Raw genomic sequence first — 253070 nt, 5'->3', positions numbered from 1 at the left:
GTTTCTTTAAATGCACTACATGTCTCTGCCTGCACTTCCAATAGATCTTCAAGATAACGTCCTACATTCCCTTTAATCCTTTGTTTGTCCCACAGGCTCCAAGGAGAGGAGTGCCATGCTCTGGGCCCTGGGGGCTGTGCTGGAGGGCCGGTCACATGGCGGCTGGAGGCCCTCCCATTCCCCGACAGGTAAGGTAATATCTACTGGTGTTTATAGAGGGGCACTAGTCACAGGGTAACCCAGAACATTTTATTTTGAAGGAGACATATAGGATAAATGAAAAAACCCTAATGTTGTAGGCAATTATTAGTAATATATGGTGTTGCTTTTACACTGTGCTAAAAATTAATATTATCTTTAAAAATCGCCCCTTTATTGGAGCTCCCTATAGATGTTCTCTGGTCCCAGTTACAAATGAGGGGTGGGCGTGTCCCAACGGTCCCTGCCAGAAGCACAATAGGAGGGGGACAGCCAATCACAGCAGTCACACAAGCACAGACAGGCTTCAGTTCCCTATCAGGTCCTGCTAGCTGCTGATTGGTTCAGTGAGTTGAGAGCCGCTGGTTCCCCTGCACAGCCCGGGAATTCAGGGAGCAGGAAGAGAAGGGAGGGATTATTAGGGGTTTTGTAGAAATATTCAATAAATCAGCCTGAAACACTATTTTTTAAGCACAATTCTTCTATGTCTAAATGAGTATAATGCACTGGTACGTTCTTATTTTTTACACAAAATGCCTCCTTTAAGGGACTTCATACTTAGACTCCAGCAACCAAAACAGCGATTCAAATCCCAAGACTGACAGTACCCCTTTAAGGGAACGTACCCCTTTAATTACACTGAGAAAGAATTACAGGGGCAAAAAAGGGCTTTGAGTTAAGGTGGCCATCAGCATCAGACTGGGAGCCCCACCAAGGTAGCTGCCTTGGGGCCCACCAAACCACCCTCTGGCCGCCTGAGCCACAACCCCCCTCTGGCCCCCGCACCTACGTTCTTCCTCTCGCAGCCACCAAAGACTTCATGCAGGGAGCAGATCTGGGCCTGCGGGTCCCACCGGGTTTTATCCAAGTGCCCTGCCGACCCAGTCCGACCCAGGTGGCCATACATGGCTGCTACAGCCGACCAACTCTTCCTCCAGACTGAAGCAACCGCTTATTGGCCCATGGAATATAATGTTTTGGGATGAAGGGGTTGTTCAACTTTGAGTTAAAATGTTGGTTCACCTTTACATTAACGCTTAGTATGTTATAGAATGGTGGATTATAAGCAACTTTTCAGTTGGTCTTTGTTAATTATTTCTTATAGTTTTTTTTAATTATTTGCCTTTTCCTGTTGACTCTTTCAAATGGGGGTCACTGACCCCATCAAAAACAATTGCTCTATAAGATTTATTGTTATTGCTACTTTTCATTACTTATCTTTCTAATCAGGCCTCTCCTATTCATATTCCAGTTTCTTATTTAAACCAATGCATGGTTGCTAGGGTTATTTGGACCCTAGCAACCAGATTGCTAAAAATTGCAAACTGGAGAGCTACTGAATAAAAAGCTAAATAACTCAAAAACCACAAATAGTAAGAAATGAAAACCAAATGCAAATTGTCTCAGAATATCACTATTATCTACAACATTCTAACTAACCGTCATCTCAAATGTGAACAACCTCTTTACCTGTTAGTATGATGTAAAGTTATATTCTGAGAAAATTTGTAATTGGTTTTCATTTTTTAATATTTGTGTTTTTTCGATTTATTTAGCTTTTTATTCAGCAGCTCTCCAGTTTGCAATTTCAGCCATCTGGTTGCTAGGGTCTAAATTCCCCTAGCAACCATGCACTGATTTGAATAAGAGACTGGAATATGAATAGGAGAGGCCTGAATAAAAATAGGGGTAATAAAAAGTAGCAATAACAACACATCTGTAGCTTTACAGAGCATTTGTTTTTAGATGGGGTCAGTGACCCCTATTTGAAAGCTGTAAAGGGCAAATCATTACAAAAAAAAATGGAAGAACATAATGAAGATCAGCTAAAATGTTGCTTAGAATTAGCAATTCTATTATGTAATACACTTTTATTTAAAGATGAACAACTTTGGATCCCCTGATTTATTTGTCTGTTCCTTAAAGGACAAGAAAAGTGAAACTAAAGAAGTCGGTAGAAATGGGTAGGTGTTCGGGTTCTGTACCAGCCCAAGGCAACCACAACCCTTTAGCAGTAAAGATCTGTGTCTCCAAAGATGCCACAGTAGCTCCCCATCTTCTTTTCTGCTGATTCACTGCACATGCTCTGTGCTGCTGTCACTTACTGAGCTTAGGGACCCACTCACAATATACAGTACAGGTATGGGATCCGTTATCCGGAAACCCATTATCCAGAAAGCTCCGAATTACAGAAAGGCTGTCTCCCATAGACTCCATTATAATAGAATAATCCAAATTTTTAATAATGATTTCTTTTTCTGTGTAATAATAAAACAGTACCTTGTACTTGAGCCAAACTAAGATATAATTAATCCTTATTGGAGGCAAAACCAGCCTATTGGGTTAATTAAATGTTTATAGGATTTTCTAGTAGACGTAAGGCATGAAGATCCAAATTACAGAAAGATCCCTTATCTGGAAAACCCCAGGTCTCGAGCATTCTGGATAACAGGTCCCATACCTGTACACATAGAATAGAAATGTCCCAATATAAGGCTGATTAGTAATTAATACACATAATTACTACATGGCAGCACAGAAACCAGTGCAATTAGCATCAGAATTGAATAATCAGCAAACCTGTAGCATCAGCTTATATTACAGCCAGGGAAGCTCATTTTCTGCTGGATAATTAGTGACGAGCCCTAAGCTTAGCTTCTCAACAGCCAATCAGAGCCTACTGAGCATGTGAGTGTCACAGACACTTTCCAAGATGGTGACCCCCTGTGACAAGTTTGAAGTCCTGGATCATTGCTGCTATTGACAAGCTCAAACTTTAGCCTCGTGCAATAAGTTCACTATATAAAATATGCAATTTTTAGCAATATTCATTTTTAGGGTTTAGTTCTCCTTTAATGTTAATAGTTTCTTAGTCATTCTTCCAAGGTGAATGTAATTTAGCAAAATGCAGTGGGTGGGAAATGCCCTCCTATAAACAGTATATAGATATACAGGGAAGCAATGCTTTTATAATGTACTGGCTAAGGTAAACAGTATGGCAGCTCTAACCATATAATATATAAATAATAATGTATAATATATAACACAAATGAAAGCACATGAGCCTGGGGAAGATGGACAGACTGCTGGGAGCTGATATTATCTCAGTCACTGACCACATCCGATCCTACTGACGCACTCTACTCGGCCCAAATGTGGTCACTTTTTTTTCTTTTCTTGTTCGCTTTTTTTGGGTTATTAGAAAAATGGAGGAAATTAAAGCACAGACATTTCTGGGAAATTATTTTTTATGCCACAATTCCATCTGTGTCTTATGTGCAGCACAAATCAGATGGTGGCGCTGTTCTGCTGCTGTCCAATGGAAAAAGGTTGGTAAAACTGGTGAGATGTGGTACTGCAGCCTATAAAGATATGTTCCGGATAAACTTTTTTGTTTATTTTAATGAGCTTAAAGTTTTCTTTTTTTTGTTACCATGGAAACACAATCCCTGTAAGGGCTAGGGGTGTAAAAAACCGGGAGAGGAGTCCTAGAAAGAAATGTTCAGAGGAAGATGGCCTGTGCCCCCGAAGTTTCAGCCCATTTACTAAGTGAAATTCACATTTTCACTGTGTATCTGTGTGTGTTACACTTGAGAAAGGGCTTTATGGGCCTGAAACATGTTGTGTCCCACAGTCTGGGATAAATAATTATAAGCATTTAATTCTGCATTTGGAGTGCTCTCCTCTTACTCTCTATAAGATTGATTCCCTGTACTAAGCACAATTCAGCAGGAACAGTCCCCTAAGTTTGCTCATAGTCTGTACAGAGAGATCCCATAAAACTATGGCAGCATAGGTATTCCCCTGTACTAAGCACAATTCAGCAGGAACAGTCCCCTAAGTTTGCTTATAGTCTGTACAGAGAGATCCCATAAAACTATGGCAGCATAGGTATTCCCTGTACTAAGCACAATTCAGCAGGAACAGTCCTCTAAGTTTGCTCATAGTCTGTACAGAGAGATCCCATAAAACTATGGCAGCATAGGTATTCCCTGTACTAAGCACAATTCAGCAGGAACAGTCCCCTAAGTTTGCTCATAGTCTGTACAGAGAGATCCCATAAAACTATGGCACATAGGTATTCCCTGTACTAAGCACAATTCAGCAGGAACAGCCCCTAAGTTTGCTCATAGTCTGTACAGAGAGATCCCATAAAACTATGGCAGCATAGGTATCCCCTGTACTAAGCACAATTCAGCAGGAACAGCCCCTTAGTTTGCTCATAGTCTGTACAGAGAGATCCCATAAAACTATGGCAGCATAGGTATTCCCCTGTACTAAGCACAATTCAGCAGGAACAGTCCCTTAGTTTGCTCATAGTCTGTACAGAGAGATCCCATAAAACTATGGCAGCATAGGTATTCCCTGTACTAAGCACAATTCAGCAGGAACAGTCCCTAAGTTTGCTCATAGTCTGTACAGAGAGATCCCATAAAACTATGGCAGCATAGGTATTCCCCTGTACTAAGCACAATTCAGCAGGAACAGTCCCCTAAGTTTGCTCATAGTCCGCACAGAGAGATCCCATAAAACGATGGCAGCATAGGTATTCTCCTGTACTAAGCACAATTCAGCAGGAACAGTCCATACATTTGAGCATGTTAGTTATTGAGTTCAGCAATTACAAAGCTGTTTAAATGATAAATTAGAGGCTACAGAAGAAATGTTTTAATTCAAAGAAAAGAAAAAAGAATGCCATTAGCAGCATAATTATAACAAAAGTTGTAGGAAACTTCCCCTGTAACAAGGGCACACTAAAAAGAAGAAGAGGAACGTTAAGTAAAGCACAATATCCGGACAGTGCCGGTGCCCACATGTGTAACTGTTCCTCTGTCTACAACACTTAACCTTGATAACATGGAGAGATATAACTGCCAGTTGCTAGGATACGCCCACTGCCAGTCAAGCGTCATATATATTGACTTTGTGCCATCAAAGCAAAGACGTTATAGAGATTACTAAACCCTCTGCTGTATATTTACAGACAGATAAGGAATAAATGTGTCAGACAATGCCCCTATGAATCATTCCTGCACTGCAGAGCTTATTTAAAGGGAAACTTCACCCAGGAACTATTTTGCTTAATGAGAGGATATATAATCCTGAGCATTTTCTTAATATAAATAGCAGGAGCGGCCCCCTACGTTTGCTCAGTCAGTTCACTATCACATATCGTAGTGAACTAAGATTATAGTGTGTTGTTTTGTGATCATAGTGAACTTATAGTCAAGTGATGGAAATAATAATAAACTTGACTTAGATTATAGTGAAGTAATTGAGATGATAGTGAGCTGAGCCATTAGCCCCATTGCCACCACCATCTCGCATTTAAAAAATAGAAAATTTGGCTCTTAAATTTACTAGAGATGGCTTTTTGCCGCCTCCTGGCCACTCGTTGCCACCTGAGGTTCTCTCCTTGCCTCATGGCAGGACCTGGTGTCACAGTTGAGGTGGCCACACACAATAAAATCCACTCATTTAGTGAGGCCGCCAAACGAGTGGATCTTAACCTGGTGTGCCCACCAAAGTCAGGGGAAAGTCGGGCTCCCTGGGGCCAAACGATCTGTTTACAACCAAGGAAATGAGCTCCCACGGGACGAGGACCGCATCAATATCTGCCCGATTTTTGGCCTGATATCAATTGGGAAGACCTGTCAGAACGCCCCATACACAGGCAGATAAGTTGCCTAATTGGTCTAAAGGGCCGATATCTGCAGCTTTAATCTGCCCGTGTATCGTCATCCTTAGGGCTAAAACACACGGTCAGATTTGGGGAAATTAGACACCCGGCGACAAATCTCCTCTTCTTCGGGGCAACTAATCTCCCCAAACTGCCTTCCCCTGTCTTCCCGCTGGCTAGAATGTAAATTGCCGGCTGGGTGGCACTCGGAGCGCTTCATGAGGAAACTTCAGGCGACTTCAGAAAACAAAGTACTGCAAGTGCCACCCAGCCGGCGATTTATATTCTAGCCAGTATAAAGGCAGTTCAGGGAGATTAGTTGCCCCAAAGAAGAGGAGATTTGTCGCCGGGCAACTCATTTCCCCAAATCTGATCGTGTGTCTCTGCCCTTAGTCCACCGCACGATTGTTAACCAATCGGGGTGATATCAAACTAACTGGTATGATGGCCAACCCATTGTGGTGATTGTGAACCAATTGTAGTAACAGTGAACCAAACATGGTGATTGTGAGCTATGTGTTATGTGAATCAATCGTTACAGCGAATAGTGAAGTAACTGTGATGAGTAGTTAAAGTGGAGTTCACCTTTTAGTTAACTTTTAGCATGTTGTGGAATGGCAAGTTCTAAGAAACTTTTACATTTGTCTAATTTATTGATTCGTTTTTAATTGTTGACTCTTTCCGGCTTCCACATGGGGTGGGGGTCACTGACCCCATCTGAAAACAAATGCTCTGTAAAGCTTCAAATATATTGTTATTGCTGCTTTTTATTACTCATCTTTCTATTCAGGCCTCTCCTATTCATATTCCAATCTCTTCTTATAATCAATGTATGGTTGCTAGGGTGATCTGGACCCTAGCAACCTGATTGCTGAAATGACAAACTGGAGAGCTGCTGAATAAAAAGCTAAATAACTCAAAAATCACAAATAATAAAAAAATGAAAACCAATTGCAAATTGTCTCTGAAAGAGACATGGATAAATAGACAGACAGACGCATAGATCATGAAAAATTGACAGACAGAGAGATAATTAGATAGGCAGACAGATAAATAGACAGACAGATGATAGATGGATATATAGATTGACTGATAGATTGAGAGATTGATAGATAGTGAGAAAGAGGCTGGTGAGAGTTGATCCCTATAGATTACAGTCAGCTGAGTGGGAGGCTTCAAGGGCATGTAAAGGCAAAAAAATAAAATCCCATTTTTACTTTCTTTAATGAAAAAGAAACCTATCTCCAATATACTTTAATTAAAAAATGTGTATTGTTTTTATAAGAAACCTGACTGTATGCAGTGAAATTCTCCCTTCATTTACTGCTGTGGATAGGAATTGTCAGACGGTCCCTAACTGCTCTGCAGGGAAACAATCATACTTATGAACAGCAGGGGGAGCCCCCGCCTTACTTCCCAGCCATGCAGAACTCAAGCAGCTTTGTTTATGACAATCCCTAAGCAGCCCAGACCACACTGAGCATGTGCACAGTCTTAGTCTTGCAAAGATGTTTAAGTTACAAGATGGTGACCCCCTGTGGCCAACTTTGAAAGCATAAATCATTTGTTTGATTAGGCTTGTGGTGCAGTAAGTTCATGTTTATATTTAGTATACAAAATACAGCATTTCTAGCCTTATTCTATTTGACACTTTCTTTGTCCTTTAATAACAGCAGGGGCATGATATGTGTCTGTTTGGCAGGAGGGCCCCTCTCTGAAAGATAAAGTAGTAGCACAGGCCCCTCCTACAGCTCCAATAGCAACTCCTTTGGGCTCAAACGTGGGCAGAGATTGAATACAATAATTAGGTTTTCTCCTGTTACTGATTGTAATTGTGTTGGCATTAATATCACCCGGCAGTTGTGATGAGCCAATCTGTCCCACTTCACTTCACCGTGAAACGGTGGGAAATTCGCCAAACGCATTGCAGTAAATAATAGACAACATTTTTGACAATGTTTTATGTGGGCAGGTCAATGGGTGTTTTTACCCATTTTTTTTTTTTTTTTGGTGTGATTTTTTTGCCGCCGTTTACCAAAAACCTTGCAGATGGTCAAAATGTGAAATTTCACTGCAAAAGCCTGTCAGGGTTTTCTCCAACCTCGCTGCCCTCACCAATAAGAACCCTTTAATTATACTCACATTCTGCTACTCTCACAACTGTCACTACTCTCACTACTTTTAGAAGTAACTAAGGAGATCTCATTTGTAAATGAGCCCAACTCCAATGTGGCTAATTTCGGGAAGATACAGGGAGTCCCAGAGCTCACCAGCCTGAACACTAGCCTGGTCCAAGCCTGAGCTCCAATAATTCCAGCAATATAATATAACTCTCAAACAGATGAAGGGACAGAGGTGAATTAACAGTTCGGGCAGATGTACAGCTACATTTATATCTCAACAGATGGGAAACTGCAGTCTCAAAGGCCCTGGCACTGAAATGGTTAAATGATAATGGGGGGAGAGATAGTGAATGGGACATGACAGTTGTGTCGGGACATTTGGGGCCCTTTACCAGCAGATATTAGAGAATTTGTGCAACTCACCAGCCCCTTTCTGTCACAATAGTGCACGTCTGTCTGTCTGGTTGGGCACAGGGGGGGTCCGGCATATTCAGTGAATCAGTGACCCCTTGATATTATGAATAGTGATGGGCGAATTTGTCCCGTTTCGCTTCGACACGAATTCCGTGAATTTCCTAACAAATTTGCGAAACTGGTGAAAAATTAGCGAAACAGCAATTTTGACGAGGGTGATTTTTCGCTGCAAATTTGTGAATTTATTCTCCGGCAGTGAAACTGGCAAATTCGTCTCGAATTTGCGCCTGGCAAATAAATTCACCCATCACTAATTATGAAAGTGTTGAAATGACATAGTGACAGAACTCACACTGGGGCATTTGGGATCAGGGCACAGGTCCAATCTCTGGGAGCAGAATATGTGACTGATCCAGACCTTTGTGCTCAGTCCTTTTTTATTGACAGGGGGATATTGACATCGCGGGGGCTAATTGGGTGAAAATGACAGACTGAAAAGAACAGACTGAACTTCATAGGATATTTTTTCCTTAATTCTTGTTCTTTTTATGATAATGAAGGGTAACCATGGAAACAAGAGCCACATCGTTCTGCTCACAATCAAATTCACTTTAAAAAGGTTTTGGAAATAAGTCATGGAAATGGGAAAGGGAGGCCATAAATGTTGGACAGCGTGCATAGTAGGGCAAGATGGGATGAGGAGGGGGCAATAATTGTTGGACCATGAGAATAGTAAGGCAAGATGGAATGAGGAGGGGGCAATCATTGTTGGACAGTGTGCATAGTAGGGCAAGATGGGATGTGGGAGGGGACAGTCAGAGGAGCCAGTGGAGGGTTATAGATGTAACACCCCTGAGGTATAGACTAAGAATATCTAACATTGGTTACACAATATAATATGGACGTGTAGGTTCTCAAATAATGATGTCCCTGACACCCATTACCTATCACAACCATCTTTAGTGCAACAAATGTAATAAATGAAAGGATGGGGTGAAATAATTTGTAATCATTTTAATGGACACATTTGACATAGACCAACATTTCATTCTGTTAATTTTGTCCTATTCTGCTAACACCTGTGTGATGGAGCCAGCAGGACAAGATGATGACAGTAGGACAAGATGATGACAGTAGGACAAGATGATGACAATATAGCAAGATGAAGAAAGTAAAGGAAGATGGAGACACTATGGTAAGATGGAGACAGTAGAGGAAGATGGAGACAACGGAACAAGACGAAGACAGTAAGACAAGATGGTGACAGTAGGGCAAGATGGAAGCAGCAGGACAAAATGGCGCCAGTGGGACAAGATGAAGAAAGTAGGTCAAGATGGAGACAATAGGCCAAGATGGAGACAGTAGGCCAAGATGGAGACAGTTGAGCAAAATTAAGAAAGTGGGGCAAGATGAAGACAATAGGCCAAGATGAAGACAGTAGAGAAAGATGGAGAAAAGAGAACAAGATGGAGATAGTAGGGCAAGATGGAGACAGTAGGACAAGATGGAGACAGTAGGGCAAGATGGAGACACTAGGACAAGATAGAGACAGTAGGGCAAGATGGAGACAGTAGGGCAAGACGGTGAAAAAATGACAAGATGAAGACTGTAAGACAAGATGGAGACAGTAGGACAAGTTGGAGACAGTAGGACAAAATGGAGGCAGTAGGGCAATATGGAGACACTATGACAAGATAGAGACAGTAGGGCAATATGGAGACAGTAGGGCAAGATGGTGACAGTAAGGCAAGACAGAGAAAGTAGAGCAAAATGGAGACACTAGGGCAAGATGGAAACAGTAGAGGAAGATGGCGACAGCAGGACAAGATGGTGCCAGTAGGATAAGATGAAGACAGTAAAGCAAGATGAAGTAAGTAGGGCAAGTTCGAGACAGTAGGCCAAGATGAAGACAGTAGAGAAAGATGGAGACAGTAGAGAAAGATGAAGACAGTAGAGCAAGATGTAGAAAGTAGGGCAAGATGGAGACAGTAGGCCAAGTTGGAGACAGTATAGAAAAATGGAGACTGTAGGAAAAGATGGAGACAGTAGGGCAAGATGGCGACAGTAGGACTAGATGGAAACAGAAGGACAAAATGTAGACAGTAGGGCAAGATGGAGACACTAGGACAAGATAGAGACAGTAGGGCAAGATGGAGACAGGAGGGTGAGATGGTCACAGTAGGAAAAGATGATGACAGTACAGCAAGATGAAGAAAGAAGAGCAAGATGAAGACAGTAAGAGAAGATGGTGACAGTATGGCAAGATGGAGACAGTATAGAAGATGGAAATAGCAGGACAAGATGGTGACAGTAGGACACGGTTACAGTAGAGCAAGATAAAGAAAGTAGGGCAAGATGGAGACAGTATGGCAAGATGGAGACAGTAGGGCAAGATGGAGACAGTAGGGCAAGATGGAGACAGTAGGACAAGATGGAGACAGTAGGGCAAGATGGAGACACTAGGACAAGATAGAGACAGTAGGGCAAGATGGTGACAGTAGGGCAAGATGGAGACAGTAGGGCAAGACGGTGAAAAATTTATAAGTTGAAGACTGTAAGACAAGATGGAGACAGTAGGACAAGATGGAGACAGTAGGACAAAATGGAGACAGTAGGGCAATATGGAGACACTAGGACAAGATAGAGACAGTAGGGCAAGATGGAGACAGTAGGGCAAGATGGTGACAGTAGGGCAAGATGGTGACAGTAGGGCAAGATGGTGACAGTAAGGCAAGACAGAGAAAGTAGAGCAAAATGGAGACACTAGGGCAAGATGGAAACAGTAGAGGAAGATGGAGACAGCTGGACAAGATAGTGCTAGTAGGATAAGATGAAGACAGTAAAGCAAGATGAAGTAAGTAGGGCAAGTTCGAGACAGTAGGCCAAGATGAAGACCGTAGAGGAAGATGGAGACAGTAGAGAAAGATGAAGACAGTAGAGCAGGATGTAGAAAGTAGGGCAATATGGAGACAGTAGGCCAAGTTGGAGACAGTAGAGAAAAATGGAGACTGTAGGAAAAGATGGAGACAGTAGGGCAAGATGGCGACAGTAGGACTAGATGGAAACAAAAAGACAAAATGTAGACAGTAGGGAAAGATGGAGACACTAGGACAAGATAGAGACAGTAGGGCAAGATGGAGACAGGAGGGTGAGATGTTCACAGTAGGAAAAGATGATGACAGTACAGCAAGATGAAGAAAGTAGAGCAAGATGGAGACACTACGGCAAGATGGAGACAGTAGAGGAAGATGGAGACAGCAGAACAAGATGAAGACAGTAAGAGAAGATGGTGACAGTATAGAAGATGGAAATAGCAGGACAAGATGGTGACAGTAGGACACAGTGACAGTAGAGCAAGATAAAGACAGTAGGGCAAGATGGAGACATTAGGACAAGATGGAGACACTAGGACAAGATAGAGACAGTAGGGCAAGATGGACACAGTAGGGCAAGATGGAGACAGTAGGGCAAGATGGAGATAGTAGGACAAGACGGTTAAAACGGGACAAGATGAAGACAGTAAAACAAGATGGAGACAGTAGGACAAGATGGAGGCAGCAGGACAAGATGGTGCCAGTAGGACAAGATGGAGACAGTAGAGAAAGATGGAGAAAGTAGAGAAAGATGAAGACAGTAGAGCAAGATGTAGAAAGTAGGGCAACATGGAGACAGTAGAGAAAAATGGAGACAGTAGGAAAAGATGGAGACAGTAGTGCAAGATGGTGACAGCAGGACTAGATGGAAACAGAAGGACAAAATGTAGACAGTAGGGCAAGATGGAGACACTAGGACAAGATAGAGACAATAGGGCAAGATGGAGATAGGAGGGTCGAGATGGTCACAGTAGGAAAAGATGATGACAGTACAGCAAGATGAAGAAAGAAGAGCAAGATGTAGACACTACGGCAAGATGGAGACAGTAGAGGAGACAACAGAACAAGATGAAGACAGTAAGACAAGATGGTGACAGTAGGGCAAAATGGAGACAGTATAGAAGATGGAAATAGCCAAGATGGTGACAGTAGGACACAGTGACAGTAGAGCAAGATAAAGAAAGTAGGGCAAGATGGAGACAGTATGGCAAGATGGAGCCAGTAGGGCAAGATGGAGACAGTAGGGCAAGATGGAGACAGTAGGACAAGATGGAAGGGCACGATGGAGACACTAAGACAAGATAGAGACAGTAGGGCAAGATGGAGACAGTAGGGCAAGATGGAGACAGTAGGGCAAGATGGAGATAGTAGGACAAGATGGTTAAAAATGGACAAGATGAAGACAGTAAAACAAGATGGAGACAGTAGGACAAGATGGAGGCAGCAGGACAAGATGGTGCCAGTAGGGCAAGATGAAGACAGTAAAGCAAGATGAAGTAAGTAAGGCAAGATGGAGACAGTAGAGAAAGATGGAGACAGTAGAGAAAGATGAAGACAGTAGAGCAAGATGAAGAAAGTAGGGCAAGATGGAGACAGTGGACCAAGTTTGAGACAGTAGAGAAAGCTGGAGACAGTAGGAAAAGATGGAGACAGTAGGGCAAGATGGAGACAGTAGGGCAAGTTGGAGACAATAGAAAAATATGGAGACAGCAGGACAAGATGCTGACAGAAGGACAAGATTGAGACAGTAGGGCAAGATGGAGACACTAGGACAAGATAGAGACAGTAGAGAAAGATGGTGAAAGTAGGACAAGATGGTGACAGTAGGACAAGATGGAGACAGTAGGGCAAGATGGAGACAGTAGGGCAAGATGGAGACTGTAGGGCAAGACAATAGAAAAAGATGGAGACAGCAGGACAAGATGCTGACAGAAGGACAAGATTGAGACGGTAGGGCAAGATGGAGACACTAGGACAAGATAGAGACAGTAGAGAAAGATCGAAACAGCAGGACAAGATGGTGACAGTAGGACAAGATGGAGACAGTAGGGCAAGATGGAGACAGTAGGACAAGATGGCGACAGTAGGGCAAGATGGTGACAGTAGGGCAAGATGGTGAAAGTAGGGCAAGATGGAGACAGTACGGCAAGATGGAGACAGTACGGCAAGATCCGGAAAACAGGACAAGATGAAGACAGTAAGACAAGATGGAGACAGTAGGACAAGATGGAGACAGTAGGGCAAGATAGAGACAGTAAGGCACGATGGAGGCAGCAGGGCAGGATGGTGACAGTAGGACAAGTTGAAAATAGTAGAGCGTGATAAAGAAAGTTGGGCAAGATGGAGACAGTATAGCAAGATGGAGACACTAGGACAAGATAGAGACAGTAGGGCAAGATGGAGACAGTAGGGCAAGATGGTGACAACAAGACAATATCAAGACAGTAAGACAAGATAAAGACAGTAAGACAAGATGGATACAGTAGGACAAGATGGAGACTGTAGAGCAAGATGAAAACAATAGAGCAACATAGAGACAGTAGAGAAACATGGTGACAACAGGACAAGATGAAGACAGTAAGACAAGATGGAGACATTAGTGCAAAATGGAGACAATAGGTCAAGATGTAGACAGTGGAGCAAGATGGAGATGGCTGGACAAGTTGGTGACAGTAGGACAAGATGAAGCAGTAGCAGTAGAGCAATGTGAAGAAAGTAGAGCAAGGTGGACACAGTTGGGCAAGACGGAAACAGTAGAGGAAGATGGACACAGCAGATGAAGGCAGTAGAGGAAGATGAAATGTGGGCAAGATAGAGACAGTAGGGAAAGATGGTGACAACAGGACAAAATGGAGACAGTAAGACAAGATTGAGACAGTAGAGCAAGATAAAGACAGTAGAGCAAGATGGAGACAGCAGGACAATTGGACAACATGGTGCAGTAGGATAAGACGGGCAAGAAGGAGATAGTAGGATAAGATGGAGATAGTAGGACAAGATGGAGACAGTAGGACAAGATGGAGACAGTAGGACAAGATGGAGACAGTAGAGCAAGATGAAGACAGTAGTACAAGATGGAAACAGAAGGACAAGATGGAGACAGTTGGGCAAGGTGCAGAGAGCAAGACCTGATAGTGAAAGTAGTAAAAGATGGAAACAGTATTACAAGATGGTAGTTATAGGAAAAGATGGAGACAGTAGGCCAAGATTTAGGCAGTGGGGAAAGATAGAGACAGAAGAGCAACAGACTTCATGCAAAGCTTTGTGTAAAGCTTTGGGCAGAGTGTCAATGTGGGTGATTGATAAAGAAGAATAGCAACCTATTTATCAATCTGTAATGCCGTAAAAATAGAAGTGTTTGTTGTCTGCCAGAAATATTATTACACCATCTTTCTGATATATCTACTTACATATACAAACACTGTATTCTCAAAAATGGGCAGTAGAGGTCACTTTATGCTTTGTCAATGAATAAAGAATGTAATTATTTCCCTCTGCTTGGAAATGAGAGAGAGAGAGAGAGTTTGAATAGTGGGTAGAAAGCCCTACCTTGACCAATAAGGGTTTGTGTTTCTGGGAGATTTTTACCCTTTATATAGACAAGAGCTTCATTCTGCTGCATGGAACTTCATAGGAGAATTGGGAACGTAGACAAGTAGGTATCATAGGGATCAACTGCACTAGGTAAATAACATGGTTGGGAAAGAATGCAAAATTTCAGAGAAATAAATAACCATTAAAGAAAGCAAAATATTATAGTTTCTTTATATATTTAGATGTTTTGTAAGCAAGCCTGTAACATAGAAATATATGTATTCAGAGGTGTATTCACATTCTGTCACTAGGTGGAGCAATGCAGAAAACAAACAGCAGAGAAAACATTCTGATATCATCCTTGGAAACTGGCACTGCTGCAAAGACTTGCAGATATCAATGTCCCCAACACTCTATGCATTCCTATCATTACAGCACATTCCCTCCATAGACTCATGTGAATGGGAGTCACAGGCTCTACTTGAGTCACTTGCCGAATATCTTAGACACTATTTCAAAAAATACATATTTGTAAGGCAGCATAATAACCAGGGGCGCTCCACCAATGAGGCGAGCTAATCCACACGCCTCAGGCGGCAGCGCCCCCCCCTGGTCACCAGGGGCGGCAAAATTCCAGAAAGTGTTGCTGAACAAATCTCAAAAAGAAAATAGGGGAAAAACCAAGAAAATATAATGTAGCGTTCTCATCAAACACACACACCTTCAGCGTTACCACACTCACTCTTATCAGTGTCTGGAAGTTCCCACAACACAGAGCTCAAAGTAAATTCCAATCCACATCATATAAAGAGTGAACGTTTATCTAGCATAACATCAAATAAGAGCGAAGAAGTGTTATTTGAGAAAGAGATAATAGTAGTATATGGTTGGTACCCACACTCTAATTCACAGTAGCTGTGCTAGTCGATTATACTATCAGACAGATAGAATGTATTTGTCAGGGGGCCTATCGGCTCCCAGCGGGAGAAGTCCGGACCAAGGAGGAAGGTTAGGGGTTTAAGTCCAATACACGCATGGTACAAAGGGATCAAGATTTCAGGCAAAAGTTCAGAAACCAGGCGGCAATGATCAAATTCCAGAGTTCAGGAAAAAGTCAAAAAGTCCAAGAATAGCAATAACAGGAATTTAGCAAACCCAGGAACACGATTCAGAAATTCCTATATTCGGGCATCAAACCCGTGACCTGGAAGTCCTTTTATTTCAAAGTTCGCACAGAGTACATGATGTCATCACGCCGGTGTCTTTGGAGCATGGGCGCCGCCATCTTGCTTTGGACGCCAATGGGCGCTCCTGACAGTACCCCCTCCCCCAGGGGGGGGGCACTGGATCACCACCATGTGGTTTCTTCAGAAACTGTTTGAAGAATTCCCTTACCAGTCGAGGAGCGTGGACATCAGACTGTTTTATCCAAGAGCATTCCTCGGGAACGACGCCCTTCCATTGGATCAGGAATTGTAGAGACCCTCTGGAGATTCTGGAGTCTAGGATCTTCTCCACTTCGTATTCTTGTTGGCCATCCACGGAGACAGAAGCAGGAGGAGATTGTTCCAAAGAGAAGAGATTAAGGATTGCCGGTTTCACCAGGGATACATGGAACACATTAGGGATTCACATCTCAGGGGGTATCTGAAGTCTGACAGCCATGGGATTAACAATCTCCACAATGGAGTATGGACCAACAAATTTTGGACCCAACTTGGGGGAAGGAATCTTGAGACGAATGTTTCTTGTAGAAAGCCACACTTTATCCCCAACTTTATAGAAAGGAGAAGATTTCCATCTCTGATCAGCATAATTCTTGTGGGACAATGAACTTTTCTCCAAGATGGCTTTGATAGCCGACCAAATGGCCGACATGTGGGCTGCGTGATCATCGGCCACTGGAACATCAGACAATAGGAATTCTTGAGGGAAAGCTTGCGGATGATGTCCATACAAGACAACGGGCAATCTACCACTGGAGGCATGACAAGTGTTGTTATGAGAAAACTCTTCCCAGGGAAAGAGATCCACCCAATCATCCTGACAGAGGGATACATGACTTCTCAATAACTGTTCCAGCTCTTGGTTAACCCTTTCCACTGCCCTGTTGGACTGAGGGTGATAGGCAGAGGAGAATTGGAGGGAAATATCCAGATTCTTACTCAACGATCTCCAAATCATGGACACAAACTGGGAACCTCGGCGAGATTGACTAGATTTTGAAGAGGCACAAATGGAACAGGCCGCCATAAAGTCTTTCACATCCTTCCGATTTTCACTGATCCCCAGGTACAATGCTTCGAGATAGAGCATCTGCCTTCCGATTCCTGGAGCCAAGCTGTCAGAGCAGAGTTGAATCATGAGTAGAAGAGTGCCCACCGTGCCTGCCGAGAGTTCAGTCTCTTGAGAGTCTGGATGAATTCCAAGTTTTTGTGATCAGTGTAAATGGTTACAGGATGAGGAGCTCCTTCCAGGAAGTGTCACCACTCCTCGAGTGCAAGTTTAACTGCCAGAAGCTCCCGACGTCGTAATTTTGCTCGGCAGGAGAGAATTTCTTCTAGAAGTAAGCACAAGGGTGTAGTTTCCCGTCTGCAACCTGTCTCTGAGAGAGTATGGCTCCAGCCCCGACGTCAGGCATCTACTTCAATGAAGAAGAGTTGCAGAAGATCAGGATGTCTAAGGACAGGAACCCAAGGCAAATGAGTCTTTCAGGGATTGAAAAGCCTCCAGAGCTTGAGGGGGCCAGGCATTAGGTTTTCCTCCCTTGCGGATGAGAGCCAAGACAGGAGCAATACAAGAGGAGAACCCTTGATAAATTGTTGGTAATAAACCAGCAAACTTGGATTGCCAAGACTTTAGAGGGATCCATCTCGAATCCCTACCGAGAAATAATATAACCCAGGAAGGGAATCTTAGGCACCTCGAAGACACACTTCTCCAGCTTGGAAATTTTCTCTCAGGCGGAACTTCTTTCACCCGGGTTCGTGTCTTTGGAGAATATTAAAATGTCATCCAAGTACACGACTACGGATTGCCCCAGACGATCTCTAAAGATATCATTTACAAATTTGTTTTTTTTTAACTTTTATTTATTGGCAGCTGATGTTTCTTTACATCGTATTGTACACTTTTTTCAATAATAAACAAAAAAAAATTTACAACACATTGTGCACTGGTGAGTTTTCATTTAAGCCCGGGAAAACAATACAAGAGACGGAAAGGTTGATAGTGAATTGAAAGAGAGAGGTGAAAGAAAGGATAGACGGGAGAGAAAATAATAGATGAGGCAGGCATATAATTCAACCGTACTTATATTGTTCCTTAGTATAGGTTAACCCTTTCTTTTGCCCAAATGCAATACATTTATCCTATTAGTTGTATTTCTCCTTGCCTTCAGTCTTATGCCTTGATATGTTTCACAAGTATCCAGATTTAGTCCGAGTCACTTAGCCAGACGAGCAAAGGTTGAGATGTATCTTGTTTCCTATTAGTATAGGATTCATTTTTTCATATCCAAAGCGTCCAGATAGTGACAAATTAAGAAGGGTATCCTCTAGCAGTGTAAATTTGTTCTAATATCGGGAGTGCTTGCTCCACCTGAGTTATCCAAAAGGCAATCGTGGGTGGATGTTCCTCTTTCCATTCAATAGTGTAGCGCTATAGTAAGTTGTGAGTTGTGTCACAGTTCTATTGATAGGATTTTGCCTATGACTAAGTGCTAGGTAAGCATGAAACGCTTTAGGAGCTAAAAGGGGCTATTTTCTAATCTGTTTTAATACTTTGATGTAATAAACTCTATTTTTTAACTTGCAAGCATGCCTTGGAGAATTATTTAAATATATGGTTGTACCTCTGTTTGGTCACTAGAGGACTCTGGCATGCTTCAGATTAATGTTTACTGGCTTCTACTTCCGATTTGTTTAAAATAGTTCACAATTCTATTGAGCTCCACTCCCAATAAATGTGCTCCGGATGAGACCTATATTCCTAGGGAGTAAACCCTCGCAACGTTGTGGAGGCAGGGTGTAGTGCAACTGTAACTGGATACAGGGTATAATAATTGGGCGCCAGTGGTTCTTCTAACTTAACATTTCAACAGTTTTATTGAATATATACAATAATCATTGGAGTGTACCATAAAGAGAAACATGCAGTATCACACATTAACATTATATAGGCAATACTCACAGCACCCTTGGTTAATACTAGCTCCTACCAGAACTAGAACAATATCTATGCAGCTTCGCAAAGGTACACCCAGCTTTCAGCCTTTTCCCTATGTGGAATCTGAGGGGAAACTCTACCCTAAGTCTATACACTTAGTCCCTAATTCTGGGCTATTAGTCCTCGGAGGAGCCTCTGGGCTATTAGTCCTCGGAGGAGCCTCAAGCTGCTCAGCTAAATATCCTGACTGTCTGTCACTCCTAGAGTGACCTGTGAAAGGGGCTAGCCTATCCTGACTAATCCTAAGGCAATCAGGTTCCACAAAGGCTCAGCCTGTTTGCTCAGGTGAGAGCCAGCACAAAATGGACCCTGGAAGCAAAAAGGTAGTGTGCGAGAGGTTGTTGTTTGAAAAGGATTGACGCCAATACCTTGTCTGCTACAAATGGGAGTTCCCAATCTTTATTCCATGGTGCTCATGACACTTCACAGTGATCAAACATTTTGGGACCGCATGGACCTTCCTCAGTGACCACTGTCCACAGTCGTTGGCAAGTGGTTAGGCCAGGGCCTCTACCTAATCCCCTAATTGGACTGTTAATTGCGAGAGGTTGTTGTGTCTGAGAGGAAGTTCAAGAGCAAGACTGATGGATGGGTCTCTATTGGTAATGCAAAAAGATTTATATCAAAAGATATCTGTCCCAAGGCTTTTTTCTTCAGTAAAAAAATATTTTATTTAAATTCTCATTAAAATATAGATACATACTGACCCTCACATGGCCCACCTATCCGTCCAGAATCCCTGAATTGAGGGGCAACTCCAGCCCAAATGGAAAAAGTCAGCATTGATCCTTTACACCTGTTACATATGTTTGGAATTGCAGGGTTGATCTTGTGAAGGAGGAAAGCCATGTAATAAGCCCAATGAAGATATCTGAATTGTATAAGATTGTCTCTGGCTCGAATTAGCGGCTGTATAGATTCAGCAAGTGTTTTTGCGATGAATTGCTCCACTTTTGGTACATTTCTGTCTTGGTAGCAGGCCCGGACTGGCAATCTGTGGGTTCTGGCAAATGCCAGAGGGGCTGCTGTAAGGTCCCATAGACAGTCACTATTTAGTGGGCTGGTGGAGGACTATTTGGGCCTCTGTGTACTTGGAATTCCAGGGCCTATTTTGACTCCCAGTCCAGACCTGCTTGGTAGCATATCGCTTATCCTGATTTGATTGTAGATTGTTGATTGTAGATGGAGGATAGAGGTTTATGGAGGTGTTCTTTACGTAACATTTTTTCAATTTGAGCAGCAGTGAACTGAAATTGCTGAGCTACAGCATGTCTCAATTGGAAATACCTGAATAACATTGAGTTTGGAATATTAAAGTTGTCCTTTAGTTGCTGAAAGGATAATAAGGAATTATCTTTGTAAATGTCACCAAGGTATTTTACATTGTATTGTGCCCATATCTGGGGGCCAGGTACAGTGGTAAATTGCTGCAATTCAGGGTTATACCAAAGTGGGGTATGAGGTGATAAAACCTGGGGATTTCTTTCTATTCTGTCAGAGCCTAACCGCCATGCCTTTACTGTATTGTGGATTATTGGAGTTGGGTAAGCCAAACCCAGGGGTTTCATTTACAAATTTATGGAAGATGGCAGGGGCTTTGCAGAGGCTGAAGAGCATTACGAGGTATTCATAGTGCCCATCTCGGGTGTTGAATGCCGTCTTCCATTCATCGCCCTCTCGGATGCGGATAAAGTTGTAAGCTCCTCGGAAATCCAATTTAGTGAAGATTTTAGCCCCACGGAGTTGATCGAAGAGTTCCGAGATGAGAGACTGAGGGTAACGGTTTTTCACCGTGATCTTGTTTAGGCCTCTGTAATCTATATAGGGATGCAATCTGCCATCCTTTTTCTCCATGAAGAAAAATCCAGCCCCTACAGGAGAAGATAAAGGTCTAATGAATCCCAGCTGGAGGTCATCTCGGATATATTCCTTCATCCTTGACGGAAGTCTCAGCAGGAGACAAGGGGTAGGTCCAACCTCTGGGGGGCATGGTACCAGGAAGAAGTTTGATGGGACAATCATAAGAGCGATGTTGGGGCACTCACACTGGTGGTCCAGTGGGCTGGCGGGGATGCCCGTCACGTGATGCATCCTGTGTTTCTGCTCTCACTGTTCTGCCTTAGGGCGCATGCGCCGTGCACTTCCGGCTTTTACGCACACAACGTAGCCGATGTCATGACATCATTGCACAATGGCGTGAGATTTAAAGGTAGTTAAAGGGACTTTTCATTCATACTCATTGCCCGTTGTTTTGTTCTACTTAGTAGCTTCCTAGGTGCGATTCCTGTATTATCTGATTCCTGTTTTGACTCCTGCCTGCCTGATTATTCTGAATTCCGTGATCCTGACCCTTGCTTGTCTGACTATTCTGAATCCTGACCTGTGCCTGCCTGACCATTCTGAAAGATCTTCTGGTTTTGACCCTTGCTTGTCTGACTTCACTTGAACTCTACCTGCACCAACCCGGCCTGTTTGACTACGCTCTGTCTATTCCAAGAACTGTGCTTTCCGTCCAAAACCATGCTAACAATCGTGCCCCTTTGCTTGTCCAGAACCTTCACTTGGCTCCTCTCTTATTAAGACCTGGTGGCATCCGATTAGCCGAGGGCTTCTCCCAAGGTAAAAGGCAGCTGTTAGAGGCACAAGCAAGAGCTGAGACCAGGGAGCCTAGCATCTGTTCTGGATTTTGGGTGCCGTTCGTGACAGATGTGGAGGGAGAATCTCAGCAGACTTCTTGCAGAAGACATCTGCAAAGTCATTGTACACTATGGGTAAAGACTGTAAGTCCGCTACAGCAAGGGAAACTCAATGAATGGTCTTAGCGGATAAACAGTTCTTTTGACAGTAAGGGCTCCAATGCAATATCTGGTTGGCAGACTAGTCAAGAGAAGGATTATGCAGATGGAGCCAGGGTAGACCCAACACTACAAGAGCCGAGGGACAGTCTATTAAAAGAAAAGACAGTTTCACCTGATGGTGGGATCCAACCGTCAGTGGAAGATCTCCTGTTGTCTCAGAGATGCTCTCCGAAGTTAGTGATCGATCATCAATCGCCAAAACCCTCAGGCGATTCGATAGAGGGAATAGGGGAATTCTCAGGAACTTGGCAAAGGCAACATCCATGAAATTTCCTGCAGCCCCGGAATCAAGAAAGGCAGACACATCGATCATCCTGTCAGGTAGCCGAATTTGTAGAGGCAACAGAAATTGATGAGAGTTCTTTGGGGGCACAGGCTCAGTTTTGCCTGAGCTAGGAGATCCTCCTAACTTAAGGGGACAACGATTGGCAAAATGGGCTTTTCCACCACAATATAGGCATAGCCAAACGTCTCTGGAGCTTCTCTTGTTCAGAGAGACGCATCCTACCGATCTGCATAGGTTCCACTGAGGGAGTTACAGGAGGAGGATTGACAGGATTGGGGAGGAGGGGTCTCTGCAAGTGAGGTGCCAGACCAGGCAGGAATCTTTTGTTTCGTTTTATATCGGACTGGTGTCTACCTCAATGGTGAGAGCAATCAGGTCTTCCAAAAGTTCAGGTCGATCCCTGGAGATTAAGTTGTCCTTGAGTCGACAAGTCGACAAACCTTGATAGAAGACCGCTGCATAAGCCTCATTGTTCCAATGGAGTACTCACTGGCACTGCGGTTCCCTTGCTGGATCTGAAGCAGTCGGGAAGAGGCATTAGCGACATGACCAGGAGTGTCAAAAACAGTACAGAGGGCTTGGAGGAAGGCCTTGGCATCAAAGGTCAGAGGAGAATTCTTCTCCCAAAGTGGTGTTGCTCACTTGAGCGGTTTCCCCTCCAAACATGATATCACATACCTCACCTTGGCACATTTGCTGGAGTACTGTGAGGGTTGAAACTCAAACTGGATTAGGCACTGAGTAATGAAACCTCTGCAGGCTTGAGGATCCCCATTATAGTGGGGTGGTGGAGGAATGCAGGGCTTAGCAGCCGCAGAAGGAGGAGTAACTGCAAGGGGAGGATTTCCCGCAACCGAGGAGGTGGAGGGCATCAGAGAAAGGAAAGTGTCCAGTACTTCCCCAATGCGGACCTGCTGAGCTTCATACACTTCCATGCGGGACGCCAATCTGTGGAGAGCTCTTCCAACATCAGGCGTAGCTTCCTCAGTGGGGTCCATGGCCCGAATATACTGTCGGGGGGGCATATCGGTTCCCAGCTGAAGAAGTCCGGACCAAGGAGGAAGCTTAGGGGTTTAAGTCCAATAAACGTTACAAAGGGATCAAGAATAAACATAGTCAGAATTTCAGGCAAAAGTTCAGAAGGCAGACGGCAATGATCAAAGTCCAGAGTTCAGCAAAGGTCAAAAAGTCCAAGAATATCAATAACAGGAATTTAGGAAACCCAAGAACACGATTAAGCAATTCCTATATTCGGGCATCGAACCCGTGACCTGGAAGTCCTTTTATTTCAAAGTTTGCACCGGGCACGTGATGTCATCACTCCAGAGTCAAGACGCCGGCGTTGGCCCACGTGGAACATGAACACTCAAACCTTGTCAGTAATGTCTAAAACTCCTGCCATATAAAGACACAAGGCTGCAGGCTGAGTTATACAGGGAACTCTGAGTATCACTCATGTATTATAAGGGATAATGTACCCCCTACTGTAAATGATAAGGATATTAGAAGTCACTGAGGGGTTCTGTGACCATATAAAGACACAAGGCTGCAGGCTGAGTTATACAGGGAACTCTGAGTATAACTCATGTATTATAAGGGATAATGTACCCCCTACTGTAAATGATAAGGATATTAGAAGTCACTGAGGGGTTGTTCTGTGACCATATAAAGGCACAAGGCTGCAGGTTGAGTTATACAGGGAACTCTGAGTATCACTCATGTATTATAAGGGATAATGTACCCCCTACTGTAAATGATAAGGATATTAGAAGTCACTGAGGGGTTGTTCTGTGACCATATAAAGGCACAAGGCTGCAGGCTGAGTTATACAGGGAACTCTGAGTATCACTTGTGTATTATAAGGGGTAATGTACCCCCTACTGTAAATGATAAGGATATTAGAAGTCACTGAGAGGTTGTTCTGTGACCATATAAAAGCACAAGGCTGCAGGCTGATTTATACAGGGAACTCTGAGTATCACTCATGTATTATAAGGGATAATATACCCCCTACTGTAAATGATAAGGAGATTAGAAGTCACTGAGGGGTTGTTCTGTGACCATATGAAGGCACAAGTCTGCAGGCTGAGTTATACAGGGAACTCTGAGTATCACTTGTGTATTATAAGGGGGTAATGTACCCCCCTACTGTAAATGATAAGGAGATTAGAAGTCACTGAGGGGTTGTTCTGTGACCATATAAAGGCACAAGGCTGCAGGCTGAGTTATACAGGGAACTCTGAGTATCACTCATGTATTATAAGGGATAATGTACCCCCTACTGTAAATGATAAGGATATTAGAAGTCACTGAGGGGTTGTTCTGTGACCATATAAAGGCACAAGGCTGCAGGCTGAGTTATACAGGGAACTCTGAGTATCACTCATGTATTATAAGGGATAATGTACCCCCTACTGTAAATGATAAGGAGATTAGAAGTCACTGAGGGGTTGTTCTGTGACCATATAAAGGCACAAGGCTGCAGGCTGAGTTATACAGGGAACTCTGAGTATCACTCATGTATTATAAGGGATAATGTACCCCCTACTGTAAATGATAAGGATATTAGAAGTCACTGAGGGGTTGTTCTGTGACCATATAAAGGCACAAGGCTGCAGGCTGAGTTATACAGGGAACTCTGAGTATCACTCATGTATTATAAGGGATAATGTACCCCCTACTGTAAATGATAAGGATATTAGAAGTCACTGAGGGGTTGCTCTGTGACCATATAAAGACACAAGGCTGCAGGCTGAGTTATACAGAAGTTACTGAGGGGGTTCAATTTATGACATATCAAGGCATTATTGTATTACTGTAGAGCTATACACATATAGTGAATAAAGTACCCCCTTTTGTAAAATATAGGGATATTATAAGTTACCGAGGAGTTTCATGACCATATAAAAACACGAGGCCGAAGGCCGAGTGTTTTTATACAGGTCATGGAACTCCGAGGTAACTTCTAATATCCTCATATTTTACAACTGGGGGTACTTTATTAATTATAATACACAAGTTTCAGTGAGTCATATGACAGAAATGACATCAGAACTCACCGTTTATAACTGATGACATCAGAACTCACCGTTTATAAGGATATAATTTACAAGATATTCATGGCTTTTGTGTATTATAACAATATAAATACATATATATTGATTTATTCTCACTCTCCCATTTCTGCGTGTTTATATAACACAGGGGAGCACAGACATAATGCATATTCTATGGCGCTTAGGGAAAGGCTGTATTGTATTTATTTTCTCATTTATCTCTGTATTTTACTCCTTTTCTGATATTATTTCCCTTCGTAGTCGTTGCCTCTCGGCCCCCCTTGTCATTTGCTCAGATGAAGGATTCTGGGAAATTATTTCTTATTGTGTTTTCCAGCGATTCTCCTTCCCTTTGTGTCTTGTTTTATTAAAATACTTGGCTTTCCCGAAGGCACCTTCTCTTTGCAAAATTAAAGGGTTGCTCGTTGTTATAGAAACGAGATTCTAGGTAACCATGACAACCCGACGCTCTACAGCTTAGCGTTTCTATTCAGTGATGCATAGACTTGTGTCTGGTACGACGAGTTCTCCGGCTTAGCCGAGGCTCTGGATGGCTGGTTGTTAAGGGGGGGTGGCTGGGGGGCTTTATATTTTATATTATTGGTCTGTAAACATTCACTCAAGTGCCTGCAGGTATGAGTCATACGTCCAAATAGCCTTGATATCACCCCAACGCATTCCGCATCCTCTTTTATAGGACATGTTTCCTCTGATTAATTCTCTGTCTTATTTACCTCAGGGATTATTTACCCTTCGAAATTCTTTCCCACTTCACAATACCTTGCAAACCTTGATTTATAAAGGTGAATCTCAGCTGCCATAAAGCAGGACAGGACTGCTGCTTACAATGGGGATCAGATAGGATCTGTGCAGCCACTGGGACAGAATGTTCTGTTATACAGATAGCTAGAATCTCAGCTGCCATAAAGCAGGACAGGACTGCTGCTTACAATGGGGATCAGATAGGATCTGTACAGCCACTGGGACAGAATGTTCTGTTATACAGATAGCTAGAATCTCAGCTGCCATAAAGCAGGACAGGACTGCTGCTTACAATGGGGATCAGATAGGATCTGTGCAGCCACTGGGACAGAATGCTCTGTTATACAGATAGCTAGAATCTCAGCTGCCATAAAGCAGGACAGGACTGCTGCTTACAATGGGGATCAGATAGGATCTGTGCAGCCACTGGGACAGAATGTTCTGTTATACAGATAGCTAGAATCTCAGCTGCCATAAACCAGGACAGGACTGCTGCTTACAATGGGGATCAGATAGGATCTGTGCAACCTGTAATCATTTTCCCTATTTATTAACCAGGTGGCTGGTTAATAAAACCCCTGCATATTCCATGTTCTATTAATATTCGCTGCACCTCATGCCAGTGAGATCACTCAGCACATGATGTAGGATGTGAGCTGAATTAAAGATGTGGCCCTTGTTGTACGGGGCTGGTGCACCCAGTGATGTAACTAATGGCTGAGAATCCCAGCGCTGTCTCGTTATGAGAAATACCTTGCGGTACATCATCAGCGCTGCCACTAACGAGCCTTTAATGAAAGTGATGTCACCTCGTTTTTCTGCTGCAGCAGAGTAAGGAATAACAGCGAGGAAGCCTTGTCCTGCAGCAAAGGCTGTGATTGGCTCGGCCTGCTCCCTATGATGTAATCGTGCTCCAATCAGAATATAGGAATTGCACAGTACAGTATGTCAGCCTACACATTAACCCTATCCATCAATATTGGTGCTTATAGGTATCCAGTGGGTTTGAATAACACAAATTTAGAGACAGCAGAGCTCCAGTTTGTACTTGTGACCAGCCCCAATGGAATGGCTTTTGTCCAGGGTACGATTGTAAGAGCATTAAAGGTACAATGTTGTGCCCCTATTTTCTAAATGGTGCAGGCTGCACTCTCTATCCAGTACCAGATTAAAACCCCACTGCAGGGTTCACATCACTGTTGGGAGATAATATTCACCAACACTGATTTCCCAGGGGTAGGTATCCCCCAGAACATCACACAGCTCCTGGCGTTCCCTAGCCTGTGTGTGATTGGCATGTGATCCAGGGTTCTCCCACTTGCCATCTCCCTCCCACCCCGTCTGAACGCAGTTACTGCAGGGGTCCATTCTAGTATTGCAAAGAACTGGACATACTGGGCAACATGCAAAACAAACAGGGTGATAAAGGGCAACATCCAGCTGGAAGAGGTGCTTCATAGGGTCCCAGCCGGACTGGCAATCTGTGTGTTCTGGCAAATGCCAGAGGGGCTGCTGTAAGTTTCCATAGACAGTCACTTTATATTGGGCTGGTGGGGGGGGGCTGTTTGGGCCTTTGTGTATCTGAAATGCCAGGACCTATTTTGAATCTCTGTCCAGACCTGGTCCCATGCATTAAAGTGGACTTGTCACCCAGACACAAAAATCTGTATAATAAAAGTACTTTTCAAATTAAACATGAAATCCAAATTCTTTTTAATTTTTTATTAAAACATTCATAGCTGTTGTAAGCTCAATTAAACATCTCAGCTGTCAATCAAATATTGTCTGCCCCTCCTCTATGCCTTAGACAATTACTTTCACTTTCCATTCAGCACTTCCTAGATGTCACTGCTCTCCCCACATTCCCCCGTTCTCTTCACCATTTAATTGTGTAGCCAGGACATGGGGATGGACATCAACAGTGGCTGAACTACCGGGGGAGCAGACGGTGCAATTGGGCCAGGGCCCGCACCCCCTCAGGACCCCCGGCAGCTCGCGTACTGACGATTTCGGGGCGCAGCCAGATGGGGCCACGTTATCCACAGCGCACTCCTCCGGTGTCGCGCTGCGCGTGACGCCGCCAGCGGCGCACACTTGTGGTGCCAATTTTCATCCCGGCTTTGGCAGGCAGGGTTGGACTGGCCTGCAGGGGCACTCCACTGGGTACAGACTTGGTGGGCCCTAGGCCCTCTTGGTGAGAGCGGTGAAAAACGGTTGGGCGGTGAGCCAACATGCCGCCACCTACATCACTTAGTGCAGGAAGATCAGTGAAGGTGCAGCAAACTGCAACTACCCCCTCTCTGGCAGCTCTGGTCTTAAGAAGGAAGCAGAAGGTGATGCAGTCCAATTCCTAGGCCACCAAGATAAGTGAGTACATTGTGTGAAAGTTAGGTATATGCCCGGTAAGCCCTGTTCTTGAAGTTGAAAATAGTTGAATAGTTGATGCCCCTTGCAAGGTGGCTGTTGAAGAGAGAGTACATGTTGGGCCCAATAGTGTAACATTAAACGGGAGGTTCACCTTCAGGTTAACTTTTAGTATATTATAGAATGGTAAATGCTAACCAACTTTTCAATTGGTCTTCATTTTTCTCTTTTAATCTTTCCAGGTTTCAAATGGGGGTCACTGACCCCATCTAATCAACAATGACTTGTAAGGCTAACATTTGTTGTTGGTGTTGGTACTTTTCTTGGTACTTGGTTTTTTAATCAGGCTCTCTGCAATTCATATTCCAATCTTTCATTCAAATCAGTTCATAGTTGCTAGGGTAATTTGGTCACTAGCAACCAGAATGCTGAAATTGCAAACTGGAGAGCTGCTGAATAAAATCTAAATAACACAAACTGCAAAAAAAAAAAAATGAAAAAAAACCAACTGCACCATATTAAAGTTAATGTAAAGGTGAAGGACCCCTTTAATGCTGCACTGATTAACCCTTGTTATTAACAGAGTAAAAATGTATTTCAGACTCCTGTGCTTATATCCTTTTAGTACAGGTATGGGACCTGTTATCCAGAATTTTTGGAACCTGGGGGCTTCCAGATAATGGATCTTTCCATAATTTGGATCTTCATACCTTAAGTCTACTAGAAAATTTGTAAAAAGTTGAATTATTTGATTATAATGGAGTCTATGGGAGACTGTGTTCCAGTCCAATGCATGGGGGGGGGGTCTGTGTCGCGTAGGGGGGCCCAGTCAGGGCCGGATTTACATAGTGGGCGCCTCTAGGCCCACTGCCATTTGTCGCTCCTGTCCCCTCCCCTTTCTTCGTGCAAATTTTCCTCATCTGGACAGGAGCAATGGGGATTGGCGCATGGGAAATTAAAAAATCATTGTATCTCTAGCGCATCCCCAGTTTTTTGAATCAATGTGGGTGTGGTGGGACAGCATGCCACCCCCTAAAATCCTGCCGCCCTAGGCCTGGGCCTAGGTGGCCTTTCCACAAATCCGGGCCTGGGCCCAGTTGTAAATTTACGTACCAGGGCCCTTAGAGGTCTAGTTACGCCACTGGACATCAGGTCCCCCCTTCTGGTGCACAAACAAGATTCTGAGATGATACAAAACTTATCTTAATAGCAGTGTCCACAATATGGCTCCTGCCTGCTTGCTATAATTATGAATTCCCAGACTGATGGAAACAAGATTCAAATCATTTATACAGTGTAATTAAAGTTCATTTTGAATGACTAACATGATAAAATAGGATTTGGAAAAAATTTTTTGGGTGATGGACCCCCTTTAAATTGTATGCTCACCCCTATAAGTGCTGCTGTTGCACTTGATGCCCTGTGATGGAAAGGAGTAGAGGCCAGTGCCATGTACTGAATGACAAGCATAACCCGTGATCTCTAGTGCACCCATAATGCATCTGGGCTAAGGAGCAAAGTGCAAAAAACTGTGCTTTGAGCATGATATTTGTCATTTGCACCTCGTCCCTGTCTCCAGGGCTGGATTTAGGGGTAGGCAGAAGAGGCACCTGCCTAGGGCGCAATGAAAGGGGGGCGCTGGACACGTACCTCTCTTCTGACTACCCCTAGTCCATGTCCCCTGCCTTCCCCTCCGGTGCTCTGCGCATGTGTGCGCACACTGCATTCGGGCGCGCACAAGGAGGGGAGCGTGAACGTGTGCATGAACACAGATGGGAGCGCGTGGCCGGGTCGCCTAGGGCGCCCGGTCGGCTGGGCCTGGCACTGCCTCCCTGCATCGATGAATGTAACAAGTCCCACATACGTGTAATGAGTGATGTTCCATTCGCCTCCTTCCAACAAAGTGGCACCAAGCTGCACTCATACCCACATGAACTGTTTTTTATAATGGAAACCATATAAACATATTCACCAGCATGCAAAAAATTCACACCAAATTGTCCAAAAATGTCAATTTCGGGGGGGGGGTCAAGAATTTTATTAGAAGTTTGGTAAATAGACCCCTGTAAATGTTAAACATAATGTTTTTAAAAACAGTAGGAGCAGGCATTGTAGCTAGGGTAGCATATGGATCAGACTGTAAGCTCTTGAGGACCCATTTCCTCTTGTGTCATGGGCAAATTTATTCACCAGGCATACATTCGTGGTGAATTTCCGCATTTCTCCACCTGCAAATTGTTTCGTGAAATTGCTGCGATAATTTGCTGGCGAAAAAATTCCACTGTAACAAAAAAGTCACACGCGTAAAAATTATTTTGACACTCATTGACTTTAATACATTTGGACAAAAAAGTCCCTCATGTAAAAGTTGTCACACGTCAAAATAGTTTTGATGCTTTTCGCACATTTTTGCAGTTTCGCTAATTTTTCGACAAAGCAAAATGGGACAGATTCGCCCATTACTAGTCATGGGATGTGGGGCACTGGCATGTGTTACCCTTAAGGGTTAGCGGTTATGTTATTACCTACCCATATCTGACAGTCCCCCTCTATTAGCCTTATACCAGCAACAAATATCCATTACCAAGATCAATAGAGAAAAACACTACATATCCATTAAGTAAATGACAATTCATTTTAACTGTCTCGCTGCCATTGGAGAATGTGTTTGTTATTCTGCAGTTACATTACTAACTATTAAATACTGTCTGCAGCATCATGAGCACTAACATATGGAGCTTACGCTCTAATCATCTGAGCCTCACATTTGCACCAGGATATTTATCCAGATCAAAACAAAGATTCATCCTAATAAATCAGATTTACATTTCCATCAGAGCCATAAATTCAATAAATCAGCCAGAAAAAAACAGAAACCCAATGTACAATAAGGTATTAAATTATTGTAGTGGGATTAGTGATGTTACTGTGATTCCTAATTGTCTTCACAGTGTTTTTATTTCATTCCTCTTCCCTGCACTTCCCTCACATTAACTGCCAAAAAACTGATTTTCCAATTGCAGACACCACCTCTCCCTACTATATTGTACCTGCTATCCCACAGTCACACTCCCTTCCCAGAGACTATTATCCACTGTTACTATAGGCACCATCTCTCCCTACTATACCTGCTATCCCACAGTCACACTCCCTTCCCAGAGACTATTAATCCACTGTTACTATAGACACCATCTTCCCTACTAATACCCTGCTATCTCCACAGTCACACTCCCTTTCCCAGAGACTATTATCCACTGTTTACTAGTACGCCTCATCATTCTCTCCCTATATATCTGCTATCCAAGTCACACTCCCTTCCCAGAGATTATTTATCCACTGTTACTATAGAACACCATCATCTCCTACTATAACCTGCTATCGGCCGAAGCGGCGACTCCACATGGTCACACTCCTTCCCAGAGACTATTATCCCACTGTTACTATAAGACACCATCTCTCTCTATAACCTGCTATCCAGCAGTCGGACACTCCCTTCCCAGAGACTATTTATACCACTGTTACTATAGACATCATCTCTCCCATACTATACCTGCTACCCACCAGTCATACTCCTTCCCAGAGACTTTATCCCACTTTACTATAGAAGAGCACCAATCTGTCCTACTATACCTGCCTATCCACCGAGTCCACTCCCCGTTCCAGAGACTATTATCCAGTGGTTACTATTGGACTGGCCACTATCTCTCCCTTACTATATCCTGCCTATGCCCCACAGGTCAATAGCCGTCCCCTTCGCTCAAGACAGTATTAGAGCCACTGTTACATAGATATACAACCGATCGCCTCTCCGACTATGCTGATGATACCTGCCTGATACCCGCACAGTCACACCTCCCTTCCCAGAGACTATTATCCCTGTTACTATAGGGCACCATCCTCTCCCCTTACTAATACCTGCTTTATTCCCACAGTCACATTCCTTCCCAAGAGACAATTATCCACTGTTACTATAGACCCATCTCTCCCTAACTATATCCTGCTATCCCACAGTCACAACCCCTTCGCCGAAGACTATTATTCCCACTGTACTATATGGCACCATCTCTCTACTATACCTGCTATCCCACCAGTCGACACTCCTTCCCAGAGACTATTAATCCCACTGTATACCTATAGACACCATCTCTCCCTAGCTGATAATCTGCTATTCCAACAGTGCAGCTTAGCTCCGTTGCCCGAGGATCAGACGAGCTGATGTTATAGCGAGATGTATTGCTGTAGATTGATGATGCCAACTGTTACTTGTTAAAGCTCGATAGCAGTAGTTTGGACAGACGACGTATGGTGCCACCGTCGTTGACCGGTAACCTGATACGTGGATGTATAGGGGCCTGGCTATCAGCATGCATCCGACACTTCGCCTACCCAGGGTAGGAGCTAGTTATCCTGGACACTGTTACTGATAGCGACACACCCTCGTCTCCCTACGTATTAGAGGATGCACGAGTTGTAGTCCACAGATCATCAGCTCGCCTTTCCCAGAGACCTATTATCGCACTGTTAAACTATACGGACATACAACACCATCTCCTCCCTGACTGGCGAAATAGCCGCGGGAATAGCTGCGTATCGTCGGGCTAGCAGAGTCACACACACTTTCCCAGAGACTATTATCCAACCTGTTAACTATAGGGACAGCGGGTAACTCTTCCGTCCGCCTGATTCTAGTATCCTCTGGCCTCATCCCGAGCAGTCCAAGCATCGGTGCGTCCAGAGACTGATTACATCCACTATGGCTGTACTCATATGACGACCACTAGTGCTCTTCCATATCGACCTACGATCGGTATCGGCCCGTTTATCTTCACTGCTTTCGAGTGCAACACACTGTTCACCCGCCATTGCCAGAAGACGTATTGATCGTCACTGGTTGACTATAAGAGCATGCATCCTCTGCCATAGCCATATAGCGGTACGGCAGAACCTGCGTATCCCGACAGGTCATACTCCTTCCGCAGAGACTATTTATCCCACTGTGTTGACCTTATAGGGAGCAACTGGGGGGGATGGGGGGGCATGCGCGGTGTGGTTGGGTTGTATGAGGCATGTAGGCTGTCGCAGTTCCACGTGGTGAGATGCTAGCTCGTATAGCGCTGGGAGGCGTCAGGGATATGCTGCGCTGGTGGTACGATGCGTATCTGACGCACGTGGTGTAGACATTAGAATCGCGTGGCTCGGGTTGTTCTCGGAGCCGGTGACTAGCGGTGCGAAGCCATGTCGCGACTAGCGCCTGCAGCTCTTCGCTGGCGCGAGGAGAGACTATGAGTTATGCGTGCGTGCCGTCAAGACTGGTGGCTGCTGTCGACTAGTTGAGCTGTAGTAGTGTGTATTCGGCAATCTATCTCAGGATCAGGCCTGTCAGACGTGTGTGGGTGCTCTGCGTATCGGCAGCCAAGTGCGCACGTGACACGAGACTGGCCATGTTCGGCCCAGCGGGGTAGAGCTTACGTGTATAGTGCTGTATGATTCCATGTGCTGGTGTAGTGATTGATAGGAGTGAGCACCATCTCTCCCCTACTATACCTGCTATCCACAGTCACCTCCCTTCCAGGAGACTATTATCCACTGTACTTGATAGGCACCATCTCTCCTATATACCCTGCTAAATCCACAGTCACACTCCCTTCCCAGAGACTAGTTAACCACTGTTACCGTTAACGGTACGCTCAATTGTAGAACACCATCTCTCCTACTAATACTGCTATCCCTAGCTGTGTGCAGATCGCACGACTCGCTCTTGCCACGCATGAGAGTCTGTTGCGAGAAGGATAGTGATATGCCGCGACCGTGCGGGTTAACTGATGAGGCTGTGGAAGCGCGGCCGTGGGTCTTCTATGAGTCCGTCGTCGGCGGGATGATGTTACTGTCGCGCTAAGATCACGTAGATGTAGATTGGAGGGTGACGTCGTCTCAGTGCGGGTGATGGAGGTCATTCGCGGTCGCGCCAGTGGCGCGAGCGGTGGGGACACGGAAGTGTGCTCCCATCCGAGAGGGTAGCACTGAGTTAGGCAATCTGGAGGCGAGGCCGGAACGTGGGTTTATGCATAATGATGTACATCGGGACCTGTCGATGCGCCGATGTAGAGTCGTCGTCCGCGTATCTGATACCTGTCTATCCCACAGTCACACTCCCTTACCAGAGACTAATTATCCCACTGTTACTATAGGCACCATCTCTCCTACTATACCTGCATCCCACGAGTCACACTCCCTTCCAGAGACTATTATCCCACTCGTTACTATAGACACCATCTCTCCCTACTATACCTGCTATTCCACAGTCACACTCCCTTCCCAGAGACTATTATCCACTGTTACTATAGACACCATCTCTCCTTACTATACCTGCTATCCCACAGTCACACTCCCTTCCAGAGACTATTATCCACTGTTACTATAGACACATCTCTCCCTACTATACTGCTATCCCACAGTCACACTCCCTTCCCAGAGACTATTATCCACTGTTACTATAGACACCATCTCTCCCTAACTATACCTGCTATCCCACAGTCACACTCCCTTCCCAGAGACTATTATCCCACTGTTACTATAGACACCATCTCTCCCTACTATACCTCTATCCACAGTCACACTCCCTTCCCCAGAGACTATTATCCCACTGTTACTAATAGACACCATCTCTCCCTACTATAACCTGCTATCCCACAGTCACACTCCTCCCAGAGACTATTAATCCACTGTTACTATAGAGCATCATCTCTCCCCAACTATACCTGCCTATCCCACAGTCACACTCCCATTCCCAGAGAACTATTATCCACTGTTACTATAGACACAGCTCAATCTCCCCTACTATACCTGCTATCCCACAAGTCACAGCTCTTCCCAGAGCTATTATCCACTGTTACTGATAGGCACCATCGTCTCCTACTATACCTGCCTTCCCACGTCACACTCCTTCCCAGAGACCTATTATCCACTGTTACTATAGACACCATCTCCTCCCTACTATACCTGCTATCCCACAGTCACACTCCCTTCCCAAGAGCACTGTTACTATAATGCCACATCTCTCCCTACTATACGCTTCCCACAGTCACACCTTCCCGAGAGACAATTATCCACTGTTAACTATAGACACCATCTCTCCTACTATATCCTGCTATCCACAGTCACACTCCCTTCTCCCAGAGACTATTATCCCACTGTTACTATAGGCCACCTCTCTCCCTACTATCCCTGCTATCCACAGTTCACACTCCTTCCCAGAGACTAGTTATCTCCACTGTTACACCATCTCTCCCTACTATACCTGCTATTCCACAGTCACACTCCCTTCCCAGAGACTATTATCCACTGTTACTATAGACACCATCTCTCCCTACTATACCTGCTATCCCACAGTCCACTCCCTTCCAGAGACTATTATCCACTGTTACTATAGACACATCTCTCCTACTATACTGCTATCCACAGTCACACTCCCTTCCCAGAAGACTATTATCCACTGTTACTATAGACACCATCTCTCCTACTATACCTGCTATCCCACAGTCACACTCCCTTCCCAGAGACTATTATCCACTGTTACTATAACACCATCTCTCCCTACTATACCTGCTATCCCACAGTCACCACTCCCTTCCCAGAGACTATTATCCCACTGTTACTATAGACACCATCTCTCCCTACTATACCTGCTATCCACAGTCACACTCCCTTCCCAGAGACTATTATCCACTGTTACTATAGACACATCTCTCCCTACTATACCTGCTAATCCCACAGTCACACTCCCTTCCCAGAGACTATTATCCACTGTTACTATAGGACACCATCTCTCCCTACTTATACCTGCTATCCCACAGTCCACACTCCCTTCCCAGAGACTATTATCCACTGTTACTATAGACACCATCTCTCCCTACTATACCTGCTATCCCACAGTCACACTCCCTTCCCAGAGACTATTATCCACTGTTACTATAGACACCATCTCTCCCTACTATACCTGCTATCCCACAGTCACACCCCTTCCCAGAGACTATCCACTGTTATATAGGCACCATCTCTCCTACTATACCTGCTATCCACAGTCACATCCCAGAGACATTAGCCACTGTTACTATAGACACCATTCTCCCTACTATAACTGCTATCCCACAGTCACACTCCCTTCCCAGAGACTATTATCCCACTGTTACTATAGGCACCATCTCTCCCTACTATACCTGCTATCCCCACAGTCACACTTCCTTCCCAGAGACTATTATCCACTGTTACTATAGACACCATCTCTCCCTACTATACCTGCTATCCACAGTCACACTCCTTCCCAGAGACTATTATCCACTGTTACTATAAGACACCATCTCTCCCTACTATACCTGCTATCCACAGTCACACTCCATCCCAGAGACTATTATCCACTGTTACTATTAGGCACCATTCTCCCTACTATAACCTGCTATCCACAGTCACACTCTCCCTTCCCAGAGACTATTATCCACTGTTACTATAGGCATCATCTCTCACTACTATACCTGCTATCCCACAGTCACACTCCCTTCCCAAAAGATATAGAAAACATTTAATATATATGCTGTGTCTTTACCAAGTATAATTTGTGACTTAGGGTCAAAACTCAACTCTGCCCTAAGACCAACATTGAACAAGACATGAAGAATTTAGGAATCTGTAGAGAATCTGTAACTGTAACTGTAGAACTGTAGAAGAAGCAGACCCCACGATCCGGGCCCCACTCTATAGTTACACCACTGGTTTAAATGTAACTAAATTAATTTATACAGCAGAGACTTGGAGAAACTTTTGTACAAAGTCTCCACTGCAGATCTAGGCTTCGTTACTTAATATACTTTGTGTTGGGAGAGTTGGGAGCCGGGGATACATTGTTAATATTTAATGGTCGTTCTTTTAAAGCAGTATTAGGGAGTCATTAATGCTGATGCGCTAATTTGTGTTCCGGAGCCGAGTTGCTCAGTCTTCAGGGGAATCTCTATGTTCCTGTCTGTTCTGCATCTTCTTAATTGTGTAGGAATGTGCTAACAAGCTGCCTCCTAATTACTCACTGTTCTTTCCTGGGTCATTGACTTACAGGGATGAATCACTTGCAGAGAACTTCTCTTATGGTTCACATTTGTGTACAATCATTGCAAATATGCCAGTTGGTTAGTAGAGGGGTACCATACATTATCCTCATCTTTACTGCTGATTTTGCTGCATATAACACCTGAAGGCCGCCCTCCTAAAGCTGCCACCCTATATATAGATCCTCAGGTGCCTATACATATAATCCAGCCCTGTTGGCAAGCACTTGCACCTGATTTAATAGGATTGTGTCCTTAACACTGTTCATAAGGCCCCAGGCTTCCAGAATCACCCCAACATAATGGGAGCCCTGCAACAGTCCATAAAGCACGGCATGATGTGTAAGAGAGTTCCTGCATCAAGTAGGGCCTGTGAAAACAGAACATTGCGAAAAATGTGCAAAAGTTGTTTCTACATGAATGATACACCATAGCCAATGGCAGTACCTGAACAGGTTACGGTATGCATGACAGTTCTAAGAGGAAGTCCACCTTGGACAGTCTTCCATGTGATCTCCTTGAGAAGAACATTTTCCTAGGCCAACTTTGCAGTAGACTTCAATACACCCTTGGCTCTAATCAACTTTTGGGTTGTTTTTGGTTTCCACAAGTCAAGGCTTGCTTCCCTCCAATTGGTGTCCCCTGACAAACCGAGGGGTGATCCAATTTTAGGGGCTTTCCCACCGCAGCATGTTCCAGTGGAAGTAGGAAGAAACAGGACATGGATCTGCCAGAAAGGTCCATGTCTTTCCAAGTCAATGTCTGGTGGAGGCAGTTACACATGAAGAAACTCCTCAGTCTTGAGCACCTTTTCCCCTACTACAGGTACTCGTACAGGTACGTAACTGAGTGGTTGTCCATCTTCGAGTCACAGATGAACCAAATCTCTGTTCTATTGACATCTCTGTAGACTGTCAGGATGGGAAGAATCTTGTTCCACAGTTCCAGTGTTTTCCCTTCCATGGTAAGATCTCTGAGATCTAAGATCAATCTTGTGACAACATTAGAATTTCTCTCCTCCCAGCACTTTAGGGCAGCACCCTCACCACCAACGCAAAATCCAAGTATTTTGATGAAGTCAACTTGATGTAGAAGGGGAGAGTGTCAGAAGTCAAGTTCCAATCTCCAAAGAGCAGGGTCCATAACTTTCCACAGTTGACTTCTGAAGCTCTGCCAAAATCTTCTCAGTATTGTCGAGCGCTCCCACCATCTGCTGAGCACTGGAGAAGATGGTTCCACTGTCCATGTACAGCAAGCACTTGATCTGGGATCTGCATTGATCCCACTGGTCTCTGGATTCAGGCAACTGGAAAGGGATCCATTTTCCAGCTGTTCACAACACCAAGATGAAAATGTCCCAGCACATAAGGCTGACATAAGAACTGCAAGAAGTGCAAACACATAAGTTTAACAAGAGGGCAATGAGTTAGCTTTAAAAAGGGCTAAAAAAAATGCCAGGTGACTCACTAGGGGTAAAAGAATAAATAGAATGGAATAAATAACTAAAATATCATAGTGGCTATGTGCAGCCCCAATCTATAGGCTGGATGTTAATGTCTTTGTCCTAATGCCCAACAGGCTAGGGTAAAAAGGCAGGAAAAGAGTATGCAAAGTGCCAGTTTCCATGGATTTCTTCCTCACAGTGGTCATCTGGCAACCCAGGGGTGCAAAGCCTTGGACTCCATAAGCTGTATAGCCTTTGGCCAGTGGATCAAAGGCTATACAGTGCTACACAATATGTTGGCACTATATAAATACATGTTAATAATAAATAATAATAAAATCAAGTGGTTCTCTGCCTCTCAAGGGCGAGATCTCTCTCACGGGAGAAATACTATACAACTAAACACCTACACTGCAGGTAGGTCTCTCCCGGGTCACACAGTTAGGGTGTCAGTCCCACTTATACTGGGAATGGAGAAAATCACTCAATGCCCTGCCTGTCAGCAACCTGAATGGTCAAGTAACTTGGCCAATCAGGTAGTTGTAGTAGGTAAATGGCAGTGGCATAATGGGCCCGGGAAACAATGGGTCTCAACTACAGGGTCGGCTTCCTCTATAGCATTAAAATCCTCCTTCCCCACCACTCTACTTTAAATTACCTTGCGGGCATAGGGGTGACAATGGGGGTGACAATTGGGGGTGGGGGCTTGAGAATCTATGCTCAGTGGGCCCCTCTGAAGATTTAATTTAGAGTGCCCTTGTTACACCACTGATACCTGGGAGTGCAAAACATTTCCAGCATGACACAACCCAAAAATGTTTCGGTGGCTCAGGTACACACAGTGGCGGAACTACCGGGGGAGCAGGGGGTGCGAGAGGGCCAGGGCCCGCACCCCCTCAGAGCCCCCCCGGCAGCGCCGCACGCCACTGATCCCCACCAAAAATCGAACGTACAGAGGGGGGCGGGGCCCGGCTACGCGTCACGCACCAGGGCCCGCCCCCCTCTAGGAACGCTACTGGGTACACAGTATAATGGGGATAAGCAGGACTTGGGGGCAGAATGAGGCATTGACACTACATTTTTAAGGGAGTGGGGCACATATACAGTTACAGTGCTACGCAATATGTTGGCGCTATATAAATACATGTTAATAATAATATTACAGCAGCCCCATTGACAGCTCTGTAAGTTCATGCAGGTAGGAATACCCAGTATCTCTGTACAACCCCTATTAAACCAAAATGATGCATGACACTGTGTATTGTGATCCTTGTACCTTCATCTGGGTTCTCCCTTCTGATCACCTTTCTGTCCAAGCCCAACACCCGCCCTGGCATTGGTTATTGGCAATGTAACTGCAGCCATGTGTGTGTGTGTGCCCCTCGCCAACTCCTGAGTGGCAGCAAATCCTACACCCCCAGTTAAACCTCTTTCAAACTCCTGGAGCCATAGGGATTAGAACAATCAGTGATATCCCAATGTGACAAAGCTTTACCCCATCACATCTTATTGCACCCCCCTGCTGTATATAAAATTATCTAATAGAGAAAATCAAACACTGTAGATTACAAGGCCAGAGAAACCTTGCACAGATTAATTAATCTCTGCATTCTTTTCATCCCTTTCCATGGAAATTCCTTCACCCAAACCCTTCGCATGGTGTGAAGGAAAAGAAAAGGGAAAGGTTCTTCTGTGTGACATCATCTTTTTCCTGCATGCAGCATGTTACTCAGGCAAATTCTGCTTGCCCAGATTCTGTCCAATCAGGGAGCTCAGAGACACAGCCAATAGGAGCGCTCAGAGGTGATGTCATGGGGAGAGTCTGATTGTGGTCCTGATGCTGCGAACGTCTCTGGGAGATTTAACTGAGGGAGAAGCATCTCAGAGATACAGAGCGCAAGGTAAAGGTGAGTGAGCTGCTTGATTCCCATAGATACACTAAAATATATGTGGGCATGTATTATAATATATATATATATATATATATATATATATATATATATATATATATATATATATATATATATATATATATATATATATAATGTTATATTATATTTAAATAATATATATTAATATTTTTATGCGCATGCACTGTGCCAGGGCCTCTTGCTATTTCTCTTTGTTTCCTATATGTTCCTAATATTGCACCCTTGCATTGAGCTGCACATCTGGTTCCTTTGGGGCTGCATGTGCCCAAATAGAGGCTGAACTACACACTGACATCAGTGAAAAATTGCAGATGAGTTAGTCCTTAGTTTTGTGTCTTTGTTCCCATATTTTGTAAATACAGGGTCACATGGGGTGCAGACATAATGTGGGAATTGTGTGTGTGAGTCTGTGTGTGGCCCCAAAAGGCTGGTATGAGGTTAAGCTGCAGTAGGGGTGCTGGAGAAGGTTAAGCTTTAATGGACTGGGGAACAAGCAACTGTCTCAGCTGAGTATTGGGGGTCTCTCCTGCCAAATGCCTTTGCTCCTTGTTGGAAGTCCCTGGCCCCAGGTCAGCACACTTGAACTCTGTCAGAGATATCTGGGAATTGCATTTCAGGAAGAGCTAGAAGACCTTCCACTATCTTACCCTCCCCCCTTTGGTTTTTAGGGTTAAACACACTAATAATGCCCTAGCACTGTCAGAAGTGACAGAAGTGAGTAATATTTTCTCTCTTGGCAAATCACTAGTTAACTTGTTAGTGGAATTTTCAGGTTGGGAAAGGTTCCCAATAATCTCTACAGATGTAACCCCCCACTTAATGCCAAGATCAAAAGGCTGTGCGTGTACATGATGAGGACACAATGGATAAAGGCAAAACTTAATCCTCAAGATCTGACAGGACTACACGTTCAGTGGTTGCATCTTGCTGGATTTGCTACTTTTTCTCAAAGTGTTATTCATTTGCATTGTGTGGTTTTGGTGTCATTTATTCATTTACACCATCCATGGTGACGTCACTACTAGACCTACGGGCAACGCCCTTTCCTATTAAACTCCAGCTTTTGCCTGGGCATTATACCTACTGCTTCTTATTTTAAACCAAGATGATACTGGAATGAATCCACTAAATAACCCTTTATACTGTACATGAATAAGGGAACGGAGGGAACACTCTCAATGTCTTCCATCTGGATCCCCCGTGTTCCCTACCTTGGCTGATTGTGTCAAGCTATGGAGTGCATTTCAGGGCATGGAGATCAGTGTGTAGTATTATTATTATCATTATTATTATTATGGGATACACGTTGTGCTGCTCTAGTCTGTCATATGGGCCGAAGGGGCAGAATTTAAAAAGATTATTAGGGGTTATCGATTAAAGAAAAGTGCAAATAATCACCACGTTTTTTATGTCAGGCTCCTTTTGTTCCCAGCTGAATATTTTGCACCACATGCTGGAAGGCCAAATTTGCATCAGCTGGTGATAAAATGTGTTCAAATTGGTGCAAGTTGCCCCTTTGAGAAAAGGGGAGGGTCATGGATGGACCCTTACATGTTCTTTAATTGGGTCCAGTTAAACACATTCAGTTGTGGGTTCAAGGCCAAATATCCTTCCTAAAGAAGCCAAATCACAATGTATAACACTTTAATAAAGGACCTTTCGTTGGACTAAAATATAATGGGCCCACCCTGACAGTTTGTCCCCACACCCCTCTATTGATTAAGACAGCCCAGTATATATATGTATATATGTGTGTGCGTGTGTCTTTATCCTTAAGGGCAGAGACACACGCTCAGATTCAGGGAGATTAGCCACCCAGCAACAAATCTCCTCTTCTTTGGGGCGACTAATCTCCCTTAACTGCCTTTCTCTGCCTTCCTGCCTGCTAGAATGCAGTGGAAACTTTGGGCGACTTCGGAAAATTAAGCGATCCGAGTGCCATCCTGCCGGCGATTTACATTCTAAGAAGGCAGGGAAAGGTAGTTCGGGGAGATTAGTCGCCCTGAAGAAGAGGAGAGGAGTATTGTCCCCTGACGACAAATCTCCCTGAATCTGAGCGCGTGTCTCTGCCCTAAGGTTTCAGGAAATCCAGTGGTTTTTGTGAATTCCAGGCTCCTCTGCCTGCCCATGGCTCATATTAACCTAATGAAGGAAAATGTTAAACAAAGAGGCCAGTGCCTCCCATCCCAGGGCTCTAACGCACTGAGCCCAGTTATGCTGGTGACTTCCTTGTGCAATCCCAGGTGCCCTCTCAGCCAATAAAAACCAGTTTCTATTATTCCCATACTATTCTACACAGTCTGAGTAATAATTGTTCTGCAGGAGCAGTGCCTGCAAGGAGTGCTGGGAATAATTCCAGTAACAATTGAATGCTGTTGGCAGAAAGTGCCGCCATTGTCCTTGTACACCAATGCTGCCGAAAGACCTTTGTTGCCTTTCTCCAGTTTTCATTCCGTTGTTTAATTTTTTATTGTTTTGGGGAGGGTGTTATTAGGAAACAGGCAGCACTGGGACAGCTATGTGGGGGCACACAATGTTCTGATGGGCCTGTAGCAAAAACTGCTCTGCACAATTACAGGCATTTAATACCCAATTACTTATTCATAGGAACTCAGTCTTGTATGATAGTTAATTTAAAGGTGAACAATCCATTTAATTAATGGGTGTTTTACATTATTATTAACATGTATTTATATAGAAACAGCTGTTGCCTTATCATGGCGTCACATAGACTCATACAAGGGGGTATATGGTAAAGTATCAATGCAAAATAATTTCATTCCTTACTAAAAGTGTATTTTTCTTTCCAGGTTATTACGTCTTTCTCTGCACTCTCTTCCTTGAACTAAGCGCCATGACTCTAGCAGGTAGGTCACTATTACTAACTCATATACAGATAACTAACAACATTACAATAGTCAGCTCCTCTCCAGCACATTATTCCTTGCATGGTCTTGCATAGGGATTAACAGCCCTGTGAAGAATGCATAATCACAGAAGTGTGCAAGGCATTGTGGGAAATAGAGTCAGGGCTGGAGGGGAATAAGCTATGGGTGTTGTCTTACTTCCTCTATGGAGACCACACTTCATTCATCTCTATTGTTTACTCCCTTTAAGCCTATAAAGAGAAGATGAAGGAGCTCCCCCTCGTGTCCATTTTCTGTTCCTGTTTCCTCTCTGATCCTTTAAAGACACAGACTAACAAGTATGATGGTAAGTTGGTGATATCAACTCCAGCACTGCATCCTTATTGCCTCCTGTTTTCCCCTTCCCTCTGTCCTTAATTGATACCTACAAAACTCCCAACCAGTCCATAAAAACTGACTTGACACAGACTAAACCAGAGTAAGAGTAATCCACACAAGTCCCATCAAGTTTGGACTGGGATTCAAAATAGGCCCTGGCATTTCAAGTACACAGAGACCCAAACAGCCCCCATAGGCCCAATAAATAGTGATTGTCTATGGGTTTTGCTGTGGGACCTAATGACTTCTATATACATCAGCTATGTGCCTAAAGGCAATTGCTAGTAAACTTCTATATTTGATTCCTTATGAGGAACAATGAAATAAAACTCAATACTGGGTCGTAAGAAATTAAGCTTTCAGGGAGGAGTATGGAAATACTAATTGTATCCCTCGTTCTAACTGTACAATGGCTTATTTCTTCCAGCAGACACTGTGGACCTTACTTGGTGTGCTATTTCAGACATGGAGGTGATAGAATTAAACAAGAGAGCCTCTGGCCATGCCTTCGAGGTTATCCTGAAACCCCCTTCCTTTGATGGGATTCCAGAGATCACAGCCATCCTGCCCCAGAAGCGAGACCCTTCTCTAGAGGAGATCCAGAAGAAACTAGAGGCTGCCGAAGAAAGGCGCAAGGTAAAAAAGTTGGTTGCATGTTCACTCTATCTGGTGTTGATTGTTCCAGTGAGAAGATAGCATGGCAGAGGTTGACATTAACATAGAGAAAAGGCTTCCACCAGTCGAGGCATCGCCTTTTTATTCTGGAAATGTTCTCTCACCCTGAAAGTCTCCTGTCTCCATGCTTGGCATCAGGCTACACGAAGGGGGTTGTGGGTGCACTCCTAAGGCCATACAAAAAATATTTAAATACAATAATCCCCTGTCTAAAAAGAGAAAAACAGGGTTTTTTGTTACAAAGTTATGATCATAAAATTGGTAAGCCGCCATACCACGTCAAGGTAAACCCCATACGGCGGTCCCTAACCTGTTTACCTGTGATCAAAATTTAAAACCTCGGTTTCAATCTGGACTAGATCCTCCCCCGCCACCTGCATATGCGGCTTTTGAAGGGGAGACTGCCCAGACCAACGCCCATTTAAAAAAAAAAATGTGATTGTGAAGAGACTATAATGAAGGAAAAGTATCAGGCTACATCAGGCTACACCTTCAATATCAATGAGATTCAACTCATACAAGCTCACGGCCACCACCTTGTTGTGAGCCATTATTGACCCATTTAGTATCATCTTATACCTGTTGATGATGCCAAGGCTGGAGTTAATGGCAAAGACTGGTGGGAAAATCTACAACTGAAAGATAAGTTGTCTCAAAATGAGGTCCATTTTTCTCTATCTCAAACTATGTAATGCAATCTATCTCACCCCAAACTAATAAAAACTGCCTATGTTAAGCGATACATTATTAAGCTGGGTGTGTAATGACTTTTCTAGTATCAGGAGGCAGAACTCCTCAAGCACCTGGCAGAAAAGAGAGAACATGAGCGCGAAGTCATACAGAAAGCCATTGAAGAGAACAACAACTTTAGCAAGATGGCCAAGGAGAAGCTGGCTCAGAGAATGGAGGTCAATAAGGAGAACAGGGAAGCCCACCTAGCAGCCATGCTTGAGCGTCTGCAGGAGAAGGTTAGTTAAAGTGGTAAGATCGAACTCTATTTTTTTATAATCATTCAATAGTGTTCCATTTCATACTCTGTGTTCCAGTGATCCCCAACCAGTGGCTCATTAGCAACATGATGCTCACCAACCCCTTAGATGTTGCTTCCAGTTGCCTCAAACTTGGAGGCTTTTTTGGTTGCATACAAAATAGCTATTTTTACATTTGAATGTGGCTCATGGGTAATAAAGGTTGGGAACCCCCGGTCTATTCCCTAAAGGATTTGGACAACCCAGTATTGAATGGCTGCTGAATAGTGATCTTCTGCCTATAATCAACTCTAAGTATCTCACATCTACTGGGTAATCCAAGGGTTGAAGTCTAGAGGAGTATAGTGGTTCCATATTGTAAAGTCAAGGCTTGAAGGTCACTGTTCTAGACCAAAACAAACTGTTCCATATTGGTAGCCTGAACATTTTAACTGGCCTGCATTGGGGTAGGCCAGTACAGGTTGAAGGTACAATAGTAAATCTGTAGGAATTTTGGTTACACAGAGGAAAAAAAATGGCAACACCCTTCCATAGTGATAAACACCATTACCATACAGATGTTTGCTTTTTCACACATATTTAATATATCCCTGCTCAAAATGAATTTGTTAAAACCTTTTTCCTACCAGGATAAACATGCAGAAGAAGTGAGGAAAAACAAAGAACTGAAGGAAGAAGCTTCAAGGTAGAAGGTGTGGACGAGCAAAACATGGACTGAGGACTCCATTCGGCGTCTGAGATGCCCGGCACAATATAAAGTGACTCAGATTCTCTTTTGCTTTATCTGTCTGTGAATGTCCAGAGAGGACCTGCTAAGACACCTTTTTTGTAAGGAGTTTTTAGGGTGGGGACGCAGTTTATGGGAGGATCTGTCCACGCCATTAGAGTCCTAAGAAGTCGTCTCCATGAGCCCTTCAATGTTCTCATATTTGTCACACGTCACAAGTGTGATCCATTCACAATCACTAAATCTACTTGCTGTGGTGGTGAGAGTGCTGACCATCTCTACGCTCAGTTGTAACAAAGGCGCAGATGAACCAATGGTATCCACACTTGCTAGCGAGATTCTTGTTACATTGCACTGATTTTTATATGTCTACCATTATGTCATCAATACAATGTTACTACCAGGTTACTCCTGTGTCTCTGTCATTATTCTTAGTACTTAGTAATTTCATCGCTCATGGCACAGAGATGTCACTTGTGTGATCTGACCCTTTTACTCTTGTTTAATGTACCCCCAGCTTAAAATATACATTTTGTATGGTGTAAAAAAACTACAGATGCCCATAGCCTTTATAAAAGCATTTAGTCCAAACCCTTGTGCCTTTAAATTGTCATAGAACCCCTCAGTGACTTCTAATATCCTTATCATTTAAAGTAGGTGGTGCATTATCACTTATAATACATGAGTGATACTCAGAGTTCCCTGTATAACTCAGCCTGCAGCCTTGTGCCTTTATATGGTCACAGAACAACCCCTCAGTGACTTCTAATATCCTTATCATTTACAGTAGGGGGTACATTATCCCTTATAATACATGAGTGATACTCAGAGTTCCCTGTATAACTCAGCCTGCAGCCTTGTGCCTTTATATGGTCACAGAACAACCCCTCAGTGACTTCTAATATCCTTATCATTTACAGTAGGGGGTACATTATCCCTTATAATACATGAGTGATACTCAGAGTTCCCTGTATAACTCAACCTGCAGCCTTGTGCCTTTATATGGTCATAGAACAACCCCTCAGTGACTTCTAATATCCTTATCATTTACAGTAGGGGGTACATTATCCCTTATAATACACGAGTGATACTCAGAGTTTCCTGTATAACTCAATCTGCAGCCTTGTGCCTTTATATGGTCACAGAACCCCTCAATGACTTCTAATATCCTTATTATTTACAGTAGGGGGTACATTATCCCTTATAATACATGAGTGATACTCAGAGTTCCCTGTATAACTCAGCCTGCAGCCTTGTGCCTTTATATGGTCACAGAACAACCCGTCATTGACTTCTAATATCCTTATCATTTACAGTAGGGGGTACATTATCCCTTATAATACATGAGTGATACTCAGAGTTCAATGTATAACCTTTATATGGCAGATATGTAAGAAAATATTTGTATAAATGTGCTTTTAAAATTGAGGCTAGAACATGGGTCCCACTGGACTCCTTTACTCAGATGGGATAGGGTGTTGAGCAACTACACCTCTTAGCTGTAGTGTAGAAACAAAAATAGGACACCAGAGGTTCTTGCAAAAACAAAAACAAAAGGGGTTTTATTGAAATCACACCACAGAGTTAATAATCACATTTCAGTGATGTATTATATTAATTGTTAGATACTGTCATAGGTAGAACAGGGAAGGAAGGAAACTCCTATATTGTTGTCCTGGAACCTAAGCCTTCAAGGGAGTCCAGATGCAACTGTAAGAACACACCACCAGCAAGTGGACAAGATCCCCTCCAGTGGAAACTTTTCCGGAAGCAATGGCCTAAGCCTGAATACCTTCAGCTCTGTGGTCTCTTCATTTTAGGCCAGTAATGTCTAAGGAGAGCTCCATCCAGCTATCAGTCCTTTGGTGGAGCACAGGCTGCTTTACCTTACTATATTACATTCCTAGAACTTATTCATGTCAAACGTAAGGCCTGTCTGACAGAAATCTGGTTAAAAATCAGACAGATATCAATTGTGAAGATTTGGTTTTTCTGTTTGACAAGGACAACATCTGGGTTTTTATGTGGTCCTCATCCAGTGGGACTGCAGACCCTCTGTATGATAGAATTGTTGGCCCCCAGGCCAACTATTGGGTCAGCCAAATTTGGCCCAGAGTGTGGGTGACCAAATTAGGCCCAGTAACGCTCATAGGGCAACCCCACCAAATGAGGGGAACTGTATAGTTCTGCTTTAGTCACTCTCCTCTGTACTTTTTTATTTCAATAATATCCCATTTGAGCACTGGAGTCCAAACCTGCATGCCATATTGTAAATGGTTATATACGAGTGCTTTGTAGAAGGGACGAATGACCCTCTCCTCCTGTAACTCTATACCCCTTTTAATACAGAGCAAGATATTGCTGGGTTCTTCCTGCTTCTGACTGGCACTGCTTAATACAAACAAGTTTATCACCCACAAGCACCCCAAAGTTCTTCTCCATCATGGCTTTGCTTAAGATAGTCCCATTAAGAGTTAAACTGACTACATAGTTTTATGAACCAGGTGAACATCCTTACATCTATCAACATTGAAGCTCATCTGCCACTTAGCTGCCCAGGCTGCCAGTTTGTCCAGACCCCCCTGCAAGGATGTTGCCTCCTGGATGGAATTAATTGGGCTGCAAAGTTTTGTGTCATCAGAAAATACTAAAACATTCCTTATAATGCCAATTAAATGCACAAATTGAATAAAAATGTGCATCCCCCCCCCCCGGAACTATTGTGTTGCTCCCCAACTCTCTTTACATTTCAATATGGCTCATGAGAAAAACAAGTTGGGGAACTGCACTCTAAAGAATTCTGATAACAATCTTCTCACACTTATCTGATAACCTAGTTGTGTATATACAGGAATCAAGCCACTCTAGGGGGCATTTTTTTAGGATTCCATTCAGACAAGACACAGAGTTAGCCACTGAGGACCTACCCCCCCTAATCATATTAACTTAGGGACAGTCCAGGATAATGGGTCCCAAAAAGAACAGGATTTTTTTTTTGTGTTATACAGTGAAATCAAATGACATACTATATAAATAGTATTGCTTATTGTGCAGCCAAACATGCTAACCACTATCACCAAACTCACTTACCTGTCATGAGTGGTAAAATATGAGCCAAAAAGGCAGATTATATTTCACAAAAACAATACAACAGAGACCCACTAGATGGTATTAGTAGGTTATTCAGTGACTTCGTAGCAACAATACGATATCCTGTGTACTAATGTCACTATTTTGCCTCTCTTTTGCCATCTTGCCCTACTGTCTCCAACTTTCCTTATTATTTCCATCTTGTCCTACTGTCTCCATCTTGCCCTATCCTCTCCAACTTCCCCTACTGACTCAATCTTGTCTTACTGTTTACATCTTTCTTTACTGTCACCATCTTGCCCTATCTTCTCCAACTTTCCCTACTGACTCCATCTTGTCCTACTGTTTCCATCTTTCTTTACTGTCTCCATTTTGCCCTATCTTCTCCAACTTTCCCTAATGAAGCCATCTCGTCCTAATGTTTCCATCTTTCTTTACTGTCTCCATATTGCCCTATCCTCTCCAACTTTCCCTACTGACTCCATCATGTCCGACTGGTTCCATCTTTCTTTACTGTCTCAATCTTGACCTTTCCTCTCCAACTTTCCCTACTGACTCCATCTTGTCCTGCTATTTCCATCTTTCTTTACTGTCTCCATCTTGCCCTATCCTCTACAACTTTCTCTACAGTCTCCATCTTATCCTACTGTTTCCATCTTTCTTAACTTTCTCCAATTGCTATATCCTCTCCAACTTTCTATACTGACTCAATCTTGTCCTACTGTTTTCATCTTTCTTTACTGTCTCCATCTTGCCCTATCCTCTCCAACTTTCCCTACTGACTCCATCTTGTCCTGCTGTTTCCATCTTTCTTTATTGTCTCCATCTTGCCCTATTCTCTCCAACTTTCCCTACTGACTCCATCTTGTCCAACTGGTTCCATCTTTCTTCAATGTCTCCATCTTGTCCCACTGTCTTCATCTTTCTCCACTGTTAGCATCAGTGCACAGCCGCAAAGCCCTCTTCAGCCCCCTGACCAAGCCTCATCCCCCTCCACCTGCCCGGTAGAGAGGTTGAAAGCAGTAGCAAAGGTGTCGTGCAGGGAGCGGTTCTGGGCTAGCGGGCCCACCATTTTTTATCGGTGTCCCGCTGGTTCAGTCCCACTCTGGTCAGCATCTTAGTCTACTGCCTCCATCTTTCCCTACTGTTCATGTAGTTTTTTACTGTTTCCATCTCTCCCTATTGTCTCAAATTTTCCCTACTGTCTCCATCTTGTTCTTTTGGTTCCATCTTTCTTTACTGTCTACATCTTGTCCTACTGTCTCTTTCTTACTTTGCTTTATCTGCCACCTCTGAATTTTCCTACCTACTGTTGTTGCTCTACGTTGCCACAGTATGTGCAGGACTCACGATTATAATAATAACAGTCTATAAACTGTTTTCCATAAGTTTTTAGGGACCATTTCATGGAAATGACAGATGGCACCCTCACCCACCGCAAGAAGCTGGATTGATCTCCAACTCCAACTGTTTTTGGCAAGAATAATGTGGAATATGTGTTGAGTGCAGGTAATTACACCTTTGTAGAAGGAATTCAGAGTTTTATAATTAGGTATGATTTAAATAAGACATTCACAGTTTCTCAAACTTTTATATATGGCCAATATGGGACATATTTACTAACGGACAAATGCATATTTTTTCCCAGAATTAGAATTCGCTCTGACATCATCAATTTACTAAAAGACAAGTACAGCAAGTTTTGGCAAATTATCTTTACTTTGGTGAAAATATCACTTTGCTTTGGAGAAAATTCACATCTTTCTGCAGCAACTCTTTCCCCACTTTACTAGGCACACATGAAAAAAAATTCTCCATGCAAATATCCCTCATATGTATTTTCACAGAGAATTTACACCAGCATGTCCCTCTTAAAAGTGTAAAAATGTGAGATGTGTTGTAAAAGCAAACACCTGGATGAACTTAGACAAGGAGAACATTCACATGCCCCTGTACATCAGGGAGTCGCCTATACACACAGACACGGTTATTTTTATTTTACCAGCAGATGGTGCTGAAGGCTTTATAACTTTACGAGATTGTGCTTTGGAAAAATAAGGATGTTTATTATTATTTATAGGACACAGACACGTATTCCACAGCACTCTACAGAGAATATGCGCCAGTTCAATCTCTTACAATCTAAGGGGCCGATCACATTCACACACTAGGGTCAGTTTTATCACAAACCAATTAACCTGCCAGTATGTATTTGGGGTGTGGGAGGAAACCAAAGAATCTGGGGAAACCAACACAGAACAAATACAATCCTCGCAGTGTGTTGGATAGAATTGAAATCAGGGCCCAGTGCCGCAAGGTAGAAGTTCTGGCCGGTGAGCCCCCATGCTGCCTGTTTCTCCTATCCTGGGCCCATTTCACATACAATTATTTGCTTTTATTAAAACAGTTGTCAATTACCCTCCTTACCCCCATCCCCCAAAAAAGAAGTGAATTTTTGTATATTCCCAGTCAAAGGAGACTCCTACAAAAGGAACTAAAATACACACAGGATGAGCAGCACATCATGGGTATTGGTGTAGTTGAAATGCTCTTGAGCGTATTTTCATGGAGACTCTTCTGAGTGAGTAGTAGTCAGTGTTTCTCCAGCTGTACCACACTATGCCGTCCGGTCCCATGGCACTGCGTCTTTTCTGGTATCTTCCACCCTGGACATTATGGGTAAGAAATCAGGAAAAGGAATGATTTACCGTTAGTTATTGGCTTATTGTGTCAGTTTCATCAATTTCCTGGGAGCGGGGTCATGGGTAAGGGTTTGTGCCATCAAATTACATTACACAATAACAAGCAAGTCTCAACATAGCTGCAGGTACATAGTAACTCTGGGTGGAAAAATATACACATCCATCAAGTTCAACATTTATGTGTATATAAAACCTTTCTGAACCACACTTGCCCTACTGTCTCCATCTTGTTCTATGTCTCCATCTTTGCCAACAGTTTTCATATTTTCCTACATTTTCCATCTTGCAATACTGTTTCCAACCTGTCCTACTGTCTCAATCTTGCCATGCGGTTTACATCTTGTACCCCCATTATTATTACTTGCCCCAGCTAGTTACTGAGGTGGTTGCCCCATGGCCTTCAGTTGTTGGTGGGTGCTTTAAAAACAGCTAAATTCACAGCCCTGATCATGCTTGTCTCCATTTTGTTTTAAAGTTTCTCTCTTGTCCTACTCAATGTTTCTCTACTATCTCCATCTTGCTCTACTGTCCCCTTGTCCAATTGTATGCATCTTGCCTTGCTGTTTCAACCTTGCCTTTCTGTCTTCATCTTTCTCTACAGTCTCTATCTTGTCCTACTGTCTTCATCTTGCCCTTCTGTCTCCATCTTGCCCGGCTGTTTCCATCCTGTCCAACTGTCTCTATCCTGTCCTACTTTATCCATCTTATCCTACTGTCTCTTGCCCTACTCTTCCCATCCTGCACTACAGTCTCCATCTTGCTCTACTTGACCTGAGGAACATATGCCACTATCATGTCAGTATTTAAATGTAGACTAATGATAAAGGCCAAATTGTGTTTATATTAATTCAGTTAGTGCAAAACTTTCCTTACCCTATAATAAATGCCATTTAAATTGGAGTAGAAGCATTGGTGATACCACCAACCCCCATGGGAAATTTCCGCACATAAATTCTCAGTCTCTGGAGTACTGAAGCTCCTTTTGTTATGGTACCAGGCGAAAGAATCCTCAATGGTGCCACTAAACCCCTCCACATTCAGCCGGTAGTAGTTGCCTTCATCTTCAATGCTTCACAAATGAGAGATATACTGGGGGTCATTTGGTGATGGGGAAGTTTAAACCATGATTTCTGCCCCTGACAGTTGAAGGCTACTTACCTAAAGCTTCTGTACAATGCGTACTTATGGTTTCCATCCCAATCCTCTAAATCAATACGAAGAGAATATTCTCCTTGGCTTGTGATTCTGTAGATGTTTTCATTTCCAAACCAGAATTCCCCATTCAAATCACCGAAGCCTTCTTTGTATTCTGCCCAGGTCCTGTTGAAGTTCACAGACCCGTCCTGTCTAAACTGTAATACGGTCCAGCCCCCACCTAAACAGAAGGGGTGATCAGTCATTGTTTAGTTCACTAAAATATGGTTGTCATACGGTATATTTAATGCCTGAGTTAGAATTAGCCACTAGGGGACACTATATATGCCCTTTTGGTGTTTTTACCAGGTTTCACTATTACATTCTTCTATTTACCATCTGTCTCCATGTCGCAGAAAACTTCTGTCGGAATTCCTTCATCGCCTGTCTCAATGGTATAAATTCCCGACCTTTTAATCCCATTGTAATAGAGGCTTGAGCAGTCAGAGTGGCAGCTCTGGGAGTGCTGAACATCTAAACATATTTATAGAGGGAGTCACATCATCAGTCATTTAAAAACGACATCATGCAAATAAAGAGCTATAGAATCATGAAAAGTATTTGATATAAAACATTCCTCCATATTAGTTAACTACCCTTGAGTGGAGGTTTTTACTTTCAGTTGGATAAATAAGCACTCACCCCAAATCTCACACCAACTGGCCTACAGTTAAGACCCCCTTAACTCATAACAAGGTTACAGATATATAGAAATATTGGGGTAACAGTCACCCTGCTATAGTTCCAGGGGTACCCAGGGTACAAATAAACACTCACCCCAAATCTCCCCCTAACTGACCTTCAGACTGGGCCCCCTTACCTCATAACAAGGTTACAGATATATAGAAACATTGGGGTGTCACCCTGCTATAGTTCCAGGGGTACCCAGGGTACAAATAAGCACTCACCCCAAATCTCCCCCTAACTGACCTTCAGACTGGCCCCCCTTAGCTCATAACAAGGTTACAGATATATAGAAACATTGGGGTGTCACCCTGCTATAGTTCCAGAGGTACCCAGGGCCAAATAAACACTCACCCAATTCTCCCCCTAACTGGCCTTCAGGCTGGGCCCCCTTAGCTCTTAACAAGGTTACAGATATATAGAAACATTGGGGTAACAGTCACCCTGCTATAGTTCCAGGGGTACCCAGGGTACAAATAAGCACTCACCCCAAATCTCCCCCTAACTGACCTTCAGACTGGGCCCCCTTAGCTCATAACAAGGTTACAGATATATAGAAACATTGGGGTAACAGTCACCCTGCTATAGTTCCAGGGGTACCCAGGGCACAAATAAGCACTCACCCCAAATCTCCCCCTAACTGACCTTCAGACTGGGCCCCCTTAGCTCATAACAAGGTTACAGATATATAGAAACATTGGGGTAACAGTCACCCTGCTATAGTTCCAGGGGTACCCAGGGTACAAATAAGCGCTCATCCCAAATCTCCCCCTAACTGACCTTCAGACTGGGCCCCCTTAGCTCATAACAAGGTTACAGATATATAGAAACATTGGGGTAACAGTCACCCTGCTATAGTTCCAGGGGTACCCAGGGCACAAATAATCACTCACCCCAAATCTCCCCCTAACTGACCTTCAGACTGGGCCCCCTTAGCTCATTACAAGGTTACAGATATATAGAAACATGAGGGTAACAGTCACCCTAAAAAAAAATCCAGAAATTTTCAAGAGCAAATGATCTTTTGCTGCAATATTTCACCTTTAATAAGGCTGGGTAACCCCATCTAATACAGGGGCAGTTCCAGAAATGTGCAGTTCTGGAGTTCAGTTAAAAGAGGAGCCGCCTAATAATGTAGACGGTTCAAAGACGGAAAGACTAGACAATACAAGAATGCTAATTGTCTAACAATAACACAGTATTTATTTTGATGCACCTAAGATAGTAAAAAGGCAAAAATTAACTAATGAAGTTTGTATATGGTAGTGAACTTAAACAAAAGAAAAGCACCCCAATTGTATTGCTTATACTGTATTGCTTATTTAAAGGTATTTAACCACTGTAGGAGTGGTGTGATGTCAATGAAGAGTTTTCTGAAGGGTAAGTAACATTAAAACACACACAGTAAGAAGGTTACCTGCTTTGGGATGTGCTTTCTGCGCTCGTAGTTCAGCTGCAGCCAAACAATCGTTGCGACGAGCCCTGTCCACCGCAGAGGACAAGTTAAGAAGTTTCCCTTGAAGGTCGTAAATAAAAGCGGCCTGTATGCGCTGTAAGGCGCTGCTTTCACCTGCCCAGTTCTCTAGATTGTGAACTCGGTGCTCCACTGTGGAACTGTGATTCCCTTCACTACACTAAAGAGACAGAAAGTAGAAGTTAAGTGTGGTTAGATTCTCACTCCAAGCCCAGCTTTTCTCTCCCTCTTTGTCTCTCACTGCACCTAGGTGCTTGAGTTCGGTCCTCTAGCAGAGATGCTTGAGATAAAGGGACCACCGAACAAGTGTTCTACCCACTGTGGTCTCTATCAATGGCCACACTACACAATGATTGTGCAGACTCTCTTGCACCACCTCAGACTCTCCAGACAAAACTACACACAGTATCCCTAACTGTGAGAACACATAGGGTTGCCATCATTTCTGGACAAAAATACCAGTCTTCCCATATTTTACATTGGCATCAAATATCATTGTACTGGATATGCCAATAGGAACACAACAGGGTCACTACCCCCAATAGCCTCTCCTTACAATTTGCCTATCCCTCTATAATTCTCCTATTTTGGCACTAGTCAGGCCTACAGCAGATGGCCCATACCATTCCCCTTGTATAAGCTACTAGCTTTTGGTCCTCCCCTTTTTAGAAACTTCCTGGTGGGGACAAACCTAACCAAGGCCCAAGCTTATTGGTTGCTGCCACCTACTGTCCAAAGTATAAAACAACAATAAGCTGTTTACAATGCATTTAAACCTCCTTATTTACCATTTACACCCTCCAACTCCTCACCTGAGTTTCTAGCAATTTAAGTCGGTGCCTGTGGTTCCGTAATTCCTCTTGAAGCTCAGAGATGAGCTCCCTCAGCTCCAGAATCTCCGATTTATGTTCCTCGTTCTCATGCAACCAGTAGGCGACCTCCTCTGTGCAGCGGAACATATCTGGGCACCTGTGACCCTCTTGCTGTGGCAAAGTAGCGACAATCTTGCACTTTCCATTAGGCAGAACCTGTGAGTTGTACTCACCACATCGTGTCATTTCTGGGTCGTAGGAGCTCAACCGATGAGCATGTGGATGTTCCTTTAATGCAGCTGTGTACTGCACAATATGGCATATTATGACCGCAATTAGCACAATTTTGGTCATTTTGGTAAGATTTTTTGTTATCCAGTTAGTGTCCCATAAAATAAGTTTAATTTTTAGTCTTTACTCTTCTCAGTCAAAAGAAAAGCACAAATAAATACCTGAACAATAATGAAGAATAATGATCAATCTGTTACAGAAACTCCTTTTGTTGCCACGTGGCTCATTTCTGTCCTTGAATTTAGAAATACATGCACAAATATTAAAATAAATTTAGATTGAATTGTTTATTTATTTCAAAGATTTGAATCCAACCCACACTATATACTGTAAATTATGCAAATTTAGAAAAAGATGCTGCATTTTGCCAGTAGGTGGCGCATTCAGTGAAAACCAACAGCAACGGAAACGCTCACATAAAACTCTTGGGATATGGCATCGCTGCAAAGGCTCCAGAGAGTAATTAAAGCAGCCTTGTTATCATTCAAGGGAAGTTGACCATAGTGTTTAGGGACTAAGCACTGCTGAATATGCTGACGCTGTATAAAAATAGAATAATAATGCAGATAGCCTCTGTAAAGTTCTAAATCTCACCTAAAGTCTCTCTGGTAGGAGGATACAGTGTACCCATGGAGGCCTCCCTGTTCTAGCTGCACCTCAATGGAGTGCTCATGAGATGAGATGAGATTGTGGCATCAATTCCTACATAATATAAAAGAGAGGCCTGGGAATTGCTGATGTTAAAGTCCTTCAGGACCTTCAGATGCCAAATCATCCTTCTTCAAGCAACAACAATACAACTATGTGATCAGCCTTTGGGTGTTGGTGCAATGCCGGGACTTGCAGCTGAACAACAGGAGGACAGAGTTTTCTTTAGCACAAAGAAGTGCACTTGTGCAGAACATGAGTAGTGAAGAAAAGTTGGCAGGTGGCACATTATAACACCTCTGCAGAGTCATCTCCAATGAGCGACACACACTTTATTAAAGTACAGAGTACAATGGACCCACTTTTACAGCCTCTGCCTTCACCCTCCTGTGATGGAGCCTGACCTGGTGCACTGCAGTCTCTCCTGATGTACTTGATGAGTCACTTACTGTGCTTTCTTCCCCTATAGCTGTTGGAAACATTGTTCAGTCGCTATGGTTTTGTATCTTCCAGGAGGATCTATGTAAAACTGCTTCAACCCCAGGTGCTTTACAATGGACTTTAAGTGGGTGATTGGCTAGAAAAATCTTTTATATCACATGACATGATGATGGGAATTGGAACAAAAACAGACACACTAAAATTTTCCAATATGTCAAAATTGTAACAAAGTTATTGCAATTGTTCATGGATGTGCCTACTTCTCCTAATGTTCTTCTGCACATTGAACATCCATACCAACTCTTGTTTCATGCTATGGTCAGACAGGAGTCACTGTCCTAGACTACATGTTGGCATGCTTCAGGGCTACACTACTTTATTGCATTTTTGGAGATGATGTTTCCAAGCATCGCAGATCAGTTAATCCTATGTTCATTCAGCCTACAACCTAACCTACAAACAGAGCAGTTCCCAGTAGTGGTTGAGAGGACACTTTTTTAGATAAAGCTGGAAGCCCAGCTAGAAGATCAACTAGAAGGAGATCTGGGGTGAAGACTTATTTACTATTCTAGAATGTCTTCGAACTGTGGCTGATAAATCACTCGCAACTTTTTGTTATAAGTTAAGGATGGCCCTGACCAAATGGGACCTTCAAGGAAGCTTGAATTACAAAAATAGTCATTTCTAACCAGAAACCAGTCTTTGAACCTTGACTGTTGACTGAATTAATCTTTCCTTGGTCTCTACATTTTGGATGCATATTTCATGTCCCAGTTTTCACTACAATGGTCTTTGTTCAAAGTTCTTGGCCCCTTCAACACAACACGCCCATCTTCTTCCTACCTTTCTCTGTTTGTCAGAATTGTAACAAAGTCATTCCAATTGTTCATGGATGTGCCTACTTCTCCCGATGTTCTTCTGCACATTTAACATCCCCACCACATTGTCTACCAACTCTTGTTTCATGCTACAGTCAGACAGGAATCACTGTCCCAGGCTACATGTTGGCATGCTTCAGGGCTACACTACTTTATTGCATTTTTGGAGATGATGTTTCCAAGCATCGCACATCTTATGACCCTATGTTCATTCAGCCTACAACTAAACTACTGGTTTCCAGTAGTGGTTAACAGGACACTCTTTTAGACAAAGCTGGAAGCCCAGCTAGAAGGTCAACTAGAATGAGATCTGGGGTGAAGACTTATTTACTGTTCTAGAATGTCTTTGAACTGTGGCTGATAAACCACTCACAACTTTTTGTTTTGAGTTAAGGGTGGCCCTGACCAAAAATGGGACCTTCAAGGAAGCTTGAATTACAAAAATAGTCATTTCTAACCAGAAACCAGTCTTTGAGCATTGATTGAGGTAATTTTGCCTTGGTCTCTAAGTTTTGGATGGATATTTCATAGGGATGCACCAAATCCAGTATTTGGGATTCTGCCGAATCCCTGAATCCTTTGTGGAATATTTGGCTGAATACCGAACTGCATCTGAATCCTTATTGGCATATGCAAATTAGGGACGGGAGAGGAAAAAGTGGGGACTTTTTTTTAACTTCCTTGTTTTGTGATGAAAAGTCATGTGATGTCCCTTCCATAATTTACATATGCAAATTAGGGTTTGTATTAAGTTCGACCAGGCACAAGAATTCAACTGAATCCAAATTTTGCTAATAAAGGCCGAATGAAGGCCGAATTACAAACCAAATTCTGGATTTGGTGCATCCCTAATATTTCATGTTCCTTTAACAATTTTCACTACAATGTTCTTAGTTCAAAGTCCTTGGTCCCTTCAACAAAACACTTCTTGCTACGGATCCAGTACTCTCTCTGTGCTTCTGTTAATGGAACTAGAACACCTTTCTCTGGTTTTTTTTTTTTTTTTACATGAAACCCTTTGTCTTTGGCCTGGGGGATACTGTCTGCTTACACCTTGGAAATGTCACCACCAGCTGCCTATGTGAATACTAATTGTATACACCAAAACATGATGGTCTATCATAAAAAAAAACACTCATGACCCAAATAAAATGTATTATCGTCACCTCTCTCATAGATTTCCCATTCAACTGAGCCAGTGCGGAGATGGACCCTGTCAATATCTCTCTAAATTAGGGCATTATGAGTGATTTTGTAACCTTTAAAAGGCCTATGTGGTTTTACTACACAAGAGTAGTGCAAAGCCCACTGTCTCGGGTCATGTGAAAGACATAAATAGCAATAAATGTCGATCAGCTTTTCAAAATGAAAAACTCATTGAATTTCTAAAGAGAAACAAATGAGTGCCCTTACCAAAAGAGCTTTTTCTTCTTCTTCCACTGAATGAGCTGCAAGTGCTTTATCCAAGGCCGATCTTAATAAATGTAACAATGGGCTCAGCAAATTGATAAGGAACCCGTTTTATTTTGCTGCCATAACTGCCCGGTCATCCAGTCTAAATGCAGCACTTAGCCAGACAATGGGCAGCCGAGCCACAGAATTAATGAGCCCATTTCAGAATCATTTAGAAAACAACAAGCCAGGAAATGGGGAAAGTGGTTTTACTGAAGTTCAGGAAACTTTTTTCTCAAGTAACTATTAAACCTGAACTGTATCCTTTGTGGGTCTGTCCCGCTGCACTCATCCATCAATCGGGCCGGCTTATGGGAGAACCATTGTGCCAGAGCGAAACCAACCTAATTTTGCATTTTCTTATTTGGATTATGGGGATATATACTGGCTCCACAACTAAGCGATTGCAGGGCCCCTATAAACATTGTCCCACTCACTGCCCCTATACCTCCTGGACACTCCTCCAGACTCAGGGTCTGCTTCCTCTACGTTGCTCCCCTATGTTTACTTACATGTCATTTATTGCTGGGGACACTGTGACATATAATGCTGGGGTCACTGTGTAATGAAATGCTGTATTTGACTGAATAGTTAAACTATTACATTTTAAAAAAAACTATGCAAGTGGGTGCAGTTAAAGGATAAGTAAACCTTAAAAATAAGTGACTTTAAAATTGATGGAGGGGCTATTCTCAGCACTTTTGCAATGTACATACATGATTTATTTTTTTTAATTCCAAATGAATGAATTTTGTTACAACTGCGTCACCTGCTGGTCAGTTTCCCACCAGTCTGACCACCAAGTAGTCATTACTACTTTATCCTATAAAATAGGTGGGTGATGCTAAAAATGGTGCAAGGCATTCCCATAAATTCAGCTTTTTTGAGCCGCTTCAAACATTAAGGGGAGTTATATAAATCTCAGTATTCTGGTTAATACTCATATGTACTAGTACAAATATACAGAGAAGGCATTATCTGTCGCTAGAGTAAGCTATACCATGACTATGGATATGTATACTCACTGTCTAAGGAAAAACACCATGGCAGCTCCATTCCATATACAGTATATATATAAATACACAATGCAGAGCAAACGACGTTCTGTGCACACTGGGGATGCACTGAATTCACTGTTTTGGATTCGGCCGAACCCCTGAATCCTTGGTGAAAGATTCGGTTGAATATCAAACCGAATCCTAATCCGATTTTGCATATGCAAATTAGGGGTCGGAAAGGGAAAACATTTTTTACTTCCTTGTTTTGTGACAAAAAGTCACGCAACTTCCCTCCACACCCCTAATTTGCATAGGCAAATTAGAATTCGGTTTGGCCGGGCAGAAGGATTCGGCCGAATCCGAATCCTGCTGAAAAAGGCCGTATCCTGGCCGAATCCCGAACTGAATCCTGGATTCAGTGCATCCCTAGTGCACTCATGTACCCTCATATTCTGTAGTTGCAGTAAGCTATATCCACAACTATATAAAGAGTAACAGTGGAGTTATTGCAAACAGACTTCTCCTTATTTTGTGCTGTGTAAGGAAAAGCGTTTGACTGTCACCACCCATACAGGTCCATACAAATACACAGGACAATATGCTACATACTTGTATCAACTAATAGTTTTGAACTGCAAGATTTTGCTATACTATCCGCTCTTGTGCTCCTTTGCATACAATCGTGCATGAGTCGGAACAGATAAAATGTGTAAATCTCACCAAAGAGTGCCTTACCAGGTCACCTAGACAGAAAGGGAGCCTTATAAGATTTCCAGTAACTCCTGATCAGTTCTCCAAAATTCACTGGGTTCCGTGACATGTTTTCTCCCCAGAATAATGAGTTTCCATTGCAATTTTTGGCAGCATTCCCTGAGTCTTGTTGATCAGCCGCGTGGGAATTAGGGAATAAGGGAGCACAATCCCAAGGTTTTGCATTTCTAATTAGATTATCCCTTTTCAGTTGGTGCCGAAAATGTAATCCAGATAAGAACCATCTCCACTTTGCATAATCTCCTTCTGTTTCCTGCATTTCCTTTCATCTCTACTGTATCTGTTATATTTGGGTTACGTCAATCCATAGATACATTTCTGCTTTGTCAATGAGCTTTCCTACAGTTTCCCACAATGGTTACCCACAATACCCACGGCAGCAGAGTAGGCTTAGATGCCCCATACAGACAGGCCTTTAGGGCAGAGACACACGCTCAGATTCGGGAGATTTAGTCGCCCGGCGATAAATCACCTCTTCTTCTTCCCGCCGGCTAGATTCTAAATTGCAGGCTGGATGGCACTTTCTGAAGTTGCTCGAATTTTCCTCCTGAGGCAACTTCGGGCGACTTTGGAAAAAACTAAGTGCTCCCAGTGCCATCCCACCGGTGATTACGATTCTAGCCTGAAGAAGGCAGTTCAGCGACTAATCTCCCCGAATCTGAGCATGTGTCTCTGCCCTTATAGAGAAATCAAGAAAAATATTTGAAAGGAGAAAATTACACAGTATTGTATCCTGAATACGCTGAGTGTATTGGGCCCTTTAGGTACCAAATTCTCAATAACTCAGACTGGCATAGACTGTAGAGAGAAAAGTATAAATCACCTTCTAATTATACACTCGCAGGGCTAATGACTGATAGTGATTAAAGATTACAGTAAGTCCCTGGCCAGTACCAAAGGATAGAGACACAGAATTCTGTCTGTCTCGTCCCGACTCATGTACGTCCCCTGCCTTCATCTGGCTGAACACCCTCAGGGCAGATTTATTAAATGTTGAAATGAAAATTCTAATTCTAATCTAAATTAATTTTAATTTCTAGATTTATCAAATTCTGGCCCTTTAAAAATTAGAATTTGACTATTTGAGACCTAAAACCTGCAGTGAAAACAACCCAAACCTTGTCAGTCTCCCCTCTAACCAGTTTAGTTGCACTTAGTCTCTGCACTCTCTCCAGCTCATTTATATCCCTCTTAAGGACTAGAGTCCAAAACTGCCCCCATACTCCAGATGAGGCCTCACCAGGGACCTATAAAGAGACAGAATTATGTTTTCATCCCTTGAGTTAATGCCCTTTTTTATACAAGAACTTTATTTGCTTTAGTAGCCACAGAATGACACTGCCCAGAATTAGACAACGTGTTATCTACAAAGACCCCAAGATCCTTCTGATTTAAGGAAACTCCCAACACACTGCCATTTAGTGTATAACTTGCATTTATATTATTTTTGCCAAAGTGCATAACCTGCATTTATCAACATTGAACCTCATTTTCCAGTTTGCTGCCCAGTTTCCCAGTTTAGACAAATCACTGTGCAAAGTGGCAGCATCCTGCATGGAACCTATAGTTCTGCACAATTTAGTCTCATCAGCAAAAATAGAAACAGTACTTTCAATGGCCACCTCCAGGTCATTAATAAACAAGTTGAAAAGCAAGGGACCTAGTACAGAGCCCTGCGGTACTCCACTAACAACACTGGTCCAATTAGAAAATGTTCCATTTACCACCACTCTTTGTAGTCTATCTTTTAGCCAGTTCTCTATCCAGGTACAAATACTATGTTCCAGGCCAATATTCTTTAAGTGAATCACATCCACTGCCATCTCCAAATCTAGGTACCTGCTCACCTCCTCATAAAAAGAAATCAAGTTAGTCAAACAAGATCTATTACACATACAAACAAACTGGCACAAACTTAAAGGGGGGAATTCACAAAAGTGTCGGGAACGAAAAAATGTCTTTAAAATGTCGTAGAAAGTGTCATAGCAACAGCCGACAAATTCACAGAGCATTTCTCCGCCAATTTTCCGACATGTACAACACTTTTGAATTAGTGTCCTTAAAAGTGGGCGTGTTTTTTGCTGCGCCACTTTTCCCGAAATTTTTATGAATTACTTGTAAACTCATTTTTTCTACCGACAATGTTTCAGACACTTTAGGCTCTCCAAAATGAAAATGTCGGTCAAATTGTCTTTTGAAAAAATTTTAGAAAATTGTCGGACTTACGAGACATTCAGAGATGGTAACATCTGCCTTTGTGAATTTGCCGTTCGCACGACATTTTACAAATTTATCGACCGCCACTTCTGGGTTACTTATTTTACCGACACTTTTGTGAATTCCCCCCATAGTATTATGATTTGCTATGAAGTCCAATATCTTATCCTTTATTAGCCCTTTGAAATACTTTCCTACCTAGGGTTGACACCTACCCGGGTCAAAACTGCATGCTCAGTTTTCCAAATTAGGAAAATCGGCCAGAATTTCCTATAATTGACATGGTGACCGGCCAATCACCGATCGTCGCACCATAGCTCCTCCACTGACATCATAGCCTGCTGCGTCACGGCCCTGCCCCCTACCCAGATTCAACGGGGCGAAAAGGTGGCAACCCTATTCCTACCACTGATGTCAGACTAACCGGCAGTTTTGAGGATGAGAACAGGATCCCTTTTTGAATAGTGGCACCATATTAGCAGTTTCTCCCATATAGAGTTTTCTCTGCAACAGAATCTCAAAGGAGACCATGTTATGATCCCTATTCCCTAAATGCCCCTCACCCACACAAATGTTAGAGATGAGTTCAGTATTATTAGTTATAACAAGGTCCAAAAGAGACTCATTCCTAGTAGGTTCTTGAACTGTTATTCAGCATATTTACAAACCCGTTAGCTTTTTCCGACTTGGCCATTACCCCAGTCAATGTCTGGATAGTTGAAGTCACCCATAATAATAACTTGACCCAGTTTTGAAGCAGCTTCTATTTGTAATAGTAGTTGGACCTCAATCTGGTCACTCAAGGCGGTTTGTAGCACAGACCAATGATCATTTTCTTTGTAGCTATTTTTTCGAAATCTCACAGTTACTGTGATATCAACTGTTTTAGACTGCTATTACCAGCCTTTCAGCTTGGCAGTTCTGTGTCAGAGTATCAGTATCTGTGCTGGAACCAACTAATATTAGTGGTCAACCCTTACCCTGTCTAGAGCATCTCTGAAATAACGAAACTGAAAATTCATGAAAATTTCAGAGGAACGCTCTAATTTGGAAAGTGCATTGTAAATGCAAGAGCTTTAGCACCTAAAGAGCAAACGTTTACCTGGGCCTGATGTGACTGTGCAGAGACTAAGTGACTAAGACTCATTTAATATCCACAAGGTCTGCAGTTACGTCCACTGTTCCTTTTGGAGATCTCAGGGGGGTCACAGCATTGCCAGCGAGACAGTGTGGGCATATAATGCAACGTTATCTCTCTTTTATTACAAGTTATATATATTTATACTGACCACAGAGCTCTTTGAATATTAAACCTACTTTTCTTTTCTGTCGTATGGGCCCAAAAGTCTTGAGTTTCCATGGTACTGACCTTGTACAACCATAGTCAATAGAACTTACATTCATCATCCTATGTTTATCTGTGCTGAGACTTCAACTCTTCTTCTTCATTCTTATATCCCTACATATCTATATATCTCCATACATATGTATTTACTACTATCTATACAGGGGACTCACTCATGTATTATAAGGGATAATGTACCCCCTACTGTAAATGATAAGGATATTAGAAGTCACGGAGGGGTTGTTCTGTGACCATATAAAGGCACAAGGCTGCAGGCTGAGTTATACAGGGAACTCTGAGTATCACTCATGTATTATAAGGGATAATGTACCCCCTACTGTAAATGATAAGGATATTAAAAGTCACTGAGGGGTTCTGTGACCATATAAAGACACAAGGCTGCAGGCTGAGTTATACAGGGAACTCTGAGTATCACTCATGTATTATAAGGGATAATGTACCCCCTACTGTAAATGATAAGGATATTAGAAGTCACTGAGGGGTTGTTCTGTGACCATATAAGGGCACAAGGCTGCAGGCTGAGTTATACAGGGAACTCTGAGTATCACTCATGTATTATAAGGGATAATGTACCCCCTACTGTAAATGATAAGGATATTAGAAGTCACTGAGGGATTCCAAAACCTACAGAGCCTGGGTTTGAAAAGTTGACAGCACCTGTGGCTCCATGTCTGCACCCCTGTTGGTCAGCACCTAACTACCAATAGATAAAATCAAGTATTTCTTTTTCTAAGAATCTCCTACTATTGTACCCAACAAATGTTCTTTCCTATTCACTAAATGGCCCATTACTGTCAATTACACAGATATTCAGAGAATGGAATGAGGCATTTAGTAGTAATCATCATTGAGAGATGCTGTTCCAGCCTTTGTCGGGGCAAACTGCCCTGGATGACTGTGTCAGACTGTGGCTTCTGGGTTGAAACCTCTCAGGATCAGCGATGACTACAATTTGTTCATATTTTTAGCTTTGTGGGGGAATTTAAAGGAATAAATAGGAAAGCTTGGCTACTCAGCATGGGGGAATAGTAGATGAAATTATTGTTTTGACACTTGCATTTAACTTAAGTGCACTGATAACAAACCAGGATAGTTATCTGCCCCAGAGGTGAGACACCTGCAGACCTCTAGATACTGTTAAACTACAACTCTCAGCATGCCCCCATCACCAAAGCCTAGACAGGATTGATGCACACTGTTCCTTTTAATAAAATTGGCTATAATTGCATTGTTTACTACTTGGTTTTTAGAGAACAAATTAGGTCCACTGTCTGTTAGAAACAATCTTATTGGCTTTTATGTTTTAAAAAATTGTAGAAGTGGGCCCTGTACCCCAGGAACATTTTACAATGAGGGGTAGTGGGTATCTGCAGCCCTAGCACAATATTTACAATGGCAGGCAATAGATACTGGCACCCCAACAACATTAGATATAGTAGGAGATAGTTGGCACTGACACCCAGAGTTATTTACAAAAAAGCCACATTACATTATAGAAAGTGAGAGGCAGTGAGGGCTCAAGCAGTGGTAAAAAGTAATCGAGCTGAGCCCCTCGAGAAGAAAAAATTAGGGGTTTGGCTCACAATCTTCATTGTGTACAAGGTCGGACTGGGGTGTGCGAGGTCCCTGGGGCTGCTACACCAGGGGCTCAAACACCCCCTCTGGGCCAACCACCCTCTCACCCACTGCCTTTTCCTCTCTCCCATGTGTGCACCCTATACTTACTTATACTTACTTGTACCTACTTATACCTACTTATACCTACTTATACTTACTTGTACTTACTTATACTTACTTGTACTTACTTATACTTACTTGTACTTACTTGTACTTACTTGTACTTACTTATACTTATACTTACTTGTACTTACTTGTACTTACTTGTACTTACTTACTCTTACTTACACTTACTTACTCTTACTTACACTTACTTACTCTTACTTACTCTTACTTACTCTTACTTACACTTACTTACACTTACTTACACTTACTTACACTTACTCTTGCTTACTTTTACTTACACTTACTTACTCTTACTTATACTTACTTACACTTACTTACTCTTACTTACACTTACTGACTCTTACTGACTCTTACTGACACTTACTTACTCTTACTTATACTTACTTACTCTTACTTATACTTACTTACTCTTACTTATACTTACTTATACTTACTTGTACTTACTTGTACTTACTTATACCTACTTATACTTACTTATACTTACTTGTACTTACTTGTACTTACTTATACCTACTTATACCTACTTATACTTACTTACTCTTACTTACTCTTACTTACTCTTACTTACTCTTACTTACTCTTACTTACTCTTACTTACTCTTACTTACACTTACTTACACTTACTTACACTTACTTACACTTACTTACTCTTACTTATACTTACTTACACTTACTTACTCTTACTTACACTTACTTACTCTTACTGACTCTTACTGACACTTACTTACTCTTACTTACACTTACTTATACTTACTTATTCTTACTTATACTTACTTACACTTACTTACACTTACTTACACTTACTCATTCTTACTTATACTTACTTATTCTTACTTATTCTTACTTATACTTACTTATACTTAATTACTCTTACTTATACTTACTGTACTTATACTTACTTAAACTTACATATACTTACTTATACTTACTTATACTTACTTACTCTTACTTATACTTATACTTACTTCAATTTACATATACTTACTTTTACTTACTTACTCTTACTTATACTTACTTACTCTTACTTATACTTACTTGAGGAGGGACAACAAAGACCAGGCATGGATTGGGTCTGGGTCAGTGGGGTCGCTGGGTTTTTTCACAGTATCCCACTAGCCCAGTCTGACCCTGATTGTCTACACCCCTTTCTGCTGAAACCCCACTGGCCATGGCCACGCATGCAGTGGAAGGTGAATGATAAGCAGTGGAAGGGGAAACCATGGGGTCGTCTGTACGGTAGTTATGTCAGTAGCCCCAAGTGTAGGCAAGGCAACAGCAGATCTCAAATGGAATAGTTGGAAAAGAAACTAAAATGCACAAAACAGGTGTAGTATAAGGAATATGGAGGGGTGAAGTATAAAGCAGATTGGGGCAGGAGAGAACAGGCATAGATCAGGTCAGATAAGTAAAGCAAGGCAGAACAAAACAGAGCTCTGTACAACCATAGAGAGTCCAGAACATATGGCTCATCCAGGATACTCCAGCTTTTCAGATACACAGTTCCAGGAAAGAACTTTGGTCTAACCCAAAAGGATCAAGCACAGACAGTGAGTGGTTAATGTAGGTAGAGGTAGAGCTTGTTCTAATTAGCCAATAAGGTTGCCTTCCACAACATAGGAAAGGTGAGTGGTATTCCCAAACTTACCCTAAACTTTCAAGTTAAAGGAAAAAGAACCAAAAGTTTTTGCATTCTTGACGATGACCATACAAAGGGGGTTACCTAAGCGGCGAAAATTCGCCATCGAAGGCTTCACAGCCTTCACAACACTTCGCCATCCAAAAATTCGCTCAGACAACGCTAATTTGCTAAAATGCAAAGTTGCGTCCAGGGCGCCGAACTATGACGAATTTTTGCTAGTGTTTTGCTTTATCAAAGCAAAGATGTGATCATGTTCAATTATGCCTAGCGTAACTTCATTAGAGGTCTTGCGCTCAGGCTAATTTGCATACGGCGGGAGATTTAAAGTTGAATGGACGTATATGTTGCAGCAAATACATTACATTACACAAGTCCAGGGAACCTTAATTAAGACAATCGAGTTGTTATATTGCCCTACACATGAGCCCACTGTATAGTTTATGTGCCATATGTTAGAAAATGTATTGGGGAAACCGGTTACCCAAAAAAAAAATGTAAGGACTTTTGCAGGCTGTCACTCTGAACAAAGGAAAAGACACCAGCGTTTTTTGGGACTTTTTTGGGAACTTTTTCCACTAAAAAATATGATGTAAGTAACAGAAGAATGAGGAAGATCTATACACTCCATTGCTCTTCATCTGGTCTGAGCTGGCACAGGCAAGTCTGGCCAAAGAGGTAACGTTCAGAAAAATCCACATTTTAGTGAATTTGCAGAGCAAAAATTCGCCTGGCGATAGAGTGCGAATTACCGTTAGCGTCTGTCTCTTTCGTTAGCGAAGTTACTCCTGCGCCCAATAGTAAATCAGCGAAGTACCTGAAAGCGGTAACGCCAGCGTTAGTCACTTCGCCCTTTAGTAAACCTGCCCCATTGCATTTTTTATAAGATTTGTCATTGGAAGGATAAAAGGGGAAACGTTTGGGGTCAAGTAAAAGAGAACTTTAGAAATAACTGACCATCGGTATCAGTCAATGAAGTGGCTTTCCAAATATTGTCTCGTTTCATTTTCAATGCAAAAAATCATTCGCCAGTGCTAATGTCTGATAAATGCTCTCAAGCCCTTCTGAACTGCAGCTCCACAGAAATCCATTTGTGATCAGGAGAAAACAAGAACCTCTTGAGGAACATTTTGTACCAATCTCAGGTGTCTTTTCTAAAAGGTCTATACATGCGGCTTTTATGGCTCGTGATCGGCATCTGGACCATTAATAACAGGGGCTATTTTAAGGGACAGCTTTTCTCTACGTTTTTTTATCCATAATGTTTTGTTTTGCAGATTTAAGTGCTTGTTATGGGCAATCAGAATATTCGCTTGAGTTAAACTGCAGTTTCTGGATTGGAATTAATAAATCTGCATTGTCGGTTGACATTTTGGGCCCGATTCACTAAGGGTCGAATATCGAGGGTTAATTAACCCTCGATATTTGACTAGGAATTAAAATCCTTCGACTTCGAATATCGACGTCGACGGATTTAGCGCAGATAGTTCGATCGAACGATCGAAGGATAATTCCTTCGATCGAACGATTAAATCCTTCGAATCGAACGATTCGAAGGATTTAAATCCAACGATCGAAGGAATATCCTTCGATCAAAAAAAGTTAGCCAAGCCTATGGGGACCTTCCCCATAGGTTAACATTGACTTCGGTAGCTTTTAGATGGCGAACTAGGGGGTCGAATTTTTTTTTAAAGAGACAGTACTTCGACTATCGAATGGTCGAATAGTCAAACGATTTTTACTTCGAATCCTTCGATTCGAAGTCGTAGTTGAAGGTCGAAGTAGCCCATTTGATGGTCGAAGTAGCCCAAAAAAAAACTTTGAAATTCAAAGTTTTTTACCTTCGAATCCTTCACTCGAAGTTAGTGAATCGGCCCCTTTGACTCTGTGTTCAGCCATTATTAGGTGCATTTTAGCTGGGTGACCACTGGAATCTGGATAGCAATTGTGGGGGTATAATACTTGCATGAAGCCAAAGAACAAGTAGGAAATAAGGGGCTCTGTCCTTTTGATAAATGTTTTCCATTGACCCCTTGTCAACAATAATACATCAATGCCCTACAGAGAGTAGCAAGGCCCTTACAGAGCCAAAGATACAGAGCCTGGCATCATCCATTTCAGTAATAAATAAATGTGTGTTATGTTTCCTCATAACAGGTAGGAAGAAGGGAGCCTGTACACTGGATAACCCTGTGTATAGCCGTAAAAAGGAGAACAGAGTCTGGAAGCTACAAAAAGGTGAAGATTTAAAGGATAAGTAAACCTTTAAAATAAGTGAATGTAAAATTGATGAGGGGGCTATTCTAAGCACTTTTGCAAAGTACATTCATTATTTATTTTTTTTAATTCCAAGATATCAAGGGATACATGTAGGGGCAGATTTACATAGGGTCGAATATCGAGGGTTAATTAACCCTCGATATTCGACTGCCGAATGTAAATCCTTCGAGTTCGAATATCGCAGTGGAAGGATTTACCACAAATAGTTCAATCGAACGATTAAGTCCTTCGAATCGTTTGATTCGAAGAATTTTAATCCAGCGATCGACCGATTTTTCTTTGACCAAAAAATTGCCAAGAAGCCTATGGGGACCTTATAGGGACATTGCACCTCGGTAGGTTTTAGGTGGCGAAGTAGGGGGTCGAAGTTTTTTTTAAAGAGACAGTACTTCGATTATCGAATGGTCGAATATTTGAACGGTTTTTAGTTCGAATCGTTCGATTAGAAGTCGAAGTCGTAGTTGAAGGTCGAAGTAGCCAATTCAATGGTCGAAGTAGCCAAAAAAAAACGTTTGAAATTCGAATAAAAGTTTTTTTCATTCTATTCCTTCATTCGAGCTAAGTAAATGGGCCCCGTACTGTTAATATGAATGAAATTTGTTACAGCAGCACCACCTGCTGGTCAGTTTCCCACCAGTCTGACCAGCAAGTAGTCAAGGAAGTTGTCAGGAGAAAGAAAGAGGCTGATGTTCTTCTGCTTAGGAAAGATTTGAGAAAGGTTTCTAATTTTATTCCTAAGCAGAAGAACATCAGCCTCTTTCTTTCTCCTGACAACTTCCTTGACTACTTGGTGGTCAGACTGGTGGGAAAATTACCAGCAGGTGGTGCTGTTGTAATAAATTCATTCATATTAACAGCACATGTAACCTTTAATATTCTGGAATTAAAAAAAATAATAATTAATCTAAGTTGCAAAAGTTCTTAGAATAGCTCCCTCATCAAGATCCTATAAACAAGCTAAGGTGGGACAGTCAATTGTCCAGAGGGAAAGTCCACAGAGCAGGCCAAGGCCAGTACCAGGAGATCACACAAAGTAGGCAGGGAGTCAGTGGAAAAGTCCACAGAGCAGGCTGAGGTTAGTACTGGGAAATCCACACGAAGCAGGCAGGGAACTGGGACAAGGGTGCAGGAGCAGCAGAGGGCTCAGGAACTTGGAACTGGTACTATGGAGTTGCAGGCTAGATTTGTCTAGGGGGCACAATGCTCAAGAAACCAGGAGTTGTAACATGTTATATAAAGGGGCTAGATAGTTAATTGACAACAGCTGATGTTAACAAGGATGGAGGGGCAAGAGAGCAGCAGAGAGAGCTAGCACAAGTCCATCATAATAACAAACCCACACTGACTCTAAGAGGTCCCAGTGGCTCATGAGAATGGTGCAGGTATGATTTGACAAGTGTTTGATTCCTGACATTTCCTTACATTGCGCCACATACTTTCCATTTAGGAGCCCTTTATAGGAAACAGTGGCAAACCTGGGCAGGGTGCAAAAGTCACCTGGAATTAATGGCAGTATTGTCACGGTCGGCACCCAACACCAGAACAAATGCCAAGCACCCTGGTCTCGGCTCGTGCTTCACCTGTAGTGTGACCGCCGTTGGCCTCGGGGAGAGCCCTCAGCTACTTGGATGCCACCAGGACTTAACGAGAGGTGCAAGGCTAGAGGTTCTGGATAGACAGAGGGGCACGACTGTTAGCAAGAGTCTTTAGGCCGAGGGTCACGGTACGAAACAGGAAACCAGAATCGTTGTCAGAACAGGCCGGGTCGAGGCAGGCAGAAGTCAATGGTAATCAGGCAGGCAAAGGTCAAAACTGGGTAATCAATCAGACAGGAGGGTTCATTCAGCAGAAGGATAGTCAATATTCAGGCAAGGGTCAGATATAGAGAAGTCAGGATAATCGTATAGCCAGGCAGGGGTCAAAACCAGAATCAGAATCAAGACAGCTCACAAAGCACCAGGAACAAGATCCTATCATGGGCAAGGTCTAGCAGCCAAACTGGGCTTTTTATAGCGGCAGTTTCACGCCAAGATTTCGCGCCATTGCGCGTTTGCGTCAGATGCTTGCGCGTCCACGTCAATAAGTACAACGAGATGCAGGCGCGCGCGCCCTAAGGAACCATCATGGCAGCAGAAACAGACTGGCGTACCACTGGACCACCAGGGTTAGTAAATTTTATCACAAGTATCCCTTCAGTAACAGTCAACCATACATGTGCCGATCCTTGGAAACCAAGTCAACCTGCTAAAAAAAATTCCAGGGCCCCCTCCACATGGCTCGATTATGATCTGCACCCTCAACTGCTTCCTCTGCCCCCCCAACCAATAACCCACACACTCACTCGCTTACTTGCTTGCAGCAGATAAGACCCATGATCATCATGGATCTATTCCTCCACCACCTTGAGCTCCTTTCTGGAACACATTTTGCCAGCTAAAGTAACTGAACTGATTCTACTTAATCTGAATGACTTTAATCTACGTCATAATGGCCGACAATTCCCTTGTAAACTTTCCAGGGCTTCACGCTACACCTAAAATAACTGATCACAATATAGAGGACGTGCTACATCCTCATGAGATCCAGGAGAAACCCTTGAAGATATTGTGATATTGTTCCTGAAGGAAAGGGAAAACACTTAAAAGAAGAGAGCAGTTATATTGAGGAGACCTAGGAATGCATGAAGGAAACTAGCCATCTAGCTTCATAAAAGCCACTCAAGGTCAAGGGTACAGAAGTAGAAGACATTGTTTTTCACGCTATGACTTTACTTTGTAATGGCATAAAGCTTGGATAGTAATGAGCAACATTTTTGCTGGTACATGTTGGATTCACTATATGGATTATGGACAGTTCACCTTTCTAGGTATATTAAAAAAAAAGTGGACTAGCATCACCCAAAGTGTTATTGTTCTGTGTTAGGTTAAACTTATTAGTTATGGAAAACAATGTAAGGTCAGTCAGATTTCTTTGAAGGTCCATTCCCTACCTGACCTCACTTACTGTTGGTGATGTAAGTCTATATATAATAGCCCTTTCAGACTTATAATCAGCTTCAGAACCTGAGTGACCCAACTCACAACAGTCCTGCACCTTCCATTTCGATATATCAGGGATACACACACATTGATGAACAGGAACAGAAAGGTTCTACACTATGTTTTAGGTGTTTGCCCCCTTTTATGCAGTACACAATCTTATTCCTTTACCATATTGTTCATCAATGGTTGTACTCCTTTGGTATATAAGAATGGAAGATGCTGCTGCAATGTGACAAGGCCACACAGTTCAGGAGACTACACCATATTTATCTACTTATTGTTTTTGCTCTGCTGATGGGTGTATACACAGTAGATTTCTGTCAGCATCTTGGTATTGACAGTTTGAAAGTATTCAAACGTGATGATTTTTGGAAAACCTGCTTTTGGACTTCCCTGAGGAAGAGGGGGGAAGTATGTCAAGATGACAACAGTAAGGCATGATAGTAGAGCAAGATGGGGACAGTAGAGTGGGATTGGCATGGTAGAGCAAGTGGGGGACAGTAGATCGAGATGGGCATGGTAGAGCAAGATAGAGACAGTAGTGTGAGATGGAGAACATATGGAGAGCATATGTGCTGTGTAACTAAGGTGATATGTAGAGTTGGCTTGATGAAAAGCATAGACCTTATGATAGTGATTGCCAACAGCAGAATATGAAAATAAAAGGCAAGCCAATACTAACCAGTGATTGAAGAAAAAAGACAAAATAACATAAAGTCTTTAAGTGGGCAAGGATCAGGCAAGGTGGCAAACAAGAGTAGGTCCATGAAGCAGACGGTGGTAAAAACAGGCATCAATCAAGCATAAGTCTGTGGATTCAGACAAGGGGAGAATGTAGGCTACCGCAGAAACAAAAACAAGCAGGGGGCAAGATCACCAAACTGATTTCCACAATCCAGTAGAAAGGCAGAGGCAGAAAGGGACTGACTTATATAGGCCCATAATGACCAGATTGTAGATACTTGGCCTTAAAGGAACAGTTCAGTGTAAAAATAAAAACTGGGTAAATAGATAGGCTGTGCAAAATAAAAAAAAATATTTTAATATAGTAAGTTAGACAAAAATGTAATCTAAATCTACATGGAGTGACTGGATGTGTAACATAACAGAACACAACTTCCTGCTTTTCAGCTCTCTAACTCTGAGTTAGTCAGCGACTTGATGGGGGGGCACATGGGACATTACTGTTCAGTGAGTTTGCAATTGATCCTCAGCATTCAGCTCAGATTCAAAAGCAACAGTTATGACCCATGTGGTCCCCCTCAAGTCACTGAAACCAAGAGAACTGAAAAGCAAGTAGTGTTCTGGCTATTATGTTACACATCCACTCAATCCAGCCTTTATACATTACATTTTTAGCTAAGTAACTATATTAGAAACATTTTTTTTTATTTTGCACAGCCTATCTATTTACCCAGTTTTTAGTTTTTCACTGAAAAATTCCTTAAATGAGAGGGAGGATGGATACAGAGAATATAGCAGAGGTAGCAGGTGTCTACATGGACAGTCAGGAACCATGAACTCTAAATGCCTCCAGTGGCTCACCAGGATACTGAATACCATGCGGTCTGAGTGTCTTGATGGATGTTAACTGTAGAGCAAGGTGGAGACATTAAGGCATTAAGGCAAGATGGTATAGTAGAATAAGATGGTGATTATATGAAAAGATAGGCGCTGGTAAGGCAAGATGCTCCACAGTAGAACAAGACTATTGTTTTAAGAAAGAGACACCTGCCCAAGATGATGAGCAGCAGGGCAAGATGGAAACAGTAGGGTGAGATGGAAACAGTAGGGTAAGATGGAAACAGTAGGGTAAGATGGAAACAGTAGGGTAAGATGGAGACAGTAGGGTAAGATGGAGACAGTAGGGTAAGATGGAGACAGTAGGGTAAGATGGAGTTGGTAGAGCAAGATGAAGACATTAAGGCAAGATGGCAATAATAGGTCAAGAAGGAGACTGTTCACTAGGATTGAGACAGTTATGCAAGACAGTGACAGTAGAGTAAGATAGTAACAGGACAAAATGTAAAAGTAAGAAAGTATAATGTAATAGTAGGGTATGGTAGAGAATATAGGGGATTTATCTAAACACGGCTTGAAAACCATACTTGCACTTTATTTATAGCAACACTGGGCAACTCAAGGATTGTGGGGGAAGCAGGGATAAGTTGTATCCCCTAAATAAATCGTAATTATCAAATTATTATGCTTATTCTATTAGGAAAATGTCTGAGAGGAAAGAGAAGCCTCATATTTGGAAGAGATTATTTTTATATGTATAATAGTATCTGAGGGACCACGTGAACAAGTACCAAATCAGGAGCAGTTGTTTCCATGTAACTGGAGCCGGACTGAATGAAGTGTATAAGGTTTTCTGTACGTCATCTGACTGTGCTACTGGATATCCTTCTGATCTTCTTCTGTATTCACCATGAACTAACATGGGGCGGCAACAGCTTTCTCCTGAATGAAAGGGTTTCATGGGGAACAGCAGATCATCAGAACATTCAATTAGGTGTGTAAGAAGCAATTGCATAGAAAAAAACCTTATGTAACACCTGCATCATATTCTGAATATGTTGCTATTTATTAACTGCAGTGTCCTTCCTTCCTACACTTGTTCTATCTATATGTATTCCTTTTTAACCTACGCATATACATCATATAACCAAAAAGTATGGGGACCCCTGTCTGCCAAATATCTCATTCCCAAACCAAGGGGCTTAATATGAAGTTGTCCCTCACTTTGATGCTGTAAAAGACCCTACTCTTCTGGGAGTCCCCACTAGATGTTGGAACACAGTTTCTGCAATTTGCTTTGTTTGTACATTAAAGGTTGGGCATTAATATTGGCCAATGAGGCTTGACTCTGAAAAAGGTTACCCTAATGCATAACTTTGAGCTAATTATATTTTAATACATATTTTTGAAACCAGTCCATTCTTGGTACTTTGAAGAGAATACCCTTTTGATCTCCTAAATGCTCCTGGAAGGCCATCTTGGAGAACAGTTAGGGTGAGATTCGGGGGTGAATATACCGTGCCCTTGATATTATTGGAACTCGTACTGAATGACTGGTACAAAGATGTATTCCTATTTCTGTAAATAAAGGAGACACAGATTGGTCATTCTTTCTTTGTTCAAGACCCTCTTTGAGGTCCAACATTAAGTATGCAAGATTTTTGAATACATATATAAGTAATAATAATATTATATTCCTCACCCCTCTTACTAGAATTACAGTTCTTTTGAATCATCCGACAAAGAATCCACACAAATAAGTGTATAGTAAAATGATTATATATTTACTATCAATGGATGGTTACGACAATTAAACAAGTACAATTAAACTAACACAGTATTTACAGTATTAACAGTTACAAATGTTTTATCTAGTCTACATTGTTCTTGCCAGGCCCTTATTGGATATCTCTCTGGGTTATCTGATGGCTCCTGTTCTCATTTTGCTCCAAGGCCAGGGTCGGACAGGCCCGACCCTCATGGGCCCCCGCCGGGCCAGACCCCTCTTTCGATATTGGAGTGCCAAAAAAATTATTTTCAGCGCCGTGCATCGCCGTCATGCATGTGGCCCGTGGCGCTTCACAGTAGGGGGGCAGGGGCCAGAGAGGGCCCTGGACAGCGGTCCCAGTGGGCCCCGGGACCCCAGTCCAACCCTGTCCAAGGCTGCTCCCTCACCTGTCCCCGGCTGATTCAGTTGTCATCCCTGGCTTTTTTTTATCCCAGTCCTCGGCATCCCACATCTCACCTACCAACTGATACGATTCAGAGATAAACCCCCCAACTTGCCCAATGCCAGTTGAGTGAGTTCCTTGCATACAGAAATTAGTTATACGGGACAGCCAAACTACCATTCCCAGGGAACCCTTTGATATTCATAGTTTGAGTTTCAGTGTAACTTAAAATGTGGGTTTCCTGGACAACTGGTTCCCTACATTATCACATACTCTGGGTAAAACACAATTGCCATGACCACATAAATAGATAGAAGAAAAGGATATCAAAACCAACATGCCAATTTCTTCTAAATCACTTCTCTAGATCAACTACAATATCCTGGTGGAGGATAAAACCAATAAAGCGCACCATTTGGAGGTGCAAGAAAACTTTCTATGTGTCATGTTAGCCATTCCCCTGTGGATGTTTCAAAAAACAGTTCTCAGGGCAACAGGGAGATGAAACGGCACTGTAGAGGAACAGTTGGCTCAACTGGATCAGTAGCTGGAGCCTTCGACTCTCCTGTAGACCAATCAATCCTATCTTGTTAGATATTTGTCACTAGTGATATGCGGGTCAGGAAAAACTCTAAAACCCTAACCTACAAAATGTTACCATACCTGTGTCTTCTTGTTCTATGTGCTACTTTGTGCGCACCTCTGGTTCCAAGAGAATCTTCAGGAGCAGTGGGGCAGTGTACTTCCCCAGTCTGACCCACACCCAACCCTAACCGGCAATGGTAGACCATATTTAAATCTGAACCCGCCCCAATCGGGGGTCAACTTGTGGGTCACCGTAGGTTTCACACATAACCATTTATGTCATTGCTGAGCCTCAGGTGTCATATGTATGGCAGTTTACAGCCTTAAATTTGAAATACAAGGCTTGGAAAGGACTTCCATTACACCCCATTTGCTTTGTGAGCACAGTGTAGATAATTATTGTTCTTCCCAAACACCCAAACATGATCCTCCTGCCATGTGAGGCAACATTTCACCCTTCTCTAAGAATGTTTCTATTATTAGATATATCAAGGACCTTTCAGACCCCCATCTCCCCCAAAGCTTCAAAGCAAAAGGTCCCCGTACAAATCATTTTAATACATTCCTGGTACCTGCTCTTAGAAGCAAATTTCGGGGAAATGGTCAACATAAAATTTTTGTGCCTTTCTAAATGGTGCAAAATTATCTCCTGGATCCGGGTCACTTGAATTAAAGAAAATTTGGACAATGCTCATTTGAAACAATTGCCTGGTTTGTTGGCATAATAAATCACCTTCACAAGATTCAGAGTGCTTGATCGTGTTTTCTTTTGAATTAAAGAAAGTGACAGCTTCCTAAAAGAGTAAACAACAAAATGCGAACATCTTTTCATGTAACTGCACAGTCAAAATAAGAAAAACACAGAACGTTCTGATGTTGCTCTGCACAGGAAAGAGATCCAAAGCCCCAGATTCCCATTCCCATCTCCTCCCTGAGCAGAGCAACATCAGAACACTCTGTTTTTGTTTTCCTTCTGAAGGTTTATCTCTTCAACTGTTTTAGACTTGAATTGCTATGGAGATCAGACACATCACTTGAAGACTAGGACCCCCAAAAATTATTATGGCAACTCTATGAGGGAGGGGTTGAATCAAGAAATCAATAATAAAGATGAAAACTAAAGGAAGCCATCTGTCTTCATTGCCTATTTCTTGCTTTCAAATGTGGCAGTTGTGTTAAAGGATAAGTAAACCTTGAAAATAAGTGAATGTAAAACTGATGAGGGGGCTATTCTAAGCACTTTTGCAATGTACATTCATTATTTATTTATTTTTAATTTCAAGATATTAAGGGATACATGTACTGTTAATATGAATGAATTGTGTTACAACAGCGCCACCTGCTGGTCAGTTTCCCACCAGTCTGACCAGCAATAGTCAAGGAAGTTGTCAGGAGAAAGAAAGAGGCTGATGTTCTTTCTGCTTAGGAATAAAATTAGAAACCTTTCTCACATCTTTCCTAAGCAGAAGAACATCAGAGCAGCCTCTATCTTTCTCCTGACAACTTCCTTGACTACTTGCTGGTCAGACTGGTGGGAAAATGACCAGCAGGTGGCGCTGTTGTAACAAAATTCATTCATATTAACAGCACATGTATCCCTTAATATCTTGGAATTAAGAATGAATAAATAATGAATGTACATTGCAAATTGCTTAGAATGGCCCCCTCGTCAATTTTACATTCATTTATTTTAAAGGTTTTAATGTGCTTTAATGTGCAGTCATATTATGAGCAGTAGTTGGTCTAATTATTGTTCTGCATAATAGAATTACTAAAGAGTAAAGAAACAGTCTAATTAGCAACTAATTGCTAATTTCTATTTTCTAATTGCTATTCCTTAAAAATAAACTTCCCGTATTTTTAACTTTCTTCTCTATTAATAACAATGGCATCAAGCATAATTTTTATAGACAGACCATTAAAATAAAGGCTAAATCATAATCCTAGTAGAAACCCAAGGCTTGACATGACAGACTATCTTATGGTGTGGGACAAGGAAGGACATCTACATTAGAGGGTCATCTTGTTTTCCACAGTGGTTGGTTACCCTACTACAGCACCCCATAATCTTAGCCATCTATTTTATTCCACAACAGCCTACGGTCGATATATTTATGCAACTGGTATTTTAGATGCACTAAATGCTCTAGTTCAGGCAACACAACTATTCTTGAGTTTACCCCATGTGCACTTTCTGTATTTAGAACGTTTACTTGGGATGCGAGTGGCTATTGCAATTGCTTCTTTATCTATGTCCCATCAACTTTGGAAAGGGTAAGTCTAGAACAAACATAACTCTCACAGGCAGGGCAGCCATTAGGGGGGGACAGGGGGGAGAGTTGTAGGGGGCCCCGAGGGTAAGGGGGGCCCGGCCATGCCACACTTACTTGATTAGCCGGGCCACCCATCTTTTCTGAGAGCTGCTGACTTCGGAAAGGCATGGACGTTTAAGAGGCCCTGGCCACCAATTTTCTTATAATGTGGGGGGGGGCTGGCCACCAATTTTTTTTCTCATGTGGGGTCCTAGCCACCAATATTTTTTAATGGAGGGGCCCTGGCCACAAATGCTTTTTTTGGGGGGGGGCCCTGACCACCAATATCTTTTTATTTTTTTTTAACATGTGGGAACCCTGGCCACCAATATTTTTTTTGTTTTTTTACTGTGTGGTGGGGGACGGACCTGTGGGGTGGGGAGGGTGGAACTGTAGGTGGGGCTTGCAGTGGGCGCAGCCCAGGGGGCCCAGGAAATTTTGTCGTATGGGGCCCTGTGATTTGTGATGGCGGTCCTGCTCACAGGACATTAGTACTTAGTTAATTACTGCATTAGAAGGTTCAAATTAAGAAGAGACGACTTTCTTAGCCAATACTTAGAAAGAGTGCCATTATATGGTACAGGTTCATACATAAAACTTAAAGTAACACTGCACCTACTTTTCATGAATTTATGGTCCATGCTATGGTTTTTCTCTTTTTAATGATACGGCACTACCCTTTGCTTCTGTTTGCCCATCGTGACAAAACCCGAAATGGCACCTGCTTTTACATATTTAGGTTCTGATTGGGTCAGAAGGACACTGGGTATAAATAAGACCCAACCAGGACCCACTCCCCTTCTGAAAAATGTGTGCTACCCCTGATCTTCCATCTGGCTCCAAGAAAAGGAAATAAGGTACACACTGGAGGGGAGTAGCGAGGGTTGCAGTTGGGCCAGGGGCTTGCAGCCATGGGGTAAGTACATAGGAAGAAGACCCTCAGCTGCAAGGGGGTCCAGGAGGTATAGGGGCCCTAACTAATGTACAATTTCAATAAATTGGTAAAACAGATCAACCTTTAGACATTTTGGGGGCCTGAAAAAGAATTTGCTTTGGGACCCAGTAATATCTATTTACACCGCTGCTTGCAGCTGTGATGGGGTCCTGTGGATTGGGGCTGGGATGGGGGTCCCAGGGGGAGGCCCTGAAGTGGCAGCTCTGGTTGGCCCCAGACCCCCCCAGTCCAACTCTTGGTTCTAACACACTTAATTGAGGTAATTAAGACCCTTGATGCATTTTGCAAAGGTGGATAGAGGTTATTGACTTAGCTGATCCCCGTGTAAATGTCCCTCTCCGGCTAACACCTGTTTCTTGACCGGCGCATCCCAAATAAATGAAAACCAACAGTCGCACCCTAATTAAAAAGTCACAAAACAAATTGGGTCCAACCTGCTAAGAATACACCATTCACGTATTTGTGTTGATCATTTATTGCCATTTAATGCCCACTGCAAAGGCTGAATAGCTTTAAATTAATCCCCGTTATAAAAGTCCAATCACAGGGGATTGGGGAACCTTTGTCTTTCTACAGGGAAGGTGCTAATCCCTGTTGTCCACGGAGATATCATGTAGATGACTTTTCAGCAACCTTTTCTTTCCTAATCATCTGTTCTGTCTCTTACATGCAACCTTATACCCTGACTTTTCTCCTCCTCCTCCTCCTCTTCTGCTGGGAAAGGTCTGTCCGGAAGATCCTCCGTTCCATTCACCCCCCTAGACAATGCTAAAATGTGGTATATAAAGACCAGCCCTGGAGATGAGAGAAGAACACAAGCAAAGAAGTGCACAGCTTGGGACTAGTGAATCAACAGGTAAGAAAACCATGAGAATATCTCTTCTTACCCTTTACATTTACATCTATATCTATATCTATATCTATATATATATATACATTATGCACAGCTTTCTTTTTCCCATACATTACATGCACAAGCCTTTCCCTGCTGACATTCTTTTATATATTTTTTTTAATTTCTATTTAATTAAATTTAGGAAAGCCCTACAATTTTTTAAAAAATATTTATTAAGTACATTTTGTGATGGATTTTATAAATACAGGTGCCTTATCTATGATCCTACTTTGCTCATTTTTTTTTTTTTTATCGGTCTTTCTATAAATTTATGGCATTTGCAGTTTCAAGATAAAATAATATATATTAAATATATAAATCAATTGAAAGAATGATATTCGTCATACTAAATGTACATCTAACATTGTTGACATCAATGAACTATGTTAATTAAAATTAGGTTTATTTTTGAACAAATGTGGAATTTATCGTTAATTTTATCGTTAAAACAATTCTATAACAGTGGGTTAATGTTGAGACGCACAAATATAAATAAATAAGGAAATAAATAAATATATATAATAATGGCGCAGCAAAGAAAACACTTTATTCTAGAAATCTTTGAAGTTGAGGAGTTGAATGGTTGGTACAATGCATGGCTCATACAATTCACACAAAGGCACCAAGGTTATTTTTCCGACTGTTGTTATGTATATATTTTTTTTTTCCTGTTTTTATAGGCTGTCAGTTCGGAAAAGATATTTCATTTTTCTTTAGATATTGCTTTATTTTATGGGTTTTGATGGCTTTGATAAACTTACCTTTAATTTGTGTCATACACCAATGTTAACGTTGTTTCATTTCAATCGAGTGATTGATATTGTGTTGAATTTTTTATTTTTTTTAGACACAGGAATAAAAGTTTTTTCACTTTCATTCTTTTTCATCTATCAATAGATTTTTTATTTAAATGAATTCATATTATATATATAGAATTACATAATGTTTTATTTTAGTTCACTTACAGTTATATTAGACTAAAAACTAAACTTTTTTACTTTCATTCTTTTTCATATCTATAAATGTATATTTTATTTATTCATATTTATTGTTTTGGGGGGTAAGAGTGAGAGAGAAAAACTGCACAAAAAAAAAGAGTAGGTCATAGTTAAAACTCAAGCCTCTTTCTATTCATTTATTTTGTTATTATATGAAAATATAATAATTTTTCAATATATATATATATATATATATATATATATATATATATATATATATATATATATATATTTATTTATTTTGTTATTATATGAAAATATATACCATAATTTGGAGCTTTCTGGATTACGGGTTTCTGGATAACAGGTCCTATAGCTGTATTAAATATATTTTAAAGTCTTTTTATATGCTAACGTAAGAGACAATATCTTCCATTTACTGCCATTTTTGAATGTCTTTTAGCCTCCAGTCCTGAAATGTTTCGGCCACTTTGGGGCTGTTTCCTTGCAATACTCGGAATATGTATATTCCATATCGGAGAGGTCCAAAGCCAGTGCTGGGAGAGCAGCCGATGTGCAGACCTCAGCAGTGAAGATGGTGTTCTGGTAAGAGAAACAAATATTGTTTGAGGGTCCAAACAATTGACATATAGATTGAGGGATGGTCACTCCTGCTGGACCTTTTAGCTGTTGGTTCTTGAAGGCTGCTAGAACTGGCAGTTAGGAGGACACAAAGAGGAAAAGGTTTCAAATCCAGTCCTTAAAAGGGAATTGCTCACTGTAGAGTGAGAGTGATCGATGTTGTAAATTCCATAATTTAATTATTATTATTATTATTATTATTATTAATAATAATAATAGTTAGTGTTTTATTCCACATAACAATTGCATTAGCTCTTAATTTTCTCATTCAGTTTCTCAGAACTTTACAGTCACTTACTGTAACTTTGAAAGGCTGATTTATCAAGAATTTGAGATGAGTTTTTTACATGGTCACTGTTATTTTGAAATTTTCGTATACTCATCTAGAATTTTCAAGATTTTCAAGATTTTTTGTGCTGAACATACATTTTGCCTATTGTTTGAATAAAGAAATATTTTTTTTGGCACTAAACAAGACAAACAAGTATCACTTTAGTCCTTCCTGTCACTTCTGGTTCCAAAGAACTTCAAATGAGCTGATAAAAGTAATTACCAGTCCACTAAGAAGCCCCTTATAATGAGCTGTTCAAAGGCTGCTGCCTATAAAAGAGAGCTCTGAATAAATTGCCCTGTTTATAAAAGAAGGTGGAGGTGAGTTTGTTGAAATCAGTCCAACTTTTCAAATTAGTGTTTTATAATAGCAAAAAATTAAAAAAATATATGTTTTTTTTTTTTAAAAAAAATTGACAAAATTTAATTTGAACAAAGATACTTTTAAAAAAATAAAATAAAAAAAATAAAGGTAAATAAACCTGGCAATCTTCTGTAGGAGTCAATGGTGGGTTGGGGTGTAAGTTGAATCTTTGCAGAAATTGAAAATTCTATGAAAATTTATTTTTTGTAAAAATGCTGTAAATTGAGAACGGACTATGTTCAATCAATTCCAAGCTTTTTGCTTAAAAGAAACTCAGAAATTCAAATATCTGATTTTGAAATTTAGAAAATCTGTCTCCCTAGATTTGGATTCTGTTCTGCTAAACATTTAAGATTCTGCAAATCCTGAATTCGGTGTGTTTTCATTGTTCAATAAACATGCCCCAAAAGATTCTGTCTGTGTATGAGAATTTATATTTATATAGCAAATACATAGATCTTTTCTATTTCTATTTCTGAATGATTATTTCAAATCAGCTAAAGTGTCTATTGGCCTGTAACCTGTGATATGTTTAGACAAATCCTTAATTATAAACTAGACCAATGGGAAACACGATTGGTTTCTTCTAGGGATGCACAGAATTCTAGCATTCTTTTATTTGGCTGACTACGGAATACCAAGCCGAATCCAAACCAAATCCAAAGTTGCAAATTTGAGAGAAGTAATAAAATAAAAATCAGTTTTCCCTGATTGTAAAGTCATGAGACTTTGAGGGGTCTAGAAGAAAATGGGGATCCAAGATTCAGGAATTAGTCAAATCTCAACATTGTTTAACAAATTTTAATTTAGCCGAATTCAAATCTTTCTTCTACAGATACACAGAGTCCTAATTTTTGGATTTGCTGAAATACCAAATGATCCACAAAAGATTCAGCTGAATACTAAACCCAAAGTTTCATATTCAAATTTGAAAAAGAAGAATCATTCAAGTTCAGTTGTCCATAGCTATAAAGTCATGAGACTTTGGGGGTCTAAAAGAAACTGGGGATCCAAGATTCAGGAGTTAGTCAAATCCCAACTTTGTTTAACAAATTCTGATTTAGCCAAATCCAAATCTTTCTTCTACAGATACACAGGGGCAAATTTACTTAAATTAACCCTCGATATTCGACTGCCGAATTGAAATCATTTGACTTCGAATATCGAATTGAAGGATTTACCGAAATTCTTTCTATCAAACGATCGAACGAAAAATTGTTCGATCAAACAATTAAATACTTTCGATCCTTCGAATTTCTTTGACCAAAAAAAGAGAGCAAAGCCTATGGGGACCTTCCCCATAGGCTAACATTGACTTCAGTAGGTTTTAGGTGGCGAACTAGGGGGTCGAAGTTTTTTTTTTTAAAGAGACAGTACTTCGACTATCGAATGGTCAAATAGTTGAATGATTTTTAGTTCGAATTGTTCGATTCAAAGTCGGAGTCGAAGGTCGAAGTAGCCCATTCGATGGTCGAAGTAGCCAAAAAAAACATTCAAAATTCAAAGTTTTTTTTCCTCTATTCCTTCACTCGAGCTAAGTAAATGGGCCCACCGAGTCCTAATTTTTGGATTTGCCCAAATTCCAAATGATCCACAAAAGTTAACTGAATACCAAACCCACAGCTGTACATTCAAATTTGAGAAAACATTTAAAAATAGTCTGTCAAGTTCAATTGTCCATAGCTGTAAAGTCATGAGACTTTGAGTGGTCTACGAGAAACTGGGGATCCAGGTTTCAGGATTCAGGAATTAGCCAAATCCCAACATTATTTAATAGATCAAATCCAAATCTTTCTTCTGCGGATACATAGAGTCCAAATTTTTGCTGAATACCAAACCCAAAGTTGTAGATTTTAAATTTTGGAAAAAAAACAACTGCTACGTTGAGTTGCCCATAATCACATGACTGTAAGGGGTCTAAAAGATCCTCCAAATCTCAGCATTTCGGCCTAATCTTGTGTATAGTCAAATAAAAACTGAGGTGAAAACCTGAATCTAGTGCATCCATAGTTTCTTCTGCCCAAGAATGGCTAAACAAGTAAGAGATAGAGAATATGGACCTATTGATAGTAGCTAGCTGATTGCTTGATGTATATATATATATTTTGTCCCTGTTAGGAATGCATCAAGGCATGTAAAACGGATCTCTCTGCCGAATCACCTGTGTTCCCAGGAAACGGACATTTGCAACCTTTGTCGGAAAGTATCAGAAAATATGTGATGACCCATTTTCGGTGGAATAAATTTGGCAGAAGAAACAGCACAGGGAACGATGGAAGCAACACAGGCTACAAACGTGAAGATATTTCCAGTTACCCTGTATTTAGCCTATTTCCCTTAAGTGATCAGAATGCTCCAGGTGACAACATGGAAGAGGAACCCTTAGACAGGCAAGAGAACAAGAGAGCCTACTCTATGGAGCACTTCCGATGGGGAAAACCTGTTGGGAGAAAGAGGAGGCCCATTAAGGTGTACCCCAATGGAGTGGAAGAAGAGTCTGCTGAGAGCTACCCCATGGAGTTGAGAAGAGAATTATCCCTAGAACTTGACTATCCAGAAATCGACCTTGATGAGGACATTGAAGACAATGAGGTGGAGAGTGCATTAACGAAAAAAAATGGGAATTATAGGATGCATCACTTTCGCTGGGGTAGTCCACCCAAAGATAAGAGGTATGGGGGATTTATGACTCCTGAGCGGAGCCAGACACCTCTAATGACTCTTTTCAAAAATGCCATCATTAAAAACTCCCACAAAAAGGGTCAGTAGGGATCTTTAGGGTATGGTTTCCATCCAGAGCTCCATCCAGATACACCAGCGTGTTTTCAATAGATACAGTTCCATTCATTCAATGATCAATGCCTATGAATTTACTTTGTAGTAGGATATTTATCACACTTTTTCACTTGATGTTTTATCTCCTGTTTCTCTTAGTTCGGAATGCACAGTACAGGAACCTCTCCGGTAAAATGCTGACATTGTAACGTTGTACATATAGAAAGAAATAAATGGTTCTATGAGTGCAAAATTGGATTTTTTTCAGTTTGCTAAATTATTTTCATATCTGATAAGAAAAAATGTACAAAATTGTAAATGAATGGAAAAATAAAACTTTCAGATCTTACTGGCTATCTGACTGGCTATTCATTGGCTTCCTCCCACCCTGGCACTGATGCCTACATGTACGGGATTGATCCCTCTTTATATGGGGTCTTGGGGCATTGCTACCTGTATATGGGGGGGTAGTAATACCTGGATATAGGGGTGGTGATGCCTGGATATAGGGTGACATTGATACCTGTAAGTATATGATAACAGAAGGGAGTTTGAACATTATTGGGCATAATATAAAACTCTGGCAGCAATTCACAAAACTAGAGATTAGATTTGTATTCTTGTTATTATGTAATTCATTAAATAATATTTTGAAAGACATAAAGATTATTGGTGTTTGCCCTTTAAATGTTAGTTTTCTGGAAATGTCAAAATAATTTGGAGATACTGTGTAAAATACATTGTTATATAAAAAGCAAATACCAGATTTGGTGGGAAGGTAGATAAATGCATTAACAGAGAGATAGATGATAGATGATGATAATTAATAGATGATAGATAGATAGATAGATAGATAGATAGATAGATAGATAGATAGATAGATAATAGATAGATAGAGAGATAATAGATAGATAGATAGATAGATAGATAGATAGATAGATAGATAGATAGATAGATAGAGAGATAATAGATAGATAGATAGATAGATAGATAGATAGATAGATAGATAGATAGAGGGATAGATAGAGGGATAGATAGATAGATAGATAGATAGATAGATAGATAGATAGATAGATAGATAGATAGATAGATAGATATTGATAAATAGATGATAGCTAGACAAACAGACAGATGATTAATAGATATATAATTGACAGATAGATAGATAGATAGATAGATAGATAGAGGGATAGATAGATAGATAGATTGATAGATGATAGATAGATAGATAGATAGATAGATATTGATAAATAGATGATAGCTAGACAGACAGATGATTAATAGATATATAATTGACAGATAGATAGATAGATAGATAGATAGATAGATAGATAGATAGATAGATAGAGGGATAGATAGATAGATAGATTGATAGATGATAGATAGATAGATAGATAGATAGATAGATAGATATTGATAAATAGATGATAGCTAGACAGACAGATGATTAATAGATATATAATTGACAGATAGCTAGATAGCTAGATAGCTAGATAGATAGATAGATAGATAGATAGATAGATGATAAATAGATAGATAGATACAGTAGATAGACAGACAGACAGACAGACAGATAGATAGATAGATAGATAGATAGATAGATAGATAGATAGATAGATAGATAGATGATAGATAGATAGATAGATAGATAGATAGATAGATGATAGATAGATAGAGGGATAGATAGATAGATAGATGATAGATAGATAGATAGATGATAGATAGATAGATAGATAGATAGATGATAGATAGATAGGTAGATAGATAATAGATAGGTAGATAGATAGATAGATAGATAGATAGATAGATAGATAGATAGATAGATATTGATAAATAGATGATAGCTAGACAAACAGACAGATGATAAATAGATAGATTGATAGTTAGATTATCATTATATTGTATCCCCCTTAAAGAGACAGGTGCAGTTTGTCTTGTGACCTTCCCATGCAGTGTATATGGGGGGGGGGGGTCACAGAGAGAGAAGAAGGAGACCCTGCAATGTTTCTATTCTTTACACTGAGGTCAGAGGGGAAAACATCCATTAAGCTCCATTCTCTCTGTAGGTTTGTTCCACCTGTGATTCAGTCTATTCTCTCTCATTAAAGGCTTCACCGGATGACAATAACCTTCACTGTACAACTTGCGCTTATTCCCGAGGGCACGGCCATTATTTACTGAACAGCTTCATAAAACACAAGGTGATACACACAACACTTTAATAACACAATCCGTTGAGTAGTGAGTGCGACTAACTCAGCTCTGAGAATAAGGGCCCAATGTGTGATTTTGCTACAGTGCAAACAAACTTGCTGTTTGTGATACATTTATACTATTGTGTTATTATTGACTGTTTGTTTCCATGACAAATTGAGTTACCCACACAGTAACTGAAGTCATTGCTCTGACTTTAACTTTATTTAGCTGCTTAATGTATGTTATAGAATGGCTAATTCTAAGTAGTGATGCAACGTTTCAGACTTTTTCAGCCGGATTCGGCCAAATCCTCATGCCTGGCCGAACTGAATCTGAGCATATGCAAATTAGGGGCAGGAAGGGAAATCACATAATGTTTTGCCATCCCTAATTTGAATATGCAAATTAGGATTTGGATTTGGTTTGGTATTCGTCCAAACATAGTTTATATAAACAAGCTGCTGTGTAGCCATGGGGGCAGCCATTCAAGCACAGGATACACAGTAGATAACAGATAAGTACTACTATAGTTTATATAAACAAGCTTCTGTGTAGCCATGGGGACAGCCATTCAAGCACAGGATACACAGTAGATAACAGATAAGTACTACTATAGTTTATATAAACAAGCTGCTGTGTAGCCATGGGGGCAGCCATTCAAGCACAGGATACACAGTAGATAACAGATAAGTACTACTATAGTTTTTATAAACAAGCTGCTGTGTAGCCATGGGGGCAGCCATTCAAGCACAGGATACACAGTAGATAACAGATAAGTACTACTATAGTTATATAAACAAGCTGCTGTGTAGCCATGGGGGCAGCCATTCAAGCACAGGATACACAGTAGATAACAGATAAGTACTACTATAGTTTATATAAACAAGCTGCTGAGTAGCCATGGGGGCAGCCATTCAAGCACAGGATACACAGTAGATAACAGATAAGTACTACTATAGTTATATAAACAAGCTGCTGTGTAGCCATGGGGGCAGCTATTCAAGCACAGGATACACAGTAGATAACAGATAAGTACTACTATAGTTTATATAAACAAACTGCTGTGTAGCCAGGGGGGCAGCCATTCAAGCACAGGATACACAGTAGATAACAGATAAGTACTACTATAGTTATATAAACAAGCTGCTGTGTAGCCATGGGGGCAGCTATTCAAGCACAGGATACACAGTAGATAACAGATAAGTACTACTATAGTTTATATAAACAAACTGCTGTGTAGCCAGGGGGGCAGCCATTCAAGCACAGGATACACAGTAGATAGATAAACTCCCCCATTCTACCAGTGCAGAGAAACACTACATTATGTACATTATAATTTAATTACTTTAAAAGAATTTCATTATTGTCTCATTTGTGGCAGGTGGATGGGTGGGTGGTTGGGGGTCGCTGGGCTGAAACCCATTTAGCTACTTCACACCTCCCCCTACATCCAGTAGATATTTAAGTGGCACAGTTACTGTACCCAAGGATCTGACTTGTAGGAAAAGTACATCGCAATTCTGAGCAACGAATTCCTCATTCACGGATGTCAAGCAGCACATTCTTGCATTCTGTAACAATAGACAGAGACATGCGTGGCACATGTAACAGAGAAGATATGTAATTGGTATGTTATTGAATGGAACACTGGCCAAGGTTGCCTCTTTGCAGCTTTAATGTGCACTAGCGGAGTCACAATTAAAAACTATTCAGTCATTCCCTGACTTTTCACCTCTTTGACTACAAACTAATGATTCTGAGCTCCCACCTAACAGAAGAGCAGCACAACAAGAACACTATTATCCACCTCAGGTGCAAGGACACGGGGAGAAATATATTATAGGCACGTGGCATTGCAATCCAATGGCAGGAGCAGCAACACCTTTTTTCACAGAGAAAGTCAGTGACTTCCAGGGAAAATTAAGCAGAAATTACCTGTGTTTTATTCTCAGCAGGGTTTTTGCAAAGACCATATTCAATAACACAAAACATATGCAAAAAAAATAAATAAAAGATAGACAGAAACATACATTGTAAGAGAATTATATCTGGCAGCCTCTGAAATGCAGCAGAAGCCTCAGCTACCCCGAAAGGAAACACTGTGTACTGAAATAAGAATAAGGTGGAGAATGCTGTTGCCAGTAGGGTGAACCCTCAGAAAGATCAAACATTATCAAATACCTGGCACAGGTTAGTGCTCACCTACTTAACTCTGGCCAAGATCTCTTAACCTTGGTATGTACCCATGGCCATAAAACCTCTAACATACGTTCTTTTGTTTTTATCACAACACGGGTGCCCTCTCATGTATAATACCATCTCCTACACCTTGAAAACACATTAATTGGTTACAAAAAGCAGACAATTGGGTGTTAGATATATGTTTTGGGATCCAACAGAGTAACTCTACCAGTAGGGTCCAATGGGACAAGAGAAATTACTATATCATCTCTGAATTTGGTCCAATAGTCAAGAAGGACAAGGCAGCCCCAAAGTTAAAATGATAAAAGTTAGGGCAATTAGAGTGGCCTGATGAAAGTACTTAAGGATAGGATAGCCACCCTCCATTAATTGTAGGTGGGAAAATGTTTTGCCAACCTTTTATTCAGGTAGTTCCATAGGAGAGCTTTATACAGCTAAGAGCTGGTCCTGATTTACAGTTGGAAGTAAATTCTTGGGTTAAAGTATTGCCCCAGCAGTTCAGTAACTGGTGGGTTGTATCAGAGAAGCCACCACAGGTTCTGCTTATTTTGGTCCCTATTAGCTGGAGAAGGTAGTGTGCTGAAGAGTCTGAGCAAGAAGTTGCTACCAGTAGAAGTGCCAGGAAAGTTTTGTAATAGATGACCGTAGACGTGAGAGGAAGGCTAAGGGTAGTTAGTAGAGCAGCCAGAGGCCCAAAGGGGAGACTAATTAGAAGAAAAGCCTGTGGTGTCACCCACCAGTATAAGGACTCAAGTAGTCAGGCTCAGGGATAGGAGATTTCTAGGGTAGAGGACCACTGGGAGTATCGCCTAGTGTTGGGTACTAGTTCACTGATCTGTGAGTATTCATTAAATAATTGATGATTTAGAGAGTAAGGAGTCAATGTAACCTGGGCTTTTTCAGGAGTTGCAGTAAATTGTCTGGCAAAGTTCAAGGTAATCCATCTGTAGGTATTACAGAGCAAAGTTAGCCCCTAGTAGTGGGATAGTCCTTACCATCCCCATATATACACATGCTCTAACAGTTCACTATTACTAGTAGGACAATCCTGGTCATGCTCCTCCTCATCGTTATATGTGGCAAATATCCTACAAAAGTGGCCAGCTCTCCCATTGCCCAGGAGTTAAAATGCCAACACAATCCATTTCTTACATTCAGGAGACACATGATGTTTGTCAGGTGGAGGAACAAGGATATGTAACTACTTGTACAGAAGCAGTGCAGACTTATTGCATCTTTGGCTACTGAGTCATTTCTGCCAATTGAGATAAATTATTTTAAGTGATGCACTTTTAGAGGAATTATCTATATTATCAAAATCAAGATCTCTGGTTCATCTCTGCAGCAAGACCATAATTACCCAGGAGCGCTCTAAGAGGGAGCTCTTCATTTTGGAGGCCTCCTATTAAATGAAATTTGAAGGAATTTTTGCCCCAAGAGGTAGATATGGAATAGACTTGTTTTGCGGCCAATGTGTTTGATCATTTGTCTAGGATGAAGCCATGTAGAATGTTAGACCCTTCCTAGAACTTGGTACTAAGCTGCAGCCAGTTGGACACTTCTTCTGTTCATTATCCAAAATATAAAGCCTCCCTTCTCCCTTTGTTATGACTGTTTTGTTAACAGGAGCCCATGATGCAGGGGGAGTATCTGAGCAGTCAGTATCGTAAGGACCAAACTTGGAGTTGCTTCAGTTTCCCTGTTTAGCTCATGAAATAACAAAAAACGTTTTTTTTGTCATTAAAATCAATGGCATAAAGAATGTTGAGCCCAAGTCCTGTTCATTGCACTTATGTTAAACACAAAGGGAAGAGGAGTATACTGACACTCAGGGGGTTATTTATGCCAAAAACTCGAAAAATTCTAGGTTTTTTTACTATACAAACCAAATTTTTAGTGGAAAAAAAACCTTACATTTTTCAGGATTTATTATATCCTGAGGATGGATAAAGTCTGAATAAAAAAATCCGGCATCTCAGACCTGCCAAGGAGAAGTCCAGAAGATATCCTGACCTGTGCTTCGTTTTCACGCAATAATCCAAAGATTTTGTGGTTTTCGGCCAAAAATCCATTAAAAAAAGAGTTTTCGGGTGTGAAATCCGAAATATTTGTATCATTCAAATTTTTTCAAGTTTTTTTTTCGAGTTTTTTCCCACACACTTCAATATTAGAAAAACCGGCGACACAGAAAATAGAAAGTAATTGGAAAAAGTAATTATTATTGGTGATCTATCTGAAAACAACTAGTTGTTTGAAGGTGAACAACCCCTTTAAAGTATTTTGACATCAATGCAGCACCATATTCATAAGGAGAAAGAGAAAGAATGACCCATTGAGACTGCAACCCCCCATTACTGTTGTCTGTTAATCCCTAACATGTAAAAATTAAAACATAATAAATAGTAAATTAAAAGAAAAGGGTTGAAAATCAAAATCAGGAGGGGGAATCATTATAGAGGCTAATGGTTTCCATCTTACACGTCAGCTGTTCAGGGTATGGGTGCTTTAGTAACCTAATCTCTTCGTATATGGTTAGCAGGCCCGGACTGGCAATCTGTGGGCTCTGGCAAATGCCAGAGGGGCTGCTATAAGGTGCCATAGAAAGTCAGTATTTAGTGGGCTGCTGGGGGGCTGTTTGGGCCTCTGTGTATCTGAAATTCCAGGGCCTATTTTAATTCTCAATCCGCACCTGATGGGTAGTACGTTCAGGTATGGCCTGTCTATGCCCTTCGCCTCCCAAAACAGAACTCCCCACCACCACCACTTCAGAGTCTCCTCCAGGCTGAGTAGGTTAATTGTAGCCCATTTTTACAAGAGTTCTGTCTTCCTGCCTACTCAAACTAATAGAGAATGTGCCTGACGCGTTTCGCTCGTTCTACATGAGTTTGTCACAGGGAAAAGCAGATGATGTGCATCTATTTATAACCGCGCAGCCGATTGTTAATTCAAACTTGCCATTAATAAAGCGGAACGTCATAACAGGAGGAAGGAAAGCACATCGTACCTCTTACTTATTGGTTTACTGGGCGCTTCCCCTGAATAATAATAACCGTCCCACTTCGTTCATCACAGCGTCGTAGGAGATGCATATTGATACGAAAAACAAAGTATCCAGTGGTTTAGTCAGATGTTACTGGACCCACACAGTAAATTAATTTTGGGGCCCCCAACATATTCAGAGGTTGTCCTGTTTTACCAATATATATTAAAATTGCTCATAAATTAGGGTCTCGTGGGGCCCCCTATACCTCCTGGGCCCCACTGACGCTGCTGGGTCTGCTTCGTCTGTAGTTACACCCCTGAAAGTATCCATCAACATGACAGTGTAAGTATTTATATATATTGTATTCAAATGCCTTGGGATTATATACGGTGAAACAAAGTGCCCACCAGAATAATGACATCATAGTCCAAATTTTATGGTAATGGTCAGTGGCGTAACTCGTTGTTACTGGGCCCCATAGCAAATTCAATTTAGGGCCCCAAAATATTTATAAGTTGGCCTATTTTACCAAGATATATTAAAATTGCTAATTAATTAGGGTCTCACTGGGCCCCCTACACTCCTGGGCCCCCCTGCAACCGCAGGGTCTGCTTCCTCTATAGTTACGCCCCTGGTAATGGTTACAATGGTAACTAATGTCATATTAAAGACTCGTATATCACAAAGTCTGTATCCAGATGTGATATAATAATTCCATTAATACACATAGATCCCCGCAACGTATAATACCAAATAACCTCATATATGTAGATGTTTAAGGAAACATGCAGAAAATATCATATTCATGACAATTCTTTCATTACGTCCAGTTGGACTCAGGGCCTTCATCATAAAGATCCATTCACTATCTTTATCTAAGAGAGATGATTCCATGTCCCCACCTGTGATCCCTAGGGATATCTTGGAGAGACCTGTAGCCTTTAGGCTCAACTGGTCATTCTGTTTTTCTTTCTCCTTATGAATGGTAATTTCACTTGACCCTGCACACTGTTAGTTGTTTCTCATGTTGATGGAAGGTGCTCCCAATCTATTTGTTAGGTCACTATTAATAATAGCCTCACATAACAGATTCTCTTTCAAACCTGGCAGTTAGACATGTCTTGATTCAACCTGACCCACCTTTTTTCTGCCTTTGATCCACCTTGGTTCCGCCTCTGACCCACCTTAGTTCTGCCCTTGACCCTACTAGGTCCTGACCCACCTTGGTTCTGCCCTTGAGCCACCTGGGTTCTGCCCCTAACCCAGCCAATCCACGACAATCCCTCCCAAGCCTACCCCACCAAGCCCTTCCCACTATTTGCTTATTCTGTGCCCTTTATTCCTATGGATCTGAATAAGCCTAATGGAGATCTACCATTGAGAGTACTATCAGGGTGGGCTCTGGAGAGGCTCAATACTTTTCCCCAGCTCAGAACAGCTGGCACACAGTCTAAGTCCCATTTATCAGATCCTGTCTATAAACCAATATTGATCAGATATTGTTAAATTCCAACAGCAAAATTGACCTATTTCTTGTATTTTCTGATAGTATTTTATTTCTCATGACATATTTACTATCCACTTGCACCAGTGACAGTTTATCCCAGAAGCCGTTCAATAGGCGCTAACACTAAATACAGCGTTGGTGGATTGGCCGACTCATACATAATTAGCAAGACTTTGATGAGGCAGTAAACACCCCCCCCCAGGCTCTGCCCGACTAGGAGCCGCTAATAATTCCGCTCCAGATATGAGTAACAATCCCCGATTTGCATTCAGAAAACAAGACATTTTTTTATGACATCCATAACATTTACTCTGAAAAGGGCAGAAATGTGACTCAGAGGGGAAGCTCGTCTTTGCTAAAACACGGGACCTTTCCAGCCACCTTGTATTTTCTCTCTAATTGTAATGAGATTTATAGAGGGGTTTTGTGCAAACAACCCCAAGAACAGCTTTGTCTGCACTCTTCTGATTTCCATGAACAATCGCTTGTCTGTTTCTTTGTATCCAGTGACTGTTTCCAGAAAGAAAAACAAATATGAATAACCAAAATGTGGCCTCTCCTATAGTTGACAATGTTAATGAGGCCCTACTGCACCTTTGGTTCATCACCTTCTTAGGTCTCCTGGTCATGTGTTGTTTTGAAACAATCTTTAACATATATAATTGTTGTGTTTCAAGTGATTTGTTTTTATTGAATGGAGTAGTGAAACAATGTTGGAGGCACAAGAACTGAGGAAGAAACAAGGTCTGCTGGAGGAATGCTCAGCTGGAGCTCTACAAACAGTATTGGAGTGACATATCTAGTTGTGGGCTTCCATAGATACAGATGGTTAGATAGACATGCTGTCTTGATGGACATTAATTAGTGTTTGAGGAACATAGTGATGGAGAGGCACAAGTCCTGCTGGAGCTGCATACTGTTAGAAGGACCTAGATACCCATGTAGGCCATATATATCACATATATAATGCTGGAGGGATATGCGTTCTGCTGTAGGGAGTAACATATGAAGGTACAGCCTGGACAGTTGTATCACCACCTACTTTGTATTGTCCTATCTGCTGGCTTACATTATACTAGATGGGCTGTTAGATCAAGAGTTTAGGGTTGGTGGGAGTTGATAGGTTTGGTTCTCATAGCGTTTGGGGTTACATCAGTTGGCACTGCTCTCTTCTTGGTTTCCAGCTGGAAAGGACTAGAACCACCCATGCTGCTTAGTTTGATCTCTCCTTTGACTTATGTAGACTTACCACACGTCTCCATTCTCTCAGCAGATTTGTTGGTTTGCTACTCATGGCTCAGGATATCAGTCTCACAAACATATATCATGCACAGAACTTCAGGAACTCTCCTATGCTGAGCATAATCCAACCACATGGATAGAAATTCTCTCAATTGAACCCCATTTCTTTCCCTGGTGTAGGGTAAAAACATGAAGGGCCACTCATTCAGCACTATCCAGGCTGCTGCCCCCATAAAATGGTTGTTCCCAACAAGTTCATTGAGATTTACCAGTAGATTCTGAGATCTACTCAGGATCAAGCTTCACACTTTTGACAATGCAAGAGCAGCGGTATTTTAAGGGATTTAATTCACTGTATTACCTTCTCTCTAAAGCTGAGGTTCCCAAACAGTGGAGCCTAGAGATTGGCCAATTGGGGTAACATTTAGGGTGATTTTATTTTGCTTTCCTGGCTAGGCGGGAAGGCTAAACTGAGTGAGATTTTGTACGGAGTCTTAAAAGCACTATAAGATACTTCTCAACTCCTGTCTGTTATGGAGTCCCTGCCTGGTTCTTGTCCTGGTTCCTATTGGTTTCTGCAAGTGCCTTCTACCTGCCCTGGCCCCTGACCTGTATATTGGATTATATTTTCTTCCTGCTGCCTGCCCTGATCTCTGGTGTGTCATCGGAACTCTGGCCCATTCCATCTAGTCACCATGAGTGGGTTCTACTCTTTCCCAATACTGCAGATTGCTCATTGCCCCATTTACTGCTGTTACCCAGCCTACAGGCTCCAGTCCAGTTATAACCAATCAGTTGGATTTGGCCACATTTTGGTATTCATCAATTGGGAATCCACTTCTGATTTCTGCCTTAATTAAGCCTGAGGGACTCGCCCCAGTTCACAGGCAATCATATGCAAAAAATTCCTATATCCAAAGATAACTGTCCCAAGGCTTTTTTCTTCAGTAAAAAAATATATTTTTATTTAAATTAGCATTAAAACTCAGACACATACTGACCCCACAAGGCCCACCTTACGCGTTTCGCAACCTCCGGCGCTTAGTCATAGGTGTCTCTGTAAACAGCATGTCCTGTATTTAAACCCTATTAATCCCTCCCATTTTCTTTAAAACCAATCAAAAGTTAAGAGGGATTAACCCTACTGTTAATTGCCTCTGTGGGGTGTTCGTATTCTATTTCATATATCACAGTTTGTAAATTCAAATAGTATTTTAAGTGTAACAATATCTATAAAGTCAGTATATGTCTTATCACATTAAAACAGTATAATTCCAAAAATAATTTGCACTCACTTTTTTGCACACGTTATTAATTATAAAAAGTCACTACATCTCTCTCTCATTAAAGTTAAAACAGAGAAACTTTAAGTACTAGCTTCTTCAGATATAACAGGTGACATCAAACTCCTGATTAAGTCCTAGGGTATGACGTGTTCCCAAATGGAAAATCCAAAACACCTCTCTCCTTTCCAAAAGGCTCAACTGATCACCCCCTCTCACTCCCAATCTGACTCTCTCTATCCCTTGAATGGAGAAAAATTCTATGTCTACCCCATTACAGGCAGTAAAGTGTCTAGTGATATTACTCTTTTCTGCCATTTGTGGATTTTTGGCCACATTTTGGACAACATAGGAGGAGGTTTGAACTCAAAAAGCCTCAAAATTGCAGCTTTCAAAACATCCTCGATACTTTAACAAGACCACAGATTGGGTTTAATGGCATAAAGCATGAGAACCAAGGTTATAATCCAAGTCATTCTGTGCTGAAGGTACAATTTTATTAATGACATCATGTGACGCACAGACATCCATTCACAAATGAACAATTATTACAATGCATTGACAATGTACAGCTGTATTTACATCAGGAAGGGGAGAAGTCTTCACATTGCTGCATTCCTAATCTATAAATGGACATGTAGAACGTGGCACAGGAATGGGATTCATAACATCTACAACCTTCTTTTTTATAAAAATATCGCAAAAGACCATGTTTGATAAAAGAAAAATATATTTTTTTGTTTTTTTGAGAAGTAAAAGACTTTTTAGGGTGGAGGTGGAAGAATACAGATGTATCGAAACTGAGACGGGGGGATGAGGTTTTAGCATCAGCATAGGAAGGGTTCCATTACTGTAAGAACGGTTGGGTTATGACACTACCAAGCAACAAATATTGAGACAAAAGGTTCATGGAGAGGGCTTGGATGCCTTTCTAGCTACACTTGGATGAAGCAGAATTCCTAGTATCCCCATGTATCATGTTGCATGGCTTAAAGTATGTGGGCACCTCAATACTAGTGCCATCCCATGCTTCCTGTATTGTGGAACCATTTTTGGAAGATCCTGTATCAGCACAATGACGCCCCCATGCACAGAGCCTACAGAATGGATTTGCTGAGATGAGAAGGAGCTGACTGCACAGAGCCCTGACCTCAACCCAACTGAACCCCTTTGAGATGAATTGGAACCCCAACTGCATCCAAGGCCTGATCTCAAACATCACTGCCCAAGGTTGGTGCACCAGCTTCAGGCAAAATATATACTAATTACTGTATTTATAACTCATCACGGAACCTCAATTGCATATTGAGGAATCAGACCACTTATTTTATAAAATAACCGAAGATAACAAACACTTTTTCACATTGCAAACAACAGGCCATTGGCTTGCGGCTTTGACACAAACACACACAATGGCACTCCCTGATTGGCTAGATGCTCTAGGTTCTTCTTACCTGGGCCCCGGACTGCAAGTGCCCGACTTGCTGGAGGTGCATTATCTACCCTTTACATAACACCCACACAACATGCACTTAAAGGGTTGGGGTACCTATTTATATTATATACATTGGAATAGTGGAAGCTTAGAATGGTTTTGAGGTCCTGTTGGAAGGTGCTGCCTATACTGATCTGATTTGAGATGGGGCTTGGCCCACGAGCAGGAAAATGTATGAGGCCAGGAGCTACAGAAGATGTCAGCAAATACTTGGCTTGGTTCTTTGCTTTAAAGGACAAGGAAAGGCAAAAAAATAAAATCCCATTTTTACTTTCTTTAATGAAAAAGAAACCTTTCTCCAATATACTTTAATTAAAAAATGTGTACCGTTTTTATAAGAAACCTGACTGTATGCAGTGAAATTCTCCCTTCATTTACTGCTGTGGATAGGAATTGTCAGACGGTCCCTAACTGCTCTGCAGGGAAACAATCATACTTATGAACAGCAGGGGGAGCCCTCCTCTAACGTCCCAGCCATGCAGAACTCAAGCTGCTTTGTTTATGACGATCCCTAAGCAGCCCAGACCACACTGAGCATGTGCACAGTCTTAGTCTTGCAAAGATGTATAACAAAGTTACAAGATGGTGACCCCCTGTGGCCAACTTTGAAAGCATAAATCATTTGTTTGATTAGGCTTGTGGTGCAGTCAGTTCATGCTTATGTTTAGTATACAAAATACAGCATTTCTAGCCTTATTCTATTTTAGACTTTCCTTGTCCTTTAACACAAATGTTGCGTTTTCTACACTTTGCACCCTGTTCCCAGCTTATGCACCTTGAATTTCATATCCAGAATGGAGCCCTGAGGACCTGTGCCAATGAATACGGCATGCGGGAGCACCATATTATAGAGTCCTGCATTGGCTCGGTACCCCTGTAATACCGTAATACCGTGTTTCAGGCAAAAAGTCCCCAATTCCTTGGCCGTGCGGGCAGGCTGCGAGTAACCCGGCTGAGTACCCAACAAAAGGTGCGGGATTGATCCCTCCCACCCTCCCTTGTGGTTATTCTAGTTTTTATATTTTTTTTGTGAACATTCGGTACCGGAGTGACGTCACTTCTGGACAAAGGTGACGTCACTTCTGGTTTTGCATGTCCCCATGGGTCGGAAGGTTAGTTGGCCTATTGCGGGTCGGGTAGCGGGAACATGCGGATCAAATTGCGCGTTGGAGGTACAAGTTTCCAAATAATAGACCTGTGCAGGACTCTGCCATATTAAGAAGGCTATTGGAGGCATGTAGGTGTCCACCCATTCCCCCCTTAACTTGTCCGTCATTCAGAATGTTGGTGGGTGTAGGGTGCAAAGAAGCCCAGTCCTTACTCCCTGCATTATGGCTCACTATTCTAGACTGGGTGCTACATAGAAAGAAATAGATGCAGAGCAGTAATAGAATAGTCAGAGGATTGGGAGTCAATGGAATTAATGTTTGTGCCATTAGTAGAAGTGCAATTGATTTACATTGAGCTGTGGAATATCAGAGTTGGGATTATTCCCCCGTTATTGATACTTCCATAACATTATTTTTGTGTTGCTGAAATCCATTTGCCACCCAATTGCTTTCATACAGCCGAGGATCTTGTAGTGCCTGAGGCAGCTGAGGCCCCGGCAGATCCATTCCTTTATTAATGATATGGGCCTTTGTGTGTGTGTGGATAATACGTCAGACGTCCATTTGTATGGGGGGAACAAAGACTTTCTATACAGACGTCTTGTGTCCGTCACTCCATCCGCACAAAATGCACTTACACCCTTACTGACCATTCTCCCTACCGGAACATTGTGTGTCTGCTTCCCAAGGCCACAGCGCTTATTATATATATATATATATACCTATTATATGGACACAATCACTGCCCTATACAGAAGTCACATAGGAAACAATCTGGCCTTTCTATTAAAGGGGTAATATGTTTAGACAAAAAAATTAATAGATCTCAAAGGGGTCGTTCACCTTAACATTAACCTTAAGTATGATGTTGAGAGTGATATTCTGAGACAATTTCCAATTGTTTTTCATTTTTTATTATTTTGAGTTATTTAGCTTTTTATTCAGCATCAGCAGTTCTCCGGTTTGCAATTTCAGCAATTTGGTTGCTAGGTTCCAAATTCCCCTAGCAACCATGCATTGATTTGAAAAAGAGACTGGGATATGAATAGGAGAGGCCTGAATAGAAAGATGAGTAATAAAAAGTAGCAATAACAATACACGTGTGGCCTTACAGAGCCTTTTTTAGGTTGGGTCACTGACCCCCATTTGAAGTCAAAAGAAGGCAAATAATTAAAAAATAAATACAGACCAATCTTAGTGTTGCTTAGAATTAGTCATTCTAGAACTTACTAAAAGTTATCTTGAAGGTTAACCACCCCTTTAATATTAATTTTCAGTACGGCATAGAATTTTGGAATAGAATTTTTAGGCAGTTTGCAGTTGGTCTTCATTTTTAAAAAATGTTTTGTAAATGTCTGCCACTCTTAGTCTTGAAATTGTCACTGTTAACTTGCTAGTTGCTAGGGGCTATTTACCTTAGCAACCAGTAAGCAGTTATGAACTATAAATCCACAATAAATAAAAATAACAAAACACATCAGGGTCTCTTGGTTGCCAGGGTCACTGATCCCATCAAATGGCTGCAAAAAAGGCAGAAGAGAAATTCTAATTATCCAATACAGGTATGGGATCCGTTATGCGGAAACCCGTTATACAGAAAGTTCCGAATTGCAGAAAGGCTGTCTCCCATAGACTCTGTTTTATCCAAATTATCCACATTTTTTAAAATGATTTCCTTTTTCTGTGTAATAATAAAACAGTAACTTGAACTTTATCCCAACTATGATATAATTAATCCTTATTGGAGCCTATTGGGTTTTTTTCATGCTTAATTGATTTTCTAATGAAGATCCAAATTATGGAAACATCTGTTATCCGGGAAAACCCCAGGTCCCGAGCATTCTGGATAGCAGGTTCGGATACCTGTACTCCTATAAAATGGATAATTTAGATCAACTGAAAAGCTGAAAGAATTTAGAAAAAAAAGTATACAGTATTATACTTGTGTTTATGGAGTTAGGGCAGCAGTTTGGTATCCCCAGCTGGCCCCAAACATGGCCCAAGTATTTCCATCCAGTCTCTACATATTTAGGGTGCTGCCATATGCCTTGCCTGAGATAAAGCATTCTCCATGAACAGCAGTAACAACAGCTCCCCTACTGGCCATAAAGGTAGAGCAAGGAATAAAACTAATGGCATGTGAAATAGCGCCCCCCTCAGTAGGGTATTGTAATGCACCTGGAAATGATACACATAGGGATACTAACATCAACATATCAAAGATACAGCCTACTGCTTGTTCTTAGGGTACAGGCTTGATACGAGCAAAGGGGTCTTGTGAACCTCATAATGTGTTTAATCAATGTATAGCAAGAGCAGCTGCAAGGTTCTGTGGGAGAATCGATGGATCTGGATCTATGAGGAGTTATAGGCAGGTAAATATTGTATATGGGTTCTATCCATGTTAGTTAGTGAGGTGGGGGTGCTCGCTAGTTACCAGATCCATACGATGCAGGAGGCTCGCTCCAGGACAATTAGGAACTGTACCCACATTTGGGAAATATTTCCAGCTGTACACTACGACTCATGGGAGAAATACAAGGTGCTATAATACAAGGTGCTATAATACAAGGGTGCTATAAAGAGAGAACGGCCGTGTCTCCTGACGAATTGTGTTAGTGTGGAAGAGGCAAAGGGAAGAGGTGTGGGGTGTCTGTACCCCGGTACCGCCGCTGCCATGCTGCCATACGTGAAAAGTCCTTGCGCTTAGTCGCCAGTTGACTCCGCCTGTCAGTAGACGCACAGATCCGGGAACTTCATTTCATACACAGGGATGGAGTGATTCTGAGACTGTCCATACGCCGCCGTAATCGTACCAGAAGGGCTGGGGGGCGGCCTGCAAAAAATGACGCTGGTGATTTGGGGCTGATGTGCAGAAGGATGTATTGTATTATACAAATATAATACACAAGAGCCATGAATATCCTATATATTTGCTTATAATACACAAAAGCCATGAATATCTTGTAAATGATATCCTTATAAACTGTGAGTTCTGATGTCATCAGTTATAAACGGTGAGTTCTGATGTCATTTCTGTCACATGACTCACTGAAACGTGTGTATTATAATAAATAAAGTACCCCCAGTTGCAAAATATAAGGATATTATAAGTTACCTCTGAGTTCCATGACCTGTATAAAAACACTCGGCCTTCAGCCTCGTACTTTTATATGGTCATGAAACTCCTCGGTAACTTATAATATCCTTATATTTTACAAGAGTTGGTATTTTATTCACTATATAATACACAAAAGCCATGAATATCTTGTCAATTATATCCTTATAAACGGTGACTAGTGATGTCATCAGTTATAAACGGTGACTAGTGATGTCATCAGTTATAAACGGTGAGTAGTGATGTAATTTCTGTCACATGACTCACTGAAACTTGTGTATTATAATAAATAAAGTACCCCTTGTTGGAAAATATGAGGATATTAGAAGTCACGTTCGACCTTGTACCTTTATATGGCCATGAAACTCCTGGGTGACTTATAATATCCTTATAGAGAGCAAGCTTCCTCTTTAGTCTCACTTAAAGGGGTGGTTCACCTTTAAGTTAACTTTTAGTAAGTTATACATTGGCTAATTCTAAGCAACTTTTCACTTCTTCATTTTTTTATTTTTATTGTTTTTGAATTATTTGCCTTCTTCTTTTGACTCTTTCCAGCTTTCAAATGGGGGTCACTGATCCCATCTAAAAAACAAATGCTCTGTAATTTATTGCCATTGCTGCTTTTTACTGCTCCTCTTTCTATTCGGGCCTCTCCTATTCATATTCCAGTCTCTTACTCTTAGTTGCTAGGGGAATTTGGACTCTAGCAACCAGACTGATGAAATTACAAACTGGAGAGCTGCTGAATAAAAAGCTAAATAACTGTAAATAACAAATAATAAAAAATGAAAACCAATTACAAATTGTCTCAGAATATCACTCTCTACATCATACTAAAAATTTATTTAAAGGTGAACAACCCCTTTAAAATCCTTAAAAGGAGCCTGGGGCCCCTGATGGCCCATTCTGGCCCTGGTAACAGGACATACTGACAGCATCTCTAAAAGAGGTGGAATGTCTCCAACAACCAGAATTTGGCACTTATTTAGAATGATACAGGAGCCCCAAAACCCTTAGTCTGAATCACTAAACATCACTCTATGGCAGTGATCCCCAACCAGTAGCTCGTGAGTAACATGTTGCTCTCCAACCCATTGGATGTTGCTCCCAGTGGCCTCAAAGCAGGTGATTATTTTTGAATGCCAGCCTTGGAGGCAAGTTTTGGTTGTATAAAAACCAGGTGTACTGCCCAACAGAGTCTCAATGTAGGTTGACAATCCACATAGGGGCTACCAAATGGCCAATCACAGCACTTCTTTGGCACCCCAAGAACATTTTTCATGCTTGTGTTGCTCCCCAACTACTTTTACTTCTGAATGTTGCTCACAGGTTCAAAAGGTTGGGGATCCCTGCTCTATGGGAATATGGACACTTACCGAATAGTCAGCTCAAAGATTTGGTTGAGTTTACTCTGTAGTAATGTTGCCTTTAAAAAAAAAGTACATTTATGAGTAAGGGAAGTATTGGGGGATAATTACACACATATAGAACTGCTATATTAGCATTATTACAGCCAGGTATAGTCCTCCAGGTACAGAGCTCAGTACCTTGTACAGGTATGGGACCTGTTATCCAGAATGCTCGGGACCTGGGGTTTTCCGGATAATGGATCTTTCCGTAATTTGGGTCTTCATGCCTTTAGTCTACTAGAAATTCATTTAAACATTAAATAAACCCAATAGGCTGGTTTTGCTTCCAATAAGGATTAATTATATCTTAGTTGGGATCAAGTACAAGCGACTGTTTTGTTATTACAGAGAAAAAGGACATTGTTTTTAAAAATTTGGATTATTTTGATAAAATGGAGTCTATGGGAGACGGCCATTCCGTAATTCGGAGCATTCTGGATATCGGGTTTCCGGATAAGGGATCCTATGTACCTTAAATTGCTCCATTAACATGTTCAGTGGAGTTTTACTTACCCTGGCACCACAATGGGCTGCGATTTCTTCAAATGGAGCTTTCTGGAACTTTTCCACCACCTGACGCCTCCTCTCTCGTTCCTGCTCTTCCACAGCCACACTGTCAACTAATAGTTTGCAACACAAGGGGAAAGGGGGAACTCACATTAAAATAAACTAAAAATACACAGGGTCGGACTGGGAGGCGTGGCTATTGCCCCAGGGCCCCCCTCCGGCCGCTGCTGCCGCTCCGGAATGCTGCAGGTGAGCTAGTGCGCAAGCGCGCGGTGCCGCGTTTGTGCGCATGCGCAGATATTTTATTCTTCCGCGACCCCGAACAAAGTGGGGTCGGGCCGCCCCACTAAGTAGCGGATCTGGGCCGGCGGGGCCCACAAGAGCCCGGGCCCACCGGGGTTTTTCCCGGTGTCCCGCCGGCCCAGTCCGACACTGAAAATACAGCTAGAATTTCTGTTACACAGATAGCTAGAATCTCAGCTGCCATAAAGCAGGACAGGACTGCTGCTTACAATGGGGATCAGATAGGATCTGTGCAGCCACTGGGACAGAATGTTCTGTTATACAGATAGCTAGAATCTCAGCTGCCATAAAGCAAGGAACGACTGTTGCTTACAATGGGGATCATATAGGATCTGTGCAGCCACTGGGACAGAATGTTCTGTTATACAGATAGCTAGAATCTCAGCTGCCATAAAGCAGGACAGGACTGCTGCTTACAATGGGGATCAGACAGAACTTGCTATAAGTGTAGCTACAACCCAATTATATCCATAATGCAGAGACACTCACCAATTGCTTTCTTCAGAGTCTCAAATGTGATCTCTTCTGCAGGTGCTTTCTATAGACAAATGAAAAATGGGAGATATAGAGATAATGAATAGGGTCATGTTATATATCACTGGGGTATTAACCAATAACGTTCAGCTGAGCTAGAGATTGTATGTCCTTGGCACATCATATATAATTAATGTCCTTTGTATTCATACACATCATTTACTCATTAATGTAGATGGGGGAAACTGAAAGCTGTGGGGGCTGTAAAACAATTCAATGACAATGAGACAATAAGGAATCTAATGGCTAAGGGGAAGATTTATCAAACATGAAGAACCCCCAGATGACTTTACACAGCACAAATTCATATGGTATCAGCCTGATCATATGGTATCGGCCCATTTATATGGTATCGGCCCATTTATATGGTATCGGCCCATTTATATGGTATCGGCCCATTCATATGATATCGGCTCATTCATATGGTATCGGCCCATTCATATAGTATCAGCCCATTCTGGAGTATTGGCCAGTGTATTAGAGACATTACCTCCTCTTTCTCGGGGCTGTTTCTCGACTCCACCTCAACCTGCAGAGAGATGGTTTCACCAATACTTTTCCTCTTTGATAAGCGATCTTCATCTTGGGTTAAACAGAGAGAGAGAGAAGGGGATGAGATTCTAGTGATCACAGAACCAGCGCTGGCCCCCTGTTAGCCATATTGTGCCCACTGAAGCCACAGGTCATTGGGCTCAATGCCATCCTGCCACTAATTCTTGTGCCTCTTCGGTGGGCTCTGCTGAGTGCTGAAAACCCCTATTCTGTGATACCCTGTCCACATGTCTGTCTTCAAGGAGAAGGAAAAGCTAAAAGTAAGTAAGCTTTTATCAGAAAGGTCTATATAAATACATCAGTAAACCCTCAAAGTAATGCTGCTCTGAGTCAGTGTCAAAAGAAACAGCAGATTTCTTTCCTTCTATTGTGTACTCATGGGCTTCTGTATCAGACTTCCTGTTTTCAGTTTATACCTCCAGGGCTTGGGCTTGAGCATGCTCAGTTTTCTCCTCTCTCCCCTCCCTTCTCTGCTGTAATCTGAGCCCAGAGCTATGAGTGAGCAGGGAGAGACTCAGGCGGGAAGTGATGTCACACCAAGAGCTGTCTAGAGCTGATTACTCAGGTATGGTAAAGCATTCTGCAGAATAAATATAGTGTTATAGCTTGTACTATTGTGGCTAATCTATTGGCAATAACCTGCTTCTGCAGCTTTCCTTCTTTACTGTTCCTAAAAACAGTCCAATGAGAAGGATCATTCTGTCAGTGGCTCTTGCACCTGTAGGGATGTGTAAATTTAGACATCCTTACACTTTTTTGACAGGCACATCCGTAGTAATATGGACGCCTAAGTGGGTCCTGATGGGGACCTTGTGCTTATGCAACCCCTGTAGTTCTCACAGTGTACACTAGATGGCACTGTGTGGTAGTATAAAGGTGGGGGAACCATGAGGTCTGGGTCCATTACTTTAGCCCAACCCTGCAGGCTGGAAGGGAATGGGTAGTGGTCCCTAGGAGTGTTGGCCCTAGTAATGAGATTAGCAGTACTCTGTCATAGATCACTCTAGGAGTGATAGATAGTTTAGCCCAAAAGTAGGGACAAAGTGTTGAGACTAGGGATGATAGGAATTTCCCTTGCTGCCACTTATAGAGATCCTGAAAACTGGTTGTACCATCTACATTACTGCTACCTCTGCTGACATGAACCCTTGCCTGTAGGGATCCAAGCCCATGCATGGTCTGTGAGTATTTGCTTCCTTTATGCTATCTCTGTTCTAAGCTCCATTGTGGATATGTGCTATGTTAAATAAATATATGGTTCTGGTTAAGCATTAAAGAACTACTGGCGCCCATTTATTGTGCGATTGCACCTGGTTACAGTTGCACTACACCCTGCCTCCACCTCGTTGCGAGGGCTTACCCCTGAGAGAGAGAGAGAGAGGGCCTCATTTGTGGTATTACCCCACACTGAAAGTATCTTAAACTGACCACAGTAAAGTCAGTTTATTATAGCGCTACACACCCAACCAGCTTTGAGCACATACAGGCACGGGGGGTTCCTTACCTGTTAGCTGGGGTACATATGGGGTGCTCAGCTTGTCCGAATTATACCCGCTGCCTCCCAGCACTTCACTGATCTTGCTCTGAAGGAAAAGCAATTGTGTTTCTATGCGATCCATGCTGTTAGACCACCTACAGTGGAATTCAACATAATCAAAAATGAGAAAATCCTATAGAAACCAATCTTTACTGTATATGCAAAAAAAAACTGGAGCACATTCTCCCTATATGTAAAGAGGGGAGCTGCCATATAGCTTCATATCAATATCATTGCATGCACAAAACATCCCTTCTTTCTGTATTGGTATACATGGATGGAAGCTGCTATATATACAGGTATAATTTGGCAGCTAAAAGAAATGAAAAGTGATATGGGATGTGGAGGAATGCTGCCGTATTGCACCATAAGTTTATACGAAGAGCAGGAGGATAAAATCTCGCAGCTGCGGGACAAATGGAGGAGTGGGCGGCGGATCCTTCTGTAAAAGCATCTGAATCATTACTGACTATTGCTTTATCTGTGCTCAATAGGAACGGAATGAATCAGTCAGCTTGTTTGTTGTCCAACTGCACTCACTGTTCTGCCTTCTATTAACCATTCACCATACAACTGCAATTCTTCTGCATTATCTCTACTATAAAGCAAAATGCAGATAACGAACTATAAAGAGCATTATCATCAAAAACAGGCATCTTGTCTGGCTATCTGTATAACAGAACATTGTGTCCCAGTGGCTGCACAGATCCTATCTGATCCCCATTGTAAGCAGCAGTCCTGTCCTGCTTTATGGCAGCTGAGATTCTATCTATCTGTATAACAGAACATTCTGTCCCAGTGGCTGCACAGATCCTATCTGATCCCCGTTGTAAGCAGCAGTCCTGTCCTGCTTTATGGCAGCTGAGATTCTAGCTATCTGTATAACAGAACATTCTGTCCCAGTGGCTGCACAGATCCTATCTGATCCCCATTGTAAGCAGCAGTCCTGTCCTGCTTTATGGCAGCTGAGATTCTATCTATCTGTATAACAGAACATTCTGTCCCAGTGGCTGCACAGATCCTATCTGATCCCCGTTGTAAGCAGCAGTCCTGTCCTGCTTTATGGCAGCTGAGATTCTAGCTATCTGTATAACAGAACATTCTGTCCCAGTGGCTGCACAGATCCTATCTGATCCCCATTGTAAGCAGCAGTCCTGTCCTGCTTTATGGCAGCTGAGATTCTATCTATCTGTATAACAGAACATTCTGTCCCAGTGGCTGCACAGATCCTATCTGATCCCCGTTGTAAGCAGCAGTCCTGTCCTGCTTTATGGCAGCTGAGATAAAGAAAGCTGTAATTGTGTCAGCATTAACTGCAGTCAGGGACTCTTACCGTGGTTTTTCAGTGAATATATCTTCTGGGAGTAAATACGGAGCCTCTTTCTGCCGTGTTTCTATCACCTGGGTTAAAGAAAATAGACATTTTTCTAATACTGAAACCCAAAGAGCATTCTGTGAATAATCCGATGAATGGAGCTGATTTCGCAGTGGGAATGAATGGATTGGGTGGAGGTCAGGTGTGTATTTAAAGAGGTAATTAATGTGAAAGTCAAATATTTCTCAATCGGTCGGTGTCAGGCCTCTTTCTGCCCCAGATATAGTAACCACACATACTCCATACTTATACGAGCCCTAGTTAAGCCATTAGCCTAGCTGCATGTTGTGTCTTCAAGGGAACGGGTGCTATCGCAGGTAAAATCGCTTGTGTAGTAGTTCTATCCTTAGGGTCTTCTAATAAACCATAGGCTTTGCAGTACAGCACTCATCCAGTAGGGGATGCCGAATTCTATACAATTTACCCAGTCTGCCTCTAGGTGACCACTGTCTCCAGGTAATAAGTGTGCCTTACTATTTACTGTAAGTTACTAACCACTGACTGATGGGATGTTGCTTTTGTGATCTCACCTACAGAGTTTATTGGAGGGTGTTTAGCCATGCAGAGGGGTCACACACTGCACCCCATAATAAAATAAGCCTTCCTGTGTCATCAGCAGGCTGTCTGTTGCTAAACTCACTGGTGGTTGTGCTCTGGTTGGTCAAGATTAAGAAAGACCCGTCTGAGATGGCACCTAAAGTGTTTTACTCTTGGGCCCAAGCATTTTATTATAACAGGCAAACTGCATAGGGGAGTACAGACCTCGTGAACGTGCTGGCAGAAGGCGGGTACAGTGGTCAGGTTGCTGATCAGACTGAGATAGGCGGCACAGAGGGCATGCATGGCAGATAGACAATTTGCAGGGAGGTTGTCCTCATTGTTCAGAGCCATCTCCTGGAACAGAAAAGAGAAAATGTCATTTATTTTATATACAGAGATATATATCCAGAGGCACAGGCAGCACAGTAGAGACAGGAACATGGAGACATGATGCCCAATCTACACAATCCTTTATATTTACCTGCACCCCCAATACCAGGCGGATGAGATCCACCACCACCTCCTCATTGGCCAACTCAATGCTGATAATGACCAGAAGGAAATAAAGGGCCTCGTAATGAGTCTGAATGTTGCTCGGCTCGTTGCAGCTCAGGTAGATGTGTCGGTACAGATGCTGAGCATGCTGGGGATAAAAGCAGAGAGAAGAGCATTGTGGGATGGAATGGGTCCTGTTCCTCTCCAACTGCTGCTGTTGGAATTCTGGGAGTTGTATTTTAGCAGCAGTGTCTAGAACACAGCTAGCCCTATCTAGATTCTACTCAGCCCCCCATTGTTTCCTTTCTTTCTTTTCAATTTCTTTTTACTGAATTTAATAATAATCCAGCCATAAACAGTTCATACAATAAATTGGCATGCCTACTTCAAAATGAGTCATTAAATAGAATATATTAACCATAACTAGTAAGAACTAGTAATAATTAATAAAATAACGACCAATGTGGCCAAAAAAAAATTAGCTTCACCTCTATGCCTTAATCTTTATGTAAGAAAGTGTTGAATTTATGTGAATGGAACAATTACAACTTCATATACAATCTTGACAGATAGCAATACCTATTGTTACTTCTAATGTTTCTAAATAAATAGACCGTTTTGTTTTTGTGTCCTTAAATGATGGTCTCCTACTTTATATCTAACAGCATCCCGTAAACACAGATTGGAAATATAATGAACAGGAACAGTGTCTTTAATCCAATTTTTAAAAGATTGACTTCTGAGAAGCTGCCACAACCCTATTCTCAGGAGCAGCAGATGAATTGGGACTGAGTCTGTTATCTCACATTGGGAACACTTCTACCCAACAATACAGTATATTTACCTTCTTCATAAATAGCGTGTCCTGCCGGGAGCACTTGTCCACCTTCAGCTTCAGTACAGCGATGTCGGGTTCTGTGCTGTAACGGTTAATCAGAAGACACTTTAGTCAGTGCTGAGTGCATGGCAACTGGCATGGCAACTCCCACCTCATTCAGGGGCCAGACAGCAAAATAATCTAAGTTATGGGGGAACCCTACCCCGCTGATTCACTCTTAAACAATAAAGCAGTGACCAGATGATTGACCAGATAATTAACCAGTAAAGAAGCATTCAAGGCATTGGGGGATGTCAAGTCATGGGTAGAATAGTGACAGCTTCTGCTACACTGTTTCAAGAGTCGGAACTAATAGTGCAGACTGGAACAAACAAGAATGCTTAGAATAACATCCTTGATTTTTGGGGTAGACGTTCCCCTTTAAAACCTAAATCTACGGTAAATGCTTCTCTCCCATCATGTCCATGTGTTATTGATAGGGATGTACTGAATCCACTATTTGAGATTCTTCCGAATCCACGAATCCTTCGGCAAAATACTGAAATGAATCCGAATCCTAATTTGCATATGTAAATGAGGGCTGGGAAAGGAAAAAGTGGAGGAAAAATATTTTACTTCCTTGTTTTGTGACGAAAAGTAACATGAATTCTGGCCCCACTTCTAATTTACATATGCAAATTAGGTTTAGGATTAGGTTCGGCCAGGTACTTACTTAGGTGTGTATATAATCTTGAATTATTAAATAAGCAGGAACAGGTAGACTAGCTGCTTAGTGTTATTTATTAGCACGACATGTTTCCAGCACAAGGCTCTTTATCAAGGTGTGTATATAAATATATATATATATATATATCTATATAGAGGTATGGGACCTATTATCCAAAATGCTTGGGACCTGGATAATGGATCTTCATAGATTAAGTCTACTAGGGATGCACCGAATATTTTGGATTCAGCCGAACCCCCGCATATGCCAATTAGGGGTGGGAAAGGGAAAACATTTTTTTACTTCCATGTTTTGTAACAAAAAGTCATTTGATTACCCTCCCCACCCTTAATTTGCATATGCAAATTAGGATTCAGATTCGGTTCGGCTGGGCAGAAGGATTCTATATATATATATTTATATAATTTTTTTTTATTATTGGATTGAGCTCCCCAATTTTTGGGACATGGGTTATTGAATGGCAGCTCCTGGCAGGGTACCTGATGCTGGAGATCTTGTGCCTGTTCCCGTGTCGGTCGATAAGGCAGATGAGAATTTCTAGGACAAAGAGCCGGATCTCAGCATCTTCCATTAGAGCGGAGGAGAGTAAGGGGTCCAGGAAGGAGCTGGGCAGGGCGGTCAGCATATTGTTGCACTGGAAGCCCATGGACACCTGCAGAGGTTTAGTCCAATGTCATCAAAACTACATTTTAAGGGAAAGCTGAGCACTTTGTTCATTAAATAATGTGCAATTGGCCTGATTCTCTTTTGCCTCTTTATTCTTGGGAATCTTCAACTGATCAGGAGGCAGCAGTTTAAATTCCAAAAAGAAAAGGGGGAAAGGACAGGAGTGAATAATAAACTGTGTTGGTTTTAGACTAACTTCCTCAAATATATATTTATTTCCCCTTGAACAACATTGGCATTCTCCATCTGACTGCAGACGACAGGGTCGGATTGGCCCACTGGGATACCGGGAATAATCCTGGTGGTCCTGATCCTGTTGGGCCGTTTCGTAGCCAATATGGTGGAGTAGGTAGATAAGTAGTAGTGTGGTGGAGCAGTGAGGTGGTGGCCCTTGACCGGGATACGCAGTGGGCCCTGTGTACCCCAACCCAACACTGGCACCCAGAAAGCAGACAAGGCAGACAGTACCTGGAGGAGGGATTTCAGCAGCATGATCTGGGTTAACCGGTTCCTGTTTTCCCTAAAATTCAGAGAAAGCCACTGATTCAAATAAAAGAATAACCAAGGAAGCGTTGCAGTTCAACTATATTATAAATGTAATTTTCTGCAGATAAATCTATTTAAAGAGCCTATGGGCAGTGGGTGGACTCACCCTGCTTTGCCAATCTCCATGGCGTGGTGCATCGAGGGCAGCGGCACTTTCCCCATAATAAACAGCATAACTTCTGATCGCTGGTAGATTGGCAGGGTGCTGGCAAAGGAACCTAAAGCAAATGCAAACAGTAAGCCATCGTCATTTATATACACACACATATTTATATATCAGGTCCATCATGTACAGTATATACAGCTTGATTAGCCATGATCCTGTTCCCATTTGAGAATGAGGCAAGGTTGCCCCCTGCTGGAAATAAAATATATTTTATCCACCCAAATAACTATGTTTGACTGACCACAGAAACAATGTAGACAGAATCAGTTCCCACAGTCTTGGTTGAAGGAGCGCTGACTACTGATACAATGCTGCAACAGTGTGAGAAGAGTAAAAGACAGACAGACAGACACCGCGGTCAATAGTAATGACATTCACACATAACTATAACCTAGAAACTCAGGACGAATATTTATATTTGCATCATAAGCATAATACAGTGTTTGGGTAGAGTTCCCCTTTACTCAATTTGAATTAGCCTTTTGCCATTGGCTAACTTATATAATTATGTTGTATTGTCCCCATGCACAATCATTATTCTTAAAGGGATACTGTCATGGAAAAACGTGTTTTTTTCAAAGCACATCAGTTAATAGAGCTGCACCAGCAGAATTCTGCACTAAAATCCATTTTTCAAAAGAGCAAACAGGTTTTTGTATATTTAATTTTAAAATCTGACATGGGGCTTGATATATTGTTAGTTTCCAAGCTGCCCCCAGTTATGTGACTTGTGCTCTGATAAATTTCAGTCACTTTTTACTGCTGTACTGCAAGTTGAAGTGATATCAACCCCCCCCCTTCCCCCCCAGCAGCCTAACAACAGAACAATGGGAAGGTAACCAGATAGCAGCTCCCTAACACAAGATAACAGCTGCCTGGTAGATCATAGGGTCAGGGAACACGCTCAGATTCGGGAGATTAAACGCCCAGCGACAAATCTCTTCTTCGGGGTGACTAATGTCCCCGAACTGCCTTCCGCCGGCTAGAATGTAAATCGGAAAACAAAGTGCTTCGAATGTCATCCCGCTAGATTCACATTCTAGCCAGTGGGAGGCAGTTCAGGGAGATTAGTTGCCCCGAGGAAGAGGAGATTTGTCGCCGGGCGTCTAATCTCCCCGAATTGCAGCGTGTGTCTCTGCCCTTAAAGAGAAAGTAAAGTCTAAAATAGAATAGAATGCTGTATTTTGTATACTAAACATAAACATGAACTTACTGCATCACAAGTCTAATCAAACAAATGATTTATGCTTTCAAAGTTGGCCACAGGGGGTCGCCATCTTGTAATTTTGTTATACCTCTTTGCAAGACCAAGACTGTGCACATGCTCAGTGTGGTGTGGGCTGCTTAGGGATCGTCATATATTATCAAAACAGGGAAACAAACAAAGCTGCTTGAGTTCTGCATGGCTGGGAAGTAAGGTGGGGGCTCCCCCTGCTGTTCATAAGTATGATTGTTTCCCTGCAGAGCAGTTAGGGACCGCCTGACAATTCCTATCCACAGCAGTAAATGAAGGGAGAATTTCACTGCATACAGTCAGGTTTCTTATAAAAACGGTGCACATTTTTTAATTAAAGTATATTGGAGATAGGTTTCTTTTTCATTAAAGAAAGTAAAAATGGGGTTTTATTTTTTTTGCCTTTACATGCCCTTTAAGGTGGCCATACACTGAGAGATGCGCTCGTTTGGCGATGTCGCCAAGCGAACGGTTCTCTCCCCCGATATGCCCACCTTGAGGTTGGGCCGTTGGATCGTGGGACTGCATAAACGAACAGATGTCCGATCTATATCTGCCCAACTTTCGGCCAGATATTGACTCGGTCTGTCGGCAGCTTTTATCGGCCCGTGTATTGCCACCTTAGTAACATCACCTAATAGTAAAATCCAGGTCCCACTGAGCCACATTCAGTTACATTGAGTAGGAGAAACAACAGCCTGCCAGAAAGCAGTTCCATCCTAAAGTGCTGGCTCTTTCTGAAATCACATGACCAGGCAAAATGAGCTGAGATGCACCTACACACCAATATTACAACAGTGTAAACAGTGTCATTTAGAAATAAAAATTACCTATTGTCTTGATTACAGCCTCTTGGAACATCCTCTCCTCGTGCTCCTTGATGATTTTGGTGCCGATGTTGATGGCGGAGTCGTAGGTGCCGGTGAGCTCGTAGTCGATACTGAGTCGCAGCTGGCGGAGAAGGGTGTTGAACACTTCTAACACAGTGGGACCTGAGGTGGGGGAGGATGCACCTACTGTCAGTGATGTCATAATGATGCTAACCAAAATGTAAGTAAGTTGCAGGGAGTTATAGTGGAATCAAGGTGGCACACAAATGACACACCTCCCAACGTTTTGGAAATAGAAAGAGTGACAAAAAGAATTGGTGCGCTGCGATATTTTTTGAATACTCCTGTTTTATGGCCACACCCCCTAATTACCATATTCATTTTACAAAACTTGGCAGGTTATGAAAGTTAATTGTTACAATTGTATCTTTGCTTGTCTTAAATTGTTACAAATGTATCTAAGTGCAGCTGCCACATATTCTGGGCTCTCTGCCAAAAGCCAATTAAGTTAGAAACTTTGTATCTTTTTCTGGCTGTTCAGTGCAGGAGATCAAAGAGAAAGCCGGAACATTTCAGTAACAATTCCGGGACTGCGTGCTGAGCACTCAAAATCAGGACTGTCCTGCGAAAAATGGGACAGTTGGGAGGTATGAAACGGGGGCAAGAGGGATGTAAATGGGATACACACTTGGCTTGCGATCCCTCTAGTTTCTCATGAATTACTGTCCTATCTGAGACAGAACCCGCATCCAAAGGCCATCAGAGGGGAGATGCACAGACCTGGCCTAAGAAGTGTAGCAAATGTAGCCCTCTGTGCTGAATGGATGAATACATAACTCTAACACAACAACAATGCATAACTGTTTGGGGCAATGCAGAACCAGTAAATGGCATATGGCACAGGGTGTAGGGTTTAATCACTTGAGATACCCACCTACAGATCCACTGGCCGCAATAACAGCCGCCTCCGACAGCACTTCCACGATCCCCGCTCTCACCGTCGCTGCACTTTTACTGTTTGCGTCCAGGTGTCCCAGGAGCTGCTGGATTACTAGATGGGAATGCTGGGGCTAAAATACATCCAAGAGAGGATTAGTGATGCTCATGAACTAGTATCATGGGGCATATTTACCCCATTCACTAACCCCTCAACCACCAAGCTGACAATCTACTGACACTAGAATGCAGAAAGCTCATGTCTGTGTCTCATGTGACTACACAAAGTAACCAATCAGTTGTTCCCACCTGTATGGAGTACATGATGATCTTGAAACACCGGATAGCAAAGACCTTGGGCTCCCACAGAGAATGGTTATCCAAATGCCTGCAGATTAGAACATGGCTGAGTTAACTCTGAGTATCACTCATGTATTATAAGGGATAATGTACCCCCTACTGTAAATGATAAGGATATTAGACGTCACTGAGGGGTTGTTCTGTGACCATATAAAGGCACAAGGCTGCAGGCTGAGTTATACAGGGAACTCTGAGTATCACTCATGTATTATAAGGGATAATGTACCCCCTACTGTAAATGATAAGGATATTAGAAGTCACTGAGGGGTTGTTCTGTGACCATATAAAGGCACAAGGCTGCAGGCTGAGTTATACAGGGAACTCTGAGTATCACTCATGTATTATAAGGGATAATGTACCCCCTACTGTAAATGATAAGGATATTAGAAGTCACTGAGGGGTTGTTCTGTGACCATATAAAGACACAAGGCTGCAGGCTGAGTTATACAGGGAACTCTGAGTATCACTCGTGTATTATAAGGGATAATGTACCCCCTACTGTAAATGATAAGGATATTAGAAGTCACTGAGGGGTTGTTCTGTGACCATATAAAGGCACAAGGCTGCAGGCTGAGTTATACAGGGAACTCTGAGTATCACTCATGTATTATAAGGGATAATGTACCCCCTACTGTAAATGATAAGGATATTAGAAGTCACTGAGGGGTTGTTCTGTGACCATATAAAGGCACAAGGCTGCAGGCTGAGTTATACAGGGAACTCTGAGTATCACTCATGTATTGTAAGGGCCAATGTACCCCCTACTGTAAATGATAAGGATATTAGAAGTCACTGAGGGGTTGTTCTGTGACCATATAAAGGCACAAGGCTGCAGGCTGAGTTATACAGGGAACTCTGAGTATCACTCATGTATTATAAGGGATAATGTACCCCCTACTGTAAATGATAAGGATATTAGAAGTCACTGAGGGGTTGTTCTGTGACCATATAAAGACACAAGGCTGCAGGCTGAGTTATACAGGGAACTCTGAGTATCACTCATGTATTATAAGGGATAATGTACCCCCTACTGTAAATGATAAGGATATTAGAAGTCACCGATGAGTTATGCTTGATGACAATTAAACATGATGGCTGTATATTCACTTACATTAGGACAGGCTTGATGGCGTTCTTGATGTTCCCATAGGCCGCTCTCCCCAGTAACTCTCGGAGGCACCTCTCTGCTAGTTCTGCTGGATTCTCCTTTTCCTTCTCACTAGTCTGAAGTGGAGACGGAGATCGGCTGAAATGACCATAAGAGAATGATAAATATCACATATGGCAGGATACAGTGCAGTGGGACCCAAAGCTTTATAACATAAGAAATCCTAATTATTCCTAATAAGGGAATGGTGAGTATTAGGGTGAGGACACAGAGCTACATCAGGTCACCTCGAACCTTAAATGAAAAGGAGGGCCCTAAGCAAATGTTGGTCTTGAGCCGAAAATGGCTGAAATGAGCACACAAGCAGATACTACCCAGAATTCCCTGTAATCGGGAAACAATTCACACTGGCACAAATACGCTATAGCGGCCATCTTGCCCAACTATACAACTCACCTTTCTGTCTCTTCCACTTGCTGGAGGTTGTACAGCAGCGACGGCACAATCTTGTCCATGTGTTGGGTCTCCCAGATATTGGCCTGAAGTTCATCATTCACCGTCTTCCTGACGACTCCCTGCAACCCTTTGATTCCTGCCATGCGAATCCTTGAAATCAAGAGATTAAGGGGAAATGAACAGAATAAACGTGGCAGGATGAGTAGCCAATACCAACCCTACTCATTGCTTACTTTGTCCTGATCTCCAGGTCGTCGTGGCTTGAGTGGCACATCTCGCTGAAACGTGAGACGAAGAAGTCGTAGCTGCGGTGGTAGGATGGCGTGTCCTCTTCTATATTGGCAAACTTCACAAACTGCAAGAGAGCAGAAACCAAATAAGTCAGTCTGCTATGAGAGGCAGATTAAGACCAGGTTTATTCATGTGAGTAGGGTTCTTCTAGAACTCATCTTTTATTCTAGTTTCTCATTCAAATGTCATTGATGGAAAACATTAAGAGATGGAGGTATAATAACATTCCTATTGCTAAACGTCCCCTCCTGCGGAAGGATGATGAAGTGATTAAAGGGGAACTAAAGCCTAACTACAGATGTAGGTAGAAATGTTGTACATGATGTTTTGTGCTTCTGTACCAGCCCAAGGCAACCACAGCCCTTTAGCAGTAAAGATCTGTGTCTCCAAAGATGCCCCAGTAGCTCCCCATCTTCTTTTCTGCTGATTCACTGCACATGCTCTGTGCTGCTGTCACTTACTGAGCTTAGGGAGCCACTCACAATATACAGTACACATAGAATAGAAATGGCACAATATAAGGCTGATTAGTAATTAATACACATAATTACTACATGGCAGCACAGAAACCAGTGCAATTAGCATCAGAATTGAATAATCAGCAAACCTGTAGCATCATCTTATATTACAGCCAGGGAAGCTCATTTTCTGCTGGATAATTAGTGACGAGCCCTAAGCTTAGCTTCTCAACAGCCAATCAGAGCCCACTGAGCATGTGAGTGTCACAGACACTTTCCAAGATGGTGACCCCCTGTGACAAGTTTGAAGTCCTGGATCATTGCTGCTATTGACAAGCTCAAACCTTAGCCTCGTGCAATCAGTTCAGTAAATAAATTATGGCATTTTTAGCCACATTAACTTTTAGGGTTTAGGGTTCAACATTAAAAAATACTCATCACATGCATGGTTAAACTGCTGATCCTCCCTTCCTATGCCCAAATTATGGAAAACTTCACCCAACCCCAGCCACTTCCCAAAATCCTAGCGTCTTTTCAGGCCCATGAATTGTACCTTTTCTGTCTCTAGGTCCCCCTTTGCCACTGGGCCCTGATAGCAAGTAAATTCTAAGACTACATTTACTTTTCAAGCATTACTTACAATACGTAGACTACACATACTCTATATAGATTAAGTACATGTAGTCCGGCACAGTAAGATTACAGTCTGGTACAGTCAGTAAAAAGTGGTTTAGTATAAGTAGCCACAGCTCAGCAAGTTAGTAATATGTGCACTATGTTGGTGCTCTAAAAATACATGTTAATAATAATAATAATAATAATATTTTGCAGATAGGAATTAATTATGTTGTTGTTGCACCACTGGAGGGAGCCCTGCAGCTACTAATACAACAGCCAAACACGAACCAGTGTTGTTTTAAAGCAATAGTAACATCAAAATGTTTTCAAGGGGAAGCTAATATTGGAATGAAAGGAAATTTAGGCAGGTGGCATAAAGGGCTGTTCATCAGCTTTTTACCAACTGGGTTTTCTACTGAGGTGGAGAAAGTCCAATGTGATCCCACCAGCTTCTTGAACTCAACTCCTTTTAACAAGTTTACTGAAAGGCCCAGCATCAGCCTTTAGGCAATGAACAGGGCTTGTGCTGAATATACTTTTTTCCTATTATTAATCATGAAAAATCTATAGTTTTTGTGAAGTTCCTCCTCATTTGGTCCTTGTGAGGTAGATCATTAGATTCCTGGTGTACAGATAATCCCCCTGCATAATGGGCTACTGTTATCGATAAAGCAAAACAGTTTGGACAAAGGGTGAAAGGACGGGGATCATTAGCACAGAGCTCATTATCTCAGGTCTCAGGCTCTGATACTGCCCCTTTAATTCCAAATGCAAGAGGATTGTCCAATGAGAATTGCCCCTACCACGGCATTCCCTATGTAACACATTGAGCTTAGCAAACAATATACTGTATGTCATTATCACACTGTCATGAAGTGTATAAAGAGCAGATATAATAATGTGCAGGTGAGCAAAGCTAGGGGAAAAAACACATTTACTGAATTGCGTTAACAGGCAGGATTCCCACAGAACAGAACAGGCAGGATTCCCACTGGTGGATCTTTTTGCATTTATTTATTATTTTTAGCTTTTAAAAAAATTGCTCTTTTATGTACATTACACCGATTTAATACAAAGGCTTATGCTACTTGGGTAATTAAATGCTTAAGAGAGCTGTTGGGCTCAGTGCCACATCTATATACTAGCCATGGGGCCCATACTCATTGGTGGGAATTCAATAGAACACTGGACATCTTCTCTTGGGCCATAATCCAATCTACTTTATGTTTGGGGGGCATCAACGGAGATTCGCTTCCCATGCCCTTGCTAGAGTCTTCTTTTGCAGCTGTCATGATCCCAGTGTAGGGGATCAGAGGAATCCTTCCCTTGTTTTTCTGTCTGTGACATCATTCAGCCCAGTTAAAGACTGGAGAGCCACCTGATTGGCTGGGAGCCCCAGTGCATCCTTGGGAGAGAGGGAGAGTCTTTGGAGCCATTTGTACAGGGTCTCCATCAGAGCTTAACAGGGGTTGTATAATGCAAGATGCAGTTTGTGTGAGACTGTCCAGTGTAGAGAAGCTGCTACATCTCTCTAGAACAGGGGAGCCCAAAAGGTAGATCGGGATCTACCAGTAGACCTTTAGCTGATGATCAGTAGATCTCAAGACTCTGTCAACAAACAGCTTGTCTAAATCACCCTCCTATTTCATGTTTTTTATTCAGATATTTATTATGTAAGGTTGCATAATAAATAGTTGTACTTACGTAATATTTTCCATGGAACAGAATGCTAACAATGCTTTTATAGATGTAGCTCATAATGGTATAAGATCACTTAAAGTAGACCTCACATTAGTAAAGTATGGGCACTCCTGCTCTAGAAGTACAGAGAGAGCCCACCCTGTTCCCTGACAAGCTGCTAGAGACTCAGGAGGTGAAAGGTGCCACTAATGAGATTGATCCTACTGCAGAGCTGCCTGTAATCTCCAGTGTGACTGCCTCTGAGAGCACCCCGGTGAGTGAGCCACCCAAGGGAGGATACTGGCAAGGATACAAGTGTGGGGCCCCAATATGAGGACAGGTCTTGTGCATTTACCTGCTACGTGGGAATGGCTGCTAAGTTCCAAAGGGAGAGGAACTTTGGGGAAAGGTAGCACTACCTGGGGAAGGGACATTCCATTCGAACTGAATTGTGTGGTCATTAACCCCTTCCAGAGGATTGGGACTTTGATAATAAAAAGGACTGTGTTGGAGAGTCAGGTACCTAATAGTGAGTTAGTTCCCATGTGTCCCCAGTGCAGGAGTGCATTGTGTATTAGTTTGCCCAAGTTTTTCACTACTGTTTCATATAAAGTTTATGTTTGTTTCATTTGCAAACTGTGTGTTTATTTTTCCTAGTGGAAATTCCCTGAGGTGTGCTCCTCAGTGTTCCCTAGGTGGAGGCACTGCGCTGTAAATCACAATTCCCAGTACTTTTCATACGCAAAAGGGACTCAGGGCCCCTGGATTGCCAACGGTTAATTGCGATTTAAAGAGACAGTAACCAAATTAGGGATACAACAGTAAATAGTTGAAATTGAGTTGAAGTTAATGTGTTTTTTTTACATAATAAAGCTGTATTTAGGATTGATATGCCAAAGACTGAATAAATCATAGTGTAGATTCTGATCTTTGGGCTACTGGGCATTGCCCGACTTTCTCCCAACCTTTCTGCTTTCAAGAAATCTCTTAAAACTCATTTCTTTTCGAGAAGCCTCCCCTCACTCTGCTTAACTACCAAACGCAACACCACATACAGTACCACATTTCTCACCCACTTAATTCGATCTTGCCCACTCCCACACCTTGTGTATTACTCCCTTCCCTTTAGAGTGTAAGCTCTTTCTGTACAGGGCCTTCCTCACCTTTTGTACCGGTATTGATTGTGATGTATGTAACTCCATGTGTTCTATGTATAGAATTCATGTGATTTAGTTGTATAATCACATTTACTTTACAGTGCTACGCAATATGTTGGCGCTATATAAATACATGTTAATAATAATAATAATTGCCACCATATGTGGTACATGGTCCCTTTGTGGCCACAACCTCTAAATCATCTACAGTGCGCCCAAGGTTTTAATTGTGCAATATGGGCGGGAACTAAATACCACCTAATTAAAACTTTATAATTAGTTTCCATCATTGAAACATTCCTAAAGGATCTCCTCCCATTGGTCCATACAGATTCCTAGTCTTCAAGACTTACTTGCCCCATCTCTCTCTGCCATGCTCTGACATAGGGTATTAGCTGGCAGTCAGTTATTTAAAAAAAATATGTCTATAATGGATAGAGATCTTTTCTGGGCTTTAGAAGCTTTGCAATTGATGTGATATATTTTCCTAATTTCCTGCCCACTTCCCAGAAGCCACTCCCCTTCTGTCATACAGTATATAGCTCAAAACTGAATATATTCCATAATTCATTTTTCATAATAATATATATATAATTACGTGTTCTTGCCTGACATGGAGCACCGGCCGTAACTAACTAAACTAGAAATGATCCAGGAAGCAGCATCTGATTGAACCAGCAAATAAAGATCCATCAAATATTAATTTCACCCAGTAGTGACACCCAATTGAGCTGCACCCTTCTGCGACAGTACATGCCCCCCGCCCACGGGATCTCACATAGGAAGTGTTTCCCGGCAGCCATATCTCTGTTACCTGCGTTGCCAGGTGAGCTCCAGACTAATGTATCCGGGGATGTCGCTTTGTTATCCAACACTCTGGACTTGCACAGAGTAACGATGGGTAATAATTAATGTTTAATTAACTGAGCTTTACTACTCTCCCCCGGGGTGGGCAGGAAAACAAGAAGCTATAATATATGATCAGAGGTATTGGGTGCAATGTCTGCTATAAATCAGATTGCTTTGGGGTGGGGGTGATGTTGGGCAGCAAGGAGATTAATGGTTCCCTCTGTGTTAGTTAAAGAGATATGGACTTTAACCTTAGCTTTGCTGGGCAAACTTTGTAGCCGGGGTGGTGGAACAGTGGGCAAGACAGGGGGAGGCATATTTATTAAAGGTTGAATTCCGAATTCATGTAATTTTTTTTTAAACTCCGTTAAATTCGAATATACTCGAAATTCTATAAAATCGAATATCTAATCAAAAATCTAATTTTACAGACTCGCTAAATCAAATTCAACTAAACTCTATTCAAGTTTTTTCTCCTGACAAAACTGTCGGTAAAGCTACTTACATGTCCCTGGACTTCTCCCATTGACATCTCCCCATACATGAACTCGGCAGGTTTTAGGTGGCGAATAGTCGAGTTCAAGTTCTTAAAGCGCCACAGCATGATAAATCTTGACATCTGAATTCGAATTAAAACTCGAATCGAGTTTGGATAATTCACAATTCGATTTTGAGAGTTTTTTTAAAAAAATTTCATTTTCAATTCAACCCTTTATAAATCTGCCCCTTAAGGTACAACTTACCTGCACCGCCAATAGATTTTTTCCCATAAATGTCAGGGGGGGCGTTCTGATTGCACAAAAATACATTGTAGGCAAAATGCCCTGAAATCACTATTTTTAACACTAATTCTAAGCATCTTTTCAGTTGCCCTTAATTGTTTCTTTTTAATAGCTATTGAATTATTTGCCTTGTTCTTCTTCTTCTAACACTTTATGGCTTTCAAATGGGGGTCACTGACCCCATCTAAAAGACAAATGGCTCTGTAAGGCTACAAATGTATTGTTATTGTTACTTTTTATTACTTGTCTTTCCATTCAGGCCTCTCCTATTCATATCCCAGTCTCTTATTCAAATCAGTGCATGGCTGCTAGGGAAATTTGGACCCCAGCAACCAATATGCTGAAGCTGCATTGTATAAAGACAATAATTATCTATTTGCTGTCAGGTCCCAATTCCCCCAGAGCCACATAAGGGACTCACAGGCAGAACAAAAGGGAAGATTCTGTGTATAATCTCGCAATTTCTCATTTAGCCGCATTCAGCACGACGCATGAATCAGAGGTGCATGAGTCACGCTGCAACGGATTTCAATCTGCCGAACACTGACTCAGATTAATGTGTTAATGGGAGACAAGCCGTGCAATGAAAAATTAATAAGAAAAACCGTAACTCCAGCTCTCATCTGCTTTAATTATATCTATGTTTTTCCCCTCAAGAAAGAGGATAATTAGCAGCTTTAATTATTGCCGAGCCCAAGTAGGAGAAGCGCTGGTAGCAAAGTCCCCAAAGACTTGCTGTCATTTCCCTCTTCTGTACAGAGAAAAACTCTGATTTCTACTCACTCTCTACTTTCTGGGGGTAAAAGGCTACAGCCAGTGGAGGGATATTCATTTTTTTAAATGGTAGTTCCCCTTTAATATTTATAGAGGTTTCTAATTCACAGAAATTTACTGTTAGGGGTGGTTTACATTTAAGTTAACTTTTACTATGTTATAGAATGGCCAATTCTAAGCAACATTTCAATTGGTCTTTATGATTTTTTTTTTTGGTATAATTTATTAATTATTTGCTTTCTTTTTCTGACTCTTTCCGGCTTTCAAATGGGGGGTCACTAGGGTTTCCACCTGTTCGGTTTTGACCTGGACAGCCCGGTAATTTGAAGGGCTGCTCTGGTCAAAACTGCCTGTCTGGTTTTCCAAAATAGCATATATTCCAGTCTCTTATTCGAATCAGTGCCTGGTTGCTAGGGTAATTTGGACCCTAGCAACCAGATTGTTGAAATCGCAAACTGGAGAGCTGCTGAATAAAAAGCTAAATACCTCAAAAACCACAAATAATAAAAACTGAAAACCAATTGCAACTTGTCTCAGAATATCACATTCTACCTCATACTAACAGTTAACTTAAAGGTAAACCACCCATTTATAGCAGATATAGTGGCTACTTTATGTTTGGGGGCATCAACGGAGATTCGCTTCCCATGCCCTTGCTAGAGTCTGCTTTGCAGCTGTCATGATCCCAGTGTAGGGGATCAGAGGAATCCTTCCCCTGTTTTTCTGTCTGTGACATCATTCAGCCCAGTTACAGACTGGAGAGCCACCTGATTGGCTGGGAGCCCCAGTGCATCCTTGGGAGAGAGGGAGTGTCTTTGGAGCCATTTGTACAGGGTCTCCATCAGAGCTTAACAGGGGTTGTATAATGCAAGATGCAGTTTGTGTGAGATACAAGTACAGAGAGAGCCACTCCTGTTTCCTTTTCCAAATTAGGAAAACCAGGCAGGATTCTCTAAGATTGACACGGTGAATGGCCAATCGCCTGTGTCTTAGCCCTGCCCCCAATGTCATGGTCCGCCCCCCTCTGCATCTGGGCCCTGCCCCTTATGCATCACAGCCCACCCCCTCCACGTCACAGCCCCACCCCCTGCCTGGTCTGGCTAAAAGGTGGCAGCCCTAGGGGTCACTGACCCCATTTAAATGACAAATGTTCTGTAAGGCTACACCTTTATTGTCATTGCTACTTTATGTTACTCATCTTTCTATTCAGGCCTCTCCTATTCATATTCCAGTCTCTTATACAAATCAGTGCATGGTTGCTAGGGGAATTTGGACCCTAGCAACCCAATTGTTGAAACTGCAAACTGGAGAGCTGCTGAATAAAAAGCTAAATAACTCAAAAACCACAATTGAAAACCAATTGCAACTTGTCTCAGAATATCTACATCATACTAACAGTTAACTTAAAGGTGAACAACCCATTTAAAGCAGAGACAGTGGGGCTTATTTACTAGCACTGAGCAACTCTGCTGTCCCAGTATAAATAAATAAGCCCCAGTGTAGGGACAGAGGTTTTGCTTATGATTATAATACTAAGCAGAGCAAAGTGAATTCTAGGGAAAGAAGCCCCATATACCTGACTATTTTAAATAATTCATTTTTATTTTTATTCCCAGAGAATAAAGGGCAAGTAGAGAATAAACGCCTCTCTATCGTATTTAATCAATGATCAGTGCAACATCTCAGGGATACCATGGACCCTCTGAATGGAGCACAGGCTCATCGCTGAGTTCTGACAATCACAGGGCCTCAATCAAAGCCTGGGAACAAGCCTATGAGGAATATCCCCTCCAGGGGTCAGAGAGAAAGGGCAACAGGAAAGATACAGAATGGAGTGTTGCATTGATCTCCTGCAGAGCTTGTTTTCAGATAAGTGACAATGGAACAGACAAAGAAAACGAATACCACAGCCATCGTAACGGCAGATACAGAACAGAAACAGCCTGGCACAAATAGCAGCAAACTACAAGTCCCATAATCCAGTTTGGGGTTGGTATTTACTTTCGCAATTAAAGGGGTGGTTAACTTATAGAATGGCCAATTCTAAGCAACTTTTTGATCTTCATTATTTATTTTTTATAGTCTTTAATTATTTGCTTTCTTTTTTCTGACTCTTTCCAGCTTTCAAATGGGGGGTCACTGACCCCATCTAAAAAAACAAACGCTCTGTAAAGCTGCACATTTATTGTTATTGCTACTTTTTATTATTCGTTCTTCTATTCAGGCCTCTCCTATTCATATACCAATCTCTTATTCAAATCAGTGCATGGTTGCTAGGGTAACTTGAGCTCTAGCAACCAGATTGCTGAAATTGCAAACTGCAGAGCTGCTGAATAAAGAGCTAAATAACTCAAAAACAATTAAAAATGAAGACAAATTGCAAATTGTCGCAGAATATTACTTCATACTAAAAGTTAATTTAAAAGTGAACATCCTCTTTAAGTTACTAGATGCCAGGGATGCTACGAAAAATCCTCCCAACATTTTGGAAATAAAAAGGGGGGGGAGATTTTGACCACTCCCATTTTTGTAGCCACGCCCCCAATTACCATGTTAATTTTACAAAATTTGGCAGTTTTGCTGATGAAGGTGAATTGCCCTTTAAACTGAGTCTAACTTCTCCCAAGGGACCTGTTATCTTATATTGTTGCAATTACTTATTTCTTTACCTTGATTGCTTATCTAGATACATTTGAATTGTTACAAATGTATCTTATCTTCTGTTGCAGCTGTTCTGGACTCTCTGCCAAAAGCCAATTAAGTTAGAAACTTTGTTTCTTTTTCTGGCTGTTCAGTGAAGAGAAAAACGGGTCTTTCCAGTACAGAGGGACTGCAGGTTGAGCTGTCAACAGAGGGACTGTCCCTCTAAAAACAGGACAGTTGGGAGGTAGTCCCATACTACATAGTCACAGTACCCTTCCCCTAGAGGGCCTGGGTTATTAGCCAGCAGAGGAGTGGGCCCTGTCAACTAAGTAGAACGGGACTTCAATTTAATTAATGTTTTTATCCAAATAGGAGACCCCTGACAGACCCCAGCCATGCCTCATTTGGTCCAAAATGAATAGTTTTAATTGGGAAATGGCCATCCTGTATTTCAGAGCTTTGCGGATAACAAGTCTTATATCTACAGAAAAAGTGGCATTATTAACCCTCCCAGAAAGCAGTGACGGCTTTTGTCCAGCCAAATTGGTGGCTTCCCCCTGGAAGTCTGGCTCTGTCACCCCCATCCACTTACTGAGTTTGTCCCCAAGATCTGGAGATTTGGCTTTTCCGATTCCAAGAGCTTGGCCACCATCTTCAGAAAGCTTTCCACAAAAAGGTTGATGCTCTGGCAGTGACAGGCCATGAGAAGCTGGTCCAGGGCTTCCATAGCAATGCAGACATAGCTGGAAGACATACAGATGGAGACACATTATGCTTAACATACACAGTAAAGAGCCAAAGAGCTGTCATCTGCAACTCCCAGCATTTGCCTTGCTGGGGAGGATGGCAGATCTGGTCACGAGACTCTCTTTCTAGGCTACTGGGACAGAGACTTGGTCTTACAGCCAAGCAGATGGCTCTGCACTCAAGGCCAGGGTACTAGTGACCAAGACTAGCTTGAGAACAGAATACAGCCAAATCACAGGGGCTCCCAGGGCAATCTGTATACACAGACATTTATTCTCATTCACTTGGATGGGGAGGATGGCAGATCTGGACATGGTGCAAGTTATGAGACTGTCTGTCTAGCAAACTGGGAATAAAAAACTGCTCTTACAGCCAAGCAGATGGCTCTACCCTCAAGGCCAGGGTACTAGTGACCAAGGCTAGCTTGAGAACAGAATCCATCCAAATCACTAGGGCTCCCAGGGCAATCTGTATACACAGAAATGTATTCTCATTCACTTGGATGGAGAGGATGGCAGATCTGGACATGGTTCAAGTCATGAGACTGTCTGTCTAGGCTACTGGGAAAAAGAACTGCTCTTACAGCCAAGCAGATGGATCTACTCTCAAGGCCAGGGTACTAGTGACCAAGGCTAGCTTGAGAACAGAATCCAGCCAAGTCAGGGGGCTCCCAGGGGAATCTTCATACACAGATTTTTTTTCTATGTCACTTGGATGGGGAGGATGGCAGACCTGGACATGGTGCAAGTCATGAGACCGTCTGTCTAGTATACTGGGAAAAATAACTGATCTTACAGCCAAGCAGGTGGCTCTGCCCTCCAGGGTACTAGTGACCAAGACTAGCTTGAAAACAGAATCCAACCAAGTCAGGGGGCTCCTGGGGGAATCTACATACACTTGGGAGGCAGGTGAGGATGGCAGACCTGGACAAGGTGCAAGTCATGAGACTTCTTCTGGAACACCTGCTATACCTATTCCTATATGTGCCTCTGTTAGACGGAAGCAGCTGTGCTCCTCTATAGTCAGGGTTTAGAAATAAAACCTTTTATTCAGCTCGGTGAAACACAAAGAGCTATAAGTCATGTGCCCAGTATATCGTGGCTCAGTGCACCTGCAATGCTGATATGAGTCACAGCCAACGAGGGCATCAAGCTTTTCATGAGTCGGCAATTCATTGCAGTTTCAGCATTAAAATGATCCATACAAAACAGCATGAGCCAGGACACGGGCAAATAACTAGGGAGCTCAACGGACCTAAATACCTGGGTTTTTTTTACTGCAATCTCTTTCTACCTGACTCTGTAGCTATCCTACATTCAAGCTGATTCTGCAGAGATATCCCTGTTCTTCTACAAACTTCCATCGAGTTTAGATGATAATAGACTGGTGTGTAAGACACACGTCTTTACACGTAGCCTTTACTTCCCCTTGGCAGTTTAGAGTGCCTGACATGCACATAGAGTAACTGCAGGTTTCTGGGTAAATAGTATGGACGCAGTGCTACTAACAGCTCAGGTATCTTTATACCCCATTCGCTTCTGCAGCTGCACCAGTAATATACAATTTATATCCTCTTAGTACATCCCATCTGATCCTTTCTCCACTGCTACATCCTCTGTGGCCTATTAAACTAGTCTCCTCCATCTGCTGCTCTTGTTGTTGATCTTCTCTTCAAAAATACAGAATTTACTCCATGTTCCTGTTGTCAACAGTCGTGATATAAGACACTTGCCTACACACCCACTTGCCATTTGTCAGATACGTACGTTCGCCTTACAACATATAATAGTAGTTTCCTGCTTCTCTCATGATACGTTGTTACTAAGAAGACACCTACCTACCTAGACCCAAACTTTCCATTTGCCAGATCACTTCTCCAGGTAATATGTTCAGTAGTAACTCCAGTAGTAACTCCTACCTCACTTCTGAGACGTTGTTACTTTGGTTAAATATTCCTCCTACCTCCACACCCACATCCCTTATGCTAAGGTGATCTCTGGTAAACAGACAATAGTAGCTTCTCGCTTCTCTCCTGATAATATTTTTACTAAGAAAACACCTACCTACCTACACACCCACGTCTCTTTTAAAATGAGTTCTCCCAGGGTGATCTACATTACAGTAACGTGTCTCTCCTGAGTTCTCCTGGGCAACCTACAGTATAAATGTATAGTTGTATATTCCTTCTTTTTGTTGTATGAAGAGGACATCTACCGACATTCATATCCACTTCCGTTCCTTTCAGTATTGCACAAGGGGACCTATCTACCTATACACCCACCTCCCTCTACATATAAAGTATGAGTCAGTCCTGCTACACCCAATCTACTGATATAAGGAAGCCATCAACCTATAGGCATCTACAGTAGAACCCCCATTTTACGTTTTTCAAGGGAACCAGAAAAAAAATGGTGTAAAATCCAGGAAAATGTAAAATCAGGGAAATGTATTATGCATAATATACATTATATATATATATATATATATATATATATATATATATATATATATATATATATATATATATATATATATATATATATATATATATAACAAACAAGGGAAAGTTGTGCTCACCACTAGTTTTTAAAAACATTTGTTTAAAGGGTAAGGCATTTTTCAGTAGCAGTAGCACAAAATGTCTCTGTCTTAAATATATTGATAATGGGTTGAGTGCAGAGGAATCTTGTATTTGTCTTTATGTATTTTGTGGTCACACCCTCATTGCACCCCCGCCTAATGGTTTTAAAAACTAGTGGTGAGCACAACTTTCCCTTGTTTGTTATAGTTTATACAGGAGCAGTGACCAGCTCCATGTTGTAGCTCCCACCCTTCCCAGCTATAGTCAGGTGATCCCACTGGTGTCTAATAAAAGGGCAGCCAAGTTTGGGAGTTTTACTTTGAAAGCAGCAAGTAAGTTGCAGTAAAACGTATTCGTCCCTTTTATAAAATGTATAATTAAACCATAGAATTCTTAATGAATCAGATGAAAATTGAGCATAGGACTGGCCAGATATGGGATGACTTTGACGTAGTTGTTCAGCTTAAATATATTGCAATATATGGACAAACAATCCCTGTGTTGTTTAAAGGGTAAGGCATTTTTCAGTAGCAGTAGCACAAAATGTCGCTGTCTTAAATATATTGATAATGGGTTGAGTGCAGAGGAATCTTGTATTTGTCTATATATATATATATATATATATATATATATATATATATATATATATATATATATATATATATATATGTATATATATATGTATATATATATATATATATATATATGTATATATATATATATATATATATATATATATATATATATATATATATATATATATATATATATATATATATATATATAAAACAACAAGGTAAAATTAGGGAAAACTTTAAAGCAGGGGATGTGAGGTTTCACTGAATTCTCTAAGGATTGCTCTATAGTAACATGTACAGTAGTAGCTTCCAGCTCCCTTTCTCATATACAGTTTCCCTGGAATAAGAGACTCTTTTAGTTATATATCCTCTTGCCTCATGTCTTGTCTGAAATTTCACTACAGGTCCTGGGATCATTGCAGGTCATACATTCCTGGCCTGACAAGACATGATGTCTGTTGATAGTAAAGTTTAAAAGCTAAATACAGTTATTATTTAGGCTAACTTCCCCTTTAAACAACATTTAAACAACACAGAAACCTAAAACCACGTGGTGAGTTCACCGTGAGGCAAAGTTCCCCTTTAATACACCCTTCAGTTGTTGAACTGTTGGGCCCATGATTTTAGGGCCCATGATCTTAGCTAGAAGAAAGATCCACACTCTTAGACTAAAGTAGGTCCACAATCTTAGCCAGAAGTAGGGCCCATGCTTTTAGCCTGAAGTAGGGCCCATGCTCTTAGCCTGCAGTAGGGCCCATGATCTTAGCTAGTAGAAGAGCTCTTAGCCTGAAATAGGGCCCACACTCACAGCCAGAAGTAGGGCTCATGCTCTTAGCCTGAAGTAGGTCTTGTGTTCTTAGCCTTAAGTAGGCCGCACTCTTTGCCAAAAAAAGGGCCCATGCTCTTCGCCTGAAGTAGGGTCCACGCTCTTAGCCTGAAGTAGGGCCGCACCCTTGGCCAAAAAAGGGCCCACACTCTTAGCCAGAAGTAGGACCCACACTCTTAGCCTCAAGTAGGGTCACTCTTAGCCAGAAGTAGGACCCACACTCTTAGCCTCAAGTAGGGTCGCACTCTTAGCCAGAAAAAGGGCCCACCCTCTTAGCCTTAAGTAGGGCCCATGATCTTAGCTAGAAGAAAGGCCCACACTCTTAGCCAGAAGTAGGGCCCATGCTCTTAGCTAGTAGAAGGGCCCAAGCTCTTAGCCTGAAATAGAGCCCATGCTCAGCCAGTAGTTGGGCCCATGGTCTTAGCCTCAAGTAGGGCCCATGCTCTAAGCCTGAAATAGAGCCCACGCTCAGCCAGTAGTAGGGCCCATGATCTTAGTTAGAAGAAAGGCCCATGCTCTTAGCCAGAAGTAGGGCTTATGCTCCTCAGGCAGATTTAATCTGATTTCAAGGTAAAATGAAGCCATTTTTAAAAGACAAAAAGTGAATGAATAAATTGGTCCGAGTTAATCCATCAGGCCCTGCAGGAACAGCAGAATGAGCTGCAATGCAGGAATCCTGCCAAGTAGCAGACGGTGGGAATGTAGTACAGAGTAACCTTCCTCTGCGTCCTTATCAGCCTGCATGAGGGACAATGGTGCTCTATATAACATGTACCTGCACCCGCAAGTCATCTTCCTAATCCCGTCCTCTCTGTTGGGCCCCGAGCAAGAAAAGGATCCGTTCTGTCAGCAGCAAGCGATGAGCATCAGCTTCTTCCCTGAGTAATGGATGCAAATGCCTGAGTAAGGGGATCAGCTCTTTCCTTATCACTGGGCTGTGCTCCGGCGAGGAACAGATGTGCCCACTGAGCATCTCATTCTGGGACGAATAAAGCAGCCACCTAATCCGGAATCCTGAGAGCATAAGCCCTGCAAATGGGTTGCACATCTGACACTGCCATGCACTGGATATTGCGGCTTTAGAAGAGGCTGAAAAGACCTAACGCACCAGAAATTAGATTTGGATAAAGTTGTCCTTTAAAGCATATGTGTGTGGGGGGGAGGGGTCCAAAACCTCAGAGGGTTCCTAGAGATATATTTAAAGGTGCATTATATCTGCATTCTCCCTTTCAATCATTAATATGATTAATTCAATTAAACTCTGTTAACCCCTTAAAGGTGTCATTGACTCTGTTTGCAGTTTCAGCCTTGCACAAGCTGTCATTGACTGAAGCTGGGGACGTGCAGGTGACCTTGAGGGTAACAAGGTGTGTTTTCATTTAATCGGTGGCTTCAGCAGGTAGTTTGGCAATGTTATAATTAAAATATTCTATACATGTATTCAAATGGTTCCATATAGCCTAAATGAGAATTTACCCTGTTCTGTGTAATACACAGATCCTGATTTTGCTCGTACATTGCACAGAAACATACCACATAAATGCCAGCGGACAGACATATCATAAAGCTGTCCCAGCGTAGATATTCCCCTATTGATATACGGATGTTATTTGTTATTCCCCTGCATTAAGCACAATTCAGCAGGAACAGCCCCTAAGTTTGCTCATAGTCTGTACAGAGAGATTCCATAAAACTATGGCAGCATAGGTATTCCCTGTACTAAGCACAATTCAGCAGGAACAGTCCCTAAGTTTGCTCATAGTCTGTACAGAGAGATCCCATAAAACTATGGCAGCATAGGTATTCCCTGTACTAAGCACAATTCAGCAGGAACAGCCCCTAAGTTTGCTCATAGTCTGTACAGAGATATCCCATAAAACTATGGCAGCATAGATATTCCCCTGTACTAAGCACAATTCAGCAGGAAAAGCCCCTAAGTTTGCTCATAGTCTGTACAGGGAGATCCCATAAAACTATGGCAGCATAGGTATTCCCTGTACTAAGCACAATTCAGCAGGAACAGCCCCTAAGTTTGCTCATAGTCTGTACAGAGAGATCCCATAAAACCATGGCAGCATAGGTATTCCCTGTACTAAGCACAATTCAGCAGGAACAGCCCCTAAGTTTGCTCATAGTCTGTACAGAGAGATCCCATAAAACTATGGCAGCATAGGTATTCCCCTGTACTAAGCACAATTCAGCAGGAACAGCCCCTAAGTTTGCTCATAGTCTGTACAGAGAGATCCCATAAAACTATGGCAGCATAGGTATTCCCTGTACTAAGCACAATTCAGCAGGAACAGCCCCTAAGTTTGCTCATAGTCTGTACAGAGAGATCCCATAAAACTATGGCAGCATAGGTATTCCCTGTACTAAGCACAATTCAGCAGGAACAGCCCCTAAGTTTGCTCATAGTCTGTACAGAGAGATCCCATAAAACTATGGCAGCATAGGTATTCCCCTGTACTAAGCACAATTCAGCAGGAACAGCCCCTAAGTTTGCTCATAGTCTGTACAGAGATATCCCATAAAACTATGGCAGCATAGGTATCCCCTGTACTAAGCACAATTCAGCAGGAACAGTCCCCTAAGTTTGCTCATAGTCTGTACAGAGATATCCCATGGCATACAGGAACACTCCATTACTTATATTTTCTTATGTTTATCCTTTTGTACAGTTTCCCTGCAAGCAGCATCCTCCGATCAAGATCTAAAATTGATGGACAGCCTGGTACAATAATGGTTCCCTATACAGTACAGTTGTGGATCACAGTATTGCAGTCAGTGTAGCTTTGTAGCATTTACTGCATGTTACAATGTACTAACTTGTCAATTACATTGCTACTTTCCAATATATCTGTATGTTTATACTTAAACTTCAATAAGAACATTTGAAAAAGAAAAAGTCAATGCATACACAGGAGCAGTTTAAGGTTGGGCAGAGGGATACTGTATATAAGTAAATATAAAATATAACCTTGTGTGCAACACTGGGTCGGGATCTTGCTGCTACATTAGTACAAGGACGGGCACGTGAGGTTGACATTAGTGGGGATAATGGGCCTTGGGCAACATGACCTACATAAGGCACAATTATTCCTACTTTCTAGTCCACACTGGTAACATACAATTATTTTTTTTGCCATACAGAGTTGAACCTCTAAAACAGATTTCGTTCAGTCTGTCCTACTCTGCAAGGTGCTTAGTTTTACAGTGTGGTACTGCGGGGGTTAAATAACATACTGCAGCAGGTAAGGAAGCAAATCCTCATCTCTGTCCCTGATTGGTCTGTCTGTGCTATTATTATTCTTGCCACTATTATAATGGGTGAAGGATAATGGGCCTAGCAGTCTTTTCTGTATGAGCGTAAACTTTTTATTGTATTTTTGTATTATAGCAGGTGCCTACAACCCCTTCCTTCCCATTAACTGTTTCATTTCAGCCACCAGGTAGTGCCCCAAAGCTGCTAGATGCTCGAAGCCAATGTTTTTGTAGTCTGTTCAATTGCACAAAAGAATATCATGTATGTAGCGTAAGATATAGACAGTTGAACAAGATGAAGACGGTAGAAAAGATAAGGACAGCAGGACAAGATGGTGACAGTAAGAAAAGATGGAGACAGTAGGGTAGATAAGGACAGTAGGACAATATGGAGACAGTAGGCAAGATAGGGACAGTAGGACAAGATGGAGACAGTAGGACAAGATAGTGACAGTAAGAAAAGATGGAGACAGAAGGGCAAGATGGAGACAGTAGGGCAAGTTGGAGACAGTAGGGAAGATAGGGATAGTAGGACAATATGGAGACAGTAGGGAAGATAAGGACAGTAGGACAATATGGAGACAGTAGGACAAGGTGGTGACAGTAAGAAAAGATGGAGACAGTAGGACAAGGTGGTGACAGTAAGAAAAGATGGAGACAGTAGGGAAGATAGGGACAGTAAGACAAGATGGAGACTGTAGGACAAGATGGTGACAGTAAGAAAAGATGGAGACAGTAGGACAAGGTGGTGACAGTAAGAAAAGATGGAGACAGTAGGGCAAGATGGAGACAGTAGGGCAAGTTGGAGACAGTAGGTAAGATAGGGACAGTAGGACAAGATGGAGACTGTAGGACAAGATGTTGACAGTAAGAAAAGATGGAGACAGTAGGACAAGGTGGTGACAGTAAGAAAAGATGGAGACAGTAGAGAAGATAGGGACAGTAAGACAAGATGGAGACTGTAGGACAAGATGGTGACAGTAAGAAAAGATGGAGACAGTAGGACAAGGTGGTGACAGTAAGAAAAGATGGAGACAGTAGAGAAGATAGGGACAGTAGGACAATATGGGGACAATAGGTAAGATAGGGACAGTAGGACAAGATGGAGACAGCAGGGGAGATAGGGACAGTAGGACAAGATGGAGACAGTAGGACAAGATGGTGATAGTAAGAAAAGATGGAGACAGTAGGGCAAGATGGAGACAATAGGGCAAGTTGGAGACAGTAGGGAAGACAGGGACAGTAGGACAATATGGAGACATAATGGAATATAGGGACAGCAGGACAAGATGGAGACAGTAGGGAAGATAGGGACAGTAGGACAATATGGAGACAGAAGGGAATATAGGGACAGCAGGACAAGATGGTGACAGTAAGAAAAGATGGAGACAGCAGGGCAAGATGGAGACAGTAGAGCAAGTTGGAGACAGTAGGGAAGATAGGGACAGTAGGATAATATGGAGACAGTAGGGAAGATAGGGAAAGTAGAACAAGATGCAGACAGTAGGACAAGGTGGTGACAGTAAGAAAAGATGGAGACAGTTGGGCAAGTTGGAGACAGTAGGGAATATAGGGACAGCAGGACAAGATGGAGACAGTAGGGAAGATAGGGACAGTAGGACAAGATGGAGACAGTAGGACAAGATGGAGACAGTAGGGAAGATAGGGACAGTAGGACAAGATGGAGACAGTAGGACAAGATGGTGATAGTAAGAAAAGATGGAGACAGTAGGGAAGATAAGGACAGTAGGACAATATGGAGACAGTAGGGAAGATAAGGACAGTAGGACAATATGGAGACAGTAGGGAAGATAAGGACAGAAGGACAAGATGGAGAAATGAATAGGGACAGTAGAAAAATATGGAGACAGTAGGGAAGATAGGGACTGTAGGACAAGATGGAGACAGTAGAACAAGATGGTGACAGTATGAAAAGATGGAGATAGTAGGACAATATGGAGCCCGAACGTAAAGAACACTCACCCTGGTGGTCTAGTGGGCAGCGGGGTCCACCGCCGCTCCTTCGGCGTGGACGCCCGCTGCGCTGCTCCTTCCTTTCCTGTGTCTGGTCCCCCTATGGTGCGCCTCTGGGGTTATGCGCCGGCGTGATGACGTCACACGCAACGGCACGAAATTCAAACTATTTAAAGGGACCTTTCTTTGAAAATCACTGCCCGTTGTTAGGTTCAATTTAGCTTGTTCCTGGGTGCTATCCTATTTGTATCCTGATTGATCTTCTGTGTTTTGACCCTTGCTTTACCTGACTATCCTGAACTCTCCAATCTGACCATTGCCTGCCTGTTTATTCTGACCTCTCCAAGCTGACCTTTGCCTGTCTGACTATTCTACGCTTTCCAATCCTGATTCCGGCCTGTCTGATTATTCTACCTCTTTGTGCTGGCCCGGCCTGCCTGCTCCACACTGTGTTGTCTGGCCTGCCCTCCTGAGGTGTTCTTCAATTCCAGTATCCAGGTGAGACGATCGTGCCCCTTTGCTTGTCCAGAACCGTTAGCTTTGCTCCTCTCTCAAATAAGACCTGGCGGCATCCATTTAGTCAAGGGCTCCTCCCGAGGCGGAAGTGAGAGCAGAGTCCAGGGAGCTTAGCTTGGGTTCTGGATTTAGGGTGCCAATTCGTGACACAGTAGGGAAGATAGGGACAGTAGGACAAGATGGAGAAGATAGGGACAGTAGGACACGATGGAGACAGTAGGGAAGATAAGCACAGTAGAACAAGATGTATACCGTAAGAGAAGATGGAGACAGTAGGGAAGATGGGGACAGTAGGACAAGATGGAGACAGGAATAGGGACAGTAGAACAAGATGGAGACAGTAAGACAGGATGGAGACAGTAGGGAAGATAGGGACGGTAGGACAAGATGGAGACAGTAGGGAAGATAGGGACAGTAGAACAAGATTGAAACAGTAAGACAAGATGGAGACAAAAGGACAAGATGGCGACAGTAGGAAAAGATGGAGGCAGGAGGGAAGATAGGGACAGTAGGAAAATATGGAGACAGTAAGACAAGATGGAGACAGGAATAGGGACAGTAGAACAAGATGGAGACAGTAAGACAAGATGGAGACAGTAGAACAAGATGGCGACAGTAAGACAAGTTGGAGACAGGAATAGGGACAGTAGAACAAGATGGAGACAGTAAGACAAGATGGCGACAGTAGGGAAGATAGGGACAGTAGGACAAGATGGAGACAGGAATAGGGACAGTAGAACAAGATGGAGACAGTAGGGAAGATAGGGACAGTAGGACAAGATGGAGACAGTAAGACAAGATAGGGACAGTAGGACAAGATGGAGACAGTAAGACAAGATAGGGACAGTAGGACAAGATGGAGACAATAAGACAAGATGGAGACAGTAGGGAAGATAGGGACAGTAGGACAAGATGGAGACAGGAATAGGGACAGTACAAGAAGATGGAGACAGTAAGACAAGATGGAGACAGTAGGGAAGATAGGGACGGTAGGACAAGATGGAGACAGTAGGGAAGATAGGGACAGTAGAACAAGATTGAGACAGTAAGACAAGATGGAGACAGTCGAGAAGATAGGGACAGTAGGACAAGATGGAGACAAAAGGACAAGATGACGACAGTAGGAAAAGATGGAGGCAGGAGGGAAGATAGGGACAGTAGGAAAATATGGAGACAGTAGGGAAGATAGGGACAGTAGAACAAGATGGCGACAGTAAGACAAGATGGAGACAGGAATAGGGACAGTAGAACAAGATGGAGACAGTAAGACAAGATGGAGACAGTAGAACAAGATGGCGACAGTAAGACAAGCTGGAGACAGGATAGGGACAGTAGAACAAGATGGAGACAGTAAGACAACATGGAGACAGTAGGGAAGATAGGGACAGTAGGACAAGATGGAGACAGGAATAGGGACAGTAGGACAAGATGGAGACAGTAAGACAAGATAGGGACAGTAGGACAAGATGGAGACAGTAAGACAAGATAGGGACAGTAGGACAAGATGGAGACAATAAGACAAGATGGAGACAGTAGGGAAGATAGGGACAGTAGGACAAGATGGAGACAGGAACAGGGACAGTACAAGAAAATGGAGACAGTAAGACAAGATGGAGACAGTAGGGAAGATAGGGACAGTAGAACAAGATTGAGACAGTAAGACATGATGGAGACAGTCGAGAAGATAGGGACAGTAGGACAAGATGGAGACAAAAGGACAAGATGGCGACAGTAGGAAAAGATGGAGACAGCAGGGAAGATAGGGACAGTAGGAAAATATGGAGACAGTAGGACAAGATGGTGACAGTAAGAAAAGATGGAGACAATAAGGAAGATAGGGACAGTAGGAAAAGATGGAGAAAGTTGGACAAGATGGTGACAGTAGGGAAGATAGGGACAGTAGGGCAAGATGGTGACAGTAGGACAAGATGGAGACAGTAGGACAAGAAGGAGACAGTAGGACAAGATGGTGACAGATGGAGACAGTAGGAAAAGATGGCAACAGTAGGGAAGATAGGGACAGTAGGAAAAGATGGAGAAAGTAGGACAAGATAGTGACAGTCGGGAAGATAGGGACAGTAGTGCAAGATGGAGACAGTAGGACAAGATGGAGACAGTAGGAAAAGATGGAGACAGTAGGAAAAGATGGTGACAGTAGGGCAAGATGGCGACAGTGGGAAAAGACTGTGACAGTAGGGCAAGATGGAGACAGTAGGGAAGATAGGGACAGTAGGGCAAGATGGAGACAGTAGGACAAGGTAGAGACAGTGGCGAAGATAGGGACAGTAGGACAAGATGGAGACAGTAGGGAAGATAGGGTCAGTAGGGCAAGATGTGGACAGTAGGGCAAGATGGAGACAGTAGTACAAGATGGAGACAGTATGGAAGATAGGGTCAGTAGGGTACAAGATGAGGGCAGTAGGGCAAGATGGAGACAGCAGGACAAGATGGAGACAGTAGGATGAAAGGGTCAGTAGGGCAAGACGGGGACAGTAGGGCAAGATGGAGACAGTAGGACAAGATAGAAACAATAGGACAAGATGGAGACAGTAGGGAAGATAGAGACAGTAGGACAAGATGGAAATAGATGGACAAGATGAGGAGGTTAGAGCAAAATAAGGCCAGTAGGGCAAGATGAAGACACAGGGCAACATGGGACAGTAGAGCACGACTGGAACACTAGGGTAGGATGGCGTAGAAAAAGATTGAGACAGTAAAAAAAGATGGGGACAATAGAGGAAAATGAGGACAGCAGGGTAAGATGGAGACAGCAGAGTATGGTATGAAGGGCATGATGGAGACAGTAGGGCAAGATGGAGAAAGTAGGACAAGATGTAGACAGTAAGACAGGATGGAGACAGTAGGGCAAGATGGAGGCAATAGGGGATGAAGCAGCCTTCTCTACCCTGAAATCTTGCAGTTAATAGTTGTGGTACCACAAAGGCTGAAAGGGCAACAGGCTGGTCTGTGTCACTGTATAAATGAATGCAGGCTGTGTGCTAAGTCTCTGCCAGTAGAACGGATAATTCCATTGAGAGATCTAGGCTTTGTGTCTGGGGCCCCTGCAATAACTAATGTAATTGATGGGACAAGCTAAAAGCTTTTAAGTGTAATTATTTATCATTAGTCCCACTGCTGAGTCGCTTCACTTCTTCCCTGCGCTGACATTTTGCTAAAAAGATTAGATTATAAAGGCCACATTTATTCATTTATCTCCCCCTGCTGGGGCCTGGCAGTTAAGCGTGTTCTCAAAGTAAGTAAGGGCAAAGGATGCTCCAATTAGCGCGTTATTTACTTACCCGTAACGATGTCTGGCAACGTCCCTGCTCAGCCGCTCCGAGAGGTAGGCACCGATCCGATCCAATTTCTCTGGTGCTGAGAGAGCGTAGAACGTAAGCTTCTCCATGTTTGCCTTCACTAGACCATCCTATGAGGGAGAGATCAGCCAGGAGATGCCAATTATGTGGATGTTCACTTTTGGTATCTGGTTGTTAGGATACTGTTTATCCTAGTAACCAGGCAGGGCATAAAATGGCATGCTTGTTGCCTGGACATGTATTTCTAGAAACTATCCTGGCCTGGCATTTAAGCCACTTACAGGTTATTAAAGCCCTTCACCCTAGTCTAATGGGGCAACTATCCAACGACACTTCTGTGCACCAATATAAAGTAAAAGAAGTTGTGTATAGACCACTTGGGCCCACAAAGAGGGCCCCATTCAACCTCAGAGACTCCAGTGGGATAGCCCTGGCCTACAACACATATTAATGCTCAGATAATCTTCTTCCAGAGAGTGACGGAATACATAAAAGAAGCCAGAGGTGCTGGATAAGTACCCAGCGCCAGGCAGCTGACAGGGGGCATTACTGAGACCCCAGAGGTGTTGGTATCTCTCTTTCCCAATTCCCTGAGCTGTGATGTGATTACAGACAGGAACTGTTTATTCCAATAATAGATCAGTTGCCATGGGAGGCTTTGTTTGGGGCACCAAATTGTCATACTACAGCACCCTTTAAACTCTAGATCTGGCAGTGATGAAACGGCTGATTGTCTCATTACCCTGTGAGTTACAAGAAATATGGCAACAATACAGGTATGTAGACAAGGAATGTCCTGAGATAGAATGGGGCATTGTCCAACCTGCAGAGTTTTAGGGATTTTATAGGGAATACTTACCTCTGAATCTTCTGGAAAAATATTATCGACCAGTCTCTTGTAACGAGGCCGTAGAGCCCCACAGCAGCAACAGATCCCTGCAATAAATAGAGATGTCATTACATCAGGGATGGGCAACCTAGGGCCATAACTGCCTCCATGGGTGCAAATAGGGATGACTGCAAAGGGTTCACAACATAGTGGGGATCTGCAGAGCAACAACTAGAGGAAGCTATCAGTAGTGGATTGCAGGTGACATAGACAAAAGATGGAGACAGTAGATCAAGATGTAGACAGTAAGACAACATGGCGATAGTAGGTCAAGGTGGAAACAGTAGAGCAAGATAGAAACAGTAGGACAAGGTGGTAAAAGTATGGCAAGATGGAGACAGTAGGGCAAGATAAAGGTGAAGACAGTATGGCAAGATGGAGACTGTAGAAGAACATGGAGATAGTAGGTCAAGATGGAGATAGTAGAGCAAGATGGAGACAGTAGGACAACATGGGGATAGTAGGTCAAGGTGGAAACAGTAGAGCAAGATAGAAACAGTAGGACAAGATGGTGAAAGTATGGCAAGATGGAGACTGTAGAAGAACATGGAGATAGTAGGTCAAGATGGAGATAGTAGAGCAAGATGTAGACAGACAACATGGGGATAGTAGGTCAAGGTGGTAACAGTAGAGCAAGATAGAAACAGTAGGACAAGATGGTGAAAGTATGGCAAGATGGAGACAGTAGGTCAAGATAAAGGTGAAGACAGTATGGCAAGATGGAGACTGTAGAAGAACATGGAGATAGTAAGTCAAGATGGCGATAGTACAGCAAGATGGAGACAGTAGGACAAGATGAAGATAAAGATAGTAGGGCAGGATGGAGACAGTAAGGCAAGATGGAGACAACAGGACACGATGGGAAAGGTAGGTCAAGATGGAGACAGTAGGACAAGATGAAGATGGAGACAGTAGGGCAAAATGGAGACAGTAGAACAAGATGAAGATGGAAACAGTATAGCAAGATTGAGACAGTATGGAGGTAATGATAGGGCAGGATGGAGTCAGTAGGGCAAGATGGAAACAGAAGGATAGATGGTCAAGATGGAGAGAGTAGAGTAACATGCAGACAGTAGGACACAATGAAGAGGGAGACAGTAGGGCAAGATATAGACAGTAGGACCACATGGGAATAGTAGGTCAAGATGGTGACAGTAGGACAAGATTGAGACAGTATTGAAGTGATGATAGAGACAGTAGGGCAGGGTGGAGACAGTGGGGCAAGATAAATAAGACTACTTTGTCTCCAACCCTTGAGATGTTGCAGAACCACAACTCTCATCACCCCCAAATGCGAAAAAACTGACACTGTCTTTTATTAAAATCAGACAAACGCTATGAAGGGTAACAGTTGCCTGTGTGAGTGAATAACTAATGCACTAGTGGCAGGAGTCATGCTGAACTGCTTGCACAATTAAATACACATCCAAACTATTGGCCAGCAAGCAGCTAGCTCTAGCAGAAAGAGCCTCGTCATTCTGAACCTAATTAATTGCATGAAATTACAGCACCATAACATTCCTGTCAAGCAATTATTCTCATTAATGAAAAGGCCAAAGTCAACAGTTAATTTAGAGAAACAGCACCCTGTTTTATAAACATGTATATATGATATTCTTTATAACAGATCATTTTTCCATACTGGCACAGTTTTAAGCAGCAGTCCTGTCCTGCTTTATGGCAGCTGAGATTCTAGCTATCTGTATAACAGAACATTCTGTCCCAGTGGCTGCACAGATCCTATCTGATCCCCATTGTAAGCAGCAGTCCTGTCCTGCTTTATGGCAGCTGAGATTCTAGCTATCTGTATAACAGAACATTCTGTCCCAGTGGCTGCACAGATCCTATCTGATCCCCATTGTAAGCAGCAGTCCTGTCCTGCTTTATGGCAGCTGAGATTCTAGCTATCTGTATAACAGAACATTCTGTCCCAGTGGCTGCACAGATCCTATCTGATCCCCATTGTAAGCAGCAGTCCTGTCCTGCTTTATGGCAGCTGAGATTCTAGCTATCTGTATAACAGAGCATTGTATGCTATGCTTCTCTAGGCAGTGTTAGAGAGTGACTTTTTAGAGCATGAGCCCTTAAGGAATACATTTGGGATACTGATGGGCCCAATGAAATATTCTTACACTGACAGACAAGCCCCCACAATTGTACCAATAATTACATAGGGAAACTGAGAGCCGCTGAGTCAATTTCTCGGCAAACTCTTGGCAGATGTTCCTGTCGGTTATAAAGGCCAGGGATACAGTTTCATCTGCTGAAATTACTTCTTCTCTAGTCAATTAGATTTCTGGCTTCTTCCAAATAGAATAAAATGGATTGGAGCACCTACATTCTCTAGGGGGCAATGAGAATTATTAAAAAATAATGATTATTGCCCTTTCCCACATCTCCACACATACATATTATGTTCTGGTCACCACATCTGACTAGTTGCTATGGGTTACTAGACCTGGAGCAAATGTTGTAGCTTTTATTACATTGCCTCCCTAAGGAATCAGAAATTGCCTCATATTAATGAGCTACAGCACCGACTGCATCATTTACTGACCCCACAGTCACACTTTAGGGTCGATCCATGAAGAACTTATGCCTATGGGATTGCCGGTTGCACTTTATGGTGGAATAAAAACGAGGGAGCCCTTAGAAACACAACAAAGACCAATTGGACCATGGACTAGAGTCGTGCACTGGGTCGGGTAATATCCGCAAAATGGTTGAGTTTCGGCTTGAAAATCCCCCATTCCCTGATTGTGCAGGTAGTCCATAGGTAACCCACCTGGGTACCAGCTAAATTCTAGGACTGGTTCCCTGACACCCTCCTCTGTGGCGCCGGCAATTTTCTGTCCCTGTCCTGCTGAATCGGTGCCAGGGTGATGGCACGTCTGGTTTTATGGGTTCCCGGGTCAAAAGTTAAGTTAATTCTATAGGGTCAGGATTGGGTGGGGGGATGTGTTGGGTGGTGAATGTGGGTCAGGTTTGGGGTCAGTAGGCCCCAGTCGGGCACAGGTCCTTCCGATTGGACCTGTGCAGGACTCTACCATGGACTGCAAAGGGGGCAATATTTGGGATGCGCAGGTTAGTTGGCCCCATTCTACTTAGCTGGCAGGGCCCATACCTTGTGTGTGGGGGGGAACCCTGATAAATAATTAGTATCGGGTCTTAGGGCTCTTACACACGGGTGGTTTTTCCTTTTTTACCCCCTGCATTATGATTTCTTCCATTCTGCCGCTGGAGAGCTCAGGAATAGACACAGTCAATTATTGTGAAGGGGCTGTACAGACACAGAAGCATTTAAAGGACAAGGAAAGGCAAAAAAATAAAATCCCATTTTTACTTTCTTTAATGAAAAAGAAACCTATCTCCAATATACTTTAACTAAAAAATGTGTTCCGTATTCATAAGAAACCTGACTGTATGCAGTGAAATTCTCCCTTCATTTACTGCTGTGGATAGGAATTGTCAGACGGTCCCTAACTGCTGAGCAGGGAAACAATCATACTTATGAACAGCAGGGGGAGCCCCCGCCTTACTTCCCAGCTATGCAGAACTCAAGCAGCTTTGTTTATGACGATCCCTAAGCAGCCCAGACCACACTGAGCATGTGCACAGTCTTAGTCTTGCAAAGATGTATAACAAAGTTACAAGATGGTGACCCCCTGTGGCCAACTTTGAAAGCATAAATTATTTGTTTGATTAGGCTTTGTAGTGCAGTAAGTTCATGTTAATGTTTAGTATACAAAATACAGCATTTCTAGCCTTATTCTATTTTAGACTTTCCTTGTCCTTTAAGTGCCAAACGCAGGTGGGATGCAGCATGTTGCATTTCACCTGCATACATGCATCTGTGTGAGTACAGCCCCCTTCACAGTAATTGAGTCCATCTACTCCTGCACTCCCCTGCGGCTGAACAGAAGAAAGTGCAAAGCAGGGAGCGCAGGAAAAACCACCCATGTGTAAGAGCCCTTAGGGTTGCCACCTCATCCCTTTAAAACCGAACACATATGGAATCCACAGCCTGCATGGCTAATTAGCAATTCATTAGATGCATGCTGCAGACTGAACTGATTTATGTGCCACCATGCATCTACGGGCTGAACCACGATGTGCGCGTTCTTCAGATCTGACGTGATGAGTGAAAACGCAGGCAGCACGTCAGATACGCTGAATATAATGTAAGTAATACAAATGTCGCATCTACAAACTGCGTGCATCTGACGCATGACTGTTGAATGTGAACACCGCATGTTGCGTCTTCATCCGTCAGCCATGTCGTTTCGCCTGCGTTTCCTCTCATCACGTCAGATCTGAAGAACACGAGCCGTGTGGTTCAGCCCTAAATGAATTGCTTATTATCCATGCAGGCTGTGGATTCCATATGTGTTTGGTGTTAAAAGGTTGAGGTGGCAACTCTAGGCCCAATAATTGTCTGATGGTGCCCCTAGACCCTGCACATACTAAAAAGTTCACCAATGTGATGTTATCAAGATCATTATGAGACAAATAGGGTTGTTATTATGGGCTAAACCCTACTCATTAACTCTTATTGGCACATCATTCATTGCAACATCCTCTTGTTCTTTACAAATGGCTTTGCCTGTTGCATTTCGCTGCACTAGAATGTGAGTGTGCCCAGTCTCTTTGTCCCTGACATTTGGCCCAAGGCACTAATTCCTCTATGAAGTCTATTTTAGGATCCGTCCCCAATAGATATGAATCATGGTACCCCCCCCCCCCCCCAGATGAGCCACACAGCGTATGGGAGAGTCCATTACTCTCAGGGAGTAGGTTATAGGGAATTACAGAGATTATGTGTTCAGTATGGGGAATATTGTTTGTTTAGTTATTTTGCTGTGACAACTAAACCACAATCAGATCAGACTGGGCATCAGCCTTTATTATATATTAGATATATTCTCTACTCAGTAAGGGACAGAAGGCAAAGAACACGGCGTCTTGGAGAAACCTGTAACCTGAATATATTATTCCCTTATATATATATACTGGGGTTGGACACATCATGTACATTTCTGTCATATATGTATGATTAGGAGCTGCCCTGTTGCTTCCCATAGACAGTACAGTATGATCAGGAATAACACTTATGGTTTGCACAGAACACTCCCCTGCAAACTTGTAGAGTGGAGCTGCCATGGTGCTTCATTCCACAGAACATATTAAAGTAAAGGTATGGGACCTGTTATCCAGAATGCTCGGGACCTGGGGTTTTTTGGATAAGAGATTATTTGGATCTCCAAATTTTAAGGGCTCTTACACACAGGTGTTTTTTTCTAATAGCTTTAGGGCTCTTACACATGGGCGTTTTTTCCTGCGCTCCCCTGCATTGCGCATTCTTCCGTTGAGCCGCAGGGGAGCGCAGGAGTAGACGCACTCAATTATTTTGAAGAGGGCTGTACTCACACAGTCGTATGTATGCGCCAAACGCAGGTGAAATGCAACATACTGTGTCCCAACCTGCGTTCAGCGCTTACATGCGTAATGTAATAATAATTGAGTGCGTCTACTCCTGCGCTCCACTGCAGCTGAACGGAAGAAAGTGCAACGCAGGGGAGCACAGGAGAAACCCGCCCGTGTAAGAGCCCTTAAGTCTATTAGAAAATCATTTAAATATTAAATAAGCCCAATAGGCTGGTTCTGCTTACAATAAGGATTAATTATATCTTATTTGGGATCAGGTACAAGCTACTGTTTTATTATTACACAGAAAAAATGAAATCATTTTTAAACATTTGAATTATTTGCTTATAATGACATCTATGGGAGATAAATATTCCGTATTTCAGAGCTTTCTGGATAATGGGTTTCCGGAAAATGGTTCCATACCTGTATATAGACACATTAGGGCAGGGGCACAAGGGCAGATTTGGGGAGATTTAGCCACCTGGGCATTAATCGCCTCTTCTGCAGGGCAACTTCGGAAATGCCGCGAGTGCATTGGCGCTGGCGTTTTCTCATTATAGCAGGAGGAAGCAGTGTCAGACTGGGACACCAGGGGCCCACCCAATACCTTAGACCAGGGGCCCACCCAAAAACCTTAGACCAGGGGCCACTCTCAGTACTATTATTATTCTTCCTCTCCTCACTCTATTCTCCTAGTCTCTTTTCTTTACATACTATAATCTATTATTCCATCTATTTAGCCTCTTTGTTCTCATAGAAATAGGGAATGACCGGTAACCTGAATATATTATTCCCATATATATATATATATATATATATATATATATATATATATAATCCACGAGGTAGCTAGCACTCTCGAAAAGTAGTCCAAGGTGCCTGGGTGCAGTATCAATGATATCAATACATATTCAGCAAGGAAGATCCGCACTCTCAGGTCTTAAGTAAAAATGTAAAAAATGTTATTGTTACATACGAGACTGACGTTTCGGCCTCCTCCGAGGCCTTTCTCAAAGTATATATCTATATATATATATATATATATAGGCTCAATGTGTTATTGTCACATACTGGGGTTGGACACATCATGTACATTTCTGTGATATATGTATGATTAGGAGCTGCCATGTTGCTTCCCATAGACAGTACAGTATGATCAGGAATAAAGCTTATGGTTTGCACAGAACAATTCCCTGCAAACTTGTAGAGTGGAGGTGCCATGGTGCTTCATTCCTCAGAACATATTAAAGTAAAGGTATAGGACCTGTTATCCAGAATGCTCGGGACCTGGGGTTTTCTGGATAAGAGATTATTTGAAATCTATGGGAGATAAACTTTCCGTATTTCGGAGCTTTCTGGATAATGGGTTTCCGGATAATGGTTCCATACCTGTATATAGACACATTAGGGCAGGGGCACAAGGGCAGATTTGGGGAGATTTAGCCACCTGGCCATTAATCGCCTCTTCTGCAGGGCAACTTCGGAAATGCCGCAAGTGCATTGGCGCTGGCGTTTTCTCATTACAGCAGGAGGAAGCAGTGTCGGACTGGGACACCAGGGGCCCACCCAAAAACCTTAGACCAGGGGCCACTCTCAGTACTATTATTATTCTTCCTCTCCTCACTCTATTCTCCTAGTCTCTTTTCTTTATATACTATAATCTATTATTCCATCTATTTAGCCTCTTTGTTCTCATAGAAATAGGGAATGGCCATGAAATAGGCCAAATGTTTAGTAGCATGAGGGGCCACTGACACCTGGGCCCCCCGGGACTTTTCCTGGTATCCCGGTGGGACAATTGTCGCCCCGCAGAAGAGGCGATTAGTGGCCAGAAGTCTAAATCTCCCCGAATCTGCCCGTGTGCCCCAGCCCTTACTGATAGTTGGGCAATAGGACTTGCCGCAGTTCTCACTCTCCACTCTGGATTGGAGAAATTTCAAATTCCTCTATTTTAGGATTGTTGGAAGTTGACAGCAGACTTTATGGGCAGTCTCATTATAATCAGGTGTCAAGCAGGCAGCACAGCCGTATTACATTGTTCTGTATTTTCCTTTAAAATCCATGGAAATCCTCATTATGGGAGATTTATGGGGTGCCGCTGCAAAGCTGAGGCCAGTAGGAGTTTAACAAGGAGTCTGTTTGTTGGAAATGGGGCACAAGGGGAACAAGGGGATTTGTTTCAGCGAAGTCACATGGAAGCGGATCTTATTGTCTGTGCCGTGAGATTATGTGCAGGGAAGTAACACACAAATAACTCATTGTTGCAATGTTCAGCTGTGATCCAGCTTTTATATTCTGCAGAACTACAAGTCCCAACAGGCCGTATTAAGTGTTAAGTAGGTGCTCCTCACCCCATTGATAAGAAAGGGGTTTAGGGTGTCATGGGTAAACCCTTTGATTATACTAGAGGCTGCTAAAAGTAATGTTATAGAATGGCTAATTCTAAGCAACTTTTCAATTGGTCTTCGTTTTTTTAGTTTTTGAATTATTTGACTCTTTCCAAATATTCTGTAAGGCTACAAACGTATTATTATTTTGCTACATTGTATTACTCCTCTTTCTATTCAGGCCTCTCCTATTCATATTCCAGTCTCTTATTCAAATCAGTGCATGGTTGCTAGGGGAATTTGGACTCTAGCAACCAGATGGCTGAAATTACAAACTGGAGAACTGCTGAATAAAAAGCTAAATAACTCAAAAACCACAAATAATAAAAAATGAAAACGAATTGCAAATTGCCTCAGAATATCCCTCTCTACATCATACTAACAGTTAACGGTAACCGAAACCTGTAAGACAATACTACAGAATAAGTTAGAGACGGACATCTCCCAACTTGAGGCTGATACAGGTATGGGACCGGTTATTCAGAATGCTTGAGACCTGGGGTTTTCCAGATGACGGATCTTTCTGTAATTTGGATCTTCATACCTACTAGAAGATCATGTAAATATTAAATAAAGCCAATAGGCTGGTTTTGCTTCCAATAAGGATTAATTATATCTTAGTTGGGATCAAGTACAAGGAACTGTTTTATTATTACACAGAAAAAGGAAATCATTTTTAAAGCATTGGATTGAATTTGATTATAATGGAGTCTATGGGAGATGGGCTTTCCATAATTCAAAGCTTTCTGGATAAGGGGTTTTCAGATAAAGGATGCCATACCTGTAAGACTTGGCATTAGCAGTTGACAAGAAGCCTAGTTAAAAGAGGGGTGCGTCTCTCTCCCATCTGGGGCTTTCATTACTTTGCTTTTACCAATCAGAGCAGATCATTTATGATACTGATGAGCCCGAGATCTTCACACTGTCATTTTCTAACCTCTAATCTAATAGTTTAACAACAGAGAATCTTGAGAGCCGAGACAATGAGCCCGGCTGCACTGCAGTCATTAAATATCAGCGCCGAGACTACAAGGGTAGTATCACCACAAAGCAATTGATTAGAAAGATATGAACAACTCATTGTAAAGAGGCAAAACCGGAATTCCATTGTACTAAGCACAATTCAAGTTTGCTCATAGTCTGTACAGAGAGATCCCATAAAACTATGGCAGCATAGGTATTCCCCTGTACTAAGCACAATTCAGCAGGAACAGTCCCCTAAGTTTGCTCATAGTCTGTACAGAGAGATCCCATAAAACTATGGCAGCATAGGTATTCCCTGTACTAAGCACAATTCAGCAGGAACAGTCCCCTAAGTTTGCTCATAGTCTGTACAGAGAGATCCCACAAAACTATGGCAGCATAGGTATTCCCCTGTACTAAGCACAATTCAGCAGGAACAGTCCCCTAAGTTTGCTCATAGTCTGTACAGAGAGATCCCATAAAACTATGGCAGCATAGGTATCCCCTGTACTAAGCACAATTCAGCAGGAACAGCCCCCTAAGTTTATACTTATACCAGGCAAAAAAGTACTCTCTGTAACATCATGCCACACCCACATTTCCCTAGAACCCTGCATACTTTATATTAAGTCCCAAACCCTAAGTCCCGCCACTTTTTGGCCTGTTCCATAAAGACAGGAGGGTCTCTAGTTTCCATGCCCAGCGCCATCTTTTGTGGGTTTGGGGGCTCCCTGACAGCAACACTTTTAGTTCTAGTTGTATGGGGCCCTAAGAGTTCTGATAGGGGCCCTAATCATACTCTCTGCCCTGGGAGTTAATATTAGTAGAATAAACTTCAGGAAATGAAATCTCAGGGAATAGTTGGAGCAGGGAATTGTAGTCAAACTGCGTGAGGGGGTGCTAAATGTTTTATCTGAGCTGGGTATAAATGGTAAATATGTGTAATACAGAACATTGTTTTATCTGAGCTGGGTATAAATGGTAAATATGTGTAATACAGAACATTGTTTTATCTGAGCTGGGTATAAATGGTAAATATGTGTAATACAGAACATTGTTTTATCCTGAGCTGGGTATAAATTGTAAATATGTGTAATACAGAACATTGTTTTATCTGAGCTGGGTATAAATAGTAAATATGTGTAATACAGAACAATGTTTTATCTGAGCTGGGTATAAATAGTAAATATGTGTAATACAGAACTTTGCTCCCCGGGGCACAGTGCCAGCAGATTAAGATTTACAAATTGTTCCAGCGGTTGCCCAGAGCCGACTGAATTATTAGCGATGTTCCTGTGAGCAGCGGGCGCCTTTCAGATCAATTGTGACTAATGCGTTTGGACCTTTTCGGAAATGGTTGAATAGAAGCACACGGTATTCCTATTATATTCCTGCCGAGCATTAACCCATTCGTTTAATTCAATAATTGAGTGCGTCTACTCCTTAGGGCGGTTTTTCCTGCGCTGCCCTTGCGTTGCACTTTCTTCCGTTCAGCCGCAGGGGAGCGCAGGAAAAACCGCCCTAAGTTAGAAACGTTGTATATTTTTCTGGCTGTTCAGTGAAGGAGATGAAACAGTGGCGTAACTAGATGTTGCTGGGCCCTACAGCAAATTAATTTTAGGGCCTCCAACATATCCAGTGTTTGTCCTGTTTTACCAATATATGTTGAAATTGCTCATCAATAAGAGCCTCATGGGGCCCCCTGTACCTCCTGGGCCCCCCTGCAGCCGCAGCGTCTGCTTCCTCTGTAGTTACGCCCCTGAGATCAAAGAAAAAGTCGGGACATTTCAGTAACAAACCTGGGACTGCGGGCTGAGCTGTCAAATTTGGGACTGTCCAGTGTGAAACGTGACAGTTGGGAGGTATGCACTTGGGTCAGTTCCCCTTTGGGTCCTGGTCACATGACCACTTTAGACCTATCAGGAGAGGAGCACATTCATATCCCAAGAAAAATTGGTTGATTCTTCAGACCAACTGGGATTATAAGAGAAAGGTACCACCAACGGGTGCCCAAGCCACGCCAGGCAGCTCAGGGCGAGTCTTATTCATTAATAAGGTCAACGATACTGACGATGAAGCAGATTATGGGACTGTCAGAAAACCAAGGGCTGAGACAGGTTTGTAACAGAGCGAGCAGATTAAACCTGTGCCGTTGGGCCCTGATCTCCTAAATCAGAGCAAATCACTCCAAATTAAGCTTCTTACTGACTCATCTAAGCAGCCGCTACCTTGTAATCACAGCAGTAAGCTCTTGCCATAAAGCAACACTGTGACATGGATTCTATAGGATTCCCGAATTTCCCGTATGTATAGCCCTTTGGTACTGATCCATCATGTGAAGGGAAACGTCATCCTTCCAAAACAGACTGCTCGTAGGTTAGTTTCATGGGTGCCCATTTGTGTACTTCAGGCAGCAGAGAAGCACCCACATTTTTTTAGAAATTTCCATTAATGGCAGACAGAATTTATATCCCAATGTCACAGGCAACTGGGAAGAGCAGTTGGATCAGGTGATATAACAGAACCAGATGGGCAGGAATCATCTATAGGGGTTGTTCACCTCTAAATTCATTTTTAGTATGAGATAGAGAGTGACATTGGGAAACAATTTGCAATTATTCTTCATTTTTTTATTACTTGTGGTTTTCGAGTTATTTAGCTATGTATTCAGCAGCTCTCCAGTTTGTAATTTCAGCAGTCTGGTTGCTAGGGTCCAAATGACCCTAGCAACCATGCCTTGATTTGAATAAGAGACTGGAATATGAATAGGAGAGGCCGGAATAGAAAGATACACAAGAAAAAGTAGCAATAACAATACATTTGAAGCCTTACAGAGTTTAGGTGGGGTCAGCGACTCCTCTTTGAAAGCAAGAATCGGAAGATGAAGGCAAATAATTCAAAAAAGATAACAAATAATGAAAACCATTGAAATATTACTTAGAAATTGCCATTCTATAACATACTACAGTTAAATTAAAGGTAAACCACCCCTTTATATTGACCCCCAAACTCGCTATAGTCACTAGAGCGCAAGGAACAAATCACAAGCTGGTATTGGGGTGACATTCTTACAAAGTTACACCCTGAAACCTCTCATACGTGTTGGGGGATGTGGTGGTACTCCAAATGCACAATTAGTGGGCATGTGATAAAACCCAAATTTATTAGGAGAAAGTGTCACATAGTCTGCTAAAAATCATGTAAATATTAAATAAACCCAATATGCTGGTTTTGCTTCCAATAAGGATTAATTATATCTTAGTTGGGATCAAGTACAAGCGACTGTTTTATTATTACACAGAAAAAGGAAATTATTTTTAATCGTTTGGATTATTTGAATAAAATGGGAGTTTATGGGAGACGGCCTTTTTTCGTAATTTGGAGTTTTTTGGATAGCGGGTCCCATACCTGTATTTAAAAACAAACTAATGGCTGGCCGTGTGGAGGGGTTCAGCATTTTTAGGCCGGCAGAGATTTCATCCAAACACACCATGATCCTGACTGTAATGGACTTTGGGCTCCAGGCTGAATGAATTAGTTATAGTTTGTGCCAGGGATTTAATTCAGTAGCCCGGATTATATCCGAGGGGAAATCTCCCAACTAACAAATTAGGGCAGAGACACACGGTCAGAATCTGGGAGATTAGTCACCCAATGACAAATCTCCTCTTCTTCGGGCGACTAATCTCCCCGAACTGCCTCCCGCCAGTTAGAATGTAAATTGCCGGCGGGATGGCACTTGGAGCACTTCATTTTCGGAAGTCGCCTGAAGTTTCCTCGTGAGGCAACTTTGGGCGACTTCGGAAAATGAATCGCTCATCCCGCCGGCACTACATAGTGATGTGTCCGTGTCCCCTCCCCCAGCCCACCCAAAGCTACACAAACCCTGATGAGATGATAAAAGTGCCATTCTCTTTGCAGCATCCACTTACCCATTATTCTATGTGTCACATGGTATAACTGGATCAATAAAGGCAAAGTATACCTGCCGAGGAATCTATGGCATCTGAGGTGAAAAGTCACAGTGCAAGTCTATGGGAAACTCCTCCTTATCAGTAAAACGGTTTCAGGTGGCATAAAACTAGGAAAGGGTGATACAGGTGGGGAAAAATTCCTGACAGCCCGACTCTTTTACTCTTCCCATAAAAGTGACTAATCAATGATGACCACCCAAAGAGCAGTACGATCCTAAATCACACCAGTTACCATGGAAACTGCCTGAAAGAACACAGCATTGTTTGTTTGTTTTTAGCGGGGTGTAGCCACCTCCCAACTCAATATTCTAAATTTTTCCATTGTTTGAAAGGACCAGTAACAGCATAAAATTAAAATGTGGATTTTTTTTACATTTAACATTTATATCTGTCCAACCAGCACTTACTCATACACTCTATTTATGTATACAGTATATATATATATATATATATATATATATATATATATATATATATATATATATATATATATATATCCTGTTTTTATACTATAGTTCTGTAGACACAGAAGAATTAAAATCATTGTATGTACAGAGCTAATCTGTTATCTGTTAGCCCTGTGGCTACACAGTCGTCCTGAAACATTGTGTTTTGCCTCCAATGATAAATTGCTATTAAAGGGGTTGTTCCCCTTTAAATTAACCTTTATGATGTAGAGAGTGATATTCTGAGACAATTTGCAATTGGTTGTCATTTTTTATTATTTGTGGTTTTTGAGTTATTTAGCTTTTTATTCAGCAGCTCTCCAGTTTGTAATTTCAGCCATCTGGTTGCTATGGTCCAAATTCCCCTAGCAACCATGCACTAATTTGAATAAGAGACTGGAATATGAATAGGAGAGGCCTGAATAGAAAGAGGAGCAATAAAAAGTAACAATATCAATACATTTATAGCCTTACAGAGCATTTGTTTTTTAGATGGGGTCAGTGAAAGCTGGAAAGAGTCAGAAGAAGAAGGCAAATCGTTTAAAAACGATACAAAATAAATAATGAATATTTAATTTAAAATTAAAAGTTGCTTATAATTAGTCATTCTATAACATACTAAGGGGGTTATTTATCATATAGTCCCAATCTTATCTTAAAATTTCTGCTACAATCTCCCCTTCGGGTTTTTTACACTTATTTATTATTACATTTTCTCGATAATTTGATTTGCTGGGAAAAATCCGATTTTCACGATTTTGTTGGATTTTTCCATCCGATTTTCACGATTTTTTTTCTGATTTTTCACCCAAAGACTCAGATTTTTGCACAAAAACTTCGGGGTATTGCACGAAACCCAGCGCACATCAAAAAATCATTGGGACTTCTCCCATTGACTTATATGCAACCTCGACAGGTCTGAGATGCTGAATTTTCTGATTTGGACTTTTCCATCCTCCGGGTTTGATAAATTCTGAAAAATTTGTGATTCTTTAAAAGTCCGAGTTTAGTAAATAACCCCCCTAAAAGTTAACTTAAAGGTTAATCACCCCTTCAAAGTTAGTGTCTGGCTATTTATATTCTTTGCACTGCTGATTCTGACTCCTGAAACAATTAGCAGAAGCCAGCTGATTAACAGACCTGAAGGGGGACTGACATCTGCTACATTATTTTAAAAGTCTTTATTCTCTTTTTAAAGCTGTTAGTTGAACTGTGTTAGGGCTCTTACTGATGAGCGGTTGTAGCTGCGCTCCCCTGCGTTCCGTTTTTCTGTGTTCAGCCGCAGGGGAGCGCAGGAATAGACGCATTAAGCTTTTTTCAATGGGGCTGTACTCACACAGGCGTGTAGGCGCCGAACGCAGGAAAAATGCAGCATGTTGCGTCTCAACCTGTGTTTGGCGCCTACACGCGCCTGTGTGACTACAGCCCCATTGGAAAAAGCTTAATGCGTCTATTCCTGCGCTCCCCTGCGGCTGAACGCAGAAAAATGGAACGCTGGAGCCCTAAAAAACACGGCTTCTCCCAGGAATCCAATGGAACCATCAATGACCGTTGAATAGGGGTCACTGACCCCATCTAAAAAACAAATGCTCTGTAAGGCTACAAATGTATTGTTATTGCTACTATTTATTACTCGTCTTTCTATTTAGGCCTCTCCTTATCATATTCCATAGTCTATTGTTTAAATCAGTGCATGGTTGCTAGGGTAATTTGGATCCTAGCAACCAGATGGCTGAAATTGCAAACTGGAGAGCTGCTGAATAAAAAGCTAAATAAGTCAAAAATCACAAATACTAAAAACATGAAAACCAATTGCAACTTGTCTCAGAATATCCCTCTCTACATCGTACTAACAGTTAATTTAAAGCTGAACAACCCATTTATTCGAGCGTTCAACTGAACAGCAATAATAATACAGATCTGCCAGCCGCAATGGCCCCGTGGTTGGGTGCTAGTGATTTGCCTGCACTGTGCCAATAAAGGGTGCCCGGCTAAGCAGTGCGGTTTGGATGGGATCTGGGGGTGTGATGATGGCAGAGAGGATGAGAGGAAAATCAAAGCCATAGAAGTCATGTTGCCGGTCTCTTGTCCTGCCTTGTGCCACCGAGTCACTAATTTTCCATTCCAGTGTCGGGACATCAACCTTGTTCCCTAGAGACCGGCCTTGTTTAAAGTGATTGCCTTAAAGAGATACAGTCATGGGAAAAAATGTTTTTTTCAAAACACATCAGTTAATAATGCTGCTCCAGCAGAATTCTGCACTGGAATCCATTTCCCAAAAGAGCAAACAGATTTTTTTAAATTTAATTTTGAAATCTGACATGGGGCTAGACATATTGTCCGTTTCCCAGCTGCCCCAGTCATGTGACTTGTGCTCTGATAAACTTCTTTACTGCTGTACTGCAAGTTGGAGTGATATCACCCCCCTCCCTCCCCCCCCCAGCAGCCAAACAACAGAACAATGGAAAGGTAACCAGATAACAGCTCCCTAAGGGCTCTTACTCATGAGCGTTTTTACCTGCGTTCCGTTTCTCGGCGTTCAGCCGCAGGGAAGCGCAGGAATAGACGCATTTCATTATTTCAAATGGGGCTGTTCTCACACAGGAGCATGTAGGTGCCGAACGCTGGTTGAGACGCAACATGCTGCATTTTTCCTGCGTTCGGAGCCTACACGCGTCTGTGTGAGTACAGCCCCATTTGAAATAATTAAATGCGTCTATTCCCCCTGCGGATGAACGCTGAGAAACAGAACGCAGGGGAGCGCAGGTAAAAACGCTCATGAGTAAGAGCCATAACACAACATAACAGCTGCCTGGTAGATCTAAGAACAACACTCGATAGTAAAATCCAGGTCCCACTGAGACACATTCAGTTACATTGAGTAGGAGAAAGAACAGCCTGCCAGAAAGCAGTTCCATCCTAAAGTGCTGGCTCTTTCTGAAATCACATGACCAGGCAAAATGAGCTGAGATGCACCTACACACCAATATTACAACTAAATACACTTGCTGGTTCAGGAATGACATTTTATATTGTAGAGTGAATTATTTGCAGTGTAATTTAGAAATAAAAACTACACCATAAAAATCATGACAGAATCCCTTTAAAATGAACATCAAGCGCAATATCAAATGAGAATCCCCCGGCCCTATACTAATTATACAGGCCTATACAGTATTTCTATAGGATCAACTTGCCCTTTAAATGCCAAACGTGAATATCCTCCCAGCAACAACGTACAATAAAACAAAAGGTGAATAACAGTGGACCAAATGCGAAATTATCTCAAAATACTGCACAAACGAAAAGACTATTTCCCCTTTAAAAGGACAGGATGGCCGGATCCATGGCAAGCAAAGTCCATTGCAGCAGAGACGTGTTTTTTGTCTCTGGACTCGGCAGTCAAATGATTGGGGGGGGGGACGCTGGCACCAAACGGTGACACTGATATATCTGTCACTAAGGGAAAGGGGATGATAAATGACATTGAGACAAGTTAAGCCGAACACAAAGCTGGCCTTTTGCTGGCAGTTCTTTGGCATGAGCTGACACTTAATTCATCGAGGGGCGGCAGTTTCACACACACACACACTGTTCTTCTGACTCATTATCTCTTTATTATTATTAGCATCTTAAAGGGGTTGTTCTCCTTTAAATTAACTGTTAGTATGACGTAGAGAGTGATATTCTGAGATAATTTGCAATTGGTTTTCATTTTTTATTATTTGTGTTTTTTTAGTTATTTAGCTTTTTATTCAGCAGCTCTCCAGTTTGCAATTTCAGCCATCTGGTTGCCAGGGTCCACATTCCCCTAGCAACCATGCATTGATTTGAATAAGAGACTGGAATATGAATAGGAGAGAGTCTGAATAGAAAGAGGAGTAATAAAAAGTAGCAAAAGTTTGTAGCCTTACAGAGCATTTGTTTTTTACATGGGGTCAGTGACCCCCACTGGAAGGCTGGAAAGAGTCAGAAAAAGAAGGCAAATAATTCAAAAACTATAAAAAAAAAATTAACAACGAAGACCAATTGAAAACTTGCTAAGAATCACCTATTCTATAACATACTAAAAGTTCATTTAAAGGGGTGGTTCACCTTTAAGTTAACTTTTCGTATGGTACAGAATGGTCAATTCTAAGCAACTTTTCAATTCGTCTTCATTGTTTATATTTTTTTTTGCATTTTTGCATTTTTCTTCTATCTCTTTCGAGTTTTTCAAATAGGGGTCACTGACCCCATCTAAAAAACAAATGCTCTGTAAGGCTACAAATGTATTGTTAGTGTTACTTTTTACTACTCATCTTTCTATTCAGGCCTCTCCTATTTATATTCCAGTCTCCCAATCAATGCATGGTTGCTAGGGGAATTTGGACCCTAGCAACCAGATGGCTGAAACTGCAAACTGGAGAGCTGCTGAATAAAAAGCTAAATAACTCAAAAACCACAAATAATAAAAAATGAAAACCAATTACAATTATTTTCAGAATATCCATCTCTACGTCGTACTAACAGTTCATTTAAAGGTGAACCACCCCTTTAATGTTTTATTGTTATAGCACCAACATGAGCCACAGCGCTGAGATTTGTTCAACCATTATCATCAGACACTGCCCCATAGAGCTTACAATCTAGGGTAAAACACTGGCAAATTCCATTTCCAAAACAGGAAGATGAGGGAACAATTCCCAGAAGGAGCGGGTCAATTATTAACTACTGGGTGAAATCAAGGTCACTGCAAGAACAAGAAACTGACAAATTGTAATTGTAGGCTAAACTGTAAAGGGGAAGTTATCCTCAATGTGAATTATAGAGTAGATGAGGAGCAAGCTGCCCCTCTCCCAAATGTGTTGCTGGGGGAGATTGGAGTTGTAGTTCAGCAACATGTTTTCATTCTGTAGCTCCCCCTTGGGCTGTGTCTGTGTCACTGCAATTCCCCATGGCAACAGTCACTGTCAGGGTGGGAGGCAGGACCTCTGCGGGTATTTAGCACAGGCTCCCCGGGGGTACCAGACTCATCACTCCGTGATTATATATTTATATCTGCACGTCAGTCCTGTGTCCCAGTAGGGGCCCTTCATTATAAATCTCCCAGTGCAATCAGTTCAGTAGCGCGACTGCAACACTCACACACTCTGCATTAATAAATAAACCCGCTGTCCCCAATTTGGCAGCAGATGCTCCGCTTTTCAGATCCCCCTTCTTTCTTTCTCTATAAGGCTGAATCAAGGCTCTCAGTGGTGGGAACCAGCAGTGTGTATGGGGTGTTTGAATTAAACCACAAAACTTCCCGAACTATATTGACTTTCACTGTGCAGAATAATATTCCATTTAAAGCTTCTGCTGAATGTGTGGAACCTGCTCCAAATCATCCGCCTCCCCTTCTGTATGGGAATCAATACATTATAGTAGCTCCTCTGTACCCACCAATGTGCCTTAACCCTGTGCTTATTATACTTGTATTGCACCAATCTGTGCTATGTACTATCATGTTCCTGCTGAAATATGTGAATAGGTGAATACCTATGCTGCCATAGTTTTATGGGATCTCTCTGTACAGACTATGAGCAAACTTAGGGGACTGTTCCTGCTGAATTGTGCTTAGTACAGGGAATATCTATGCTGCCATAGTTTTATGGGATCTCTTTGTACAGACTATGAGCAAACTTAGGGACTGTTCCTGCTGAATTGTGCTTAGTACAGGGAATACCTATGCTGCCATAGTTTTATGGGATCTCTTTGTACAGACTATGAGCAAACTTAGGGACTGTTCCTGCTGAATTGTGCTTAGTACAGGGAATACCTATGCTGCCATAGTTTTATGGGATCTCTCTGTACAGACTAAGAGCAAATTTAGGGACTGTTCCTGCTGAATTGTGCTTAGTACAGGGAATACCTATGCTGCCATCGTTTTATGGGATCTCTCTGTACAGACTATGAGCAAACTTAGGGACTGTTCCTGCTGAATTGTGCTTAGTACAGAGGAATACCTATGCTGCCATAGTTTTATGGGATCTCTCTGTACAGACTATGAGCAAACTTAGGGACTGTTCCTGCTGAATTGTGCTTAGTACAGGGGAATACCTATGCTGCCATAGTTTTATGGGATCTCTCTGTACAGACTATGAGCAAACTTAGGGACTGTTCCTGCTGAATTGTGCTTTGTACAGGGGAATACCTATGCTGCCATAGTTTTATGGGATCTCTCTGTACAGACTATGAGCAAACTTAGGGACTGTTCCTGCTGAATTGTGCTTAGTACAGGGAATACCTATGCTGCCATAGTTTTATGGGATCTCTTTGTACAGACTATGAGCAAACTTAGGGACTGTTCCTGCTGAATTGTGCTTAGTACAGGGAATACCTATGCTGCCATAGTTTTATGGGATCTCTCTGTACAGACTATGAGCAAACTTAGGGACTGTTCCTGCTGAATTGTGCTTTGTACAGGGGAATACCTATGCTGCCATAGTTTTATGGGATCTCTCTGTACAGACTATGAGCAAATTTAGGGGAATGTTCCTGCTGAATTGTGCTTAGTACAGGGGAATACCTATGCCTCCATAGTTTTATGGGATCTCTCTGTACAGACTATAAGCAAACTTAGGGGACTGTTCCTGCTGAATTGTGCTTAGTACAGGGAATACCTATGCTGCCATAGCTTTATGGGATTTCTCTGTACAGACTATGAGCAAACTTAGGGACTGTTCCTGCTGAATTGTACTTAGTACAGAGGAATACCTATAGACTTCTTAAAGGGGTTTTGCCTTTTAGTATGATGTACATATTGATATTCTATAACAACTTGCAATTGGCATTCATTTTTTAGTTTTTATGGTTTTTCAGTTATTTAGCTTTTTTTCAGCAGCTTTACAGTTTGGTATTTCAGCGGCTATCTGGTTACTTTGGGCTTATTTACCCTAGCAACTAGGCAATGATTTGAACGAATGACTGGATTATAGACTAGATAGAAAGAAAAGTAATTAAAAAGTAACAATAACAATAAAATTGTAGCGTCACTGAGTAGTCGTTTTTGGGTGCCAGGGTCAGTGACCCCCATTTGAAAGCTGCAAAGAGTCAGAATAGGAAGGCAAATAACTGAAAAACTGTCCAAAATAAATCATGAACACCAAAGACATTCCCTTTAAAGGGGTTGTTCACCTTTGAGTTAACTTTTAGTATGACGTAGAAGAGAATGATATTTTGAGATGATTTGCAATTGGGTTTCATTTTTTATTTTTTGTGGTTTTTGAGTTGATTAAATATTTATTCAGCAGCTCTCCAGTTTGCCATTTCATTAGTCTGGTTGCCAGGGTTCAAATTACACTAGCAACCATGCATTGATTTGAATAAGAGACTGGAATGTGAATAGGAGAGGCCTGAATAGAAAAAATAGTAATAAAAAAGCAATAACAATAAATGTGTAGACTTACAGGGCATCTGTTTTCAGATGGGGTCAGTGACCCCCATGTGAAAGCTGGAAAGAGTCAGAAGAAGAAGGCAAATAATGAAAAAAAACTATACAATACAAATAATCAAGACCAATTGAAAAGTTGCTTATAATTGACTATTCTAGAACATACTAAACGTTAACTAAAAGGTGAACTACCCCTTTAAGATCAGCATTAGACCTGAAGAAATTTATGGCAGGAGAATGCGGGTAAGCGAGACCCAAGTGCTGTGCTCACAGACCTGAGAGATGGAAGGCTGATATTAATGGTACAATGTAAATAACCGATGCAGTTATTTAGCACCAACATATACGCAGCGCTGTACAGATATCATCCCCTGCTCCAGTGGAGCTTACAATCTAAGGTACCTATTACACTGGAACACAGTAACGTCAGTATGATCAGGAGCCAGTCAACCTTTCAGCAAAGCCTTGAATTGTAAGCTGCAATGTAACACCAATGCGCAATGCAGTTATCAGGGGATTCTGGGAGTTGTAGTTCATCAATAAAACAATCTCTCCACCAGAGCTATTAAACTCCTTACAACAAAAAGCAGGAACCACAGGCAGAGCAGGAGAGGGGAGCCAGCAGTTCTATCAATATAGAGATCACATTCCTGACCCCAGTGGAGTGCAGAGTAATCAGTAACCTGGGCAGGTGTTGGCCAATCACAAAGCACCAATACTCCAGCCTGTTCCAACCAGTGATCCCACACAATGAGGACAGACAGCGCCCCCTGCAGATCAGCATGAGTACAGCACCATCCTGCAGAGAATGTTCCTATAAGGAATTGATATTATTGTTGGCTCAATGCTGGGCACAAGGTGCAGACCCTGAATACTGGCACCTGCCCATGAGCTGCATTACTGGCAGCAATGCGACATAGTAATAATAATGCGTCCATTAGCAGTGAGATATATATATATATATATATATATATATATATATATATATATATATATATATATATATATATATATATATACTGGGCCCTGCACTGTCAGCTTCCACCTACTAACAGACATCAAACCCTACTCTCCAGAGCTGTCTCTTATACTCTCCAGAGCTGTCTCTTATACTCTCCAGAGCTGTCTCTTATAATCTCCAGGGCTGTCTCTTATACTCTCCAGAGCTGTCTCTTATACTCTCCAGCGCTGTCTCTTATACTCTCCAGAGCTGTCTCTTATACTCTCCAGCCTGCCTGTACTCTCTTTCTCTCTTTCTCTCTATGTCTCTAGTACACTCTGTAGAAGCCCAGTCTCCTATACGCACGACCCATGTACTCTAGAAACACTCCACAACTATACCCCGCAGAACTAACAGCTCCATTCCTTGTATTTTCCACTTACAAATGCTGCTCTCCATGTACAATATAGTTACACTCCCCTGTATGATCCACATGTACAGCCTGATTCCCTCACTGTTCTCTCCACTTACTCCTCACACTGTTCCTCTGACCCCTCCATGTTCTGCCCAAATACACCAGCTGCCCCTGTCTATACTGTATATACACCTGTGCCCCTGTATCTCCACTTACTCCTCTCACTGTCACCTCCCAACTCCTCTCACTGTATCTCCCACTTACTCACTGAGTCTCCTGTATCTCCACTTACTCCTCACACTGCCCCCCCCCAACCCCAGACATTTCCCACTTACACTGAACCCACTGGTCTCACGTACTGGAAGTAAATGGGTTTTATCTCCTCCCTGAGACCCGGGACAGAAGCCACTTCTATGCCCCCCCCCATACACCCAGTACATACAGTATATAGATATATATATGTCACACAGTAAATACACACGGGGGACACACAGGCTGCACTGACCGTACATGGCGGAGGCGGAGGCGGCGGCGGAGGAGGAGGAGGCGGCGGCTGCTGCTCGGGGGAGTCTCAGAGAAGAAGGAGCCGGTGGAACATCACATTCCGGTCCGTGCGGAGGGAGAGGAGGGAGAGAAGGAGGAGGGACTGGATGAATGGAGAGAGGGAGAGAGGAGAGAGAGAAGAGGGAGGCGGCTGGGAGGTCTCTATGTAAATGTCTCCCCTCCCTCCTCTCCCTCCGCTTCCCCTGCACCAGATCTCTCAGTCCTCTCCCCCCGGCCCCGCTGCTACTGACCCTGATCTGTACCGACCCCCCCGCCCGACCCTACCAGTCTCTCATCACTGACCCCCCCTCATCACTATCACTGCCCCCACCCACCTCTGCTGACTCCCCCTTCCCTGTCTCTATTGCCCCATTTGTACTTTTGTACATCTTATCCCTTTCTACTGACCCCACTCTCTCTACAACTGCCCCCCAGTCCTGACAATGACTTACACTTCTCTCTGTCCTGTTCTCTTCTTCTTCTTCTTCTCTCACTTCTCTGCAAATCAATTGCACTAATGCCCCTCCCTCACCCACCTCTAATGCCCCTCTACTGTAATACTGAAGCCCCTCCCCTCCTACTTCTGCCCCAGCCTCTCTCTGCTCCTGGTGCCCCTAATTCCCTCTACTACTGCCCCTACTGATCTCACTACTGGTGCCCCAACCCTTCTGACTATTTTACTTAATGCTGCTAAATCTCTGACCACTGCCCCTAAATCTATCACTGCTCCCCGTGTATCACTGTCCCTATATGTATCACTGTCCCTATATGTATTACTGTCCCTATATGTATTACTGTCCCTATATGTATCACTGTCCCTATATGTATCACTGTCCCTATATGTATTACTGTCCCTATATGTATCACTGTCCTTATATGTTTCACTGCCCCTATATGTATCACTGTCCCTATATGTATTACTGTCCCTATATGTATCACTGTCCCTATATGTATTACTGTCCCTATATGTATCACTGTCCCTATATGTATCACTGTCCCTATATGTATCACTGCCCCTATATGTATTACTGTCCCTATATGTATCACTGTCCCTATATGTATTACTGTCCCTATATGTATCACTGTCCCTATATGTATCACTGTCCTTATATGTTTCACTGCCCCTATATGTATCACTGTCCCTATATGTATTACTGTCCCTATATGCATCACTGTCCTTATATGTATCACTGTCCCTATATGTATCACTGTCCCTATATGTATCACTGTCCCTACATGTATCACTATCCCTATATGTATCACTGCCCCTATATGTATCACTGCCCCTATATGTATTACTGCCCCTATATGTATCACTGTCCTTATATGTATCACTGTCCCTATATGTATTACTGTCCCTATATGTATCACTGCCCCTATATGTATCACTGCCCCTATATGTATCACTGCCCCTATATGTATTACTGCCCCTATATGTATCACTGTCCTTATATGTATCACTGTCCCTATATGTATTACTGTCCCTATATGTATCACTGTCCCTATATGTATCACTGCCCCTATATGTATTACTGTCCCTATATGTATTACTTTCCATATATGTATCACTGTCACTATATGTTTTACTGTCCCTATATGTATTACTGTTCATATATGTATCACTGTCCCTATATGAATTACTGTCCCTATATGTATTACTGTCCCTATATGTATCACTGTCCCTATATGTATTACTGTCCCTATATGTATCACTGTCCCTATATGTATCACTGCCCCTATATGTATCACTGTCCCTATATGTATCACTGTCCCTATATGTATTACTGTCCCTATATGTATTACTGTCCCTGTATGTATCACTGTCCTTATATGTTTCACTGCCCCTATATGTATCACTGTCCCTATATGTATTACTGTCCCTATATGTATCACTGTCCTTATATGTATCACTGTCCCTATATGTATCACTGTCCCTATATGTATTACTGTCCCTATATGTATTACTGTCCCTATATGTATCACTGTCCCTATATGTATTACTGTCCCTATATGTATTACTGTCCCTATATGTATCACTGTCCTTATATGTTTCACTGCCCCTATATGTATTACTGCCCCTATATGTATCACTGTCCTTATATGTATCACTGTCCCTATATGTATTACTGTCCCTATATGTATTACTGTCCCTATATGTATCACTGCCCCTATATGTATTACTGTCCCTATATGTATTACTTTCCATATATGTATCACTGTCACTATATGTTTTACTGTCCCTATATGTATCACTGTCCTTATATGTATCACTGTCCCTATATGTATTACTGTCCCTATATGTATTACTGTCCCTATATGTATCACTGCCCCTATATGTATTACTGTCCCTATATGTATTACTTTCCATATATGTATCACTGTCACTATATGTTTTACTGTCCCTATATGTATTACTGTTCATATATGTATCACTGTCCCTATATGAATTACTGTCCCTATATGTATTACTGTCCCTATATGTATCACTGTCCCTATATGTATCACTGTCCATATATGTATCACTGCCCCTATATGTATCACTGCCCCTATATGTATTACTGTCCCTATATGTATTACTGTCCCTATATGTATCACTGTCCATATATGTATCACTGCCCCTATATGTATCACTGCCCCTATATGTATTACTGTCCCTATATGTATTACTGTCCCTATATGTATCACTGCCCCTATATGTATCACTGTCCCTATATGTATCACTGCCCCTATATGTATCACTGTCCCTATATGTATCACTGTCCCTATATGTATCACTGCCTCTATATGTATCTCTGCTCCCCCAAACTATCTGTAAATCTGATCTACCTTCTGCCACACGACCCACTTGCATAATAACTACCCCCATCTGCTGCTGCCCTGCCTAATTCTACTCACTACTTCTTAACCCAATTCTCTATATTGCTGCTATGTACCACTGCTACTAACCCATCTACTACCCATCAACTACCCATCTAGTAACACATCTACTAACCCATCTACTACCCATCTACTAACCCATCTACTAACCCATCTACTACCCATCTACTACACATCTACTACCACCCTTCTCTGGACTATTGCCTGTTTGTCCCAGCTTGTCTGTATTACTACAGTCTCCTGTACACGGTGTGGAAATCCACCTGCTGAAATCCACAGGCCAAGAATCAGCCCCTACACTGGCATCAGCCTCCTGTCCTGCTAAACCCACAACTATTGTGTTGGCTCAGGGCACAGGAACATACAGTGAATTTCAGAAAGAATTTCCGGGCAATTTTAAGCCTAGTGGCATTTGTCTTGTGTTCACTGCCTGGGGGTGGGTTATAACTCATAAATACTCCTTTTCTAATCCCACTGCAGGATAGGGTGCAAAGTCCAAAAAAACATGTTGCTTTGTATCTATTTTGCATTTTACACTTTGCACCATTATTAGTAAATGAGCTCCATTATGTCCATAATCCTGTCATATACAGTGGCAACAATATGATTATAGTCCAATATCCTGTACTGTATAATGTGAGAGCTCTGGACCCTCATGTGCCCGTGATAACAGCTGGATATGTTCATTTTTGAAATCAGAAGGTTCCAGTGCTTTGGTCTAGTCTTGATCTACCTGAAGAGTTCTTGCTATGTCACCTCAATACAGCAGTCCTGTCCTGCTTTATGGCAGCTGAGATTCTAGCTATCTGTATAACAGAACATTCTGTCCCAGTGGCTGCACAGATCCTATCTGATCCCCATTGTAAGCAGCAGTCCTGTCCTGCTTTATGGCAGCTGAGATTCTAGCTATCTGTATAACAGAACATTCTGTCCCAGTGGGATTCTGAGCCCTTAGCACAATTAGTCAGCAGAGTAACTGAGATAAGAAAGCTTAGCAAGACAACTGAAACATTTCTGCTGCAGTTTAGAATAAGAGCTTGAAGGGCCACTTTCTCAATAAACATGATTTTAAAGCCTGTGAGTGTCAGTTGAGAGTCAGTTAGCCCAGCCCTTCTCTAATTTCCATGGATGAATCTATAGTAATAACAAAAACTCTGACAGCTCAGCTTGCCCTGGAGAGTAGAGGAGCATGAGAAGAATAGATCAGATGAGAGCTCCACACTGCAGCAGTCAATCTCTCTCAGGCTGCCTGAGACATCAGCAATGACGTACTGGGGCTCGACTCCTGGCACGAAAACATTTACACAATTCTAACCTGAACAGGCAGTGAAACGGCAAAAACAGAATATTAAGAGAAGAAAGAGACCAGTCTAACAAATGAAGTTTAATCAGCCCAGACTGAAAGGGAAACTATCAAATTACCCCATTTATAAATCACAGTTTTATTTTAAAACTCTGGGCCATCTCCAGCTTTTATAAAATTACATATATGTAGGATTTGTGCAGCCACTGGGACAGAATGTTCTGTTATACAGATAGCTAGAATCTCAGCTGCCATAAAGCAGGACAGGACTGCTGCTTACAATGGGGATCAGATAGGATCTGTGCAGCCACTGGGACAGAATGTTCTGTTATACAGATAGCTAGAATCTCAGCTGCCATAAAGCAGGACAGGACTGTTGCTTACAATGGGGATCAGATAGGATCTGTGCAGCCACTGGGACAGAATGCTCTGTTATACAGATAGCTAGAATCTCAGCTGCCATAAAGCAGGACAGGACTGCTGCTTACAATGGGGATCAGATAGGATCTGTGCAGCCACTGGGACAGAATGTTCTGTTATACAGATAGCTAGAATCTCAGCTGCCATAAAGCAGGACAGGACTGCTGCTTACAATGGGGATCAGATAGGATCTGTGCAGCCACTGGGACAGAATGTTCTGTTATACAGATAGCTCGAATTTCAGCTGCCATAAAGCAGGACAGCTGTGTATCATGCTTCCATTTGAAATACATGCAATCCCCTCTAGAAATGGGCCAATCAGTAGCTATCGAGTTGTGGATTCAGAGTATGTGGATTCCTTTCATCCATTAGCTCACATAATGAGAATCATGTTTTGTATGAATATGTATGTATAGTGTATGTATAGTGTATGTATAGTGTATGTATAGTGTATGTATAGTGTATGTATAGTGTTTGAATAGTGTGTGTAAAGTGTGTGTATAGTGTATGTATAGTGTGTGTATAGTGTATGTATAATACATGTATAGTGCGTGTATAGTGCGTGTATAGTGCGTGTATAGTGCATGTATAGTGCATGTATAGTGTGTGTATAGTGTATGTATAGTATATGTATAGTGTATGTATAGTGTTTGAATAGTGTGTGTAAAGTGTGTGTATAGTGTATGTATAGTGTGTGTATAGTGTATGTATAATACATGTATAGTGCGTGTATAGTGCGTGTATAGTGCGTGTATAGTGCGTGTATAGTGCATGTATAGTGTGTGTATAGTGTGTGTATAGTGTATGTATAGTGTTTGAATAGTGTGTGTATAGTGTTTGTATAGTGTATGTATAGTGTATGTATAGTGTATGTATAATACATGTATAGTGCGTGTATAGTGCGTGTATAGTGCGTGTATAGTGCGTGTATAGTGTGTGTATAGTGTGTGTATAGTGTATGTATAGTGTTTGAATAGTGTGTGTAAAGTGTGTGTATAGTGTATGTATAGTGTGTGTATAGTGTATGTATAATACATGTATAGTGCGTGTATAGTGCGTGTATAGTGCGTGTATAGTGCGTGTATAGTGCATGTATAGTGTGTGTATAGTGTGTGTATAGTGTATGTATAGTGTTTGAATAGTGTGTGTATAGTGTTTGTATAGTATATGTATAGTGTTTGTATAGTGTATGTATAGTGGGTGTATAGTGTATGTATAGTGGGTGTATAGTGTGTGTTTAGTGTATGTATAGTGTGTGTTTAGTATATGTATACTGTTTGTATAGTGTGTGTATAGTGCGTGTAAAGTGTGTGTATAGTTTCTCACTGAATTCAGTGTGGCCTGTAGGAAATTAAAGGTTTAATAGAAGGAGAAGTAGAATGAGTGAGATTATTCTTTACCCTTTTCTGTTTCTATGGGAATTCACAGAGGGTACAAAGTACTTGGTAAGTGTCAGACCCGCAGGGAGAGGAATCAGATCAGCCATAACAACTGACAAAAGAACAGCACTCGCCATTTACAATCATTGGGAGGGATGGGTCTGCTTCCAGGATTGGGCTGCTGCACCTAAAGCCCCTGATGTACCATGTGAGGGAGATTGGATTCTGCCCTTATTAACCTACCTGCTACTAATAGTAACTGACTGGCTACTGTGAGCTACTCGCCTGTTACTGTGTAACTTACTGGCCAGAAGTTCATTTGTACATCAACTTCCCATTAGAGATGATGAACAGTCTTGGCCCCTGTGTGTTTTCTGCATTACTTTATGTTGCAAAAAGCACAGTGTGTTACTGTTCTCTAGTGTTACTCAGCGTTCCCTTGCCCTGTCACCAATATGGCTGCTTGTTAATCAGGAGGCAGTGGGAATATACAAGAGCTCATTTTTTGCCTTTTATATTATTATTATTATTATTATATTATTATTATTATTATTATTATTATTATTATTAATGTTGTATGTTTATTAAGTGCCTGCATATAAGAGGGGAAACCCAACATTGTTCCTTTCTTGTTTATTAAGCTTCTGTTCATCTTTCTATATGAGCTGATGCCAAACTGAGGATGGATGTCCTTCTGCTGTACCAGTCAGTGCTGTGAATGCCCAAGCTGTGCCCTAGAGATACTGGGCCTGGCTCTGGGCTTTGCAGGGAAAGCAAACTGACTCCTGCCAACTGCACAGATACAAACAGCAGATGGTGCCGCTTGGTCATAACACAAAAAATAACTGAACTGACACATTTACTCAGCAGCGTTTTTTGCCTTTGCTAAAGTAGGCAGGAAAGCTTTGATGGTAATGCTGTTGCAGAACTACAACTTAAGTTGGGGGCAGGGGAGTATGTAGGGTTATTATAGCGCAGGAGAGAATGAGATGAGTAGCTGTGTGTGTATCTGGGGGCAGGGGAGTATGTAGGGTTATTATAGAGATGAGAGAATGAGATGAGTAGCTGTGTATGTATCTGGGGGCAGGGGAGTATGTAGGGTTATTATGGAGATGAGAGAATGAGATGAGTAGCTGTGTGAGTATCGGGGGGCAGGGGAGTATGTAGGGTTATTATAGCGCAGGAGAGAATGAGATGAGTAGATGTATGTGTATCTGGGGGCAGGGGAGTATGTAGGGTTATTATGGAGATGAGACAATGAGATGAGTAGCTGTGTGTGTATCTGGGGGCAGGGGAGTATGTAGGGTTATTATGGAGATGAGAGAATGAGATGTGTAGCTGTGTGTGTATCTGGGGGCAGGGGAGTATGTAGGGTTATTATAGAGATGAGAGAATGAGATGAGTAGCTGTGTGAGTATCGGGGGGCAGGGGAGTATGTATGGTTATTATAGCGCAGGAGAGAATGAGATGAGTAGCTGTGTGTGTATCTGGGGGCAGGGGAGTATGTAGGGTTATTATGGAGATGAGAGAATGAGATGAGTAGCTGTGTGTGTATCTGGGGGCAGGGGAGTATGTAGGGTTATTATGGAGATGAGAGAATGAGATGAGTAGCTGTGTGTGTATCTGGGGGCAGGGGAGTATGTAGGGTTATTATAGAGATGAGAGAATGAGATGAGTAGCTGTGTGAGTATCGGGGGGCAGGGGAGTATGTAGGGTTATTATAGCGCAGGAGAGAATGAGATGAGTAGCTGTGTGTGTATCTGGGGGCAGGGGAGTATGAAGGGTTATTATGGAGATGAGAGAATGAGATGAGTAGCAGTGTGTGTATCTGGGGGCAGGGGAGTATGTAGGGTTATTATAGCGCAGGAGAGAATGAGATGAGTAGCAGTGTGTATCTGGGGGCAGGGGTAGTATGTAGGGTTATTATAGAGATGAGAGAATGAGATGAGTAGCTGTGTGTGTGTGTATCTGGGGGCAGGGGGAGTATGTAGGGTTATTATAGAGATGAGAGAATGAGATGAGTAGCTGTGTGAGTATCTGGGGGCAGGGGAGTATGTGGGGTTATTATAGAGATGAGAGAATGGAGGGTGCTGGAGGAAGCTGGAGGAAAGTGAAGAGAGCATTTAGTCAGTTATCCCACGGCTAGGAAATTAAAGGCTGGGATACTTATTCAACTATATAGGCAGCCTGCTGGGTAAGGAGCAGGGGTTGGCTAAGGGGTTAAAACATGATATTATTACATGGTTATGTGTTAATTCAGTTATTGAATTTAATAAATCTGCGGCCTGTCTCCAACCTAATTACTTGTATGTTGTATTTATTATTCAAATGTTACAACCTGCCTTTACCATGATACGAGTAGCTGTGTGAGTATCTGGGGCAGGGGGAGTATGTAGGGTTATTATAGAGATGAGAGAATGAGATGAGTAGCTGTGTGAGTATCTGGGGCAGGGGGAGTATGTAGGGTTATTATAGAGATGAGAGAATGAGATGAGTAGCTGTGTGAGTATCTGGGGGCAGGGGAGTATGTAGGGTTATTATAGAGATGAGAGAATGAGATGAGTAGCTGTGTGTGTATCTGGGGGGTATGTGGGGTTATTATAGCGCAGGAGAGAATGAGATGAGTAGCTGTGTGAGTATCTGGGGCAGGGGGAGTATGTAGGGTTATTATAGAGATGAGAGAATGAGATGAGTAGCTGTGTGTGTATCTGGGGGCAGGGGAGTATGTAGGGTTATTATGGAGATGAGAGAATGAGATGAGTAGCTGTGTATGTATCTGGGGGCAGGGGAGTATGTAGGGTTATTATAGAGATGAGAGAATGAGATGAGTAGCTGTGTGAGTATCTGGGGGCAGGGGAGTATGTAGGGTTATTATAGAGATGAGAGAATGAGATGAGTAGCTGTGTGTGTATCTGGGGGCGGGGGGTATGTGGGGTTATTATAGCGCAGGAGAGAATGAGATGAGTAGCTGTGTGTGTACTGGGGCAGGGGGAGTATGTAGGGTTATTATAGCGCAGGAGAGAGTGTGTGTTAGGGGAATAAGGGAGGTGTTGGGGTGAAAATGATGTGTGATATTTGGCAGGAGGGTTGGGGAGGGGTAGACAGATTATTCCTCAGTGATACTTTACAATAAGACTGGCTCAGCGGAACAGCACAAGGTTATTTGTTTTGTTGTATGTAAAGCTGTATGCTCAGTGTATACAAGCATTTATTGTACAGCGCTACTGAATATGTTGGCACTTTATAAATATGTGTTAATATATATATATATATATATATACTGTATATCCCACAGTCAAATCTGCCGGCACTCATGTATGAGAATGTTGGATGCCTGGGTGTAGACCAATGTTATAGTAACAGATCCAACAAACCACAAAGTTCTGCACTCACTGGTCTTGTGTAGAAAAAATTAGGTCATTTTATTAGTGGAGACATTTCAGCTACACCAGTAGCCTTCCTCAAAGTGAACAAACACTAACAAGTCGTGGCTAATTAACAGGAGAGGGGGAGATACTTATTGTGACATCATATTACATCATCAACGTGAGGCAAGGTGAGCAAGAAATATTTGCATATAACCTTTACCTAAAGAAAACTAGACCAACTGCAACATTTGCTATCAACTTGTTCTGCCATCAGTAATAACAAATAAATAAAAACAGCACTTATAAATAAACATTTTGGATTTACCTGAAGATTATCCACGGAACTATATTAGTAATGATATTTGGTATTAGCATGAGATGACATTGTGAGCCCTACCCCAAAAAGACTGAAAAGGTGCAGCGTGATAAAGAATACAGCCAGGGAGATACAAAATACAAGGATATGGAAGAACCACAAGCCCCAGCTGTACTGGTATCAATCAGCAGCCACTATCAAAGCTGCAGCTGAGTTTCTACTGGTATGAGACCCGTGTTAGATGGGGTCAGTGACCCCCATTTGAAAGCTGGAAAGAGTCAGAAGAAGGTGGGAAATAATTAAAAAAACGATGTAAAAAAAAATAATGAAGATCAATTAAAAAAGTTGCTTAGAACTGGCAGTTCTATAACATACTTAAATGAACTTAAAGGAGAACCACCCCTTTAAAAGGCACATCAAAAAGGTACAAGGTACTATAATTAGTGTTTCTACTATAAAGCCAGGGGAGAGAGAGAGAAAGAATGGAAGGAAGGAAGGAAAGAAAATATAAAGGTACTATTGCTATTGTTGGTTTGTTGGATCTATAAATATATATATATAAATAGCAGTAGATCACACAACATAGTGCTGGAATCTGGTGCGCAGAGTTATTTATAGGATCAGCTGAGTCATAAAATCACATTTGTATAGTACAGTAAGTCTCCCCAGCCTGTGCCTCTCTCTCTGTTCTATTTACTAAGTCATATTCCCAGTGTGACTGAGCACCAGTATCTCCCCTTGCCCTGGGCTAGTGAGTTGCTATCTGAGGGTAACAGTGTACAAAGTATCATTACTAACCCCCAGTGTAATGTTAACAAACATTCCAATAGCAACATATCAGCTATTCACTTTCATTTTACAATTGCTGTTGAAGCAGAATTGCTGATTGGTTGCCGCTGGCAACTGCACTTGCACAATGTGCTGATATAAATCAGCTCCAGTAGGTTTATTTGGTCAGTACATTTCCTATACCTGATCATACACTATTTCCTGGTTCCAGGCTGCTTGGTGGATATTATACAAAGTACTAACTGTCTCCATCTTGTCCTACTATTTCCATTTTATCCTACTGTCACCTTCTTTCAACTTCTTGTCCTACTGTCACCATGTTGTTTTTTGGGTCATCATCTCATCCTCCTGTTGAAAAAGCACCATCTTGTCCAGCTATCTCTATCTTGCCCTACTGTCACCATCTTATCTGACTTCACTATCCTTGTTCCCATCTTGTCCTATTATCACTATCATGTCCTGCTATCTAGCGGTGGAACTTCTATAGCGTGACCCCCCCCATGAAAAACCTGGTGCTTGGTGCATACTGCACCAAGCACTGTCTTAGTGGCTCCATCTTGCCCTACTGTCTCCATCTTATCCTACTGTCTCCATCTTGCCCTACTGTCTCCATCTTGTCCTTCTTTCTCCATCTTGTCCTACTTTCTCCATTTTGTCCCACTATCTCCATCTTATCCTACTGTCTCCATCTTGCCCTTGTAATGGAATCTACTCCAAGTCTTCAAGATGGCGTCCAAGATGGCGACCGCCTGCCTCACCACATGGCTCCTGCCGGGCACAGGTCTATGACCTCATCTCCTTCCCAGTCCAGGATTGGTCATCGGCGACGGAATGGACGCCGGCGTCAAAATCGGGCGCCGGCGTCAAGACGTCAGCGTGGGGACGCTGGCGTCTGCGTCTGACGCAAGCGCGTCAAAATTTGGCGCCAACCCAGGGATTACTTAAACTCACTTCCCCTTCCAGTCCTTGCCCAACTATAGGTTCCTGCTACAGTGTTCCTGGGTGTTATTATCTATTTTGATTCTTGTGTACCGATTCCTGCCTGTTCTTCGATTTTGCTTGTCTTCTGCCTGGTCTGACCTTTTGCCTGTATTTTGACGATTCTTTGGATAAACCCTTTTGTACCTCGAACCTGGTCTGGTCTCCTCTTTGGTCTACACTATTACTGTGCCTTCGGGCCCGTTACAGTATAGTTGGGCCATGAACCCTTCGGAGGAGACTCCAGCTCCACCTGATGTCGGTGGTGCTATCCGCGGTTTGGCTTCCCGCATGCAGTCATACGAAGCCCAGCAGACACACTTCGGTCAGGCTCTTGAAGCTATCCTGGACAAGTTGTCGGCGTTGTCACCTGTGGCCCCGGTCCCTGTGGCCATTCCTGCAAGCCCACTTCAGCCTTCGGAACCTCGCATTCCTGCACCTCCCTCTACAGCGGCGATCCTGTTGCATGCAGAGGTTTCATCAACCAGTGCGAGATCCAGTTCGCCCTGCTGCCAGGTCAGTTTGTATCTGAACAAGCTAAAGTGGGGTACATGATTACTCGCCTACAGGGGAAGGCTTTGGAGTGGGCATCACCTTTGTGGGAAAAGAGGATCCTTTGATTGAAGATGCCAGTGCCTTCATCCGTGAACTTCGGGTTGTCTTTGATGCCCCTGGCCGAGCTACGGCATCCTCTGCTCGCCTGTTCCAGATCCAGCAAGGCACTCGCTCTGTTCCGGAGTACGCCATTGAGTTCCGCACCCTAGTGGCGGAGACCACCTGGAACAATGATGGGTACCATGCCGCCTTTTACAACGGCCTAGCCATGCGGATCAAAAACGATTTGGTCTCCCGGGAAATTCCTTCTCGGTGGGAGGATCTGGTGGCGTTGGCCATAAAGGTTGACACCACGACAGAGGGAATTTCAACTCGAGCTCGACAGAGAGCGTTCGAAGAAGTATCCCCGGTTCCAATCCACCCTGGCTCCTCGCTTTCAGAGACCCCTACTCTTCAATCCGGCTTCTGCTTTCCCCTCTCCTACTCCTGCGGCTTCTGCTTCCTCTGCTCCATCTACTGAGGAACCCATGCAGATCGGACGGGCTCGTCTTTCCGAACAGGAGAAGCTACGGAGAAGGGCTGCCGGCCTATGCCTGTATTGTGGGGGCAAATCACACTTCGCCCATGAGTGTCCTGTGAAGCCGGGAAACGCCAGCACCTAGGTAGGTTTGGGGAGACCTATCTGGGTGGTGTTTGTCATTCTCCCCAACCCTCTATTCAACGCTTCCTTCTTCCGGCACAGATCCAATTCGGTTCCCAGAAGTTCCCAGTGCAAGCTTTCCTGGACTCTGGTGCTGCTGGAAATTTCTTGGACAGAGTTTTTGCTGCTCGCTATGCGGTTCCTCTACAACCTTTGGCTTCTCCTCTGCGAGTCTTGGCTATTGATGACCGCCCTCTGTCTTCGGCCATTATTTCTCAAACCACCGTCGAACTTTCTCTTAGAGTGGGCACCATGCATCTGGAGAGATTGGCCTTTCTAATCATCGACTGCCCTTCAACTCCACTTGTTTTGGGGCTCCCCTGGTTGTGTACCCATAATCCAGTCATTGACTGGACCTCCGCTCAAGTCTCCCGCTGGAGCCCCTATTGCCAACAGAACTGTTTGCCTGCTGTGCCCCTTATCAAAGTTTCTTCTATTTCTCCCAAGTTGACCCTTCCGTCCATCTATCAAGATTTTGCTGACGTCTTCAATAAGGGCTCTGCAGAAGATTCTTCCTCCTCATCGACCCTATGACTGTCCAGTCGAACTTCTTCCTGGTTCCATGCCTCCCCGGGGTCGCACCTATCCTCTTTCCCCTCTGAGACGGCTGCCATGAAGACCTACATTCAGGAAAATCTCCAAAGAGGCTTCATCCGCCCTTCTTCCTCCCCTGCTGGTGCTGGATTTTTCTTTGTCGAAAAGAAGGACGGAGGTCTGCGACCATGCATCGACTATAGGGGTTAAACAAAATCACATTAAAAACCGTTACCCTCTCCCCCTAATCTCCGAACTCTTCGATCAGTTAAGAGGGGCCAAGATCTTCACCAAAGCTGGATCTTCGGGGTGCCTATAACCTCATTAGAGTTCGTGAAGGGACGAATGGAAGACCGCCTTCAATACCCGAGATGGCATTATGAATATCTAGTCATGCCATTTGGACTATGTAACGCCCCCGCGGTCTTCCAAGAGTTTCGTGAATGATATATTCAGAGACCTGTTGGGGCAAAGTGTTGTTGTCTATCTGGATGACATTCTTGTCTTTTCCAAAAATCTCCACGAGCATCGCTCCCAAGTGAAGGAAGTTCTTCTTCGTCTAAGAAAGAATAATCTCTTCGCTAAATTGGAAAAGTGTTCGTTTGAAGTGTCCTCCATCCCTTTTCTTGGGTACATCATCTCCCAGCAGGGTTTCAAGATGGATCCAGCCAAGGTTTCAGCAATTCTTGATTGGCCCCTCCCACAAGTGTCAAGGCTATCCAGAGATTTTATTGGCTTTGCCAACTATTACAGACAATTTATTAAAGGTTTCTCTTCCAAAATCTCTCCTATCCTGGCCCTCATCCGCAAAGGGGGTAAGCCACAACACTGGCCTCCTCCAGCCCTGGAAGCCTTTGAATCCCTGAAAACTGCCTTTTCTTCTGCACCTATTCTCAGACACCCTGATCTTCTTCTTCCCTTCTTCCTCGAAGTCGACGCCTCAGATGTGGGAGCTGGAGCTGTCTTGTCACAGAGATCTTCCTTGGATGGGAAATTGCATCCCTGTGCATTCTTCTCTAAGAAGTTTTCCTCCTCCGAGCAGAACTACGATGTGGGGAATCGTGAGTTATTGGCAGTGAAACTCGCCCTGGAGGAGTGGAGACATTTACTGGAAGGATCCTCCATTCCCGTGACCATCTTTACAGACCATAAGAACCTCGAATTTATCCAGTCCCTCAAACGTTTGAATCCTCGACAAGCCAGATGGTCACTATTCTTCTCCCGTTTTAACTTCGTCATCACCTTTCGTCCTGGCTCTAGAAATAGAAAGGCTGATGCTTTGTCTAGAAGTTTTATCCCTGAAGTTCCCTGTTCCGAAGATCCTGAACCCATTGTGCCTTCCTCCAAGATCGTAGCTGCCCTATTTCCCTCCTTGGCCTCGCAAATCCTTTCCGCTCAAGCTTCTGCTCCGGACAATATTCCTCTAGGGGTTGCCTTTGTTCCTCCTGATTGTCGCCAGTCTATTCTATCCAGGCTCACAGTTCTAAACAGGCTGGTCATCCCGGAGTAGAGAAGACTACCGAACTCCTTTCTCGCCTGGTGTGGTGGCCATCCATGAAGAAAGACGTCAAAGACTTTGTTTCTTCTTGTACCATCTGTGCCATTTCCAAGTCTGGACATTCTCCCCCTAAAGGACTCCTTCTTCCATTACCTATTCCATCTCGTCCTTGGACTCATCTTGCCATGGATTTTATTGTGGAACTGCCTGTCTCCTCCGGTCACACTGTCATCTGGGTTGTCGTTGACAGGTTTAGCAAGATGGCTCATTTCATTCCCCTCCACAAACTTCCCTCTGCCCCTGAACTTTCCAAGCTTTTCATCCATCATATTTTTCGTCTCCATGGGTTTCCTGCCGAGATCGTCTCTGACCGTGGCTCACAATTCGTCTCTAGGTTTTGGAGATCCTTATGCAAAGCTCTCAACATTTCTTTACAATTTTCTTCTGCCTATCACCCGCAATCCAATGGAGCTGCTGAGAGAGTGAACCAGGCGTTGGAACAATTTCTTCGCTGCCATGTTTCCCTGTGCCAAGACGATTGGTCGGATCTCCTTCCCTGGGCTGAGTTCGCCCATAACAACGCCTTGCATTCTTCATCACATCAGTCCCCTTTCTTCTGTGTCTACGGTCAGAATCCATTGGCGTTTCCCCAGGATCTTCTCCTCACCAATGTTCCTGCCGCCAACGACCAGGCTGCCCACATGATGGCGATTTGGGCTGCTGTTGCCTCTAATCTACAGAAGAGCTCTCTGATCCAAAAGAGGTTTGCCGACAAGAAGAGGATTCCTGCTCCGCCCTATGCTCCTGGTGATAAGGTCTGGCTTTCCACCCGTAACATCCGCCTGAAGATTCCTACCCCAAAGCTTGGTCCCAGATTCATCGGTCCCTATCCTGTCATTGAAATCATCAATCCGGTGGCGGTTCGTCTTCAACTCCCCCAGAGATGTGGATCCCGAATGTCTTCCATGTCTCTCTCCTTAAGCCTGCTGTGTCTCTTTCTTCTTCTTCTTCTCCCCCAGCTCCAGTCCTGGTTGACAATCACCAGGAATTCGAAGTGAAGAGGATTTTGGACTCTCGTCTTTCCAGGGGCACTCTTCAATATCTCATCGAGTGGAAGGGGTTCGGTCCCGAAGAGTGCTCCTGGGTCAAGAGCTCAGATGTGCATGCGCCCATCTTGGTTCGTAGATTCCATAAATTATTCCCTCTCTCCCCTAGACTCGGTGGTCCTGAGGCCCCCCCTAAGGAGGGGGGTACTGTAATGGAATCTACTCCAAGTCTTCAAGATGGCGTCCAAGATGGCGACCGCCTGCCTCACCACATGGCTCCTGCCGGGCACAGGTCTATGACCTCATCTCCTTCCCAGTCCAGGATTGGTCGTCGGCGACGGAATGGATGCCGGCGTCAAAATCGGGCGCCGGCGTCAAGACGTCAGCGTGGGGACGCTGGCGTCTGCGTCTGACGCAAGCGCGTCAAAATTTGGCGCCAACCCAGGGACTACTTAAACTCACTTCCCCTTCCAGTCCTTGCCCAACTATAGGTTCCTGCTACAGTGTTCCTGGGTGTTATTATCTATTTTGATTCTTGTGTACCGATTCCTGCCTGTTCTTCGATTTTGCTTGTCTTCTGCCTGGTCTGACCTTTTGCCTGTATTTTGACGATTCTTTGGATAAACCCTTTTGTACCTCGAACCTGGTCTGGTCTCCTCTTTGGTCTACACTATTACTGTGCCTTCGGGCCCGTTACAGCCCTACTGTCTCCATCTTGCCCTACTGTCTCCATCTTCTCTTAATGTCTCCATCTTGCCCTACTATCTCCACCTTGCCCTACTGTCTCCATCAATTCCTACTGTCTCCATCTTGCCATAATGTCTCCATCTTGTCCTGTTGTCCCCATGTTGCCCTACTGTCTCCATCAATTCCTACTGTCTCCATTTTGTCTTAATGTCTCCATCTTGCCCTACTGTCTCCATCTTGTCCTACTATCTCCATCTTGTCCTACTGTCTCCATCTTCCCCTACTGTCTCCATCAATTCCTTCCATCTTCATTTTGTCTTAATGTCTCCATCATGCCCTACTGTCTCCATCTTGCCCCACTGTATCCATCAATTCCTACTGTCTCCATCTTTCCACAATGTCTCCATCTTGTCCTACTGTCCCTATGTTGTCCTACTGTCTCCATCTTGCCCTACTGTCTCCATCAATTCCTACTGTCTCCATTTTGTCTTAACGTCTCCATCTTGCCCTACTGTCTCCATTTTGTCTTAATGTCTCCATCTTGCCCTACTGTCTCCACCTTGTCCTATTTTCTCCATCTTGTCCTACTGTCTCCATCTTGTCCTACTGTCTCCATCTTGCCCTACTGTCTCCATAAATTCCTACTGTCTCCGTCTTGCCCTACTGTCTCCATCTTGCCCTACTGTCTTCATCTTGCCCTACTGTCTCCATCAATTCCTACTGTCTCCATCAATTCCTACTGTCTCCATCTTGTCCTAATGTCTCTTTCTTGTCATACTCCTTGCTCTACTGTTTTTATCTTGCCCTACTGTACCTGATATACTTTCATTCTATCTGTCTGATGTATCTAAATTGATGCTTTGCCAGGGTCCCCAGGAGTCACCCCTATTTCACCTGCTCTTGCGCACATTATGTGACGGGGGGATGTCAAGTATTTCCGTTAAAGAGAAATCAGAACACAAGCTAGACACAGATGTCATTGGCTCACTCCGATTACGGAGAAGCTTTGCATTCAGCTCTGCCATATCCAAACTCCTCTGCGCCGTGTGACTGGAATAATAAATAGGGTTTGTGCACAAAGAGGCCACTGGATCTTGCAAGACACATCTAGGAACTGTGATTTTCAATGTCTCATTGTGGTGAGAGCCCCGAGCCCAGGGCATTCTCCATTCATGGTTCTTTTTCATCTCATTCTCTGGGCAGGGCATTAGTGCTTCGCTTAAAGGGAAACTCCACCCCTAGACTATTCTTTGCATAAATCTGAGCAACCTCCCAATGTACATTTCTTAAAAACACTACCGATCATTCCGCCTCCATGTCTGGTAATCAGCTGACTTCTGCTACATTATTTTAAGAGTCAGAACCACAGAACAGAAAGGGATAAACATACACTGCTTTCAATACCAATATCATTTACACGTAAATTTAAAACCATTGTTTTTATTTAAATACATGTATATTGGAAAGTTTTCTTATGCAAAAAACAGTTGATGGGTGGAGTTCCCCTTTAAAGGGATTTCTGTCATGATTTTTGTGATGTAGTTTTTATTTCTAAATGACACTGTTTATACTGCAAATAATTCACTCTACAATATAAAATGTCATTCCTGAACCAACAAGTGTATTTAGTTGTAATATTGGTGTGTAGGTGCATCTCAGGTCATTTTGCCTGGTCATGTGATTTCAGAAAGAACCAGCACTTTAGGATGGAACTGCTTTCTGGCAGGCTATTGTTTTTCCTACTCAATGTAACTGAATGTGTCTCAGAGGGACCTGGATTTTACTATTGAGTGCTGTTCTTAGATCTACCAGGCAGCTATCTTGTGTAAGGGAGCTGCTATCTGGTTACCTTCCCTTTGTTCTGTTGTTAGGCTGCTGGGGGGGGGAGGGAGGGGGAGATATCACTCCAACTTGCAGTACAGCAGTAAAGAGTGACTGAAGTTTATCAGAGCACAAGTCACATGACTGGGGGCAGCTGGGAAACGGACAATATGTCCAGCCCCATGTCAGATTTCAAAATTAAATATAGAAAATCTGTTTACTCTTTTGAGAAATGGATTTCAGCGCAGAATTCTGCTGGAGCAGCACTATTAACTGATGTGTTTTCCTATGACAGTATCCCTTTAAGTAGCAGAATTATATGTATTTCCCTTCCTGCCCCATAACCCCAGCCTTGTCTCCCAGTGAGAATGGGACATAGGATCCGGTTCTGTATCAGTCCCTGAGTAGCTCGTCATACCAGTAAAATAGGATGTTTTGTTGTCCTTATCCATAGCAACTACTGCTCTGGGGAACAACATGTCTGGTGCTCACCTGCTACTGGATAGGAGTGTCAGCTCATTAGCACCAGGCAGATATCTCACTCCCTTGTAGTAATACCCAGTATGACAGTGGCATAATATGGAGAAGAACTTCGAAATGATGGAAGGCACATAGGAATTTAGCTGATATCATGTTGGTCAGGGGATTTAAAGGAGAAGTCGACCCAAACAGGAACTTCAAATACACGTTTTACACCATTGGCTCAGGTCATATAATAAAATTTTGCCATGGTCCAGTTTAGTGACATTTGTTGCAATGTAACAGCCTATCATTCCCAGTCCTGGCCAGGGCAGTTTGTTCATTAAAGGGGATGTATCACATGCAGACGGTGTCTCTGTATCACTATTGAATATTGCATATGTATGTGTGCCAGCATGATGCCTGGATGGACTTAATTCAATTACGGAGTTCATTCAGTTGTTCTGCGGCAATGAGACTGAACTGATTCATATAGGAACATTGATTCTGTATATTTGGGCTCTCCACTGCTGCCTGGTAACTAGGGGAATGAAACCCTAGTAACCAGATGGCTGTTAATAGTCTAAGCCTGGCAGGTGCCTTTTAAAAAATGTAATTTTTTCAAACCCTCCAAAAAATGAATGTCATTTGCAAGTTGTCTTAAAATTCCACTTTTTATACCATGATAAACATTTCTTTAAAGCGATAGTACACCCCTTTGTTCAACATGGGATGAATGACTAGGGCTTGTGCAAAACACACTTTGTGCCTATTGTTTTAATCATTAAAAATATATGGGTTTTTGTTGAGCTAAAAGGGGCAAACAGGAAAACTGAAACGACTTCCTTTTTCCAGCTTCCTGGTTCTTGTGATGTAAATAATTATTATTTATTACCAGTACATAGATAAAACCCCTGGATAATGGACTTCTGCTTATCTGTAGACAACAAATGGGTCATTTATTATCTGCGGTTAAACGACAGCAGAAGTAGTCATGCTTACTCTTATATTAACAAAAAGCAAAGAAAATAACGATTTTTTTTAATTTAAAGAATAGGCAAAATATATCTTAAAGGATCTTAAAGGAAAGTATTTTATGAAAATATAATGTAGTGTTGCCCTGTACTGGTAAAACTGATGTGTTTGCTTCAGAAACTCTGCAATAGTTTATATAAACAAGCTGCTGTGTAGCCATGGCGGAAATTGACAAATATATATGGCTCAGGATAAATAGTGGATAACAGATAACACCATTATGTTCTACAGAGCTTATCTGCTGTGTAACCTGAGCCTTTTTTTCTTTTGAATGGCTGACCCCATTCCTACACAGCAGCTTGTTTATATAAACTATAGGAGTGTTTCTGTAGCAAACACAGCAGTTTTACTAGTGCAGGGCAACACTGCATGATATTTTTATTACTTTAAAACACTCAAATTTTTTTGATGTTACTGTTCCTTTAAAGGGGTTGTTTACCTTCAAACAACTAGTTGGTTTCAGACAGTTCCCCAGAAATAACGACTTTTTCCAATGACTATTTTCTATGTGTGACTGTTTTTCTAATATTGAAGTGTAAAGTGTCATTTTTCACCTTCTAAAGCAACTGTTGGAAGGGGTGTGGTCGCCGACCCCGTAAACTGTTCTAAATTGATACATTTAGTTGATACATTTCTTATCTTTGTCCCTGCTGAGCAGAATCTCTGGGTTACATTACAGGCAGCTGTTAGACTTGATACAATAGTTACTAATACTCCAGAGATACTGCTGAGAAATGGATCAACTAAATGTTGTAAAATTGTAACAGAATCTGCACCTGAATTACTGAGCTGCCAGACTCAACCACCAGAGACACCAACATTCATTCAACTTTACACTTAGATTTTGGAAAAATGGTAAAAAATAAATAATGAAAAGTAATTTAAAAAAGTCTTTGTTTCTGGGGAATAATCTAAAAACAACTGAACTGAAATAAAGTGTTTGGAACCCCTTCCAACACTTTCTTCAGTTTAGTTGGTTTTAGACAGTTCACCAGAAATAAAGACTTTTTTCCAATGACTATTTTCTATGTGTGACTGTTTTTCTAATATTGAAGTGTAAAGTGTCATTTTTCACTTTCTTCAGCAGCTCTGGGAGGGGAGAGGGGGTCGCAGACCCTGTAAACTATTCTAAATTGATACATTTAGTTGATACATTCCTTATATTTCTCCCTGCTGAGCAGAATCCCTGAGTTTCATTACAGGCAGCTGTTAGACTTGATACAATAGTTACTAATATTCCCCATAGATCCTACCGAGAAATGGATCAATTAATGGATCAAATTGTAACAGTTTAGAGTCTGCACCTGAATTACTGAGCTGCCAGACTCAAACACCAGAGACACGAATATTCAACTTTAAACTAGATTTTGGAAAAACGGTAAAAAATGGAAAGTAGTTAAAAAAAGTCTTTATTTCTGGGGAACAATCTGAAAACAACTGAGCTGAAAAAAGTGTTTGGAAGGTGAACAACCCCTTTAATATGGGTTCCATATATTGTACTGCATGTTTAGGTAAATATGAGGAATGCACCAAATCAAGGATTCAGTTCGGGATTCGGATTCGGCCAAATCCTTTTGCCCGGCCGAATCGGAATCCTAATTTGCATATGTAAATTGAGGGCAGGGAGGGAAATCGCGTGACTGTTTGGCACAAAACAAGGAAGTAAAAAAATGTTTTCCCCTTCCCACCCCTAATTTGCATATGCGAATTAGGATTCTGATTTGGTATTCGCAGGGCTGGAACTAGGGGTAGGCAAAAGAGGCAGCTGCCTAGGGCGCAAGAATTGAGGGGCACTGGGCAGCTACCTCTTCTGCCTACCCCTAGACCAGACTCTACTACTCGCCAGACTTAACTTTCGCTTACATGAGCGTCGGCAGCACGCATCGCATACGCTTTGTAGTCTGCACACATGCGCGGCACGGAGCCCCATCAACATGCTTGCGTGTAAGCGTATGACGTCGATGCGCAAGCGACGGGGGAAGTGAGGGCGAGTTGGCCGGCTGGGTCGTCTAGGGCTCCCGGCTAGCCTGGCCCGCCTCTGGGTATTCGCCCAAATATAGTGGATTCGGTGCAACCCTAGTATATTTTGCCCCTCCCAATGTCAAACCATGCCAGAATTCCTAAACTACGCTTTTTACAACGTCAAATCGCCCTTTTGGGGGCGTAAGAATAACATGAATAGAGATGAGTTCATTTTGGAACATTTTACTCAGTTAATGTTCCCAAGCAGATCAGCAGCTCCAGCCCATTCGCTTCCACCTTCTTCCTTCTCTATATTTCATAGCTTTTTGCTCTTGCCAGATCTCTACATGGGAATTGCATTAGTCTCACACGCTTGGACAAGTCAAACAGGTCGGTGTATAATGAGCAGAGACCGATGTGCTGGAGAAGTGTATAGATTTCTCATCGATCTCTGGGAAAGGGCAGAGGTTAATAAGAGCACTGACTGTGTTCATTGTTAATCTAAAGCATCACGCAGCTTTTGGCACTTTTATCCCCCCAAATCCCCTGAGGGCTGAGCTGAGGTTGGGACACTAAAGAATAGCCGGCTCCCTGGAAGGAAACAAATAGACGTGGTGCAAACAATAGAGCAGCTCTGTGCTATAATAAACACATGCAGCAGCAGCGGCGCAGTCAATGCACTTACCCGAGAGGAGCTTTATATAACCACAAGGCAGCTGAGGTTACAACATGTCCCCAAAGTGCCCCCTGAGTTCATATGCTTTGAAATCTCAATTTTACACACCCTGATTCTACCTTTTACATTATCTTTTTATAATCCCACCAAATTATAATGCATTTAAAGGGGCTGTTCACCTTCTAACAATATTTTCAGTTCAGTTGGTTTCAGAAAGTTCACCAGAAATAAAGACTTTTTCCAATTATTTTCCGTGTGTGACCATTTTACTTCTATTGAAATGTAAAGTGTAATTTTTCACCCTTCTTAAGTAGCTCTGGGTGGGGGGGTCGCCGACCCTGTAAACTGTTCTTAATTGATACATTTAATTGATACAATAGTTACTAATACTCCAGAGATGCTGCTGAGAAATGGATCAACTCAATGTTGTAAAAATGTAACAGAATCTGCACCTGAATTACTGAGCTGCCAGACTCAAACACCAGAGACGGGGACATTACACTTTAAACTTAGATTTTGGAGAAACAGTAAAAAAATAAAAAATAGAAAGTAATTGAAAACAGTCTTAATTTCTGCAGAACAATCTAAAATCAAGTCAACTGAAAAAGTGTTTGGAAGGTGAACAACCCCTTTAAAGGAGAGGTTTTAAGTTAAAGGTTATAAAACAGACAATTCTAAGCAACTTTTCAACTGGTCTTCCTTTTTTATTTTTTATAGTTTTTTTTTTAATTATACGCCTTCTCTTTCCAGCTTTCAAATGGGGGTCACTAACCCCATTTAAAACAAATGCTCTGTTAGGTTTTCTTTATATTCAGACCCTCCCTTACTCATATTCCAGTCTCCTATTCAAATCAATGCAGAGTTGCTAGGACAGTTTGGACCCTAGCAACCAGACTGCTGAAATTGCAAACCAGAGAGCTGCTGAATAAAAAGCTAAATAACTCAAAAATAATAAAAAATGAAGACCAATTGCAAATTATCTCAGAATATCACCACCCCTTTAATATATAATGCACCCCCCCTCCAATAGTGTAGCATTAATGCTGCAATAATAAAAGTAAAATTGACTCGTGCTAATACAGGTATGGGACCTGTTATCCAGAATACTTGGGACCTGGCATTATCCAGATAACTGATCTTTCTGTAATTTGGATCTTCATACCTTAAGTCTACTAGAAAATCGTGTAAACATTAAATAAAGCCAATAGGCTGGTTTTGCTTCCAATTAGGATTAATTATCTCTTAGTTGGGATCAAGAACAAGTTACTGTTTTATTATTACAGAGAAAAGGGAAATCATTTTTAAACATTTTGATAAATTGGAGTCTGTGGGAGACAGCCTCTCTGTAATTCGGTACTCTCTGGATAATGGATTCCATACCTGTACCATGAAGAATAAGTTGATTTAACTAATTTTCCTGATTTAAGATTTTCTCGCATTTTACACTGGTCCTGTGCAAAAGGTGCAGAAAAGGTAGGAAACAAACTCACCAGGAATAAAAAAACCTTCAGCACTGTACTGGTATTATGTTTATTTCCCCTTTCTTGAAAGGCATGCAGCTCTTCATTGAAGCTATTTATTTTATCCGCCATTACAGCCTTTAATGAGAACTCCATTGCTTCATTGATTCCATTTTCATCCCTTTCAGCTACTGATACTGTCACGGGAAAACATTTTTTTTCCACAACACATCAGTTAATAGTGTTGCTCCAGCAGAATTCTGCACTGAAATCCATTTCTCAAAAGAGCAAACAGGTTTTTTTATATTTAATTTTGAAATATGACATGGGACGAGACATATTGTCAGTTTCCCAGCTGCCCCCAGTCATGTGACTTGTGCTCTGATAAACTTCAGTCACTCTTTACTGCTGTACTGTGAGTTGGAGTGATATCACCCCTTCCACTGCAGCAGCCGAACAACAGAACAATGGGAAGATAACAGCAGCTAGATTCCTGCAGCAGGTCGGGTACCCGCAAAAACCTGCGGTACCCTGTGGGTTGCGGGTAGAAGCTCTGGGTGCAGGCATAGACGTGGGTCAGCGGTTCTGCGTGTTGGCCCGCATGTCTTCTCAATAGCGATTTTTACTCCTTTTTTCTGATCATGTCTACTTCCGATGATGTCACTTCCAGTTTACAATTACAGCATTTCCTGTTTTACTCCTTTTTTTCTGATCACGCCTGCTTTCGATGATGTCACTTCCAGTTTACAATGACAGCACTTCCTGATTCTTGATGGTCAGCAGGTCGCAGGTCTGGGTTGCGGATAAGGTACTTGCGGGTCGGGTAGCGGGTCCAAGATGGAAAGAATGCGGGTTGCGTGTCCAGGTTCCGGATTGCAGGTTGCGGGTACGGGTTGGGTACAGGTTCCAAAAAATGGACCCACGCAGGACTCTAACAGCAGCTCTCTAACACCAGATAACAGCTGCCTGGTAGATCTAAGAACAACACTCAATAGTAAAATCTAGGTCCCACTGAGACACATTCAGTTACATTGAGTAGGAGAAACAACAGCCTGCCAGAAAGCAGTTCCATCCTAAAGTGCTGGCTCTTTCTGAAAGCACATGACCAGGCAAAAACACCACAACTAAAAAAATACACTTTTTGGATGAGGAATGGAATTTTATATTGTAGAGTGAATTATTATTTGCAGTGTAAAATGTAATTTAGAATAAAAACTACATCATAAAAATCATGACAGAATCCCTTTAACTGTTCCTTGCCCCCTGCCCAGGGGATTATGCTCTGCACTTGTCCTTTAAATGACTCTCAAGCTCAAACAAGAGAAGCGAGTATCCCCTCATTCATTACATAGTTAAAGACGTTGATACTGCCCCATGTGGCTGTTATGGGAAGCGGAAGAATGTTCAGCACCTTGGACAGCAGACAAGGAAAAAGGGTCCCACTAATAATGGTAGGGCTCACCAGGAGAGCACGGCCCTCAGAGGCCCAGACGTATAAAGGAGAGGTTTCCAGAGATTGACTATAGGCAAATATCCTGTACCTTCCTCCCGCAGATCATGCAAATACCCCAAACAAATGAGCCTTTTAATCTAGTGCCTTTCGAATGTATTAACATAAACTAGGAGGAGATTAGCAAGTGCTAGAATGATGATGTGCTGGTGGTGGGGGTCCCTCTGGCTCCATTAGTAAAAGATTTCATTTGGCTGGGTTGGGCACAGGGTGGGCACCGATCTGGGAAATTCCTGTCCCATCACTACTGGCTGCTGCTGAGCTTCATTTTCCCCAGAAGCAATAGCATATGTCTCCAATGTGACCCGTGGCCAGATTTGATTTATTATAAGCACATCTGTATTATTATAAGCACATCTGTATTATTATTAGCACATCTGTATTATTATTAGCACATCTGTATAATTATTAGCACATCTGTATGCTGATGCTTGTGGGTAGGCTTCAGTTCACAAGCAAGATGTCCTACATGGGCACTGAGCTCCTAATATTATTGCCTTCTCACTGAACCATGAATAGTGCTACTGCTCTCTCATAGGCACTTAGTCTAATGATTCCTCTTTGCCTGCTCTCTCTTCATAATTACAGCCAATTTCTGGTGAATTAATGAATGTGGAATAATAAATACATCTCAGAGTTAAATCAAGCCCCTGTTCTGGCCTCAGATTAGGACTGCGGCAGTGACAATCTCAGCATGTCGGCAATCAGGGGAACCATCCAACGGAACATGACGTACTGCCTTCCATTGCTCCTGCTGGCTGTTCCCTCTCTCTGACTGGGCTTTGATCAACGACTAGTTAATTAATCCAGTGCACTGAGGCTCAGCCACCAGCAGGATCGGCCTCGTTCCCTACAAACACACAAGCCAGAGAACTTCATAGGCAGTTTGTCTTCCTAGAAAAGGTCACTTGAGCTTGGAGGGGGGGGGCTGGCAGTAGAAATCAGAGATAAATTTTGATGGAAATGTAATGGGTCAGTAGCTCAATATCACATACTGTAATTAAACAGAAGTCAGAGAGGGAGAGCCTGGCAGATTACTCTGCATTAAGAATTGACTTGTCTTTCAGATCGACATGTCAGGTCTTTTTATAGCCCTGCTTGCAAACCTAATGGGCTGTTCCTGCTGAATTGTGCTTAGTACAGGGAATACCTATGCTGACATAGTTTTATGGGATCTCTCTGTACAGACTATGAGCAAACTTAGGGACAGTTCCTGCTGAATTGTTCTTAGTACAGGGAATACCTATGCTGCCATAGTTTTATGTGATCTCTCTGTACAGACTATGAGCAAACTTAGGGACTGTTCCTGCTGAATTGTGCTTAGTACAGGGAATACCTATGCTGCCATAGTTTTATGGGATCTCTGTGTACAGACTATGAGCAAACTTAGGGACTGTTCCTGCTGAATTGTGCTTAGTACATGGGATACCTATGCTGCCATAGTTTTATGGGATCTCTTTGTGAAGGCCTCTGCTGTCTGTTCCTGTTGTTGGCCCCTTAATAGAACATTGCCTGCACTAGGCAACACCCTATCCAAGTAGGGTTGCCACCTTTTCTGGAAAAAAATATCGGCCCTCCTATATATTTATCTTTATTCCCCATTAATAACATTGGGATCACTGACCTTCCTATATATTTATCTTTATTCCCTATTAATAACATTGGGATCACTGACCTTCCTATATATTTATCTTTATTCTCTATTAATAACATTGGGATCACTGACCTTCCTATATATTTATCTTTATTCCCTATTAATAACATTGGGATCACTGGCCTTCCTATATATTTATCTTTATTCCCTATTAATAACATTGGGATCACTGGCCTTCCTATATATTTATCTTTATTCCCTATTAATAACATTGGGATCACTGACCTTCCTATATATTTATCTTTATTCCCTATTAATAACATTGGGATCACTGAGCTTCCTATATATTTATCTTTATTCCCTATTAATAACATTGGGATCATATCACTGACCTTCCTATATATTTATCTTTATTCCCTATTAATAACATTGGGATCACTGACCTTCCTATATATTTATCTTTATTCCCTATTAATAACATTGGGATCCCTGACCGTCCTATATATTAATCTTTATTCCCTATTAATAACATTGGGATCACTGACCTTCCAATATATTTATCTTTATTCCCTATTAATAACATTGGGATCACTGACCTTCCAATATATTTATCTTTATTCCCTATTAATAACATTGGGATCACTGAGCTTCCTATATATTTATCTTTATTCCCTATTAATAACATTGGGATCATATCACTGACCTTCCTATATATTTATCTTTATTCCCTATTAATAACATTGGGATCACTGACCTTCCTATATATTTATCTTTATTCCCTATTAATAACATTGGGATCACTGACCTTCCTATATATTTATCTTTATTCCCTATTAATAACATTGGGATCACTGACCTTCCTATATATTTATCTTTATTCCCTATTAATAACATTGGGATCACTGACCTTCCTATATATTTATCTTTATTCCCTATTAATAACATTGGGATCACTGACCTTCCTATATATTTATCTTTATTCCCTATTAATAACATTGGGATCACTGGCCTTCCTATATATTTATCTTTATTCCCTATTAATAACATTGGGATCATATCACTGACCTTCCTATATATTTATCTTTATTCCCTATTAATAACATTGGGATCACTGACCTTCCAATATATTTATCTTTATTCCCTATTAATAACATTGGGATCACTGAGCTTCCTATATATTTATCTTTATTCCCTATTAATAACATTGGGATCATATCACTGGCCTTCCTATATATTTATCTTTTTTTCCCTATTAATAACATTGGGATCACTGGCCTTCCTATATATTTATCTTTATTCCCTATTAATAACGTTGGGATCACTGGCCTTCCTATATATTTATCTTTATTCCCTATTAATAACGTTGGGATCACTGACCTTCCTATATATTTATCTTTATTTCCTATTAATAACATTGGGATCACTGACCTTCCTATATATTTATCTTTATTCCCTATTAATAACATTGGGATCACTGATCTTCCTATATATTTATCTTTTTTCCCTATTAATAACATTGGGATCAACCATCATTTACTGGCCAGGCCTGTAATATACCGGGCCAGGTAGCAAACCTATATCGAATAGGAGCGGTAAGTGCAGGCACGTCCCCCTACGTGTCCCCTGATTTGCACATCATACATCAGTGGCTGTACTTAAGGAAAACCTATAACAAATGTAGTTAGTGTTCTCACTGCAGCCAGGGACAATGTGAATTTAAAGGGCAACTACAACCTTAATATTTCCAGTAGAATTACACTTGAACGAGAAAAGTTCACTGAAGTAATGGGAAAATCTAGGCAGTTTCCCTGCAATGGAAAGTCCCCCACATTCATGTTATTATATCATATTCCCTACACTGCTTACTAGATGCTTCTTCCATTGGTCGCAAATGGAGCCCTATGGAAGCGATACAAAACCCAGTGACTGCTTAGACAAGGCTGAAAGTGCAAGCTGAGCATGAAGAGTTAAATCCAACGGAAACAAACCTTAATTATAGCTCTTATATCTCCCTCCAATAAACCCATAATAAAATCAAGGTCTTGTAGCCCTTTAATGTAAATCTTGGAATTACGGGTAGCAAGGGACTTTCAAGTATGACCTGTATGACTTTGAGCTGACATATTTCTAGGTGCAAATAGTCATATCTCCAACCTACAGACTGTTCCAATCTCATGAGTCCTGAGTAGCACTCCCACAGCCAATTACATTATGTCTCAGGGCTGCTGTATGCCTCGCTCTTGTACACCAGCACGTACTGATCACATGGGAGCAAACTCAGTACAAGGCTACATTGAACTGTAACATTCTGCAGAGTTGTCAGCTAAGATAAATACATATACTCATAATTACCCATAAGGCTGTGATGCATAAGGGTAACCTTGATGGTTGATCAGAGGGAGCTCCATTACCGATGGAAAACTCTACAGGAGCAGCCAAAATAGCAGGATGTGATGCATCTGGCGCACACAGCATGCCATTCATTTCAAAGGAGAAAAGGTGTGGCTGAAATATCCTGTGCAAAACAGTGCATGCTGCCTGCATCTCTCAAACTGTTGGATTAAAGGGGTTGTTCACCTTTAAATTAACTATTAGTATGATGTAGAGAGGGATATTCTGAGACAATTTGCAGTTGGTTTTCATTTATTATTATTTGTGGTTTTTGAGTTATTTAGCTTTTTATTCAGCAGCTCTCCGGTTTACAATTCCAGCCATCTGATTGCTAGGGTCCTAATTCCCCTAGCAACCATGCGCTGATTTGAATAAGAGACTGGAATATGAATAGGAGAGGCCTGAATAGAAAGATGAGCAATAAAAAGTAGCAATAGCAATACATTTGTAGCCTTACAGAGCATTTGTTTTTAGATGGGGTCAGTGACCCCGCTCCCCCTTGAAACTGGAAGGCAAATAATTAAAAAAACTATAATTAAGTAAAAATGAAGGCCAATTGAAAAGCCGTTCAGAATTAGCCATACTGTAACATACTACAAATTAACTTGAAGGGGAACCGTTTAACTAACAAAACTGCCAGAGGGACTGTGGGACTTGTAGTTTAACAACAGCAGGTTTAAAGGGAAACTATCATTTGTAGCTATAAAACCAAAGCACACAGTTCCCTTGCTATAAAGACCTGGTACTTATAACATTTTCAGGATGTTTAGCTGAATAGTAAATGCTATCTGCTGATTGGTTGCTATGGGTTACTAGACCTAGTGAGCTTTTAATTCTCTCATCAGGAGCCAAAGTTTCACCCAACAATCACTACTCCTATCCCTTGTTGAAGGGGTGAGTAATTACAATGGTCTTGCTTTTACCTGCCCTCCCCTCAATCCTGGATAGCTTGTTAAATTGCTTTATTGTAGGTAACAAAGAAGGGAACCCCAGACTTTTTTACATTGCTGCAAGGCCCCGTCTCACTTGCGTTCCTAGTGAGTTTCCTAAGTGAATGTAAAATTGATGAGGGGGCTATTCTAAGCGTTTTTGCAATGTACATTCGTTATTTATTTGTTTTAATTCCAAGATATTAAGAGATACATGTACTGTTAATATGAATGAATTTTGTTACAACAGCGCCACCTGCTGGTCAGTTTCCCACCAGTCTGACCACCAAGTAGTCAAGGAAGTTGTCAGGAGAAAGAAAGAGGCTGCTCTGATGTTCTTCTGCTTAGGAATAAAATTAGAAACCTTTCTCACATCTTTCCTAAGCAGAACATCAGAACTTATCCTTTGACTTAATGCCCAAATACCTTTCACTGTGTGTAACTTTCACAGCTACAATCACATGACTAAGGGAGCACAAAGACCCAGAGGTATAAAGAAATACACAGAAACATTGCTATAAGTTCTGCAAAGTATCTCAAAACAGTATCCCCAACATGACTTTATTATACCATGTCAAAAAAAACCTTGCTTTATGGCAAAAAAAATTGTTGTTTTTGTTGTTTTTTTTTTTTAAAGGACCAGTAACATCAATTTTTTAAAAAAATAATTTGCTTGTATATAACGGGAAAAAACAGCAAGACATATTTAACTTTAAAATCACAAAGTCTTTTTTAAGAAATAATTTACCGAGCTCCTATAGAAGACAGGGAGGAGAAATCGAGCAACGCATGATGGATCGTCACCTTGTTGCCTTTTCTGAAGAAAAGCACAAGCGGAGTTTCGGTAAGTAATTTCTTAATAAAGACTTTGTGATTTTAAAGTTGAATATGTCTTGGTGTTTTTTGTCGTTATATACAAACAAATTTTTTAAAAACATTTTTTGATGTTTTTGATGGATCAACTGGCAGTTTGGCAGATATAAAAAAAAAAAAGGTTGAACTTGATGGACGTGTGTCTTTTTTCAACCTTACTTACTAGGTAAGGTCAAAGCTTATGTTACTGGTCCTTTAAACAATTAATTATTATGAACACATGCATTCTTAAAGGAACAGTAACATTAAAAATGAAAGTGTTTTAAAGTAATAAAAATAGAATGCAGTGTATGGTTAAAGTGCTTTAAAACACTTAAATTTTTTGGTTTTACTTAGGGATGCACCAAATCCACTATTTGGGATTCGGCTCAATCCCCGAATCCTTGGTGAAAGATTCGGCCGAATACCGAACGGAATCCGAATCCTAATTTGCATATGCAGATTAGGGGCAGGAAAGGAAAACTCTTCTTTTGTGACGAAAAATCGTATGATTTCCGTACCCGCACCTAATTTACATATGCAAAGTAAGATTCGGATTCGATTCGGCCAGGCACAAGGATTCGGCCGAATCCGAATCCTGCTGAAAAAGGCCGAATCCTGAACCGAATCCTGGATTCGATGCATCCCTAATTTTACTGTTCCTTTAAACAAAAACAGCAGCTTCTTTTCCCAGGGAGCCAGGACTGTGTGTTACAAGACAAGCAGTATATTATAATGAGTTGTACAATAGCTACAGGGACAATTGGGATAAGGTTACACAGGGGAGTGATTAGTAATATATCAGTGTTTGGGGGGTAGTTGATCAATAAGCAATATCCCTTACAGTAATCAATAGCCAATGACCTTGCAGACAGAATATTATCAGAACCAGGAAATATCTCAGGTCAATTAAGAACTGACTGCCCTTACAAAGCCCACCCATATCTGAACTGGGGGGAAATTCCAGTTTCCCATAAGTTGCCCAATGACTGCCGAGACCAGTATAGTTACAATTACAGGAGCCTTGGCTCAAACAGTTGGTTCACCTTTAAGTTAACATTTAGTATATTATAGAATGGCTAATTCTAAGCAACCTTACAATTGTGCTTCACGTTTTTCTTTTTTATAGTTTTTGAATTATTTGCCTTCTTCTTCAGCTTTCAAATGGGGGTTCAGTGACCCCATCTAAAAAAAAACAAATACTCTGTAAGGCTAAAAATGTATTGTTATTGCTACTTTTTATTACTCATATTTCTATTCAGGCCTCTCCTATTCATATTCCAGTCTCTTATTCAAATCAGTGCATGGTTGCTAGGGGAATTTGGAAATTGCAAACTGAAGAACTGCTGAATAAAAAGCTAAATAACATGAAAACTAGAAATAATAATAAATGAAAACCAATTGCATTAATTAATTTAAAGGTGAACAGCCCCTTTAAAATGAATGACGTCCCTTGCCGCAGTACCTTTTCCAAACAGCAGATGGCAGTACACTTTTTTTATTTGGTCATCTGCTACACTCAATAGGCCATCTACTGGGTTATATATTTCTGGGACAGCACTGGCTTTATTCCTGGTGTAACTGCACAGATCCTATCTGATCCCCATTGTAAGCAGCAGCCCTGTCCTGCTTTATGGCAGCTGAGATTCTAGCTATCTGTATAACAGAACATTCTGTCCCAGTGGCTGCACAGATCCTATCTGATCCCCATTGTAAGCAGCAGTCCTGCCCTGCTTTATGGCAACTGAGATTCTAGCTATCTGTATAACAGAACATTCTGTCCCAGTGGCTGCACAGATCCTATCTGATCCCCATTGTAAGCAGCAGTCCTGCCCTGCTTTATGGCAACTGAGATTCTAGCTATCTGTATAACAGAACATTCTGTCCCAGTGGCTGCACAGATCCTATCTGATCCCCATTGTAAGCAGCAGTCCTGTCCTGCTTTATGGCAGCTGAGATTCTAGCTATCTGTATAACAGAGCATTCTGTCCCAGTGGCTGCACAGATCCTATCTGATCCCCATTGTAAGCAGCAGTCCTGTCCTGCTTTATGGCAGCTGAGATTCTAGCTATCTGTATAACAGAACATTCTGTCCCAGTGGCTGCACAGATCCTATCTGATCCCCATTGTAAGCAGCAGTCCTGTCCTGCTTCAGTGTCGGACTGGCCCGGCGGGACACCGGGAAAATACCCGGTGGGCCCCGACCCTCATGGGCCCCCGCCGGGCCAGAACCCCTCTCTAAATATTTATATTTAAAAAAAAAAAAAAAATTATCGGCGCTGAGCAGCGCCGCCTGCGCATGCGCGCCAAGCGGCGCTGTTGCGCATGCGCACCGAGCGGCTTCCTTGCTCGTCCCCGGCGCGTCACAGTGGGAGGACGGGTGGCCGGAGGGGGGCCCTCGGCAACAGTCCCGGTGGGCCCCGGTCCCCCCAGTCCGACCCTGTCCTGCTTTATGGCAGCTGAGATTCTAGCTATCTGTATAACAGAACATTCTGTCCCAGTGGCTGCACAGATCCTATCTGATCCCCATTGTAAGCAGCAGTCCTGCCCTGCTTTATGGCAGCTGAGATTCTAGCTATCTGTATAACAGAACATTCTGTCCCAGTGGCTGCACAGATCCTATCTGATCCCCATTGTAAGCAGCAGTCCTGTCCTGCTTTATGGCAGCTGAGATTCTAGCTATCTGTGTAACAGAACATTCTGTCCCAGTGTCTTATATACACCAGTTTTGGTATCTGAATGCTGAGTTTTGGGAGACCAGACAGAAGCTCTTTCCCACAGTTCTGCTGCCCACCCACGATAACAGCAGAATTCCTGAATACAAAATGAACACTATACAATAAGTCCTTTGTCCCTGCCATATAATACTTTACTAGCACAACATTTCACTACAAACCTCCCTCTCCTAAGAACCCGCCCCCCTCACACGGTGTCAATCACAGAGATAATTATACACTGATTGGCATTCCATCAGCTTACAGACTGGCACACGGTACTTAAATGATAATGATAGTGTTTTACTGCCACGAGCAATATTGCTATTGGGATCCTGATCTGAGAGTTCTCTATCATCAGGGCTGTTTAGTCATTGTGGGACCCAAGGAAAATACTTTTCGGGACCCTAATGATTTATATGAATGCGAGGAACATTCTCGTCCTACTCCCTGCATCTTGCCCTACTGTTGCCATTCCAGTGGTCACCTCCTTGTCCTACTACTATATATCTACTATTCCTTCCTCTTCCTGCTACAATGGCTTTTTCCCACTGAGTGCAGTGCCCCAGACCACTTGTCCATATTACTCCTACAGAGTGGTTCTCCAGGCCTACAAAATAATTGGGAGAAGAGGAGGACCCAGGAGAAGACTTGATTTGGCACCCAGTTCGAAGAAGGTGCCTCCAGATGCAAGAACCAAGCCAAATATTTTGCTATGCTGAAGTTGCCTTTCATTTTTGCCCATCCATAGTTATTATGCAGACTGTAAACCTTAAAGGGTAAGTTCGCCCTAAAATGCACTTCTAATATGTTGTATACACAGGTATGCTGAGTTTCTAATTATTTTATTTTTTTCCATGCAGTTGTCACGCTTGCTATCTGGTTGCTGGGGCTTAATTACTGTAGCAACCAGGCAGAACAAAACATCAGTACTAATGGCCCAACCAGAAAGATAAACTATAATAAAATGCAGTCACAGTTCCTCCCAACTTTCTCTGACCTCCAGAATGTAATCGCCCAGGTATATTGCATTGAATTCCTGGTGGGTAAAGGGCGACATTGGGTTACTGCACCGGTGCAGTCTGCAGTCATGTCTCATTATAAGCTGCTTATACCCTGCATGACAGGGAATGTGTGCCCTATAAAGGGGTTGTTCACCTCTGAGTTACGTTTAGTATGATGTAGAGAGGGATATTCTGAGACAATTTGCAATTGGTTTAATTTTTTATTATTTGTGGTTTTTGAGCTTTTAATTCAGCAGCTCTCCAGTTTGCAATTTCAGCCATCTGGTTGTTAGGGTCCAAATTCCCCTAGCAACTATCCACTGAATAAGAGACTGGAATATGAATAGGAAAGGCCTGAATAGAAAGATGAGTAATAAAAAGTATCAATAACAATACATTTGTAGCCTTACAATTTTACAAACTATAAAAAATAAATAATGAAGACCACTTGAAACATACTAATAGTTAACTTAAAGGCATTCACACCCCTTCATTATTTTGTACCAGCACATAAAACAAAAGCAGGAGCAATTTGTACTGTAGTGTTAGTTTCCCTTGAAAAGAGACGCTGGCTGAAGGAGCGAGGCCTTTCATGCTCATACAAAGGGAACACAATAGAGTTCAGGTATCTAAAGGGACCTCTCACACTTACTCATTATTGATGCAAGGCCTGTAAGGTTGTGGAGTGCATGCTCTTGAGACGGCCTTTGTTACAGCTCATCAGTGGAGTGTAATTAGATAACTGCTAATATATTCACCCATAAGAGATCTGTCCTTCAAGAACTCTCCAATGTAGTCGCTGTTATTTATACAAATGCCTCTGTCTCTCTGCCAGTCTCCACAATGGAACCACCAGTCCTGGCTTTGCCTGAAGCATTGCCTGAGTTAATATAAAGCTAATGGATACCGAGTGTGAGCTCCTACGCACCATGGCTCATGTTCTGTTATGTGAACTGTCACATGCCCCTGCACTGGTTTAAAATATATTCTAATATCATGAAATCTCTTCTTCTTATCTGTCTCCAAAGGGGCGGAGTTAGCGTATATTGGGGCTGAATGGGTTTGAAGCATACCCATGCCCTGACTCCGCCCCTTCAGACTAAATGGCTGATATAGACTGGATCACCATTATGTTAAATAGAGTTGTACATGGGATACAGCAGCAATGGATGTGGCTTGACCAATACCATGGCCATTTATAGGCCCTTCTGACCATTCAAGAACTGAGACTTGGAATGTGCCTTGCAGTTTGAATGGAACAGTCGAATTCAGCTGGGCTGCAGGTCATGGCACCATTAGTAATACAGGTATGGGATCTGTTATCTGGAAATCCATTTTCCAGAAAGCTCCAAATTACGGAAGGGCCATCTCCCATAGACTCATTTTACATGATTTCTGTACATAATAAAACAGTCGCTTGTACTTGATCCCAACTAAGATCTAATTAATCCTTATTGGAAGCAAAACCTGCCTATTGGATTTATTTAATGGTTAATGGTTCTAGTAGACTTAAGGTAGGAAGATCCAAATTACAGAAACATCCATTATCCAGAAAACACACAGGTCCCAAGCATTCTGGATAACAGGTCCCATACCTGCAGTGAACCAACCATAAGTCTATTACATGTTTAAAAATGAAAACACAGTCTTCATTGGTTGCTACTAGCAACTGCCCATGTGCAATTGAATACCGGTGCTAGTCCTATCATCAAGGTGATGAAGGAGAAAGCCTGCCAACTCCCAGCATCCTCAGTTAGCCAGCTATTGGCCGGTGGGCTTTGTAGTTCAGTAGACCTTGATTTTAAAACCAAGAGAAGTGAAAATATTGAGCTGGAAATGTTTCTCTATAATGTCACATTTTAAAGGGGTGGTTCACCTTTACGTTTGACTTTTCGTATATTATAGAATGGCTCATTCTAAGCAACTTTTCAATTGGCCTTCATTTTTCTTTGTTATTGTTTTTGAATTCTTCTTCTTCTGACTCTTTCCAGCTTTCAAATGGGAGTAGCTGACACCATCTAAAAAAATGCTCTGTAAGGCTATTAATCTTTCTTTCTTTCTTTCTTTCTTTCTTTCTTTTTTTCTTTCTTTCTTTCTTTCTTTCTTTCTTTCTTTCTTTCTTTCTTTCTTTCTTTCTTTCTTTCTCTCCCTCTTTCTCTCCCTCTATTAGTAGAAACTTTAATTACAGCACCTTATATTTGTGAGGTGCTTTTAAAAGGAATGGTTCGCCTTTAGATTTGACTTTTATTATATTATAAAATGGCTCCTTCTAAGCAACTTTTCAATTGCCCTTAATTTTTTTCTTTATTATTGTTTTTGAATTCTTCTTCTTCTGACTCTTTCCAGCTTTCAAATGGAAATGTATCCGATATTAAAAACAAATGCTCTGTAAGGCTACAAATGCATTGTTATTGCTACTTTGTATTACTCATCTTTCTATTCAGGCCTCTCCTATTCATATTCCAGTCTCTTATTCAAATAAATGCATGGTTGCTGGGGTAATTCGGACCTTAGCAACCAGATGACTGAAATTGCAACCTGGAGAGTAGCTGAATAAAGTCAAATACCACAAATAATAAAAAATGAAAACCAATTGCAAATTGTCTCCGAATATCACTCTCTACGTCATACTAACAGTTAATTTAAAGGTGAACAGTCCCTTTAACAGGGAAATGCAGTTGTGACAATTCCACTTGCATTTTAGGCTGTTTATACATCTGCCCTTTATGGTCCCTGAACATCAGTGGGTGCCTTAGGGGGCAGAACATAGATAGAAATAGAAAGGGCACACGGATATAGTCAGTATAAACACATCACAGCCTTAGATCTCGCTTCATTAACTCCAGGGGGGGTTAATAATGCTCAGTTCTCTCCGTCTGTTGGCTCAGGGAGAGTGGGCTCCCCATTCCCCCATTTCTAAGCAGTCAGAAAGGTAACTAAATACTTTAAGACAATTGGAGTTAGACTTGTAGTCATTATTATAGTCAGGTATTATTATAGTCAGGTTACTATTATAGTCAGGTTACTATTATAATCAGGTTATTATAGGAATAGTCAGGTTATTATTATGGTCAGGTTATTATTATAGTCAGGTTTATTATTATAATCAGGTTATTATAGAAATAGTCAGGTTATTATTATAGTCAGGGTTATTATTATAATCAGGTTATTATTATAGTCAGGTTATTATAGGAATAGTCAGGTTATTATGATTAGGGATGTACCGAATCCACTATTTTGGATTTGGCTGAACCCCCGAATCCCTCGTGATAGATTCGGCCGAATACCGAACCGAATCCTAATTTGCAAATGAAAATTAGGGCTGGGAAGGGGAAAACATTTTTTACTTCCTTGTTTTGTGACAAAAAGTCACCCGATTTCCCTCCCTTCCCCTAATATGCATATGCAAATTAGGATTCGGTTCGGCCTCCCAGAAGGATTCCTGGATCCTGGATTCGGTGCATCCCTAATTATGATAGTCAGGTTATTATAGGAATAGTCAGGTTATTATTATAGTCAGGTTTATTATTATAATCAGGTTATTATAGGAATAGTCAGGTTATTATAGGAATAGTCAGGTTATTATTATAGTCAGGTTTATTATTATAATCAGGTTATTATAGGAATAGTCAGGTTTATTATTATAGTCAGGGTTATTATTATAATCCGGTTATTATAGGAATAGTCAACATTATACGTTACCATTGCATACATGGTGATCAAGGAGACCCCCGCAGTCCATCACTCCCAGAGTCCACAGGTCAGTCCTTGGCCTGGAAGTAAAGTCAAGCAGATCAGTAGTATCTCTTTCCCCTTCAAAGGAGAGAATGAAAAGCCACGCAGCCCATCGTTCTCTCCTCAGGCTCACTTTAATCCTGTATCACTAGTGACTCAGTCTTATGATTACCCCCCCCCCCCTTTGCTTGTTCTGACTCTTGAAAGTCTTATAGTTCAGCTTGATGTTCCATGAAATTGTCTTTCCCTCCTCAGGATAATCCCATTTGTATCACTAGGATAGATCCTATATCCTGGAATGATTCCCTTCCGCTCTCTGTTCTTTTACCTTTTCTCCGAATCTGTGTCCGTTTCCCATCCCCCATTCCTTTCTCAAGGGCAGAAGGAAGCCCGGAGTAGGGAAGTGTGGGATGGATGAACTTTCCATGTCGATGCTTTCTGAATACATTACATTTCTGCTATTAAAGGGCCACAGGCAGTAGCATATATACTGTATATCTATATATAGATTGATTGCATGTTCAGCAATAAGCACATACAATTGCTACAGTAGTGAACAGACAGTGCAGGTGCCTTAAAGTGATTGACAAGGGGAGAATACATTTCTTTGTATTAATGGTTTCAAGAGAGCTGTGGAAATGTTCTCCCCAAAGCAGCAACGTGGTCTGACAACCTACCTCAAAATCCCATACAAGAATCCTGAAAGACATAACCACGAATCTGCCTTACACTTGCCATTCTATCCTACATGTTCTAACCATTCTACTCTGCAAATTGGACTACATTTATCCCATACATCTCTACTACTCTCGGATGATTCTATATTACACACTGGGATCATTCTATATTACACACTCAGACTGTTCTATTTTACAATCTCGGATACTTCTATATCACACATTGGTATCATTTTTTTATATCACACGTTGGGATCATTTTATATCACACGTTGGGATCATTTTATATCATACATTGGGATAATTTTATATTACACACTTGAACATCCTATCCCACTTATTTAAAGTCTTCAATCCAAAACATTTATCAATCTTTCCCATATATTCTCCCCATTCCATCCCATATTTTCTGACTGTACCATCCATCTAATTCTAACCATTCAATTCCAAACATCCTCATGATTCCATCACAGACTCCCCCATTCTCCCTATTAAAGGAGAACTAAAGCTTAACCAAAGAAGTAGGTAGAAATGTTGTACATGTTTTGTGCTTCTGTACCAGCCCAAGGTAACCACAGCCCTTTAGCAGTAAAGATCTGTGTCTCCAAAGATGCCCCAGTAGCTCCCCATCTTCTTTTCTGCTGATTCACTGATTCACATGCTCTGTGCTGCTGTCACTTACTGAGCTTAGGGACCCACTCACAATATACAGTACACATAGAATAGAAATGTCACAATATAAGGCTGATTAGTAATTAATACACATAATTACTACATGGCAGCACAGAAACCAGTGCAATTAGCATCAGAATTGAATAATCAGCAAACCTGTAGCATCAGCTTATATTACAGCCAGGGAAGGTCATTTTCTGCTGGATAATTAGTGACGAGCCCTAAGCTTAGCTTCTCAACAGCCAATCAGAGCCCACTGAGCATGTGAGTGTCACAGACACTTTCCAAGATGGTGACCCCCTGTGACAAGTTTGAAGTCCTGGATCATTGCTGCTATTGACAAGCTCAAACTTTAGCCTCGTGCAATAAGTTCACTATATAAGATAGGACATTTTTAGCCACATTCATTTTTAGGATTTAGTTCTCTTTAGTAGCTCCTTTAATAATGTAGTTTACCATTATAACTATGCCACATATTCACATAATTTTATCCAACATATTCTCACCATTCTATCCTAGATACTCCCATCATTCTTTCCCACATAGTCTCATTTTCTGGCAAGTGGTACATTCTGATACTGTGAGTCCAGGACCAATTCCTTGTTGCCCTACACTATAAGCAGTGAGCGTTGTGGTGCTTGTGAATGAATATGCAGTGACAGAGAGAGAATATTCTATATTTATTCTGTGTTCAGCGGCACCATATCTAGAGAAGCCTGCAGCAGATCATACCATGACTCATATAACATACTCTGACATTAAGTGACTGGTGCGGCTGATGAATGTGACAGTGTCTGGAGCCCAGTGGGACACTCACAGCTCCCAGCAAGGTCCTCTCTCACCCATTATGACTCCCCAATCACCCCCCACCAGCGCCCACCCAGAGACATAAACACAAGTAACAGTGATGTATTGTAAATAGAAACTCATCAGTATCATGCAGTTAAGGCTGATCAATGGAAACAAACATTATTCTCATTGCCAATATTCTACTTGGGGGAAATTCTATATCTTCAACACCTTCACCTTCAACTCCAGGGACACACAGTGCGTCTAATCAGTGGCAGAAATGTGGTTATAAGAGAAAATACATTTGTACATAGATTTATGCAGTGACACCCACATGTTGGTCCCCATCAGTACATCATAATCTATAGCAGTGATCCCTAATCTGTCCCTTCTCTCTCCCATTAGTAGATATCCTATAGCAGTGATCCCTAACCTGTCTCTTCTCTCTCCCATTAGTAGATATCCTATAGCAGAGATCCCTAACCTGTCTCTTCTCTCTCCCATTAGTAGATATCCTATAGCAGTGATCCCTAACCTGTCTCTTCTCTCTCCCATTAGTAGATATCCTATAACAGTGATCCCTAATCTGTCTCTTCTCTCTCCCATTAGTAGATATCCTATAGCAGTGATCCCTGATCTGTCCCTTCTCTCTCCCATTAGTAGATATCCTATAGCAGTGATCCCTAACCTGTCTCTTCTCTCTCCCATTAGTAGATATCCTATAGCAGAGATCCCTAATCTGTCCCTTCTCTCTCCCATTAGTAGATATCCTATAACAGTGATCCCTAATCTGTCCCTTCTCTCTCCCATTAGTAGATATCCTATAGCAGAGATCCCTAATCTGTCCCTTCTCTCTCCCATTAGTAGATATCCTATATCAGAGATCCCTAATCTGTCTCTTCTCTCTCCCATTAGAAGATATCCTATAGCAGAGATCCCTAATCTGTCCCTTCTCTTTCCCATTAGTAGATATCCTATAGCAGAGATCCCTAATCTGTCTCTTCTCTCTCCCATTAGTAGATATCCTATAGCAGTGATCCCTAACCTGTCTCTTCTCTCTCCCATTAGTAGATATCCTATAGCAGTGATCCCTAACCTGTCTCTTCTCTCTCCCATTAGTAGATATCCTATAGCAGTGATCCCTAACCTGTCTCTTCTCTCTCCCATTAGTAGATATCCTATAGCAGTGATCCCTGATCTGTCCCTTCTCTCTCATCAATACACAGTCTATAGCAGTGATTCCTTCTCCCAGTCATTATGAATGCCAATTCTGGGGTGAAATGGCCATTGTGACTTACTTCAGCAGTATATGGGCTACACTGCATACACTCAGGACTGGTGTGCGTTAACCAGAATTGTAACAAACAAGGGAAAGTTGTGCTCACCACTAATTTTTAAAACCATTAGGCAGGGGTGCAATGAGACTGTGACCACAAAATACATATAGTCAAATACAAGAGTCCTCTGCACTCAACCCATTATCAATATATTTAAGACAGAGACATTTTGTGCTACTGCTACTGAAAAATGCCTTACCCTTTAAACAACACAGGGATTGTTTGTCCATATATTGCAATATATTTAAGCTGAACAACGACGTCAAAGTCATCCCATATCTGGCCAATCCTACCCTCAATTTTCATCTGATTCATTAAGAATTCTATTGCTTAATTATACATTAAGGGGCAGATTTACTAAGGTTCGAGTGAATTTTTGAAGTACAAAAAGTTTGAATTTCGAAGTAATTTTTTGGATACTTCGACCATCAAATAGGATACTACGACTTCGATTCGAGATAAAAATCTTTCAAATATTCGACCATTTGATAATCGAAGTACTGTCTCTTCAAAAAAACTTCGACTTCAATACTTCGCCAAATTAAACCAGCCCAATTGCTATGTTAGCCTATGGGGACCTTCTACAAACTTTTTCTAAGTCTTTACACATCGAATAAAAATCCTTCGATCGTATGCTAAAATAGTTCGATCGAACGTTTTTTATTCGATCGTAGGTTTGGCAAATTCGGTGAAAAAACGTCGAATTCAATATTCGAATTCAAAGTTTTTCAATTCGATGGTCGAATTTCGAAGTTTTTTGTACTTCGAAATTCGACCCTTGATAAATCTGCCTCTAAGTGACTAAGTTTTACCTGCAACTTACTAGCTGCTTTCAAAGTAAAACAATATATTGATATCAGTGCATATAGTTCTATGTATTATACCCAGATAGTGTTACCTCTCCTACAGTACCATCACCTGGGCAATAATAATTGTTTCCATGGCAGGCAGCAATAAAATTTGGGACCTCCTCCAACACTCCAACCCCTCTTCCCAGTATGTCTCTGGCTTTCCCAGTAGATATGTATTGCCCCATCCACTCTCCAGCTAATGGGAGATATGGAATACACAGAAGTTTCATTTAAAATGGGTGTATATAAGGCCAACACCCCTACAAATGCTTTCCTTTAAAACTCTTCAGATATCCTTCAGACTTAATAAACTTTCCTTTAATGATTTCCTACTGTATCATTGCCCTATTGTATAAAGGAATGAGTGTGAGAGCTCCCCAAGCCTGAGCCCATAGACCTCTAACCACAGGGAGAGCAGAAGAAATTGAGGGAGTTAATTAAGTGTCAGACTATAAGGGCGATAAATAGAGAGTTAAGATGATTTAGCCAAGCATTTAATAACTTGGATGTTACACGGGATCAGCAACAAATCCATAATGAAGCTCATTATGGGTCAGGACCTTCTTATGGAGGTGTTTGTGGAACAAAGTCAAGGGCTCATTTCATTGAGGTTGCTGGGAGTTGTTATTGCTAATTTCCTTTACATAGTCCCATTGAGTGCCTCTTTATTATTATTGTTATTATTATTATTTTATTATTATGATTGTATGCAGTAATATTTAAGTACCTGTTTAAGCTCTCTGCAGGGAATGCTGGGAGTCGTAGATTAAATGAATATGAGAAGTCAAAACAGAGGTCACTGATTTGCTTTCCAAGACTAGCAAACCAAAGTATGACCCTGTAATGGGTAACCTTCTGCCCACATGAACCCCAGGGGCGCAGCTTAGGTTCCTCTTGTTGGCCGTTGCCATCCCAGCCCTAAAGTGAATGATATGGGAACCCCATAAACTGCCCAGTCACATCCAGAATGGAGCCTGTAGATCCCAAATGCCACATTATGTTGCCGTCTGACTTGCTACTCGCCACTGATGTACGTGACAGCCTGCAAAGCATTCAATTGATTTTTATTCAGACTTTTTTTTTTTTTTTGTATTATTTCCATGGAAATGGCCTGGATGGAGGCACGTCTGAGCAGCTGGCTTGTGCTTCAATTGCAGGAAACACAATTTCCTCTCAATTTGCCTGCGGCCGGCGGTGTTTTCTATTATTAATATGAAGAAGTGCCGCATTGTTCCCCAGTGATCACTCGCAGAGCCAACAACAATCCTTCCTCAAGGTATAATCCTTGTTTGTACATTATAAAGCTAATGTTCTGTTAATTACTAATGTGCCCTCAGTCGTCACTCCTTCATATCATTCATGTGCCACAGAAATGCCCAGATATGAACTTGCTGCATTGTGACTCCAAGGTCAAGTAGGAACTGTTTCGGGTGCAAAGGGTGACGCCCTATGGTGTCAAATTAGGGGTGGCCCACTTTCGGGAATAAGCATGAAAAATAGGGTTTACACTGAAATTATATTCTAGTATCTCATACCTCCCAACATTCGATAAATGGAAAGAGGGACAAAAAAAGTTTGACCACACCCATTTTATGGCCATACCCCTAAATACCATGTTCATTAAAAAAAATTAAAAATTGGTAGGTTATGGAAAGTTTAAAACACATTTCTGGGGGTTTTAGGGTCTTGTTTTATGTGTTATTACAGTTTTGCTAATAAGGGTGAACTTTCCCTTTAAGCTGAAAGTCCCAGTTCCCCCAAGAGACCTGCTTATCTTAAATAGTTATATCTTTGCTTATCTTATTAGTTACAATTGTATCCCAGTGCAGGTGCTGGGTATTCAGGGCTCTCTGCCAAAAGCTTCTAATTTAATGAAGTTTTAGAAACTTTACAATCTTTTTCTGGCATCAGTGCAGGAGATCAAAGAGAGATACTGGGGACAGTTAATTAAGAATCCAGGACTGCAGACTGAGCTGTTCATATCAGGACTGTCCCAGGAAAAACGGGAAAGTTGTTATTTGTATTTTACCTGATCGACAGCAGTCTGAGCCTAATGTACAACGGGGCAAAGATACATCAATTGGGCACAGTATTTTGCAACAGGCACAACCATCCCAAGCCATTTGCTGCTTTTCTATCCCAGTGAAGCTGTTGGGTCATGGGGTTCCCAATCAGGTGAGCGCTGGTATATTCTGTTCCCTTCCAGGATATTATGTGACTGTAATGAACAAACTAACGCTGTGTTGAGCAGAGACGGTAGGATTTGTAAAATGCTAAAGTGGTATATCTCCATGTTTGAGAAGTTAAAGGAGAACTAAACCCTAAAAATGAATGTGGCTAAAAATGGCATATTTTATATAGTGAACTTATTGCACGAGGCTAAAGTTTGAGCTTGTCAATAGCAGCAATGATCCAGGACTTCAAACTTGTCACAGGGGGTCACCATCTTGGAAAGTGTCTGTGACACTCACATGCTCAGTGGGCTCTGATTGGCTGTTGAGAAGCTAAGCTTAGGACTCGTCACTAATTATCCAGCAGAAAATGAGCTTCCCTGGCTGTAATATAAGCTGATGCTACAGGTTTGCTGATTATTCAATTCTGATGCTAATTGCACTGGTTTCTGTGCTGCCATGTAGTAATTATGTGTATTAATTACTAATCAGCCTTATATTGTGACATTTCTATTCTATGTGTACTGTATATTGTGAGTGGCTCCCTAAGCTCAGTAAGTGACAGCAGCACAGAGCATGTGCAGTGAATCAGCAGAAAAGAAGATGGGGAGCTACTGGGGCATCTTTGGAGACACAGATCTTTACTGCTAAAGGGCTGTGGTTGCCTTGGGCTGGTACAACATTTACTTTAACTTTAATTATTCAATTTCTTTATTATTGAAAAATTAAATAAATAATTGTAACAGTAATATTGCAAAGCAGGTGCTTTAATATCTCAGCAACCAGAATGGCTGCTTCCAAAAAAAGACACATTCAGGACTAATGGTATATGAACTATCTGTTGGATATTGCATATGATTTGATACCCATGGGAGAGTGGGAAATTGACTGCTAAGCACCTGGTCCCAAAGGGAAAAGAAACGGAGGTGAGCGCTTCATTCTTGTGTGGAATAATTGTATATGAACAGCTGTGTTCCCCTGTGTGTCCTGTTTGTTGCATTACTGCTGCACCAACTGTATAAGGGACATGGCTGACATGCGAGATTTGTTGCCCGCCATAAAAATCACGACTGCGGCAACAAATCTCCTGAAAATGCTTCTCCACTGGGTATAATTGAAATCACCGATGGTAACAGCTACGCATCATTGCTTCATTCTTCTGAAGTCATCGTCCAGGGCCTACGGATGACCATGATCCATCCTGGTCCCACTGTCTGTTCTTCACATGTTCCCATAGAACTATGATGCCTGGGTGATTTTATCTCCAGAATTGATGAAGGAAATCACTGTGATTGTAAGGAGCAGCCACGTCCTCCATCAGTTAATAGGATGGCTGAACTGTAACTCTCCTTATATAGGAATGCAGAGAGCTAAGAATGGCATTTAACCCCTATTTATCCCAATTCAAGTACTAAATGAACTGTATTTTAAATAGCTTATGTGTAATCTGATTTGCTGCCAACCTGGGCCCCCAGGGGACACTCCATGGCTGCCTCCACTTCTGCAAAGATTCTTGTTTCTTCAAATTATATTGGGGATGCACTGAATCCACAATTTTGTATTCGCCCAAACCCTCAAATCCATCGTAAAAAAATTTGGCCAAATACTGAACCGAATCCGAATCCTAATTTACATATGCAAATTGAGGGTGGGAAGGGGAAAACATTTTTTACTTCCTTGTCACATGATTTCCCTCCCCACTCCTAATTAGCATATGCAAATTAGGATTCAGATTCAGTTCGGCAGGCCAGAAGGATTTGGCTGAATCCTGCTGAAAGAGGCCGAATCCTGGCCAAATCCTGAACCGATACTGGATTTGGTGCATCCCTAAATGATATGATGTCTATGGTGCTGTATATTATAGAGCATTTATAAGAGTGTAGGCAGTTCTTTACTTTTTTAGGGATAGTGCCCCTTTATATTAGCCTAGAAACGGGGGTGGGGGGATCACCAAGAAAAACTGATTTTGGAGTAAAACCAAGAAAAGCAAAATAAATTATGATCAAATATACTGAATTCACCTGATGACTCGGAACCTATACGGTGATATGTGCAGTAGCGGAACTACCGGGGGAGCAGGGGGTGCGAGCGGGCCAGGGCCTGCACCCCCTCAGGGCCCCCCGGCAGTCCGTGCGCCACTAACAAATGCGGCCAAATGCGGCCGTACGGAGGGGGCGGGGCCCGGCTGCGCGTCACGCACCAGGGCCCGCCCCCCTCTAGGATCGCTACCGGATATGTGTTTGCCCTTGTTGCACCTGTGGCACATTCTCTGCCCGCCATTGCCGGTGACATGCAGAATTCAGGGCAAAAACATTTGCCAAACTGGAGGGGTGCAAAGGAAAAAGGTGAAATAATTAAAAGAAAAAACTTTAAAAAATGAAGACCAGTTAACAGCAGCCTACATTGTTCTAAAAATGCAAACTTACCCTTTAAACATACACGCAAACAAATGCCTAATCTGTTTATTGACCAGGGTTAGTTGGCTCCTGATACAGCTGCCCCTACTGTGTGTGACCTTAGATTGTAAGCTCCACTGGGACAGGGGCAGATAATCTCTGTTACTACAGGATGTGGGTGCTGTATAAATAAGGGGCTTTGCAGAAGAATGCTGAATTGCAAATATTCCATCCCATTTCTGCTGGAATACTAAACTGGAATACTAAACTGGAATACTAAACTGGAATACTAAACTGGAATACTAAACTGGAATACTAAACTGGAATACTAAAGCACTGGCAGAGAGAAGCGAGTGTAGAGCTTGTTCCCTGGGGGGCATTTAGCCTTGTGCATGAGTAAAGGAGGCAGATCTGGGAAATATTACACAAATGATTCCAGAGGATCAATAGAGCAGCGATGCATCTGGGCGCAGGGAATGCAATTGGAGTATATTAGCACTGATCAGCAATCTTTACCACTACAGCTGTGGCCAGATTACAGCTCCCACTCGCACGGGATGCTGGGAAGTGTCGTTTTAGGCATAAGAATGACATTTTATTTTCCCTATTAATTTTAGGTTTGGCTTGACTTCCCCTTCGGTAGTCGATAGTTTCAAAGGGGTTGTTCATTCACCTTTGAGTTAACATTTAGAATGACGTAGAGAGTGATATCCTGGATTTCATTTTCTATTATTTGTGTTTTTTGAGTTATTTAGCTTTTTATTCAGCAGCTCTCCCGTTTGCAATTTCTACAGTCTGGTTGCTAGGGCCCAAGTTACCCTAGCAACCATGCATTGACTTAAACAAGAGGCTGGAATATGAATAGGAGAGGGCCTGAATGGAAAGACAAGGAATTAAAAGTAACAATATCAATACATGTGTAGCTTTACAGAGCATTTGTTTTTAGATGGGGTCAGTGACCCCCATTTGAAAGCTGGAAAGAGTCAGAAGAAGAAGGCAAATATTTCAAAAACTATAAAAAATAAATAATGAAGACCAATTGGAGAGTTGATTAGAATTTAAAGGGATATTGTCTTGGGAATTTTTTTTTTTTCTCAAAACCCATCAGTTAATAGTGCTGCTCCAGCAGAATTCTGTAGTGAAATACATTTCTCCAAAGAGTAAACAGTTTTTTTTATATTTATTTTGGAATCTGACATAGGGCTAGACATATTGTCGGTTTCCCAGCTGCCCCCAGTCATGTGACTTGTGCTCTGATAAACGTCAGTCACTCTTTACTGCTGTACTGCAAGTTGAAGTGATATCAACCCCTCCCACCCACCCCCAGCAGCCAAACAACAGAACAACAGGAAGATAACCAGATAGCAGCTCCCTTAAGGTCTGGCCACTTGGGCAAATCTCCTCTTCTTTGTGGCGACTAATCTCCCCGATCTGCCTTCCGTCTGCTAAAATGAGAATCGCCTGGGGGCAGGTACACGAAACGCTTTGTTTTCCAAAGTCGCCTGAAGTTTCCTCGTGAGGCAATTACGGGCGACTTCGGAAAACAAAGCGCTCCGTGTGACTGCTCCCAGGCGATTTTCATTTTAGCCTGGTGACTTATCTCCCCGAATCTGCCCGCGTGGCCAGACCCTAACACAAGATAACAGTTCCCTGCTAGATCTAAGAACAGCACTCAATAATAAAATCCAGGTCCCACTGAGACACATTCAGTTACATTGAGTAGGAGAAACAACAGCCTGCCAGAAAGCAGTTCTAACCTAAAGTGCTGGCTCTTTCTGAAATCACATGACCAGGCAAAATGAGCTGAGATGCACCTACACACCAATATTACAACTAAATACACTTGCTGGTTCAGGAATGACATTTTATATTGTACAGTGAATTATTTGCAGTGTAAACAGTGTCTTTAGAAATAAAAACTGCATCATACAAAGAATTCCTTTAAAGAGAATGCAACCCTTTTATATTCTTTGGGTTGTTTTTGGGTTGGGGCCTGGGATAATATTTAATTGTTCTGGAGATATGTCCCCCCCCCCACCTAGATCCCCACAACATTGAGCTTTTAACGCCTTCGCTCCAGAGACCCCCCTCCATGTTTGCTGTGCAGTCAGTTCACCCACAGCGAGTTCTGCACCCACTAATTAATTACCCATCCCCCTCCCTATCGCCAATGTACAATCTGCACAAACAGCCATTGATCAGCGGCCCACTCTCTGTCTCGTTACCAGTCATTAGTTAAGCATCAGGCTGAGCTGAAACACTGAGCACATGCCGAGGGATTACTATGAGAATTCTCTGTGCCACCCCCCCATGTCATACTCCTACCCACATGCCAGTTGGTAAATTAAAGGGCAAGTGAGAGCAGCACTCAGCTTTATTATTGTATCATTATTGTTACCCTTTCTTTATATGGCTTCAACATATGCTTTACAGAGACACTTTATTTTCATGTTAGTCCCTGTCACAGCAGAGCTTGCAATCTAATCCTTCAGGGTCATTTCAAGGAAACCAAAACATATATGGGAAAGAAGTATAGACCCAGGGCAGACAGTGTCCTGGTCCAAATTAAACCCTGAATGCCAGCTATGTTTGCCTCCTCACCCCTTTAATACCAGTCACAAATTGAATCCACAGCATGCATGGCTAGTTATTAATTCAATTAAATGCATGCTGCATGGCTGCACATAAGGGCTCTTACAAACAAGCGGTTTTACTTGCTGTCCCCTGCATTCCGGTTTCATGCATTCAGCCGAAGGGAGCGCAGGAGTAGACGCACTGGATTCTTGTGGCTGTACTCACACAGACGCATGTAAGTGTTGAATGCAGGAAGAATTCAACACGCTGTGTCCCAACCTGCGTTTGGCGCTTACATGCGTCTGTGCGAGTACAGCCACAAGAATCCAGTGCGTCTACTCCTGCCCTCCCTGCGGCTGAACACATGAAACTGGAATGCAGGGGAGCGCAGGTAAAAACGCTCATCTGTAAGAGCCCTAAATCAGTTCAGTCTGCAGCAGACATCTAAATGAATTGTTACTTAGTCATGTAGGCTGTGGATTCAATGTATAACTGGTATTAAAGGGGTGAGGTGACAACGCTATTGGTAGTGGTGCCAACCAAGTTGCTGTACAATAATAATAACAGCAGCAATATCTGCCCCCACACATACCCTATTACACCCAGAACATGCCCACAATGCTCCCAGTACCCCAAACATTCGAACACAACCACTTCTACCTTCACAGCCCACATATGCTTAATTCTTTGCAGTTTTCTTTATCATTGGCTGAGCTTTCAAAGTAGCAACTTCTTTTTAATATATAACATGCCTTATGGAAACAGTAGTATTTCAGCAGTGACATAAAGTTTATTGGATTAACAGAAAATATACAATAGGCATCATAACAAAATTAGACAGGTGCATATTTGCACCAATAGAGATATTACATCAATACTTAGTTGAGCCTTTTGCAAATGTAACAGTCTCTAGTCACCTCCTATAGCCTTTGATGAGTGTCTGGATTCTGGATGTGGCTATTTCTGACCATTGGTCCATACAAAATCTCTCCAGTTCAGTTAAATTTGATGGCTGTCGAGCATGGACAGTCTGCTTCAAATCATCCCATAGATTTTCCATGATATTCAAGTCGGGGGACTCCAGAATATTGTACTTGTCCCTCTGCATAAATGTCTTTGTAGATTTCCAAGTGAGTTTAGGGTCATTGTCTTGTTGGAATATCCAACCCCTGCAGCGTAACTTCAACTTTGTGGCTGGTGCTTGAACATTATCCTGAAGAATTTGTTGATATTGGGTTGAATTCATCTGACCCTTGACTTTAACAAGGGCCCCAGTAGTCCCTGAACTAGTCACACAGCCCCACAGCATGATGGGACCTCCACCAAATGTGACAGTCGGTAGCAGGTGTTTTTCTTGGAATGCCGTGTTCTTTTTCCGCCATGCAAAGAGATTTTTGTTATGACCAAATAACTCAATTTTTGTCTCATCAGTCCAAAGCACTTTGTTCCAAAATGCCTGTGTCTTGTCTAAATGAGCTTTTCCATACAACAAGCGACTGTGTTTGTGTGAGTGCAGAAAGGGCTTCTTTCTCATCCCCCTGCCATACACATGTTCTTTGTGCATATTGTGCTGAATTGTAGAACGATGTACAGATACACCTGCATCTGCAGCAAGATGTTCTTGCAGGTCTTTGGAGATGATCTTTGGGTTGTCTGTAACATTCTCACAATCCTCCACATATGCCGCTCCTTTATTTTTCTTGGCCTGCCAGACCTGGGTTTTACAGCAACTGTGCCTGTGGCCTTCCATTTCCTGATTCCATTCCTTACAGTTGAAACTGACAGTTTAAACCTCTGAGATAGCTTTTTGTAGCCTTCCCCTAAACCATGATACTGAACAATATATTTCAGATCTAAGAGTTGCTTTGAGGATCCCATGCTGTCACTCAAACAGAAGCACCTGTTCACCTTTTTTTCAATTCAGTTGTTTTTAGATTGTTCCTCAGAAATAAAGACTTTATTCAATTATTTTTCATTATTTATTTGTTACTGTTTGTCCAAAATCTAAGTATAAAATTGAATGTCGGTGTCTCTGGTGTTTGAGTCTGGCAGCTCAGTTATTCAGGTGCAGATTCTGGGCTGTTAGAATTTTGCAACATTTACTTTCCCTTTTCAATTTGTCTTATTATTTATTTGTTTTTGAATTATTTGCCTTCTTCTTCGTTACTTTTTCCAGCTTTCAAATGGGGGTCACTGACCCCATCTAAAAAAACAAATGCTCTGTAAGGCTACAATTGTATTGTTATTGCTACTTTTTATTCCTCATCTTTCTATTCAGCCCCTCTCCTATTCATATTCCAGTCTCTTATTCAAATCAGTGCATGGTCGCTGGGGTAATTTGGACCCTAGCAACCAGATTGCTGAAACTGGAGAGCTACTGAATAAAATGCTAAATAACTCAAAAACCAAAATAATAAAAAATGAAGACCAATTGCAAATTGCCTCAAAATATCACTCTCTACATGATATTAAAAGTTAACTCAAAGTTGACCAACCCCTTTAATTGGTTACTTATATAGAATTTTGCAAAGTTTTAATTCATGTTTTTCACTGTGATATCATGTTGTTGCCCCAGTGTCTCCAACTTTCCTATTTCAGTGATGAGTTACTGGGCTTTCCAACAGTTTAACTAGCCCAGTTCTTACAGTCGGCAGATAACCTAAGCCAGTAATATGGGCTCTGGGGAATGTGGATGGACTGAAGCTGGTGGGTGGAATACGGGCCAATAAAAGAAAACACAGCGGGGCTCATTTACTACCACTGGGGCATTTGCTGCAGAAACCCCTGGCAGCCATGGCTGAGAACAGTTATTAAAATTACTTCTGCTTTGCTTTTTAATTGTAAGAGAAACATATCTTCACTTCTGGACCTTGGCTTCGGTTTTCTTTTTGAAGCAAAGTAACTTTTTAACCATTATTAGTTTTGCAGCTATTTCTGATTGGGGTATTAACTTATTAAACTTTAATATTGGCCATTATAAAGTACTTTTTTATTAAACCTATAACCATGAGAGGAAGAAGACAACGAGAAAACTGCAAAGGCAGGGTAGGGTGAAAAAAACAGGTGCAATCCCCCATTTTTTACACTTTATACCTACATCAATTGCCACAGTTTAGCTTAGATACCAAGCAGCAGCCAAGAGTAGTGATGGGCGGATTTTGACAAATTTGCAAAACGGTGCCGGTGGTTTTGCGAATTTATTTGCCGGCGGCAAATCGCAGGAATTTGCAGCGAATTCGCGCCTGGCGAATAAATTCGCCCATCACTAGCCAAGAGCACTGTAGTGCCACTGCCACTCAAAAGATAGCCTAACAAGATAATAGGATTTGGCAGCTGAATGGACTACTGTGAAGGCATGATTGATTAGTGTGGGGTCTGTGTCCCCAATATTCCAGTAACCCATAGCAACTGTAAGCAGGTAGCATCTTCTGGTGTGCTGTTTGAAAACCAACATCTAAATGGTTGTTATTGGCTACTAGACATATAACATACTCTGTTCATATTTATTACATTACACTAATAGTCAAAAGCTACAGGCAATCATAATTTTTTTATTATTCAATTATGGAGGATGCAATAATTATATTTAGGGGAGTAAGGATTTTGTCTTTTCTCAAGTAACAAACGTCCAGTAGGATTAAATATGACTAGAGGCTGGGTCTACAAGGGAGCATGTTGTTACTCATCCAGGTGACAACTGAAATCCATCAGGTAGCTCCTTGCTGGTTTAAAGGGGTTCCCCTGCCTATTTCTCTGGCAATTACTCTGGAGGTACTGTACATGTTACCATTCATTTTTTGGCTGGTGATCAAGGCACAGTTTGTATCCATCGGGTTAGGCACACATAGTATATATATTCTTAAATCATTGCAATGAAGAGAAATTCCAGATTTCATTTTGCAGGATAACTTCCAAGCGAAAAGGGTGTGTGCCCCTTTGGTGTACAAATGCCTGACGAAGGGGCTTGCCCCCCAAAAAAACTGACATCAATGCTATTGATATTTAATGGGAACTGCCTTGACTGAAGTGGAAAGGGGAATGAAACAAATTGGGGATGATTTGAATAGAGTAAAAGAGAGTAAAAGCAGTGAAGAAGAACACAAGAAGTAACCAGGGACAGAATTAGTGAGAAAAGAAATGAGTCCACTGAAGTGAATCACCTACAAAACAAGAAGACAGCGTAAGGATTAAACAATGCTAAACTAATATTGGAAAAAGATTTATAGGAGCCTAGAACCTGCTGGGTAACACATACCTGTCAACAGTGCTACACAATATGTTGGCGCTATATAAATACATGTTAATACTAAAATAAATAATAACTCTCCTGGATTTCCTGAGAGATACCAGATCTAGGACCCCTCCCCTGGATGCCTGTGACTTCCCTAGTTATTTACTATGTACGTCTAACAAACAATGAGGTGTTAGTACCATACTTTGGCCAAGGTATGTAGACTCACAAGCTTTATTAAGGCGCCTTATATGTGAGAACTACACTGCATATTGTTGTATGAAATCTATGGGTTATTTTAAATTATTAGACCCCCAGTAACTAAATGATTGAGTAACAGGTTGCACTCTTTATTCTGGAGCTCAAGACCAGTTAGTTGAGGTTCTCCTGTGAGAAATGTCTATACACTAAGGGGTAAATTTATCAAAGAGTGAAGTTCTGTCACTAGAGTGAAATTCCGCAGCTCTCAATTCATTCCTATGGGATTTTGAAAGGCGTATTTATCAATGGGTGAAAGTGAAAGTTCACCCTTTGATAAATACGCCTATAAAAATCCCATAGAAATGAATGGAAAGTGGCGGAACTTCACTATTAACTTCACTCTTTGGGGACACACGGGCAGATTCGGGGGAGATTTGGTCCCCTGGTGACTAATCGCCTCTTCTTCGGGGCGACAGTCTCCCCAAACTGCCTCCCCTTGCCTTTCCGCCGGCTTGAATGAAAAATCGACAGCAGGATGTCACTCGCTGTCATGACGCTTCGTTTTCCGAAGTCGCCCGAAGTTTCCTTGTGAGGCAGTGAGGGCCATCCTGCTGGCGATTTTTCATTGGAGCCGGCAGGAAGGCAGAGAAAGGCAGTTAGGGGTGATTGTCGCCCTGAAGAAGAGGAGATTTGTCACAGGGGCGACTGATCTCCCTGAATATTGCTGTGTGCCCTTACCCTAAATGACAGCAATTGCCGCACTAGGGGGCCGATTCATGAAGCTCGAGTGAAGGATTCGAATTAAAAAAACTTCGAATTTCGAAGTATTTTTTGGGTACTTCGACCATCGAATTGGTTAAATTCGATCGAATTCGATCGAATTCGAACGATTCGAACGATTCGAAGTAAAAATCGTTCGACTATTCGACCATTCGATAATCGAAGTACTGTCTCTTTAAAAAATACTTCGACCACCTACTTCGGTAGATAAAACCTACCGAAGTCAATGTTAGCCTATGGTGAAGGTCCCCATAGGCTTGCCTGTGATTTTTTGATCGAAGGATTTTCCTTCGATCGTTGGATTAAAATCCTTCGAATCGTTCGATTCGAAGGATCGATCGATCGCAGGATTTGCGCAAAATCGTTCGACTTCGATATTCGAAGTCGAACGATTTTAGTTCCCAGTCGAATATCGAGGGTTAATTAACCCTCGATATTCGACTCTTGATGAATCGGCCCCTAGGTCTTTCTTACAGACATTGTTTACACAACAAAAGGGAGAAAATGATTATCAGTGTGCAGTTTCAGCCTATATAAGTATCTGTTTATCAGATATCTGTTAGGTTTGACCTCTTTTTAGGAAACATTCAGCTTCTAAGCACCTTCCTATCTGTATGAATCCATATAAATATATATATATATTAAATGGGGTGCTAGTATCACACTTTGGCCAAAATATGTAAGCTCACGTGCCGCGTCAAGGCCCCTCATTATACGTGAGACCTACACTGCCTATCGGTGTACTAAATGTATGGTGTAAACGTATTGTTGTACTAAATCTGTGCTTCACTTATACATATCATTGATCTCCCAGCAACAACATGACTAATGAGATTACGCTGCACTTCCAGAAGCCTATAATCAGTATTATTAGACTCTGTGGCACAGTGAGTGAGGGAAGGTATAATGTGGGATATGTGAGGAGAATAACAGGGCTTGTGGGTAATGATTGATGAGTCACTGCCTGGGAATAGGGGAGTGGCTGAGCTCTCTGTCCAGGAAGCAGGAAACAGGAAGTAGAGTTTCTTGTGCAGTGAGATTTGATAGTCCTGAGGAAACAAGTCTGAGTTGAATAACTGGAGGTTTAAGGAATAATTTGCCCTAACAGTGGGTGAGGAGAGCGATAAAGGAGCAGGTTTCAGATTTATACACAAGGCCAGTGTCCCACTCTGTTGTGGAGTTCGAGGAATGACCTTTCATTTTGATCTAAATGATTTATGTTTTTGGGAAACCCTGCTATGAAAAAACACAGGCCCTATTCGCCGGTTTCCTTGATGTTCTGCCATTTGACCGAATTCCCACAATGCAGGCACGTTCTTAAAGAGACAGTGTTCTTCAAGAAACAGACGCCAGTATAAGAGGTACTTGTTATAAACAGCAGTCAGGAAAGCAACTGGCTCTGGACAATATTATAAAACAGCCAACTAATGCTAATAACCAGGAAACAGAAATGACATGAGGAAGTCACCACTAAAGAACTACAGGGTGGTTCTGCCCTAGTCCAGGCACCAATAACTGCTCTCAAAGTGCTACAGAAGATAAAGCCTGCCGATAACACCAGCAAAGTTACCTACAAAGGAGTCAGGTCACTGCACTATATCTAATCACTGAACCCCAAAAATCCTGCTATGATGTAAGTGAATAGGATGCCAAGAACTATGTCAAACTCTGTATACGGTAGTTGGTTTTTTCTACTGACCTTCTAGCAACATCCCAGATGTATGATCTGAGTCACCTGGTAAAGAAATGGCTACAACCAGAGCATAGTAAGATACCCAGTAAGACTATTCCTGGTAATACAGGGAAGAACAATGTCCTCAAGAGAGGAGGCCACAAGCTGAAGGTTGGCCCGGAGGGGCAGGTAAAATCAAACACAGCCCACCATCCTGGGATCAGGGTCAGATACAGAGTTGGCAGTTCCATAAACATGAACATATATCCACTACTTGACCCCTTTAAACTGAACCAATGGTGTGTGATGCCCCAGGTCACATTCATTATTTCCGTGGCCCTTGTGTTCTGCAGAGACTGTTTCTCAGACTGAAGGAACTCAGTATGAATTAAAATAATGCAGTGCTAAGGCTAGACTCTGGCAGTGTGGCCAGACTAGTCCATGCCAACCATGTGGATCATGGTAAACTAAAAATGACACTGCATACGGGTAATGTGTAATGTTAAGAAATGTCCCACTGCTACGTTTACAATTGAAACCCCCTGTGGTACTGTGTATCTTTCATGAGGTGAGGGCCTGGCGTAATACCATGTGTATCAGGTAATACTAGGATAGACTTTTCCCTTAAAACCCAGTACAAAAAGGAGAGTATAATTAAAGGCCTGGCCTATAGATTACAGTCCTAGCCAGCTAAAACAATGCTATGCCAGGCTCAATAGCCCTGGTGACAGAATAATGGTGTTAGTCGCCACTGTAGAAATGTAATTCCTTGCTAAGTGCCAGGCACCATAATAATTAACTGAAAAAGTGGGAAACTATAAGATTTACCAGCCAGGAAAATGAAAGTCTCAGCAAATTTACCATGAGAATCTAATGAAACACTTTAAGGAGAGAGATTGCCATGTTCTTTGTAATAATTCCGTTAATGTGGCCGAACTTTGAGCTTTAAATCAAAATACAAAGTTACAGCCTCACATTTGTTTCTCTTTGTTGATCCAGCAACATATGGGGGTATATTTATCAAAGAGTGAAGTTAATAGTGAAGTTCTGCCACTAGAGTGAAATTCCGCCACTCTCCATTCATTTCTATGGGATTTTGAACTTTCACTTTCACCCATTGATAAATACGCCTTTCAAAATCCCATCGAAATGAATTGAGAGCTGCGGAATTGCACTCTGGTGGCGGAACTTCACTCTTTGATAAATTTACCCCATGGTTTTGGATGAGAAACATTGTCATTGACTATGTACCTGACTTTATAGCTTTTAAACAGTTCTTTTCATGCAAATTGCTCTATGGGAAGCTGTATTGAACATGTCTATAATGTATCTTCCATTGTCATGATTTGTCCTCAAAGTTGTCAATGTTTAAACAAATTCAAACAGTAATGGTCTTTCCCTCTCCACACTAGTTATGGTCTCCCCATCCACCCCAATATGGTAGATCTCCCTGTCTCTGCTGCTTAACCAAACATGTTGTTCCATTAATTACCTGGATGGAGCTTTGTCATTAATCAAATCAAACATACATAGTAACATAGTAACATAGTAAGTAAGGTTGAAAAAAGACACATGTCCATCGAGTTCAACCTTTCTTTTTTTTTTTTTTTTTTTTTAACTACCTAACTGCCAGTTGATCCAGAGGAAGGCAAAAAAACCCATCTGAAGCCTCTTCAATTTGCCTTAGAGGGGGAAAAATTCCTTCCTGACTCCAAAATGGCAATGGGACCAGTCCCTGGATCAACTTGGACTATGAGCTATTTCCCATAACCCTGTATTCCCTTACTTGCTAAAAAGCCATCCAACCCCTTCTTAAAGCTATCTAATGTATCAGCCAGTACAACTGATTCAGGGAGAGAATTCCACATCTTCACAGCTCTCACTGTAACAAACCCCTTCCGAATATTTAGGCGGAACCTCTTTTCTTCTAATCGGAATGGGTGACCTCGTGTCAGCTGGAAAGACCTACTGGTAAATAAATCATTAGAGAGATTGTTATATGATCCCCTTATATATTTATACATAGTCATCATATCACCCCTTAAGCGCCTCTTCTCCAGCGTGAACATCCCCAATTTGGCCAGTCTTTCCTCATAGCTAAGATTTTCAATACCTTTTACCAGCTTAGTTGCCCTTCTCTGTACCCTCTCTAATACAATAATGTCCTGTTTGAGTGATGGAGACCAAAACTGTACGGCATATTCTAGATGGGGCCTTACAAGTGCTCTATACAGTGGAAGAATGACCCCCTCCTCCCGTGACTCTATGCCCCTTTTAATACAGCTCAAGACCTTATTTGCCCTTGATGCTGCTGACTGGCATTGCTTGCTACAGCCAAGTTTATCATCTACAAGGACTCCAAGGTCCTTTTCCATAATGGATTTGCCTAGTGCAGTCCCATTAAGGGTATAAGTGGCTTGGATATTTTTACATCCCAGGTGCATGACTTTACATTTATCAACATTGAATCTCATTTGCCACTTAGCTGCCCAGATTGCCAGTTTGTCAAGATCCTGTTGCAAGTGCCACATCCTGGATGGAATGAATTGGGCTGGATAATTTTGTGTCATCTGCAAACACTGATACATTACTTACAACTACCTCCCCTAAGTCATTAATGAACAAGTTAAATAAAAGTGGACCCAATACTGAGCCCTGGGGGACCCCACTAAGAACCTTACTCCAAGTAGAGAATGTCCCATTAACAACCACCCTCTGTACCCGATCCTGTAGCCAGTTTCCTATCCATGTGCAAACGACTTCATTAAGCCCAACAGACCTTAGTTTAGAAAGCAGTCGTTTGTGGGGCACAGTATCAAATGCTTTGGCAAAATCCAAATAGATCACATCTACAACCGACTGTCCTGCACTACTGGCTAATCTGTATTCCCTGGGCAATGACGTTATTATGTTTTGGCTAAGGCAGATACATATTGGACTCTCGTGCAAAGAGACCTTCATCTTATACTGTATATCCCATGGAACTTGTTACCAGCTCCATGAATATTACTGCTATGGAATACAACATCACTCATCATTGTCATCAGAGGAATAACAAGCTGCTGGGATTTGTTTTTGGTGGCCTGGCCTATGAAAGTAATATATCTATTCTGAAGTGGATTTTTTCAAATAAATCTATAACTAATGTGGTTATTTCCCCTTGCACTGCTATAGACGAATCTTACTATTAATGACTGGACCAGACCCTAAAAAGTGAGACAGTTACATATAGTGTGCGTTTCTGGATTGTGATTCTTTCACACTGTGCCGCTGAACAACCCTTGGAAAATGAGCTCCAAACAATGTCTTGTAATGAGACAAATTAGCTCCCTGAGTTACTGGAACTGACAATGGAGGGACAGTTAGGGAGCACCATTTCTTCCATCATTAAAGCAAAACAATCCCAGTTGGCAACCCTGCTTCAGAAAAGCCCAGTCTATTGTTAAACTAGTCAGTCTTCCCCTCATTTGTAGACCGCAGGGAGAGAATGGATACTTTCCTCCATAATATTGAGATAATGTGCAAAGCACCCACCACTGAATGGTCTAAATAATGGCAGGCAAGTTGTCTGGAAAAGATAATGATGATTACAGGGAAATGCCCAATGCACAGTGTCCAATACCCGCAACATCTATACAATATCCCCTACAGACCTACAGACAAACATTATGTCTAATCATGCTAGTGATACTCCAGTAACTATTATGCCTTATGGAACAATTTTTGGAGCACTCTGAAAATTCATGAGTACGTCTGGGCTCATTATCACTAAGTCCCCAGAGGAAGCTGTCAGATAAATGCCTGGATGGAAGAGCTCAGGCCAGTGACTCTTTTAACACCAACTTTGTAGACCACCCTGCTACTGGGTCACATGATCCGCCAAAACCATCTTGTGACTCCTAGCCGAGGCTGGGGATGCACTCATGGGACATATCAGATTATTTATATTTTGTATTTATATTTTGCCATCGGGTGTGGGTAACCCTTTAAATGCTACTCCCGATTGGGACCGGATATTTTGAAGTTTTTCCCAATAGTGCGGAACTGTTATTTAGTGGTATGCCACTGGTTCTGTATTAGATGTAAAATATTTTATAAGAATTTGATTTAAAACAAAGGCAATTGTGTTTATGAACCATAATTTGTAGATCCAGCAAAAAACATATGGAATAGCCTTTGTTTGGATGTACATCAATGTCTCTTTATAGCCTACATTGGGTCTCTATTGATTAACTAGTGTTCTGTTATACTTAGTTGCCTACTAACCTCTCTGATGTGATCTACTCATTATTCTGCCTCCATTATTAGATTTTTATATTGACATTATTATTCTGCTCAATGCATTTTATTGATCAGGTTTCCATTAAAATGCCTATATTATATGAAGATATATAATCCCTTATTAATAGGTGTTAAAAAGTAGCTCATTTTCACTATGGCCAAAAAATTGCCATTGAATTGGCTTCCTCTGAGAAGACTGTTGCATTGCGATGTCTGCACATCCATGTCCCCCATAGAACCTTTGTTTGTGCTCTGTCTCTACACCTTCTGGGAGCCTCCCTATCAGGTCCACATCTCCTGAGCAAAAAAGGGTGTCTGATTTCATCTCTTGACTCCTTCAGTCGCTTAGGGCAAAGATTTCAAAATTGCCGCTGGCTGTGCTATGCGTGTTACGGGGGACGCCCTCACCCTACGGTGTCCCGGCAGTCCAACCACCACATTGCTGCCACGGGGACTTCATTATCAAGAACTAGAAGATTCCTACAGTCTGCTTTTTGGTATCTCACACATATTTGCCTACTACTTCATACTACAGTGTCCCGACAGTCCAACTACCACATTGCTGCCCCGGGGACTATTTTTTCCCGGCAGTTCAACTAGCACGTTGCTGCCTCAGGGACAATTTTTTCCCGGCAGACCAACTAGCATGTTGCTGCCTCAGGGACTATTTTTTTCCGGAAGTCCAACTATGACGTTGCTGCCTCGAGGGTTCTGCATTTAGTTACATTTTCCTATTGCCTTAGCCTATGGTGCCCGGCAGTCCAACTAATGCATTGCTGCCTCGGAGCCTCGATTTTCCCAATAAAAGAAATTCTCTATAGTATAGTTATGTCAAACACCGTACAGCACAGTAAGATACAATTCTGAAAGTTATACCCTAAGTGACCCTGAAAGCACCAGGAGTGCATCAATCACATTTTTCTGTCTGTGGAGTGCAGATAAGAAAGGGAGGCAGCTGGATGGAGCAGTGACTGAGTGCAAGCGAAGGTGCTAAGGGGGACATGAGTGCAGGTAGTACAATAAAGCAGTGACTTCAGAGGAACTCAGTTCAACACCAATTCTTTCATCCATATGAAGTCAACTAACACCTCTGAGATTATAGACCAATGTATCAATTCCTTATTATATGAATTAAAACAAATAAAGAAAGGCAGTGGGGCACAATGCATCAATAATTGCATATTTGTAGTTGCAATTGTTGTGTTTCCTAAATGCACAATAATTACGTACTTTAATATGATGAAGGGGTTTAATATGTAGAGGAGGCATTATGGAATGGCTGAATTGCACATGGCTTGGTGCATCTGCAAACTATGGACCTGATACAGGCCAGAGTATTACATTCATGTACTGCCAAGTGCTAAAACGTTGTCAAGTACACAATTAATTCCATAAAGGATGTGGCACTTGCAATAGGATCTTGACAAACTGGCAATCTGGGCAGCTAAGTGGCAAATGAGATTTTGATAAATGTAAAGTTATGCACCTGGGATGTAAGAATATCCACTTATTTTTGGAGACCCTCACACCCTTTGGATACAGTGTTTTTGGTTTTTGCACCTTGGGACTGAGGTGAACTGTGAGTGTTTTCTCCTTATTATTTTTTCTATTATATATTTTTGTATCTTTACTTATCTAATATTTATTTGTTGAGTGGTACCATAGATACTTTTTGTTATGTGGCAGTAGCACAAACCAAAGTATTTTCAATATCCACTTATACCCTTAACCCTTTAAGTGCCACAGAACGTAGAATCTCCGTTCTGTGGATCAAAGGACCAAAGTGCCACAGATCGTAGATTCTACGTTCTGCAGCACTTCCGGGTTTGCGAGCGGAGGAGCGGCTGTTAGAGCCGCTCGCTCCGCTCCTTCACGATCCCCTGCCCCTAGACAACGAGCAGAGCAGGGGATCGAGTGGCCCCTGGGGCGAGATCGCCCAGGGGCCCAAAAACAGCAGCAGGCACGTGTTACTTACGTGTCCTGCTGCTGCAGCCTACACCGTGCCGTAGATCTCCGCCCCCACAGCACAGGGACACAGATGACGTCGCAGATCTCTTCCAGGGGCTCTTCCTGATCGTCTGCAACAGTCTCCAGCGACTTTTTCAGGTTAGTGCAACAATTACACACATAAACACACCAACACACACTTATTACAGTAATACACACTTAGATTCACACTTACACACACTTACACATACATTTTTGGGGATTGGGGGGGTCACCTACACTCACTGCACTTACACACACGTGCACACGCACACACGCGCACATAACATGTAATTTACCATTTGTACACACGCACATACATGGCATTGTGGCTTTTTTTTTTTTTTCTTATCGCATCGTCTCTTTTTGTGGCTGAAAAAAATGTTTTATTGCCATTACAAATAGTGTATTCGCTAACCGTACTGTGCAATATCTTTTGTATGTTATTTCGGTGATTATATTGCAATTTTGGGTATTTTGGTGCATTTTTAGCCATTTTATTGAATTTTTAGCCATTTTATTGCATTTTCAGCTCTGCGTATGTTGTGTTCACTTGTTTCTAGCCGTATAACCTGTTTGGCCCAGCTAAAATATTCAAACTGTGATTCTGACGGCCGATAACACTAGTCTGGAAAAAAAAACATTGATTTTTGTGGTTTTATTGGATTTTTTTGCATTTTACTCTTTACTGCCTTATTTTGTTTTGCCTTGTAAATTTTATCTACTATATATCCATTTGGGGGTCTCTGTGCGCCACATAGTTTGGTATATCTATGTATACTGGGCATCAAAGTGTTCAGTAGACCCCTGGCGTTCATATTTAGGATGTTTTATGCTGATAAGTTACGAAATGTGTGGCATATAATGGGGTAGAATTCAAGCTTTGTGACGATTTTCCGAAAATTGATAAAAACCGTTATGTTCAGCATTGCTTTGCAGTTTGGCAGTTTGCAGTAGAAACACTTATTTACCCATATTGGATTCGTCAGAATGTGTACTTTCTGAAAATATATGGTTTTCTGGGGTCTCTGTACTGTTAGGGGGGTCTAATGTTGCATAATACACACACCAGGTGCTTATATTGCAGCAGCCAGCGCGTCAGCCGTGAAAATGTATATACACTATTGTCATTTGGGGGTCTCTGTGCGCCACATAGTTTGGTATATCTATGCATATTGGGCATCAAAGTGTTTAGTAGACTCCTGGCGTTCATATTTAGGATGTTTTATGCTGATACGTTACGAAATGTGTGGCATATAATGGGGTAAAATTCAAGCTTTGTGACGATTTTCAGAAATTTGATAAAAACCGTTATGTTCAGCATTGCTTTGCAGTTTGGCAGTTTGCAGTAGAAACACTTATTTATCCATATTGGATTCGTCAGAATGTGTACTTTCTGAAAATATATGGTTTTCTGGGGTCTCTGTACTGTTAGGGGGGTCTAATGTTGCATAATACACACACCAGGTGCTTATATTGCAGCAGCCAGCGCATCAGCCGTGAAAATGTATATACACTATTGTCATTTGGGGGTCTCTGTGCGCCACATAGTTTGGTATATCTATGCATATTGGGCATCAAAGTGTTCAGTAGACCCCTGGCGTTCATATTTAGGATGTTTTATGCTGATACGTTACGAAATGTGTGGCATATAATGGGGTAAAATTCAAGCTTTGTGACGATTTTCAGAAATTTGATAAAAACCGTTATGTTCAGCATTGCTTTGCAGTTTGGCAGTTTAAAGTAGAAACACTTATTTACCCATATTGGATTCGTCAGAATGTGTACTTTCTGAAAATATATGGTTTTCTGGGGTCTCTGTACTGTTAGGGGGGTCTAATGTTGCATAATACACACACCAGGTGCTTATATTGCAGCAGCCAGCGCGTCAGCCGTGAAAATGTATATACACTATTGTCATTTGGGGGTCTCTGTGCGCCACATAGTTTGGTATATCTATGTATACTGGGCATCAAAGTGTTCAGTAGACCCCTGGCGTTCATATTTAGGATGTTTTATGCTGATAAGTTACGAAATGTGTGGCATATAATGGGGTAGAATTCAAGCTTTGTGACGATTTTCCGAAAATTGATAAAAACCGTTATGTTCAGCATTGCTTTGCAGTTTGGCAGTTTGCAGTAGAAACACTTATTTACCCATACTGGATTCGTCAGAATGTGTACTTTCTGAAAATATATGGTTTTCTGGGGTCTCTGTACTGTTAGGGGGGTCTAATGTTGCATAATACACACACCAGGTGCTTATATTGCAGCAGCCAGCGCGTCAGCCGTGAAAATGTATATACACTATTGTCATTTGGGGGTCTCTGTGCGCCACATAGTTTGGTATATCTATGCATATTGGGCATCAAAGTGTTCAGTAGACCCCTGGCGTTCATATTTAGGATGTTTTATGCTGATACGTTACGAAATGTGTGGCATATAATGGGGTAAAATTCAAGCTTTGTGACGATTTTCAGAAATTTGATAAAAACCGTTATGTTCAGCATTGCTTTGCAGTTTGGCAGTTTGCAGTAGAAACACTTATTTACCCATATTGGATTTGTCAGAATGTGTACTTTCTGAAAATATATGGTTTTCTGGGGTCTCTGTACTGTTAGGGGGGTCTAATGTTGCATAATACACACACCAGGTGCTTATATTGCAGCAGCCAGCGCATCAGCCGTGAAAATGTATATACACTATTGTCATTTGGGGGTCTCTGTGCGCCACATAGTTTGGTATATCTATGCATATTGGGCATCAAAGTGTTTAGTAGACCCCTGGCGTTCATATTTAGGATGTTTTATACTGATAAGTTACGAAATGTGGGGCATATAATGGGGTAAAATTCAAGCTTTGTGACGATTTTCAGAAATTTGATAAAAACCGTTATGTTCAGCATTGCTTTGCAGTTTGGCAGTTTGCAGTAGAAACACTTATTTACCCATATTGGATTCGTCAGAATGTGTACTTTCTGAAAATATATGGTTTTCTGGGGTCTCTGTACTGTTAGGTGGTCTAATGTCGCATAATACACACACCAGGTGCTCATATTGCAGCAGCCAGCGCGTCAGCCGTGAAAATGTCTATACATATTGTCATTTGGGGGTCTCTGTGCGCCACAAAGTTTGGTATATCTATGCACATTGGGCATCAAACTGTTTAGTAGACCCATATGTTTATATTTAGGATGCTTTATGCTGGTAATGATACATGGACAATACGATGCTGGAAAGTTGAAGCTTTGAGGCAATTTCCAGATATTTCACCAAAACCGCCAAATTTGGCAAAGCCTTGCGACTCAGTAGTTTGGAGCAGAAAGGCATGGGTACCCATTTTAGATTCTGTAGAATGTGTACTTTCCAAAAATATATGGGGTTGGGGGGTAAACATATATTTCTGTGTTTTTACCCCACAAAAATGCAGTCAATGTGTTGATTTTTCATTAGATGAAGTTACCCACAGGACAATTTGTATGTGCTAACTTCATTTTGGGGCCTCTAAATGCCATATACTTTGGTAAACTTATGAACAATGGCCACCAAAATGTTCAGAGGAACCCTGGCAATCATATTTAGGGTGCTTTTTCTTAGTACGTAATGACACATGGGTGATATGGTGCTGGGAAGTTGAAGCTTTGAGGCAATTTTCAGATATTTCACCAAAACCGACAACTTTGGGAAAGCCTTGCGACTCAGTAGTTTGGAGCAATAAGGCATGGGTACCCATTTTAGATTCTGTAGAATGTGTACTTTCCAAAAATGTATGGGTTTGGGGGTCAACATATATTTCTGTGTTTTTACCCCACAAAAATGCAGTCAATGTGTTGATTTTTCATTAGCTGAAGTTACCCACGAGACTGTTTGTATGCGCTAACTTCATTTTGGGGCCTCTAAATGCCAGATACTTTGGTAAACCTATGAACAATGGCCACCAAACTGTTCGGAGGAACCCTGGCAATCATATTTAGGGTGCTTTTTCTTGGTGCATAACGATACATGGGTGATATGGTGCTGAGAAGTTGAAGCTTTGAGGCAATTTTCAGATATTTCACCAAAACCGACAATTGTGGGAAAGCCTTGCGACTCAGTAGTTTGGAGCAGAAAGGCATGGGTACCCATTTTAGATTCTGTAGAATGTGTACTTTCCAAAAATATATGGGTTTTGGGGGGTAAACATATATTTCTGTGTTTTTACCCCAAAAAAATGCAGTCAATGTGTTGATTTTTCATTAGCTGAAGTTACCCACGGGACTGTTTGTATGCGCTAACTTCATTTTGGGGCCTCTAAATGCCAGATACTTTGGTAAACTTATGAACAATGGCCACCAAAATGTTCAGAGGAACCCTGGCAATCATATTTAGGGTGCTTTTTCTTAGTACGTAATGACACATGGGTGATATGGTGCTGGGAAGTTGAAGCTTTGAGGCAATTTTCAGATATTTCACCAAAACCGACAACTTTGGGAAAGCCTTGCGACTCAGTAGTTTGGAGCAATAAGGCATGGGTACCCATTTTAGATTCAGTAGAATGTGTACTTTCCAAAAATGTATGGGTTTGGGGGGTAAACATATATTTCTGTGTTTTTACCCCACAAAAATGCAGTCAATGTGTTGATCTTTCATTAGCTGAAGTTACCCACAGGACTATTTGTATGCACTAACTTCATTTTGGGGCCTCTAAATGCCAGATACTTTGGTAAACCTATGAACAATGGCCACCAAACTGTTCGGAGGAACCCTGGCAATCATATTTAGGGTGCTTTTTCTTGGTGCATAACGATACATGGGTGATATGGTGCTGAGAAGTTGAAGCTTTGAGGCAATTTTCAGATATTTCACCAAAACCGACAATTATGGGAAAGCCTTGCGACTCAGTAGTTTGGAGCAGAAAGGCATGGGTACCCATTTTAGATTCTGTAGAATGTGTACTTTCCAAAAATATATGGGTTTGGGGGGTAAACATATATTTCTGTGTTTTTACCCCACAAAAATGCAGTCAATGTGTTGATTTTTCATTAGATGAAGTTACCCACAGGACTATTTGTATGCGCTAACTTCATTTTGAGGCCTCTAAATGCCAGATACTTTGGTAAAACTATGAACAATGGCCACCAAACTGTTTGGAGGAACCCTGGCAATCATATTTAGGGTGCTTTTTCTTGGTGCATAACGATACATAGGTGATATGGTGCTGGGAAGTTGAAGCTTTGAGGCAATTTTCAGATATTTCACCAAAACCAACAATTGTGGGAAAGCCTTGCGACTCAGTAGTTTGGAGCAGAAAGGCATGGGTACCCATTTTAGATTCAGTAGAATGTGTACTTTCCAAAAATATATGGGTTTGGGGGGTAAACATATATTTCTATGTTTTTACCCCACAAAAATGCAATGTGTTGATTTTTCATTAGATGAAGTTACCCACAGGAATATTTGTATGCGCTAACTTCATTTTGAGGCCTCTAAATGCCAGATACTTTGGTAAACCTATGAACAATGGCCACCAAACTGTTTGGAGGAACCCTGGCAATCATATTTAGGGTGCTTTTTCTTGGTGCATAACGATACATGGGTGATATGGTGCTGGGAAGTTGAAGCTTTGAGGCAATTTTCAGATATTTCACCAAAACCGACAATTGTGGGAAAGCCTTGCGACTCAGTAGTTTGGAGCAGAAAGGCATGGGTACCCATTTTAGATTCGGTAGAATGTGTACTTTCCAAAAATATATGGGTTTTGGGGGGTAAACATATATTTCTGTGTTTTTACCCCACAAAACTGCAGTCAATGTGTTGATCTTTCATTAGCTGATATATTATTCAAATTGCAGGTGAGTGATTGCTCACCAAAGTTAATCACATCTCAAAGGAGATAATTAACTGATTAAAATACAACTGTCACTTAAATTAAAGTGCACTTAAATATGGAGTGTGAGAATTGTCTGAACAGAAACCAGGTCTGGGGATACTGAGCAAAGTACCCCATCTATTGCCCACTGGTCAGCAAATTCTTTCAACCGACCAGTAAACACTGCTTGGGTGTACTCAGCTCGGATGCGGGAACGCACCAGCACTCGGAACAAGACCTCTGCTGGCAGAGGATTCCCACCTTCCAAACATTGCTTTCTAGATTTATGGATGACTAATTTAGCTAAAGCCAGGAGCAAGTTGGAGAGAAGGTCTTTCTCTTTATTGTCCCGGGATACTGGGCGTCCAAAAATATAAACATGAGGGGAAAAGTGTAACCAGAACTGCAGGTAAAGCTTCCTCAAAAGAGCCAATAGAGGTTGCAGTCTGGCACACGTAAAATAAGCATGAAACACAGACTCTCCTTTGCCACAGAATGGACAAGCAGCTGGGGAGTCTGTAAAACGAGCTAGATACTCTCCTGTGCTCAATGCACCATGCAGCACTTTCCAACTCAAGTCTCCAGTTGGTCTAGGCACCAAACTGGAATAAAAAGCTCGCCACTGAGGTCTTTCACCCTCATTAAGCACACGTCTCCAGATGGTATCATATCGGGAGATGAGGGCAAGGAAGTGTACAGTGTGAAGCATTAGAGAGTACAACAGCTTTCTTGTTATATCATGAAAGCGTGTCAATGGAAAATTCTCCAACTGGCTCAAGTTGGGGGAAGGAGGTGCTTGGGGGGATTGACGGGTTTTAGGTGCTATTATTATGTCTGGAGGTGAGGAGTTCCAAGGTGGACGTGGCTCTCCAGCATGTAAAACCCCATCAATGAAGGTGTGAGAATCAGGAGAGATTGTGTCCTTGATTTCCTTGAGAAGACGGTGTGGAACCCTAGTGGTGAGGAATCCCATGCGTTGCATAACTGCTTGAGAGTCCACCCAATCTGATTTCTCAAAATCCAGGAGATCTCCAACTCTGGTTAACTGAGCCTGGCAAAGGCGACGTCGGATGCTGATGGATTCTAACATCCTAGTCTTAAAAGATGGATTGTAAAGTAGGGGCTCATTTAGAATGTCTTCCCCTTCAGTGGCTCCTTGCCTTAACACGGATACCATGCTCCAGGTTTTTAGCGTGTCTTGGTAGTAAGCCGGCAGGGTTGAAAGGTTTCTTAGGAAACCCTCAGGTTCAATTATAAACAATTGCCGGTCATATCCCATATTTCGTACCTGGCGATAAAAACTCGATGCTAGAGTACACCACTGTGGAGAAGGATCTGCATACAAGTATCTCTGTATTTGCTGGAGACGGAAGGTGTGCACTTGAGAACGTATACACACGACTCCCTGCCCTCCCTCTTTCAACGGGAGGCTTGAGACACCTGCAGAAACCCAATGCTTTCCTATCCAGAGAAAGTCCAGTAACCTTCTCTGGATCTTAGCAATGAATTCTTGGGTTGGGCTAAGACATATCAGCCGGTACCAGATCTGAGAGGCCACCAGCTGATTAATCACCAAAGCTCTCCCCCTCATAGAAAGTACTTTAGCAAAACCCTTCCACTTTCCAAGGCGCGTTAGAACACACTCCTCAAGTTCAATGAAATTCTGTGAGACAGGATACTCCTCAGCTGATAGGTAGACGCCTAAATATTTAATGATTTTACTCTCCCACGAGATGTCACGAAAAGCAGGAGGCAGGAAATCTACCTTTAGAGAACCCTCCAGAAGGCCTGAGCTCTTGGACCAGTTGATCCGGGCAGATGAGGCAGCAGCGTAGACTTCTTGACACTCTTGTGCCCGCTCAAGATCAACTAGGTCCTGGGCCACAAGAATTACATCATCAGCGTAGGCTGAGAGAACCACCCTCATGTCAGGTTCTTTGAGCACCAGTCCCGTGAGCCTTTTCCTTAAGAGACACAGGAAGGGCTCAATGGCCAGCGAGTACAGTTGTCCCGACAAGGGGCATCCTTGCCGAACTCCTCGTTCAAAGGCCAGAGGTGCAGTCAGAGACCAGTTGATTTTAACTAAACACTCTGCAGAGGCATACATTGTTTTCAGGTAGCCCACAAACTGTGGGCCAAAGCTATAGGCTTGCAGAGTGCCTATAAGATATTGGTGATCCACCCTGTCAAATGCCTTCTCTTGATCCAGAGAGAGAAAAGCAAGAGATAGACCAGTCCTTCTCGCAAAATGTAGTAAGTCTCGGATTAAAAAGACATTATCAAAAATTGTCCGACCGGGGACTGTATAGGACTGGTCAGGATGAATCACCTCTGCCAGCACAGATTTGAGCCTAAGTGAGATAGCTTTGGCCACGATCTTATAGTCTGTGCTAAGCAGTGAGACTGGTCTCCAGTTCTTAATAAGACGGAGATCCCCCTTCTTAGGAAGTAGTGATAAAACTGCTCGACGACACGAAAGTGGCAACTCACCTTTCTTGAAGGCCTCAGTTAGGACCCTATGGAAATCAGGGCCCAGAGTATCCCAAAAGAACTGGAAGAACTCTATGGTCAGTCCGTCAAGCCCAGGAGATTTATTGTGGGGCATTAAACGGAGTGCTTGAGAGAGTTCATCTAGAGTGATTGGTGTTTCCAACCTCTCTTTTCTCCTCTCACTGACCACTGGAAGCCCATCCCATAGTTCCTCACAGGCATCTGGAGAGATGGGATCTGGAGAAAAAAGGTTTTGATAGAAGGACCGGGCTCTGTCCCGGATAGCCTCCGGATCCTCAAGGGGGGTTCCATCCTCCGCAAAAAGGCATGTGATTTGTTTTCGGTTCCCCTTCTTCTTCTCCAGAGCATAGAAGAATCGGGAACCACGATCCATATCACAAAGTAACTGCATCCGGCTTCGCACAAAGGCACCACGAGCCTGTCGTTGTTCCATGTTACGCAGCGCTTCTTTCCTTTCTAGATATTCACACTGAAGGGCTTGGTCTTCAGAGCCTGATAGCCTTTGCTCAAGATCAAGCACCTCCCCATTCAGTGCCTCAATCTCTGCATTGCGCTGCCCGCTCACACTTTTGGTATACTCTTGACACAAGAGCTTTAGGTGAACCTTGCCTACATCCCACCACTGGTTCAATGTGGCAAATTCATCCTGAAAGGCCCTCCAGCCTCTCCATGTATCCCGGACTGACTTTGCAAAACCCTCATCTTCTAATAAACTGTTGTTAAAGTGCCAGTAAGCAGCTTTTGGCAGAGATGGTGCGATTGACATTCTCAGGGATACACAATTGTGGTCTGAGAATGGTGCCAATCTAATGGTGCTCGACTGGGCTCGTGACATGAGATGGCTCGGTATATATATCCTATCAATCCGGGATTGAGAAACATGACCATCTCTCACCCTGAGATAGGTAAAGGCAACCGTCTCTGGGTTCTGTTCTCTCCAGACATCAACCAAGGAGAAATGAGCAATTAGTTCTCGCAAAACGGACTCAGACGAGTCTCTTTTCTTGGGTACATTGCGATCTCGAGCATCAAGGGTGTAATTAAAATCACCCCCTATAATCAAGGCTTCATCAGAGTCAATTGTCTCCATGTAGGCTGACAAACTTTCAAAGAACCGTACCCTCTCTGGTCCGGTAGTAGGAGCATACACATTCATTAGATTATATGTTCTACCTGACTCCCGGACCCGAAGATGCAATAGACGGCCAGGGATGACAGAGGTAGCACTCAGGACCTCTGGCTGCAAGGAATCTGAGAAAAGGGTCACCACCCCGCATGATGTCCAAGTGAGGTGATTAAAAAAGACCCTTCCCTTCCACTCCAGATTCCAGCTTGCTTCAAGCTCTGGAGTGGTGTGGGTCTCTTGGAGGAAACTCACAGAGTACCCTCCTTGACGAAGAAAGGAGAGTACCTGAAACATTCGGAAAGGATTCCGACAGCCATTAGTATTAAGTGTGCTTATACTCAAGGCCATTACTGAGTCTTAGGAAGTGCTTTAACCTTCATCAAGGTCTGATGAGACAAACATTTTTTGTGAAACTTCATTATACGGAGATATTCCGCTGTTCCATAGTTCTTGGCCTCTTTTATGACCTTAATGTATTGTCTCACAGAATTGATAACTAAAGGCAAATCATGCCACTTCTCCAGAGCCATGTGCATCTTCTTCTCTAATTTAACACCAAGGGTGCTCTCAAGAAACTTTTTGAGTTCCTCAGCAGGGATGATTGGGGTAGAAGGATTTGCCACTCCTATGTCAACCTCCTCTTCGATGTTCCCCTCATCCATGAGCTCTTCCTGGCTAAGGGATTGATAATCTCCCCTCTCCACTAGAGCTTTGAGAATCTCTCCACAAGTTGTTACAGGAAAAGTATCAGAATCACTTTTCTGGAGACCCTGCAATGGCTCAGGTGTTCCCTCAACTTCACTTGAAACACATTTGGAAGTGTTTGACACAGGAGCAACAGAACTAATTAGCTCCCCAGCAACAGGTAGAGCTTTGGAGGCTCGATGGTTAGCCTCTGCCCTCTCTACTACCTCCTGTGCTTTCTGGATGGCAATAACATTTGGGTCAGTTGAAGACAAGGGAGGAGAGATTTTAGCATGAACAGTAGAGGTTGTCTGGCTACCCTCCTCCATATTTACAACTCCACCCTCACCATCCTTCCCAGCAGTTTTATCTGCAGGGTCCTGTATGGGGGTTAGCCCAATATTCTCCCCCTCCTGGAGTGAAATACCCTGAGGCACTAAAAACTGAGGCTGGTTGCAGTTGCCAAATCTCAGCACTTCAGGAACACTGACTGCCCACTCTGCAGGAGTCTCATTAGGTGTCTCTTTACACTCCAAGGGAAGATCTTCCAAATGATTTTGAGGCAGATACTGCACCCCTGATTCTGTGGGGAAACCAACACTGCCATGTTCAAGGCCATGCAGACCATTAACCTCATTATTCCCCACCTGGTCTGGAGGCAAGAGTGCATGGTCTGACATCGGTTGATCGTGACCAACAGTTGGGCCAGACAATGTCACCACATGAGGAGCAGAAGTTTTGCTGCCCTTTTTACCCTTGGATGGGGGTGCCCCATCATTAACCACTGATGCCCATTCCTCAGGTACCAGCCAGTTTGATTTAAATTTCCTCTTTTTCTTGGCATCTGAAGAGGAAAGGCCACTATCTGCCCCAACCCCAACAGATGTTGCAATCATGGGTACCCCCACACCTTCAGGGGTGCCCATAACAGGGGTACACTTTTTTGTGATAGGAACAACTGTGACCCTGGGGGAAGCTTTGACATGTTTTCCCCCCTTCTCTTTTGCCGCAATTGTAAGACATGCTGCAGCCTTAGATGTCTTCAGTGAAGAAGGAGGAGGTTTGGATGTTGTAGAGGTGGGTTGTGTAACAGCCACCTTGAGGTTCTTTAGTGAAGGAGATATCCCCTTTGAGGACCCTGCTGAAATAGTCCCAGCAGGATAAGATGTTTTATTTGAGGCACTGGGAGCAGGAACAGGGGCTGTGGTCTTAATTTGCCCTTTGGGGCAACTCTGGCGAGTGTGCCCCAGGTTCTTGCAAAGGAAGCACCTCACTTCCTCTGTGCTGTAAAAAATTTTATACAGCACCCCTTCAAATGGAACCCCGAAAGACCCCTCAATAGTGTCTTGCCCCCGAGGTAAAAGTAGTTGCACCTGCCTTTTAAAGGAAAGGACGTGCCTCAGTCTGCTCTCCTTACATCCCAGGGGAATTCTAGACATATTTGATTTTAACTCCCCAAGGGCTTGCAGGTGGGGGTACAATAAGTGGTCTTGCAGGAAGGGGGGCACATTAGATAAAACCACCCTTGTGCCCAATCCTTCTAGGGGTTCTACAGGGACATAACTCCCTCCCACTGTGATACCCCTCTGTACCAGAGTATGCACTGCAGTTAGAGTACGGGCAAAGATTATGGCTTTCCCATACATTTTACTTGCTGCCACTACTGCAGAGTGGCCCACCACTTCAGCTGCAGCCTTTATATAAGCCTCTATGCCATGAGTGCTTGACATTAGGCATCTGACCCCATGCTTCCTTGTAAGCTTCTCTACCCCAGCAGTGACTTGGCCAGGGTTGCTGCCAGTAGCTACCGCGTGTGCAAATGTTTTAGCAGGGGTCACATTGGCTGCAGCAGCAGAAGTAGAGGCAATGGGGCTTTTTGACATGGGCTCTGACTGGTGTTTCCTTGCAGAGCTACAGCTGGGTTTTTCAGGTCCTTTTGCTTTAGAACCAAGAGATGTTTTTTTATAACTTTCCTTTTTATTCCCTCCCATTATTTTACACAACACCACACAAAAAGAAAGCTTTATACTATTGATTAACAAAAAAGTAAGTTTTAAGTTGAGAAGCTGTGGCAGGGAGAGGGTTAATGTGAGCAGGTGCCTGGGAGCTGCACTGCTGCTGCTGGAAAAGATTTTATATTTATACTTATATTAAATCCTTCTCCCTTTAGCTTTCTCTCCTCACAGAACTGAGTGCAAAATATCCACTCAATCTGTACAAAATTAAACAATTTGTGCTGAAACAAGAGAAAAATGCAAATGAAACTGACACCCAGGTGCGGGGGAGGGGTAGGGGATCTAACAGTGAGTTTGTAGCCCAGAGCAAGTGAAAGGAACTGGGCTAGGAATCACTCACCTTCAGGGTCAAAAGAAAAATCGATTTTTAGTAAAGAAAATCAACTCAAAACTTCCCAAATTTCACCCACCAAGTGGACAACACATTCACACACCAAGTGATAACAAAAAATCCTGTCTCAAACAGGAATTTCAATGCTTAATTCAGCACTAAACAGAGAGCTTTCTCCTGTGTGTTGATCTTTCATTAGCTGAAGTTACCCACGGGACTGTTTCTATGCGCTAACTTCATTTTGGGGCCTCTAAATGCCAGATACTTTGGTAAACTTATGAACAATGGCCACCAAAATGTTCAGAGGAACCCTGGCAATCATATTTAGGGTGCTTTTTCTTAGTATGTAATGATAAATGGGCGATATGGTGCTGGGAAGTTGAAGGTTTGAGGAAATTTTCAGATATTTCACCAAAACCGACAATTTTGGGAAAGCCTTGCGACTCAGTAGTTTGGAGCAGAAAGGCATGGGTACCCATTTTAGATTCAGTAGAATGTGTACTTTCCAAAAATATATGGGTTTGGGGGGTAAACATATATTTCTGTGTTTTTACCCCACAAAAAATGCAGTCAATGTGTTGATTTCTCAGTAGCTGAAGTAAAGTCCTGAACAATTTGGATGTGCTAACTTCATATTGGTGTCTCTAAATGCCAGATACTTTGGTAAACCTATGCATAATGGGTATCAAACTGTTCAGTGGACCCCTGGCAATCATATTTCAGGTGCTTTTTCTTGGTACCTAATATAGTTTGGGATATGCGGAGCATCAAAATAAAACCTTTGAAATGATTTTTCAGAATTTTGAATTTTTTGTTGAAAAACCGCTATGTTCAGACAAGCTTTTATGTTTGGTAGTTGGGAGTAGAGAGACATAGTTACCCATTTTGTAATCGGCAGAATGTGTACTTTTCAAAAATGTATGGTTTTCTGGGGTAAACCTACGGTTTCAGGATTTTTTGCCTTGGAATCTAAAGCATGCCGTTTTCTGCCTTAGTGCTTTCAAAATTCGGTAATATACTGCCGGGAGTTTTTGCTGTACAGAAATCCTAAATCTCCCTAAAACTATACATATCTGGTATTGGCACGTTCGAGAGACATAAGGCTTTCCAAATCAGTTGGATTTTCATCCGTAAAATGAAATATTTTTCTGGTATAAATCGATATACGATGAAAAATGGTAATTTTTCATTTTTTTTTGGTATTTAGCACTATAAATTTTTTTGCACAGGTGGAAATACATGAAAACTCAGGCAGATTTAGAAAGCTCAGTTTCTACCGAAAAAAACAATGTATAGTTTTCCTAGGTAAACTATAGGTTTCCCCTCAGAAAATGCCCCTAAAGTGAGAGAGCACAAAATGTTTCAAAAACGGCTGGCATTTCGCGTAACCAAAATGTGAAATTCTGCTGGCACTTAAAGGGTTAATGGGACTGCACTGGGCAAATCCATAATGGAGACGGAGCTTGGAGTCCTTGTAGATAATAAACTTGTCTGTAGCATGTAATGCCAGTCAGCAGCATCAAGGGCAAATAAGGTCTTGAGTTGTATTCAGGGCCGCCATCAGGGGGGGACAGGGGGGACAAGCGTACCGGGCCCGGGCATGAAGGGGGGCCCGGCAGCGCTGCATTTTTTTGAAGATCCGGGCCCCCCTTACGAGCGCCCGAGCCGTACGTCTTGCCTCTTCAGTGCCGAATGCGGAAGTGCCGAAAAGCCGAAGCCGATGCGACGAAAAGACCCGAAGTCACGGAAAAAGCCGAAGTCCCGAAGTCACGAAGCGCCGAAAAGACCCGAAGTCACGAAAACAGCCGAAGCCGAAGTCCTGAAGCAGCGCAAAGACCCGAAGTCACGAAAACAGCCGAAGCCGAAGTCCTGAAGCAGCGCAAAGACCCGAAGTCACGAAAACAGCCGAAGCCGAAGTCCTGAAGCGGTGAAAAGACCGGAAGTCACGAAAGGAGGCGAAGTTGAAGTACTGAAGCCATGAGTTCAATTCTACTGAACAACAGTTTGTGGTTTTTTTTTTTTTAATCCCCTGGCCACCAATGTATTATTTTAATATTCTATAGGCCCCTGCCACCAATCTTTTTTTTAAAACTTTTGTTTTTGGGGCCCCAATTTTTTTTTTAACTCGTAAGGGGCCCCTTGCCACCATTGGTTTTTTTTGGGTTTTTTTTTTAAAAAAAAAATTAATTTTCTTTTTGGTGGCCCCAAATTTTTTTAACTTGTAAGGGGGCCCCTGCCACCAGTTTTTTTTTTTTTTCAAAAAAAAATTATTTTTTTTTTAAATTTTTTTTGGGGCCCCAATTTGTTTTTAACTTGTAAGGGGGGCCCTGCCACCATTTTTTTTTTTTCAAAAAAATTTTTTTTTCTCCAAATTTTTTTTTGGGGCCCCAATTTGTTTTTAACTTATAAGGGGGCCCCTGCCGCCAATGTTTTTTTTTTTTTCAAAAAAAATTTATTTTTTTTCAAATTTTTTTTTGGGGCCCCAATTTGTTTTTAACTTATAAGGGGGCCCCTGCCGCCAATGTTTTTTTTTTTTTTTTCAAAAAAAAATTAATTTTTTTTCAAATTTTTTTTTGGGGCCCCAATTTGTTTTTAACTTAGAAGGGGGCCCCTGCCACCAATGTTTGTTTATTTTTTAGTTTTTTTTACATTTTTTTTGTTGGGGCCCCAAGTTTTTTTTAACAGGGGGCCCCTGCCACCAATGTTTTTAAAAAAAAAAAAATTTTAATTTTTTTTTTTTGGGGCCCCAATTTTTTTATAAGGGGGCCCTGACCATCAATAGCTTTTTACAACTTGTGTGGGGGGGGGGGGTTACTTTTTTAGCGCTGATGTCTGTGTGGTCTTTTAACTGCGATGTGGGCGGGATATGGGGCGGAGCTTGGTCGTCAGTGTGGGCGGGGCCCAGGGGGCCCCAAAAATTTTGTTGTACGGGGCCCCGTGATTTCTAATGGCGGCCCTGGTTGTATTAAATGGGGCAGAGAGTCACGGGAGGAGGGGGTCCCACTGTATAGAGCACTGGTAAGGCCCCATCTAGAATATGCCGTACAGTTTTGGTCTCCATCACTCAAACAGGACATTATTGTATTAGAGAGGGGACAGAGAAGGGCAACTAAGCTGGTAAAGGGAAAATCTTAGCTATGAGGAAAGACTGGCCAAATTGGGGATGTTCACACTGGAGAAGAGGCGCTTAAGGGGTGATATGATAACTATGTATAAATATATAAGGGGATCATATAATAATCTCTCTAATGATTTATTTACCAGTAGGTCTTTCCAGCTGACACAAGGTCACCCATTCCGATTAGAGGAAAAGAGGTTCCAGCTAAATATTGGGAAGGTTTGTTACTGTGAGAGCTGTGAAGATGTGGAATTGTCTCCCTGAATCAGTGGTACAGGTTGATACATTAGATAGGTATAAGAAGGGGTTGGATGGTGTTTAGCAAGTGAGGGAATACAGGGATATGGGAGATAGCTCATAGTACAAGTCCCATTGCCACTTTGGAGGCAGGAAGAGGCAGGAAGGACTTTTTTTCCCCCTCTGAGGCAAATTGGAGAGGCTTCAAATTGGGTATTTGAGGTATTTGCCTTCCAGGTTATATATAGACTTAAAAGGTTGAAGTGTGTCTTTTTTCAACCTAACATACTATGTTACTATTTTACAAGATAAATATATATCAATAATATATAAATATATAAAAAAAAATAGAGAGTTGAAAGTTGTGGAAGATATCTTTATGATACCAGACTGATACAAACAGTTTACAGGGATTTTTAGAGACTGTAAACTCTACTAAAAAAGAGAAATTCCATAGAGAGGTGTTACTGGAAAAATATTGCCACTTCAATGTAGGACAATAGGGGATTAATAAACAAACTACAGTAGAGCTACTGAGCCACAAAGAATAAATTATAGACATTTATTAACCATAAGGGAACATTTATAATATTGATAGATGTTATACGGGTATGGCACCTGTTATCCAGAATTTTTGGGGTTTTCCAGATAAGTGCTCTTTCCATAATTTGGATCTACATACCTTGTCTAAAAATAATTTAAATATTAATTGAACCCAAATATTAATTGAACCCAACAGAAGTGTTGTCTGCAATGATATCTCAGTTGGTATCAAATTCAAGGTATTATTATTTATTATTATTAACATGTATTTATATAGCGCCAACATATTGCTTATATTGCGTAGCACTGTAAAGTAACTGTGATTATACAACTACATCACATGAATTACATACATAGAATATATGGAGTAACAAACATCACAATCAATACAGGTACAAAGAGGTGAGGAAGGCCCTATGCATAGGCATACAGTCTAAAGGGAAGGGAGTAATACACAAGGTGTGGGAGTGGGCAAGATCAGAATTAAGTGGGTGAGAAATGTGGTGTTGTATGTGGTGTTGCGTTTGGTAGTTAAGCAGAGTGAGGGTAGGCTTCTCGAAAGAAGTGCGTTTTCAGAGATTTTTTGAAAGCAGAAAGGTTGGGAGAAAGTCGGACAGATCGTGGGAGAGCGTTCCAGAGGAGGGGTGCAGCCCTTGCAAAGTCTTGAATGCGAGCATGTGAGGAGGTAATGAGAGAAGAGTTGAGTAGCAGGTCAGTAGAGGAGCGTAATAAGTGAGTGGGTGAGTATATAGAGATGAGTTCAGAGATGTAGGGTGGGGCAGAGTTGTGAAGTGCTTTGAAAGTCAGTGTCATTAATTTGAATTTGATTCTGAAAGTTAACGGAAGCCAGTGCAGGGATTGACAGAATGGCCAGGCAGAGGATGAGCGGTTGCTGAGGTGTATGAGCCTCGCAGCAGTGTTCATTATGGACTGGAGAGGTGACAGGTACTGTTTTATTGTTACAGACAAAAAGATTGTTTCTAAAAATGTGAATTATTTGATTGAAATGCAGTCTATGAGCTTACTTTAATTTATAGCTTTCTGGATAACGGGTTTCCAAATAATGGATCCCATACCTATATTATGTTATATTTTATTTTCAAAAGGTCGACTACTGGAATTGGCCACTGGGAAGCAGTGTTCTCTGTTTCCTAGAGTCCTATGCATCTGGCCACATGATGGAGTTGATGCGCTTGTAATAAGTTGTTTAGTAATTCCGCATGTGCCTGTTGCTTCATTAGAAAGACCAATACACCTTCTATACAAACATGGCACTAGCTATTACACTATACTTTATATTGATGTGGAAAAGGAAACTATGTGCATTTACCTTGTACCAAACGGTAACCCACTGGCCCCATTCCAGACTGAGGTTTGTAATTATTTCCCATTAATAAGTAACTCAGACTAATTCTAGGTCATAAGTATGAGTTAATTAAGTCGTTGTACAGTGTACAGACTACCTGTCACTCCTGCTCACTGGAAAGTCTAATGAGACCATCTCCTCTCAATTTGATTACAGCTCTAATGGATTAGTCCTTGATCTGATAAAATGATCAAAACTGACTACAGAAAAAGTTGAAGTGGCACAGGGTCCAACTCCATTTTTTAGCCACTTATGAATTAGCACACTAAAGTACCCAAAATGTATACACTCCCAACACATAATGGAAAAACAGTATAAACCTATATGTCTAAAATATTGCCCCTTAAACCAACAAGGGTAAACCGCAAATCACCCACATAAAGCAATGTGATGGAAAGATAGGGAATATTAATATAGAAAGTAAAGAAGTGCTGACCCCAGTGGGACCTAGAAGACTGTGCCATTTCATCTCCAGTTTCGTCCTAGTATTAATATATGGGATGAAATTGTAATATATTGACCAGTGTTCCATTCTGATCTGTACTATAATAACTGTTTGAATTCTGTATTATAAATGATTGCACTGTACTAGAACAACTGGATATAATCACTGCAATCTCAATGGCAAGTAAAGTTTGTTTGTGGTAGAGATTAAGATGACTGCATTTACTGATCCAGACATACTTGAAAGTGGGCTTTTTCAGCCTGCTCATCTGTTACACAAAATGGCCTTTGCTTTGCTACTGTTTATAGTAGTGGTACTTGGGGAGCAGTCACTGGGTTTTGGAATATTCGAGAGTCTTCTGGTGGTACAGTACAAATTGGCATAGATATTCAGAAGAGTGTGCTTCATTAACCTAGAAACCTAGATGTATTTATTTTATAGATTGGGTCCTTTTTTGGGGAAAGTCTGGCCATGGAGGAGCTTCAGCCTTGGATGGTAACTGGGGGTTCTTCAGCTTGGTTGGGATAAGATTGAATTTGATGTGTGTGAATATATTGCCTTAACCTATATATATGTTTCTTTAACAGGTCATACCCTGGTGTGGGAAAAGTCCAACAACAGAGATATTCAGTGTGATTTTTGGTGTGAGTAAGTTTTTGGTGTACTCCTTCAGGGCATTTTATAGGTTGGGCCCTGGCTTTGGTGGGTGAGTGGAGATTCTGGTTCTTGAGGTAGGAATGAAGGACAAGAGAAGTCTTGTTTCTAATGAGTGTAACAAAGTTTTGATTTAACCAAGGTTTTTCTTTGTGTATTAGGTTGGGCCACGGTTTGGATAAAGTCTAGACATCAAGGTTCTTCAGCCTTGGCAAGTCAGTAGAGAAGCCGGTGCTAGTGGTGGGGGAAATCATTTGGATGTACAGTATGTGAGCATTCCTCTGCCTGAGCGTCTGCTGTTCAGAATGGGTCAACCGTGGAATTAGCATCAGACTTGGAAGGTGAGGGGGTGTCACATGCTTTTGAGGAAAAAGAAATGTGTAGGGGTAATAATACCAAGAAGCGACACTTGAGCAGCAGTTTTTCTGTGCTTCTTGGTGTTATTACCCCTACACATTTCTTTTTCCTGATTTGCTGGATGGGAGCAAGGGTGTAAGATACCTGAAATTCATACGACTAAGGGCTGTACTACACCAGTTTCTATGACATTATTCACATGCTTTTGATGAAGGGATGTTTTTAAATGTGTATAAGTGGGTGTTACTTCACCCAGAATGGTACTGCTTGTATTTGGGGTGTTTGGGGAGCAATCACTTGGTTTTTGATTATGTGACAGTATGCTACTCCAACCTGAGTGTCCTTTATTATACAGGTTTTGCCTAGGCTTTGGACAATGATGGCTGCAGGGGTGGTTCAGCTTATTCAGTTTGATTAGGATGCTGGTGTGGAGGTATCGATTGTCGTAGATATGAGAATAGTGGACTTCATTAGTCTGATAACCTAGGTGTATTTGTTTTATAGGTTGGGTCCTTGTTTGGGGAAAGTCTAGCCATGGAGGAGTTTCAGCCTTATCTGGTAACTAAAGTTCTTCAGCTTGGTTGGGGTAAGAGTGAAGTAAGTTTGAAGGGCCTCAACCTATTTGTTTTATGTCCAACAGCAGATGTACTTCAGCCTTTGTGTGAAAGTTTGCTGTAAAGGATTTGGGTGGAGGGATATTTTTTGTTGTTGTGTGTACTGCTTCAGGGTATTTTATAGGTTGGACCCTGGCTTTGAAGGTACCAGTAAAGGAGGAGAGTGGGGGTTCAGGTTCTTGTGATAAGGGTGCAATGTGTTGGTTAACAAAGGTATTTCTTTGTTTTATAGGTTGGACTCTGGTTTGGGTTAAGTCAAGCCATGGAGGTTCTTCAGCCTTGGCAAGTAAGTAGAGAAGCTGGTGTTAATGGTGGGGGTGTGGGAGTTCATTTGGATGTGTGCGAGAATTCCTCTGCACATGCTTTTGGTAAAGGGATAGATTGATTTCAGTCTGTATAAGTGTGTGTTACTTCACCTAGACCATCTTTGTTTTATAAGATGGACTTAGTTTGGGAAATATTCAGCCCCAGAGGCTCTACAGGCTCTTTGGTAAGGAGGCATGTAGGTGCTTGAGGTAGAATATGGGCAAATGGTGTTTGTAAGATTAGGTCTCTCTTTTTTTTGGCTAGGTCCAGTATTGGACTGTCCAGCCGTGGTATCGGGGAAAAAACCTTGTAGACCTCGGTCCTGTTGGGCCCCTATTTCCCAGGCACCTTGGCAGGCTGTTTGGTACAACGGTGGACCACTAAGGGGCTTAAACATAGCAGGCCGTAATCCATTATGCAAGGGTGGAGCTTCAGCCTTGGATGGTAACTGGAGTTGCTTCAGCTTGGTTAGGGTGAGAGTTAAGGGTTAGATTGAATTTGATGTATGTGAATATATTGCCTTAACCTAAATGTTTCTTTAACAGGTCATACCCCGGGATGGGAAAAGTGCAACAGCAGATGTATTTAGATTACGTACGTTTTTGGTGTGAGTACGCCTTCAGGGCATTTTATAGGCTGTGCCCTGGCTTTGGCATTTCCAGCAATCGAGAGTTTTCTTTCAAAACTTTTTTTTATTATCAATCAATATTGACAAGACATTGCAATTTTTCTTTATAAAATGCGTGTGTTCTCCTACACAGAGGAGAATTATGACATTACATGAAAACATATTACAGAAAGCTACAATGCCACATTGACATGTAAATAAACATAATGAAATAGTCATATCAATAAACAAATAAACTTGCTTAACAAAATGCAGTGTCAATTATTACTTTGTATTCGTCTCCGTGTATATTACGTCATGTAATAATAAGTGTCTCCTTATATACAGCATTGCTTCCAGGGTTCCGTCCTCGTTATAATTAAGGGCTCCCCCGTCTGACACAAGTAACAGCTACATCAATCACTGACTGGTATATCTAATCCAAGGGGTCCATATTTTCATATAAATATTGTATTTGTCTGAAATAATACTTAATAACCGTTCATTGACCATAATCCAGTTCATTTTAGCACGGAACAAGGATATGGGAAGTGAACGTTTTTTCCATGAAGAAGCTATAGTTCAGCAATGGAGAGTTTTCACTCTTGGTGGGTAAGTGGAGGTTCTGTTTCTTGCAGTAGGGGTGCAGGACAAGAGAAGTCTTGTTTCTAATGAATGTAATAAAGTTTTGATTTAACTAAGCTTTTCTTTGTGTATTAGTTTAGTTAAAGTCTAGCCATGAAAGTAAAGAAGCTGGTGCTAGTGGAATTAATTTGGATGTATGTGAGCATTCTTATAGGATAGGCTTTGCTTTACAAAATATTTAGCCCCTGAGTATGTACAGGCTTTATAGGTAAGTAGGTATAGAGGTGCTTGATTTAGTGTGTGAGCAAATGGAAATATTGATTTTAGTATTGGGTCTCTTTCTTTTTATGCAAAACGGTTTCATTTGCAGTAGAAGAGTGGGAATGTTACTGCTTGTAGTAGGGGTGTTTGGGAGCAATCACTTGGTTTTTGAAAATGTGATAGTATGCTACTCCAACCTGAGTTTCCTTTATTCTACAGGTTGCACCTTGGATTTAGACAATGATGGCTGCATGCGTGGTTCAGCTTATTCCATTGAATAAAGATGCTGATGCTCATATTCTGTGAGATGGTGGAGTTATTGATTGTCTTAGATATGCAGAAGAGTGGGCTTCATTAGCCTGATAACTTAGGTGTATTTGTTTTACAGGTTGTGTCCTTGTTTGGGGAAAGTCCAGAGGAGTTTCAGTCTTGGCTGGTGACCGGGGTTCTTCAGCTTGGTTGGGGTAAGAGTGAAGCAAGAGTGAATGGCCTTAACCTATATGTTTTTAACAGGTCATACCCTGGTGTAGGAAAAGTCCAACAGTAGTGGTACTTCAGTCTTTGTATGGAAGTTTGCTGTAAAGGATTTGGGTGGAGTTGTTTTTTTTTGTTGTGTGCAGTTCAGGGTATTTTATAGTTTGGACTCTGGCTTTGAAGTTTCCAGCAAAGGAGGAGTAGTTTGGTGGGAGAGTGGGGGTTCAGGTTCTTGAGGTAAGGGTGCAATGTGTTGCTTTAACTAAGGTATTTCTTTGTTTAATAGGTTGGACATCACATGGAAATCTCACGTTTGTACACAAATATTCCTCATGAAACAGGGAAAGAGAAAATTTTTAATCAACCTACCTGGTACCTGGGGCAAATGCCCCTAACTCTTTATTAACCCCTCGGTGCAGATTCTGTCCTCGGCAGTTCACAGCAGCCATCTTCTTCTCTTTGTTAAACTTCGGAAGCAGAAGCATTTTCGGAAATTTTCGTGACTTTCAGTGCATGCGCAGTTGTTCGGGACCAGAATATTACTCCAACTGCACATGCGCCGAAATTCTGCTCTGCTTCCGAAGTTTAATGAAGAAAAGAAGATGGCTGCCGTGAACTCACGAGGACAGAATCTGCACAGAGGGGTAAGTAAAAAGTTAGGGGCATTTGCCCCGGGTACCAGGCAGACTGTGGGGGAGGTGGGAGGGGGGTCTACGTAGGGTAGGGGGGTAGGGTTTTTTAAGTTATGGATGAATTCCCCTTTAATAATAAGTATTTTAGCTTTAAAGTTAACATTTACTGTTTTCTTTAAGGAACAAATATGGGCAGTAATGTTGACCCAGCATGTCTTTTCATGGCGGACTATCAAGCTCTTTATGTTTATAATTAAACCTTTTGGCTCTATATAGCAAGGTATCACCACTATATAGAGGATTTGCTTATTTTGTGGCAGGGAGTTGAATCATCTTTGTGTTTGTGAACTATTTGAATTTGATTAAATATTTAATATAATTCACTGAGACTTGGAGAAAAACACCCAAAATCACCCTGGATATTATAATCAGATGGGAAGCAGGTAAAATCTACACAAGTGTTTATCACAAACCCACAGACCATAACACATTATTACATATAGGTCACCCCAGTAAATGGAGGAGGAAGAATAGCAATTCACTTTTGTTACGGAAGGAGGTTTAATGGATATTCCACCTCAATACTGTAACTCCTTTCGAATTTTAATGATGGGAATCGCTTATGCATTTTTGACACAACATAGAGTAAGCCTCTTATCTTTCTAGAGGGAAATTATTCCTGTTCTACACAATCCAGAAAACATATAGAGACTCTGATTGGGATTATTGGGTAAGATTGTCCTCTTGAAGTCTAAATGAA

General features: G+C 42.0%; 4 protein-coding genes and 1 long non-coding RNA gene across 9 annotated transcripts; 3 read left to right on the top strand and 2 right to left on the bottom strand.

The window, feature by feature from the left end:
• The first annotated feature begins 40720 nt into the window (after positions 1–40720).
• Positions 40721–46886, top strand: stmn4.L (stathmin 4 L homeolog). 3 transcript variants are annotated; one of them, XM_018261984.2, is made up of 6 exons: positions 40721–40818; positions 43653–43709; positions 43960–44055; positions 44515–44723; positions 45539–45743; positions 46381–46886. In XM_018261984.2, the coding sequence occupies exons 1-5, from the start codon at positions 40749–40751 to the stop codon at positions 45737–45739; spliced, it is 633 nt and encodes a 210-aa protein (XP_018117473.1). In that variant the 5' UTR covers positions 40721–40748; the 3' UTR covers positions 45740–45743; positions 46381–46886.
• A 4333-nt stretch (positions 46887–51219) lies between these two features.
• On the bottom strand, positions 51220–62029 carry LOC108716389 (angiopoietin-related protein 7). The gene is made up of 7 exons (XM_018262482.2): positions 61878–62029; positions 56435–56959; positions 55566–55782; positions 53801–53938; positions 53429–53645; positions 53144–53339; positions 51220–52234 (listed from the first exon to the last, which is right to left on the bottom strand). The coding sequence occupies exons 2-7, from the start codon at positions 56786–56788 to the stop codon at positions 52091–52093; spliced, it is 1266 nt and encodes a 421-aa protein (XP_018117971.1). The 5' UTR covers positions 56789–56959; positions 61878–62029; the 3' UTR covers positions 51220–52090.
• Positions 62030–82554: 20525 nt separating this feature from the next.
• pomc.L (proopiomelanocortin L homeolog) lies at positions 82555–88036 on the top strand. Its single transcript, NM_001087369.2, is given in 3 exon segments — positions 82555–82596; positions 84037–84179; positions 87028–88036. Coding segments are annotated over 2 exon segments (780 nt in total). The 5' UTR covers positions 82555–82596; positions 84037–84050; the 3' UTR covers positions 87679–88036.
• Positions 88037–103837: 15801 nt separating this feature from the next.
• Positions 103838–205349, bottom strand: efr3b.L (EFR3 homolog B L homeolog). Of its 3 annotated transcripts, none has more exons than XM_018264120.2 (23): positions 204948–205349; positions 143850–143926; positions 142973–143100; positions 129783–129933; positions 120172–120293; positions 119939–120088; positions 119486–119620; positions 118324–118402; positions 118013–118148; positions 117079–117240; positions 114955–115066; positions 114771–114822; positions 114116–114288; positions 112916–112991; positions 112058–112219; positions 111799–111930; positions 110995–111062; positions 109629–109756; positions 108063–108154; positions 107528–107576; positions 106742–106848; positions 106196–106245; positions 103838–104537 (listed from the first exon to the last, which is right to left on the bottom strand). In XM_018264120.2, exons 1-23 carry the CDS (start codon positions 204985–204987, stop codon positions 104432–104434), a joined length of 2487 nt encoding a protein of 828 aa, XP_018119609.2. In that variant the 5' UTR covers positions 204988–205349; the 3' UTR covers positions 103838–104431. The 3 variants fall into 3 exon arrangements, with proteins under 3 accessions (XP_018119609.2, XP_041419550.1, XP_041419551.1); XM_041563616.1 differs by lacking the exon at positions 204948–205349 and adding an exon at positions 166351–166556; XM_041563617.1 differs by lacking the exons at positions 142973–143100; positions 143850–143926; positions 204948–205349 and adding an exon at positions 134698–134945.
• A 41668-nt stretch (positions 205350–247017) lies between these two features.
• On the top strand, positions 247018–252059 carry LOC121393862. The gene is made up of 4 exons (XR_005961418.1): positions 247018–248464; positions 248636–249389; positions 249678–249731; positions 250297–252059. It is a non-coding gene; the product is annotated as an uncharacterized LOC121393862 (long non-coding RNA).
• The last annotated feature ends 1011 nt before the right edge of the window (positions 252060–253070 follow it).

The sequence above is a fragment of the Xenopus laevis genome, chromosome 5L, assembly GCF_017654675.1.
Source record: "Xenopus laevis strain J_2021 chromosome 5L, Xenopus_laevis_v10.1, whole genome shotgun sequence".
In the NCBI taxonomy this organism is placed as follows: domain Eukaryota; kingdom Metazoa; phylum Chordata; class Amphibia; order Anura; family Pipidae; genus Xenopus; species Xenopus laevis.
This window is presented reverse-complemented; position numbering and strand designations above follow the sequence as displayed.

Coding starts and splice junctions, on each gene's coding strand:
- stmn4.L (XM_018261984.2), top strand. CDS start 40,749: ATGCTGCGAACGTCTCTGGGAGATTTAACTGAGGGAGAAGCATCTCAG. Junction 40,819..43,652: donor ATACAGAGCGCAAGGTAAAG/GTGAGTGAGCTG, acceptor TTTTCTTTCCAG/GTTATTACGTCTTTCTCTGC. Junction 44,724..45,538: donor CTGCCGAAGAAAGGCGCAAG/GTAAAAAAGTTG, acceptor TGACTTTTCTAG/TATCAGGAGGCAGAACTCCT.
- efr3b.L (XM_018264120.2), bottom strand. CDS start 204,987: ATGGACTGCGGGGGTCTCCTTGATCACCATGTATGCAATG. Junction 109,757..110,994: donor ATATTCACTGAAAAACCACG/GTAAGAGTCCCT, acceptor ATTCCACTGTAG/GTGGTCTAACAGCATGGATC. Junction 104,538..106,195: donor ATCTTTGAGCTGACTATTCG/GTAAGTGTCCAT, acceptor CATTTTTTGCAG/GCCGCCCCCCAGCCCTTCTG.
- LOC108716389 (XM_018262482.2), bottom strand. CDS start 56,788: ATGACCAAAATTGTGCTAATTGCGGTCATAATATGCCATATTGTGCAG. Junction 55,783..56,434: donor TTAAATTGCTAGAAACTCAG/GTGAGGAGTTGG, acceptor CTGTCTCTTTAG/TGTAGTGAAGGGAATCACAG. Junction 53,646..53,800: donor CTGCGACATGGAGACAGATG/GTAAATAGAAGA, acceptor CCTTCTGTTTAG/GTGGGGGCTGGACCGTATTA.